This window comes from Geotrypetes seraphini, chromosome 9, assembly GCF_902459505.1.
Source record: "Geotrypetes seraphini chromosome 9, aGeoSer1.1, whole genome shotgun sequence".
Classification (NCBI taxonomy): Eukaryota; Metazoa; Chordata; class Amphibia; order Gymnophiona; family Dermophiidae; genus Geotrypetes; species Geotrypetes seraphini.
Window position 1 is genome coordinate 9,188,588 of NC_047092.1, and position 216,898 is coordinate 9,405,485.

General features: G+C 45.2%; 1 protein-coding gene across 1 annotated transcript; it reads left to right on the forward strand.

Annotated features, from left to right (window-relative positions):
- Positions 1–18,071: 18,071 nt before the first annotated feature.
- ITIH5 (inter-alpha-trypsin inhibitor heavy chain 5) lies at positions 18,072–155,883 on the forward strand. The gene is made up of 14 exons (XM_033958849.1): positions 18,072–18,597; positions 36,336–36,380; positions 50,795–50,958; positions 57,423–57,524; positions 58,559–58,809; positions 68,343–68,512; positions 77,818–77,934; positions 98,913–99,084; positions 108,801–109,110; positions 120,254–120,822; positions 130,912–130,962; positions 133,342–133,458; positions 134,358–134,735; positions 153,817–155,883. The coding sequence occupies exons 1-14, from the start codon at positions 18,496–18,498 to the stop codon at positions 154,110–154,112; spliced, it is 2,844 nt and encodes a 947-aa protein (XP_033814740.1). The 5' UTR covers positions 18,072–18,495; the 3' UTR covers positions 154,113–155,883.
- Positions 155,884–216,898: the final 61,015 nt, after the last annotated feature.

Sequence of the window (216,898 nt, forward strand, 5' to 3'; positions counted from 1 at the left end):
AATCTTCACCAGCGCGAGCAGTGTCTCCGGCCTACTGCTCGTGCTGGCGTTGGCTTTCCCTCTGACGTCGCTGCCTGGCCCGGCGACCTGGAAGTGATTTCAGAGGAAGCCAGGCCGGCGCGGGCAGCAGGCTAGAAAAGTTGCTCATGCCGGCGAAGATTTTAAAGAGGTACGGGGCAAGGAAGGGAGGGTGCAGACGTGGCAAGGGGGCGGAGAGGTGCCGGTGCCCCAGGGTGGTCCACCCCCCTTGCCTCTCCTTACTACACCACTGCCCAAGCTCATTGTATACCTTTAAATGGCTAATTGAATTCTGCGCGAAACTTGTTTTTAATTGGTTTAATTGAAATGGTAATTGACCGTGCCATTACAACCTTTTTTTTGAATCAACAATTAATTTAAGTTTTGTGTAGAAACCATGTGGTGCCAAGGAAGTCAGTCGAGAGGTTGTGGCAAAGGCAGAAATAGGACAGCTGGATTGAAGAAAGAGTCTGTGCTGATGTGACTAATTCCAAACCGCCTGTATCATCTGCTAATAAGCAGGTTATGTCTATAAATAATGATAATAATATAAACACAGGTTCAGGTTTATTAACTTGATTACCTGCCTAAGGATATTAGATCCATAATAAAGGTAGAAAGGAATTCCATCTCATAATTGAAACATGACAGCAGATAAAGACAAAATGGCCCACCCAGTCTGCCCATCCGCAGTAACCATTATCTCTTCCTTTTTATAAGAGACCCCATGTACCTATCCCACACTTTCTTGAATCCAGATACAGTGTCTATCTCCACCACTTCTTCCAGGAGACTGTTCCACGCATCTTCCACCCTTTCTGCAAAAAAGTATTTCCTCAGATTACTCCGGATTACTCTTAACTTCATCCTATGCCCTCTCATTGCAGAGCTTCCTTATATTAAGGAGGTATTGAAACGTCTCTATCATATCTCCCCTCTCCCGCCTTTCCTGCAAAGATTGAGATCTTTAAGTTTGTCCCCATACGCCCCATATCACGAAGACCACACACCAGCCTTCCTCTGGACAGACTCCATCCTTCTTTTATCTTTTTGAAGGTGCGGTCCCCAGAAGTGGACACAATATTCGAAATAGGACCAGAGAAGAGTAGGTTAAAGCTTGCTACCCTGCCCCCCTCAGCCCCATTCTTGCTCATAGATAGTCAGAATTGGCAAAGAAATGCTTCCTGAAAATAGTGCATCTTCAGCATTTTCTTACAAATTGACAAGGAGGATATAGAGCAGTGGTTCCCAACCCTGTCCTGGAGGACCACCAGGCCAATTGGGTTTTCGGGCTAGCCCTAATGAATATGCATTAGAGAGATTTGCATATAACGGAAGTGACAGGCATGCAAATCTGCTCCATGCATATTCATTAGGGCTATCCCGAAAACTCGATTGGCCCAGTGGGCCTCCAGGACAGGGTTGGGAACCACTGATATAGAGTACAATACCGCATGAGAGCCAAACCACATGCGTGTTAGTGAACGTCCAAACCAAGCCCAAACCTGGCCACGTTTTTCTAAGGTGCCTGTTTGTATCTTGCATGAAAACATTTCAATAAAGTAGAGTGTTCAGCTTGGCTAAGCTGAAATGTCCTTTAACCAATGTGGGCCTGAGCTGAACCCTGGGGTCTTCTTATAACTTAGTACCTACATATAGAGCAGATTGGAAATGTTGTAACATTCAGACCTTGACATTGTGTACATTCCTTACTTAACACTGCACACACCATGTTTGCTCAGTTTATAAATCGCTGAGGGACAACATCCAGTATCTTTACAACTGATCTATGCTGTGGCAAGTGTGGGTTTGGGGGGGATTGCAAAGGAAAGCTTTAAATTCAGTTTTGTAGATGTTTTTAAGCTACTTCTTTGCAATTCTCCAGAGGCGACTGTGTAACCCAGTGTCTTGCAAACTTTTTTGAGCCGGGGCATTCTAAACCTAGCGTCCCTGGCTCGAGACACCCGGAAGGGTGCTGGCGTTGGCATGATGGCAACACATGCCGCCGTCAGTGCATGCGCAAAGGCCCTTCAAAAGGGCTTTGCGCCATGAGAAGGACCTGCGCTGGAGAGAAGGGCCGGCAGAGAGAAGAGGTGCTGGTGTCGGGAGATTGCTTACAGGGTGTGCCTCTTTTCACAAGAGGCACGTCCAATAGACAGTCAGCCGGCACCTCTCCTCTTCCCCAGTGTACCGTGCCACACCCGAAATCTCACGAGGCACACTGGCATGCCGCAGCACACAGTTTGCGATACTCTGGTGTAACCAGACAGAAAAAGCGGTATCTCAAGTAGAGAATGACAAGGGGGACAAATTTTTCCACGTCCCCACAGGAACTCATTTTCCCATCCTGTCCCCGCGAGTTCTTTTCCTGTCCCTGCCCCATTCCTGCAAGCTCCGTCCTCATCTGTACAAGCCTCAAACACTTTCAAATCCTAAGTAGCAACATTCTAGAGCTCAGATTGTGATGTCATAATGCCTCATTCCACCAATGCCTAAGCTCTGTCCTCATCTGTACAAGCCTCAAACGCTTTAACATCCTAAGTAGCAACATTCTAGAGCTCAGATTGTGATGTCATAATGCCTCATTCCACCAATGCCTAAGCTCCGTCCTCACCTGCACAAGCCTCAAACATTATAACATCATTAATGTTCGAGGCTTTTGCAGTTAAAGCAGAGCTTACAAGAATGGGGGAGGGACAGGGACAGCGACAAAACTCACGGGGATGGGACGAGGAAATTGAGTTCCTTTGGGGACGGGGACGAATTTGTCCCCGTGTCATATGTCTATCCCCTTTATCTTTACCCTTTGGAAAGTGTCATAGAACCCTCAAACAATTTGAAGGTCAATTGGTTCTTGGAGTTTGTGATGCCACTGGGTTTACCCTGGCCCACGGGTAGGCAATTCTGGTCCTCGCAAGCCACAGGCAGGTCAGGTTTTCAGATTATCCACAATGAATATGTATGAAATGGATTTGTATTCATTACCTCCTTGAGATGCAAATCTATCTCGTGCATATTTATTGTGGATATCCTGGAAAACTGACCTGCCTCTGGCTCTCGTGGCCCGGAATTGCCCTCCCCTGCCCTGGCCAATAAGGATGGTTTGGATATAGAAAATGTGAGGAGCAGGATGACTAAGCCTAGTTTGGCCTACATCCCACCCAAATTCCACCTTAACCACTCCTCCAGATACGCCCCTTATAGCTCTCAGCACACAGTTGCATTCAGAGGTCTAAAAAGTCCCTGGATACGTCCAGAAAGTCAGTTTGATTATCGGCACTTGCATGACCTATCTTTTTGGTTGTCCAAGTGCCAACTTGGGCAGGTTTTTAGACGTGTTTATTTGATTATGAGCCCCATATAGTTTAGGAGTGATGTCATGCTAGAAATGCGTAAAATTGGTTTGCAAAGACATCTCCCTTAAATTCATGGCCGAAAGTTGGCTACCCATTTTAACATTAAAGTTTTTCATTGATAAAAGTTGACACGTCCTGTGCACAGTCCCTACACCGAACAGCAAAGGGGAGTTCAATTTTAAGAGACTCCCTTGGATTTAGGGAGTTTGGAGAGCTTTTTTCTTTGTGATTCTGTTGAACAATTGGGAAGCTGGAAACATCACCTTGCGACTCCAGTAAGTACAAAAATGGATTAAAACTGTGCATTTTGTCCCATTCAAGTGCTGGCCTGGGGAGAGGAATTCCTTCATTTTGAAAACAGAAAATTGTATTTACAATTCACTTGTGGTTTGAGCCAAGCTATGTCCCATATCAGACATGCAGTCAACAAAAGTGGGAATAAAAATAAAAAAAGAAGAAAGACTAACAGGAGGGTGAAGAGATAAAATAACGTCTAGAACAGGGGTGGGCAACTCCGGTCCTCGAGGGCCAAAATCCAGTCGGGTTTTCAGGATTTCCTCAAACAATATGCATGAGATCTATTTGCATGCACTTCTTTCAATGCATATTCATTGGGGAAATCCTGAAAACCCGACTGGATTCCGGCCCTCGAGGACCGGAGTTGCCCATCCTTAGTCTAGACCAGTGGTTCCCAACCCTGTCCTGGAGGACCCCCAGGCCAATCGGGTTTTCAGGATCGCCTTACTGAATATGCATGGAGCAGATTTGCATGCCTGTCACTTCCTTTATATACAAATCTCTCTCATGCATATTCATTATGGCGATCCTGAAAACCCGATTGGCCTGGGGGTCCTCCAGGACAGGGTTGGGAACCAGGGTAGGCAATTCCAGTCCTCAAGAGCAGGAGCTAGGTCAGATTTTCAGGATATCCACAATGAATATGCATGAGATCTATTTGCATGCACTACTTTCAATGCATATTGACTGGAATACGGCTCTCGAGGACTAGAGTTCCCTACCCCTGCACTAGACTCAAATTAGAAGGCACCTTCCTGCCCAATTAACCTAGGAGCCTTGTTTTAAAATCTCCTCCACGTGTCCAGGGCTGTGAAGTCAGTGCACCAAACCTTCGAGTTCAACTCCAACTCCTTCCACTATGTTTCTACTGTCCGACTCCTACTCCGCAGCCCTGCACATGCCTAAAGAAGAATATTCCCATGAAGCCAGGCTGAAGCACTGTTTTAAAAGTTCATTTTTGAAGCACATGTAGCAGGTGATACCTTTTTATTAGCCTAATTAAATATCCCTGGCTGTGTTGATTTTTTTTCTTCTTGTAATCATGATGGGATTGAAAACTCGCAATGTATACAATCTAACCACCAGGTGGTGCTCAGAGCTCAGTTATACCACTGTGAAATGATGATGGTGGGGTCACCGATGTGTGTTTGGTTTACAGAGTTCAGGAAGAGACTGTGACAGATTATCAGCAGTCAGATGGGAAGGGGTCTGAAATGTGAATGGTCAGTATATATATATTACCAATGTATCCTGCACCGTCGCCTCCCTCAACATCTTGCAGGGGGCTCTGGAGGAGGCCCTCGAGATCTACGAGACCCCGTACGTTATTGCAAGCATCCTCTGAAGGCAAAACTTTTAATATTATGTGCACATATATGTGCACCTGAAATCTTGCAGTCCACTTCCTTTCTGGCTACAAATGGAAGTTTGTAAGTAGCTTTCTTTTGCATTTTAAGGAAGATGCTTGGAAAGTTCTACATTTGGGTGCCTGCTTCGGGGGTTGCATTGCCTGCTTCCTATGTGGCCATCTGGATCGAAAGGAAAAGCAGGTTCTTTGCACGTTATTGTGGCCCTTAAAGGATTTCTTCGGACCCCTGAGGAAGATGGGTTAGTCGAAACACAGACCGTGTCGGGACCTTGTTCCTTTATCACAAAGGTGGACCACATCAAAACCACGTTTATTGATTGAAATAAAGACTTGGCATTAAGTACGTCGTTTCTGTAGTATTTTTCTTTGGCAATGAAGTGGCCGCACTAACCTTCCCATTCTGTTCCACCCCTGGTCCCACCCAGAAATTGTCTTCTGTAGCTGTTTGATCTACCGTATTTTCTTTCTAACAAACGTTCCTATTAAGGATTTTATTACAGATTCCATTGTGGTCAGCAGCCTGTCAATGGATGAAAGAAGAAAGAGAGCGAAAAACTGTTTGTGAAACATCCTGACAAAAGGGCAGGCCTGACCGCTAGGTTGATTAGGCAGCTGCCTATGGCGGCACAAATTGGAGGGTAGCACTGGTGTGGCAGAAGTCAGTAGCTGAAATGAGCTGCAAAAGGAGTTGAGGCTCAGGACTGCTGCATCCTGCCTTCTTCAAAACAGAAATTGTAGAGGGAACAAGATGTAGAAAGCTTTGAATATGCACGGATATATAAAACTTCATGCCTATCGGGCTGACTCTTGGCATAGAACTGAAGGCCTGGATGTTGTAGCAGTCACAAGAAAGTGCTGAAAGGTCTGAGATGCTGTTTGCAGGGGAGACTGGAGTGAGAAGGGAAAGAGAGATACTGGATATTTGGGGAGGAAAGGAAAGGAAAAATGTTTGACACCTGAGGTAGGGAAGGGAAGGAGAGATTATGGACACCTTGGGGGGAGGGGGGAAGTACACAACTGAAGGTTTGCCTAGGGACAAGGAGATGCTGAACACCTTGTAGAAGGAAGGGAAGGAGAGATACTGGACACCTGGGGAAGGGAAGGGAAATGGAAATGCTGGGCACCTGGGGTAGGGAAGGGAAGGGGAGATGCTTGACACCTTGGGAGGAGGGGGGAGTATACAACTGAAGGTTTGCCCAGGGACAAGGAGAAGCTGAACACCTTGTAAGAGGAAGGAAAGGAGAGATACTGGACATCTGAGGTAGGGAAGGAGAGATCCTGGACATCTTGGGGGGGGGGGGGGTACACAGCTGATGGTTTGCCTAGGGCATCAGACATCTTTAGGTTGGCCCTGCCTGACAACATGTTTGCACTTCTGTGCTTAAGAGTTCTCAGTATCCATCTGTCCTTATTGTCCATCTGTCTCTTCTATGTGTCTGTACAGTGCTACATATATATTATAGAGCTAAAGATATGTTTAGCAGCAGTAGTAGTGGGAGGGAACCTAGAACCATTCCCACATGTAAGTTCATTGCCAGGAAAGGGATCTCCTCCTAGTTCATAAATTTTAAGTTTTGAAAAATTCACTTTGTCTAAGGGACCTCCATGCTAAGACACTTGATGGGAAACCCCCTTCAGAATATCTGGCCCATACATTTGGAGGAATTCTGTTGACGGAATTAATTTAAAGTTGTAAATTCAAACCATCTGCTCCCAAAATTCATAAGAGCAGAAGGGCATGAGCTCATCCAGTACCACACTCATTGAAAGAAATTAAGTTTGGCCGAGTTAGACTAGTACAGAATGATTTCATCATTATAAATCAAATCTGATTCTCTGTATCCTAATTGGGAAAGCTTCAACAGGTTTACAAACTGTATACATTTTGTCGGTTAATCAACTAAGTTTATCAAAGAAGCCAATATGGATTTCCGTTAGATTAAAATATATTTGTGTTTGAGGATTACCAGAGTTCTGATCGACAAGTCAATGAAGCCGTCTGCGCCATCTGTGCAATGTGCTGAGGCGGCAAAAAGGGCGAATAGAATGCTAGGAATGATAAAGAAGGGGAAAGTGAACAGATCGGAGAAGGTTATCATGCCACTGTACCAGGCCATGGTGTGCCCTCACCTGGGGTACTGCGTCCAGCACTGATCGCCGTACATGAAGAAAGACATGGTACTACTCGAAAGGGTCCAGAGAAGAGTGACTAAAATGGTTAAGGGGCTGGAGGAGTTGCCGTACAGTGAGAGACTGGAGAAACTGGGCCTCTTCTCCTTTGAAAAGAGGAGACTGAGAGGGGACACGATCGAAACATTCAAAATACTGAAGGGAATAGATTTAGTAGATAAAGACAGACTGTTCACACTCTCCAAGGTAGGGAGAACGAGAGGGCACTCTCTAAAGTTGAAAGGGGATAGATTCCATAAGAAAGTAAGGAAGTTACATAAGAACATAAGAACATAAGAAGTTGCCTCCGCTGAGGCAGACCATAGGTCCATCCTGCCCAGCGGTCCGCTCCCGCGGCGGCCCATCAGGCCCATCGCCTGAGTAGTGGTCTATATCTATCTATACCCTTCAATCCCTTTTTCTTCTAGGAATCTATCCAAACTTTCTTTGAAACCATTTAATGTTTTCTTGTCTATAACAGCCTCTGGAAGCACGTTCCATGTATCCACCACCCTCTGAGTGAAAAAGAACTTCCTAGCGTTTGTTCTAAACCTGTCCCCTTTCAATTTCTCCGAGTGCCCCCTTGTACCTGTGGTGGTCCTTAATTTGAAAAATCTGTCCCTGTCTACTTTTTCTATGCCCTTCAGGATCTTGAAGGTTTCTATCATGTCTCCTCTAAGTCTCCGCTTTTCCAGTGAGAAAAGTCCCAACTGCTTCAACCTGTCGGTATATGGGAGATTTTCCATTCCCTTTATCAGTTTAGTTGCTCTTCTCTGTACTCCCTCAAGTACTGCCATGTCCTTCTTGAGGTACGGCGACCAGTACTGGACACAGTACTCCAGATGCGGCCGCACCATTGCACGATACAGCGGCATGATGACTTCCTTCGTCCTGGTCGTAATACCCTTCTTAATGATACCCAACATTCTGTTAGCTTTCTTTGAGGCTGTAGCGCACTGCGCCGATGTCTTCAGTGTTGCGTCTACCATCACTCCCAGGTCTCTCTCCAGGTTACTGACCCCTAGCGGTGTTCCCCCCATTCTGTATGTGAACATCGGGTTCTTTTTCCCCACGTGCATGACCTTGCATTTCCCTATGTTGAAGCTCATTTGCCATTTTTCGGCCCACTTTTCCAGCTGCGTTAGATCCTTTTGGAGATTTTCGCAGTCTCCCCTGGTTTGAGCCCTGCTGTATAGTTTGGTGTCATCTGCAAATTTAATAACCTCACACTTGGTTCCCGCCTCTAGGTCGTTTATGTAGATATTGAACAGGAGCGGTCCCAGCACCGACCCCTGCGGAACTCCGCTCGTGACCCCTTTCCAGTCTGAGTAATGGCCCTTTACGCCAACCCTCTGTTCCCTGTTCGCCAGCCAGTTTTTGATCCATCGGTGGATCACCCCTTGTACCCCGTGGTTCCATATCTTCTTAAGCAGCCTTTCGTGTGGTACCTTGTCGAAGGCTTTTTGGAAGTCAAGGTAAATGTTCTTCTTCACCTAGAGAGTGGTGGAGAGCTGGAAAGCTCTTCCGGGGTCTGTTGTAGGGGAAACACCCTTCAGGGTTTCAAGACTAAGCTGGACAAGTTCCTGCTAAACTGGGACATACACAGGTGAGGCCGGACTCATTTTAGAGTACTGGTCTTTGACCTGGGGGCTGCCGCATGAGCGGACTGCTGGACACGATGGACCACTAGTCTGACCCAGCAGCGGCAATTCTTAAGTCGTATGTTCATATATAAAAATGTGCCATTATTTGAAATAATAAGTTTTTGTTGACAGGTGTGTGGGCAACATGGAGGGTGTCTATTCAAAATGTCAGTGGTGTCTTCTCCTGTAGGGCACATGGAATATTTTTGGCAGCCGGTAAGAGTTAGAAAAGCAGGTTAACATAGAAACATAGAATATGATGGCAGAAAAGGGCCACGGCCCAACAAGTCTGCCCACTCTAATGACCCACCCCCCCTAAGTTCTTCCTTGAAGTGATCCTACTTGCTTATCCCATTTTTTTGTAAAATCTAGCACGCTGCTGGCCTCAATTACCTGCAGTTGAAGATCATTCCAATGATCAACCATTCTTTCGGTGAAGAAATACTTCCTGGTGTCGCTATGAAATCTCCCACCCCTGATTTTCAACGGATGCCCTCTTGTTGCCGTAGGTCCTTTAAGGAAAAAGATATCTTCTTCTACCTCAATATGGCCCGTGACATATTTGAATGTCTCAATGATGTCTCCCCTCTCTCTGCGTTCCTCGAGTGAGTATAGCTGCAACTTACCCAGCCGTACGGGAGATCCTTGAGTCCTGAGACCATCCTGGTGGCCATTCGCTGAACCGACTCAACTCTCAGCACATCTTTTTGATAATGTGGTCTCCAGAATTGTACACAATATTCCAAATGAGGTCTCACCATGGATCTGTATAACGGTATTATAACTTTGGGCTTCAGGCTGATGAAACTTCTACGGATACAACCCATCATTTGTCTAGCCTTGGATGAAGCTTTCTCCACTTGATTGGCAGTCTTCATATCTTCACTAATGATCACTCCTAAGTCCCGTTCTGCTGCAGTTCTTGCTAAGGTCTCACCATTTAGGGTGTAAGTTCTGCATGGATTTCTGCTGCCAAGGTGCATGACCTTACACTTTTTGGCATTAAAACTTAGTTGCCATGTTGTGGACCAATGTTCCAGTAAGAGTAGGTCCCGCGGCCTACTGTTGGGCACTGTGCTTTTGCCTACTATGTTGCATAGTTTAGTGTCATCAGCGAATAATGTAATTTTACCTCGAAGCCCCTGAGCAAGGTCCCTTACGAAGATATTAAATAGGATCGGACCCAAGACCGAGCCCTGCGGCACTCCACTGATCACTTCCGACGTTTCGGAGAGAGTACCATTTACCACCACCCTCTGAAGTCTACCTCTGAGCCAGTCATTAACCCATGCAGTCAATGATTCTCCTAATCCCATCGAACTCATCTTGCTCAATAACCTGCGGTATGGGACACTATCAAAAGCCTTACTGAAGTCCAAGTACACGACGTCCAGGGACTCCCCCATATCCAGCTTTTTCGTTACCCAAACTGATTAGATTGGATTGGCAGGACCTACCCTTTGTAGATCCATGTTGATGGGAATCTCGTAGATTCTCCTCATTCAGGATCGTATCTAATTTGTGTTTGATTAGCATTTCCATAAGTTTACACACTATCGATGTGAGACTTACCGGTCTGTAATTTGCAGCCTCCGTCCTGCAACCCTTTTTGTGAAGTGGAATGACATTAGCTGTTTTCCAGTCCAATGGGACTATTCCTGTGCTTTGGGAAAGATTGAAGAACGCAGATAACGGTTCCGCCAGGACATCTCTCAACTCCCTAAGCACCCTGGGATGTAGTTTGTCTGCTACTAAATGTAATAACTCCCTGTCAAACACTATGTTAATTAAAGTATGAACCAGCGATCAGTGCTTTATACACTAGCTCAATCTCTAAATATCTAAATCAACTAAATCTCATGAATTTAAGAGGAGGGGCCTCAAATCCCCTTGCGCTGCCAGCAGTTAGCTTATTAGCCGCACTAGAAAGGGAAACGACCTCATTGGCCTCCCTCCTCCTCCTGCCTAGATTTTGCTAACGTCCAGTGGTAAATGGTCAAAAAGCTCAAAACTTAGCTCTGGCAGGGTGTATTCAAAAGGTTGAATCATTTTAAAAGTTTGCTGTCTTCACTGGTCCGCTCCCGCCGACGTTTCGCTGCAAAGGCTGCCTCAGGGCAGTGGACTCCTGTATGGAAAAACACACAGCAACATGAGAGTGAGCAGAGTGGAAAACACCTTTCTCTATGTCCGTAAACTTACTCAGCTAAATTCTCAAGCTCAAGACGGTAAAGACAGCAACCGCCTCAAGTGGCCTGAATATATATTGACATACTGACGTGATGACAGGGAGTTATTACATATAGTTGCAGATTGTTCTCTCTGGTTCCTACGTAGCATATTTGATATGTAGTTTGTCTGGTCCCATGGCTTTGTTCACTTTGAGCCTTGATAGTTCATAGTAGACGCTGCTAGACGTAAACTCGAAATTTCGAAACGGGTCTTCCGAGCTTTCCCTTGTCTGCAACTATGGAGTGGATCCCGGCGACTGAGCAGAAGTATTCATTTAGTAGGTCAGCTTTATCGGAGTCTGATTTTACCTAGTTCCCGTCTGGTTTCCTAAGGCGGACTATCCCATCTGTGTTTCTTTTTCTGTCACTAATATACCTGAAGAAGGATTTATCCCCCTTTTTAATGTTCTTTGCTAGATTCTCTTCCATCCAGAGTTTGGCCAGCTCTAGACTTGGCCAGATAGTCCTTTTTAGCTTCTAGTTTTCCTGATTGTTTGCAGGAGATAAATGCTCTTTTCTTCTTTTTTACGAGGTCCGAGATCTCCGCAGAGAACCACTGAGGTTTATTGTTTCTCCGCCGTTTGCTTACTGTTTTTATATAGAGGTTGGTTGCTTCTTGTAGGGTAGATTTCAGAGTTGACCACATTACGTACCCTACATGAAGCAACCAACCTCTATATAAAAACAGTAAGCAAATGGCGGAGAAACAATAAACCTCAGTGGTTCTCTGCGGAGATCTCGGACCTCGTAAAAAAGAAGAAAAGAGCATTTATCTCCTGCAAACAATCAGAAAAACTAGAAGCTAAAGAGGACTATCTGGCCAAGTCTAGAGCTGTCAAAACAGCAGTCAGAGAGGCCAGAGTTCAACCAGAAGACGAACAAACTTTTTATTTTTGGGGGGTGGGGGTCAGTTGAAACTGAATCTGCAGCCAAAACTTTGCATGCTATCCCTGAACAAAAGTGAGCCCCACTCCTGACTCCCCTGAACATAATCGCGGCCCTCCTCCTCCCCCCCCCCCCACCTGTAGGCCCGCCTTGGACCTAGCTTCCAAATCCTGGTAGTCTAGTGGCCTAGTTGGGGCAGGAGCGATCCCTAGTTATTCCTGTCCATGCAGGCTCAGCAGTTAAAATGGCTGCCATGGGAGGTCATGGGGTCACTGGCTCGAGCATAATGGTCAGAGATGTCACCACAGGTTTAGTGCATATCTAACTCTGGGACACTAGGAAGGAATAAGAATAGCCTTACTGGATCAGACCAATGGTCCATCAAGCCCAGTAGCCCCTTCTCACGATGGCCAATCCAGGTCCCTAGTACCTGACCAAAACCCAAGGACTAGCAATATTCCAGAATCTCAAAGAATAGCAAGATTCCGGAATCCCAAAGAGTAACAAGATTCTAGAATCCCAAAGAGCAGCAACATTCCATGCTACTGATCCAGGGCAAGCAGTGGCTTCCATGTCTTTAACAGACTATGGACTTTTCCTCCAGGAAACTGTCCAAACCTTTCTTTAAAACTAGCTCCGCTGTCCGCTCTTAGCACAACCTCTGGCAATGCGTTCCAGAGGTCAAAAACATTTCCTCCTGTTGATTTTTTAAAGTATTTCCCTGTAACGTCATCGAGTGTCCCCTAGTCTTTGTAATTTTTGGCTGGGAACAACATACATGTCCTATTTCTCTTATTCAGGAAGTAGGTCCCCAAATGGAAAACAAATTCATCCACCGTGATCAATGTTTTTGTTAAACAGTGATATTTTCAGCTCATAAGTTGGATGGAATTACTCCATTGTTCCTCAAATTACTTTGGTTCCCTGTAGAAACTCAGATCCAATTCAACTTATGGTTATTAACATCCTTTATAGTTAATCTCCTGTTAGACTTGATTGGTTTTCCAAGTACCGTGAAGGTAAATAGATTGTGGAACTCATTATTATTAAGTTTTCCAAATCCTAAAGGGCAAATACGGAGCTCTCTTTTAACTCAAATTAGAACCTTTAAGTCTTATGTATTATTTATAAAAATTCTTTAAGTCTTTCTATTTTAGGAAATACTAATGTTAATTCCCACGGAATAACAGGTTTCTTGATCCACACAGAACTTGCTATAGGTTTTTGTAAAATATAGGAATATTTCTTCTTTTTTTTTTTTTTAACTTTACCAGTTATGGTGTTAAAAAAAAATAAATTCCAGCTATCCAATGCCAATAACTGAATAGTGAGGGGTGCCAGCTGGATAGAGCTGAGATCCCTGGTGTGATCTCTGAAAACGGTGATATTCGCTCCATTAACTAGAGTCAGTGGTTCCCAACCCTGTCCTGGAGGACCACCAGGCCAGTCGGGTTTTCAGGATAGCCCTCATGAATATGCATGGAGCAGGTTTGCATGCCTGGCACCTCGAGTAAAATATGGCAGGAAAAGGAAGAAACAATATAAATATAAAGTGCAAATACAGATCCACACTAAAAAAACATGGCATTTGATTGGTGCTAGGGATTTATACAATCCTTTTTTTCTTTTTGGAGCTTTTGTTTGCATTTGCATTTTATATGAAATTGTTTCTTCCTTTTCCTGCCATATTTTACTTGATTTGTATACATTTACATACCATGAATTATTAGTAAGCACTTGCACCTTGCATTTCATCCTAGAATTAGTTGTTATTTAACTACCTCTTATCACTTGCACTTTACATGGGTATTGTTTTATTGTATTTGTATTGTATTTGTCTATTGTATGGTTCATTGTATTAGTTTATATATTTCAATATTTATTAGGTTGGTCTTCAGGGAGTGTATGTATTTATGATGCCTTTACCACCGCTTTTCCTTGGTATATAAGTCTGATTCTTCATTGGGAGTGTGATTTGATTTACACATTTATTGATTATATGATGTATGAGGCAATTCTCATTTAGACTACGGTCTGGTGCTGGTCACCTTTTGAGGTATCGCCTGAGCCAGAGGTTTACGTTGATTCATCAAGGGCTCATACTGATGTCCATTATTTAAAAGTCTGTCTTACTTCATCAGACTTCTTAGCCCAAGGACTAGGCGTGTTAGACAATTCTTTAGTGTTGTTATATTAAGGACAGATCAAGGTCAGGTGTGCATACGAGTAGTATCATATCATACCTTATGCTATGAGTTTCTCTTGTTGGGTAGGCTGGATGGACCGTACAGGGCTTTATCTCTGTCATCTGCTATGCTACTATGTTAGTGAACCAGCTGGATTTGTGTTATCACAGCAGGAAGTAACCAGGCTATGCCTAGGGTCTTCAGCTGACCTCACAGCCCATATTTGTAGATGTGCATTTGAGAGTCTTGCATCCTTGCCATACCACACCTCAGTGGCAGATATTTGTGCTTTGTTTTGCAAATAGTGGTAATTAAAAAAAATATATATTACCAGGTCGGGGTGAATAGTGCTGTCTACCTTCCGTTCCAGCTGTGAGCTCAAAATAGTTCTAGCAGGTCAGTGCAAACGGAAGGTCATGATCTCACACAAAATCACAGTGCCAGTGGAATCCCTTTAAAGGGAAAGGGAATGGGGACTTCTATACTACCTTTTTGTCACTTTGACATTTCAAAGCTGACATTCAAAACAGTGGGCACTGGAGGATTAAGTGACTTAATCAGGGTCACAAGGAGCAACAGTGGGATTTAATCTCACAGCCTCTGGGTACAGAGGCAGCAGCTCCACCAGTGAGCCACACTTTCAGTCTGTCAATTCTTATGTGAGCTGAGTATAGGACAATCAAGCCATTATGACATCACTGGTGAGGTTGGCTCTTAAGCATTGGTGGAATGAGGCTTTATGACATCACAATCTCAGCTCTAGAATGTTGCTACTGTTTGGTTTTCTAATAAGTACTTGTGACCTGGGTTAGCCACTATTGGAAACTGGATACTGAGCTTGATGATGAGGAATGGGGACTTACATACTGCCTTTTTGTTGCTTTGACATTTCAAAGCTGACATTCAAAGCGGTGGGCAATGAAGGATTAAGTGACTTGCCCAGGGTCACAAGCAGTGGCGTACCTAGCATATGTGACACCCGAGGCCCATCATTTTTTGACACCCCCTCCCATCTGTATGAAAAAAATGATTTTTAGTAACAAGCTACACATCACACATGAGTACCTAGGAAAAGGCAACATCTTACATACTGCAGTGAGCAGTACATCAATACACCCATTGTAAAACTAAACAAGCCAGACTAGTACAGATCAATCCTACACCGTCAATCCTAAGAGAAAACTATGTCTTTCGAACACACAGAACACAGAAAACACCTTCAACTAGTATGGAATATGTAATCACAAACTAGCCCCTTCCCCTTTTACAAACCTGTAGTGTGGTTTTTAGCCATGGTGGTAACAGCTCTGATGCTCATAGAATTCTGAGCACCACGGATGGTTTTGTAAAAGGGGGGATAAAATAGAAATATGTAGACAAAGGTTAAACTGAACCACCAAGAAGCTGGACTCTGCATACAATGCAACACCACAGAAAAGTGATGCATCTCCCCTAAAGCAATAAATAAATAAATATAACTTTTTTCTACCTTTGTCTTCTCTTTTTTCTGCTTTTCTCATCTTCTTGTTACTCTTTTCCTTCCATCCACTGTCTGCCGTCTCTCTGCCCCTATATGGCATCTTCTCTCCTTCCATGCCCCTTCCATCTCTCCTTTCACCCCCATTGGTCTGGCATCTCTCTCCTCTACATCCCTCTCCTCTGCAATCCCTTTCCCCCCTCATTTTCCTTTTCAATTTATTTTCTCCATCTGTCTACATTACGTTCTTACTACCCTGTCATCAATTTCCTTTTCCACTGTCTACCTACAGCTTGCCACCTCTTTCCCTCACCCCATCCAGTATTTCACTAACTCAATCCTTTTCCCCCATCATGTGCCCTCCTTTTATTTGTCCCTTTCTTCCATCATGTGCCCTCTTTCTCTACCCCTTCCATCCAATACCTTCTCCTCTCTCTGTCCACTTCCATCCAACATCTACTCCCTTCTTTCTCTCCTCCCCATTTCCTTCCTGCATCTGCTCCCTTATCTCTCCCATCCGTACTTGAATCCAGCATAGGCTCCCCATCTACCCTCCCACTACCATCCAATGTCTGCCCTTTCTCTCTCCATCCACGCCTCTTCAATTAGCATCTACCCCTTGTCTCTCCCTTCCCCCCACTTCCATCAGCATCTGCCCCCTTTCTTTCCTTCCAATCCAATTCCATCCAGTATCCTTCCCCCTTATGTCTCTCTCCCCTTTCCCTGCATACCAATTCAATCAGCACCACTCTGCCCCCTTTCTCTCCCTCCACCATTCTTCCATACCAGCAGTCCTGCTCCCTTCTCTCCCTTCATGCAGCAAGGTCCTGCGATGACTTTAGCTGCTGGCTGCTGGTCCACCTCACTCTGACGTACTTGCTCTGGAACCCCCCCCCCCCCCCACAAACACACTTTACTTAAAAGAGATCGCGCCGGCATTGGGGGGTGTTTGGGGGGTTGTAACCCCCCACATTATACTGAAAGCTTCACTTTTCCCCTAAAAAAGAGGGAAAAAGTTGTTTCCAGTAAATGAGGGGGGTTACAACCCCCCAAATCCCCCACAACGCCAGTGCGATCTCTATTAAGTAAAGGGGGGGGAATCCCCACCAACACCCCCCGTCGGAGCCCCTTAAAATACTGTTTTTCTTCGGCACGCTTCTGCCTTGCGCTCAGTTGTCTGCGCTGGGTTGTCGGTGCGCCTTTGTCGTCGCGCGCTTTTGTCTATGAACCGTGGTAGAAAACTGGAACGCTCTTCCGGAGTCTGTCATAGGGAAAAACACCCTCCAGGGATTCAGGACAAAGTTAGACAAGTTCCTGCTGAACCAGGTAGGGCTAGTCTCAGTTAGGGCGCTGGTCTTTGACCCAAGGGCCGCCACGTGAGTGGACTGCAGGGTATGATGGACCACTGGTTTGACCCAGCAGCGGCAATTCTTATGTTCTTATGTTTACATTCAGGTACTTTATCATATATTTCTATCTGTCCCGGAGGACTCAAACTCTATCTAGTGTACCTGGGCAAAGAGGGCTTAAGTGACTTGCCCAGGGTCACAAGGAGCAGAGAAGGATTTGAACTCACGGCCTTGAATGAATGTTCTAATACCTGCTTATTAGGTGTTTCATTGGCAGTGGCATGGCAAGGGTGAGAGGCGCCCAGGGCAGTGGCGTTCCTCCCCCGCCCTCCCCCCACCCCCCTGCTGCATTTGCACTCCCTTCCCTTTCTCCGTACTTTTTTAACTTCTCCGGTGTGAGCTGCATGCGCACGTTGATGTCAGCTTGCCCTTTGCCGTCACTTCCCAGAAATGACATCAGAGAGAGCGCCAATGCGGGCAGCAACCTCGCGCCGGGGAAGTAAAAAAGGTAAGGGGCTGCCGCAGTATTTGCTCTGACGCCCATAGCAGCTTAACGGGCGTTGGAACATTCGGTGCAACTTCGTCAAAGGGAGAGGAGGGGTCTGTTTCTTGTTAGTCCTATTAGGCTTCAATTTGTTGTTTCCAGGTTTAACTCATTCCACCCCATCTTACAAACTCGCAGCGTGGTTTTTAGCGCTGGCCACAGTGGTAACAGCTCCGATGCTCGTAGGAATTCCTATGAACGTCGGAGCTGTTACCCGCCACTATAAACTGCACTAAGGTTTCGTAATGGGGGGTGTTACTGTATTATATTTAAATTTGGTTATTTAAATTATTATCATGCTATTTACAAAACTGTATAGTTTTATGTTAAAGCTGTACAAACCTTGGGTCAATCTCTTCCTAAAGGCAGCTAATTAAATCCCAATAAATATATTATCTTCCTGTTCTTTTGTCCGCTCCTGGAATTTGTTTTGCAATGGTATTTTCATTTTTTCTGTTGTGGTGGGCTGAATCCCAAAAGATGGGAAGATGGGGAGGGTCCTTTTACTAAACTGCGATAACCACCTTCTCTTTTTGCACCTGGAAGGAGAGGGACTGACCCTAAAATCTCTTGCTCTGGGAGAGATTCCCTCCTTGCCCCCCTTAGCCCTGGCCGCAGCTGAGTGCTCCCTCCCGGAAGGCCAGAGGGGGGGGGGGGGGAGAGGGCTGTGACTCCTGCTTTGCCTTCAGGGTCCAAATGCGAAGGATCCGGACGTTTCACCTGCAAATCAGCCCTGAGCGCGTCCCCTGCCTGCTAATTTCAGACGAGGAGCCGCGCAACTTCCTCCCGTCCCAGGAAGGATCTGCGAACGAGCTCTGGCCGCCCCTCCTCGGGCTCTCCGCACTTTTACTCGGAGACTGGAGAAGGGAGGATCTCAGCCGGGCTCGTCCTTAATCCTCTGCACACTCTTTCACACCACCGAGCCCCCCAGGATCGGGGTTCCTTCACCCCCCCCCCCATAACACCTTGCAGCCATGATCGCTCTGCTGCTCTGCTTTTGCTGCTTTCTCCACGTCTTCTCTGGAGAGGAGGCTCTGGAAATCCTGGAGGAGGGCGATCCGTCTGTACAAGGCGCGGTAAGTGTTAGCTTTCCGTTCGATGTTGGCGTTCTGTAGCGCGATCTCTGCTAGGGCTTTTCTGGCACCTTTTTGAAATCAAGGGTAGGAAAGATTTAGGCTGGACGTTACAGGCACCGTTTTCTTATTGGCCACACATTTGGAACAACCAAATTAAAACAAAACGCGCACTTTGGGGTGAGAGAGCATTAAAGTTTACCACTGACTTTTGGATTCGGTTCTGCTCCCCCCATAGAAAAGCTCAGCATTGCCCTGTCTGCTGGAACAGATTCTGCCAATAGGGATCAGACGGGGAAGGGAACAGAGATGCCCAACCGGCTTTGGCACTCTGTACCACCTCCAGCACCCTAAGAACCACTCAGGGGTTTATTTATGAAATTTTCTCTACCGTTCTCCCAGGGGAGCTCAGAAGGGTTTACATGAATTTATTCAGGTCCTCGAGCATTTTTCCTTGTCTGTCCCGGTGGGCTCACAATCTGTCTAATGTACCTGGGGCAATGGGGGGGATTAAGTGACTAGCCCAGGGTCACAAGGAGCAACGTGGGTTTGAACCCACAACCTCAGGCTGTACCTTTAACCATTGAACCACTCTAGAAATGAAAATGTAGTAAAAGTGAGCCAAGTCTAGGACAAAGAAGCCATTGTGACATCATTGATGAGGTTGCCTCTTATTGGTGGAATGAGGCATTATGATGTCACAATACCAGCCCTGGTTATCAGAGGCTGAAACTTTTCAAACGATTTATTCAGGGGAGCCCAGAACAGTTTACATGAATTTATTCAGATACTCAATCATCTTTCCCTTTCTGTCCTGGTGGGCTCACAATCTATCTACTGTACCTGGGGCAATGGGGGGATTAAGTGACTTGCCCAAGGTCACAAGGAGCAGCGTGGTGTTTGAACCCACAACCTGTAGCTTTAACCACTGCACCACTCTAGAAATCAAGTCATTATGACATCACTGATGAGGTTGGCTTTTATTGGTGGACTGAGTCATTATGATGTCACAATACCAGCTCTATTTATCAAAGGCTGGAACGTTTCACACTATTTATTTATGAAATTTTCTCTACCATTCTCCCTGGGGAGCTCAAAACGGTTTACATGCATTTACTCAGGTACTCAAGCATTTTCCCTGTCGGTCCTGGTGGGCTCACAATCTCTCTAATGTGCCTGGGGCAATGGGGGGATTAAGTAATTTGCCCAGGGTCAAAAGGAGCAGAATAAGTTTGAACCTAGAACCTCTATATTGAGTCCTCATTGTTCATAGAGGAAATGGGAAACAGGCAGGAAAAAGGTAGGGAGAGTGAATGGTTATGGGTGATGATCAAAATGTAATACTCGGGTCCCAGCAGTGGCATAGTAAGGGGGTGGCGGATCGCCCCCAGGCACCGCATCGGTGGGGGCGCTGGCACCTCTCTGCCCCGCCCCACCATGCCATGCTTATGCCATCCCTCCCTCCATCCCGGACCTCTGTAGACCTTCACTACCGCGAGCAACTTCTCCCGCCTGTTGCTCGCGCCCGCCTGGTTCCCCTCTGAATCGCTTCCGGGCTACGGGGCCAGGAGGTGACGTCAGAGCAGGCATGAGGAGTGTGCTGGAAAATAGCCACGTGTGCTGGCGAAGATTTAGAGGTACAGGGGGGAGGGGGAGGGAGTTTGTGGCATGGGGGGAGCGGGAAGGAGTAAGGGCACAGAGAGGAGGGCGTGGGGGGGCGCAGAGGGGCATCACCACCCCAGGTGCCTCCCGCCCTTACTGCGCCACTGGATCCCAGGCACATGTCAAGTTAACCAGCCCTGGGACTGACACGAGAGAAAGCTAAGGAAATAAGGGGACCTTTTACAAAGCGGAGATAGAAAGTGGCCTTTGCGTGCCCATATACGGGGGGGGGGGGGGGGGGAGGGGTGTTCCTGTGTGCTATTTGTACTGCAGCAGTCGGGGCAGGATTAATTCGTCGAGGTCCCCAGCACCGCTTGCACAATTACAGTTCTCGTTGCCTTTCTTACCCACGTTGCTTGCTTGTCTTACTTTCTGTCGATGGGGGGGGGGGGAGACGCATTGCTGATCAGGGGGGGCCCGCTTTGCCGATCGATGCTGGAGGGGCCCATCGCCGTTTGGAAAAAACAATGTTGATGCCCTCCTTCATCGGGCCCCCCTGACCATTTCGTGCCCTAGGCGTGTGCCTACTGGGCCTATTGGTTAATCCTGCCCTGGCAGCAGTAACATGGCTGATTTTCTATTTTCAGTATTAACGGCCGTTAGTGTGTGAGCACTTCACCATCGTCCATTTTGTAGGCAGGAAGGGTTCATGCGCTAATCACTTAGTGCGCGATAACGTAGATGCACTAAGAGCGAAATTCATCAAGCAGTGGCAGTTGGGGGGGGTTTAATGCACCTTTAACGTGAGTTAATGAAATTAGTGCACGCTAAATTCTACAGCCCGTTTTATGCCTCCGGGGTTTTAGTGCTTGATGAATTCCCCCTGATTTGCATAGACACGCCCACTCTCCTCCCACAACACGCCCCTAAGAAATGATGTTATGCTTCAGCTAATGTTGCCATTGATGGCGGTTAGTCTGCCTGGCTGGCACCCCAGATAGTATCTCAAGTCTCCGCAATAGACCCATTTCCACTTTGGAATCCCCCAGCCCAGTCCTGCAGAATGATTCCTACAGGACCTATTAGAGCAGTGTTCTTCAACCGCCGGTCCACGGTGAGATCGATGTGGCGTTATCTTCGAGCCGGCTCCCTCCTCCTAACTGATTCAGTGCACAAAGCAACGGGCAGTGGCTCCTATGGGCATCCTGGAAGGCTTCCAGATGAGGCGTGGGACGGGCAAGGTGCAATTAATACTATTATGGAGGCGGTGTCTGGGGTGGAGATTGGGTAGAGTTGGGTGGGGTCTGGTCCACAACTTAGCCCAGTGTTCTTCAGCCACTGGTCCACGGTGCGATCGATGCGGCGTTATCTTCGAGCCAGCTCCCTCTTCCTAACTGATTCAGTGCACAAAGCCACGGGCAGTGGCTCCTACGGGCGTCCTGCGCCTGAACCAGAAGCCTTCTCTCGGACGTTGCAATGTCAGAGGGAAGGCTTCCAGATGAGGCACGGGACGTGCAAGGTGCAATTAGTACTATTATGGGGGCGGGGTCTGGGGTGGAGATTGGGTAGAGATGGGCGGGGTCTGGCCCACGACTTAGCCCCGTGTTCTTCAACCGCCGGTCCACGGACCGATGCCGGTCCACAGAATAATTCTTTTATTTCTGCCGGTCCATAGCTGTAAAAAGGTTGAAAAACACCATATTAGAGATTCACCCAAACAGTGTACAGAAAACTTACAATATGCTGAAAGTGTAAACAATAGTGAAATGATGAAAAATAATCAAATGCAATCAGAGGAAGGTTTGGGAGAAAGCCAATTGAATCCGAGAAATAGGAATAACATGATACAGTATCGTGAGTGCCAGCAGTGGGATCTTTCATCTACATTCCAATACATAAATGTAACTAACCTTTATAGTTGTCGGCTGCATCTAATTATTTTTTTGGGGGGAAGGGGGGATTGAGGAGTGTAGGCTATGGCCTCCATCACTTTTCCTCCATCCTAGCATGGCATATTTTCTCACTGCCGAGATGGGGCGATTTCTAAAGTGACTGGTCGGTGTACCCTTAGGGTGCCTAGATTTCAACTCTTCAATTTCAGTACTTGAAATAGCCCTGCACCAGGGCAAGTTTGCCGACAGGCTCGTGCCCTGTGATTTGCAGTTAGGGTCTGGGGGAAGTAGGACTCGGGGGGTCCCGGTGATTCTGCTTCCAGCTGTGTGATGTGCAGACGTTCCAGGGAAATCCCTCCACCTCCTCTGCCTGTGTTTGCCCAGCTGCTGAGTGGTTACTAACGGCAACAAGACCCTCCTCCATCTGAAACCATTATGCCTGAGCTGCCGCCACCACCAACATTTGCTGTCCCAGTCACTGAGCAGCTCAGCTGTTCATAGGCAGGAGAGCACCTGTCTAATTGCAAACCCCAACTTCTGTTTAGATTTGTCATTCATCTTTTTGAAAGAGAATTAACCTGGGGTGAGGCACAGAAACTTTAATGAGCCAGAACAGCTGGGAAGGTCCGTGCAATCAAGTGGAGCCTAGGATAGATGCAAGCATGGGCATTATAGATAATTAATCGGATAATGATAAGACTTGTATATAGAGATTTTTACATGTCACCTGTGTGCTGTGGAAGGGCAAAGATCCTTGTAACAAAGGACAGGTAGCGCGTAAGAGAGGGTTTCCGGATGTCCAGATTTATTCAGTCATGTCTTTGCTTTAGAGGATTGGCCAGGCGTCCGGTTGGCTTTTCAAAAACCGGCACTTTGTCCAGGTTTTGAAAAGCATTGAGATCGGGGCTGCATCTGGAGGACATCTGGGCATGCACGGGTGTGACGTCGCATGCGAAGACCTGCAACGAGACATAATCACGCTTGAGAAATGGGCAGTGACATGGCAAATGAGGTTTAGTGTAAGGTAACAAAAATCATACGCATGAATACAGGATATCTGGTGCAGTACTCGGAGAGACCCCCCAGGAAAGAGACTTGGGAGTACTGGTTGACAAGTCAATAAAGCACAATGTGCTGTGGTGGCGAAAAGGGCGAACAGAATGCTAGGAAGGATAAAGAAGGGGATCACGAACAGATCAGAGAAGGTTATCATGCCGCTGTACCGGGCCATGGTACGCCCTCACCTGGAGTACTGCGTCCAGCACTGGTCGCCGTACATGAAGAAGGACACGGTACTACTCGAAAGGGTCCAGAGAAGAGCGACTAAGATGGTTAAGAGGCTGGAGGAGTTGCTGTATAGTGAAAGATTAGAGAAACTGGGCCTCTTCTCCCTCGAACAGAGGAGACTGAGAGGGGACATGATCGAAACATTTAAGGTAATGAAGGGAATAGACTTAGTAGATAAAGACAGGTTGTTTACCTTCTCCAAGGTAGGGAGAACGAGAGGGCACTCTCTAAAGTTGAAAGGGGATAGATTCCGTACGAATGTAATGGAAGTTCTTCTTCTCCCAGAGAGTGGTGGAAAACTGGAACGCTCTTCCGGAGGTTGTTATAGGGGAAAACACCCTCCAGGGATTCAAGACAAAGTTGGACAAGTTCCTGCTGAACCAGGTAGGGCTAGTCTCAGTTAGGGCGCCGGTCTTTGACCTAAGGGCTGCCGCACGATGGACCACTGGTCTGACCCAGCAGCGGCAATTCTTATGTTCTTATGTGATGCCATCATGTCACATCTGTGTATCCGCAGATGCCCCCCAGAAGTGGCCCCGAAGAGATGAGGTTTGTGTAGGGCCGGGGTTGGGGGTTGGGGGTGGAACAAGGCAGGGCTGGGGCGGGGCCACGATTCCTCTTGGGTTTTTTCTGCTAAAATCTGGTAACCCTAGTGTAAGCCACAAGAATAGGGACATTGTATTCACTGGAGATGGGCAGTATGGGAAGGGCCAGATTCTATAAAGAGTGCCTAACCTGCTCTTTGTTGCAGCATCAGTGCGGTTTACAACAAAATTACATTACATTACATTACATTACATTAGGGATTTCTATTCCGCCATTACCTTGCGGTTCAAGGCGGATTACAAAAGGTTAATTTAAAAAGATAGAATTACAATGATTAGCTAGAGAGGTAAGTTGTAGATCTTAAGAGCATTTAGAGGTCGTGTTGTTATTGCTGTTTCAGGAATTTCTTGAAAAGTGTGGTTTTTATTTCTTTTCTGAACGTCCTATAGTCTGGGGTGGTCATCAGAAGGTTGGAGATCTGGTTGTCCAGTCTTGCGGCTTGAGTGGCTAGGAGGCCGTCGTGTAGTTTTGTTCTTTTTACTTCTTTGATTGGGGGGGGTATGAATGGGGAGTGCGTTTTTCTGTGTCTGGTACTGGGTGCTTGGATGAGGCGATTGTTCAGGTATGATGGGCTGTCTCCGTGTAGGGTTTTAAATAAGATGCAGTAGAATTTGAATTGGATTCTTTCTTGGATTGGGAGCCAGTGTGAGTTGATGAAGGCTTCAGTGATGTGGTCATGTTTTTTCAATGAGTAGATGAGTCTCAAAGCTGTATTTTGGATTGTTTGGAGTTGTCTTATCGTAGTTGCAGGACATGGAAGGAAGAGTATGTTACAGTAGTCCAATATACCTAGTATTAGGGATTGTACTATAAGTTGGAATTGTGTTCTTTCAAAGAATTTTCGGACTTGTCTCAGGTTTCTCATGATTGCGAATGATTTTTGAATTGTTTTATTTATTTGCGGTTGCATTGTGCAGCATCTGTCTATGGTCATGCCTAGTAGTTTTATGGTGGTTTGGATGGGATATTTGGTTGTGTTTATGTCTAGGATGGTTGTGGTTTGGATCTTGTCATTTTCTAGGAGGATGAATTTGGTTGGATTATATCATCAACAGATATTACATAGGGGGGAATTCATCAAAGGACGCCAAGTCCCATATTCTGTAAACGGCCCCTTGATCAGGCCTATCTTAATTGCTTTAATAGGCGTGGTAATTGACCGTGTCATTTAAACCCAATTAAAAAGTAGGCGCTGCTGGGCACCTGTCGGGGTAGACGCCGGAGTCGTGCCTAAACACAGAAACATAGAGGATGACGGCAGATAAGGGCTGGCGGCCCAACAAGTCAGCCCACTCGAGACTAACCCTCCCTCCCTGGGGTATCCATCTTTTAAGCATAACTCTGTGGTACCCCTAAGGTCAAAGTGGGCGTGGTTAGGGGGCGGAGATGACCTTTGGCCCGATTCTCAAAAAAGCCTGGCCTACGTTATCGGAGCCTAATTTTTTTTCCCCCTCCCCTCATGCGCCTCTTGCTGTGATTCTGTTAACGGCACCTAAGTGCGATTTATACGGCGGGCAGCGTCATTTTTCAAGGCACCGGCCAATGTAGGCGCCGTTAACGGAACTCTGGCCTGAACGCTTTAGTGCACGCAATCGCATTTGCGCATTCTTGTTGCCAAAGACGCCCTAAGAATACAATGGGAATTTTCAGCAGTTAACGTACACTAACACGTGTTGCGCGTGCAGTCACGATTGTGTGTGCTGGCGCGCTTTGGGCCTTCAATGAATTCCCCCCTGAATCAGCGCGCGGCGTTGCAGCTGTGTTAACTGACATGTGCCAGGCACGTCTACTCTTTGCCCCAAACATTCCCCCAACACTAACAAACATTTTCTACGTTTTAGCTCGTGGGGTAGAGAGCGCTGAACCAAAACTGTCATGGGGTGGCTGAGCATGCCTCTGGGTGGTGGATTTTTAACCTGCAGTAACCAGTGATGTACTAAGGGGGTGGGGGTGGGGCGGTCTGCCCTGGGTGCCCTCTTGGTGAGGGCACAAGCACCCGTCCTCATCTCTGCTCCTTTCCTCCCACTGCCGCGCGTGTGCACCACTTCCCTGCCCTCGTACTTCTACAATGTTCCTGGCGCGAGCAGGAACCCCCAACCTGCGGTCACGCCAGCGTCGGCTCACGCCACTTCCTGGACCCGCGCCTAGGAAGTGGCATCGGAGGAAGAGCCAACGCTGGCACGGCCGCACCTTGGAGGTTGCTGCTCGCGCCAGGAGCGTTACAGAGGTATGGGGGGGGGAGGAGAAGGAGTGTGTGGAGGTTGGGGGAAGGTGAGGTGCGCCACCCCCACCCGGGTGCTTCTCATGCTCGCTACGCCACTGGCAGTAACGACGGTTCATAGACAACCCCGCGAAAGACAAAGGCGCGCGCCGACAACTGAGCGCAAGATGGAGGCGCGCGCCAAAGAAAATTACAGTTTTTAGGGGCTCCGACGGGGGTTTTTGTTGGAGAGCCCCCCCCAGTTTACTTAATAGAGATCGCGCTGGTGTTGTGGGGGGTTTGGGGGGTTGTAACCCTCCCCATTTTACTGTAAACTTAACTTTTTCCCTAAAAACAGGGAAAAAGTGAAGTTTTCAGTAAAATGTGGGGGGTTACAACCCCCCACACCCCCCACAACGCGGCGCGATCTCTATTAAGTGTGTGGGGGGCTCCCCCCACGCCCCCCCCCCGTCGGAGCCGTAAAAACAGTAATTTTCTGCAGCGCGCGCCTCCACGCTGCGCTCAATTGTCTGCGCGTGCCTTTGTCCCGGCGCACTTTTGACCTGACACCGTAACGACATGCTTTAGTGCTTCCTTTAGCTTAGTTAAAGGGCCTTAGTAAAATTTGTTTCCATGCATGTCTCAGTACAATGTGGGGGAACGAAGAGTTAACTTTCTCTGCCCATCCTACTGCCCAACCTACTGGCCACCAGAGCAGCGAAACTGGACAGACAACTCACCAATCTGCTGTCATTGACCACAGACTACAAAACCTTCAAAAAAGAAACAAAAACCCTACTCTTCAAAAAATACATAAAACCTATTTAACACGACCAGATCCATCCCAAGCTTCACCTACTATACTATCTACTCCTTATCAAATCTAAAATGTTCAAATTACCCCACGTGTATTACCTTATGTAACCCGCCTATGTATTTCATAACTTCATGACAACTCTTATGTAACCCGCCTTGAGCCGCAAGGTAATGGCGGAATAGAAATCACTAATGTAATGTAATCCTCATTGGGAAAGTCAATGATACAGTATAATCTCGTTATAACGGACTCGCTTATAACGGAATATTGTTTATAGCGGACGAGGTCCGCTGGTCCCGGCTGAGCGCCTTTATGAACATGCAGAAAATCACCGCTTATAACGGACTCGCATATAACGGACTTTCGCATATAACGGACAAACAATATGGTCCCCAGAGCCGCTTTTAGCTCCGCCTACAAGGCGCATGGCGTGCCGGTGATATAGTATCAAAATGCAGCCCAGAAGGAAATGACAAGAGTATTTTTCTTTCCAGTACAGTAGGACATAATGCTTTAGAGTTTAGAACATCTTTTAGTGTTCTGGTTTTGCAATCGTTTCCTGCCATGCCAATGTTTTGCTGAGTTTTGTTTCTTGATGTTGTTCATATGTTTGTGCCGTGACTGTTGCTCCTTGATTGAACGTTGTTTCAAGTTGACATAAATAAAGTTTTTTAAAAATGCAACTCTGGATATAATGGACTGTTTTTCCAGGTCCCTTGAACTCTGCTATAACGAGATTATACTGTATTTTAAAACTCCTGCAAAAAAAGAAAAAATAAAAAATAAAAATCAGTATGGCCTTTCCCATTCCAGAGGTATCTGGGTGCAGACCCCTCATCGAGAAGCCCAGAGAGCAGCGCCCAAACAGAACCGGAATTACCGCAGGAACATTATTTTCTCTGAAAAAAGGTTATATAATCTCATTAAAACAGCTGCATCCTGCCTCAGTAGGAAATGCACGCAGATATGCTAGCCAGCTTCTGGGCCAGGTGGGACGCGTTAGTAGCCCGAGACACACAACTAATTGCAAGGGTCTGAGACTTACAATAGTTGGAATTGTTGGGGGGGGGGGGTTGGAAATGTTTGAAATAGTTTTCAGTCAAATTAAATTATACCTGGGGGAGGTGAAGGGATGGGGATTCATAGCTTTCTGGTGTTTCAAAGCCCGAAGGTACTGAATTAAGGGGGTCTTTAACTAAGGCGCTCTAAATGCTAACGAATCCATAGAATATAATGGGGGCGCTAGCTTTTAGCACTAATATGTAGCATGCGCTAAATCGGCCCCCTAAATGAGCTGGAAACCCTGTTGAATATAAGTGAATTTAGTTTTCCTGAAAATGACCCCTTTTTCTTGAACAAACCAAAGGTGCCGTCAATCGTACAAATGGAAGCAAGACTGAATAAGAGTTACCTCTGGACAGTGGTGTAGCGAGGGAGGTTGGTGCCCGGTTTTGCTATGCTGTGCTACTCCCCCCCCCCCCCCACACACACACTCTTCCCCACTGCTTGGGTACTCCCCCAACTCTTCCCTGCCACTCGGGAACCTCCACCTCCCACATACCTCTTTAAATGTTTGCTGGATCGAGTAGCATCTTCCACTTCCTGCTCGCCGCAGGAAGTGATGTCAGAAGGAAGCTGACTCCAGCGCAAGCAGCAAGTATAAGGTGCTGCTTGAGCTGGCAAACATTTAAAGATGTATGTGGGGGTGGGGTGGGGACAAAGAGGAGGAGAGGTGCCGGCACCCCCTGTGAAGACGGCGCCCCCAGATTCTGTATAGATTTCCCAAAGGTGAGCGCCCAAATTTGGGCTCGGATCCCAGATCCTTGCATAAACTAATTAGCCACTGTCCACCGCTTTAGCCAATCGACGGCTGGTGATTACAAGCACTTAATTGGCAGGAATTAGGACCCTACATCCTAGTCTGTAACATGCATGCTTAAATGTCATAGTGCATAACTCACAAGGGGGTGTGCCCATGTGAGGGACATGGGCGTTCCCGGAAATGAGGCACGATCTTATGTTTACGTTTATTAATATTTACATATCGCTCTTTATTGCAACATCTTTGCGATTTACAACAAAATATAATAAGGAAAAGAACGCCAATATTTACAGAACAGATAAAAAGCAATTACATAGTAACATAGTAGATGACAGCAGATAAAGCCCCGAATGGTCTATCCAGTCTGCCCAACCTGATTCAATTTAAATTTTTTTTTTTTCTTCTTAGCTATTTCTGGGCGAGAATCCAAAGCTTTACCCGGTACTGTGCTTGGGTTCCAACTGCCAAAATCTCTGTTCAGACTTACTCCAGCCCATCTACACCCTCCCAGCCATTGAAGCCCTCCCCAGCCCATCCCCCATCAAACGGCCAGACACAGACCGTGCAAGTCTGCCCAGTACTGGCCTTAGTTCAATTTTTAATATTATTTTCTGATTCTAGATCCTCTGTGTTCATTCCACGCTTCTTTGAACTCAGTCACCGTTTTTCTCTCCCTCTCTTTCTTTGTCTTACTCTCTCTTTCTTTCTTTCTCTTGCTCTTTCTTTGTCTCTCTCTCTCTCTTTCTTTGTCTCACTCTCTCTTTCTTTCTTTCTCTCACTTTTTCTTTGTCTTTCTTTCGTTCTTTCTTTGTCTTTGTCTTTCTCTCTTTTTCTTTCTCTTTCTCTCTCTCTTTGTCTTTCTCTCTTTCTTTGTCTTTTTCTCTCTTTTTCTTTCTTTGTCTTTCTCTCTTTTTCTTTCTCTCTCTCATAGTAACATAGTAGATGACGGCAGATAAAGCCCCGAATGGTCCATCCAGTCTGCCCAACCTGATTCAATTTAAATTATTATTTTATTTTTTTTTTCTTCTTAGCTATTTCTGGGCAAGAATCCAAAGCTTTTCCCGGTACTGTGCTTGGGTTCCAACTGCCGAAATCTCTGTTAAGACTTACTCCAGCCCATCTACACCCTCCCAGCCATTGAAGCCCTCCCCTGACCATCCTCCTCCAAACGGCCATGCACAGACACAGACCGTACAAGTCTGCCCAGTAACTGGCCTAGTTCAATCTTTAATATTATTTTCTGATTCTAAATCTTCTGTGTTCATCCCACACTTCTTTGAACTCAGTCACAGTTTTACTCTCAACCACCTCTCTCGGGAGCGCATTCCAGGCATCCACCACCCTCTCCGTAAAGTAGAATTTCCTAACATTGCCCCTGAATCTACCACCCCTCAACCTCAAATTATGTCCTCTGGTTTTACCATTTTCCTTTCTCTGGAAAAGATTTTGTTCTACGTTAATACCCTTCAAGTATTTGAACGTCTGAATCATATCTCCCCTGTCTCTCCTTTCCTCTAGTCTAGGGTATACATATTCAGGGCTTCCAGTCTCTCCTCATACGTCTTCTGGCGCAAGCCTCCTATCATTCAAAACTAAGGGGTCCTTTTATTAAGGCGTGCTAACCGATTTAATAAAAGGACCCCTAAATAAATAAATAAAATCAGAAATTAAATAGTATTATAGAATACTGTCCCTTTTTGTGCCTAACTGCCATCATTTGGATGCAAGCATTTACATCATCTTTTGGCAGGCAAAAGTCCTCGCACCCAAAATTAGGTTCCAAGTGTGCGCTAAGCTAGCTAAAGGTCGCTCTGTACCTAAGTCCGGCAGCCCTTCGTGTGTTGCATGCACACGTTTCTAGCCAGGAGAACTCAGAAAGAGCAGGAAAAGTCCCAGCGCCTCAAGCAGATTAGTGCAGAAACTCAGTGGTTACCTAGGGGTTGATCATTTTTAACACCCTCCAATATAAAAAAAATATATTTTTTAGCAATTTTATTTAAACTTATATCCTGTCCTCCCGAGAGAGCTCAGAACGGGTTACAGTTTTAACATTCACCGTGTTAACAATATAACATTACATAGGGTTACAACCTCTCTAACCCCACGCCATCGCTGTGGTGCAAACAAAATAAGCAAAAAAGACTTTTCCTCTTTGTTAGATCCCAGTTCACACTTGCTGTCTAACACCAGTTCTGGCAGGATACACATTTCAAATCTGACATATTGTAATCACAAAATAGAAAATGCAATCATTTTTTTCTACCTTTTATTGTCTGGTCACTTTATTATTCAAATCATGTTTGTCCCAGGCTCTGGTTTCTGTTTGTCTTATGTTAACTCACTCACCAGGGTCTCCAGCCCATCTGATGTTTTCTTCTTTCTCTGTTCTTACCATCCATCTTCCATATCTGTACCTTCCCTTCTACTGCCATATCCAACATTTGTTCCTTTTCCACTGTCTACCATCTCTCTCTCCCTGCATTATGCCCTGGGTCAAACCTCTCTATTCCCCTCCATGCAGCATCTCTCCCTTCCTTCCCTCCATTATGATGTGCAACATTTCATTCTCTTGCCCCATGTACCATTTCTCCCTGTCCTCCACCCTATGTCCAACATTTCTCCTTCTCTCTTCTCCATGGATGTCTCCCTCCCCTCCACCATTTACAGGATTTCTCTCTCTCACCCCTTTCTACCTCTCTTTGTTCCATCTCCCTTCCTCTTCTCTAGCCCATGTCCAACAATTCTTCCTCTCTCCTCCCATGTGTAACAGCTTTCCATCCCTCCCTCCAATCCCCCCTCTAGAGCAGTTTTTCATCCCTCCCTCCTATCCTCTTGTGCAGCACCTCCAGACCTGACCGAATCCCCCACCCCCACCATGAGATTTGACATTCCTTTGGGCCTCTAACGGCGGCAGCAGTGCCAAATAGGCTACTTGTGGCCTGCTCTGCCAGGGCTTCTCTCTGACTCATCATCAGTGACATGGCAGAGGGAAGGCCCCAGCAGGCCGGGCCACAAGAAGCCTGTTCACCGCCACTACTGCTGTTGTTTTAGAAGGCAGCCCCGGAGGTATGTGAGTTCTCTGGCTTCGGGCCTTCCTCGCTGCCGGACCTGCCTACTTCATGCTTCTACTACTACTACTACTACTACTACTTGTTATTATTTCTAAAGCGCTGAAAGGCGTACACAACACTGTACATTTTAACATACAATAGACATTCCCTGCTCAGAAGAGCTTACAATCTAATTTAGACAGGACATTTCGGAGTTGGGGAGATTATGGTAAAGGAAATGATACAGTGGGTCAAGGTATCTGACGGCAGTGAGTGGGAGTTAAGAGTTGAAAGCAAAAAAGTGGGCCTTTAGCTTGGATTTGAACACTGCCAGGGAGGGAGCATGACGTACTGATTCAGGCAGCCTGTTCCAGGCATACGGCGCCGCAAGAAAGAAGGGACGGAGTCTGGAGTTGGCAGTGGAAGAGAAGGGTACAGATAGGAGGGGCTTGCCCAATGAGCGAAGATCACGGGGAGGAGCATAGGGGGAGATAAGTAAAGAGAGATATGGGGGGGCGGGGCTTCAGAGCGAACGCACTGACAGGACCCGCCAGACAGGAAGGACCGACACCGGCAGAGCAGCGAAGTTCCCGGACTATGACGCCAACCCCGGGAGCATCCCCTCATGGTCTGCACCAAGGGCGGACCGCCCCTCCCCCCTTTGGTACGCCACTGCACGCACTTTGACTTCAAGAATTCTTCTCTGGTCCAAGCGTCTTGCTTGACCCCTGAAGAAGGTGTTTTATCGCCAAAACACTGGCTATGTTGGGTTGCCCCTCATCAGGGTGTTTATCTACTGTTTTATCTGATCTCACCGGCGGAAGCATCTTTCTGGTCCTCCTCTTTTGATTGGACTTGATACACATATTTCTGACACGAGTATGAAAACTTCGCTGATCCTGCTTCTGCTGAAGGAATTACTTTACCAGCTAAGAAATTTCTCAAGACGAGCTGGATCCAGAAATGACCTTTTACTCGGTTTATTTTCCTAGTGTAGGTGGAGCAGTGGTTTGAACTACAGCCTCAGCACCCTGAGGTTGTGGGTTCAAATCCCTCGCTGCTCCTTGTGACCCTGGGCAAGTCACTTAATCCCCTCATTGCCCCAGGTACACTAGATAGAGTTTGAGCCCACCGGAACAGAGAGGGAAATCCGATAAAGTACTGGAATGTAAACCGCCCGAGGATATAAGTGGTATATAAATAATTTAATTTTTTAATTGTAATAGATTAGTGCCTCAGAAGAATACTTTTCCTGATTTATTTTGCTTTTGATACAGGATACCATTTTCTTGCCCGTTGATGTGGGCTTGATACTCGCCCTCTCTTCTGTTAAACAGCGCTAGCAGTTTCTAGCGCAGAGAGCCGCAATGAGTGGCCCACACGGCTCCCGACGCTCATAGGAACTCTGTGAGCGTCGGGAGCTGCGCGGGACCTTCAGCGCAGTTCCCCACGTTAGAAACTGCTAACGCCGTTGAACAGAAGAGGGGGCGAGTTGAAACTTATGGTTATAACTTAGTTGTTCTATAATTTTACCTTTTGAATTCTTTCAGTTTTCTTCTATTTACTTGAAAATGTGTAATAAAAGAAAGACCCAAAGCATTTCATTATTGACTTGTGAAAAGCACATACAAAAATCACTCCTTCCCAGACCTCCAGTGAGAAAGGCAAAGGAGCCTACTGTTGCTACAGTATATATGAAGAAACGTACAAATCCACACGTTTAGAAACACTGGCTTATTAGCATAGGGAGCGGCTACTGCTTGCCCTTCAGTTAACACCGTCTCTCTCAGCCCTCTCGCTGAATGAGGCATACACTCAGTCTCTCTGCTGTTACCTGGTTTTGAAGCAGTTCACCCGGTTAGATCAGATACCCCCCCTCCATTACAAACGCGTAGCGTGGGTTTTAGCGCTGGCGGTCTCGGAAGTAGACATCCTGCTGCTTTAGCTTGCGAGCATTCTTGTTTTGCTTCACGCTGTGTGTCCTGTCTGCTTTTCTTGGCTAAGCTCTAGGGAGCAGGGACTATTCATTATGGAGCCATATCTAGAAGGGGAGCTAAGGTCATGCGCCAAAAACCCGACCACTAGGATTGTATTCTATTACAACATCTGGACGCCCAGATTCCGATATAGAATAAACTCACCCTTTTTATAAAGCCGTAGCGCGGTTTTTAGCGCCGGCCGTGGCAGTGTTAGCTTCGACGTTCGTAGAATTCCTATGAGCACTGGAGCTGTTACTGCCGTGGCCGGCGCTAAAAACCGCACTACGGTTTTGTAAAAGGGGGGGGGGGGGGTGAGAGTATAAGTTGGCGCCGGAAATGTAAGCCAGGGTTTTCCGGGTCTACATTTCTGGCGCCTATCTTTTTCGTGAATCTTGCCTACGTAGGCACTTTTGGCTGCCTAGCGCCACTTCTGGCGTCATCCATGCCCATAGTGGCGTTCAACAGCCTAAAGCTCCTATGTAGGCATAGGCGGGAGCGGGGGAGGGGCAGTCTGCCTTGGGCCTGGTCTCGATAGGGGCGCTGGTACCCATCCTCCTGTCCGTCCCCCCCTGCTTCTTCCCAACCCCCCCTGCCGCATGCAGGTGCCCCTTCCCTCCCCTCGTACCTTTTTCATTTTCCATTGCGCAAGCAGCGTAACGAACTCTGACCTCACCAGGAAGTGACATCAGAGGGATAGCCGGCACGACACGGGCAGCAAGTTCGTGATGTTTCTCCAGTCTGGAATGGAAAATTAAAAAGGGACGGGGGCGCGGCAGGGGGGACCGGGAAGAGGGGAGGGGAGGGGCACCACTTACCCTCGCTTTGCCACTGCGTAGGCGTGATTCTAGCACATAATATTTAGACGTCAGTAGATGCTTTAACGGTGCCATTTTTTTTGCCGTTTTAAACTGTGTTTGTTACTTAACTTAGGCATCGTTTCTAGAACGTTCCCCCTTAGGCGCCACAACTTACCGAATTATGAAAGTTTAATTCCTAAGTACAGTTGCGTGCAGTTACTTCTGTTGCAGCGCTACAAGTTACACGTTGAATTGTGATGTACTATTTAGAATTAGGGGAGGGGGTATCTCCGCAGTGCTGCCTACATCTGCCATACAAGTGCTGTTCATGTGCCGTACAAGGGTTAATCCATTCTTTTTTTTTTTTTTTTTTTTATTATTTGCTTTTCTATACAGTTCTCCCAGGGGAGCTCAGAATGATTTACATGAATTTATTCAGGTCCTCAAGCATTTTCCCCTGTCTGTCCCGGCGGGCTCACAATCTAGCTAATGTACCTGGGGCAATGGGGGGATTAAGTGACTTGTTCAAGGTCACAAGGAGCAGCGTGGGTTTGAACCCACAACCTCAGGGTGCTGAGGCTGTAGCTTTAACCACTGCACTACTCTAGAAATCAAAATATAGTAAAAGTGAGACAAGTGTAGGACAAAGAAGCCATTGTGACATCACTGATGAGGTCGGCTCTTATTGGTGGAATGAGGCATTATGATGTCACAATACCAGCCCTGGTTATCAGAGGCTGAAACTTTTCAAACGATTTATTCAGGGGAGCCCAGAACAGTTTACATGAATTTATTCAGATACTCAATCATCTTTCCCTTTCTGTCCTGGTGGGCTCACAATCTATCTAATGTACCTGGGGCAATGGGGGGATTAAGTGACTTGCCCAAGTTCACGAGGAGAAGCGTGATTTTGAACCCACAACCTCTGGGTACTGAGGCTTTAGCTTTAACCACTGCACCACTCTAGAAATCAAAATATAGTAAAAGTGAGACAAGTGTAGGACAAAGAAGCCATTGTGACATCACCGATGAGGTTGGCTCTTATTGGTGGAATGAGGCATTATGACATCACAATACCAGCTCTGGTTATCAGAGGCTAAAACTTTTCACATTATTTATTACTGTTCTCCCAAGGGAGCTCAGAACGGTTTATATGAATTTATTCAGGTCCTCAAGCATTTTCCCCTGTCTGTCCCGGCGGTCTCACAATCTGTCTAATGTACCTGGGGCAATGGGGGGGATTAAGTGACTTGCCCAGGGTCACAAGGAGCAGCGTGGGATTGAACCCACAACCTCAGGGTGCTGAGGCTGTAGCTTTAACCATTGCGCCACTCTAGAAATCGAAATGTAGTAAAAGTCTAAGACAATCAAGCCATTGTGACATCACTGATGAGGCTGGCTCTTATTGGTGGAATGAGGCATTATGATGTCACAATGCCAGCTCTGGTAATCAGAGGCTGAAACTCTTCACACTATTTATTCAGGGGAGCTCAGAACAGTTTACATGAATTTATTCAGGTATTCAAGCATTTTCCCCTGTTTGTCCCATCCAGACAATTACAGGAATAAAAGCCAGAGGTATAAAGGCACGAAGTTGGTGGCACCAGATGGGTTTTACATGGCAAATAGCACAGTAAAATGGTATTTTTAAAAGAAAGAATGCTGATGGCTGTTTCTTGGACTCTGCAGGTGGGCCGGCGAGTTGCTCGACAGGCGTACTTTCAGCAGCGCCGGGTATGTATAATTCAAGGTGGAAAACCGCACCTGTGGGTTTTTCATCATCTTTCTGGCATGAAGCCTTTCAGTACGACTCCTGTTCTTGTTTTAATTCCAGCAGATGTTAATTTAATCAATCCATAATTTGCATGTCTGTCCCTCCCCCTAACCTTTCCTTTACCTGAGGTCTCTGTCGCGCATGATGTTTGTTGCATATGGGATAGTAAAATACAAGAATTGTTTAATATGTATAACTATATACTTTTGGGGTCCCCACCCCCAGCTTGGCACTCCAGGCAGTCACCCTTCTTGCCTACTGATATAACCATGGCACTCCTGGCCATTTACTTTGTCTTCATCTGCACAATCCTTCAACAGTTATGATTTTATATTTAAATCTTTTAATTAAAGTATCAAAAGGGACAATACAGCTGTTTATAAATCACGAATAGAGCCTTCCATTTCGATCTGGTGTTGGTACAACCTTCCCAAAGATTCAGTTGCCTGTGTTTTCACATTATCTGAGAAGATAATTGGATTGTCTTTCAGAAATGTATTAAGAAGAAAATCAACACCGTGTAGTGGATGAACAGAAAAAACGAGTGTCTATTAAATGTTGGAAATGTTCCTTGATGCCAGCAATGATGGATGAATCTGTTGCAGTAACAGTAAGATGCTTGACCAGCTGGGCACATGATGGAAGGACGTTGCAGATGTAGGAGGCTGATCAGCAGACAAGATTCTTGTTTCCACAGCAAAGACAGACAAGACACAAAGGATGTCATTTAACAAAAAGCATCTTCGGTTTTTTTAATCATTGAATTCAGATGTCTAAGATGTGTTTTAACGTATAGATACCAATATTTTTAAGATGCTGTTCCATCTAGTTGGAACAGCCTGTTTACGGCTAGTCTCCATCCCTATGGGTTCTGTCCACATCTCTGCCCCATGATTATCTATGCGTACTTATTGACGTGTCATTCTCTACTAGCCGTTCCTTGCTCATGAATCCAAGCATTCTTCGAGATTTCTCTGTCACCTTTTCTACTTGCTTGGCCACCTTACGATTAGATACAATCACACCCATGTCTTGCTCCTCTTTCATTCATAGAAGTACTTCACCCCCCCTTACTCAATCAGGTTTTTGCAGTCCCAATCATGACCCTGCATAATTTAACATTAAATCTTAACTGGCAAACTCTAGACCATTCTTCAAGCTTCGTTAGGTCCATCCTCATATTATTCATGCCATCAGGGGTATTCGCCCTACTGCAGACTTAGGTATCATCCACAAAGAGACAATCCTTACCAGAGAGCCCTTCTGAAATATCTTCTGTCCTGGCTTATAAAAATGTTAAAAAGTGCTGGACCAAGACCAGATCCTGGTCTTGGTCCACTGATAGCGTACCACTACATTTTGTCGCCTTCCACTCCACCAGTTTCTGATCCAGTCAGTCACTTTAGGGCCCATACGGAGAGCACTCAGTTTGTTTATAAGTTGTCTACATGGAACAGTGTCAAAAGCTTTCCAAACATTTAAATAGTAAGATAGTAAAAGACAGCAAAAGAAAACCCGAATGGTCCATCCAGTTTGCCCAACTTTACCCGCTCTATAAATTAATCATTTAATTTAAATGGTCCTTTTTCTTAGATATTCTCTGGGCCACAAACCCAGAGCTGTGCCCCGGCAGTGTGCTTAGATTCTATCTTCTAGAGTCTCCGTCAAAGCTCACTCCAACCCATTGAAGCCTCCATAGCCCGTCTTCAATTGAATGACCATAAAAGGGACGCAGACCGTGCAAGTCTGCCTTAGTTCTCCAATATATATCATTATTTTCAGATTCGAGATCCTCTGTGTTCATCCCACGCTTGTTGTCACCTTTTTCTTCTCTACCACCTCTCTCGGGAGCGCATTCCACGCATCCATCACCCTCTCCGTAAAGAAGAATTTCCTTACATTGCTCTTGAGTCTACCACCCCTCAACTTCAAATTATGTCCAATGGTTTTACCATTTTCCTTTCTCTGGAATAGATTTTGTTGTACGTTAATACATTAATACACTACATCTAGTGCTCTCCCTTGATGTGACTGTCTGGTCAACAAATCAAAGATGCCTCAGCATTTATCTTAAGGACCACCCAGTGCTCAACTTACACAGATAATAAAGGAACGTAAGCACTGCATATTTACTGCTTTTAGGACTCAGGAAGTTCCCAGGTATGGCCCCATGTGCCAGGTTTGGGCATTCCTCACTCAGAATCTTTCCAAGAGCTGGCCTAAAAGAGACAGGGGGGGAAGCCACTGCTTGTCCTGGATTGGTAGCCTGGAATATTGCTACTCTTTGATATTCTGGAGTGTTGGTACTGTTTGGGTTTCTGCCAGGTTTTTGTGACCTGGATTGGCCACTATGGAAATAGGGAACTGGGCTAGATGGACCATTGGTCTGACCCAGTAAGGCTGTTCTTATAGGTGGATGTGGCAAGACCTTTTAAATGTTTGTGCTCTAGACCAGTGATTCCCAACCCTGTCCTGGAGGAACATCAGGCCAATCGGGTTTTCAGGCTAGCCCTAATGAATATGCATGAGAGAGATTTGCATATGATGGAAGTGATAGGCATGCAAATTTGCTTCATGCATATTCATTAGGGCTAGCCTGAAAACCCAATTGGCCTGGTGTTCCTCCAGGACAGGGTTGGGAACCACTGCTCTAGACACATGCCTGGCTTTCCCTGTGCTTTAATCTAGCCATGGCTGTGTTCCTGTATCATACATGGCCATAGAACAGAGTGAAAGAGTGAATTTCTCCCTGATTCAGCAGCAGCGAAACAGGGATTCCCTGTCAGGCTAGAGTGCTTGCAGCAGTTTAATGAATTACAAAAGATGTTTGCAAGAAACAGATATGTTTTCAAGTGTGTGGTGCCTATTTCAGCATTTGTTATAGTGTGGAATTGACTGCAGCGGCATCGGAATTGTACGTGTGTGATAGAAGTTGCACAATTCATGCGTGGGACAGCTTTTTGATGATTTCAGTTAGCTCTGGAACGCGTTGCCAGAGGTTGTGGTAAGAACGGATAGCGTAGCTGGTTTTAAGAGAAGTTTGGACAAGTTCCTGGAGGAAAAGTCCATATAGCCTGTTATCGAGAAAGACATGGGGGAAGCCACTGCTTGCCCTGGATTGGTAGCATGAAATGTTGCTACTCTTTGGGGTTCTAGAATCTTGTTACTCTCTGGGATTCTGGAATCTTGCTATTCTTTGGGATTCTATATGGAATGTTGTTACTCTTTGGAATTCTAGAATCTTGTTACTCTTTGGGATTCTGGAATCTTGCTATTCTTTGGGATTCTGTATGGAATGTTGCTACTCTTTGGGGTTCCAGAATCTTGTTACTCTCTGGGATTCTGGAATCTTGCTATTCTTTGGGATTCTGTATGGAATGTTGCTACTCTTTGGGGTTCCAGAATCTTGTTACTCTCTGGGATTCCGGAATCTTGCTATTCTTTGGGATTCTGTATGGAATGTTGCTACTCTTTGGGGTTCCAGAATCTTGTTACTCTCTGGGATTCCGGAATCTTGCTATTCTTTGGGATTCTGTATGGAATGTTGCTACTCTTTGGAATTCTAGAATCTTGTTACTCTTTGGGATTCCGGAATCTTGCTATTCTTTGGGATTCTGTATGGAATGTTGCTACTATTTGGGGTTCTAGAATCTTGTTATGTTTGGGATTCCGGAATCTTGCTATTCTTTGGGATTCTGTATGCTACTCTTTGGGTTTTGGCCAGGTACTAGTGACCTGGATTGGCCACTGTGAGAACGGGCTATTGGGCATGATGGACCATTGGTCTGACCCAGTACGGCTATTCATATGTTCTTATGTTTTTTAGACCTATGATGTTGGGGAACTGTTTTAGGCCCAATTAAAGTACCATGAATATATGATACTGACTGAAGTCTTTTTTTCTCCACTTTTGTGCATTGCTAAAGGTAGTGTTAATCTATTTCATTTAAGTGTTTTAAGGTTTTCTGTGTTCCTTAAAACCCTAGTTCATCTCCCTGGGTAGCAGGGTACACCCCAGAGGAGGTGCAGACAGGAATTTGTACAGTTATCTGCATCAAAGGCGCTAGAACAAAAGTCCTTTTGAGGTCAGCCACTTTGGAATTCCTTTAGCTTATTCCAACATCCATCCCGTCTTCATGTTTGCTATCGAATCACTTTAAGGTCTGTAATAAGATCTGTTTGCACATCTGTATTTCGGAATGGAAGGCAATAAAATTGCGTAAACCTCTGTGGGGAATACAGGGGAAAGGCAAAGTTTAGGAAGAGGCAGAGAGCCCTGCGACTTCTCGGGAATTTAGAGAAAAATCCTCGGAACACTGTTTCACATTTTTGTCAAGAGTTTGCTTAAAGGTTCCGTAATCTGCTCTTCCCTGAGGAATGTGGGAAACTTTTATGCCAAAAATAAATAAATGTTTGACTGACGATGCTCCTTTAGCCACAAGGCGAGGAAAAGGATTGTTGAGGTTTTTTAGAAATCCTTTTTTTTTGTGAAATTGATCCTTATTAAAGATGAAGGATAGACAGTGCTGGAAATACACACACACACCTGTTAGGAGGGGCAGACAGACAGACAGACACCTGTTAGGAGGGGAGACACGCACACACACACCTGTCAGAAAGGACAGACACACACACACCTGTCAGGAGGGGTAGACAGACAGACAGACACCTGTTAGGAGGGGAGACACACACACACATGCACACACACACACACACTGTCAGGAGGGACAGACACACACACACCTCTTAGGAGGGGCGGGCAGACAGACAGACACCTGTTAGGAGGGGCAGACACACCCACACTTGTCAGGAGGGACAGACAGACAGACACCTGTTAGGAGGGGTACACACACACACACACACACACACACTCACAAACATATACAGTAAAGAGGAGCAGACACACACACCTGTCAGGAGGGGCAGACAGACAAACACACACCTGTTAGGAGGGGCAGACAAACAGACAGACACCTGTCAGGAGGGGCAGAGACTTGAGGGTGCACCCTGTCTCATATTACACCCAATTTAAAATTCACCTTCCCAGGAATTCCTTTGTTTCTTAGTAATGAACTACTTATTCCCTATAGCCTCAACTCAACAAAATCTTCTCCATATTCTCTTCTGCTGTGAGGTAGAGTTTAAGACAGCTTGTTGTGTCTCGTGCTTTAAAGAGTTGCCCTGTTGCTTTGGAGTAACTTCTCCTCCATATTAGACTGGAGACCTCCCTTCATAAATTTAAGCAGACACTAAGGGACCGATTCTACAAACTGCATCCCGATTGTAGGCGGCAGTAGGCATCCTACCACCATCTCACCAGCCAATTGGAATGTGCGTCTTAAAAAATGGATGTGTCGAATGACGCCTATATTGTGAGCATCTGTCTTGCCCCTTTGAAGACGCATAGGGACACTTACGAATGCCCAAGGCCGGTATGGTGGTGGTTTCCACCGGAAGTGTCCGGAAGCGTCCCTATGCATCTCCTTAGGTGCGAGACAGATGCCTTAAATGAAAGCCTGTAAAATACTGGGCTGTATTTAAGGCATCTGTTAGAAAAAAAAAAGAAAAAGATGAGATTCTCTAAAAGATGCCAATGCGTGATTGACATGTGAGATTGGCGTCCTTTAGAGAATCAGGCCCTAAAAACAAACCGCCCGATATTCAAAGTGATTGTACTGGACAGGAGAGACTTCTGCTTGGCTAAATCACATGTGGCCACCTAACTGCCAAATATTCAGCAGCATTTCAGTGGGCAGTGCCAGTGAATAAAGGCACTCGCTGGGTATGTTTGAAGTGGGCATGTCAGGGAAGGCACTGAACAATCTGTTTTAGACAAATGATTCTCTAATTCTTCATATACCGCCCTCTCAATAATCTTCGTCAAAACTGGAAACAATGCCACTGGGCAAAAATTAGTGAGATGGCCACAAACCAAAGAAGGCTTCTTAAGCTTAGGGCTGGTCAAAGCCACCTTTAATTCCTCAACGAAGCACCTAACTACTAATAGAAACAGGATGGCAGATAAAGGCCAAATGGCCCATCTAGTCTGCCCATCCGCAGTAACCATTCTCTCTTTCTCTCTCTGAGAGATCCCACATGCCTGTCCCAGGCCCTCTTGAATTCAGACACAGTCTCTGTGTCCACCACTTCCTCCGTGAGACTGTTCCACATATCTACCACCCTTTCTGTAAAAAAGTATTTCCTTAGATAACTCCGGAACCTATCACCTCTTAACTTCATCCTATGCCCTCTCATTCCGGAGCTTCCTTTCCCAAATGAAAGAGACTCGACTCGTGCATTTACATTACGTAGGTATTTAAACGTCTCTATCATATCTCCCCTCTCCCGCCTTTCCACCAAAGTATACAGATTGAGATTTGTCCCCATATGCCTTATCACGAAGACCACACACCATTTTAGTAGCCTTCCTCTGGACCAACTCCATCCTTTTTATATCTTTTTGAAGGTGCGGCCTCCAGAATTGTACACAATATTCTAAATGAGGTCTCACCAGAGTCTTATACAGGGGCATCAATACCTCCTTTTTCCTACTGGCCATAGCTCTCCATATGCAACCTAGCATCTTTCTAGCTTTCGCCGTCATCTTTTCAACCTGTTTGGCCACCTTAAGATCATCACATACGATCCCACCCAAGTCCCGCTCTTCTGTCGTGCACATAAGCTCTTCACTCCTTAATCTGTACCGTTCCCTCTGGTTTTTGCAGCCCAAATGCATGACCTTACATTTCTTAGCATTAAATTTTAGCTGCCAAATTTCAGACTATTCTTCCTTTTATCCTCCCCTAACAAGTTTGACAAGTTTATACGTTTCAAGATAGAAACATAGAAACATAGAAGATGACGGCAGAAAAGGGCTACAGCCCATCAAGTCTGCCCACTCTGCTTACCCACCCCTGTCTATGCCCTAATGACCCAATTTCTTTATCTTGACCCTCGTAGGGATCCCACATGGGTATCCCATTTATTCTTAAAGTCTGGCACGCTGTCTGCCTCGATCACCTGCACTGGAAGCTTGTTCCAATGATCAACCACTCTCTCTGTGAAGAAATACTTTCTGGTGTCGCCATGAAATTTTCCGCCCCTGAGTTTGAGCGGGTGCCCTCTTGTGGCCGAGGGTCCCTTGAGAAAGAAAATATCATCTTCCACTTCGACACGTCCCGTGAGGTACTTAAATGTTTCGATCATGTCTCCCCTCTCCCTACGTTCCTCGAGAGTGTAGAGCTGCAATTTGTTCAGTCTCTCTTCGTACGAGAGACCCTTGAGCCCCGAGATCATCCTGATGGCCGTCCGTTGAACCGATTCAATTCTGCGCACATCTTTACTGTAATGTGGCCTCCAGAATTGCACACAGTACTCCAGATGTGATCTCACCATGGCCCTGTACAACGGCATTATGACTTCAGGCTTTCGGCTAACGAAACTTCTATTGATACAACCCAATATCTGCCTTGCCTTAGATGAAGCCTTCTCCACTTGATTGGCAGTTTTCATGTCTGCACTGATGATTACTCCTAAATCTCGTTCTGCTGAAGTCCTAGTTAAAGTTTCTCCGTTCAAGAAGTACGTCCTGCATGGATTTCCGCTTCCGACGTGCATGACCTTACATTTCTTAGCATTGAAGCCTAGCTGCCAGGTTGAGGACCAACTTTCCAATGTAAGCAGGTCCTGCGCCATATAATTCTGTAAACTGCATTCACTTACTATATTACATAGTTTGGCGTCATCGGCGAATAGTGTTATTTTACCTTGAAGCCCTTGAGTCAGATCCCCTATGAATATGTTGAAAAGGAGTGGACCCAGGACCGAGCCCTGCGGCACTCCACTGGTCACCTCCGATGTTTTAGAGAGGGTACCATTAACCACCACCCTCTGAAGTCTGCCAATCATTGACTCAGCCAATCATTGACCCATGCAGTTAGTGTCTCTCCTAACCCCATCGATTCCATCTTGCTTAGCAGCCTGCGGTGTGGGACACTGTCAAAAGCTTTACTGAAGTCCAGGTACACAACGTCCAAAGACTCTCCCAAGTCCAACTTTCTTGTTACCCAGTCAAAGAAGCTGATGAGATTGGATTGGCAGGACCTACCCTTGGTGAATCCATGCTGACTGGGATCCCGAAGATTCCCTTCATTCAAGATCATGTCCAATTTGCTTTTAATTAGTGTTTCCATGAGTTTGCACACTATTGATGTGAGACTCACCGGTCTATAATTCGCAGCCTCTGCCCTGCAACCCTTTTTATGCAGAGGAACGACATTAGCTAATTTCCAGTCCAGGGGAACTTTCCCCTTACTTAGGGAGAGATTGAATAGCTCAGCCAACGGTTTCGCCAGGACATCGCTCAATTCTCTGAGCACTCTTGGGTGCAAATTGTCTGGTCCCATGGCTTTGTTCACCTTGAGTCTTGCCAGTTCACTGTAAACTTCACCTGGTGTGAACTCAATATTCTGAAACGGGTCTTCTGTGCTTTGTGTTGCCTTCAACTGCGGACTGTGTCCCGGTGCCTCACAGGTGAAGACTGAGCAGAAGTATTCATTCAGTAGTTCGGCTTTATCGGAATCTGCTTCCACGTAACTTCCGTCCGGTCTTCTAAGGCGTACTATCCCGCCTGTGTTCCTTTTTCTGTCACTAATATACCTGAAGAAGGATTTGTCCCCCTTTTTAATGTTTTTTGCCAGAATTTCTTCCACTCGAAGTTTTGCCTCCCTAACTGCCATTTTGACCGCTGTAGACCTGGTCCTATATTCTACTTTTGCCTCTCTTTTCTCCGTGCGCTTGTAGGAGAGAAATGCTTTTTTCTTCTCCTTAATGAGGTGCGAGATCTCCACGGTGAACCATTGGGGTTTATTGTTTCTTTGTCGTTTATTTACTGATTTTATGAAGCGGCTAGTTGCTTCATGTATGGTTGATTTCAGTGTTAACCACTTAGCTTCTACATCATCGGTCTCCGCTTGGTCCTGTAGCGTCCGATGGACAAAATCTCCCATGCGTGCGAAGTCTGTGTCCCGGAAATTGAGTACCTTTGTTTTCGTGTTTGATCTAGGGAAGCCTTTCCTAAGTTTGAACCATACTATGTTGTGGTCGCTGGAGGCTAGCGTATCTCCTACTGAGACCTCTGAGACGCTTTCCCCGTTGGCGAGTACCAGGTCGAGGATCGCCTGGGCCCTAGTGGGCTCCGTTACCATTTGTTTGAGATGTGCTCCCTTTATGGAGGTTAAGAACCTCCTGCTACCGCTGGTTGTCACTGAAAATGAGTTCCAGTCTGCATCAGGCATATTGAAGTCCCCTAGCAGTACAGCTTCTCCTCGTAGAGTGATATTCTCTATGTCTTCAATTAATTCTGCGTCCATGTCTTCCAGTTGTCTTGGGGGTCTGTATACCACACCTAGATACAGGCATTTTTCTCTGCCTCTTGCCAGGTTTAACCAGAGGGACTCCCCGGTGTACTTGACATCTGTGATCCTGGTGGTTTTGATGTTCTCTTTAATGTATAGAGCTACCCCCCCTCCTAACCTGCCCTCTCTGTCCTGACGAAGTAGATTGTAGCCCGGTATAGCCATATCCCACCCATGTGAGTCCGTGAACCAAGTTTCAGATATTGCCACCACATCTAGGTCGGCATTCCTTATTTCAGCCTCCAATTCTAGAATTTTGTTACCTAAACTGTGTGCATTGACATACATGGCCCTCCATATCTTGTGTTTGCTAAGTCCCTGTGAGGCGTATCCTACCCGAGTCGGTGTGACTCCCAAAGAACTGTTTGCAATGTGGGTACTTACCTTGGACATGGAAGCGGAGTTTCGACTCACCTCATCAGGATAATTCCTTTCTGCACTAATATGTGAATGGGTACCCTCCCCCGACTTACCTAGTTTAAAGCCCTGTGAAGCAGGCGGGCTAGTCGGTGTCCGAAGACGTTCTTACCCCTACTGGTGCCTATTTTTACATTGTAAATTGCTTAGAAAAGTGCCAACCAATGTCACCACGGGCAGAACCTCAGCCTAGTCAAATGCCTGACTCGATTCCCTGAATAAGTCTGAGCTACAGATGTGCACCGTGCAGAACCTATGCTGTCCAAGTGAGAAAGGGCCATTTTTTTATACTGAACACAAACACACGTGTGGTGATAACATTGCTTTATCAAAGGGAGGCTTAAGGTATGGGTTGTATCCGAAGAAGCTTCGTCAGCTGGAAGACCGAAGTTATAATGCCGTTGTACAGATCCATGGTGAGACCTCATCTGAAATATTGTGTACAATTCTGGAGACCGCACTATCAAAAAGATGTGCAGAGAATGGAGTCGGTTCAGCGAATGGCCACCAGGATGGTCTCAGGACTCAAGGATCTCCCGTTTGAGGAACGGCTGGGTAAGTTGCAGTTATATTCACTCGAGGAACGTAGAGAGAGGGGGTACATGATTGAGACGTTCAAATATCTCACGGGCCGTATTGAGGTAGAAGACGATATCTTTTTTTCTCAAAGGACCTACGAGACAAGAGGACATCCATTGAAACTCAGGGGTGGGAGATTTCATAGTGACACCAGGAAGTACTTCTTCACCGAAAGGGTGGTTGACCATTGGAATAGTCTTCCACTGCAGGTAATTCAGGCCAGCAGCACGCTGGACTTTAAGAGAAAATGGGATAAGCATATGGGATCACTTCAGGGAAGAATTTAGGGGGTGGGTCATTAGAGTGGGCAGACTTGTTGGGCCGTGGCCCTTTTCTGCCGTCATCTTCTATGCTTCTATGTATTTATTTATCGTTTATCAAAACTTGATATGCCGCCTTAGTTGCAACACAATTCAAAGCGGTGAGCAATAAAAACAAATTTAAAAAATAAAAACGGAACGTCATTAGTTATAGGACAGAATCACTCATCCACACCAAAGAACACAAGTTTTATACAAACAAAGTCCTGCATAACTAACATGTGTTCGCCATTACTTCTGCTTCAAATCTACATTTTTTTTTTTTTTGGGGGGTGGGGTTTGTGTAGAAAAAGCTCTCTCAAAAAGAAAAAGTTTTTACAAATACACAAAACCAAACTGCACGAGCAGTTTTTAGCGCAGAGAGCCGCGCTGAATGGTCTGCGCTGCTCCCGACGCTCAAAGGAACTCTATAAGCGTCGGGAGCAGCGCGGGTCATTCAGCGCAGCTCACCACGCTACACACTGCTAGGGCATTTTGATAGAAGAGGTAGAGAATGACACGGGGAAAAAATCTGTCCCCGTCACCGCCCTGTCACCGGCCCACCATCCTCTGCACCGCCCCGTCACCGCCGATCCCTTCACCGCCCCGTCACCGTCACCACCATCCCTTTCACCGCCCCGTCACCGCCACTGCCATCCCATTCACCGCCCCGTCACCGTCCCCGCTGCATCCATATAAGCCTTTTTCCTTTCACTCCCTCCTTCCAATTTGAGCCGGGAACACTAGCGATCGCACGGTCCCCATGGCCACTACCTGCCTGCCCGGTCGATCCTGGTGTTTGGCCGGCTCTCTCCCTTCTCCTCACCTTGGTTTGTGGGTTTTCTTTTTCGGCAACCTGCGCGCTTTCCCAGGGAGCCGCACACGCGCGGCTGCTCAGTGTTCGATCTTCTGCTCTGCTGCAACTTCCTGTTTCCGGTTGCGTCAGAGCAGAAGATCGAGGCTGAGCAGCGGCGGGTGTGCGCGGCTCTCTGGTAGCGTGCGGGTCGCCGAGGAGGAGGATCTGCGGACTGGGGTGAGGAGAGGGGAGAGAGCTGGCTGGACACTGGAATCGATTGGGCGGGCGGGTGTGAGCTGCGGGGACCGCGCGATCCTTCATGCCTCACTGTGGGGGACAAGACCATTCACCGCCCCGCGGGCGGTGAATGGCTTTGTCCCCGTCGCCGCAGCGACTGCTAGTTTTCTTCCCCGTTTTTGGCGGGTGACCCGCGGCTAAAATGCGGTGGCCGCGGGTAAACCGCCACCGTGTCATTCTCTAAGAAGAGGCTCTTAGTGGAAGAGGCTTCCAAGCGTAAATTTGAAGGGAACGAATTCCATAATAAGAAAGCTTTATATCCCATCATCCACCAATCTAACACTGGCCGAGGTAGTAACAGCTCTGATGCTCTGAGAATTCCTATAAGTGTCGGAGCTGTTATCGCCGCGGCCGGCACTAAAAAACCACGCTATGGTTTTGTAAAAGAGGGGATAAGTGGTGTAGTTCACGTACTTTATAAATTTCCTGTCCTTTTTTCGTTCTCTCTTCTTTTCTATACTTTATTGTAGTTTACCTCCAGTCCTTTTGAACCGTTAGTCAGTTTTGTCTTTGTCAACACGTAATTTTGTATCCCCTGATTTGAGAATATTTTGTATAATCGCTTGGTATCGCGATAGGCGATGAATCAAATTACCATTAAACGTGAAACTTGAAAATTGGAACGGGTTTTACGAAGCAGCGGTAGAGGTTCAAAGTGCGCTAAACCACCGGATGCGCTAGCCACTACCGTCTCCTCTTGAGCAGGCGGTAAGTTTTTCGGCTAGCGCAGGGGTTAGCTCGTGATTCAACGTCGCACGCGTTAAAGCCGCTACTGCGGCTTCGTTAAAGGAGCCCTTAGAGTAGGGTTACCACATTTTCGTTAAATAAAATCCGGACTCGTGCCCCCCCCCAGGCCCACCCAGTTCCGCCCACATCACTCCAGCCCCGCCCCCCCTCAATCTGTTCTCGTCGGTCGGGCATCTGCACATGCGTGGATGCCCTCCTGACGCGGTCCCAAAGAAAAATCTTTTCAAAACCTGGACAAAGTGCCGGGTTTTGAAAAGCCATCCGGACGCCCAGACATACCCTCTAAAAAGGAGGACATGTCTGGGTAAACCCTAACTTACAACCTCTTTTTTTCAAGCCAAATACTATGGGCCGGTGAGGAAAATGCACCATAGCCCATAGGGATTGAATGGGTTTCGGTACATTTGCCAAGCGGCACTCACTACTGTGGCTTGATTAAAGAGGTCTTTAGAGTAGAAGACTTTTACTGAAGATTTGTTGCATCCCTGGATTTTGTTTTCTTTTGACATCTGGCCCAGCTGTGATCTGATGAATTGCTTTCTCAAACTAAGATGATCTGATTTTGTCTGCATTTCAACTATGGACTTGCTGGTCCAGTTGCTCAGGAACAAGAAGAAATACAAGTCCAGAGATGGAATGGGTTAAATCCTGGACCAGCTTAGCCTGATGCTCTTGGCATGGAGCCACCTGGTCACCTTAATCTAGGGCTTCCCAAACCTGTCCTGGTGACATCACAGACAGTTGGGTTTTCAGGATACCCACAACGAAGACCTTGTATAATCAAATCTTCCTGATAAATATTAATTGCTAATGTCTTGAAAGGTTGACTGGCTCTGGGATCATTTGAGCAGGTCTAGGAAGCCCAGCCTCATTGAATCAGAGCTAATTGATTATCTTATTTTAACATTAGTAGAATGTTGATGTCTTTCAATTACTCCGAATGTTTCTAGCACCAACTGGATCAGCTTGTAACACATATTTAAGGATTAATTCAATTTATGTTTCTCAAGCATGAAGACTTGATCTAGTTTCAAGTTTATTATATAATTTGATTAATCGCCTATTCCAAATTCTAGGCAATGTACAAATAAATAAAAATTACAGAATTAGGGGAAACAGACATAACTAACACAGAAAGACTAAATCTACTAAACATAATAAAAAACCCAACTTATACAGACATATTAAAACATGCTGTGAGTTCTCGTAGTCTCTCGAGACTACGGCGGGAGCTCAAGGCAGCCATTTCCTATTGGCGATCTACATGGGGCAGGAGCGTGGGAAGATCACTCCTGCCCCGAAAGCCTGCTAGACCACCAGGTAAGGCCGGGATGCCAGGGGGAAGGTGGGAGAGAGGCGGGAACATGATAAAATATAGAGTCCCCCTCCCCCCCCAAAAAAATCGCGAATTTGTGAAACCGCGAGTGAGGAAACTGCGAATGGGGAGGGGGAAGTGTAGTTTCAACTCTCTAACAATCTTTCTGGACAACTTAACATGCATCCTTCTTTTTTCTTCCCCTTTCCCCCCATACCTTCATTCACACCATCCATTCACCACATACCCTCACTCCCATCCTCATGCCATTTTCCACCGGTCATTGCAGTGACCATAAGAACTATTATACAGTCAACTCAAAATCAAGAGAGAGATTTCTCACTGTGTGATGATTGTCTTTGGGTATCGTCTTTCTTTCAAGTAACTGGAGCATCTTCAGCTGAGGTACTTGAGTATGAAACGGACAGACTTGCCTTACTACTGTGTTAGAAGAATGAGTGATGTTTATAGCTGCTCCTAGTATTACATTCCTATCTCTGTCCCTCAGGAAATCAAGCCAGTTATGGCAGAGTTCACAGTGAAGTCCACCATAATCTCCCGCTATGCCTTCACCGCAGTTTCTTGCTCTATGGTGAACCGGGGTTCAGAGGCAAAAGAAGGAACATTTCAGATGCAGATTCCAGCCACCGCATTCATCTCAAACTTTACTATGTAAGTAACAGTGAAGACTGAGGAGAACACAAATGGAAAACGTGCAGAGGATTAAAATACATAGGTTAATATGTTATGTACAGAGATAGAGGAACAGATGAATAAGTTGAGTTAGCCACCCAATAAGAGCATAAGAATTGCCATACTGGGACAGACCGAAGGTCCATCAAGCCAAGTATCCCGTTTCTAATACTGGCCAACCCAGGTCCCAAGTACCTGGCAGAAACCCAAATAGTAGTAACATTCCAGAGCTAAGATTGTGATGTCATAAAGCCTGATTCCACCAATGCCTAGGAGCCAACCTCATCAGTGATGTCACAATGGCTTGATTGTCCTATACTTGGCTCACATAAGAGCATAAGAATAGCCAAAATGGGACAGACCACAGGTCCATCAAGCCCAGTATCCTCTTTCCAACAGTGGCCAGCCCAGGTCCGAAGAACCTAACTAAATCCCAAGTAGTAAAACAGATTCTATGCTGCTTATCCTAGGAATAAGCAGTGGATTTCCCCAAGCCATCTCAATAATGGCCTATGGACTTCTCTTTTAGGAAATTAGCCAAACCTTTTTTAAACCCTGCTAAGCTAACTGATTTCACCACATTCTCTAGCATCGAATTCTAGAGTTTAATTTCACATTGCGTGAAGAAATGTTTTCTCCTGTTTGTTTTAAATCTACTACTTAGTAGCTTCATCACATGCCCCCCAGTATTTTTGGAAAGAGTGAACAAGCGATTCACATCTACCCTTTCCACTCCACTCACTCTTTCTTTGGAAAATATGCTTAATACATATGGAGCAATGTGATAAACATGGCCTTAAAATGAGATCTGGTGGAACATCGAAAGGGAAGAAGGAATGGTATGTTTGAAGGTCACAATTCCATCTCAAGAGTCAATATGTTCCACCAATAAAATCAATGCGACATTTGACAATTTATGCCTAAAGAAGGTGGGGAAAGGAAGTTTAATGCTGTGAGGTAGTGTGAAATATTGAGTAGATAAATTCAATTTTGTATCCGAGTTGTGTAATCCTCCCTGTGAATGTTGTATGCGCAAGACCATACTGAGCCAGAAATTCGCCCAATGCAACACACCACCTAGAACTCCTATCTCGCTCACTGCATCACAGTTAAGCAGGGAAGAATTTGGATAGGACAAAATTTTGGAGGGCCCCCCCCTAGCCTTACACAGAGCTTGCTAAAGACCTGTATGGGTGTGTGTGTGTAAGAAAAGGTTATAAAATACACAGTCCATGTGTTATTTTCAACAAGCTCAAAGACTTTTTGTTACAAGAACAATATATCTTCATATAACGTGTAATTAAACTCTAGAATTCATTGCTGGAGAATGTGGTGAAATCAGTTAGCATAGCAGGGTTTAAAAAAAGGTTTGGCTAATTTCCTAAAAGAGAAGTCCATAGACCATTATTGAGATGGCTTGGGGAAATCCACTGCTTGTTCCTAGGATAAGCAGCATTAAATCTGTTTATCTCCTTGGGATCTAGCAAGTTACATGGAACCTGGGTTGGCCACTGTTAGAAACGGGGTACTGGGCTCGATGGGCCTTCGGTCTGTCCCAGTATGGCAATTCTTATGTTCTTATAATCGCATCTACTAAATCTCCCTAGCCTGGAAGACCCTGAATTCATTACAACCCTAAAGCTTCAGAAGAGCAGGTCTGGCTAATATAGCAAATGGGAGACCACCAGGGAAGACCAAGGGCTCCTTTTACGAAGCTGCGTTAGCGGTCTTATCACACGCGACGGATTAGCGGCGTGCGAGCCAAACATCTACCGCCTGCTCAAAAGGAGGTGGTAGCGGCTAGCGGACCTGGCAATTTAGCGCTCGCTATTCCATGAGTTAAGCCCCTAGCGCACCTTCGTAAAAGGAGCCCCAAGTGACGGTAAGGAACAGCTGTGACCACCTAACCACTTTGCACAATGATTCCTCGAGGAGAGATATTTTTTTTTTGCTCTTTCTTTTTAGTTTCATATTGACATCACTCCAGTATATCTCCACAGCGTCATCACTGATGGTATTCGATCCGTGCACAGGTCATTCACAAATGTTGATAAATTTTAGGGGTAATCTTTGATAATAAACTTAATTACCATGATCATATCAGTAACATTGTGAAAACTACCTTTTATAGGTTACGTAAAATTCGTTTCATCTCTAAATTTCTCTGTCCCAAAGCACTTACTATATTGATTCACTCTTTGGTGATGTCTAAAATTGATTATTGCAATTCTTTATTCAAAGGAATTGCATTATATGAAATAAAACAACTACAAATTATACAAAATACAGCTATAAAATTAATAACTAATTCTAAAAAATTTGATCATGTAACACCTCTCCTCAAAAAGGCTCATTGGCTCCCTGTTATTCATAGAATCACTTATAAGTTATGCATAATTATTTTTAAAACTCTGAACAATGAGACCCCTGCATTTTTATTTAGGTTACTTATTCCATATTCTGCAAAGAGAATTCTACGATCTAGCGAACAAAATCTGCTATCTATTCCTTCATTAAAAATTATTAATACGAGGAGACAATTTATTTTTTCATGTACAGCACCGTAGACATGGAACGCCCTCCCTATTTTTTTACGGGAGGAGAAAGAGTTTGGAAAATTTAAAACTGAGTTAAAAACCTTCCTTTTTAAAGATGCCTTTACAACATAATTTTATTATTGGAGTATCATATTCTACTCTGTTATACCTGTGTTACCTATTTCCCTTTTGTATTTTCCCTCAATGTTTCTTCTTTACTTTATGAATTGTATTTCATCCCTCCTGACCCTATGTTTAGTAATGTTAAAATTAAGAGTAATTTACCATTATTTAAGTATTTGTACGTATTGTATTGTTCTCTAATAATTGTAAATTTTAAAGTGTACATCGCTTAGAATGTTTGATTAAGCGATTGATCAAGTCACCTAATAAACTTGAAACTTGAGAATCCTCCACCTTGCAAAGGATGAGACGTGATGTCTCTGTTCAGCCGCCTTAGGCTGTGGTAGGAAGGTGGCCTCGCATTGCTCTCCAATACTTCGCCCTGGATATAGTTTGTGTCCTTCACCCTAGATACATAAACACAGGCAAACATATCCCAGCTGTCCCTGGCACCCCATCCTGCCCTTCCTTCCTCAGAGTCACGAGTTCCTTTCCAAACAAGCAACTTTGCAGCTGGAACATTAAGAGAGACAAAATAAGGCTATATTATGGCAGAGGAAATCTGCCGAGTGTTCCCAAAAAAACTGAATCTTGAAATATCGGGGAGTTTTCGACGGGAATCGGCTCTTCAGAGACACTTTGCTGTTTTTCTTGTAGATATTCTGTCTGGGCCTGTATTAAAATAGCCCGTCTTATTTCAGAAGCAAATTGTCCGGAACGCTGCTCTAGCTGGTCTCTCTGTCTGACCAAGTAGGGAGTCGGGGTTCAGTTATAGAGGTTCACCCTGTGAGAGAGGATTCTAAACAAGTTCAGCAATGTATGACTGCCATCTACTGGACAGATGTCTTTGTACCCCTGCGGCAGACTTTTAAGGCCGAAACACGGACCGTATCGGGACTGCAATCGATATTTGATCTAAACACTGTTTTACTGACTTTTAATAAATACGTATCTACTTGTATATCCCTGGTTGATGTGGACATTTCCATCCCCACTTCTTCATTCTCTGCAAATCCTTCGTGGGGTATCTTTTCCTGTTTTGTTCTCTGTCTCTTGGGTTATATTTTTGCTGCTCTCTGCCACAGCGCCATTCTGACACCCACGAAATCCGACTCACTTCTGTCTCTGACGCCAGGTTCTCCCTAGGGTTACCAAAGAGCAGTAAATTTACTGACAGCAAAAATGACTTGCCTGGTTTATTAACCTACATTAATGTGTCCTAGTTAATAAATGGGCCCGTGGAGGGGCGTAATTTTAAAAAAAACAACCCCCATCTAAGTCCCCTTTTGGCCTAAGGCCTTAAACGTTGAAAGTAGAAGCAGGGAAAATGTCCATTATCAAAAAAAACGTACAAAAGGAGGGTTTTTTTTGATAATGGCCTGCCTCTACGTTCAGCTGTTTAAACGCCCAGACCACCACGACGTCTAAACTTATACCATATAATCAACCTAAAAAAAACCTAAGCCCCAAACTTCCAAAACAAGGTTTTTAGGCAAAGGAGGGGCCAGTCCTTAGCCTAAAAGCTGGATTCTGTAACTGGTGTCTGTCAAAAACAACATCGGTTACAGAATCCCCCCCCCCCTACAACGATCCCTCCTGCCCCGGCACTCCCGAACCCCCCAACACTATCGGGGCAGGAGGGAGCTCAAGCCCCCCTGCCCAGGCAAACCCCAAACCCCCGACACTATCGGGGCAGGAGGGAGCTCAAGCCCTCCTGCCCAGGCGAACCCTGAACCTCCCGACACTATCGGGGCAGGAGAGAGCCCAAGCCCTCCTGCCCTGGCACCCCCGAACCCCCCGACACAATCAAGGAGAAGGGAGCCCAAGCCCTCCTGCCCTCGATGCAATGCCCCCCCCCAAACCCCTGATCGCTCCCCTGCCCCCCCCCCCCCCGCCGACCCTACGACCCCCCCTCCCCATACCTTCAAAATCATTGGTCAGACGGACGGGTGGCAAGCTCGTCCGTCCGACAGGCCAGCCATCGTTGAATGGCTGGTCTTAGGCCTGATTGGCCCAGGCGGCTCAAATCCCGCCCACAGGTGGGGTGTGAGACGCCTGGGCCAACCGGAATAGGTTACATAGGTTACAAAAAGGGCAGATGATATTAAGGGATATGATCTAAACAAACACCCAGTATTTCTACTTCATGCGTTAATATGGGAAAGTAATTAAAAAAATGACTTTTCTCATACCAGAGCTACAGTAGATATTTTGGGGCTGATATTCAGACTGCGGGAATCAGTAGTCAGCCGGGATATTCAATGCTGGGCCGTTTCCGTTGAACAGCATTGAATATCTGGGTGTTTTTTTGGCCAGTTTAAATTTAACCAGTGCTGGCCAGTTAGGTTTAAACCAGCCAAAGATATTCCAGCCTAATTTAGCCTAATTTGGCCACCAAAGTTAGCCGGTGATGCGCTGAATATCGCTGGATAGATGGTTATGTTGCATGATATAACTGGCTAAGCGTTAATCGGCAATATTCAGCCGGAGATAATATTGTCAGATGGCCAGTTAAATGGTTTTAAATTCGGGCCGTTTGTCTTTCTCTTGTACCGCAGCAAAAATATTTTCAAATGTTGTCCTGACCTTGTATAGGATAAACTCCCTCAGTCCATCCGCCGTGCCCCCTTCCCTTCCCCACCTTTTTGAGACAGCCTTCAACTCATAACCCTACTCCCCTCTGCCCTCCGCTACCACCCTAGCCAGCAGTTTAACTATTCTCTCTAACTGTAACCCCCGTTTGTCTGTCTTGATTGTTTAGACTGTGAGCTCACTCGAGTAAGGACTATCTCCTTTGCGACTCTGTACAGCGCTGTGTATGTCTGGTAGCGCTCTAGAAATAATTCACAGTAGTAGCAGTGTGAAGAGCTTCAGTCTTTGGGAAGTAGAGCTCAGATTGTGATGTCATAATGCCTCATTCCACCAATAAGAGCCAACCTCATCAGTGATGTCACAATGGCTCGATTGTCCTGTACTCCCCTCTGCCCTCCAACCCAGCCAGCAGATTAACCGTTCCCCTTAACTGTATCCATGGCATCCTGTTTGTCTGTCTTGGCTATTTAGATTGTAAGCTCTTTGGAGCAGGGACTGTCTTCTTTGTGACTCTGTACAGTGCTGTGTAGCGCTATAGAAATAATTCATAGTAGTAGTAGTATGAAGAGCTTCAGTCTTTGGGAAGCAGAGCTGAGATTGTGATGTCATAATGCCTCATTCCACCAATAAGAGCCAACCTCATCACTGATGTCACAATGGCTTGATTGTCTTGTACTCCCCTCTGCCCTCCAACCCAACCAGCAGATTAACCGTTCCCCTTAACTGTATCCATGGCATCCTGTTTATCTGTCTTGGCTATTTAGATTGTAAGCTCTTTGGAGCAGGGACTGTCTTCTTTATGACTCTGTACAGTGCTGTGTAGCGCTATAGAAATAATTCATAGTAGTAGTATGAAGAGTTTCAGTCTTTGTGAAGTAGAGCTCAGATTGTGATGTCATAATGCCTCATTCCACCAATAAGAGACAACTTCGTCAGTGATGTCACAATGGTTCGATTGTCCTGTACTCCCCTCTGCCCTCCAACCCAGCCAGCAGATTAACCCTTCCCCTTAACTGTATCCATTTCATCCTGTTTGTCTGTCTTGCCTGCTTAGATTGTAAGCTCTTTGGAGCAGGGACTGTCTTCTTTGTGACTCTGTACAGTGTTGCGTAGTGCTCTAGAAATAATTAATAATAGCAGTAGTATGTATTTCACAGCATGACTATAAAACAGAGTCTCTTTGACATTTAGGATAGTAGGTGGCCAAACCTACCAGAGCGAAGTAATGGGGAAGCCGAGACTACCTAGTGACAGGTACAGAAACGAAGACCACTCTGGAACGTCAAACAGAGGGTGAGTGTCAATGCTGTAGTGTTGGGCTCTGAATCGGGGGATGCAGATTTCATGTCTCCTTGTAGCTCCGTTCCATTACCCAGAAACGCATCTCTAGGAAGACGGTCTTCTGACAGTGGCCAACCCAGTTTCCTGCCTCTCTGATGACTCTGAATATATTTATCGCTCTACTGACTGGGCTCTTAGATGGGAGTTGAGGAGAAGGCCCTGTGTCAGATCTTAAACTGTGTTAATAAAGATGTGTACAGCTTCCACCTCACCCGGGTCAACCCGAACAGACAGATTTCATCCTGGTTTTGCCCAATGAATGCATGAAGACATAATCCCATAAGGGCCAGCTCTGTCGGTGCCAACAGGAACCAAGCACTCTCTATGTTGAGCAAGCTTCTCCGGGAGGTTACGGGTCATGTATTGTGTTTGGCATCCCCAATCGTTTTGAAACGTCGACAATGTCTTGACAAAGTTGAGGTGGACCTGGAAGTTATCTGATTAGCAGTGATAATTTAACATCGAATCAGATAGCTAGACAGCGAAAAGCCCGACTAAGTATATCCAATCAGTGGCCTGAATATCACTGCTAACCAGGTAGCGCCACCGGTCAGCGCTAATTCTGGACACTCGGCACTAATCAGTATTTACACACCGGTGTTGAATATCCATTTTATTTTAAATCACGGTGACCTGCATTTAGCCAAAATGCCAATGTCAATGAACCTTATTCCTAAACAAAATTTTACTAAGGTGCGTTATCCGATTTAGAGCGCTCTAAATGCTAACGCATACACTGTACTCTATGGATGCGTTAGCATTTAGCACACGCTAAATCAGTTAGCGCGCCTTCGTAAAAGAGGGGGAATGCTTGGGAGGGATTGGGAACACATCTCTTAAAACCTAGTCTACAAAGGTTTCCATTTGAAATCAGAAAGAGTCATCACCTGGTTGGCCACTGTTCTTTCGTAGTATGTCTTTGACGGGAGTAGACAGTTAGCATTAAGCGTGACATAATAGTGAAATGTTTTGACCTGTCATCCTAGAGAAACTAGAATGGAAACCTTCAAAGCAACTGCAACCATTCCGGGGAGGAACACCGTTGTCTTCCTTCTGACGTATGAAGAACTTCTGCAGAGACGCCTGGGAATGTATGAGCATGCCGTCAGTGTGCGGCCCCTGCAGCTGGTTGGCAAATTGCTGGTGGAGGTGACAGTCTTTGAGAATTTGGGCTTCACTTCTCTGGAGGTTCCTCCTCTCCAGAACGCAAAGCAGAGGGGAAGCAGCAGGAAAACCGGTAAGCCTGGTAGATGTGGAAGTCCACCATCATGTATTGGATACGTGTTTGTCAACATGGCTGTAGTAATGTTATTGCAATCGTACTGGAACCGAAAAGTCCACAGAGGTCAAGGCGGCCAAACTGGAGGCTGAAACGTAGGGCAGCAGATTATTTTTTTGAATGTTACTGGTAGGGACTGGTTCATCTTGTTGCACTTAACGACAGAAGGAACATCGTTTGTGGAGTTATGCTAATATAACATGGACATATTAAGGGCAATTGTATAACTAGACGCCAACGGTTAGATGTGTCGTGTGTACATAAAGGCAGAGGGATCAATATTCAAAGTGATTTAACTGGCCAGAAATGGCTCCTTGTCAGTTAAATTGCTGATGACCAGCACAAACCGCTAAAGTGAAAGCCAACTATTTTGTGAGCAGCCTGGGTGGGGGTGGGGGGGATCGGCACTTATATGATTAAGTGCAGATATTCAGAACTTAACTGCCTAAGTTAAGTGGCCAAATTGGACCACATAAAAGCCAGTCCTATCTTTACTGGTGTTGCTTAGGAGGTTAAATGCTGAGTATCGCATTAATCGCATAAGAGATAGCCAAATACACCTGGGTATTCAATGATGGTGCCTGGACATGGCCTGGCATTGAATATCTGGGCTAATGCTGGTGACAGCTAAAAAGATATACACCAGCGTCAGCTAAATACTGATCCCAGAGAAAAGGAGCACTTAAGAACATAAGAATAGCCTTACTGGGTCAGACCAGTGGTCCATCAAGCCCAGTGGCCCATTCTCACGGTGGCCAATCCAGGTCACCAGTACCTGGCCAAAACCCAAGCAGTAGCAACATTCTGTACAGAATCCCAAAGAACAGCAAGATTCCGGAATCCCAACGAGTAACAAGATTCTAGAATCCCAAAGAGTAGCAACATTCCATACAGAATCCCAAAGAATAGCAAGATTCCGGAATCCCAACGAGTAACAAGATTCTAGAATCCCAAAGAGTAGCAACATTCCATACAGAATCCCAAAGAACAGCAAGATTCCGGAATCCCAACGAGTAACAAGATTCTAGAATCCCAAAGAGTAGCAACATTCCATACAGAATCCCAAAGAATAGCAAGATTCCAGAATCCCAAAGAGTAACAAGATTCTAGAGTCCCAAAGTGTAGCAAGCAGTGGCTTCCCCCCCTGTCTTTGTCAATAACAGACTATGGACTTTTCCTCCAGGAACTTGTCCAAACCTTTCTTAAAACCAGCTACACTTACACGTGTAAACCCCCTATGTATTATTCTGTAAGGGCACATGTATGTGGTATATAGTAGTTTGTAGCTGTGAGAGGGCTGTACTCCTGTGCAGATCATGCACAAGACTCATAGTTCCACATGTAACTTACAGGATTCTGTAACGTGTGCACATTCCTTCAGCCTTTATGTGTGTAGATTATGCGGGTCTAGGGGGTCCCTTGCTATGCCACTGCTAAGGATGTAAGAAGACTTGAAGAGGTCCAGAGGAACATGATATATGGATTGCTTCAAGAGACGTATGAGAAGAAGCTTGAATACCTGAATACGTATACCCTAGAGGAAAGAAGATGGAGAAATGGTAACTTTGGAGGATAGAAGATGAGATTGCAGGGTGGTAGACTCAGGAAGACCATCAGGAAATACTTTTTCACAGAGGGGGTGATGGATGCCTGGAATGACCTCCCTGGAGAAGTGGTAGTAGAGGCAGCAACAGTGACAGAGTTCCAAAAATGGATGGGATAGACACAAAGGATCCCGGAATAAAAAGAGGACAGTATGGACCCCAAACTCTAGAGATCAAGAGCTATCGTTTCATTTATGACGAGGAGGAGCAAACTTTACAGCAGTGAAGCTAGTGCTGTTCGGACTTCTACGGTCTGAGCCTGGTATGTGGCAAGACGGATCGGGATAGGCTGGAGTTGGCTTGGACAGCTATGGCTACGGCCTGTGTCCCATGTGCGGCAATATGGATCAGGAGCAAACATGCACATTTTTACCACATTCATGTAGTCGGAGTACAGGTCTTGCCTATGTCAATGGAACTTAGCAAGTCAAATGAATAATTACTGGATTGTTACTTTAACATTGCCTCATAAATGAATGTGACTATTGGGCAGACTGGATGGACCATACAGGGATTTATATGTCGTCATCTACTGTGTTGCTAGATTACTATGGAATCAGTGGCATAGTAAGTGTGTGTGGAAGGGGGGGGGGGGCAGGCCGCTCAGGGGTGCCGTCTTGGTGGGTGTCCTGACACCTGTCCTTCTCTCTGCCCCGCTCCTTCCCGACCCTCCCCCCGCCATGCGCATGTTCCCCTTCTCTCGTATCTCTGTAATTTTTCAGGCGTGAGCAGTATTGCGAACTTGCTGCCCGCATTGGTGTCGGCTCTCTCTGACGTCATTTCCAGGAAGTGATGTCAGAGGGAGAGCAGACACAACGCAGGCATCAAGTTTGTGAGGCTGCTTGCGCCGGGAAATTTAAAGAGGTACGGGGAAGGGAAGGGGGACACGCGTGCGGCAGGGGGGTCGGGAAGGAGTGGGGGGGGGCGGAGAAGAAAGCGTGGGAGGGGCGGTACCGCCCCGAGCGCCACTCACCCTCGGTACGCACTGACACTGAGTCAATGGAGTGGTCCATCACATAAACACAGTGAGAAGGATGTCATTAGCAAAAAGGGTTCCCCAAATTTTATGCCCGTCTGAAATTTTCTCCTAACTCTAGTTCTCATCATGGGCGGACTGAACAGTCTGTCAATTGTGCAGTGCTGGATGACCCACAGTGGGGGACTAACCACTGGATTAGGGCCCATGACCCTTATTTCCTGGGGGCCCAGATCACTGTCAATCTGCCCCTGAGCCCTGTTGATTACCAGCCATACCTGACAGGAAATCCTGTTTTGCGATGCCAAGGAAATTGTGGAGTAAATACATAAAAATAACAGACGCATAAATAAAATGTTCTCCAATAATAATAATAATAAACAGCAGATGGTATCTCTTCCTTTCCTTTTCTCATGGGCTGGGTCTTACTTTTCCTGCGTGTAAGCATGGCCATCTTGCGGCTAGACATAGCCACTCATTGTAATACTGTGTAGCAAAAACAAGCTCGAGAGTGAGGATTGGCTTCGAACGAGTTCCACAGCATATCTCTGGGCTACACCACACGTGGAAAGGCAGCTATTTGAAGATCTGCAAGTTGGGTGTTTACTTAAATACGAATGCATTAAAAAGAAGACACAATTTTAATAAAATGGTCCAGGGTTCATGACGTCATCTGGTCATTTTTGTTGTTACCAATAGAGCAGCTTTGATATAGTGATATGTAGGCAAAAGGGACTAAATTATATTATCTAACGTGCATGTTTATGGACAGGAAGCTTGAAAATGTCCAGCGAATAGTAGGTCTCGGTCATCATCATCTTTACCGGTAACTTCTTGCAGTTGAGGAGCATGGTCTTCTCGCCCAGACATGGCTGATGAGGTTAATCCAGAATTGAGAAGAGTTGTCGTAATTTGGGTACATCTTTTTGAGTGAGATGTGGTCTTGGGAGCTTGTACACTCTTTCGTTCACACCTGCTTGTCCATGTCCTCTTGCCTTCATAGGGTTTTCAAGTGTTGAGATCCTTCTATGAAACTCTTCCTCAATCCAGAGTGGTCTTTGGCAACTGTTCCTCACAAGCTTCTCTTAGAGTACTTCCTCATGCTGGCAGATGTGTGCACATTCCAGATGAAACGCAGTAGCTTTGGCTGACATAGATAGGGGGAATGTGAGATTGCGAGTGATCTCCAGTGACTTAATGGCAGCAAAGGTCACCATGTCCTGGGTTTACAGCAGAAAGCTTCATTCTGTTATAGAGCCAAGCAAAGCTTTTCCCAGGTCCTTCAGGGTTTGGAAAAGCTGTATTGGAATGGAAGTGGCAAAGGGGAAAAGAAAGCAGTAACTTAGAGCATCTTAAAAAACATAGTGGCTACCGGTCTGCTGTCGGGTAGAAATCTCGGCTGATGATCTGCCATGCTGGCAATAAGGGTCGTCCTTTGAAGGGAAGTCTGCTGAGTAGAGTCTTAGAGGTGCCTGATCCAGAGCATTCTGCGGGCTGAGATCGAATAAGCCGAGACTTTGCTCATGATCCTGATGATGTCGTAGAGAGCACTGGCCACATAATCCACCCCTGCTAGCATAAGCTGGGGCAAAGGCTCGTCTTCTGCCAGGGTGAGCCCACGCATCTTGATATGACAAGCGCGTGCCTGAAATAAAGCTGCTGTGGCTGCTTTGACCCCCCCCTAAGGCCAAAGCTCTGAACTTTCTTTTCAGGACCACATCCACTTTGCGATCTCGCCTATCTTTTAATGCCTCACCTCCCTACCGATTGGGTAGGCCAGGCCACTTCATTTAAAGTAAGCTACTTGTGTTCATAGCTTCCTTTTCCTAGCATTATCTAACTAATTTATTATTTCACTCATTATTTTTTTTTCATTTTACACGTTGTTACCAATTAAGGCCAGGCATTTCCTGAGTGCATTTGCAGAGAATATGTATTGTATCCAACATATTTCGTTGATAAGGAAGTAAATGTTTTCCAACTGGTTAATCCATTTTCAAAAGGAAATGAGAGACTCACCTGGTAGGGGAGAGCTCTATTATCCAGCACGTCAGAGTAAACAACAGAGAGGTTGAAGCCGGGAAGTCTTTCTTCCAAATGGCCCAAAATGTACCAGGGTCAATGTTCGGGCGTCTCATTCTTCCGCATCAGCAATTGGTTCTGTTCTGCAGAATAGGTAGGTCTGGTTCTGATCTTTTGCTGTGCGAACCTGGTATTTTTGATTTTCATAGGAAATTTTGAATTGCGAACCCATGTGGACAAGGAAGTGAAACCAGGATTGGATGCGCCTGCCTTGTCAAAATGGAGCCAGTTGGTCACCAGGGCAGTAGAACCATCACATGGTTCTTGTTGATCAAGCCTTGTTGATGTCCTTCTCTTTTAGGCTGATATATGTGTTTCATGCATAGTAAATGGAAGTTAATAAAGCCCACCTAACCCATCCTGTCTGCTCAATTGACGTTCTTCCCCTCTGGTTCTCTACCACCTTGAGTGGATGAGAATACTAACTCCAATATGCTCCTCACATGTTCCTTACCTGACTCTCCAGGGCAGCCACCCCTCCCATCACACACTGTTCATCCTAATTGTATCCAAACACTGCCACAATTCAAAGTGGCCTTCTTAATACTATTAAAAGTAAGGGTGTCCTTTATTGAGAGATCTTATATTGGAACATCAACGGTCATAGTAGACTTGGGGGTGGGTCAGTAGAGTGGGCAGACCTGATGGGCTATGGCCCTTATCTGCCGTCATCTTCTATGTTTCTATTATTTGCTTAGTAAAGATGCCTGGCTTAAACCACGCGAAGAAGCTTATTTTGATAACTACGAGGTGCCGCTGAAAAGTTCTCAGCCCAACCAGCAAAGTCGGGGCAGTCTCCATCAAGGGCTGTACACTTAGTCCAGCAATTTTCCACTTTTTTCGTTCTGTATTTTTCCGACAGAATGAAAAGAGTGGAAAATCACTGGACTAAGGGGCCCTCTTTTACAAAGGCGCGCTAAATCAACGCGTGCGCTAACCGCTAACGTGTCCGTAGGATAACATGCACGCTAAAAAGCTTAGCGCACCTTTGTAAAAGAGGGGGTGATTGTATAGCCCTTGATGGAGACTGCCCTAACTTTGAGAAATTTTCAGCAGCCCCTTGTCTGGTCTTCCTGGTTATAAGTTGGAGGAGGGATCTTGTGTCTCTGCTTTAGTGTCTTGTCTCGCTGAAATTCCACTGCTCCCTACCATTATCTCACTTGCGTTTATTCTGCTGTCCGCCTTCTGTAGCTAGTATTGCATGGGAAAATGTTGGGTTTGTTTGTTTGTTTGTTTTTTCCCAATTATTGAAACTTATTTACTAGCGTTTGCAGATTTTAACATTCATTTCCATCATCCCAGCATAGGGAAGTAGATTTTCTTTTACATAGGGAAGCCTTAGTAGGACAGGGGGTGTAGCCGGTACATCGCTCCAGGGCCTATGAAGCTCAAGGGGGGCCCAATGAAGCCCAAGAAACATCACGAAAACTGAAACGTGTCGTCGTCTCGAAAAGGAGACGTCCTTATAAACTAAAGCAAAGAACGGCGCGAGAACTTTTGCAAACAAGATCGCAAAGCGCCGAGTGAGCACAAAGCAGTAGAAGGCCATGACAATGATAAAATACTTGATACATGTATGTAAAATTTTGTATAAAGTCCCTTCCGGGGCCTGGATTTTCTCTCGGCGGCCCTGTGTACATCCCTCCACCTACGAACTTAGCTTTGAATGATGTGGGTAAGAATAAAGGAGGAGCCCGGAGCAGTTTTGTTGATTACCCACATCATTCAAAGCTAAGTTGGTTTTTGGTTTATTTGATTTGATTTCATGTTATTTAGTCTTTGTATGGTGGGTGAGACTGTGAACAACTATGATGGTCTCTCATACAGCTGCTCCGTGATTTTTTCACTGGGACCTCAGCTGTGGGTCTGAGTGTTCACTAAACAACATCAGTTACTTGTTGATTTAAAGTGATATTGTTCTATACAAAGAAGCAAGGTGATCAGTGAAAGTGTTTATTCATTTTTATCACCTTGGATAAGTGAGTTCCCTTGTATTTTTAAAACATCCCTCCACCTATTCAGGTTGCCACACTGTCAAACCTCTTTTTACCTGCGGTTCCTTCTCCACTCCACTTTCCTATTGTATTTCTGATATCTTGCTCGTATTACGGCCTAATTACGGTGAAAGCAGGGCTCTTACAATAGCCTATAGTCAAGACCTTAAGAATGTCAATTTATGAAATGCTTGCCTCTAAATTTCATACTTTTCTTTTTAACAAAGAGTTGCTGTCTTTTTGATGAGGAAGCAATGACCTGGAACATCTCTTTTTGAAAAGGCCTAGATGAAGTCATCCCTGCCTGCGTTTGCTCATATGTGAGGAAACATCATCCGTGGGGCCGTCCTGGCTTGCGGCTTCTCTAAAGGGCAGTTAAGCAAGGTTGAGTGAGAGTGGTGGAAGCAAAAAAATCTCAAACTAGCCTATTGGTGCAGGAATGATATCTGGGGGGGAGGGGTGAAACTTACAAAGAAATCTTGCGAGGGGGTGTTGAAAAGTTCTCAGCCCAACCAACCAACTTCCGAAATTCTGAGCGTTATTTTGCCACTGTAGCTAAAACAGAAACATGATGGCAGATAAAGGCCAAATGGCCCATCCAGTCTGCCCATCTGCAATATCCACTGTCTCCTCTTCTCCCTATTGGCTAAGGCTCTTAACATTTGCATCTCCTCTTCCTATTGGCTAAGGCTCTTTACACCTGCATTGTGAGGTCATGGAACTTTATGGTTATAGAAACATGATGGCAGATAAAGGCCAAATGGCCCATCCGCAACATCCACTATATTCTCCTCTCCTTATTGGCTAAGACTCTTTATACCTGCATTGTGAGGTCATAGAGCTTTATCATTATAGAAACATGACGGCAGATAAAGGCCAGATGGCCCATCCAGTCTGCCCATCTGCAGCATCCACTGTCTCCTCCTCTCCCTATTGGCTAAGGCTCTTAACATTTGCATCTCCTCTTCCTATAGGCTAAGGCTCTTTACACCTGCATTGTGAGGTCATAGAGCTTTATGATTATAGAAACATAGTGGCAGATAAAGGCCAAATGGTCAATGGTCCATCCAGTCTGCCCATCCGCAGTAACCATTATCTCTTCCCAGGCTCCAGTACATTCAAAGGTACCACTATAACTTGTGTTGACCTAATATCTACCACTGCCTTATCAATCTAAAGCCCTACGTAGTTGTGAATGTACCTCTGTAACCCTTATTCCAGTTCCCCAGTATATTGTGAATGTACCCTCAACCCTCTGCCTCTAGTATTTTCTGGATATGTCGCTATATCCCTGAGCCCATTTCTCCAGTATGTGAATGTACCCTTATTCCTGGGCCTCTAAAACATTGCAAATGTATCGCTATAACACGTTCTGGGCTCCTGGGGAGAACGAGCTAGCTAACTAAATAAATAGGACATAAAGACCTAAGAGAAGGAGAAAACAAAAAGAGATGGGAAGTATCTTGCACAATCCTTAGAGTAGGACCTGTTTATCCACGCCTGCTCCAGCTGAGAGAACTCTCTAGCACCATAACGACCTCACCTGGTCATGTCCTTCAACCACAGAATGCCAGATGACAACCCTACTCCCATTTCATACCAAGCCTCGGGAATCGATGGCGTTCCTTTCCCGTAGCCGCGCCTCGCTCCGCCGGAAACAGGAAGTCGCAGTAGAGAGGGCAGGAGTCGCAGCGGAGAAGGGCACATGACCAGTCCTTGGAAAACCCTCAGGAGAGCGTCCGTCCCGTGCCGCAGTTCGTTATATACCTTACTCGTACCTGGTAAGGAACATCGGGAGCCTGTGAAGCATCTTCTAGGAAAGTCTTCCTGCGGAAGGAAAACCCACGAATTCTGATCTGCGAATTCGCGGAGGAGTACTGTATATGAATTTAGGAAACGCCTAAAAACATATCTGTTCTTGAAGTATTTAGGCAGCTGACCTGTACAATTCTTACTCCAAAATAACTGTTAATCGATACCTGTTAATCACTAGCTCTTAACTCTGTTTATTCCACTCAAGTTGTACCATCTTTTAATCATTGTAAGCCGCATCAAACTTCACGGTCCTGCGATATATAAACTGTTATTATTATTGTTGTTATTATTATTATATATACTATCTATGTACATATAGGGCTCCTTTTACTAAGCCCCGCGTGCTAGACACTAACGCCAGCATTGAGCTGGCGTTAGTTCTAGCCGCGTAGAAACATAGAAACATAGAAATTGACGGCAGAAAAGGGCCACAGCCCATCGAGTCTGCCCATACCAATGACCCACTCCCTGACTTTTACTCCCCTATAGATCCCACGTGAATATCCCATTTTCTCTTAAAATCTGACACGCTGTTGGCCTCAATCACCCGCTGAGGCAGCTCGTTCCAATGATCGACCACCCTTTCGGTGAAGAAGTACTTCCTGGCATCACCTTGAAATTTCCCTCCCCTGACTTTCAGCGAGTGCCCTCTGGTCACCGAGGGCCCCGTAAGACTGAAGATATCATCTTTCACCTCTATACGCCCCGGAACTAGAAACAGAGATAAGGAATGCTGACCTTGACATAGTAGCGATATCCGAGACCTGGCATAGCGCGGGTTTAGCATGAGCGCCAATTCAGCGCGCGATGAAAACGCTGTCGCAGCTTAGTAAAAGGAGACCATTGGATCATTATAGTTTCTGTATGTCATGCATTCATGTTTTCTTATTATTTCTGATATAAAATGTAAAACGGTCATATCGAAGACCAAATTGGAACATTTCCCTAGTGGTGCAATAAAAAATGTCATTTTTAAAATCTAAATTTTCAGCCGACTTTTCTTCTCTCCCATCCTTACAGATAAACTTGCCCCTCCTCCGTCTACCGCAATCAACCAGACGAAGAACTTTGCCAAAGTGACCTTTAATCCTAATATAGTGCAACAGGCTAAAATTGCTCAGAATGGCATTTTGGGAGATTTCCTCATTAGATACGACGTGAACAGGGACCAGAGTGTGGGGGATATCCAGGTACGTACACTTGACTTCACTGGGAAAGGATCATTTTCCTCCAGCGCTGATACACTAGTGAACAGAGGCAGTACAGAGCTTGCAGTATCAATATTTTAATGTTAAGAACATAAGAACATAAGAAGCGCCATCTCCGGATCAGACCTTCGGTCCATCAAGTCCGGCGATCCTCACACGCGGAGGCCCTGCCAGGTATACACCTGGTTTATTTTATAGCCAACCATACTTTATATGCCTCTCTCAAGGAGATATGCATCTAGTTTGCTTTTGAAGCCTAGGACTGTCGATTCTGCAATAATCTCCCCTGGGAGAGTATTCCAGATGCCAACCACTCTCTGTGTGAAGCAGAACTTTCTGACATTAGTCCTGAACTTGTCCCCCCTTAGCTTCATTTCATGTCCTCTTGTCCGTGTCAAATTGGACAATGTAAATAATCTTCTCTGCTCTATTTTGTCGATTCCTTTCAGTATTTTGAAGGTTAAATTAATATATGCTGAGAAAACCAAAAAAACTCTGAGGAGTGACGATGTTCCCAAATGGACTTTATTTGAAAGTGTCAAAGTTCCAAAGGTACACTAAAATCATCCACATAAAATAATTCCATCCACGTAAGAGCCTTAAAGGACCTAGTCCGCTAGGGATACAGGACCCAACGCGGTCCGCGTTTTGACAAAAAGTCTTCTTCAGGGGTCCCTGGGGGTCCTATAAAGGTGAGTACGTGGGAAACAATTGTGTGGTGAGCCGGAAGCGAGACACTTAATATATGCTGCTGATGAAATTACAGCTTCTTGATTTCTTTTCCTGGCAATGGATTTTACCAGCCCATCGATCTGTAAATTTTAACAAAGTTCAAAACATAAATTCCAATTTGCTTTACTCTATCATCCTTCTCAATGAAATTTTTAAAGTGCTCAAACTCTCACCTAAAAGGCAAGGACAGTATCTGAAAAAACAGGGGTGAGTGATTTTTTTTTTTTTTTAGTAACTTCTGGCTTTATACCAGTGGCGTACCTAGGGTATGTGGCACCCGGGGCCCATCATTTTTTGACACCCCCCCCCCCCCCCTCATGGAAAAATTTTTTTTTTTTTTTTTTTTTGCAATAACCATGAAATGGAATAAATGGTCAGAATAGAAACAGGCAGTGAAAATTTTCTTTTATTGAACCTCATTTATGTAACCATTATTCCAAACATAACATAACATAAATTATGTCGGAATTGTCATGACATCAGAAGTACATATGGAGTAGTTGCAGGTGATGCTTGGGACAGTTCTGATTATGTTAGTTTGGTTTTATGTGTTTTTTGAATAGAAGGGTTTTTATTTCTTTTTTTAAGGTTTTGTAGTTTGTGGTCGAGGTCAATAGGTTGTAGAGTTGGGGGTCAAGTGTTGCAGCTCGAATGGCTAAGAGGTTGTCGAACAGTTTTTTTCTTTTGACGTTTTTGGTTGGAGGGTGTGTGAATGGTGCGTGAGTTCTCCTATGTCTGTTTGAAGTGGATTGAATTATTTAGCTGAAGAAATTAGTTACCCCCCCATTCCACACACATTAATTCTCTTCCATTTTTGTTCCCATTATAAAAAAACACTGATAAGTTCCCAGGAAAAAAATACATTAAAATAAGAAGTGAAAACAAAGGCCCCTACAGATGAGAACATAACATAAGAATAGCCTAACTGGGTCACACCAATGGTCCATCATGCCCAGTAGCCCATTCTCATGGTAGCCAATAGTGCTGCCCGATTCAGAGAAAAATATTTCATTCGATTCGATTCACCCTGTTGAATCGATTTTTCGATTAGATTCACTGTTAATGACACCGCTTTTTAAGTTTAAACAAAGTATAACAATAAATTTCACAACAACAATAAATTTCACAAAGTACTTAAAAAAAAAAAATCACATTTTTCCATTAAAGCAGTTCTGGAGACATTTGCTTGAACAGTCTTTTTTCCCAGTCCATAAGCAAGCAATATGAAAAAGATTTCCTTAATTATCTACTCAAACATTTTTGCTATTTACTTTCATTGTACCTAGACTATTATTCAGTAGAAAAAATTTAGTTTGTTCAATCAAGCAGAACATTCACTCATAGAAGTCCAATGTCCACACAGGATTTGATTGAACAAACCATATTTTTTCTACTGAATAATAGTTTAGGTATACTGAATAGCAAAAATGTTAAAGCCACACAGAAAAGCAGTAAAAGTCAATAGGTTCTCCAAGTGGGAACAACCTGATGTCTCAGCACTTGAGGAAAAGACCACGTAATAATGTTTATAAGATAAATCATATAAATGATTATACTGAAGCAGGGTGTCCTCAGCATGAGAGGTAAGCGAGAGGAGAGAATTCTCCAGTGCTTTACACAATAAGGCTCCTCTGCCTGCAGTGCACACCATCATAGGACACCTCAGGTGTGCTCAAATTAATTAATGTGATAAATTAAACAGTGATAAACAATTGGTCAATCACAAGAGTGCAAGATCAAACAGGTTGTTCCCACTCAGAGAACCTATTGACTTTACTGCTTTTCTGTGTGAGTAGATAATTAAGCAAATTTCTGATAGCCTACAGAACTGATTCTCACCTTCCATCCCCAGCCCCCAAGACTTACCAGACCCCCCCTGCCGATGCATTTACTTACTGCCTGAACTGGATATTAAATCGTGGGGAAGAGAGGAGAAATGCGGGGAAAGAGCCAGCCAAAACTAGTATTTGTTGCTGCTGAGTGCACCAATCCAGGGCAAGCAGACGCTTCCCCCATGTCTTAATAACAGACAATGGACTTTTCCTCCAGGAATTTGTCCAAACCTTTCTTAAAACCAGCTACGCTATCTACTTTTAACATAACTTCTGGCCACTTCATTTTTAAGCTTAGATCTTTCCTTCCAAACAGAGACCTTGCTAGATGTCAAATACAGCACAAGGTAACTTCACATGGACTTAACTGTGCAGGAAATGAATCTCCTCATACACCCACCATATAGTGCAAAAATGTGCAAAGGTCTGTTTTTTTCTTTCGATCACTACATAGCCTAATGCCACACAAGCAGCGCTGTTACAAACATATTCTGAAGGTCAATGCTAAGGTTGACAAAGTTTCCTTCCTTGGACCAGAAGGAGATACTGACAAACCACTGGAAGAGATTCTAAAACAACTACCCAGAAATAACACCCAAAGACCCACTCAGTGTGTGAACCAGTTGAGTGGAGTGGACTAACTGGGGGTGGAAATGGGCCCAGAGTTTGCTCAGCAGAATTTCCCAGACTACCTCTTCCTCTCAACACACTGACATGCTACCACCACCACCAACACTAGGAACACCTCACCGAGTATGCCAGCAATGCTTATAAACTTTATAAAACACATTATTATATTTTCTTATAAAGCATATATTTTAACTGAACTCAGCCTTGCCATTCACAAAAATAGAAAAGTTCCCATTTCAAGCTGTCTCATGTACACTTTTCAAATCTAACATATTGTAATCACAAAACAGAAAATAAAATTATTTTTTCTACCTTTTGTTCTCTGATCAATATTCAAATCTTGTTGGTCCCAGGCTCTTGTTGTCTTGCTTGCCAGGGTCTCCTTTCTCCGTGCTAACCATCCGTCTGCCATCTCTGTTCTCCCCTTCCGTTTCCCTTCCCTCTCCCGGAGATCTGGCATCTTTCCTTTTTTTTGTCTCCATCCACAGATTCACCTTTTCTCAACTCCCCACCACCCCAGGATCCACCATCTCTCCCTTTCTGTTCCCAACTATCCTCCTATCCAGTATCTCTATCCCCCCTCCACACCATCCCCTGTTTCCAAGTTCTCTCCCTTTCTGTTCCTTCCCTCCCTAAATCCCATTATGCACCATCTCTCTCCCACTCCTCTGTTTTTAGACCCATTATTTCTAACCCCCAAAGTCTGGCATATGCACGTATCTTTGAACCCCCCTTCCCTCTCTCCCTCTGTGTACTTTTACACCAGGACCCCCCTCCCCCGAAGGTCTGTCCCCCCTCAGAAGGGCTACACCCCACCCCTGAAGACCTGCACCCCCCGAAGGACTTTACCTCCCACCCGAAGGTCTGTCCCCCTCTGAACGCCTAAACCCCACCCCTGAAGGCCTGCACCCTCCCCGAAGGATTGTACCCCCCACCCGAAGGTCTGTCCCCCCTGAAGGCCTGCACCCACCCCGAATGCCTGCACCCACCCCGAAGGCCTGCACCCACCCCGAAGGCCTGCACCCCCGAAGGCCTGTCCCCCCCCCCCCCTTGAAGGCCTGTCCCCCCCTTGAAGGCCTGCACCCCCCCTTGAAGGTTGGCACCCCCCCAAAGGCCTGCACCCCCTTGAAGGCCTGTCCCACCCCCTTGTAGGCCTGTCCCCCCCTTGAAGGTTGGCACCCCCCCAAAGGCCTGCACCCCCTTGAAGGCCTGTCCCACCCCCTTGTAGGCCTGTCCCCCCCTTGAAGGCCTGCCTGCCTGTCCCCCCCTTGAAGGCCTGCACCCCCTTGAAGGTCTGCACCCCCCCCCCGAAGGCCTGCACCCCCCCGAAGGCCTGTCCCCCCCTTGAAGGCCTGCCTGCCTGTCCCCCCCTTGAAGGCCTGCACCCCCTTGAAGGTCGGCACCCCCCCTGAAGGCATGCACCCCCCCTGAAGGCCTGTCCCCCCTTGAAGGCCTGTCCCCCCCCCCTTGTAGGCCTGCACCCCCTTGTAGGCCTGTCCCCCCCCTTGTAGGCCTGTCCCCCCCTTGAAGGCCTGCCTGCCTGCCCCCCCCCTTGAAGGCCTGCACCCCCTTGAAGGTCTGCACCCCCCCCCGAAGACCTGCACCCCCCCTTGAAGGCCTGCCTGCCTGCCTGTCACCCCCCTCCCCCTTGAAAGTCTGCCTGCCCGCCCGCCCGCCCCACCCTGAAGGCCTGATGCCCCGACCCACCCCGAAGGACCATTCGCCCCCCTGGCCTCCCCGCACTACCTATGAAGCAGCCGCAGCAGGATCGCGACGTCAGCTATCTTTGCGCTGCTTAGGAGCTGCTTCCTGCGCCGGGCTACCTTAAGCTACTGCCCCCCCCACGCCCGAAGGACCGCTCGCCCCACTGACCTTCCAGCACACCTATGAAGCAGCCCGCAGCAGGATCGCGACGTCAGCAATCCCTCAGCTGCTTGGGCGCTGCTTCCTGCGCCGCGGTCCCGCCCCCTCCTCTGACGTCAGAGGAGGGATGGGACCGCGGCGCAGGAAGCAGCGCCCAAGCAGCTGAGGGATTGCTGACGTCGCGATCCTGCTGCGGGCTGCTTCATAGGTGTGCTGGAAGGTCAGTGGGGCGAGCGGTCCTTCGGGCGTGGGGGGGGACTGAGCGGCAAGGCCGGGAACACCCCCTCAGGGCTGGTACCCGGGGCGGCCCGCCCCCCCCTAGGTACGCCACTGCTTTATACCCTGATATTCAATGCCAGGCCATGTCTAGACATCAACATTGAATATATGGCTATGTGTGGCTGGCCTGACCTTATCTGGTGAATGCCAATATCAAACCCTTGACTGAATAGATGAAATTGGATGAAGATATGGTAGGTGCCATAATTGGTGTTTGACTCCTAGTGACAGAATATAGAACTAGATTTCTGGGCCTTTCTTCTGTACAGCGATCCTCCGCCTCCTCCAACACTGCCCATCTGCTGCTGCCCAGATGGGTGGTATATCATTAATGTGACATCTCCACTGAGGCCCTGCTGGTAGTGAAACGACCGACGGCATAGCTTTCAGCTTCTCAGATGCGTGCAAGCACTAGTGTAATTATGCTAACTGGGGCAAACCTAGATATTCAGTGGCAGTTAACCAGATGGTACTGCTGGGCAAATCACTTAATCCTCCAGTGCCCACCGCTTTGAATGTCAGCTTTGAATGCCAAAGCCACAAAAAGGTGGTATTCAAGTCCCCTTTCCCCTATATCTGGGCAGACGGCTGTGGCACTGTTACGGCAGTAGGGTAATCCGGGGTCAAAGTCCGGGTGGAGTCAGAAAACAGAGGCATAGCCAGGTTTTGACATCAGGAGAAGCAAATTTTTGTAAAATAGGTACCAGGGCAAGGCTAAAGGGCCAAGAGAGAGGGGAGGGTTAAAATCAGTGATCTGCGACTCAGCTGTTTGGAGAGGCTAGGTTGGGGTTGCGGCAGGGCTAGTTAAAATCTTTAGGGTGGGGGCAACACCCGAGTCAGCAGTAAAGGGACAGTATGGGTACTTTTGAACACAACAGTGAAGGACCCCTTCATTTTGTCTCTGGTGTATATGCATACCACCTCCCCCTAGATATCTCTTTAAATGTTAGCATTTTCCACTTGCTGCTCACGCTGGCCTCGGCTCCCTTCTGATGTCACTTCTGGTGGCGGGAGCAGGACGTGACATCAGAAGGGTGCCGAGGCCGGAAACGAGCAGCAGGTGGACGATGTTGCTTGTGCCAGTGAACATTTTAAGAGGTATGTGCAGGGGACAGAGGGCACTAAAGCAGCGGGAAAGAGCGGGCGCTCAAGCAGCGGGAAAGATTGGGAGGCACTTGGCGTGGATGTGTCGGGTGCCACCCCCCCCTCCCACCCGGTGCCAATCTTTCTCGCTACATCACCGTGTCTTATCATTCCCCCACCTGAGCACAATGCATCAATGCACCTTCTTGTCCAGTTTGTCTGTCTTAACTAGATTGTCAGCTCTTTTGAGCAGGGACTGTCTCTTCTGTGGTTTGATGTACATCGCTGTGTAATGCATGCTTAGTAACGCTATAGAAATGATAAGTAATAGTACCAGTATGCTTATTCCTTTTAATTTCAATCTGCATTGAGCTTGGTTTCAGCTTCAGGTTTATTTGTTCGATAATCCGCCATTTCACTATACAAGGAAGCTGGATTATTGTAATGCACTGTATAAGGCCATAACACAGAAAGAATTGAGAAGGCTGAAAATAATACAAAATACGGCAATTCAAAAAAAAAAAAAAATGATCCTGTGACACCACTTCTGAAAAAAGCACATTGGTTACCAATCTCCTATAGAATCACCTACAAAATTGCATTTTCTTTTCAGGCTGCCAAATTGAATCCATGGCTCGGTAAAATGATGTTAGATTTTAGGAGATTGCTAAAGACTCAATTATTTAATAAGCTGATATCTTAATGCTTCTCTCTTAACTTAATTTATGTTATTTTATCACTTGCATTTTTATCTATATGGTCTGCTTTTTATTCTGATGCATTATTGAAATGGATGTATAGTTTCCTTGCTGTATTTTACCAGGATATTTTTTACGGAATTGTATGTATTATTTCTTGTGTTGTACAAATAAATTATTATTATTATTATTAATAACCTTCAAAATCTGACTATCAAATGCACCACTATTTCTTGACCGTCTTCTTATACCATGTACTCCATTTTAGGACATTAAGATCTACAGAGCAGCATCTTTTGACTATTCCTTCTCTTAAAGTTATTGGCACAAGGAGGACTCTTTTTTCGGTCATAGCTCCTCAGTTTTGGAAAACTTTACCAAGCTCTTTGCGTGGAGAAACGTCATTAGAAAAGTTCAAAGGCTCTTTAAAAATCTTTCTGTATAGGGATGCCTATAAGATATAAATAAGACGATTAGAGAGGCATAATCGAAAGGAACGTCTAAGTCCGTTTTCGTCTAAGTCGCAAGTCGTCCAAAGTAAAAAAACAGCTTAGGACACATTTTCGAAAAAGACGTCCACATTTATTTTCGCTTCGAAAATCGTCTAACTATACATCTTGCCGAACTGATCATCCAAGCCGCTAAATCATCAATCTTTATACCACATTTTTGTCCAACTTTTCGTCCAAGTCAAAAGCACCTAGAACAAGCCCTGTTGGACGTGGTAGGAGTCTGCAAAGTGATGGACTGAACACCCAGACATGGCATCTAAATAGTGGGGTACCTTACAGGGCACTGCTGTGAACTTCACAAAAAGGGTGCCATGTCATCATCTCACTACAGCTCCCTTATAGGTCATGGTGAGCCCCCCAAACCACCTCCAGAATCCCCTAGACCCACTTATCTACCACCCCAATAGCCCTTATGGCTGCGGGAGCCTCTTATATGCCAGTACAAAAGGGTTTTGGGGGTGTATAGGGGAGTGCATATGTTTCAATATCAATGCGGTGATTCCAGGGACTTATGGGCATGGGTCTTCCTCTCCATGGATCCCTAACCCACCCCCAAAATGACTTAAGATGCCTCTGTGGCAGCACGACTAGGCTTTCCTATGCCAGGTGATGATGTTCTGGAGACACAATTTTCAAGTTGTAATTAATATTTTTATGGGGGGGGCGGTCAGTGATCACTGGGGTAGTGTGTGGGGGGTCTGTATTATCTGTTTGCAATGCTTATCTAGTCACTTTAGGTGTTTTTTTATGACTTAGACCATGTTTTAAATGGTCTAAGTCACAACGTCCAAGTTCTGTCGATCGGTTATACATGCAGTATGACTAAGTCTAAGCCGGCCATGTCCCATCCAAATCCCGCCCTCGACATTCCTCCTGAAACACCCCATTTAGCTCTGGTTGTTCAGCGGTACTATGAAGGCCTAGGTCGTTTATAAATACGTCCAAAACCCGTTTTTATTATCGGCACTTGGACGTATTTTGACAATATTCATCCAAGTGCTGACTTAGGCCGGGTTTTGGATGTTTTTCTCTTTCGATTATGAGCCCCTTAGTCTCTGTTTAAAATAATTTTTTTTTTAACATCCAACATGAAATCAGGCCTCATTTGCAGGACTTTATTTTTAATCTTTCTCCTTTTTTCATTACTCTTCATTTCTCCCCCCCCCCTGATGTGTTACCCATATATATATGTTCTCTTTTTTTCTATAATTATTGTAGTTCATCCCCCTTCCTTTTGTACCTGTATTGAATTTTTGTATGTATATATTAGTTTGTACTAATCTATTACAATGTTTTTCCCCCATTTTTAAATTTTTAATATGCTTTGAAATATTTGACAGCGCATGCCCATCAAATTTTAATAAAAACTTGAACTTGAAACTTGTATAAGCGATGTACAATATATATGAAAAACAAAAAAGAAAACAGCGCCATCAATTGATGGTAAAGAATAGAATAATAAAATGTTACATTTTCTTATGTAGATATTTTTGGATGGGTTTCTTTTTCATTTGGATAGTAATATTAGTCTTTAGGTTTTCTAGATGAATATGTTGGATCCACAGTCTGAAAATCTCAGTCTTTGGCCTCCAAATACCCTCTTTAGGGTGGTTCATCCTTGCTTGGCATCTCCCTTAAGTTATTTTTGCGTTTTCCAGGTTTCGAATGGATTCTTCGCGCACTATTTTGCACCTAGAAATCTTCCTCCGCTGCCAAAGAACGTTGTGTTTGTAATCGACGCCAGTGCGTCCATGGCGGGATCAAAAATGAACCAGGTGAGCAAGCGGCACCATGGGTGTGGCAAGTCACGGGCTCTAGAGCCCAGCTTCCAGGTTTAAGCTGAGTTTGCATGTTCAACAGAGGTCGGCAGTGTGCTGGTCAGTTCTGAATCTGGCATGTCATAGATTAGAAAGTGACATAGTAACCATTACCACGGTGATACCGTGGTTACTGTAGTATTGGGGACCATGTCCAAAGAACATCTGGTATTACCGTGGTATTGCTGTGGTAATGGGGAACAGGCTACCCTCTCCGCATGTACCTTAAAACCCTGGTAGTCTAGTGGCCTCTTTGTGGACAGAAAAGATCCCCAGTCTTTTCTGCCCTCTACCGCTGTTGCACCTGTCACTAATAATTTCAAAATGGCTGCCAAGACTTTATGCAGCAGCCTCATGAGACTTCTGCGAAACTTGGGAGGCTGCCGCATGAAGTCTTGGCAGCCATTTTGAAACTCTATTAGTAGTGGGTGCACCAGCGGTAGAGAGCAGGAAAGTCAGGGGATCTTTCTTGTCCCCGAAGAGGCCACTAGACTACCAAATTTTTAAGGTATGTCTGGGGAAGGTGGAGCAAAAAGAAGAGGAGAGATGTTAAACAAGGGAAGAGGAGAGGAGAGAACAGATGTCAGACCACACAAGGGGAGAGGAGAAGAGACAGACCAGGGGGAGAGGAGAGGAGCTTGATCAGGAGAGGGGAGAAAAGAGGAGAGAGACCAGATCAGGGGAGGGGTGAGGAGAGGGGAGAGAAAAATTTGGAATGGGAGATGCCAGACCAGGATAGCGGATGGGAGGGGTGATGCCAGACCAGGTAATGGAAGGGGACAGAAGATGCCATACTGTGGGAAGGAGATGAGAAAGATAACAGACCTTAGCAGGGGCAAAAGGGAAGACAGAGATGTTAGAACATGGGGAGATAGAGGTAATAAATACACTTCCCCCTCCGTATTCGCGGGGTTAGGGGCAGAACCAGCCCGCAAATAATATTTGGGTCAGTTCTGCCCCTAATTCCCGCTTCCCCCGGCTATTTTAAGCCCTGAAAGCCCCCCCCCTTAAGCCTTACCTGGAAGTCTAGAGGTTTTCAGGCAGGAGCGATCTTCCCACGCTCTTGCCCCGTGCAGATCGCTCACAGGAAATGGCTGCCTTGAGCTCCCGTAGTCTCTCGAGCCATTTCCTGTGAGCAATCTGCACGGGGCAGGAGCGTGGGAAGGTCGCTCCTGCCCTGAAAACCCTCTAGACCACCAGGTAATAATAATAATAATTTTATTTTTATATACCGCCAAAGCCATGAAAAGTTTGAGGCGGTTTACAACAAGAAGCGCTGGACAATCAACGAAGAGTTTAACAATTCAAAGACATCTATACAATCTTATATAATGGAAGAAGTAGAAAGCTATATAGTTCTTAAGGTTAATGGTTGAATTTGCAGTGCTATAAAATTCTTAGTTTACAAATCGATTGAACAAACTCGTTTTTTACCAATTTTCTAAAATTGAGGTAGGTTGAGGAGTGCGTGATAACGTTACTCAGCCAATCGTTCCATTTGCCTGTCTGGAAGGCGAGGGTTCTGGCCAGGAATCTTTTGTAGTGGCAGGCCTTTATTGTCGGGTAGGTAAGGCTTAAGGGGGGGCTTACAGTGCTTAAAATAGCCCGAAAAATAAAAATAAATTTTTTAATTTAAAATCGCGAATAAGCGAATCCGTAGATACGGAATTAGCAAATACGGAGGAGGAAGTGTAGATGGTGTGCAGTGACGGAGGAGAGAGAGGGAGGAGATGGTACACATCGATAGATGGGAAGGGAAAAGTAGATAGATTTGAGAAGAAAGCAGAAAAATGGAAGAATTTGAATGTTACAAAGTTAATGCCAAAGATGGACATAAGAAGAAAAGATCAGACTGACTATAATGATAATAATGGATGTCAGTGAGAAGAGAGTAGAGCTACTGGTATTCAAAAAATGCTCAGAGAAGTGAAACCCTGAAGAGGGGTTGAAAACCACCTCTTGGGAGGAAGAGTTTACCATCCAATCATTGCATTCACATGTAGAAAATTACTCTCTGGTCACTGAAAAAATATATTTTGTAACACTTATGTGGTATTATTCCAAAAGCTATATCAGAGACTCTCTATATGGACAAAATATGATTGCACTTAGCTTGCAGAAAACTTAGAAAGGTTAACAGTCTCAGGGGTCCCAACGTGGCCCCGTTTCGAGATGTTCTGCTTCAGGAGACCCAAACGTGTTTGTTTAAAGCCCTCTGTGCAGCCTTGATAGAAACAATTTTTTGCCAAGAGAAATCTGAAAAAAATGTATATACATTGTTACAAAACTCCCTCATCGCAGCAGTGTTCTCTAGCTTACTGCAAAGAGAGAAAAAACTTGACATCATTTATAGCAAAACAATGAGGAAAAGAAGAGCTCATACACACATACCGGTCTTAAGATTCAAAGTTTCCAAACGACAAGGAGCACAAACCACCTCACCCGATTTATATCAAACAGAGGGGGAGGGGAAGGTAACCTCCGTTAAAACGTGATGACGTCAGCAGAACGTCAAAACTATTTCTGCTGACGCAAGCCAGCTGATGATACACATAAAGTATGTTGAAAAAAGAAGAAGAAAGAAAAAGACTGATCACAGAAAAAAGGGATCACAAAAACGCAGCCCACTCAATTTCACTGTTGAGCCCGTGTGGGTGTAGAGTATTCAATGTGTAGATCCACTGCTGTTCTTTACGCCACAATGTCCTTTGTGCATCACCCCCCCGAGATAGAGTGACAATGTCCAGAATAGAGAATTTTAAATCTGCTATACAGTGAGCATGATGAAGCCAATGTTGGACCAGCGGGGCTTCTTGTACACCTGATCTTATTCTACTAAGGTGCTCTCCAATGCGGGTCTTTATGCTCCGAATAGTGTGGCCCACATATTTCATGCCACACGGACATTGAATAATGTATACCACTTCTTTGGTGTTGCAATTAGAAGCCAAAGGGGTGGGTTTCTTCTTCACTGTTAAATTCATCTCCTGAATGGGGACACTGTGCGGGCACACTTTGCAAGTACCACACGGCGTGTGCCCACTCACATCCGGGGAGGCTACTGCAGGTGTGCTAAAAAATTGTGAATGCACCAGACGTTGTTTAAGATTCTGGTTCCTGGTGAATGCAAAACGGGGCACAACCTGAAACTCAGGGTGGTATTGCATGATGTGCCACTTCTGTTTGATGATACGTTTAATATGGAAAGCCAAATGTGAGTAAGGTAAAACACATACCAGAGGTTGTTCTACAGCTGTGGGTTGAGACTCCAACAACAGGGAACGGTTAGCATACAGCCCCCTCTTGTATGCTTTTCGAATGACTCCAGCTGGATACCCTCGTTCTTCAAATCTTAATTTCATAACCTCCGATTGTTGAATGTAGTCTTGTGTGTTAGTGCAGAGTCTCCGGAGTCTTAGAAACTGTCCCACGGGAATATTGTCCCTCAGATGTCTGGGATGAAAGCTGTCATATTCCAGTAGATTATTACGATCCGTGGGTTTACGGTATATGGTTGTTTGAAAATGTCCATTGGTTAGTAACACATTAATGTCTAAGAAAGGGACTTGATGGTAATTGATAGTCATAGTAAATTGTAGATTGCCATCACAACTGTTGAGCCATTCCAAAAACTGGTGCAATTCATCAACTGTGCCCAACCATACTCCAAGTATGTCGTCTATGTATCTCTTCCAAAACAACATATGTTGCCAATATGTTGAAGGGTACAAAAAACTGTTCTCAAATTTAGAGACATACAAACAGGCAATAGACGGAGCCATTTTGGCTCCCATGGCTGTGCCTTTTACTTGTTTGTAAAAGGCATCACCGAACTGAAAATAGTTCATGCCTAATGCAATGGCTGCCAAGGTGGTCAAAAAATTAATCCTGATGTCTGAAAGATCCATAAGGCATAGTTCTGCTCTGATGATGTCTATTGCCTCACGTTGGGGTATATTAGTGTACAGTGCGGCAATGTCTAAGGTGAAAAGTATAGCTCCTTCCGGGACATCGTGAAATGTGTCTAAAAATCTGATAATAGAAGCTGAATCCAGGACATATGAAGGTGCGAGAGGCACCCTGTTCTTCAAATAGGAATCCAACATGGATGATAATGGTTCCAATACAGACCCTATCCCTGAAACTATGGGTCTTCCTGGAGGTGATTGCAAGGACTTGTGGATTTTGGGAACAAAGTAAATAACAGGGGTCCTGGGATTTTTACAAAATAGAAATCTGTATTCCCGATCTGTAATAATACCCTGCTCCAATCCATAGATTAGATGATGTGAAATCACATCCTGAATATCTCCTACAGGGTCCATGTGAAGAACCTCATAATAAGTGGTGTCTGTAAGTTGACGATAAGCTTCAGCCTCGTATTGGTCAGTATCTAGAATGACTATACCCCCTCCCTTATCAGCCGGGCGTATAATAATGCTGTTGTCTGTTGCTAGAGAGTTCAAAGCTAGCAACTGAGGACGGGAGAGGTTAAATCTACTGAGGGATTGCTGGTGTTCTACAGTCCCTATATCTTGAAGTACAAGGTTCTCGAAAGCCTGAATATGAGGGTCTACTGTGCCCGGAGGGCACCACGTGGATTTAACCTGTAGGTGTGGATGAGACATAGGTTCTGAGTCCGGCTGACTATTGAAATCCATAGGGGAGCTACTCTGCATGTCAGATTTTTCACTATGGAAGAAATTTCTAAGTCTGCATTTTCTGATGAATTTGAAAATAGCTATACGGGTATCAAAAGAATGGTATGTGCTGGTGGGAACAAAGGATAAACCTTTGTCTAGAAGTGACTTTTCAACTGAAGTAAGTTGTCTGTGGGAAAGATTAAAGATATTAGATGTCAGGGCTGGTTTTTTGGAAATCTTGTTCTGGTCGATCTTTTTATGCTGGGCTTTGGACCCCCTTGAAAATGGACTGAGGAAGCTGCCCCTACCACTACCTGCTGCTTCTTATCGTTATCTGAGGAGTCAGATGACGTTTGTGTGTATGTGGGACGATTGCCACGTCTAATAGGACGGGATTTGTCCATCCAGACATAGACAAACCCCTTAGTGTAATCTAATTCATCACGGCGGAGTTTCTTAATCTTAGTTTTCTTAAGGTCTTCCCTGAACCCATCCATCTTGGTGTTAAACTCCTGAAGTGATTTGGTGTAATCATCAACTGGTAAACTACTTTCTAAACTGTCTTTAGAAGACTGAAACTCACTCTTATAAGTTTGTAGTTCAGTCTTGGTAGTTTCTATGACTAACAGCATCAAGTCAAGAGAACACTTGTTCAAAATAGCATTCCATTTATCTAGAAATGCAACATTGTCTAAAAATAGTCTGGGTTCTGTACGCATACGGAGCCCCCGTGGTATACGCTTTAGACGGCAGTACTCCGCTAGAGTGGCCGCATGAAGCTCTGCCCTTGTTATCCGCTTCTGCAAAATCTCAAGGTTGTCCCAATCCGAAGGAATCGATATGTTTTCCCCAGTGGAAAAAAGTTGAAAAGATGCTAATAATTCATTAGCTTGTTGGTCACTGTATGTGTGCGCTTCCCACCCCATGGTAGCCATAATGAACCCTGTAAAGTAGGTACAACTACGTTAGGAAAGTACAGGGAAATATATTAATGTAGTCAGAAAATCGCTAAATAGGAAGAAAAGATCAGACTGACTATAATGATAATAATGGATGTCAGTGAGAAGAGAGTAGAGCTACTGGTATTCAAAAAATGCTCAGAGAAGTGAAACCCTGAAGAGGGGTTGAAAACCACCTCTTGGGAGGAAGAGTTTACCATCCAATCATTGCATTCACATGTAGAAAATTACTCTCTGGTCACTGATGGACATAAGGCAGAAAATGAAGAAGGAGCGAAAAACAGCTAATGGATAAGAAGGTCCCAGAAACAGTTAAGAGCACAGACAGAACAAAGTGCAGCAAGAGACTGGAAAAGATGAGTAGAAAAAATAAAATCACCAGAACCCAAAGGTAGGAAAAATGATTTTATTTGCAACGTAGTGATTGAAATATGTCAGTTTTGAGAATTGACATCTCCTGTCTATATTTTGCTCTGTTCAGGAAGAAATGCAGTTGTTTCTATTTCTCTGGCATTGTACTGCATGAAGAGTCTGGCATCTTAGGGGGGGCGGTTAGTTTGTGCGCCTGTATTTGCATAGCATTTATCTGGGTTCTGCATGCATGACCAAGGCCAGGTGTTCTGGTAGGAATGAAGATTGAGAAGTGTTATTGGTGTCATGGCCCCAAGCAGGAAGATATTGGTCTGCTCCTTTAGCCTTTTTGGACCCAGAATGGCCCTCACTTAAAAATTAGCAGAGACCCCTGCCCTAGGGTTGCCATATAGCTCCACAAAAAGGACGACAAATTGAAACATTTGAGTTTTACTTCCATTGCTTTCAATGGAAGTAAAACCTGGATCTCAATTCGTCTTTCTCTTTCTGAAACACGTCCTGTTTGGTTTCTCACTGAAAAGGCAATATACTATAGGTTAATGTTAAGGATTATCTGTATAGTTTTCAAAGTTCATGCTAATAACTGAGAGAAAAGCACTAAGTTATTTGCATGTGATATTCTGAGGGCTGTACTTGATTGAAATTTTGTTTGGTTTGCCTTCACACTGAGGAAAGCACTAAGCCATGTGCTATTGACTTGCTTTTACAATTAATAAAAAACACTAATCCACCTTTTACAAAACTGTAGTGCAGTTTTTAGCGCCGGCCACGGTGGTAACAGCTCCAACGCTCTTAGAATTCCTATGAGCATTGGAGCTGTTACCGCACGGCATGCGCTAATAGAGAATGACACGGGGACAAATTTGTCCTGTTGCTGCAGGAACTCAGTTGTCCTGTCCCCTTGAGTTTTGTCGCTGTCCCTGCCCCATTCCTGTAAGCTCTACCTTAACTGCACAAGCCTTGAACACTTATATTTTAAAGTATTTGAGGCTTGTGCAGATGAGGTCAGAGCTTAGGCATTGGTGGAATGAGGCATTATGACATCACAATCTGAGCTCTAGAATGTTGCTACTTAGGATTTTAAAGGGTTTGAGGCTTGTGCAGATGAGGATGGAGCTTGCAGGAATGGGGGTAGGGACAGGAAAAGAACTCGTGGGGACAGGACAGGAAAATGAGTTCCTTTGTGGACGGGGAAAAATTTGTCCTTGTTATTCTGTAGGTGCTAAAACCACACCACAGTTTTGTAAAGGGGGGGGGGATAGTTATTTGTTTGTGATATTCTTGATATGTTTTGTGCATCAAGTTTAAAATTTCAAGTTTATTTCAAATTTATTATTATACCGCCCATTCGAACCTTCTAGGCGTTGTACAAAAATGCCTTAACAATATACCAATTAAAATATAATTTGGTCTAAAACAAACCAAGGGAAAAAACGATTTAAGGACACAGACGAACAGGGAGAGAAGGGAAGAAGGGATTAGAACTACAATTGATAGAAAGAAAAGAAAACACTGAAAGAGAAGAACAAAAGATTGGAGAAATGAAAATGGAAATGTTACTTAAAACTAAGTCGCCCTGTTTAGGTTACAAAGGCATCGCGGAAAAGGAATGTCTTTAGCATCACCTTAAATTTGATCAGTGTTGTATTTTCCCGCAAGTAGTTGCATGAATAATTGGAACTAAAATTATTGTCTGGACTAAAATATCACTTGTACTGAGCTGATGTTTGACTTTCTGTGCAGATTGCAGAACCCAGCATGCATCACAAGTTGTACTTTTATTGATGTTCTTTCAATAAAAAATAAAATAAAAAAAACCCACTACAAGGTTAAAATGTTTATTTGCATTGCCAGAGGCGCATAAAATCTTCTTTCTGCTTTGGTAAGAGCAGATAGCGTAGCTGGTTTTAAGAAAGGTTTGGACAAGTTCCTGGAGGAAAAGCCCATAGTCTGTTATTGAGAAAGACATGGGGGAAACCACTGCTTGACCTGGATCGGTAGCATGGAATGTTGTTGCTCTTTGGGTTTTGGCCAGGTACTAGTGACCTGGATTGGCCACCGTGAGAATGGGCTACTGGACCATTGGTCTGACCCTGTAAGGCGATTCTTATGTTCTTATATAGGAATGCTCAAACAAAATAAGTCTCCCAAAGCCCCAAGAAAAGGAACTAGATGAGAGGGAGAGACTGCCTATAGAGGACAACAATATCACTAACACTCAAAAAAAGAGTAATATAAATTTTATAAAGTTTGATAGATTTTTAGAGAGCCTTCAGTCACACAGCCTCCCTTCGGGAACCCCCAGAAGTGACGGCTGCCACTGGCTTACATCCAATAAGGTGTTAACTGTGAAACATCCCCGGGCTCTCCGTGAAATTTAGTGATAAATGACACAAAAGTGCTGGGAGACTTATTTTGTTTGAGTATTGTTTCAGCTCCCATTTTTCGGGTTTTGTTAGTGTTCAGCTTAAGACTGCGGAGATGAAAAATGCGCTTCATTACAGGGCTGTGAGGGAAAGGGGATGAAAGTACGGGGACGGAGAGGTCTAACTCCTTGTGTCTAATTTCAGCCTAGGAAAGCTTCGGTTATTTCCTCAGGACATCCAGTTCTAAGCCCACCCGATGCCCGCCCATAACACACCTCCCAACACGCCCCTTTGAGCTCTGGGCGCACAGCGGCTTAGAAGTGCTGCTGAACATCCAAAAAGTTGGTTTTGATTGTCGGCACTTGGACGTCCAAATGACCTTACGGGTTTTTGGACTTTTCAAAGTTTTGATTATGTCCCCCCCAACTCTCTAGAAATGCTAAATACCGTGTTTCCCCGATGATAAGGCAGGGCCATCAAATAAGACAGCCCCCCCCTTTTTAGAAAAAATTGTAAAATAAGGCACCCCCCCCCGCAAATAAGCCACCCACCGATACCTGCGCTTACCCGAATCGGGTGGTACGGTGGGTGACTCCGTGTGGTCCCTCTGCCGGGGGTCGGCAACCCGCGGCTCCAGAGCCGCATGTGGCTCTTTTCCACCTTTGCCGTGGCTCCGGTAGTGTGTCACGCAGGAATGCAACTTACAAGTCCGGCGTCGCGGCGGGAAATAGCCATGCTGAGCAGTGAGCTCAGCACGTACACAGATGAAAGCCTTGCTTGCTGATTGGTCCGGCGGCCGTGCCGCCGGACCAATCAGCAAGCAAGGCTTTCATCTGTGTAGTGCTGAGCTCACTGCTCAGCATGGCTATTTCCCACCGCGACGCCGGACTTGTAAGTTGCATGCCTGAAAAAGAAATCATCCTGGCCGGGGTCGGTGTCATGCTCCGGAGATCTACAGCCTTCCTATCTCCCTCTCCCTTCTACTTGCTTCCGGCCACATCCCCTGCTCCGCGGCTCTCTTCGGCAACTCAGCAGCAGCGATCGACACAAGCTTCTGACGTCGGGGCCTACCCTCTGCGAGTCCCGCTTGTTTCAACTTCCTTTTTCCACAAAGGCGGGACTCATAGAGGGAAGGCCTCGATGTCGGCAGCTTGTCTTGATCACCGCTGCTGACGAGTTGCTGAAGAGAGCCGCGGAGCAGGGGGATGTTGCCAGGTGCAGGTAGAAGGGAGAGGGCCAGATGCAGGACTCGTGGGTGAGGGAGGAGAAGAGAGAGGGGAGGGAAACAAAAGGAAATATTTCATACTGGGCTGGGCCGGAGTGGAGGGAGGGTGGAAAGACATTGAAAGGGTAAATAAGGCATCCCCCCGAAAATAAGCCCTAGAGCATATTTTGGCCTTCCAAAAAAAATAAGACAGTGTCTTACCATCGGGGAAACACGGTAGTATTACGATTGTCCGTCTCTCTTTATTACTGCTTTCACGTGTCTCTAAAGATGTCTACATTACTCAGAACACCCAGAGAACGTCGGTAGCCCTTGGCTCTCCTCCCCACCCAAAAATAAAACAAATTCTCTGAGCTGCAGAAGATTTGGCGCTCAGCCTGTCGGTAGTTGCCCAGACTAATGGCAGTTCTCCAGCACTGCTTCCTTAGCATGAGCCGCTCTCCTGCCTGGCGATGTCTCCAAGCAGGCATAGACCCGAAGTGAAATCTTCAGCTATTCTTAGAGCTGGTAATTAAGTTAGCCCTTTCCCGCTTCTCTGTCTGGAAGGAGAGAGGAGAAAATCAAGATTAGCTGGCCCTTCCTGGACCAGGGTCATACCATGCCTTGGCAGGAGTTCTTAATGACATCTATGCGCACACTCTGTGTACCTAATCTAATCTAATCTTCCATTTGTGTGTTGCGGTGTCAGGTCAAAAGCGCGCTGGGACAAAGGCGCGTGCAAACAACTGAGCGCAATGCTGGGGCGCGCGCCGAAGAAAATGACTGTTTTATAGGGCTCCGATGGGGGGTGTGGGGGGGAACCCCCCACTTTACTTTATACAGATCGCGCCGCGTTATGGGGGGTTGTAACCCCCCACATTTGACTGAAAACTTCACTTTTTCCCTAAAAAACAAGGAAACAGTTAATTTTCCAGTATAATGAGGGCGGTTACAACCCCCCCAAACCCTCTACAACACCGCCGCAATCTATATTAAGTAGTAAAATGGGGGGTTCCTCAACAAAAACCCCCGTCGGAGCCCCTAAAAACACTCTTTTTCTTCGGTGCGCGCTTCCGTCTTGCGCTCAGTTGTCGGCGCGCGCCTTTGTCTTCCGCGGTTTTGTCTATGAACCGTGTGTTGCTCATACCTGTGCAGGCTCTAGGCGACTTACATTGAGAAGGAGAGAGAGGGGAGGATGGGACAGATGAGGGACTTGAGGGAGAGGCCTAAAATGTGGGAAGAGGATTGACCTGTTTTGCTTCTTATGATAAGTAGAAGTGTGTTTGGTTGTTACAGTATTTTTCTGCTCTCTTTTGTATTGGTTTCTACACTTCGTGGTATGACACCTTCAGGGTATTTCACTGATGCCAGGCACCATGTTCTGATTTTGATTAAACCCACATGAGTTTCTCCTTCCTTAATCTTGTTAGTAAGACAATGTGACTATACGTCCCGTTTTTGAACGGGACCGTCCCATTTTTTAGATCGCCTGTCCCATTGTCCCCACGCACAGCTTCGGGATGCCGAAATATCCCGTTTTCAGAGAGAGCGTCCTGAAGCTGTGCGTGGGGACAATGGGACAGGCGATTGCGGAGCCTGGGATTTCTCCAACAAAGCTCAGATCAGCAGAGCGCAGCTCAGATCAGCACAGATCAGGTGCGTGCAGCCGTGACTGCACAAGCCTCCCCCCCTCCCCCAACATCAATTCTGACATTGGACAGGAAGTTCCGGAACTTTCTCTCTGATGTCAGAATTGATGTTGGGAGGGGGAGGCATGTGTAGTCACGGCTGCACGCACCTGTTGCTGCATCGGCTTGGAGAAATCGGTGGCAGCGGCTTGGGGGAGGGGGCTGGGAGAGAGAAAGAAAGAAATGAAAGAAAGGATGCACAGTCAAAAGGGCGTTCAACCAGAGACTCATGAAATCACCAGACAACAAAGGTAGGAAAAATGATTTTATTTTCTATTTAGTGATCAAAATGTGTCAGTTTTGAGAATTTATATCTACTGTCTATGTTTTGCATTATATTTAACGGGGTCCGGGGAGGATCTGGAGGGGAGGAAAGGATCCAGGGGAGGGTTCAGTCCCGTTTTGAGAAAAAAAAAATGGTCGCGTTATAGTAAGAGGGACAATGAAAGCTGGTTGAATGCGGAGGAAAATGCTCATGACCAGGGCGGAAAATTTGGCCGGAGTTAATGCTGAGAAAGCAGGGGTTTTCAGCCCTGTCCACGGGACCCACCCAGCCAATCCGGCGTTCACAGAGATGCCAAGTTATCCAGTTCCAGGCTGAAGATTTTGGGACAGTGCTGGTTTTGATCTTATATCCCAACACTGTGGCATTTGTAGTGCCTGGTCCTGCTCATTGAAATACGTGCTCAGTGACGTAGTAAGGGGGAGGGGCGGTCTGACCTTGGCACCCTCTTTGTCCTCCTCTCTGCCCCCCTGCTCCTTCCCTGCCCCCAACTGCTACAGATACACGCTGCTTCCCTTCCCCCCGTACCTTTGGTGCGAGCAGAAGCCTCCAACCTGCGGTTGCGCCAGCATCAGCTCTTCCTTTGATGTCACTTTTTGGACCCGCGTCTATGAAATGACGTCAGAGGAAGAGCTGACGCTGGCGTTGACAGCTGCTTGGGGGTTGCTAATCACGCCAGGAACGTTAAAAAGGTATGGATGAAGGCAAGCAGCAGATGCGTGGGGCAGGGGTGCCTCTCACCCTCGCTACGCCACTGTACGTGTCACAAGTCCCTAATATGCTAGGTTGGGGTGGTCAGAAATCCAAGACTGTCCCAAAATCTCAAGCCTGGAACTGGGTAACTTGTCAACTCGGCATCTCCATGTTCAGGATAACCACATGAAATTGGGGTGCCGCAAGGCTCGATGCTTGGACCCGTGCTCTTCAACATCTTTATAAACGATCTGGACATTGGTACGACGAGTGAGGTGATTAAATTTGCAAACGATACGAAGTTATTCAGAGTAGTGAAGACACAGGGGGATTTTGAAGATCTGCAACGTGACATAATCAAGCTCGAGAAATGGGCATCAACATGGCAGATGAGGTTCAAAGTGGATAAGTGTAAAGTGATGCATGTCGGTAACAAAAATCTCATGCACGAATACAGGATGTCCGGGGCGGTACTTGGAGAGACCTCCCAGGAAAGAGACTTGGGAGTTATGATCGACAAGTCATGAATCCGTCCACGCAATGTACAGTGGCAGCGAAAAGGGCAAACAGAATGCTAGGAATGATAAAGAAGGGGACCACGAACAGATCAGAGAAGGTTATCATGCTGCTGTACAGGGCCATGGTGTGCCCTCACCTGGAGTACTGCATCCAGCACTGGTCGCTGTACATGAAGAAGGACACGGTACTACTTGAAAGGGTCCAGAGAAGAGCGACTAAGATGGTTAAGGAGCTGGAGGAGTTGCCGTATAGTGAAAGATTAGAGAAACTGGGCCTTTTCTCCCTCGAACAGAGAAGAATGAGAGGGGACATGTTCGAAACATTCAAGGTACTGAAGGGAATAGACTTGGTAGATAAGGACAAGTTGTTCATCCTTTCAAGAACGAGAGGGCACTTTCTAAAATTGAAAGGGGATAGATTCCGTACAAACGTAAGGAAGTTCTTCTTCACCCAGAGAGTGGTAGAAAACTGGAACGCTCTTCTGGAGTCTGTCATAGAGGAAAACACCCTCCAGGGATTCAAGCCAAAGTTAGACAAGTTCCTGCTAAACTGGAACGTACGCAGGTGAGGCTGGACTCATTTAGAGCACTGGTCTTTGACCTAAGGGCCGCCGCGTGAGTGGACTGCTGACCCAGCAGCGGCAATTCTTATGTTCTAATGTTCTTGTGTTCAGATATGACCATATCTACAAAACTTTAAACCACTTCTGTACTTCAAAAAATCTGGCTTTCTCTAGAGCCTACCCTGCCCCCTCAGACTATGAGGGCCCGAGGAGCTGTTGAATTAAATAACACTTTAATTTCTGTGCTTCATTTACTAAAGTAACTGAGATAGTAAAAAAAAAACCACAGATTGTGCCTTGCCTTGTTATAAATCTGAATTCTGAGGCTCATGGACATTTTTCTTTGCTAGTTATATACTCCTTAATCTCTTGGACAAACATCTGTCCACAGTCTGTGGGCATCAAGTGTTTTCCCAAGATCTGATGTGCAAACATGCTTTGTCGGCCTGACTATAGGGGCAGGAAGGAAGATTGCTTTCCTCTTTGGCTCTCGCTCTGCAGGATCATCGTTCCAAATTTACTTTAGACCTTCCTTTGGTAGGGTTGACAGCATCAGCAGCTGTGGTGAATAGACCTTTTCAGCATCATGGCATCACCAGATGTGAATTGTAGAAACACTTCATTCGAAAACCAAACATCTTTGGATGGGGAGGATTAATAATACACCGGAAAGAGTCTTATTAATCTAACAGATCGGAGAGGAGATATGGCAACCTTTGGGCAGAAGACCTTGCTCATTTTATAGAGGAACAATATTTAATTAGCTATCTGAAGACGAAAGGCATTAGAGCGTCAGTAATACTGTTTCCCTTAAAACATTATGGCTCGCCAAGAGACTGGAGAAGAATACGGTAGTATGGGTCTTAGAGAGAAGACTATTTATTTCCAAACTGAAGTCCCAGGAAACTGGAGTTAGGGCTGGATCAAAGTGTCTAGACCAGCGTTCTCAACTCGATCCTGGAGTCCCCCTTTGAAAATGCATGAAAGAAATTTGCATATAACGGAGGCAGTGCATGCAAATCAAGTTTCTGCAAGTTCATTGAGGATATCCTGAAAACCTGGCAAGGGGGGACTCCAGGATTGAGTTGACAACACTGGTCTAGACACTTCTCACCCAGAACCAGGCTCCCAGTTCAGATTTAGCAAGTAACCCTTTCTGGACTGACCCATTTTAATATGGACTCCTTTTTATGTACTGGAATTTATTCACTGTGGCCATGATTTGAACCTCTGCATGAGTAATGAAAACATCTAGAATGGTCTGTTCCAAGCCTGTTAAAACATGGTGGGGAGACAATGGTGCATGTGTTAGATGGGCTCACGTGGCATTTGCAGGTTGAAATAGCCCTAAAGAGCATTTTTAGGAAAGAGGAAGGGCTGTGGCTCACTGGTTGAGCTGCTGCCTCTGCACCTGGAGGTTGTGAGATCAAATCCTGGTGCTGCTCATTGTGACCCTGGGTAGGGTTGCCAGATGTTCAGATGTACCTGGACATGTCCTCTTTTTAGTCCGGGTTTTGAAAAGCTTCTTCTCTGGGACTGTGTCAAGAACAGGTTGAGGGGCGGGGCTGCGAAGTGATGTGGGTGGAACATGGTAGAACTGGGTGGGCATGGGGGCGGAGCTATGGGTCTGGATTATATTTAACTAAAATCTGGTAACCCTAACCCTGGGCAAGTCACTTAATCCTCCAGAGTAGGTTTACCAGATGTCTGGATTTCCCCAGACAGCTTTTCAAATCCCGCCCAAAGGTATAAACTATCCTTCCCCTCTCTACACGGTATTCGCTATGCAGGCAAACTGGGAAAATCCCTTCTCTTCAGAATCACAGGTCTTTGGAACGACCTTACTACCCCGCTGCGGAACCTGGGCTCCCTCCAATTATTCCGCAAGCAACTGAAAACCTGGCTTTTCACTAAAATGTAATTCTATCCCCCCTTACTCTTCTCTTCTATATATAAGTTCATGTAAACCTTTTTTTTCCTTCTCTTCCTATAGTTTAAGTTCTTGTAAACCGTGCCGAGCTCCACATCCATGGAGATGATGCGGTATATAAACTTAAGGTTTAGTTTAGTTTAGTTTAGTCATGTTTCTGTGTTTGTTGAGATTTTTCTGGTTAGGACAGTAAAATGGGATCCCTTGAATTTCCCTCCAAATGCTTCATTATTTTTTCTAAGATTAAATATGTCTTTTTTTCAACCAGGCCAGTTAGAAAGACCATTTTTAGATAGGGAAGCTACTGTAACATCATAATAAGTTGGGTTTTTTGTTGGGTGTTTTTTTTTTTTATCTGCCATAGGATTTATCAGACAGGATGTGAAGTATTTTGGATTTCTTCTATCATGGTTTCCTTAATCTGTTTTCCCTCTTCTTCTCGTGATGTGGCCTATATTGTTTTCTTTAATAAGTGATTGGATGTATGTCTGTAATTAAAAATCATAATAAAAAAATTGGATCTCATGAAACAGGGGCTTTGAAAATCAATTTCTCCCATCCCCCCCTCCCAATTGAGAATGGGCCCGAGGAGCACGAAGGCTATGATGGTCTCAGATATATCCCTCCTTCCCACTTTCAGCAAGAAGGGTGACACCAGGGTTACAGTTAAATATGATAAATTATAGGCAGAAATACTCAGAATGCCACATCTGATGTCATAGTTTTTACCCTTGTATGCACTCTGAACAACAACCAAAGGATTGTCAGCTAAATGCCAACAAAACCCAAGCTGTGTGGTAAGAGCAGTGCTCGGTCGGCCCCACGTGGTAATGCCACTGACACAGCTGCATCTCTCTCTGGAAGACAAAAGGCCGTTCTCAGACCAGTCTCACGCCTGTAGCTCCCACCCTCAGTACTCTGGCTGAAGGGGGATATACAAAATCAACGTTCGCTGATGTTCCAAGCAATTTACCATGGAAAGCTTATGAAGACAAGGCCACACGATTGTCCTCAGGGGCTAAATAGGGCCGCTAACACAGTGTTCTTCAACCGCCGGTCCGTGGACTGATGCCGGTCCGCAGAAATTCCCTGCCGGTCCACAGGGCCGGCACATGCATCACGCCCCATTCAGTGCTCAACAGCCGCCGGTCCACGGTGTGATTGATGTGGCGGTGTCTTCAGGTCGGCTCCTTCTTCCTCTGCAGTGCACAAAGCCGTGGGTAACGGCTCCTACGTGCGTCCTGCGCCTGAACTGGAAGCCTTCTCTCTGACGTCGCAACGTCCATACAGAATCCCAAAGAATAGCAAGATTCTAGAATCTCAAAGAGTGGCAACATTCCATATAGAATCCCAAAGAATAGCAAGATTCCGGAATCACAAAGAGTAGCAACATTCCATATAGAATCCCAAAGAATAGCAAGATTCCGGAATCACAAAGAGTAGCCACATTCCATACAGAATCCCAAAGAATAGCAAGATTCCAGAATCTCAAAGAGTGGCAACATTCCATACAGAATCCCAAAGAATAGCAAGATTCTGAAATAACAGAGAGAGAATCTTGTTAGATTCTAGATTCTCAAAGAATGGCAACATTCCATATAGAATCCCAAAGAATAGCAAGATTCCAGAATCCCAAAGAGTAGCAACATTCCGGAATCCCAAATAGTAGCAACATTCCATATAGATCCCAAAGAATAGCAAGATTCTGGATCCCAAAGAGTAGCCACATTCCATACAGAATCCCAAAGAATAACAAGATTCCGGAATCCCAAAAAGCAACAAGATTCTAGAATCCCAAAGAGTAGCAACATTTCATACAGAATCCCAAAGAATAGCAAGATTCTAGAATCTCAAAGAGTGGCAACATTCCATATAGAATCCCAAAGAATAGCAAGATTCCGGAATCCCAAAGAGTAGTAACATTCCATATAGAATCCCAAAGAATAGCAAGATTCTAGAATCTCAAAGAGTGGCAACATTCCATATAGAATCCCAAAGAATAGCAAGATTCTAGAATCTCAAAGAGTGGCAACATTCCATATAGAATCCCAAAGAATAGCAAGATTCCGGAATCCCAAAGAGTAGGAGCATTCCATATAGAATCCCAAAGAATAGCAAGATTCCGGAATCCCAAAGAGTAGCAACATTCCATATAGAATCCCAAAGAATAGCAAGATTCCGGAATCCCAAAGAGTATCAACATTCCATATAGAATCCCAAAGAATAGCAAGATTCCGGAATCCCAAAGAGTAGCCACATTCCATACAGAATCCCAAAGAATAGCAAGATTCTGAAATCCAAGAGCGTAACAAGATTCCAGAATCCCAAAGAGTAGCCACATTCCATACAGAATCCCAAAGAATAGCAAGATTCTGGAATCCCAAAAAGCAACAAGATTCTAGAATCTCAAAGAGTGGCAACATTCCATGCTACTGATCCAGGGCAAGCAGTGGCTTTCCCCATGTCTCTCTCAATAACAAACTATGGACTTTACCTCCAGGAAATTTTCCAAGCCTTTCTTAAAACCAGCTTCAGTAACCACTCTTATCACAACCTCTGTGATGCTGATGAGAATCCAGGAGGAGGGGGGCAAATGCCTCCTCTTGTCCCCCCTTACACCAATGATCAAGTTTGAAGTTTTATTAAATTTGATATACCACTCCAGGGCCGAGGCCGTCTAAGCAGTTTGCAATCAAAGTAATAATTAATTTAAATTAATTAAAAAAAATATTTCATTCATTGAAGGATAGTAAATTATCTTTCTAGCGGGAGTATGCTAATCCACAGGGTCTCCATGCCTAGAAAAGGGTGTATATTAAAAGGAAATTAGTTTAATATATTAATTATAGAATACATCTCTGAATAAGTAAGTGTTGAGGTCTGCTGGGAATTCTAAGTATGATGGTTTTAATCTGATATCTAGCGGTAATGAGTTCCACATGAATATACCTGAGTGTGATGAATCTTAAGAAATCTGATGACGAGATGGAATGTATAGTTAGTCAGATCGTGAGGAACGTAGAGATTTTGATCACAATTCAGCCCTTGGAAGAGGTGACCTTTCAGCCTCGTTATTTGGGTAACATAAAATTTAAACAATCAGAAAAACTATATAAATGGACAGTAATAATGACCACTGGAGAGATCTAAAGAGCCGTCACGACTTCTACTGCCCCACTCTTCTGAAACCTCTGCTGCTGATTGGGGGGAGGGGGGGGGGGCAGGGTATAGACCTAACTAGTTCTTGAATGAAGACCACCCAGGGTGTCGAGAAAGAATGGGCTGATGGTGGAGGCATTGGACCTTAGCAGCAGTTTCAGGTCGGGGCTTGAACTCCCCTTTCACACTGAATCTCCATGTGACCTTGATTTATCAGGCTGCGATTAAATAATGGTAACAGCTTTCTCCTTCTCTCCGCTGTGGACAAATGTTCTGCCTGGCCATTCACCCCGGAGGTTACAGTCTATTTCTGAAGTATGAAAGTGTCCAGAGCATTGATTGGGATTTATTAAATGCTTTTATGAAGAGATTCGCCCAAGGTGGTGTACAGCAATTTTGTTAACAGCAAAACAGTAGTAAAAAGACCAAATCTATATCTAAATACAATGAATGAGGTCAACTTGAAACATAACAATAGGATACAATGAAACTATTACAAATATGCATATTTAAAATTCAAATAAGAGAAATATAATATGAGGGGATGCTGAAAAGTCCTCGGCCCCACCAACCAACTTCCTAAATTTTGAGCGACATTTTGCCACTGGAACTGAAAAGAGTGTCATCTTATTTGCAGAAACGAAATTCTACGTTTGGACTTGGTTTCAGATCATTGATTGAACCATATCCAGGTCATTCTCTTCATGGTTGGGGCTGAGAACTTTTCAGCACTTCCTGGTAGTGTGAAGAGTTTCAGTCTCTGGTAACCAGTGCCGAGAATGTGATGTCATAATGCCTCTTTCCACCAATAAGAGCCAACCTCATCAGTGATGTCACAATGGCTTGATTGTTCTACGCTTGGCTCACTTTTATTACATACCAGGGGGTGCTGAAAAGTTCTCAGCCCCACCAACCAACTTCCTCAATTCTGAGCCTTATTTTGCCACTGGAGCTGAAAAGAGTGTCATCTTATTTCCTTAAATGCCAATTTGCAGAAGCAAAATTCTATGTTTTGACATCGTTTCAGATCATTGATTGAACCATATCCAGGTCATTCTCTTCATGGTTGGGGCTGAGAACTTTTCAGCACTTCCTGGTAGTGAGAAGAGTTTCAGTCTCTGGTAACCAGAGCCGAGATTGTGATGTTATAATGCCTCAATCCACCAATAAGAGCCAACCTCATCAGTGATGTCACAATGGCTTGATTGTTCTACGCTTGGCTCACTTTTATTACATACCAGGGGGTGCTGAAAAGTTCTCAGCCCCACCAACCAACTTCCTCAATTCTGAGCCTTATTTTGCCACTGGAGCTGAAAAGAGTGTCATCTTATTTCCTTAAATGCCAATTTGCAGAAGCAAAATTCTATGTTTTGACATCGTTTCAGATCATTGATTGAACCATATCCACTTTATTCTCTTATTGGCTGGGCTGAGGACTTTTCAGCACCTCCCTGGAGCAACATTCCAGAGCTGAGATTGTGATGTCATAATGCCTCATTCCACCAATGCCTAAGAGACAACCTCACCAGTGATGTCACAATGGCCTGATTGTCCTATACTTGGCTCACTTTTATTACATACAAGGGGGTGCTGAAAAGTTCACAGGTCAACCAACCAACTTCCTATATTCTGAGCGTTATTTTGGCTCTGTGGCTGAAAAGAGTGTTCTCTTATTTTGTTAAGTGCCAATTTGCAGAAACGAAATTCTCTCTTTTGACATTGTTTGAGATCATTGATTGAGCCATTTCCATGTCATTCTCTTCTTGGTTGGGTTGAGAACTTTTCAGCCCCCCCCCCCTCGTACAATGTTGCATAATGCTTATGAAACACCTAATAAGCACAGATCAGAACGTTCAAATAACATAATTATGACGCTAATGCTTTTCTACAATACAGCTTAACCATTAGATGGGGATAAGGTTAGGATTACCATATATCTGGGAAAACCCAGACATGTCCTCTTTTTAAAGAACTGTCCGGACGTCCGAATGGGTTTATAAAATTGTCGAGTTTGTCCAGGTTTGCTTACAAGGAATCTGGTGACTCTTACCTCCTCGGCTGCAATTCTATTTCCTTTGAGCCTGCTGCTGTCAGTCTGCCCTGGAAGTCGCCTCTTTGCGTGTCCCGCCTCTATGGGAACAGGATGTTGCTGCAGAGAGGTGGCTTCTGGGGCAGTCCGACGGCAGCAGGCTTACGTCGCTGAGCTGCTGGCAGCCCCTCCCCCAAATAGAATTGCAGCAGCAAGGAGGTAAGAGGGGCAGAGCCACCAGATTCCTTGTAAACTGGCCCTGCCACACAAGCTTCTGGGGGGCTGGGCCAGAGGAGGGGCAAGGGCGGAGCTTGGGGTGAAGTGGGGTGGGGTCATATGTCCACTTTTTTCAGGTCAAAAATATGGTAACCCTAGACAAGATGATTGTTAGGACAAGCAAATGGGTGTCAAAACTCAGTCTGATGCCAGGTATTGGTTAGGGGGGAAATTCCCTTTGGGTGACCAGGCACCAGGTTGCTGGATTTGTTCTCCCGAGTTGATGTAAATGAGTGACTCTGTTCTCTTCCAGACCCGAGAAGCTCTGTTCACTATTCTCCAGGACCTGCGACGAGTGGACCACTTTAATATTATCACTTTCTCCAATCGAATCAAAGTCTGGCAGGAGGATCGTCTGGTGAAAGTTACTTCAAATACTATTCGGGATGCCAAGAAGTTCATCTATCACATATCACCTAACGGAGGTAGTTCCACTGCTTGCCACACACTCGCACAGACTCACATGCATTTTCAGACACACACATAAACTCACACACACTCACTCACATGCACTTATACACACTCAGACACACACATTCATACTCACACACACACTCTACACACTTGCTTATAAACACTCACACACACTCACTTACACACATACTCTCACACACTTACTCACATGCACTTATACACACTCAGACACACACATTCATACTCACACACACTTGCTTACAAACACGCACTCTCACACACATACTTACACACACACACTTGCTTACAAACACTCACACACATACTCACACTCACACACATTCACACTCACACATACTTACACACACACTCGCTTACACTCATACACACACTCACATACCTTATACACACTCACACTCACATACTTACACACACACTTGCTTACAAACACTCACACATACTCACACTCACACACTTACTCATATGCACTTATACACACTCAGACACACACATTCATACTCACACACACTTGCTTACAAACACGCACTCTCACACACATACTTACACACACACACTTGCTTACAAACACTCACACACATACTCACACTCACACACATTCACACTCACACATACTTACACACACACTCGCTTACACTCATATACACACTCACATACCTTATACACACTCAGACACACACATTCACACTCACATACTTACATACACACTTGCTTACAAACACTCACACATACTCACACTCACACACTTACTCATATGCACTTATACATACTCAGACACACACATTCATACTCACACACACACTCCAAACACACACACACATTCCACATACATACACACACTTGCTTACAAACACGCACTCTCACACATACTTACACACACTTGCTTACACTCACACACATAATCACACTCACATACATACTCACATGCACTTATACACACACACATTCACACTCACACACTTACACTCACACACACACTCACATGCACTTATACACACTCACTCACACACATTCACACTCATATACTTACACACACACACACTTACAAACACTCACACTCACTCATATTCACTTATACACACTCAGACACACACATTCACACTCGCATACTCGCACACACATATTCTGAGGTATGAACATCTATGCACATGCTCTCTCTCTTTCTCTCTAATTACACCCTAGCACTGGAGGGTTAAGTGACTTGCTCAGAGTCACAAGGAGTTGGCAGCTTCTTTCTTTTCCATCCTCCAGCTCTGTTCAAATGGGCTTTTACTTGCTAGGGCTTCATAAGCCTCTCTCTGATTGCGACAGTGCTGAACCTAACATATTTCACACTTGGAGCAGCTTCCCTCCTTTCAAACTCCCCTACCTCGTGCTCTGGTCTGCTCTCTCCTCTCCATCTGCAATCCAGAAGCTCCTCCATTTTTCAAGCCCCGCCACTACCATCGTGATCCAGCTGCTCCCCACCTGTTTCAGCCCCCCCACCAAACACGGTTCAGTAGCATCCCACTCTCTCAATCTCCCCCCTCCTGATCTACCCTTAAATGTGGCTTTCTTCTCTAGAGGCAGCTGGTAGCATTAGCAATTGATATAACACTGCCCGTGCCCTACTCGGAGCCTTTCCTTTGCCACATTCAGCCGTTATGGAAACAGGAAGTGATGTCAGAGGGGGGCAGAAAAGGTAAGGGGAAGGTTCCGGGAGTAGTACTGAAAGGTCACTTTGGGAAGCCACATAATTCAGTATTTTATTAAAGAGAAAACTTAGTTCAACACTTAGGAAAACCAGTCCCAAACTCCTTCAGTACAGGCAGTTTTATATGAATTGATAACTTTACCAGCCACCTCTAGAGGGAAGAAAGCCATGTTTAAAGCTAGACCGGGGGGGGGGGGGGGGGGGGATATGAGCGGTGGATGTGTCTGGACTGGAGTTGTTGAGAGAAAGAAAGACAGAAGAAGCAGATGAAGAAATGATGAAGGAAATCAACCATGAATGTAGAATGGGAAATGTAACAATCATGGGAGACTTCAACTATCCAGGGATCAACTGGAACCTAGGAACCTCGAACTGCGGCAGGGAAACGATGTTCCTGGAAACAATAGGGGACTGCTTCTTAGAACAAATGGTGGGAGAACCAACAAGGGGTTCCGCAACCTTGGACTTAGTCCTCAATGGCTTAACTGGGAGAACATCAGACATGGAAATCCTGGTCCCCCTGGGGACGAGCGATCACAGCATGATCAATTTTAAAATTGGCATTGGGAAGGGAAAAAAAACCAAGACCCAAACCACAACCTTTAACTTCAAAAAAGGGAATTATGACAAAATGAGAGTCATGGTAAAAAAACGGCTCAAGAATAAGACAGCCAGAATGAAAACGGTACATCAAGCATGGTCCCTACTAAAAAATACAATCACCGAAGCGCAGAATCTCTACATCCCGCAGATATCCAAAGGAAGGCGAAAAAAGAACAAAGGAGAGCCAGCTTGGCTAACTAAAGGGGTGAAGGATGCGGTAAGGGATAAGAGGAACTCGTTCAAGAAATGGAAACGCGAACGAACAACCGAGGCCTGGATTAGACACAAGGTCGACCAGAAGAAATGTCACAAGGTGGTAAGAGACGCCAAAACAACCTATGAGGAAAAGATAGCGCAAGAAGCCAAAAACTTCAAGCCCTTTTTCAGGTATATAAAAGGGAAAAAACCAGCAAGAGAGGCAGTTGGCCCTCTTGACGACCAAGGAAGGAAAGGGTGCATTAAAGAAGACAAACAAATTGCAGATAGGCTAAATTCATTCTTTGCCTCCGTCTTTACCAATGAGGACACAACAACAATACCGGAAACAAGAAGGGTATTCATGGGTGACATAGAGGATAGCCTCACATCAGTGAACGTGGAATTGGACATGATATACTATCAGATTGACAAACTGAAAAGTGACAAATCCCCCGGACCGGATGGAATTCACCCGAGAGTATTAAAGGAGCTAAAGGTAGAAATTGGAGAACTATTACAAACCCTAGCTAACATGTCAATTAGAACCGGGCAAATACCTGATGACTGGAAGATAGCGAATGTCATCCCAATCTTCAAAAAAGGATCGAGAGGAGAACCAGGCAATTATAGACCTGTCAGTCTTACGTCGGTTCCTGGGAAGATGGTTGAAGCACTAATCAAGGATAGCATAGTGCAACACCTGGAGAATCATGACCTGATGAGAGCTAGTCAGCATGGCTTCAGGAAGGGGAAGTCATGTTTGACGATTTACTTCAATTTTTCGAGAAGGTGAACAAACTAATCGACAACGGAGACCCGGTGGATATAATTTACTTGGACTTCCAGAAAGCATTCGACAGGAACCTGAAGCCGTCGGCTCAATATGCGGCGGCGGCAAAGAAAGCAAACAGAATGTTAGGTATGATAAAGAAGGGGATCACAAGTAGATCGGCGGCCGTTATAATGCCGCTTTACAGAGCAATGGTCAGACCACACTTGGAGTACTGTGTCCAACACTGGTCTCCATACCTAAAAAAGGATATAACCCTGCTGGAAAGGGTGCAGAGGCGAGCCACGAAGCTAGTAAAAGGTATGGAAAATTTGAGCTACAAAGAACGACTCGAAGGACTGGGACTGTTCACCCTCGGGAGGAGGAGACTGCGAGGAGATATGATTGAGACTTATAAAATACTGAATGGATTCGATAAAATTGAGCAAGAAACACCGTTGTTCACATTGTCAAAAGTGACACGGACAAGAGGTCATGGACTGAGGCTGAGGGGCAGCAGGCTCAGGACAAATGTCAGGAAATTCTATTTCACACAGCGAGTGGTGAACGCTTGGAATGCTCTCCCAGAGGAGGTGGTGACGGAGACTACCATTCTGGGTTTCAAGCGTGAGTTGGATGCACACCTCCTTGCAAATCACATTGAGGGATATGGGTAATCAGGGTCTCCATCTGGGAGTACCTGGCTTGGCCTCCGCGTGTGCGGGTCGCCAAAATAGATGGACCTAAAGTCTGATCCGGTGAAGGCGTTTCTAGTTAGTATTGGGGTTCAAGAAGGGATTGGGCAACTTTCTGAAGAAAAGGGGATAGAAGAGTACGGATAGAGGACTACTACACAGGTCCTGGACCTGATGAGCCTCCGCGGTGTGCGGACTGCTGGGCATGATGGACCTCTGGTCTGACCCAGTGGAGGCAATGCTTATGTGCTTAGTAAAAGGGGACCATAAGAATCACCTTCCTGGGTCAGACCATTGGTCCATCAAGCCCAGTAGCCTGTTTTCATGGTGGACAATCCAGGTCATTAGTACCTGGCCAAAACCCATAGAGTAGCAACATTCCATACAAAATCCCAAAGAATAGCAAGATTCCGGAATCCCAAAGAGTAGCCATATTCCATACAGAATCCCAAAGAATAGCAAGATTCCGGAATCCCAAAGAGTAGCAACATTCCATACAGAATCCCAAAGAATAGCAATATTCCGGAATCCCAGAGAGTAACAAGATTCTAGAACCCCAAAGAGTAGCAACATTCCATACAGAATCTCAAAGAATAGCAAGATTCCGGAATACCAGAGAGTAACAAGATTCTAGAACCCCAAAGAGTAGCAACATTCCATACAGAATCCCAAAGAATAGCAATATTCCGGAATCCCAGAGAGTAACAAGATTCTAGAACCCCAAAGAGTAGCAACATTCCATGCTACCGATCCAGGGCATAAAGTGGCTTCCCCCATGTCTTTCTCAATAACAGAATATGTAGGAAATTGTCCCAACCCTTCTTAAAACCAGCTACGCTATCTGTCCTTACCACAACCTCTGAGTGAAAAAATATCCTCCTATTGGTTTTAAAAGTATTTCCTTGTAACTTCATTGAGTGTCCCCTAGTATTTGTAATTTTCAACAGAGTGAAAAATCGATTCACTTGTACCCGTTCTACTCCACTCAGGATTTTGTAGACTTCAATCATATCTCCCCATAGCCATCTCTTTTCCAAGCTGAAGAGCCCTAACCACTTTAGTCTTTTCTCATACGAGAGGAGTTCCATCCCCTTCATCATCTTGGTCGCTCTTCTTTGAACCTTTTCTAGTGCCGCTGTATCTTTCTTGAGATAAGGAGACCAGAATTGAACGCAATACTCGAGATGAGGTCGCACCATGGAGCGATACAGGGGCATTATAACATTCTTAGTCTTGTTAACCATCCCTTTTTTAATAATTCCTAGCATCTTGTTTGCTTTTTTGGCTGCCGCTGCACATTGGGCGGAAGGAGAACGTGATTTGGCAAGGTCACAGCAAGTGTTAGGGGTAGAGGTCAAATCTCATCCCAGTAGGCCACTGACCACTGGGGTCATTCTCATCCCCCTACCTGCCACCTGGAGATTTTCAGACTTTCTCCAGTACATGCTGGGAAGAGTTCCAATACTCATCACAAATTAACTTTTCAGTATAAAGGAAATTGAACAATGCAGCCAATAAAGCAGTTCTGTTGTCCAGCAACCCAGCAGGTTAATGCAGACACTGAAAAGGAAATGGCTTATTTAATTGCAATCCTCAATATTTATTTTGATAGGAGGTGGTGGCTGGATTTGCCTAGCTGAATAGTTTCTAAAAGTAGAACCATATTGTTGTAAAGAAAGTTTGCTGGCTGGTCTGCAATCAATGAGTCGTAAGTGCTGGAAGTTATTCACAGCCGAGTGAAAGAGAGATTCATACTGTTCGAGATCTAACGAACAACAAATCTGAAACTGCCTAATGCAGCGTCTCGCCTGGAATCTCGTGGGGCACATGGTTTGCGATACACTGGCCTATTGTTTGTTCGTGCATGCATGGACTGAGGTACATAAGAACATAAGATTTCCCACTGGTGGATCAGACCAGTTGTCCATCGTGCTCAGCAGACCGATCACGCGGCAGCCCTTAGGTCAAAGACCAGTGCCCTATTTGAGTCTAGCATTACCTGCGTTGGTTCTGTTTCAGAAGGAACTTATCCAACCTTGTCTTGAATCCCTGGAGGGTGTTTCCCTCTATAACAGCCTCTGAAAGAGCGTTCCAGTTTTCTACCACTCTCTGGGTGAAGAAGAACTTCCTTACGTCTGTGTACTCTTCGGCTCCAAATTTTAATTAAACCCCCTGGAAGGTCTTCATCTTTAACACAGGAGAATACACCTCCCTCCATAACTGTCAACGAACCTATAAAGTTGGACTCACTCCTCCAGTTCTCCTGTAAACAGGATGGGAGATAGTGGCCGCACACATTTTCCACTGTATCTTTTCTATCCTTCGGATTGATTTGCCTGGAGGTTGAGGGGTGGTAGATTCAAGAGCAATATAAGGAAATTCTTCTTTACGGAGAGGGTGGTGGATGCCTGGAATGCACTCCCAAGAGAGATGGTGGAGAGGAAAACGGTGATGGAGTTCAAAAAAGCATGGGTTGAACACAGAGGATCTAGATTCAGAAAATAATAGTAAATGGTGAAGAGTTAAAGCCAGTACTGGGCAGACTTGCATGGCCGTTTGGTTGAGGATAGGCTGTGGAGGGCTTCGACAGCTGGGATGGTTTAGATGGGCTGGGGAGATCTTTGACGGAGACTTCAGTAGATGGAACCTAAGCACATTACCGAGCAGAGCTTTGGGTTCTGGCCCAGAAATTGTGAAGGAAAATTAAAATCAGTATTTTAAAGAGAGGGTAAGGTTGGGTAGACTGGATGGACCATTCGGTTCTTTATCTGTCGTCATTTACTATGTAATATGTGAAAGCACACAAGAGGAAAAAATGATAAGAGGAAGCTGGAGATAGATTAATCCCCCCCTAAGAATGAAATATTGGCTCATCTATGCCTGTCCATGTAAACTCATAGCTCCCAGCCCCTGCTTGGTAAATCTAGAATGTGTGTGAATATTTTGAAGAGATACCATAGGGAATAGGTCAATAGTTCTGCCTAAGAGAGAGGAAGTCTCCTGATATTTGCAGGCGATGCAGTGTTCATGAATTTATACCGTATACTGTACTTGGATACAATACAAAGATTTTAGTCGGATCTCTTGTGCAGGGCTTTGAAATGTGCTATTCAAAACTTTTGATGGTTAGGATAAGTTTTGATTTGTACAGGATGGGAGGATATGGGATTTCCCAACAGGAAGTGCATGCTCTTTAACTGTATGGACATTTCAGCGGCATCCATTTAGAAAGTATGGAAAGTTGTTTTTCCATTCATGTATTTATTCAAAAGCGGATTGAGGTTAACTAATAGATTGGTTAAGTACTTCAGAGTCATGACTAAAGAAATCTGTTTCTGCACCGACGACAAAGAAGATATAGAACTATTAATCAAATGTAAGCTCCTCCGAGCAGGGACCGTCTATTAAATGTCAAAATGTTCAGCACTGCATATGCCTTTCAGCACTATATAAGTGATAAATAGTAGTAGTAGTAGTAGCTATAGTTTGATACTATAAATCTTTCTTCACTGGACAAAGTATGACGAAGAAAAGGTGGTGAAAGGTCAAAGAGACAATTTTAGCTGGAGATGACTATTTTAGGAGTGTGTTTAGATAGTTGTCTGACAATGGAAAATCAAATATTGAAAACAATCAGGAGAAAGATTAGAGAAACTGGGCCTCTTCTCCCTCGAACAGAGGAGATTGACAGGGGACATGATCAAAACATTCAAGATAATGAAGGGAATAGTCTTAGTAGATAAAGATAGGTTGTTCACCCTCTCCAAGGTAGGGAGAACGAGAGGGCACTCTCTAAAGTTGAATGGGGATAGATTCCGTACAAACGTAAGGAAGTTCTTCTTCACCCAGAGAGTGGTAGAAAACTGGAACGCTCTTCCGGAGGCTGTCATAGGGGAAAACACCCTTCAGGGATTCAAGACAAGGCTAGACAAGTTTCTGCTGAACAAAAGCGTACGCAGGTAGGGCTACTCTCAGTTAGGCGCTGGTCTTAGATTAGAGAAACTGGGCCTCTTCTCCCTCGAACAGAGGAGATTGAGAGGGGACATGATCAAAACATTCAAGGTACTGAAGGGAATAGACTTAGTAGATAAAGAGAGGTTGTTCACCCTCTTCAAGGTAGGGAGAACGAGAGGGCACTCTCTAAAGTTAAAAGGGGATCGAGTCCGTACAAACGTAAGGAAGTTCTTCTTCACCCAGAGAGTGGTAGAAAACTGGAATGCTCTTCCGGAGGCTGTCATAGGGGAAAACACCCTTCAGGGATTCAAGACAAGGCTAGACAAGTTCCTGCTGAACAAGAGCGTACGCAGGTAGGGCTAGTCTCAGTTAGGGCGCTGGTCTTTGACAAGAGGGCTGCCGCGTGAGTGGACTGCTGGGCATGATGGACCACGGGTCTGACCCAGCAGCGCCAATTCTAATTTAAAAAACAAACAAACCCCAACTTCAAATGCTCTATAGATTGAAGCCAATACTACCTGCATTTGATTTTCGTAGCGTGGTTCAAGCATTGATCCTGAGTAGAGTGGATTGTTGTAACTTACTCTACTTGGGAGTTGCGAAAGGGCATTGCAAATCTTATCTGGCATTGCTTACAGAATCGTGGCTCTCAAGGACCCTAAATGCCAAAAATGTAGGCCAGGGTTTTAGTTAGGTGCCATCGACTCGTGTTCGAGTCCTAGTGACTTGATGAATTACAGATCTTGTGCTAGTCCGGTAAGGCTTATCAACTCTGCTGCAAGATTAATCACAGGGGTTTCAAGGAGCACGCATATAACTCCTGGGTTGAAAAAATTGCACTGGCTACCCATGCATCAAAGAGTGCAGTTCAAGATTCTTGCGATTATCCATCAGACATTGTGTCATGCTTCTCCAAAGATTATACAGGAATTCTTTGAAATTTATAAATTGAGAAGAGAGCTTAGATCTGCAAATGGGATGAAATTAAATTTTGAGGGGAGAATATCGATTATGCATGTTAGGATTAGAGCATCAATGATGTCTGTGGCTGGTGTACAAGTGTGGAATGCCCTGCCTGGTATCCTACGATTCTGTACTGGGAGGATAAATTTTAAGAAAATGCTGAATACGCAATTTGCTAATGCTTATTCCAGCTGAAAATATCTTCTTCAGAATACTCTGATAGTAATGTATGATTTAAAGCTTGTTTGCATCTCTGAACTCTTTGAATTTGACTTGTTTTGCCTGTATATGTTGATTGGTTTTGTCATCTTCCATGGAATGGATCATTTGAACCAGCTTGACAAGGAAGAGGCTGGTTTCTTTAACACAGCAGCCTATGGTCCATATTGGGTTACCATGATCCCAACTCGTTCCCCCTCCAGCCCCACCCATTCTCACTCAGTCCTGCCTCCAGCCTCGCCCTGTTCCGTGTCAGCCCTGCCCCAACAAAGCCTCCTCTCTTTTTCCGGATGAGCTCCAACCGCGTCTGGAGGGCCTGGAGCATGCGTGGGTGAGTGTGATGTCATCCGCGCTTGCTCAGAGGCCCTCTAGATGCAGCCGGAGCTCGTCGAGTATTTCCAAAACCTGGACAAATGCCGGGTTTTGGAAAGTCTGTCCAGGACCCCGGACAGTCGTCTAACAAGAGAATATGTCTGGGTTTTCCCAGACGTCTGGTAACCCTACCTATGGCAGTCCTGGTACTCTCCATGACAGAAATTGTGATGTGTTTCTTAATAACAGCCCTAGAATAGGACCATTTCTTTCAGTTCATTTTTTTGCATCTTTTTTACCCAGGTACCAATATCAATGGAGGTCTCCAGATCAGTGCAAAGCTACTGAACGACTACATCGCCGAGAACGGCAGGCACGAGAGGAGCGTGTCCCTGATTATCTTTCTGACAGACGGGAGACCCACAGTAGGGGTGACAGATTCCTCAAGCATCGTGAGCAACGCAAAGGACGCCATGCGAGAGAAGATCTGTCTCTTCACCTTAGGGATTGGCAATGATGTCGACTACCAGCTGCTTGAGAAGTTATCACTGGAGAACTGCGGCATGATGCGCCGTATCCAAGAGGATGAAGTTGCAGCTGCCCAGCTAAAGGGGTTGGTAACCCTGGCCTCTCTTCGCCTATAGGTGTCATCTGTACATTCGGGCCCTGATTCTGTAAACGCTGTCTGCCACGTGTCAATCACCAACAGGCATTGCTTACAGAATCGTGGCTCTCAAGGACCCTAAGTGCCAAAAATGTAGGCCATGGTTTTAATTAGGTGCCATCGACATGTGTTTGAGTCCTAGTGATTTGATGAATTACAGATCTAAAAAGAAATCAGTTTTGTGCTAGTCTGGTAAGGTCCTCCGGCGTCATTCCCATGGTTGTTTTAAATATGTGCAGCCTTCTAATTGAAGGTTACCCTCTTTGCCTGGTTCTTTCGATTTTACAAAACATAATGGGCTAGATTCACTAACCTGCCTCTCCGTGCCCGATCCGTGGCAGGCGGACCAATTTGCCAAGGCTCTGCTTGCAAATGGGGGCGATTGGAGGAACGTCTCCCACCGACCACACGGATTGCTAGTGAGTGATCATGACTCATGCACAGACCAACTGCTTTTCCTGTAGATGGTCTGCGCATGATCTCTGGAGTAGCCCCGGGGGTGTGTGTGGAGGGGGGAAGTGGGGGGGTGAATGCAATGAATAACGAAAACTAGAACAGCGTTTAGCCGGGTTAGCGTTGAGCCCAGGCAAAGGGGTTGCCAGCACTCATTCTTGGCCCATAAAAGTGCTTCAGATGCTTTAAATGGCAGAAAAGGAGAAAAAAAGCTCACAACACGCCTTGCACGGGCACTTGGGAAACTTGCAGGGATGCTGGGTTTTGCCGCCTCAATTCTCCTGCTCTCTGCCGCCCTTCCCCGCAGTGCAGCCCCACTTTTAACCCGCGGGTTAAAACCATGGGCTCGTGCTGTGGGGAAGGGCGGCAGAGAGCAGGGAGGACTTAATTCGATGTTTTTATTCTTAATATAATAATTTTACCGCTTTTACTTAAATTTTTATTGTCTTTTTAGTTAATGTGCTGTATTCTCATTTTAATATTGTACTTCACTGATTGCCCAGTTTTTCTCTCTTGAGTAAACTGCCTAGAATTCTTTTGATTGTGGCAGGATACAAAAATAAAGTTATGTTATGTTATGGAGCAGGAGATTAGGGCGGCCAGAGCAGGAGATCGGAGAGCGGGGCAGAGAGCAGGTTTTTCTCCTTTATCTGTGCCCTTCAAGTCAGGCTTGCTCTGTCCTGTTTAGAATTTGTCATTTTTCATTCACTGCCTGCACATTGGTTCCCACCTATGAAGCTCACACTATCTTCTTCATATCCATGACAGTAATAACTAATGCCCGTCTTTCAAAAAATACAAAGACCAGGAGATACTCAATGAAATTACATGGACATACTTTAAATTAGAAACATAGAAACATGGGGGGGGCGCTAGCGAGCCTGATGAGATAAGTTGCGGTCTGCACTCGCTCCGGCGCTGGTCTCAATAAAACAATCAAAAGGAGCATCAAACCCGCAGTGCTTTCGCCGGCGGTGATCGGGTCGAGAAAGGGAACTCATCGGGATACCATGGCGACGAGCAAACCGTCGAAAAGAAAAAGCGCCGAACCTGTTTCCCCGTGCAAAACACCTCTCCCTAAACCTGAAGACGCGGCTTCCGCCGCCATCTTGGAAGAACTGCGCTCAATCCGTGAACTTTTAGTGGACACGAGGCAGGACGTCAACGATCTAAGGTCAGATTTTGCCTCCATGAAAGAAGATTTTGCCTCTACTCAGGCAAAAGTGGGTGAGCTAGAATCACGATTTGTGGGAGCAGAAGCGTCCATTAAAACTTTACAGAAACAAACTGCCCGTATCCCAGCACTCGAAAGGGCACTTGAGGCTGCTGAAAACCGAGCACGACAGAACTGCTTCCGTTTGCTGGGACTACCGGATGGTAGGGAAGCCTGCGATCTTACAGAATTTTTGGCAGTACTTTTACCTCAGCTATTGAAAATGAATGATGGTTTTAAAATTGAATTTGATAATGCCATCCGGCTGCCACAACCTAATGTTGTTCACAAGAAATATCCTCGTCCCATATTGGTTTCTCTGCTAAAACACCAACAAGTTCTCAAAATCATGCAACAAGCCAAATTGCATGCACCTCTCACCTTTGAAGGTAACAAAATCCTCATCCTGCCTGACCTAGCCAAGGAAACTGCTAAAAGGAGGAAGCTGCTTCTATCATATCGTCCACAGCTCAAGTCCATGGGGGCTAAATTTGGAATGTTTTATCCTGCACGCCTGCGGGTGACTCACAACAACGTGACTAAGGATTATCACTCTCCCTCAGCACTAGCTGATTTCATTGAATCGGTGAATCCTACCCTGATTGACAAAACCTGATGCTTTGTATGCCTTATTGATTTGAGATGTATGGTTTTTATATATGATGCTCAGTATTTTCCTGTGTTTGCTGTACCTGTGACTTTTCTCTCACTGTTTGCTGACCCACAGTATGCTAGTTGACTGTTTAAAGTTTATATTTGTTATTGCAGTGCTTATCACACATACCTTTACAAGATCTGACCTGATGATATTAGCTAATGAGAGGTTAATTATGTATACTATTGTCTTCCTACCATATATAGCAAATCGAGTGATGTATCAGGATACCCTTTTTTCCTTGAACGTGAAAGGCCTTAACAATCCGATTAAAAGACTAAAAATCTTAAAATACACTGAATCTCACCAACCTGATGTAGTTTTTTTCCAGGAGACTCATCTAAATGTGCTGGAAGCCTCTAAGATTGCGCCAAAGTGGGCATATTCACCTCTTTTCTCCCCATCTTTGGGTCGTAAAAATGGGGTCCTTACCTTAATACGTAAGAGGCCGGACCTCAAAATTGTTTCCTCTGCCCATGATATGGAGGGCAGATGGCTTCAAATTAAACTGCGGATAAATGGTGCTTGTTTTTACCTTTATAACATATATGCACCCAATCAAGACTGCCCAGACTTTTTTGACACTCTCACATCTGTAGTGGGAGCCTCTTCAGATGGTCCGTGTATTCTAGGTGGAGACTTCAATCTCACTTTATGTCCAGAGAAAGATAGGAAATCAAGAGTGCCTTATAAAAAGCCCAAAGCCTGGTATCATCTTCAGGATTTGCTTTTCCAATTGAAACTTCTAGATCCTTGGCGCCTGCTGCATAAAGATGATTCTACTTTCACATTTTTTTCACCACCCCACACTTCTTACTCCAGGCTGGACTTTTTTCTCATCAGCTACTCCTTGGTGGAGAAATTGAGTAATTCAGATATACTGACATTGTCAGTCTCTGATCACTCTGCTATTACATTGTCTTTGCATAGTCTCCTTCCGTCTAAACCTCGTGGAATGTGGAGATTCAACGCCTCCCTACTATCTGATCAGTTGTTTATAGATCATGTTAATCTTCATATTAGAGATTTCTTCGAGCTCAACCCTGTGAGTGATACCTCCTGGCAAGTTACCTGGGATGCTTTCAAAGCTTATATAAGAGGCCAGATCATCGCTTATGCATCAAAAAAGAAGAAAGAGGATAGACAACATCTTCTAATTTTGGAAAATAGAATTACCATCATGGAAAAAGCTCACCTTACAGATCTTACCAATCCTGATATATCTGTCCAACTTAGTAAACTCAGGTATGACTACAATTTACATCTTAGCACCAATGCCTCAGCTGAAGTATTCTTACAATCTGCAACTTATTATGCTACCAACAATAAAGCAGGGCACCAATTAGCTAATTATCTGAAGATACTTACAGAGAAGACTCAGATACCTGCTATATGTACGGATACTGCTATCACCTTGACTGATAGTACGGATATATGCAATCACTTTAAAGATTACTACAAACAACTTTACACCTCGGATATGCCGGATATATCCAGTGTCAAAGCCTATCTTGATCAAATATCAGGTCCTAAGCTGGACGAGCATGATAATATCTCTATCACGCAACCTATACAGCTAGCTCAACTCTCTGAATCATTACAATCGATGGCTAAACGGAAGGCTCCAGGCCCAGACGGATTAACGGTTGAATTTTATCTGGCGTTCCAAACACTTCTTCTCCCGCTAATGTTGGAATATTTTCACTCTCTCATTGATTCAGGTTACGCTAAGGGCTCCTTCACTGAAGCTGTGATCATCGTCTTACCGAAACCTGATAAAGATCCACTGAAGGTGCACAACTACAGACCTCTCTCACTCATCAATATTGACGCTAAACTATTTGCAAAAATTCTGGCATTAAGATTACAAACTGTACTTCCAAAATTGATCAGTATGGAACAGACTGGTTTCCTGAAAGGAAGACTTTCCAGTGACAACACAAGACTCTTTGCTCACGTACTCTCATTGGCTCCAACATACTTACCTGATGGAATTACTATGTCACTCGACGCCGAAAAGGCTTTTGATAGAGTGGAGTGGCCTTTCCTATTTCAAACACTACTATGGTTCGGCTTCTCCAAGGACTTCATCAAAATGATCAAGGTCTTATACTCTAATCCCTCCACTCGACTCCGCATTAATAATGTCTTTTCAGAATCATTCATGCCATCTAGAGGAACAAGACAGGGCTGCCCATTATCGCCTCTACTATTCAACTTAGCACTGGAACCTCTACTTCTTGCCCTGAGATCTGATCCATCGATTCAGGGACTCTGCATTGATGAAATACATGTCAAAATGACGGCATACGCAGATGACGTTCAATTGTATGCCTCTTTACCTTCCTTACCGTCTATTATCAATAATATAGCAGCTTATTCAAAGGTATCTGGATACAAACTGAATAAAAACAAGACAGAGGTTATGTCGCTGACGGGAAAGCCATGTGGAGATATTATTAAACAGTTGAATCTAAAATATGCTCCGGATAAACTCAAATATTTAGGGATCTACTTTGGAGACTCTATAGAAGAAACCTTGGTCTTGAATACATCTCTGATACTCCAGGTCATCAACTCTACTACTTCCAGATGGTCGCCATTGAAATTATCATGGTGGGGTCGTTTGGACTCTCTAAAAATGGTACTGATCCCGAAGATTACATACATATTATCGATGATACCTGCTCTTCTCCCGGCGGCATCCTATAAGAAATTTGAATCACTTATGTCCCAATATTTATGGAACAAGAAGGTACCACGAATAGCTTTGAAAAAGCTAAAATGCCCCAAGGATTGTGGTGGAGTCAACTTCCCTGACCTTTATTATTATCACTTGGCTTTTATTTGTAGACAGGGCTCCCAGTGGTTGTCTACATCCATAGAAGAACATCCTTCAATTTGGCTTATCCTAGAGCGCAAACTTTTTGGTGAACAACACCTAAAATACTTACCATTCCTGCAACCGGATCATAAGACTAAAGGAAATCCTGTCATTAATGCTACTAGGATTGCGCTGCAAACTGTGGACGATCAAGCTCCCCTTTCTTGGAGTGAAACCATGGCCGCACCCGTTTGGCGAAACCCACACTTGAAGATACAGGGCCAATATATTGAATGGCAGTCCTGGCGCCGGCTGGGAATCTGGTCCATTCAACATTTGAGAGACGCTGATGGATTCGCACCTTTCAATCATCTGATCCAGAACTTCGGTTTATCTCCAACTCATTACTTTCAGTGGTTACAATTGACGCATTGTCTAAATTCGTATCTCAAACATAATGTACTCTCCAATGATCAACCTACTATACTACAATGGGTGATCCAATTACAATCTCTCCCAGGCCAAGCATCACGTTGGTATAAAATCTTACATAAAAAGAAATTCACATCACCAACGGTACTCTATGAGATCTGGGCTAGAGACGTTCAACATCCAGACTCAATCCCGGAATGGGAGGATATATGGAAGATATCTTTTAAAGCGATGAAATCCTCAGCTATGTCTCAGCTAATCCTTTTTCTTTACCATAGAGTGTACTGGACCCCCGATAAATTGCACAAAATTAATGCATCTATATCTGATAAATGTTGGTCCTGTACTACCCATGCTGGCACTTATGCTCATATGATATACCATTGTTCCTTTCTACAACATTTCTGGAACAAGATATGGCTCACTATATGTAAGATCCTACATATTTCTGATCCCATATCTTATGAGGTTGTTATATACGGTGCTCCTGCTCTTACATCCCAGTTAGATAAATTTGAATCTAGGTTGTTTGCTTGTCTGATTCTCATTGCTTTTAAGTCTATTTTATCCTCCTGGAAAGACTTCTCACTTCTTTCTTATGCCCACTGGTGGAACTCAGTGTGCTTATATGCCAAGTTTGAAAAAGTTGCTGCGGAAAAAACTAACTCTCTCCCGACTTTCTTGAAAGTATGGACTCCTATTATGGATTATTGCTCGACATAGAGATATAGAATATCTCGACTAAGCCTTTACAGCTTTACATATTGTGTATACTCACCTTTTTGACCTCTCACCGCTGATAGGAAATTTGTGAACTTGATCATAATTTTGATATTCACTGCTAGATACATTTAGACGGTCTCAATTGTAATTTTTGTTATTGATGTTTACATTTGTTCATGTTATGGTTTTATTTCTGTTTTTGAAATAATACAATAAAAAGATGGAACTTAAAAAAAAGAAACATAGAAACATGATGGCAGATAAAGGCCAAATGGCCCATCCGCAGTAACCATTATCTCTTCCGCTCTCTGAGAGATCCCATATGCCTATCCTACGCTCTCTTGAATTAAGACACAGTCTCCGTCTCCATCACCTCTTCTGGGAGACTTTTCCAAGCATCTACCACCCTTTCTGTAAAAAAGTATTTCCTTAGATAACTCTGGAGCCTATCACCTCTTAACTTCATCTTATGCCCTCTTATTCAAGAGCTTTCTTTCAACTGAAAGAGACTCGACTCATGCACATTTACACCACATGGGGATTTAAATGTCTCTATCATCTCTCCCTTCTCCTGCCTTTCCTTCAAAGATCTTTAAGTCTGTCCCCATAAGCCTTATGATGAAGACCATCAACCATTGTAGTCGCCTTCCTCTGAACCCTGCGATCAGTAGCATGGAATAAGAACATAACATAAGAACATAAGCAATGCCTCTGCTGGGTCAGACCTGAGGTCCATCGTGACCAGCTCACGCGGCGGCCCAACAGGTCCAGGACCTGTGCAGTAATCCTCTATCCCCTTTTCCAGCAGGAAATTGTCCAATCCTTTCTTGAACCCCAGTACCGTACTCTGCCCTATTACATCCTCTGGAAGCGCATTCCAGGTGTCCACCACACGTTGGGTAAAGAAGAACTTCCTAGCATTTGTTTTGAATCTCTCCCCTTTCAACTTTTCCGAATGCCCTCTTGTTCTTTTATTTTTCAAGAGTTTGAAGAATCTGTCCCTCTCTACTCTCTCTATGCCCTTCATGATCTTATAAGTCTCTATCATATCCCCTCTAAGTCTCCTCTTCTCCAGGGAAAAGAGACCCAGTTTCTCCAATCTCTCAGCGTATGAAAAGTTTTCCATCCCCTTTATCAGACACGTCGCTCTCCTCTGTTCTTACTATTTGGGTTCCTGCCAAGTACTTATAACCTGGGTTGGCCACTGTTGGAAACAGGATACCTGGGCTACATGGACCATTGGTCTGACCCAGTTTGGCTATTCTTATGTCCTGTGACATTGTAATGAGTTAGAAATAGAAAGCCAGAGTAGCATTGCTCATTTTCAATGACGACATAACTGAGAGTTAATTCTAACTAGAACACCAGGCAAATCACTCCCAGGAGGCAGATGGGATAAGAGCTTTTCACATTCAATTAAATTCTAATTGCATTTTTTAAATATCTACTTGGATCAGTTAAGGAACCTGTAGAAGCTGAATTTGCAGACATGATTCAGTTATTTGATAGATTAACATGAAAATTCACTACAATGTCATTATAAATGAGCTGTCGAGACCTTTAAAGTTTATCATTAATGAAGGGCTGAATGGTGGAAGAGCTGTCTTATTTTTTTTAAGTTTGTAAATTGAGAAAGCCAGATTAAGACAAATGGCTTGGACTTATTTATTTATTAATCCATTCAATTTTTCTATACTTTTCTCCAAGGGAAGCTCAGAACGGTTTACATGAATTTTTAACTACATCTTAGCATTTTTAACTACCACATCTTAGAGTAGGGTGTTCTTAGAACCAGAGAAAAATGAAGGCAGATAAAGAGCATATGGCCTATCTAGTCTGCCTAACCATGCCATCTACTTAGGATTACCATATTTTAAAAAAGAAAACCCCGGACACATGACCCAGCCTTGTTCCGCTTCCAGCCCCGCCCAGTTCCTCCTCTAGTCCCGCCCAGTTACACCCTCTAGCCCTGCCCCCAGAAAGCCTCCTCTCTTTGCTACGAGCTCTGGCCGCGTCTGGGGGGCCTGGAGCATGCGTGGATGCATCTGAAGTCATCCGCACATGCTTGAGGCCCTCCAGATGCGGTCAGAGCTTGTAGGGACTTTCCAAAACCCGGACAAATGCCGGGTTTTGGAAAGTCCATCCGGGAAGACATGCCCGGGTTTTCCCGGACGTCTGCTATCCTGTCCTCTCCCTTAGAGAGCTAATGTACTTGTCCCAAGTTTTATTGAAGTCAGACACACTTTTTATCTCCACTAGAGAATGACACGGTGGCGGTTTACCCGCGGCCACCGCATTTTAGCCGCGGGTCACCGCCGAAAACGGGGAAGAAAACTAGCAGTCGCTGTGGCGACGGGGACAAGGCCATTCACCGCCCGCGGGGCGGTGAATGGGTCTTGTCCCCGCAGTGAGGCATGAAGGATCGCGCGGTCCCCGCAGCTCACACCCGCCTGCCCAATCGATTCTAGTGTTTAGCCAGCTCTCTCCCTTCTCCTCACCTTAGTTTGTAGATTTTCTTTTTCGGCGACCCGCACGCTATCAAAGAGCCGCTGCTGCTCAGTTTCGATCTTCTGCTCTGACGCAACCGGAAACAGGAAGTTGCAGCAGAGCAGAAGATTGAACACTGAGCAGCCGCGCGTGTGCGGCTCTTTGGGAAAGCGTGCAGGTCGGTGAAAAAGAAAGCCTGCAAATTAAGGTGAGGAGAAGGGAGAGAGCTGGCTAAACACTAGGATCGATTGGGCAGGCGGGTGGGGGCTGCGAGGACCGTGCGATCGCTAGTGTTCCCGGCTCAGACTGTAAGGAGGGAGTGAAAGGGAAAAGGATTCTGGGCCAAGGGGATGAAGTCGGAAAGAAAAACCCACAGCAGGAAAGAAAGGGAAGGACAGGCAGGTGAGCCAGATGCTAGAAGCAGGGGGGGGGGGGAAGAAAGAGGGAAAAAAGCTAGATGGGGTTGAAAAGAAGAGACACACTGGTATGGAAGAGGAAGATAGGGGAAATCTGGACACAGGAAGGTAACAGAAAGAGGGGAAATTATGTGCATTGGGGCATAGGGACAGAGACAAAAAGGGGACATGCCATGGGGATGGAATATGGACACAGGGGGGGGCAATGGCAGATACATAGGGGAGATATTAGAAAAGTATATAAAATCGTACCCGTTTGAGGCTTTTATGTATGCAGCAGTGACGGTGACGGGGCGGTGAATGGGATGGCAGTGGCGGTGACGGGGCGGTGAAGAGGATGGTGAGACGGGGACGGGGCGGTGACGGGGATGGTGAGACGGGGACGGGGCGGTGACGGGGATGTTGAGACGGGGACGGGGCGGTGACGGGGACCAATTTTTTCACCGTGTCATTCTCTAATCTCCACCACCTCCACTGGGAGGCCATTCCAAGCATTCACTGCTCTTTCCATGAAAAAGTATTTTCTGAGGTAACTTCCGAATCCCCTTTCACCTTGATCCTATACGCCCCTTCATTCTAGAATTTCCTTTAATTTGAAAAAGATTCACTTCATGTGCATTTATGCCATGCAGGTATTTAAACTTCTCTCAAGAAAAAAACCTGAGTAATAACTAAATAAAAAAATTCAGAAGTTATATATATTACTCGCCAGAGGTGGGCTAAACACTCCCGATAAGCATTTCCCATAAAAGGTGGAGAAAAAGCCTCAAAATTCAAATTAACAGCAGTCCACAATCAAAACTTGATAAACATTCAATACCGCTTCATTTCTTATCATAGGCAAAAAACTCCGCCACCACTGAAATGAATTTATCAAAGGGTGAAAAAACCCATCACTGTGCACAGGAAAAGAAAAAAACAAAACAGTTAACTTAGCTTTGGAAACGTGGTCGAGAATACGCCATAGATGAAAACGTCTGGCCAGAGAAAATATTGGTGGCGCTCACTAGATGAACCTTTCACAAACCATGTCCTATTTTAAAAGTAGCTGCTGAGAAAACTAATTCCTTAACCACCTTTAACAAGATCTGGGCTCCTATTGTAGACATGTATTAGATATCATTCTTGGTATGAGTTCTGCCTTGATTATATATTTCTGTTCCTTTCTGTATCATTAATATTCCCTGTGACATTCGCTGTTTCTTCCTAGACACTGTCTCAGTTCTGTATCATGGTGTATCTTGTTTTCTTGTTCTCTCTGTTCATTGTTCTGGAAAACTTCAATAAAAATATTGAACATAAAAAAAAACAAACTTCTCTATCATATCTCCCCTCTCCGACTTTTCCTCCAAAGTATACACTAGATCAGGGGTGTCCAATGTTGGTCCTCGAGGGCCGCAGTCCAGTCGGGTTTTCAGGATTTCCCCAATGAATATGCATTGAAAGCAGTGCATGCAAATAGATCTCATGCATATTCATTGAGGAAATCCTGAAAACCCGACTGGACTGCGGCCCTCGAGGACCGACATTGGACACCCCTGCACTAGATACATCTTATGAATCCAGGCCAAAATGTCCACTGACCTCGTATTCTATAAAGTGTGCTCCACACAGAGCTCTCTTTACAGAATACCGGCTTAGTGTGGCTCATCCTAGAATCCAACTGTGATCTGCCTTTGTTGAATCTAGTCCTGTGTACATTGATATAATCTTATACACATAAACTGAACGATGGAAAGGCTGCCTCCATTGCTTGTTCACCAAGTCCATAAATTTATTTTCATTGTCCAATAAGTGTGAAGCCCTATTGGTAGCATTTTGTATTTTAGGTAAATATTTTGAATTTGTTCCAAGTGTATTTAATCTTTGCAACCACCTTTCTGCTACAGATTCTATGATGAAATTGGAACGCCTTTACTCTCCGACATCCATATCGAATATGCCGAGGACAATGTGGAATACATCACCCAGAATCTCTTTAGCAACTACTTCAACGGATCGGAGATAGTGGTTGCCGGGAAACTATTGAACGCCTCCACAGACCGCTTGCACGTTGAAATCACGGCAAGCAACAGCAACAAATACGTCATTCTAGAGAAAGATGTGGCCATAGATTTTCCCGGGCAGCATGAAGGTTCTTTCGACATTGAAGATGATAACAAAGATCGGAACCATATTGAAAGGTTATGGGGTTATCTGAATCTCAAGGAGCTGTTCACCGCATGGCTGAAGAGTGACAGCAACGAAGAGAGAGAGAACTTAATGGAGAAAGCTCGCAATCTAGCACTGGCCTATAACTTTGTTACTCCCTTCACTTTCCTGGAGCTGAAAGAGTTGGAATTCCAAGCAGACAGGCCCAAAGATTACTCTACCAGCCTCTCCGTCCAGTCCACCAGCATTTCCACGGAGGGAATAGGGGACCAGCTGCTGAATCTGCAGGGCCAGAAGTTACGACTAGGTAAGTTGTCACCCTGTGCTAACCATTTTCTTTGCCACTGGATGTATCAGTCATGGTATTTGGGCTGAGCAGTAGAAAGTTCTTAATGGTTTATATGAAAATGAGTAAATCCCTTGTTCTTGTGGAAAACCAGCTCCATATTCAGCCAACGGCACTCTGCGGTTTTTTTAAAGCATTGATCGCCACCAGCTAAATTATGTACTGATATTCAGTTCTAGGCCATGTCCGGGCACCTGCATTGAATATCGGTGCACAAATCTGGGAGACTTGGCCGCCCGGAGCTTATGTGGGCCCGGACGATATACAACCAGGGCCATATAGGAGTTATATGGCCCCCGACTGAATATTGGACCGATTGCATAACCTTTATTTTTAAAGCAAAAAGAAGAGTCCCTGTCCACTACTACTACCTTATCATTTCTATGGCTCTACTAAACATATGCAGCGCTATACATCAAAACATAGAAGAGATAGTCCCTGCTCAAAAGAGCTTACACTCTAATCAAGACAAACAAACTGGCAAAAAGGTGCATCAATACACAGTGGTCAGGTGGAAGAATTACAGAGGGAATAATAAGACAAATATTAGTGCTTAGCAGGTGGGTTTCCTTCCGCATGGCAAAAATCCCTCCAACAGGAAGCTCCCACTTTCCCAAGCTCCCAGTCCCCCTTCCAACTTCCCCAACAACAGACCCTTTTTTCCTCTCCCTTCCCTCAGTCAGCAGCAAAATCCCTCCCTCCCTTCCCCGCGGGACCCTTTTCCCCCCCAGCTGTTCAGGTATGCCCAGATCCCCTCACCCCGGTTCTATCTGCATCCCTTGTGGTCCTACGATCCCGAAGGGGGCAGGAGCAATGGCAAAGTAAGGAGGTGGTGGGGTGTGTGTATGGACTGCTCTGGATCCCATCTGCCCCTCCTCCCCTGTCATGTGTGCGCCTTCACTTCTACCCCACCGTACATCTAGCTGTTCGCCGGCCCGATCAGTAGCTCCAGCCTGCTGCTGACGCCGGCCTTGGCGCTCTCCACTGACATTACTTGCAGATCCCGTGACTAGAAAGTGGCTTCAGAGGGAGAGCAAGTGCAGGCAGCAGCAAGTTGAGATGCTTCTCTCGCTGGGGAAGGGAAGGGAAGAGGCGTGGATGTGGCAGGAAGAGTGGAAAAGAGGGCGAGGTGGACGCCTCCCACCCTCACTTTGCCAGTGGGCAGAAGGGTGGCCTCTTCACTTCTGCCCCTTGTGGCACCTTCGCAAAATGGCTGCCACATAAAAACATAAGAATAGCCTTACTGGGTCAGACCAATGGTCCATCAAGCCCAGTAACCTGTTCTCACAGTGGCCAATCCAGGTCCCTAGTACCTGGCCAAAACCCAAAGAGTAGCAATATTCCAGCATCTCAAAGAGTAGCAACATTCCATACAGAATCCCAAAGAATAACAAGATTCTGGAATCCCAAAAAGTAGCAACATTCCATACAGAATCCCAAAGAATAGCAAGATTCCGGAATCCCAAACAGTAACAACATTCCATATAGAATCCAAAGAATAGCAAGATTCCGGAATCCCAAACAGTAACAAGATTCCGGAACCCCAAAAAGTAGCAACATTCCATACAGAATCCCAAAGAATAGCAAGATTCTGGAATCCCAAAAAGTAGCAACATTCCATACAGAATCCCAAAGAATAGCAAGATTCCGGAATCCCAAACAGTAACAACATTCCATATAGAATCCCAAAGAATAGCAAGATTCCGGAATCCCAAACAGTAACAAGATTCCGGAACCCCAAAAAGTAGCAACATTCCATACAGAATCCCAAAGAATAGCAAGATTCTGGAATCCCAAAAAGTAGCAACATTCCATACAGAATCCCAAAGAATAGCAAGATTCCAGAATCCCAAACAGTAACAACATTCCATATAGAATCCCAAAGAATAGCAAGATTCCGGAATCCCAAACAGTAACAAGATTCCGGAACCCCAAAAAGTAGCAACATTCCATACAGAATCCCAAAGAATAGCAAGATTCCGGAATCCCAGAGAGTAACAAGATTCTAGAATCCCAAAGAGTAGCAGCATTCCATACAGAATCCCAAAGAATAGCAAGATTCCGGAATCCCAAAGAGTAACAAGATTCTAGAATCCCAAAGAGTAGCAACATTCCATACAGAATCCCAAAGAATAGCAAGATTCTGGAATCCCAAAAAGTAGCAACATTCCATACAGAATTCCAAAGAATAGCAAGATTCCGGAATCCCAAACAGTAACAACATTCCATATAGAATCCCAAAGAATAGCAAGATTCCGGAATCCCAAACAGTAACAAGATTCCGGAACCCCAAAAAGTAGCAACATTCCATACAGAATCCCAAAGAATAGCAAGATTCTGGAATCCCAAAAAGTAGCAACATTCCATACAGAATCCCAAAGAATAGCAAGATTCCGGAATCCCAAACAGTAACAACATTCCATATAGAATCCCAAAGAATAGCAAGATTCCGGAATCCCAAACAGTAACAAGATTCCGGAACCCCAAAAAGTAGCAACATTCCATACAGAATCCCAAAGAATAGCAAGATTCTGGAATCCCAAAAAGTAGCAACATTCCATACAGAATCCCAAAGAATAGCAAGATTCCAGAATCCCAAACAGTAACAACATTCCATATAGAATCCCAAAGAATAGCAAGATTCCGGAATCCCAAACAATAACAAGATTCCGGAACCCCAAAAAGTAGCAACATTCCATACAGAATCCCAAAGAATAGCAATATTCCGGAATCCCAGAGGGTAACAAGATTCTAGAATCCCAAGGAGTAGCAACATTCCATGCTACCGATCCAGGGCAAGCAGTGGATTCCCCCATGTCTTTCTCAATAACAGACTATAGACTTTTCCTCCAGGAACTTGTTCAAACCTTTCTTAAAACCAGCTACATCCTCTAGCAACGCATTAAAGAGCTTAACTATTCTGAGTGAAAATTTTTTTCCTCCAATTGGTTTTAAAAATATTTCCCTGTAACTTCATCAAGTGTCCCCCTAGTCTTTGTAATTTTTGACAGAGTGAAAAATCGATCCACTTGTACCCGTTCTTCTCCACTCAGGATTTTGTAGACTTCCGTCTCTTTTCCAAGCTGAAGAGCCCTAACCATTTTAGTCTTTCCTCATACGAGAGGAGTTCCGTCCCCTTTACCATCTTGGTGGCTCTTCTTTGAACCTTTTCTAGCGCCACTGTATCTTTCTTGAGATAAGGAGACCAGAACTGAACGCAATACTCCACGTGAGGTCGCACCATGGAGCAATACAGCAGCTTGCAGTGCTTCCTGTGCCATTTCTGGCCAGTTTAATCGCTCTAAATGTTGACACATTTGTGCTTAACTGGAATTGAGACGTTTGAATTCTTCCATCATATTCCCCGTTGCCTCCTTTCTTCTGGAGAGTGCATTTTGAGTTTCCTAAGCCTGCCCCCGTAGGGCTTGTGCCAGTGCGATCCAAAATCTGTAGCACAAGTTTTACATGGAAAAGATCCGGTTCTTTTTGTAACAGTTATTACTAATGACATTCCATACACAGCACTGAAGGAAAAGACGCCTCAGCCAATGCTTGGATCAGAAAATCTTATTACATAACCCAAGAACACAGCCATCTGGTCTCTGACTCTAGGCTTGCATTTGCTCTCTAATTTCTGTCCTGTAACAAAAATTAAATGATGTCAGCCTTCTACGATTTCATAGTCTCTGCCAGGGCTGTGGAGTCGGTAGATAAATCCTTCAACTCCGACTCCTCAGTTTCTGATATCCATGACTCCGACTCCGAACTTCACACTAGTAGAAATACAACTATGCACTGGGCTTTATTCTTACATCATTGTTGGCGGGAAACGAGTAAACGTGTTTTTCGCATACTATTACTAGAGTGCGGGAGCCAACAAAACTCGGTTTCTACAAATTAGCGCTGGGGTGCAGCAAAAGTGTAAACACGGCTATTCGGCAAATTAAAAATTATGTATTATCTATCGTTCGATGTTAGGTCGTGGAATTAGGGTCGAGAGATCAAAATTGTAAATAAAATAGCGGTAAATTCAGTTGTCTTTCCTTAAATTTCTTCAGTATAAAAGAGTATTTTTTTTAAATTTTGAAATTAACCTTGAATGTTGTAATTCTTTATAACAAAATAATAATGTGTTCAAAATATAGTAAAGAATTCAATCTAAGAAAAGAAACTGAAAGCTTTATTCAAAAATAAATGATGATTCCGAAATTACAGCTAATTTCCCGTGCAACATTAAAAAAATGTGCTCGCTTTTTGGCTTAGATGGGCAAAAAATACTCGCAAAGAATGTGTTAATTATAACTATTGTTTGTGAAATGGGACATTTGAACTTGCTGTATTTTTTTTATTATAATTTAAATTTATCAGGAGTTGGAGTCAGTACATTTTTAGCGACTCCAACTCCTCGACTCCATAGCCCTGGTCTCTGCATAGATTACAAGCCTTTGAGGTCTCTTAGATTTATTTAAGAACATTTGCTATACTATCCATTGAGAACATAAGAACTGCCGCTGTTGGGACAGACCAGTGGTCCGTCGTGCCCAGCAGTCTGCTCACGCAGTGGCCCTAAGGTCAAAGACCAATGCCCTGAATCTAGCCTTACCTGCGTATGTTCCGGTTCAGAGGGTGTTTTCCCCTATAACAGACTCCGGAAGAACGTTCCAGTTTTCCACCACTCTCTGGGTGAAGAAGAACTTCCTTACGTTTGTACAGAATTTTAACTTTAGAGAGTGCCCTCTCTTTCTCTCTACCAGACCAGTTCATCTAAGTATAAAGAAGTACAGTGGTACCTCGGTTTACGAGTGCACCGGTTTGCGAGTGTTTTGCAAGACGAGCAAAACATTTGCAAAATCGGTGCCTCGGAAACCGAGCATGGCTCGATTTACGAGCACACCCCCCCCCCCCCCCCCCCGCAATCTGGCACCCCCCCGCCACGATCCAACCCCCCCCCCCCCCCGCCACGATTGGGCACCCCCCAACACGATCCGACATCCCCCCCCGACACAATTGGGCACCCCCCCGCCGCTTCTTACCCTCATCTGGGCACTCTTGAAGATCGGCCTACTCGTCTGCTGGGCCTTGAGCATCTGAGCATGCTCAAGGCCTGCGAGTTCACGTTCTGATTGGTGTAGCCCGACTTTACTACAGGAAGAGGCGGTCAGAGAAAACCTTGAATGAGCGAGTCTGCAATTCACGAACCGTGAATTTGCGGGGGAACACTGTAAAGGACAACAATTTAAACCCAGTAACTTAAAAAGCTGTGAGACATAAGGAACAAACGTAAACAATAACGTATGATATCCACTGATTCAGTCATAGTCATGCACTGGCATAGCGAAGGTGAGTGATGCCCAGGGTGGCGTTGCGCCCCTCACCCACTCATTTCTCCCCCCCTCCCCCCCGTGCGCCAAGTCTAGGACAATCAAGCCATTGTGACATCACTTATGAGGTTGGCTCTTATTGGTGGACTGAGGCATTATGATGTCACAATCTCAGTTCTGGTTATCAGAGGCTGAAACTTTTCACAATATTTATTTATTCAATTTTCTATACTTTTCTCCTTACGGAGCTCAGAATGGTTTACATGAATTTATTCAGGTACTCAAGCATTTTTCTCTGTTTGTCCCGGTGGGCTCACAATCTATCTATTGTACCTTGGGGCAATGGGGGGATTAAGTGACTTGCCCAGGGTCACAAGGAGCAGCGTGGGTTTGAACCCACAACCCCAGGGTGCTGAGGCTGTAGCTTTAACCACTGCACTACTCTAGAAATCAAAATATAGTAAAAGTGAGACAAGTGTAGGACAAAGAAGCCATTGTGACATCACTGATGAGGTCGGCTCTTATTGGTGGAATGAGGCATTATGATGTCACAGTACCAGCCCTGGTTATCAGAGGCTGAAACTTTTCAAACGATTTATTCAGGGGAGCCCAGAACAGTTTACATGAATTTATTCAGATACTCAATCATTTTCCTTGTCTGTCCCCATCTATCTAATGTACCTGGGGCAATGGGGAGATTAAGTGACTTGCCCAGGGTCACAAGGAGCAGTGCGAGTTTGAACCCACAACCTCTGGGTACTGAGGCTTTAGCTTTAACCACTGCACCACTCTAGAAATCAAAATATAGTAAAAGTGAGCCAAGAATAGGACAATCAAGCCATTGTGACATCACCGATGAGGTTGGCTCTTATTGGTGGAATTATGACATCACAATACCAGCTCTGGTTATCAGAGGCTGAAACCTTTCACACTATATATTTATTCAGTTTTCTAAACTGTTCTCCCAGGGGAGCTCAGAACAGTTTACATGAATTTATTAAGGTACTCAAGCATTTTCCTTGTCTGTCCCGGTGGGTTCACAATCTATCTAATGTACCTGGGACAATGGGGGGATTAAGTGACTTGCCCAGGGTCACAAGGAGCAGCGTGGGTTTGAACCCACAACCTCAGCTTTTACCACTGCACCACACTCTCCCCACTAGCAAAGATGGGATATAATGCCAGAATACAGCGCCAACAATGGAGATAGTCACCTCTGCGCAAGGAACAGAAGAATCCAATGGAAAAGAGCAGAGCGAGCCTGGTCCTCAAAAACCCACTTGAATAGCAACCAGTGGCGCAGTACAGGCAGAAAACAGGCTGTCAGTCATGGAGGCAGTCTGTGTCGAGTCCATGCCTTGCCAGATGTTTCTGTAATTGACAGCTTGTTTTATGCCTGCACTGCGCCACTGGTTGCTATTCAAGTGGGTTTTGAAGACCAGGCTCGCTCTGATCTTTCCATTGGATTCTAATGTCAGAATACTTCATTTAGCAGACAGGCTTTCTCGAGGAGTGTTTAGCTGCAGTTAACCCTTTCAGGACCAAGGGACATATTTGTCCCATAACTTTAAAATCCTATAAATTTTGATTGGGATAGTCTACAGTTCTAAATTTGATATGTACGGATTCCATATGATACTGCCTTTATGTAAACAAACTGGTTCCGACATTCATTCATTAGCGTCGTTGCCAGATTGACGAGAAGATTCACTTGCCACACTGTCCATAAGCCAGAAGTTTGATTTTTTTTAAAAAAAATAATGATATTTCACAAAAAAAATCAATTTTTTGGCATCTGCAAGCCCTTTTTACCATAAAAATGTCGTCAAAACCACAAAAATTGGCCTACGATCCTTATGGTCCTGAAAGGGTTAAGAACCTAAGAATTGCCGCTGCTGGGTCAGACCAGTGGTCTATTATGCCCTGCAGTCCGCTCATGTGGTGGCCCTTAGGTCAAAGACCAGTGCCCTGACTTAGTCTAGCCTTACCTGCGTACGTTCTGGTTCAATAGGAACTTGTCTAACTTTGTCTTGAATCCCTGGAGGGTGTTTTCCCCTATGACAGACTCCGGAAGAGCGTTCCAGTTTTCTACCACTCTCTGGGTGAAGAAGAACTTCCTTACGTTTGTACGGAATCGATCCCCTTTTAACTTTAGAGAGTGTCCTCTCATTCTCTCTACCTTGGAGGGGGTGAACAATCTGTCTTTATCTACTTTGTCTTGAATCCCTGGAGGGTGTTTCCCCCTATTTGAATCCCTGGAGGGTGTTTTCCCCTATAACAGCCTCCAGAAGAGCGTTCCAGTTTTCCACCACTCTCTGGGTGAAGAAGAACTTCCTTACGTTTGTACGGAATCTATCCCCTTTTAACTTTAGAGAGTGCCCCCTCCTCTTAGTCCTCCTGTCTAACCCTAACCACTGGGTTATGATAAATTCCCCTCAAGGGCCTATGACTATCACTTTTGCCTCAAAATCCAAAATAGATTTCCCCACAGCAGCGTCACTGTCCAGGATGACTAGTAAACCAGCAAACCAATCCCAGCCCAGAGTTCTTGTAGTGTGTATAACTAAGGTGACCATACGTCTCGTTTTCAGTGGGACAGTCCCGTTTTTGGACCGACTGTCCCGTTCTCCCAACCCACTGCTTCGGGACACCGAAATGTCCCGTTTTCAGGGACAGCGTCTCGAAGCTGTGCGCGGGGACACCAGGACAGGTGATCACTTCCCCTCCCTGCTGCGCTGATTCAAACCCTTGGGCTACCACCGCTGCTTCTTGGCTTCTTCCCGACATCAATTTTGACGTCGGAGAGGAAGTTCCGGGCCAGCCAATCGCTGCCTGGCTGGCCCAAACTTCTTCTCTGATGTCAAAATTGACGTCTGGGAAGAAGGCAAGAAACAGTGGCGGCAGCCCAGGGTTTGAATCGACATGGCAGGGAGGCAGACTAGCAGGTAGCTGAGGTACACGGACAGATGGATGGGCAGGCGGGCAGGGGGTTTGAATCGCACAGGGGAGGGGGGTTGAATCAGGCACTGGAGGGAGGGAAGGAGGTAGGCAGACAGGCTGGCTTCGGGGGAGGGACAAAGGCAAGGCAAGACATAGGAAGGAGGCACTGGGGGCACTATGGACACAGGACAGAGGCATTGGGGCACTATGGACACAGGACAGAGGCACTGGGGGCACTATGGACATGGGTAGGAGGCACTGTGGGCACTAAGGACACAGGACAGAGACACTGGGGGCACTAAGGACATAGGAAGGAAGGAGGGAGGGAATAGAAAGGGACAATTGTTGGGCCTGAGTGCAGAAAGAAAGAAAGGATGCACAGTCAGAAGGAAACACAACCAGAGACTCATGAAATCACCAGACAGCAAAGGTAGAAAAAATGATTTTATTTTCAATTTAATGATCAAAACGTGTCAGTTTTGAGAATTTATGTCTGCTGTCTATATTTTGCACTATATTTGTCTATTTTTCTATGGTTACTGAGGTAACATTGCATATTTTAAAGTCATTTGCCTTGACATCTTAAAAAAAAACAACCAAATATACATGATAATTAACATTTTCTCTGTGTATAGTGTGCTTTGTAGTTTTTTTTTAATTTTATGGTTACCATTATGAATTAATATAAAGATATGTGTACCTGAAAAATGAATGGAAGAAATTGGGGGCGAGATTGAGGGCGGGGCTAGGGCAGGATTGGGGGCGGGACTGACAATTAATAGATGTCCTCTTTTGATGAAAAAAATAAATGGTCACGTTATGTATAACCCCTCTGATGCATACGATGGTGATTTTTGCCCCATCTGGACCCTTTTAGAACTTGTTTCTTTTTCATCATTGGAGTTTGAATGGAAGGAGGAATTCCCACCAGCCCCCAACTGGCACCCTTGCCTTATTTTTTTCTTTTTACAAATAATTGCAACTGTCCCTAAAACATTTTCACTTATACCCTACACGCACAGTCTTGTACTAAGAGTGGAGGCATGGCCTAGTGGTTAAGGCCGCAGCCTCAGCACCCAGAGGTAGTAGGTTCCAAGTCCAACGCTTCCCCTTGTGACCCTGGGCTAGGGCTACCAGATCTCCGAATTTACCTGGACATGTCCTCTTTTCAGAGGACTGTCCAGGCGTCTGGATGGCTTTTCTTTTCTTTTTTAAATCTTTATTGATTTTATAAAGCTTATAAAAAGTGCAACATTTAAACCAGGGGTGTCCAACCTGCGGCCCCATGAAGTATTTTGTGCGGCCCCGGTCGAGGGCGATACAGTGTTTTCCTCTGCTGCCCCCTGGTGTTTACCATCTTGCTGGCTCCCTCCTCTGTCTTGCTGCAGCGTTTGTGCGGCCCCAGAAATTTTTTTTCGGCCAATGCGGCAGGGAAGCCAAAAGGGTGGACACCCCTGATTTTAAACATTCAATATTCCAATAAATAGCACTTATATTCTTGCGTTAAACATGAATCAAATATCCATGCCCTCCCTCCCCGTCCTGGATGTGCGTGCATAGAAATAAAAATAATTCAATCTGGCAGGTCAATTATTAATCTTTTAAGGTGTTTAACAAATGTATCCAATGAACTCCAAATTTCTTGAAAGTTTTTGATCATTCCTGATTGCTGGCCGTCCGAGGCCCATCCCTGAGGTGATCCGTTGCCTGTGATGAATTCAGGCCCACTGTGCTTTCGCTGTGTTGTGCGTTTACCAAGCTAGCTTCCCCCTTCTCTTTCTCTACTTAGGTTCAGTGCACAAGAAAGAAGAGGAAGTTTCGGTGGTCTCGAAAACGTCAGGTAGGTGCAGAAGCTCTTTGCCGAGCAGATGGTTGTGTATTTAATGTCAGTCCTTTAGCAAATGGCCACCCACCTGAGCCTAGTGAAAAATCAATAATTTGAAAGGAAGTAAGCGAAAGCCTAGAATTTATATAGCCTGATATAAGTCAGGTATAATTGGGGGGGGGGGGGGTTTAGAGGCACAGAGTGTGTAAACATTAATAATACACTAGGGATGGTTTGGGTAATTTGGTCGAGGTATAGCAAAATGCCAGTTTGACATGTAGGAACAGAATATTCTGTTTAGATAATCATAATAACGCTCTTTACTATAATTATTGTCACTCTACAAGATAAATCATATGGTTACAAGGTTCCTGCCTGGACAGGCTGAAAATTTGAATCTGAAATTGGAGTGTGAAGCCGAATCAAGTCTGGCATATTTCTGATGGTTATTTTGTCTGGGGGGGTGGAGGTGCCATTTTTAAACATTTGCTGCGAGTTTGACATCTTTGGAGGCCATTTTAAATGATATGCACGTATGAAAAGGACACGCCCATTTTTCTCTGGGTGGGCTTTGCCAAAATCTCAAAGAGGAAGCAGACGCATAGTTCAGCGTTAAGATTTCTACCTCTCACCTGGCACGCAAAACCCTTAAGGGTCAGTTCATGGACATATGATCACGTGTAAACTAGAGTTGCACGGGGACAGAAATCTCACCCGTCCCCATCAGAATCTCCTCTGCCCCCATCCATCCCCACAAGGAATCCCCTCCATCTTGGCGAGACACCATCTTGGTGGGGGTGCCGGTACCGGTCTTCCTCTCTGACCCTCGCTCCTTCCCACTCCTCCACCCGCTGCACGGGCATCTTCACTCCCCCCCTCCAGTACCTCTAGCTCTTTGCTGGCGCAAGCAGCAACTCCCATCTGCTCCTCGCGCCAATGTCAGCTCTCCCTCTGACGTCACTTCCGGGTCCCGCGCCGGGAAAGTTAAAGAGCTACAGGAGAAGGTAAAGGGCGCGCCCAGCCAGGGGGGTGGGGAAGGAGCAGGGAGATGAGGGTGGGGCGCCTCTTACCCTCGCTAAGCCACTGCTTATCCTCGCCTAGTGTTATATATGAACAAATGCAAATTATAGTATTCTCTGCGTCCATGGCTGCTCTGCCCAAACTTCACCCATTGATGTGCCCTCTGGCAAAGTGGGTTCTATCAAAGCATGGTTCGTACTTTTCCAGTAGTCGGTATTCCAGAAGAGGTCATTTATGTGGATAAATTAGTGCCTCGGTTTAGGGGCCCTATTGTAGTGACGTAGCCAGACCCAGTATTTTGGACGGGCCCACAGTTAACTTGAATGGGTCCTTCCACACGCCATCTCCCGGAGATATAAAAAAAAGTAAAGTGTGTTAATTATTTATATACTGCCTATCAATGGAGGTTGTCTAACTGGTTTTTACATTCAGGTACTCAAACATTTTCCCTATATGTTCTGGTGGGCTCAAAATCTACCTAAATGTATCTGGGACAATGGAGAATTAAGTGACTTGCCCAAGGTCACAGGGAGCAGCGCTGGGCTTAAACCCACAACCTCAGGGTGCTGATGCTTCAACTCTAACCACTAAGCCACTCCTCCCATCCAGTATGTCTCCCCTTTCTCTTCCATGGTGTCCAAGCATCTGCCTTCCTGTCTTCAAACCCTGTCCCTCCCTCGTGTACCTTACAGGCATTCCCGGTGCCTACAATGATTCATTTTTGTGCCGGCGCTGGCCCAGAGGGCTTCCCTCTGCTATGACCCAAAGAAAGTGACAAGAGTGAGGATGAGACATGGCAGAGGACCAGTGCTGGCAGCAACAATGAGTAGCTGCAGGCACCGGGAATGCCTGTAAGGTACACCAGGGAGGGGGCAAGTGTGGTGCCACCAATGGGTGGGCCTGAACCAAAAGTAGGTGAGCCTGTGCCCCCACCCGTAGCTCTGCCACTGCCCTTATGATCTGTGCTTAGCGCCAACTCCATATCAGCATCTTGTCAGCAAGATTCTGTTATAGAATACTGGTGTAAGTTGACATTGGGGTGACCGTCTTTGAGCGCCCCTCCTGCACCATGTCACTGGCATGTGTAAGTTGGAACCTCTAGGTGTGCCAAGTGACATACGTAGTTTGTAATGTTGTATAAACTACGCTCGTGTCTGGAAGACATACCCAAGGTCTTCCCATGCTTCACCTTCATGTCTGCACCCCTTGAAGTTCGAGGGCGTAGCACTTCGGTGCTTCCCTAGTGTACCTAGGCATCTGTCGGTCAATGATTGGCACCTCTGACATGCCTAAGTGGTGCCCTGCTTGCAGAAGTAGTTTTGAAACTAACCTTCCTATCCCGTGTTCTGAACATGTTCTCATTTCTGATTCCAGCGGATGGAGACCCTCACTTTGTTGTTGACTTCCCCATGAGTAAGCTGACTGTGTGCTTTAACATCGATGGCAAGCCCGGGGACATTCTCCAATTGGTCTCGGACTACAAGATCTCTGGTGAGTGCACCGCACAGCTCATCGCCTCCAACTATGCCCATGGCAAGAAGGTCATCGAGAGAGGAGGAGACTTCCAGACCCCCGGACGTGGCCTCAAAGGGAAATCCAGATGTCTGGTAACCCTATCCTCAGCTGAAATTTAGCGCTTCCTTTTCTTGTTACCTCATTGCCCAACATGGGACTCAATACCTATTATTTATTTATTTATTTATATTATATACCACTTATAGCCTAAGTGGTTCACATTCAGGTACTTGAGCATTTTTCCCTCTCTGGGGGCTCACAATCTATCTAATGTACCTAGGGCAATGCGGGGATTAAGCGACTTGCCCATGGTCACAGGGAGCAGCGTGGGTTTGAACCCACAACCTCAGGGCGCTGAGGCTGTAGCTTTAACCACTGCACCACTCTAGAAATCAAAGTATAGTAAAAGTGAGCCAAGTGTAGGACAATTCAGCCATTGTGACATCACTGATGAGGTTGGCTCTTATTGGTGGAATGAGGCATTATGATGTCACAATACCAGCTCTGGTTATCAGAGGCTGAAACTCTTCACACTATTTATTCAGGGGAGCTCAGAAGGGTTTACATGAGTTTATTCAGGTACTCAAGCATTTTCCCCTGTCTGTCCCCATAGGCTCACAATCTATCCAATGTACCTGGGGCAATGGGGGGATTAAGTGACTTGCCCAGGATCACAAGGAGCAGCATGGGATTTAAAACCAAAACCTCAGGGTGCTGAGGCTGTGGCTCTAACCACTGTGCCACACACTCCCCACTATTGTAATAAACCAGCTCCCCCTTACTGTGTAATCCCTATTTTGTTGGTGGATTTGTTGAATATTTTAAATTAAAAAGTTCAGTTTTTTACATCCAAGTCTTTTTTTTTTTTGTCCAAGGTGTCACAGTAAATGGACAGTTAATCGGAGCCCCTGCACCTCCGAACGGTCATAAGAAGTATCGGACTTACTTCAGCAGCATCACGATCGTCGTCAATAAGCCGACCAGGTCATACGTGGAAATCACCCCTGCCAAAGTCATCATGGACAGCAAGGACAGGGTCGTTCTGTCCTGCTACAAAAATGCAAGCGTGGAGAATGCAGGCCTGCTAGTGGCCGTCTCTGCCAAATCCCGGGTCACGGTGACCATCCAGGGCACAATTAGCTTTGTCATCCTGCTTCACCAGTACAAGAACCCAGCACCGTTTCAGAGAAACCATTTGGGGTTTTACATTTCGAAGAGTAAAGGACTGTCGTCTAATTCTCATGGGCTGCTAGGTAAGTAATATAAAGATTCACCAGAAAATGAAATCTGATTTTGGATGGAAATGGCGTTCATAGGTGATGTTTGACTTTATTGGAAAGTCCGTTTTATTGATTATCTGTAGAAGGTTCAAACAATGCAACAACTTCAACAATATAAGAACCACCAACCCCCTTATAGCAATATACAGTAAACATAAGAACATAAGCAGTGCCTCTTCTGGGTCAGACCAGAGGTCCATCATGCCCAGCAATCCGTTCACATGGCGGCCCATAAGGTCCAGGACCTGTATAGTAATTCTCTATCTATACCCTTCTATCCCCTTTTCCTTCAGGAAATTAGCCTTCCCCTCTCTACGCGGCATCCACTATGCAGGCAAACTGGGAAAATCCCTTCTCTTCAAAATCACAGGTCTTTGGAACGACCTCACCATCCTGTTGCGGAACCTGGGCTCCCTTCAATTATTCCGCAAACAACTGAAAACTTGGCTTTTCATCATATTGTAACTTCATACTCCCCCCATTTTTCTCCTCCCTTCGACACATAAGTTCATGTAAACCTTTTTTCTTCTTCTCTACCTATTATTTAAGTTTTTGTAAACCGTGTCGAGCTCCATACTCATGGAGATGATGCGGTATATAAACTTAAGGTTTAGATTAGATTAGATTAGATCTAATCTCTTCTTGAACCCCAAAACCATACTCTGTCCTATCAAACTCTCTGGAAGCGCATTTCAGGTGTCCACCACCCTCTGGGTAAAGAAGAACTTCCTAGCATTGGTTCTGAATCTGTCCCTTCTTAACTTTTCCGCATGCCCTCTCGTTCTTGTAGTTTTCGAACGTTTGAAGAATCTGTCCCTCTCCACTTTCTCCATGCCCTTCATGATCTTGTAAGTCTCTATCATGTCCCCTCTGAGTCTCCTCTTCTCCAGGGAAAAGAGACCCAGTTTCTCCAATCTTTCTCTATCTCTCTCTCTATTTCTGTCTCTCTTTCTTTCTATCTCTCTCTCTTTATTTCTCTCTGTCTCCCTTTCTCTCTCTCTTTCTGTCCCTCTCCACTTTCTCCATGCCCTTCATGATCTTGTAAGTCTCTATCTTGTCCCCTCTAAGTCTCCTCTTTTCTAGGGAAAACAGCCCCAGTTTCTCCAATCTCTCAGCGTATGAAAGGTTTTCCATACCTTTTATCAAGCGTGTAGCTTTCCTCTGAATCCTCTCGAGTATCGCCATATCCTTCTTAAGGTACGGCAACCAATAATGGACGCAGTACTCCAGATGCGGGTGCACCATCGCCCGATACAACGGCAGGATAACTTCTTTCGTTCTGATTGTAATACCTTTCTTGATAGTACCCAGCATTCTATTAGCCTTCTTAGAGGTCGCTGCGCACTGTGCTGACGGCTTTATTGTGTTGTCCACTATTACCCCCAAGTCCTTTTCTTGGGTACTTTTACCCATTACCAGCCCTCCCATCGTATAGCTGTACTTCGGGTTTCTGTTTCCTACATGCAAGACTTTACATTTCTCTACATTAAACTTCATCTGCCATCTTGTTGCCCAATACAGAAATTGGAGAACGGAAGCCTGTGCCCTTGTGCTTCCTATTCCAAAGCAACTGACAACAGTACTGAATATTCCGCCACCTTTCTAGTGTTACCAAGTCCCAGGTGACCTGGTGTGAGTGCCATATCTCTCTCCTCCCTTTCTGAATTCTCACCTGGAGCCTAAATAATTTTTTAAAAATTGTCTTCTCCTATTATATTTGACATCCGGGACCGATCATTTCTTAACACCCTCTCCTCTTTATAAAAAAAAAATATTTTTAGTAATAATCCATGGGTCACACAACAAGGTTGCATCTAGGAAAAGGCAGCATCTTAAACACTGCAGTGAGCACTAGAACATCAATGCAGTTTAGTACAGATCAATCCTGCACTGTCAATGCTAACAGAAAACAATGTCCTTTTCATACATATAGAACACAGATACACCCTCGCCTAGTATGGAATAAGTAACCACAAACTAAAAATAGAAATATGTAGACAAAAAAACTGAACCGCCAAGAAGCCAGACTCTGCATACAATGCAACATGACAGAAACTGTGACACATGGCCTCTAATACTGTGCAAAATATTTGTTTATTTAACAAATTTTTCAACCGCCTATTACTAGACGGCTTACAACATTCATAAAATAACTAAAAACAAAATTTATACAATCAATAAACATTTTAGATCATTCAATAAGAACAATAGCGCTCTATTATATAGCAATCCAGAGCCAGAGTAAGCAAGAATCATATATAAAGACAGCAGTTGTAAATTTAAAAAAACCCTGAGAAATAACAATCACTACTTTACAAATTAACAAATAGAAATAAAACAAAAATGGAAAATGAGAAAATAACATTTTATTGAACGAATTCATTTTTCAGTTAGCTTTCAGAGGACAAAACCTCCTTCCTCAGGTCAGTGCAATATAATGCTGTTACTGTATCCTGCTCTGTCCTGAGGAAGGGGTTTTTGATCTCCAAAAGTTAGTAGTTGAATAAAAAAATTAACTTATTTCCATTTTCTTTTTATAAACATTTATCAAGACAGCTACAATATTACTTTACTCTAAAGCAGGGGTCTCAAAGTCCCTCCTTGAGGGCCGCAATCCAGTCGGGTTTTCAGGATTTCCCCAATGAATATGCATGAGATCTATGTGCATGCACTGCTTTCAATGCATATTCATTGGGGAAATCTTGAAAACTCTGGTATTCCTTGGACCCTCCACCCCACCCTTCTACTTCTTTCAGTCAACATCTGTGCCCTATCCAGCCCGCCATCCTCCTGCTCTGTGCCTCTGCTATGCTTTAACCAGAGCATCCCCGGTGTCTAGTTGGGGGCAGGAGCAATCCCCAGTCGCTTCTGCCCTGGTGGCTCTAATTTCAAAAATGAGGCCACCTGCCCCTTATCAGTAGTCTTGCAGTACTACCACAAGGGGGCAGGCTTCCAAATAAGGTAAAAGTTTACATGTTCGAATTCTGATCTTTTTCACGGCACCATCTCTACTGAAGCTGCTTCCTGCCCCATTCCAGAGTAGGGTTCTGAGGTCAGGATTAAAATAATGAAGGTGGTGGCAAAGTCAGAGGAAAGAGCTGAGATAAAATAAAGCAGAAATCAGGACTTTATTGCAGAGGAAACTACAAAGCCAAGGCAGACGAAAGTGGCTCTATTTATTTTTAGGTGAATTACAACTGAAGGAAACGATAAGATAAACTTTTACAAAATCTGTGAAGAGAAACCAGAAACTTCTGATTAAGACAGGAAGTAGAACAAAAATGCTATTAAAACATAAATGTTTGCTCACCAGTGGTGTGTGTGTCTCCAGGTATCTCCTCCTCCAGTAGGGAATGACACAGGGACAAATTTGTCCTTGCAGGAACTCAATTTCTCTGTCCCGTCCCCGCAAGTTTTGTCCCTGCCTCATTCCTGTAAGTTCTGCTTTAACTGCACAAGCCTCGAATACTTAGGATTTAAAAGTGGCTGAGGCTTGTATGGATGAGGATGGAGCTTAGCCATTGGTGGAATGAGGCATTATGACATCACAATCTGAGCTCTAGAATGTTGCTACTTATGATTTCAAAGTGTTTGAGGCTTGTGCAGATGAAGTCAGAGTTTAGGCATTGCTGGAATGAGGCATTATGACATCACAGTCCGAACTCTAGAATGTTGCTACTTAGGATTTGAAAGTGTTTGAGGCTTGTGCAGATGAGGACGGAGCTTAGGCATTGGTGGAATGAGGCACTATGACATCACAATCTGAGCTCTAGAATGTTGCTACTTAGGATTTGAAAGTGTTTGAGGCTTGTGCAGATGAGGACGGAGCTTAGGCATTGGTGGAATGAGGCATTATGACATCACAATCTGAGCTCTAGAATGTTGCTACTTATGATTTCAAAGTGTTTGAGGCTTGTGCAGATGAAGTCAGAGTTTAGGCATTGGTGGAATGAGGCATTATGACATCACAGTCCGAACTCTAGAATGTTGCTACTTAGGATTTGAAAGTGTTTGAGGCTTGTGCAGATGAGGACGGAGCTTAGGCATTGGTGGAATGAGGCACTATGACATCACAATCTGAGCTCTAGAATGTTGCTACTTAGGATTTTAAAGTGTTTGAGGCTTGTGCAGATGAAGTCAGAGTTTAGGCATTGGTGGAATGAGGCATTATGACATCACAGTCCGAACTCTAGAATGTTGCTACTTAGGATTTTAAAGTGTTTGAGGCTTGTGCAGATGAGGACGGAGCTTAGGCATTGGTGGAATGAGGCATTATGACATCACAATCTGAGCTCTAGAATGTTGCTACTTATGATTTCAAAGTGTTTGAGGCTTGTGCAGATGAAGTCAGAGTTTAGGCATTGGTGGAATGAGGCATTATGACATCACAGTCCGAACTCTAGAATGTTGCTACTTAGGATTTGAAAGTGTTTGAGGCTTGTGCAGATGAGGACGGAGCTTAGGCATTGGTGGAATGAGGCACTATGACATCACAATCTGAGCTCTAGAATGTTGCTACTTAGGATTTTAAAGTGTTTGAGGCTTGTGCAGATGAAGTCAGAGTTTAGGCATTGGTGGAATGAGGCATTATGACATCACAGTCCGAACTCTAGAATGTTGCTACTTAGGATTTGAAAGTGTTTGAGGCTTGTGCAGATGAGGACGGAGCTTAGGCATTGGTGGAATGAGGCACTATGACATCACAATCTGAGCTCTAGAATGTTGCTACTTAGGATTTTAAAGTGTTTGAGGCTTGTGCAGATGAAGTCAGAGTTTAGGCATTGGTGGAATGAGGCATTATGACATCACAGTCCGAACTCTAGAATGTTGCTACTTAGGATTTTAAAGTGTTTGAGGCTTGCGCAGATGAGGACGGAGCTTAGGCATTGGTGGAATGAGGCATTATGACATCACAATCTGAGCTCTAGAATGCAGGAATGGGGCAGGGACGGGAAAAGAAGTCACAGGGACAGGTTAATGAGTTCCCACGAGGACAGAGAAAAATTTGTCCCCGTGTCATTCTGTACTTGGGAGAACAGTTTAGAAAATGAATAAATAAATAGTGTGAAGAGTTTCAGCCTCTGATAACCAGAGCTGGTATTGTGATGTCATAATGCCTCATTCCACCAATAAGAGCCAACCTCATCAATGATGTCACAATGGCTTGATTGTCCTGTACTTGGCTCACTTTTACTACATTTTCATTTCTAGACTGGTGCAGTGGTTAAAGCTACAGCCTCAGCACCCTGAGGTTGTGGGTTCAAATCCACACTGCTTCTTGTGACCCTGGGCAAGTCGGTTAATCCCCTCGTTGCCCACCAGGACAGACAGGGGGAAAATGCTTAAGTACCTGAATAAATTCATGTAAACTGTTCTGAGCTCCTCTGGGGGAACAGTACAGAAAATTGAGTAAATAAATTGTGTGAAACATTTCAGCCTCTGATAACCAGAGCTGGTAAACATTAGAGTAACATAGAAACATAGAAGATGACGGCAGAAAAGGGCTACAGCCCATCAAGTCTGCCCACTCTGCTTACCCACCCCCTGTCTATGCCCTAATGACCCAATTTCCTTATCTTATGATGGCAGGAAAGGGCCATCGGCCCAACACGTCTGCCCACTCAAAAAAACACTCCCCTTAAAAGAACACTCCCTCTAAGCAATTCCCCGAAATGAACCCACATGTTTATCCCATTGTTTCTTGAAGTCGAGCACGTTGCTGGCCTCAACTACCTGACGTGGAAGGCCATTCTAATGATCAACCACCCTTTTGGTGAAGAAGTACTTCCTGATGTCACCATGAAGTCTCCCACCCTTGAGTTTGAGCGGATGCCCTCTTGTTGCCGTGAGACCTGTAAAGAAAAAAATATCTTCCTCCACCTCAGCACGGCCTGTAAGATATTTGAACGTCTCTATCATGTCTCCCCTCTCTCTGCGTTTCTCGAGAAAATATAACTGCAGCCTGCTTAGACGTTCTTCATATGGGAGACCATCTTAGTGGCCATTCGCTGAATCGATTCCATTCTCTTCACATCTTTTTGATAATGTGGCATCCAAAACTGAACACAGTACTCCAGATGCGGTCTCATGGAGATGATGCGGTATATAAACTTAAGGTTTAGATTAGATTAGATTAGATCATGGACCTGTACAACGGCATTATGACTTCAGGCTTTCGGCTGACAAAACTTCTTCGGATGCAACCCAGCATTTGTCTAGCCTTGGCCGAAACTTTCTCCACTTGAGTGGCAGTCTTCATATCTTTGCTAATGATTACACCCAGGTCCCGTTCTGCGACAGTTCTTGTTAAGGTTTCACCATTCAGGGTGTGTGTTCTGCTGGGGTTACTGCTACCAAGGTGCATAACCTTACACTTTTTGGCATTAAAACTCAGTTGCCAAGTATTAGACCATTGTTCCAGTAAAAGTAGTTCTCCTAGGACAAGCAGGATGAGTCAGCCACATATGGGTGTTGTCCCAACACCTCCCAATTTGCGGATAAGCTCTCCAATAGCTCAGAGAGATTTTTGATTTTTTTTTTTCTCTGAGCACATGCAGTGCCCGGGCCCCACTGGGCATGCCCGAGCCCTACCCATTTCCCCCTGCTTCCCCCTAATCCCCAGTCTTTAGTTTCCGCCCGTTCCCATCGGTCGGATTTTTCTACAGCTCTCCATTTCAACTTTTCTACTCATCAACTTGAAGATGCCTGAATCATCTAAAGAAACAACTGGGATGCAGGAGGAGGATGAACACACTGGATCCTCATGAATTGTGCGCCCACTGATTGGATCCAGCGCTCGAGGTTTCCGTGTGGCTTGCATTGTGCGCACATGTCACCACGTGCACGCAAGCTAAGGAAGAGGGCACTGAGAGACTTCATGAAGAGAAGTGAGGCCCGAGAATCTTCCTCCAGCAGCCATCCTCATCGGAGCGTAGCAGCGGGGGATCCACAGACGAATCCGGTGAGGAGCCTCCAGGACATCCTGGCTCAGTCAACCCCCCCGACTGCAACTTGCCCGGTCAAGAAATCTCTCCCGGAGGTCCTGTATGCTGTCGCTAGCCGCCAGCCCCTGCAGGAAGCCGATAGGAGTCTCACCAGACCGAGAGATCTCTCCAGGAGTTCCTGCATGTTGCTGCTTACAGCCAGCCTCCGCAGGGCATGAAGAGAAGTGAGGCCCGAGAATCTTCCTCCAGCAGCCATCCTCATCAGAATGCAGCAGCGGGGGATCCACATGCTACAGTGGCAAGGAGCCTCCAGGATGCTCTGGCTCAGCTAATCCCCCCGCCTGCACTTGGCCCGGTAGAGAAATATCTCCCGGAGTCCCTGCATGTTGCCGCTTAGAACCAGCCTCTGCAGGGCAGCCGATAGGAGTCTCGCCAGACCGAGAGATCTCTCCAGGAATCCCTGCACGTTGCCACTTACAGCCATCCTCTGCAGGGCAGCCGATAGGAGTCTTGCATGCTGCTGCGTAAATCCACAGCCTCTGCAAGCAACAGATCGGGGCTTTCACCCTCCAGACGGCATGCTGCCGCTTACAGCCAGCCTCTGCAGGGAGCCGATTGGGGTTCAAAGGTAAGTCCTATCTGCTTGTTTTTGGGAAAACCTCTGATAATCTGTTGCAGCCCCGAGGGCTCTGCCCCACCCTCCTCCCAATCTGAATTTAAGGAGAAAGAATCTCCCATGCTTCTTTCCCTTGGAGGGGACCTGCAGACCTCTCCCCCCAGTAGGAGACATGCTGCCCCAGAGTTCAGCTTATAAAGGACATGCTGAAAAAAAAACAAAAAAAAAACAACTCGGTGTTTCTTTCCCTCTTGGGGTCCTGCAGAGTCTACAATTCACACCTTTCCCACCCCGCCCCCCTCCCCCTCTCATGTTGGGAACTAGGAGTCTGCCTTTCTCAGCAGGGTGCTGATATCTTCAGAGATGCGGCATGTCAGACCATGCCTCTCCAAAGGTGGGGGTTTGAAACTCCTCAGTCTAAAAAGCTGTTTGCTCTTCATAAAACCTAGGCAGAGTGCTTTTCCAGCTAGCATGAGGGACTCTGTACTATTCATGATTTCTATAGCACTGAAAGGCATATGCAGCGCTGTACAGTTTAATATACAATAGGCAGTACAGCAGCAGAAGCCCACTCAAGAGGCATTATCACTCCTCTTTCTCTGCCTCCAGGCACAGTGGGAAATGCAGCCAGGTGCACTGGCACAGATGAAGGGGTGCATCCTGCCCCTTCTCTGCAGGCTCTCCCCCCCTCTCAAGAAGGACAGAGAAGGGCGGTGGGGTACATGGAGCCACCCAACCAGTCAAGTGGAGCAGCACATGAACCTGCGAACCACCAGGGGTGGGACCAGCAGCCACAGTTAATCCTCCTGCTGACCCACTCCTCTCTCAGCGGGCTACACTCCCCACTATGTCCCCCTTTAGAGGGAGCCATGCACAACAACATGGCGCGGTTCAGCGGCATGCCATGCACCCAAGCAATGGAGGAACAAGCTACACACCAGCCTCCAGCCACGCCCCGAGTCACCATCCACAAAAATAAATAAATATTTACTAAAAAAAAAAAAAAAAAAACCCCACAAACGAGGACTCACCCCAAGTCCCTCCAGAAACTCACAGCCTTTCTCAAGATCCACGTGGATGGACACGTACCCAAGACAGAGTACTACAAGGCCTGAACTACCAGTACCAGTACTTCACGCAGGCAGTGGCGATTCCAGTCCACAAGAACCTCCTGGACTGCAGAGACGAGATTTGGCTGACTCCCTCCTCAGGGCAACCAACATCAAGGAGACTGGGATTGAAGTACCAGATCTTTCCAGCCCAGGAATTCGACAACCCGCAGCAGCCATACATGGACATTGCGGTAGCTTAAGAGAAACAGGGCAGCACGACCCCCCCCCCCTCCAACCCCCGTCAGGGAAGGACCTGAAAAACCCTGGTTTCCACGGGGAAAAAGACCTTCGAGGGCGCAATGCTGAGCGCACGAATTGCTGCGCTCCAGTTCCAGATGTGGCTTTATCAGGAGGCCAGTGAGAGGAAATAAATAAATAAAATAAAATAGAGACTCCAGCTCACAACTGAGCCAGTCCACACTGGCAGCAGTCTGTGCCCCAGCGCTCGCAACAGTAACATAACTGCTACGCAAACAAGCACCGCCCGAGGGGCAGGGGCATCCAAGGGCAGCTCTCTCCCCAAGACAAAAACAGAACCTTGACCACCCTCCGGCCCAGCAGGATCAGATTGTCTGCGAAGGCTTGGCCCAGGATCACCATCGACCAGTGGGCCCTCAGCATCATCAAGCAGGGATTCCGAATTTGTCTCCACTCCCGCCCCCCCCCCCCGAGTGGGCGGGGCACCCTCCATCTGACGACCCAACTTTCCTGCAGCAAGGAGAGGACCTGCTTCGGCAGAATCAATAGAGGCGGTGACGAACAGAGGAGATCACCAAGGGGTTTCTACTCCAGGAACCCCCGCGTCACCATGGACAAGGACAATGCTCGTTCCTGGATCTCTGTAAGCTCAACAGATGCGTACACAAGGTCCAGATGCACTCTCTGGGTACAGTCTTGGCCCTGTTACAGCCCGAGTATTGGCTAGTATCCCATGCACCCAGCCCACAGGAGGCATCGTCGCTTCTAAAGCCAAGACAGACGCCTCCAGTACAAGGTCCTGCCCCTTGGACTCTCAACGGCTCCAAGAGCGTTCACAAAGTGTGTGGCAGTGGCACATCCTCGCCTTCAAGGGGTGCGCATCCTATCTTATCTCGACAGCTGGCAGCCCCGTCAACCATCATAACCCTCCTCCAAGAACTGGGGTTCCTCATCAACTACATGAAATCCCACCTGATACCCACCCAGGGGATATCGTTCATCTGGGCAGTCATCGACACCACGCAGACCAAGGCCGTCCTACGGGACTACCAGATCGACGCCATGACATCCCTGGCCCAGTGCATCCCTGCCAGCAGCTCATCGTCAGCACGCTCCGGTCTTTGTTGTGCAGCACACCAGACTACTCATGTGATCCCTGAAAGGGCACCTCAGACGTCACTGGGACCAGTGTACCCAACCTCTGACCACCCACCTACTGGAGCTCAGGGCCTTAGGGAATGCCTTCGAAACCTTCAAACAGGCAGGGCAGTCCTCACCCAAACAGAAAACCAGGTGGCCTCGCACTATATCAACAAACAGGGAGGGACAGGGTCAACCTCGCTATGCAAGGAAGCTTTCCACATGTGGGAGTTCTCCAACTCCATTCAATGCCCCATCCAGGCAACTTACCTCCTGTGGGAGCAGAACGACCTGGCAGAAAGACTCAGCCACCAGCTGGATCCCGATGAGTGGTGTCTCAACCCAGCGGCGATGAAGAAGATCTTCAGCACCTGGGGCACACCGAGCATCGACCTGTTTGCAACCGAACCGAACTCAAAATACTCGACCTTCTGCGCAAAGAGATCAACCCATCGCCGTCTCAGCCCCGACGGTCTGTCTGTGAGTTGGAACACCCTAAGTCCTGCAGAAGATTCTTCAGGACAGAGCAACGGTGATCATGATTGCCCTGATCGGGCTCCTGCAACCATGGTTCCCGTTCCGGCAAGGGATAGCGGTTCACCCGCCTCTCCCCGCTCCCGATCAGTGCAGTTCTCATTACCCCCTCCACCACGACCTGCGTTCCTTAGCCCTGACCGCATGGATGATGAGAGGATGAACCTACCACAAGACGTGGAACACACTCTTATGGCAGCCAGAAGACCTTCAACCAGAAAACGCTATGGGTTGAAAGGGAGAAGGTTCCGCTACCAGTGCACAGACACGCAGCGAGACCCCTACAACTGCCCCATACCGGACATCCTGCAGTACATACTGAGCTTATCTCAGGGGGACCTAAAACCCACTTCCATCAAGGTCCACCTAAGTGCAATCACGGCATACCACGCTGGCCTAGACAGCAAACCAGTGTCGAGGCATCCAGTAATCACAAAATTTCATGAAGGGACTGTCCAATCTGCACCCACCGGTCAGACCACCACCGCCCAGATGGGACCTCAACTTGGTGCCGCATCATCTCACCTCGACCCCTTCAAACCTTTGGGGGAGGCAGATCCCGTATTCCTGGCTGGGAAAACCCTGACCATCATGTCTACCGACACACTCCCTCATAAGAACAGGGTGGTACCCAGAACCCACCCCTGATTCTTGCCGAAGGCAGCTTCAGCGTGCCTCCCAGCACTCTACATCTCCCCACAGGGAGGCACACTGCCACCTCAGCAACACCTCCTGGACTGTGTGCGGGCCCTGACTATGCAGCAGATTAGACAAGCCTCAATTGTTCGTCTCCTACGACCAAAACAGACCAGGACCTCCAGCCACCAAACGCAGGCGCTCGCGCTGGTTATAAGAGTGCATCCCCTTCACCTATAGAAAAGCGCAGCATCAACCGCAGGTGGGAGCCAACGCCCACCAGCGCAGAACCATAGCCAACACAACGGCACATCTGCACCACACACCAATAGGGGACATCTGCGATGCAGCCACTTGGTCCTCCATGCACACCTTCACCAAGCACTACTGCCTCGACATAGCATTCCACGCTCCAAATGCATTCGGCCGAGCAGTCATGGAAGTGGCTCTTCCCTCCTGGGAGGGATAGCAACCACTAGCACAGCCTTGACAAACACTGATCAAGTAGGGTGTTATAAATATCGACAAACACTGTTCAAGTAGGGTGTTATAGATATTGATTAAGTAGGTCTTCCAGCACTCCTTCCTAGACTGAATGTGGAATAGGCAAGTATGAATTCTCACATGCAAGTACGATTTGTCACTGTTGACCAGTTGGTTTCTCACTGTTCATTGATTGTCATTGACCAATTTCACTGTTCTGTGAGTTAAGTAGGTCTTCCAGCAATCCTGTCTAGTCTGAATGTGGAATAGGCAAGTATGAATTCTCATATGCAAGTACGAATTGTCACTATTGACCAGTTATGAATTGTCACCGTTGACCAGTTGGTTTTCTCACTGTTCATTGATTGTCATTGACCAGTTTTTCGCTGTTCTGTGAGTTAAGTAGGTCTTCCAGCACTCCTGTCTAGACTGAATGTGGAATAGGCAAGTATGAATTCTCACATGCAAGTACGAATGGTCACTGTTGACCAGTTGGTTTCTCACTGTTCATTGATTGTCATTGACCAGTTCATTGTTCTGTGAGTATTATTGCTCAGTTAACACAGCACTTTATCTAAAACCTTGTTTCCACAACTTTACCTGCTTTACCTGATTACCCTGCCCGGCTCGGCCTCCACAGCCAGGCGAGGGATGCACAAAGCGCTAAGGCGCAGGTCCAGTCGGTACATCCCTCGGCTAGGGAGTCACCCATATGTGGCTGACTCATCCTGCTTGTCCTAGGAGAAAGTGTAGTTACTTACCTGTAACGTAGGTTCTCCATGGACAGCAGGATAGTCAGCCACACAACCCACCCGCCTCCCCAAACGGCCGACCCGGCCACAGCTAGGAACATCCTGGGGATTAGGGGGAAGCAGGGGGAAATGGGTAGGGCTCGGGCATGCCCAGTGGGGCCCGGGCACTGCACGTGCTCAGAGAAAAAAAAAATAAAAAAATCTCTCTGAGCTATTGGAGAGCTTATCCGCAAATTGGGAGGTGTAGGGACAACACCCATATGTGGCTGACTATCCTGCTGTCCATGGAGAACCTACGTTACAGGTAAGTAACTACATTGTCCTGCCTCATAGTGTCGGGCACGGTTGCACTGTCAACCACGTTGCATAGCTTAGTGTCATCGGCAAATAGTGTAATTTTACCTCGAAGTCCCTGAGGCAGGTCTCGTACAAAGATATTAAACAGTATCGGACCCAAGACCGAGCCCTGCGGCACTCCACTGATCACTTCCGACGTTTCTGAGGGGGTACCATTTACCACCACCCTCTGAAGTCTACCACTGAGCCAGTCTTTAACCCATGACATCAATGTTTCTTATTCAATAACCTACGGTGTGGGACACTGTCAAAAGCCTTACTGAAGTCCAAATACACGATATCCAGAGACTCTCCCTTGTCCAATTGTTTCGTTACCCAGTCAAAGAAGCCTATCAGATTGGATTGACAAGACCTTCCCTTCGGGAATCCATGCTGGTGGGGATCCCTCAGCCTCTCGTCATCCAGAATTGTATCCAATCTGTTTTTAATCAACGTTTCCATAAGTTTACACACTATTGATGTGAGACTCACCGGTCTGTAATTTTCAGCCTCTGACCTGCATCTCTTTTTGTGGAGCGGAATGACGTTAGCAGTTTTCCAGTCCAAGGGGACTTTTCCCTTGATTAGGGAAAGATTGAAAAGCGCAGTTAACAGCTCTGCCAGGACATCTCTCAGTTCCCAAAGTACTCTGGGGTGTAGATTTATCCGGTCCCATGGCTTTGTTCACCTTTAGCCTCGATAGCTCATGGTATACATTGTAATGTAATTTAATGTAATTTATTTCTTATATACCGCTACATCCGTTAAGTTCTAAGCGGTTTACAGAAAATATACATTAAATTATAAGTAAGAAAGGTACTTAAAAATTCCCTTACTGTCCCGAAGGCTCACAATCTAACTAAAGTACCTAGAGAGTAATAAAGAAATGAAAAGTAGAGATAGAGGTAAAATAAGAAAATAAGCATTCTAACAAGATTGTATTAAACTTAGTAATTTGGAAGGTAGAGGAGAGAAAGGAATAGATGCAGAAGGAGGAATCGTTGTACAAAAGAATTCTAGAGAAATATAAATGATAGAAATAGGACAAAAACAAAAATAATGAATAAAATTAAGAAAAATTCATAAACTGGAAAAAAATAAAAATAAAACAATGTCTACAATCCACGGTTTCGGCTTCGGTGATGAAGTGGAGCAAGTCAGTTCTGGAGGAATGGTGATGATTTCATATAAAAGACCTCTCCAGGGAAGAGGCCTGGCTGATAGACCCAGGATGCCTACATCTCCTCCTCTGCGGTGGTCTCCCCCATGCAATCCTCCACACGACACACTGCCGGCGCTCCAGCCGCCACCCCGAATGGCCGCTCCAAGGAGACTGCATCAGACGAGGCCTGCAGTGACTGTCAGAGTTCCTCCTCTGCTGAAAAGTCACTTGGCGCCGACCCCGGTGTGCGCCGGCGCCGCAGGAGCCGACAGGGAATCCTCCGCCACGCTGTTGTTGCGCTCCCCACAAAATCCCGGAATGGGTCCTCCAAGTACAGTACTCCCTTGTTTGCAGCTGAGGTCCGGATCCCGGCACCTCACAGGTAAAGACCGAGCAGAAGTATCCATTGAGTAGTTCGGCTTTGTCGGAGTCTGAGTCTCCATAGTTACCGTCAGATTTCCTTAGGCGCACAATCCCATCCGTGTTCTTTTTTCTGTCGCTAACATACCTGAAAAAGGATTTATCCCCTCTGTTGTGATGTCATAATGCCTCAGTCCACCAATAAGAGCCAACCTCATCAGCGATGTCACAATGGCTTGATTGTCCTGGACTTGGCTCACTTTTGCTACATTTTGATTTCTAGAGTGGTGCAGTGCAGAGAATGACACGTCCCCGCAGGAACTCAATTTCCCTGTCCCATCCCTCACATCAGGCAACATTATGCAGCAGAATTATGGGGTAAAGATCTAGAACAGTTGCTTGCGCCCACTACTTATGAGGAATTCAGGAAGCGCCTAAAAACATATCTGTTCCTGAAATATCTAGACTGCTGACCCGTACATCTCTTTCTCCTCAATACGGTTCTCTTGACCTATTAACCACTTTCCTTCACCTCTTTTAAGTTCAATCAATTTGTACCTTCTTTTAATCTTTTGTAAACCGCATAGAACTTCGTGGTACTGCGGTATATAAACTGTTATTATCCCTGTAAGCTCTGCCTTAACCGCATAAGCCTCAAACACTTATGATTTTGAAGTGGTTGAGGCTTGTGCAGATTAGGACGGAGTTTGCAGGGATGGGAAAATGAGTTGCCACGTGGATGGGAAAAAATTTGTCCCCGTGTCATTCTCTATCCTCCATCACACATGGAGCTTGTGGATAAGTGCACCAGGTTTATTGGAGATGGCTTAGGTCCTGCTGTAACTTGAGGCAGACAAAGCATCTTTTTGTCATCTTGTAGGTTGACTAATTTGTTTATATGTCTGTTTCCATTTGTTATACTCTCTTTATAGCCAGGCAGATCAAAGCAATGTATGTGCTAATTAGAAGTGTCAGAACGGAATTCCATTATAACGATAGGATAGAAGGGGTCAGGAAATCTGAAGCAACATATGGGGACCAGACAGGACTATCACAAAGAAGAAGCAAAAGGACATAGTAGGAGTCTAAAAACAACGATCCCAGGCATACTATCAGTGGCGTAGCGAGGGTAAGAGGCACCCGAAGCTGTGGCGCCCCTCCCCCCCCTCTTCCCTCCCCCCCCCAGCCGTGTATGCGCCCCTTCTCATTCCCCGTACCCTTTTAACTTCTCCAACTTGACTTCTTCGACATGCGGAGGCTGGGGGGGGGGGGGTAGTGATGGGCGGAGAGCAGGAGGGGTGCCAGCGCCCTTAGCAATACGGCAGCTGGGGCGGACCGTCCCCCGCCCTCCCTCTCACTACACCACTGCATAAAGTGGGTCTCCACTTTATGAGAAAATGGAGTAGATTCTGCGCCGTTCACGGAGGAGGGTGTTTATGAGCAACTTGAAAAACTGAAGGTGGACAAAGCGATGGGACCAGACGGGATCCATCCCAGGATACTAAGGGAGCTCAGAGAGGTTCTGGCGAGTCCTATTAAAGACTTGTTCAACAAATCTCTGGAGACGGGAGTGATTCCTAGGGATTGGAGGAGAGCGGATGTGGTCCCTATTCATAAAAGTGGTCACAGGGATGAAGCAGGAAACTACAGGCCGGTGAGCCTCACTTCAGTTGTTGGAAAAATAATGGAAGTGTTGCTGAAAGAAAGGATAGTGTATTTCCTTGAATCTAATGGGTTACAGGATCCAAGGCAACATGGCTTTACAAAAGGTAAATCGTGCCAAACGAACCTGATTGAATTTTTTGATTGGGTGACCAGAGAGCTGGATCGAGGACATATGCTAGATGTAATTTACTTGGATTTCAGCAAAGCCTTTGATACAGTTCCTCATAGGAGGCTGTTGAACAAACTTGAAGGGCTGAAGTTAGGACCCAAAGTGGTGAACTGGGTCAGAAACTGGCTGTCGGACAGACGCCAGAGGGTGGTGGTTAATGGAAGTCGCTCGAAGGAAGGAAAGGTGACTAGTGGAGTCCCTCAGGGTTCGGTGCTGGGGCCAATCCTGTTCAATATGTATGTAAGTGACATTGCTGAAGGGTTAGAAGGAAAAGTGTGCCTTTTTGCAGATGATACCAAGATTTGTAACAGAGTAGACACCGAAGAGGGAGTGGAAAATATGAAAAAGGATCTGCAAAAGTTAGAGGAATGGTCTAATGCCTGGCAACTAAAATTCAATGCAAAGAAATGCAGAGTAATGCATTTGGGGATTAATAATAGGAAGGAACCATATATGCTGGGAGGAGAGAAGCTGATATGCACGGACGGGGAGAGGGACCTTGGGGTGATAGTGTCCGAAGATCTAAAGGCGAAAAAAACAGTGTGACAAGGCAGTGGCTGCTGCCAGAAGGATTCTGGGCTGTATAAAGAGAGGCGTAGTCAGTAGAAGGAAGAAGGTGTTGATGCCCCTGTACAAGTCATTGGTGAGGCCCCACTTGGAGTATTGTGTTCAGTTTTGGAGACTGTATCTGGCGAAAGACGTAAGAAGACTTGAGGCGGTCCAGAGGAGGGCGACGAAAATGATAGGAGGCTTGCGCCAGAAGACGTATGAGGAGAGACTGGAAGCCCTGAATATGTATACCCTAGAGGAAAGGAGAGACAGGGGAGATATGATTCTTAAAGGGTATCAATGTAGAACAAAATCTTTTCCAGAGAAAGGAAAATGGTAAAACCAGAGGACATAATTTGAGGTTGAGGGGTGGTAGATTCAGGGGCAATGTTAGGAAATTCTACTTTACGGAGAGGGTGGTGGATGCCTGGAATGCGCTCCCGAGAGAGGTGGTGGAGAGTAAAACTGTGACTGAATTCAAAGAAGCGTGGGATGAACACAGAAGATTTAGAATCAGAAAATAATATTAAATATTGAACTAGGCCAGTTACTGGGCAGACTTGTACGGTCTGTGTCTGTGTATGGCCGTTTGGTGGAGGATGGGCAGGGGAGGGCTTCAATGGCTGGGAGGGTGTAGATGGGCTGGAGTAAGTCTTAACAGAGATTTCGGCAGTTGGAACCCAAGCACAGTACCGGGAAAAGCTTTGGATTCTCGCCCAGAAATAGCTAAGAAGAAAAAAAAAAAAAAAAAATTTAAATTGAATCAGGTTGGGCAGACTGGATGGACCATTCGGGTCTTTATCTGCCGTCATCTACTATGTTACTATGTATGTTATTATGTTTTCCAATATATGCAGATTGATCTCATGCATTCTCATTTTGGTAATCTTGAAAGCCCGCCTCCAGGAGAAGGTAGAGGAGCTGCTCTCTTGTATCACTACCAGTCTCTTCCAGTCTTAATCCAGCATCTTCTCTCCCAATCTCCGTCTCCCTACCTCTCTGCCATGATCTGACTTTCTTGTTCAAAACCTCCCCCCCCCCCCCCCCAAAGACTGCAGAGCTTCTCTCTCTCCTTTTCACCATGATCTGATAACAATATCCCTAGGGTTACCAGATTTTCCAAATGGAAAATCTGGAACCCTAGACCTGCCCCCCAGGCCCGCCCAGTTCCACACATCCCCGCCCTATTACGCCCCAGTCCCACCCCCAATTCCCCCCCCCCCCCCCGCTGCCTGCTCTCGTCAGGCAAGAGGGCATCCGCGCATGCACAGATTTGTTGAAAGCTTTTCAAAACCCGGACAAAGTGCCAGGATTTGAAAATCCGTCTGGGGAAATCCGGATGTCTGGTAACCCTAAACATCCCTGATACTAGAAGTTTGGAAGCCCCGGCTTAAGCCTCCCTATGCACACACCTACTGGGACCGATAGGGAAAATATAGCACCTGAACAGAAAAAGATTGTACCTCACTTTGTCATCAAATGCTAGTAAACAGAGAAACATAATGGAGGCAGACCTAAGCCAACAACATTCATTCTACCCAGTGGCGTAGCGAGGGAGGGAGGCGCTCTGGGCGCCCCGCTTACGCATACTTCTTGAAATGTTCGCCGGCATGAGCACCATTTTTCATCTCGCGCTTGTGCCAGCCTCAGCGCTTTTCTGACGTCACATCCTGGTCCTGCGACCAGGAAGTGACATCAGAAAGGAGCCGAGGCCGGCGTGAGCAGGAGGTGGAAGTAGGGTTACCAGACATCCGGATTTCCCCGAATATGTCCTCCTTTTGAGGCCATGTCCGGGGGCCCGGACGGCTTTTCAAAACCCAGCACTTTGTCCGGGTTTTGAAAAGCCTCCCCTACATCGTGTCGGGCAGGAGGAAATCCGTGCATGCGTGGATGCCAATGCGATGATGGCGCATGCGCGCGTGTGCATGGCATCATCGCGTTTTCCTCCTGCCTGACAAGAGCAGGCAGTGAGGGGAGGGGCACTAGGAGGGGATGGGAGATGGGACTTGGGCATAACTGGGCGGGTCTAGGGGGTCTGGATTTTGCTAGAGTAAAATCTGACAACCCTAGGTGGAAGATGCTGTGTGTGCCAGCAAACGTTTCAAGAGGTATGCGGTAGGGCAGAGAGGCGCTACCAAAACGGTGCCCGGGACGGCCCTCGCCCCCCCCTTACTATACCACTGATCCTATCCCTTGTGATGCTTTAACCAGGAAGTGATAAAGGGAATTTGTACTAAAGCATTGTGGGTAGGAATCTCATCAACTGCATAAGAAAATGCTGTTCTCTCTCCCAGGAAGTGTATTTGCATCTGTTCCTTATCAGCCAAGTTGCTGCATTACAGAATTTCCCCCCAGCATGGATCTGTCCTCATGTTTTTTTGAATTTCTCCTTTTACAGGTCAGTTCCTGTACAATGATGTTAAAGTAACGGAAGAGCCTCTCCGGAGAAGCTCTCAAGCCGCTAATCCACATCTAGCTGGACAGCAGAGCTCAGATCCCGCCCAAGTCCTGAAGATCAGAGGCCGCTCAGTCCCGGTGGTAAAGAAACAGCGGAAGATATACAACGGCCTCCACCAGGTTGACTGCTGGTTTGCGAAGAATGCGGACAAACTGATCGACGGGACCTATCAGGATTATCTTGTGCCTCACCCCTTCGAAGTCGGGATTGGTTCCATGATAACTAATGAACTTTAAGGCAACACAAGGTCAACTTTGCCTCAGTGTGACACTGTGACTTTGGCAGATCCCAGCACAGAATTCTGGTTGGACAGTGTTGATGGGTTGGAAGTGACATTCCTGAGATGATAAGCAAGTCACACAGTGCTATACAGAAGAAAAGGCTGCTGTGAGGCTCCCAGTTTGATACCAGGTCCTCCAGCGATTTTTGTCCTGCTTTGATATGGTTTTCTTTTTGATCTGGTGTTTTTTTTTTTTTTCTTGCTCTTTTTGGCTTCTTTCTCCATCAGAAGTGGGTTGTGGCATTAAGAGCCTTTTTTTTTTTTTTTGTATCCTGTAGAACTATTCTCCTATCCCCTACCCCCTTTCTATCCACGAGCCCCAGGGGTTGAGGTGACATCCCTCAGCCAGGGACCATAGACTCCAGCTTCCAGTGGAACGCAGCGGTGAACCCTGCCTGGGGACTCCCTCTCTTGTTGGGAGCTGCGAGCAAAGCTTCGGCAGAGTCTGCCACCCCAGTCAGCACGAGGAGCAGAAACTAGGCCTAAGAATTAAAACCTGGATCTCCCGCGTGGTGGCCAATATCCTTGTTGCTAAGTCACAACGGTGTCGTTGGTCTGTCTTGCTAAGTTCCACCTCCACACATAAAATTGGGACCAAGATCAAGGATTATAAGAATTAGAAAACCAGGGCTCGTCTCTAAATTTTTCCATCACTTAAAACGGCATTAGGCTGTTTATGTGAAGTGTGACTTTCAACTTTCAAAGATTCAAAATGACCTGAAAATATTTAAGTAGCCATTTCACAGGACCGTAGTGCAGGCTATTGAAAGTTTGTGAGTTTGGGGCAAGTAGGGGTCCAGATACCCGAGGCCTTTCCTGCTGGGCTAGGTTGAATGTCTCTTGCATTTCTCAGTGGTTTTTAAGCAGAGTAAGTCTTCCAGAAAGCATGAAGAAGGAATGCTTTGTCTGCAAATCCTCTCTGAGAGGCAGTGCAGTGAGATAATATTCCACCAATTCCTATTTATCAGGCTCCGTCAAATCCCTGCTCAAAGCCTGCTTTTTTGAAGCTGCATTCAAGTCCTAGCACCGACCCATATCTGTTTGTCGTTCCCTCTGTAATTCCCTTACCTGAGCAGCGTGTATAGGTTCACTCTTTTTGTCCAGTTTGTCTGTCGCAGTTAGACTGTAAGCTCTCTGGAGCAGGGACTATCCCCTGTACAGCACTGTGTGCGTCTGGCAGCGCTATAGAAATGGTACGTACTGTAGTAGTAGCAGTTATACATTTTTTTAATGCTATTAGATACACACAGCGCTGTGTAGATACACATATGAGTCAGCCCCTTCTCCGAAGAGCTTACAGTCTTAACACAGTTGAAGGAGGTTTCAGGAAGTAAAGGGCTCCTTTTATTAAGCTGCGCTAGTGGTTTTAGTGCACACTGGATGCTAACGCCTCCACTGAGCTGGCGTTAGTTTTTCAGCATAGCGCGGGGGGCAGCGCGCGCTAAAAACGCTACCGCAGCTTAGTAAAAGGAGCCCAAAGTCTGGTCAGCAAGATTAAAATCAAGGCGTTAGAATCTGGAAGAACCAGGTTTTACAATTTAAATGGAGCCTCAAAAAGGTGGGTTTTCTGGCAGGATTTGAATATGAATTCCACCACAAAAATAGGAGACAGCTCTCAACAGGATTTCAAACAATGTCAATCGATCCTTACTAGAAAAATCCCTATATGAATATATTTTTTAAAAACCCAGATTTCAGTACATAATAATAAATCTAATCTAATCTTCCATTTGTGAGTCGTGCATACCTATACAGGCTCAAGGCGACAGATCAAAGAGGAAGGGGAGAATAGTAGGGGAGGGGGCATGGAGAAGCAAGAGGAGGGACCGAGAAGTAGGGGGCGCTATTTATATATGAAGACAGTTAATTGTCAAAGAGGTGAGTCTTCAGGTTTTTTCTGAATGTGGTGTAGTTTGTCTCTTTCCTGATAGTTTCAGGTAGGTCATTCCAGGTTTTTACACCCTGATAAGTAACATAGAGTGGAAAATTTGCTTGTAGTGAAGGTACTTTGTGGATGGCAGGTTTAGTTGGATTCTGTTAAGTCCTAACTTCACATTTACTGTCCTTCCTCCCTCCCTCTTCCCGCCACATAGAAACTACATGACCTACTCTTTACCTCTCTAGAAATGACAAATGATCTTCCATTGTAACCCCCGTTTATAATTGTTTTGTAATCCGCCTTGAACCGCAAGGTAATGGCGGAATAGAAATCTCTAATGTAATGTAATTCTTTTTGATGTCAACCAAACAGTAGAGAATAATTGAATGAGAGGGGCTGCTGAGTTTCCGTATAGAATCTAGTGTAGGATACCTGACGATTTGAAAATTATTCGGGATGATATTGGGAGCCAATGTAGTTGCCTGCTGAGCTACAGTTTGCGTATGAGAGTAGTGTTGATGCCAAGGTAGACAGAGTTGCAATAGTCCAGTTGAGGTAGGACCATCATCTGAACGATCAGAGCAAAATGGTGTGGGTAGAAGTATGGTCTTGTGAGTTGCAGTTGATGCATAGTGTAGATGGTCTTTTTCCGAAGGTTAGAAATTTGTGGTTCCATTGTGAGAGTATCATCTAAGATGCATCCTAGTACCTTGGTGGATTTTTCCATGATAAGAGTGATGCCTGATGGAAGAGTGAGGTTAGAAATGACATTCTGTTGTATGGTGCGGAAACCAATGGCTTTGGTCTTAGTGGCGTTCAGTTTCAGCTTGTTGTTTGTTGCCCAGGTTTGAATTTTATCTATATTGTTTGAGATTTTTTTTGGCAATATTAGGATAGTTTTTGGTTATGTGGATGAGGAGGAGAATGTCATCGGCATAAGATAGTACAGTTTCATTTTCCATTTTGATGCGTCCCAGCGAGCTCATGAACAAATTGAATAGGATTGGGGATAATGGGGAGCCTTTTGGGGCACCACAGAATGCCTTCCAAGGGTTGGAGTATGATTCTTACCTTTTGACCAAGTAGTCGCGATTTTGTAGGAAGTCGGCGAACCATTTTAGTACAGTCCCTGTTATTCCGATTTCCGAGAGTTTGGTTAGGAGTAATTGGTGGTCCACTGAGTCGAAGGCTGCGGAGATATCATATTGAAGCAGTATTGCCTGATGACCCGAGCTTAGCAATTGTTTGATTTTAGTGATTAGAGTGATGAGGAGGAGCTCTGTGCTGTACTTTTATCGGAAGCCATTTTGGGATGTATAGAGGCAGGAGTGTTGCTCTATGTATGAGGCTAGCTGCTTGCTGACATGTGACTCAAAGATTTTTGTGAGAATCGGGATGCCAGCAATCGGTCTGTAGTTGGATGCTATGGAGAGGTCTGCTTGGGCTGTTTTCGGTATAGAGGTTAAGGCTATTTTGCCCATTTTTTGGGTAGATGCCCTTGGTTCAGGATACAAATGTGAGCGAGACTCCTCCTCCTCCTGAGGAAGCGGGAGTGAAACACGAGTTTCGTCTCGAGGAAGAAGAAGAATTAGCAAGAATGATGCTGTTTGAATTTTGAACTGTTTGAGTTTGGACAACAGGCCGGAGAAGCTGTTCATGCTGGCAAGGATTTGAATGGGGAGGGGGAGGGCACAAGTGTAGCATAGAGGAGCGGAGAGGAGCTGGCACCCCCACTAAGACAGTGCCTGGGGCGGTCCGCTCCTCCCACCTTTCTTTGCCACTGCTCTAAAGTTGCTGTTAAAATCCTGTGAGCCATTGTACTGGCAGTAAATTTTCTGAATTCTAAACGACTGGCGATGCTGTCCACAAGAGAGAGCAGATATGATACTGGGAGCATGTCACCCAACCAAGTGCCTTATTTTCTGAAGGAGGAATGACTTTTGCTTCGCCTGTTTTTGTGTCTTTATGTCACGGCTTCTGATTTTAGGTTTTAACCAATAAGCACCGATAAAACGTTACCCACACTTTTTTGGCTTGCGAGCTACCTTTAAAATGACCAAGTCAAAATGATCTACCAACAATAAAATTTTAAAAAACACAAAGCATACTGTACGCAGAGAAAATGTTAATTATTTATATTCTGGGGTTTTTTCAAAGAGGTCAAGGTAGATGACTCTATTCAATGTCACCTCAGTAACAACTATACAAAAATAGACAAATATACCCCCCTCCTTTTTTTACTAAACCGCAATAGCGATTTTTAGCACAGGGAGCTGCGCTGAATGCCCTGCGCTGCTCTTGATGCTCATAGGCTCCCTGCGCTAAAAACCGCTATTGACAGCAGATATAAATTCTCAAAATGGACTCATTTTGATCACTAAATTAAAAATAAAATAATTTTTCCTACCTTTGTTGTCTGGTGATTTCATGAGTCTCTGGTTGCACTTTCTTCTGACTGTGCATCCAATATTTCTTCCCTTCTTTCAGCCTACTGTATGTTTCCTCTCCTGCAGACCTCATTCCCTTCCTCAACTTTTTCTTCCTCTCTCCTTGCCCCCTCCCCTTTCTTTCTTTCTCCCTGCCCCCTTCTTTCTTTCTGTCTGTCTTTCTTTCTCCCTGCCCCCTTCTTTCTTTCTGTCTGTCTTTCTGTCTCCCTGCCCCCCTTTCTTTCTGTTTCCCTTCTTTCTTTGAGTCTCCCTGCCCCCACTTCTTTCTGTCTCCCTGCCCTCCCCTAAGCCGCTGCCGCCACCATCGGGGAACAACCCCCCAAGCCACTGCCGCCCCAAGCTCTCCCTGCTTCCTGCCACAGAAGCGTCGGGCCGACCAGCATTCCTCTCCCCGATGTCAATTCTGACGTTGGAGAGGAAGTTCTGGGCCAGCCAGGCAGCGATTGGCTGGCCTGGAAACTTCCTGTCCAACGTCAGATGTCGGGGAGAGAAAGGCTGCATGTAGAACGCGAAGGCAACGCGAGTCTATCACAGAGCCCAGGATGCAGAAAATAAGTTAAAAAGGCGTTAATTAAAAAACACTCACCATTTCTATAAATACTTCATTCTATTCTTATTTATTTATATTCCACATATTCACATAGTAGATTCTAGGTGGATAACAGCAATTAAGAAAACATTGTGGTGTTATGCAAAATTATTCATTTAACAATTGTCTAAAGCTATAAGAAGAAGAAACTGCTGTTGGACGGTCACTCCAAAGTTTTGCTCCTACAAACTCAAAAGATTTGTTCATCAAAGATTTCAAACGGCCATAGGAAGGTCTCCCTTGGCGTGATGTAGATGTTTCATTCTATTTTTCTGCTCTTTCTGTGCCGACAACTTCCCGATGACCCAAATGTTTTGTTTTTCATTCAGGAAGAAAAGACAGCCAGGGACCAGGCCTGAGAAATCTGAGCCAATCAGGGCCTTCTAGATATCCAGTTATGTAAAGAGTTCCTATAATCATCTTGTAAACACTAGATATCAAGTGAATCTTTTAAGTGTAGTGAGGGGGGGGGTCCCCCCACCCCCCCTTAAAAAAGACAGTTACTTCGTAACCCTCAAAAAGACAAAATAGCATCCGCTGTGGATTGTGATCGGGGAGCGCAGTTGTCGGGGCGCATTTGACGGGTCCCCGTACCCCACAACCACCAAAAAACCCCACCCGTTTCTCATGCCCTGTAGAACTCCCTAATGTGTCTATAGATTTGAGAAAAACAGGTTCATACTGCCCAGCGATCCCTACGGGAGCTCTATTCCGAGCATTTTTGAGAAATACATGTTTTATGGTTTCTATTTCCATTTGGTTCTATTCACAGCCAATACGATTTCAGCTAGGACCCCTGAGGAAGGAGTGTTTCTTCGAAACACGAACCGTGTCGGTTCCCAGTGTTCTATAAAGAACCACTATTTGGAAAAACAACATTTGCTGATTCTTTTAATAAAACTATTGACTTTGGTACATCATTTCTGCAGTTGGTTGTTTTGTTTTTTTTTTTGTTTCTGTACATTTCAGAAACAGAACAGACTGAAGCTCTGCTTCTAAGCCAGTGTATCATACTGCTTGTAGCCTCTGTTTTTCCAGTTTTCTGTCAGCGCTACACACCCCAAAATACATCTGGGTGGTTGTCACCAAGCCAGAACTGCCTGGTTAGAAGGAATCCAGTTCACTTGCTCTCCCGTTGTTGCATAAGAAATAGAGAGGGGGTGGGGGACACAAGACATGCTCGAGACATAAGTATTTTGACTCACAAATTCAGAGGCGGTGTCAGCTTGGTGCTTAGTACAAGAGACTCCTAGAAAAGAGACAGAGGTGACTGACTGCTGAGAAGAGGGTTAAGGTGCCAATTTTCTGAACCTCTGAATTCCAAAATTGCAGGAAAGGAAGGAGTTAAAAGGAGGAATCCTCACGACAGATGGGAACGACGCAAGAAGACAGCCAACCTTAACAGACCCTCAAGTATTTCCGTCTCTACCAACGACCTGTTGCCCTGGTTATTAATTAACAGAGGATGGATTGCGTCCAGCCTAAGCCCTGCTGCAGCTGTTCGGTGCCACAGATGCAGCGGAGAGGGCTTTAGCCCTGCAGAGTCTGCACTTTCCCAGTTCCTATCAAAGCAATTAGACAACTGGGAATCTCTGACTCCAAGCAAAGTATTTCTGCAATTCTGTTAAAATATTAGATTTTTCTGCTCGTAGTTCATAGTAACATAGTAGATGACGGCAGATAAAGACCCGAATGGTCCATCCAGTCTGCCCAACCTGATTCAATTTAAATTTTTTTATTTTTTCTTCTTAGCTATTTCTGGGCAAGAATCCAGAGCTCTACCCGGTACTGAGCTTCGGCTCCAACTGCTGAAGTCTCCGTCAAAGCTCACTCCAGCTCACGTACACCCTCCCAGCCATTGAAGCCCTCCCCAGCCCATCCTCCCCCAAACGGCCATATACAGACACAGACCGTGCAAGTCTGTCCAGTACTGTGCATTAATAATGATCTCCTTTCTTACTGGCCCAGCTCCAAACTTCATTGGCTAGGGTTACCAGAGTTTAGTTACATAAAATCCAGACCCCCACCCCCTCGATCTGTTCTTCTTGGTCAGGAGGGCATCCGCACAGGCACGGACACAACGTGATGATGTCACGGGTGCACGTCCACACATGAGCGTATGACCTCCCGACGCAGGACCAAAAATGAAGCTGCCGAGTTTTGAAAAGCCGTCCGGACGCGTCCAGGTAAATCCAGACATCTGGTAACGCTATCACGAATGTGCGAATTTCCAAGTGCATTCTCTTTTCTCTATTGAGAAATGCCTTGTCCTTCAAGCTTGCTGTTTATCCTACTACTCCTATGAATTATTTTGATAGCGCTACCAGACGTACGCAGCGCTGTACAGAGTCACAAAGCGGCGGGGATGGGTGGAACTGGGAGTGTCTAGGGGGGGGGGTCCGGATTTTACTAACGTAAAATCTGGTAACCCTACTTCTATCAGTGGCCTGCAGCAGAAATCCAATGATCAAAGCATGTGCTGTCGTGTTACTTGTATGTCCTCTCCTCCAGGCCACTTGGTATTTATGCTTAAATGAGCAAAGAAAACACAAACCCTGGAGGAGAAAGAGGGTGGTGGAAATTATGTCATCACAACCCTGGAAGGAAAAAAAAAAACCCACCTGGCACTGCCAATCTGTTAAAATATAGAAACAAAAGCAGAAGTGGCTGAAGTTTCATCATCAAATAACTGAAAAATACGAGGGTCATTTCATAAATAATGCACACTTTTTATAATTTACATGTTTTATTTTTTTTTCCAAGTATTTCTTTACAATCCTTCCATATAGTCTCCCTGCTTTGCAATGACCCGAGTCCCATCATCCGGGAAGCTTCATTATTCCATCCAAGACACCGTTTTTGTTCAGTTGCCGAATGGCTCAAGGTACCGGCAGAAGAAAGCTCTTCCAGAGATGCAAAACGATGTCCACGCATAGGTTGTTTCAACTTTGGAAAAAGGTCGAAGTCTGGTGGACTCGTGTCTGGACTGTAACACCTCCCAGCCATATTCGCGTAGTTTTCCAATGATGAGTGGAGAGTTCCGTCTTCCCCCGACCAAAAAAATTTTGATGAACTGAATCAAAAGTCAAACAAATGATGATTTTTGCTTATGATCGTGAAGGCATCATCATCACAGATAAAGTTCCATGTGGAAGAAGTGTCACGGCAGTGTATTATCGTGATTTTTTGCAAATAATGCGCAGAAAAATGCAGAAAACCCGACCTCAGTTGCTCTTGGCTGGGTCACTCATTCCTCATGACAACGCTCGCCCGCACATGGGGAATGTCATCATTGAAAAACTACGCGAATACAGCTGGGAGGTGTTACCTCCTGCTCCCTACAGTCCAGACATGAGTCCCACCAGACTTTGACCTTTTTCCAAAGTTGAAACAACCTATGCGTGGACATCGTTTTGCATCTCTAGAAGAGCTTTCTTCCGCTGGTACCTGAGCCATTCAGCAACCGGACAAAAACGGTGTCTTGGATGGAATAATGAAGCTTCCCGGACATTGGGACTTGGTCATTGCAAAGCAGGGAGACTATATTGAAGGATTGTAAAGAAGTACTTGAAAAAATATAATAAAACATGTAAATGAAAAAAAAAATAAATTGTGCATTATTTATGAAATGACTCTCGTAGCATGCAGAATATTTTCATTTGCTACTATTTGCTTAAGACTCAAGATTTCAGATGTATGACCCTGTTCAGCGATTGCCATTTTGAGATGTGTAGTACGATTCAATGCCTTCCACATTAGGTTAAAATTTTAAAAAACATAGGCGGCTTGAGTAATAATAATTTAGTGCCATTCTGACACGAGCGAAAGCATTTGCCCAAAGAACAGGCAGGAAACTTGCAGATGAAATGTTTGGCTGTTTTTTAATGGCATGTTTCGGCCTGCGTCACGGTTGAATCCTGCTCCGTTTTAAATGGCCTTAGTTTAGAAAAAAAAAACAACCCCAAAGTTATGACTTAAAAGCCAAATCGGTGCTTCACCTGAGCCACTGAAGTAATAAGCACTTTCTGATGATGGATGATTTTATTCAGTCTGGGGTTATGCATGCACGAGACACTCCTCACCTTAGACGCTGGTGCTAGTAGGGATTTCCCCTTCATTAAACTGTGATCGGAGAATCGCATATCAGAGACGTTCCACAGTGGTTTTAATTGGCTGTCTTGAAAACCATAGGTGTTTGTACATGGCAAAATCTAACCAGAAATTGAATTACAGCTTCTAATCAGGGCAGAGCCTGAAATGCTTTTCATCATTCCAAAACAAATCTTCCCTTTTCAGTGCTTGTGGCGTAGCTTCTTTATTCTCACATCGAGTTTTTAAATACTCCGAGCGTGTTCTAGCAGGCTTTAATTTGATTTAGAGGATTATTAATGGAAGGTCTAACTCAAGTATTAAATATATGCATTTTGTTTAGAATTCATTTTGTACAGTAAAGCTTTTTGACTTGCATTCCTAGTGGTTTGAGGGAGATACAAGTGGCATCTCAGGTATACTTTTATATTTAGCATTTGTTAAGACCACGTTACAGTTCTGTTCTGTGCTTTTCCTTATTCACAATAAACAGATTTGATTAAGTGAGAGTGTGTTTGTAAAGGGAGGTTATTAAACATACAACTCTATCCTTTAAATTGCACGTTGCAAAGCACTTACATTGAAGACCTTGGAACTGACATTTGATCGCTCCTGGAGAAATTCTATACATGGCCCCTATGGTTAGCTGCCCACTTTGGCACACCTAGCCAACGTAGGTGTCTAACTTAATTGTTTAATAGACTTACCTCCCCTTTTACAAAACTGGGTTAGGCTTTTTTATTATCGCTGGCCGCAAAGGTATTACCTCCAATGCTCATAGAATCGGAGCTAATACCGCTGCAGCCGGCGATAAAAAAAGCATAACCCGGCTTCGTATAAGGGGGGGTTAATCGACGCCGATAATTGAATCAGCACTTCGTAACTGATGTAAATTGCGCTTAATTGGATGTTAGGTGCCTAACGTAGTTGGCATCTCCCACTTTAAGGTAAGCGCCTAGTCCAAGGCACCTACCACAAAGTGGAAGTGGTTAGGGGCTAAGGGTCATGGGCATATTTTGTGGACTTAGGTGCCAGTGGGCGTCTAACGTAAATGAAGATATTTGGTCCAAGAAAACCCTGGCATAAATACAGCGTGTGTAAAGGCCACTTAGGCTGTGCTTAACATGATTCTATAAAGTGCACCCAACTTTCTAGAATCATGCTTGGCACTGAACTAGTTGGCCCCTAAATTTTAGGAGCCATATTTAGAATCGAGCCCTGAGTCTCCCTCAACCTGGAAGATTTCCTTTGGCTTCAAAAATCCTCTTCTCATTCTGTAGTGTAATACAGTATTCCCCCGAAATTCGCAGGGGTTCTGTTCCAGGAACACCCGTGAAGCTTGAAAAACCGCGAATGTGGTTTTGATTCTGTAAAAAGGCAGGTCAGGGCAGCTGCGGCACCGGCGAGTGCAGTAAATCATACCCGGTATGCTCTGGGGGGGGGAGAGGAGGAGGAATCGACTGTGCAGAAGGCTGATTGGCTGACCAGGGGGGAAAGGAGGAGGAATCTGCTGTGCAGAAGGCTGATTGGCTGACCGGGGGAGGGGGGGAGGAGGAGGAATCGGCTGTGCAGAAGGCTGATCAGAGGGGAAAGGAGGAAGAATTGGCTGTGCAGAAGGCTGATTGGCTGACTGTGGGGGAGAGGAGGAATCGGCTGTGCAGAAGGCTGATTGGCTGACCAGGGGGGAGAGGAAGAGGAATCGGCTGTGCAGAAGGCTGATTGGCTGACTGGGGGAGGGGGGAGAGGAGGAGGAATCGGCTATACAGAAGGCTGATCAGGGGAGAAAGGAGGAAGAATTGGCTGTGCAGAAGGCTGATTGGCTGACCGGGGGAGGAGGAGAGGAGGAGGAATCGGCTGTGCAGAAGGCTGATTGGCTGACCGGGGGAGGGGGAGAGGAGGAGGAATCGGCTGTGCAGAAGGCTGATCAAGGGGGAAAGGAGGAAGAATCGGCTGTGCAGAAGGCTGATTGGCTGACTGTGGGGGAGAGGAGGAGGAATCGGCTGTGCAGAAGGCTGATTCGGACTCATTCCCTGTATTTTCTGACTGGAAGAGGCAGTCAGAAAATACCGTGAATAACCAAGTCTGCGAATCACAAATTTGCGGGGGAATACTGTACTTCTTTCAGCAGATCTTCTTTATAGGTAAGCATAAATGTTTCTTGGCTTTGACCCCATTCAGTGATGTAGCAAGGGAGATTGGAGCCCAGGGTGGAGGCGCCCGGCATCGCCATGTCATGCGCCCCCCCCCCTCTTCCCCACTGCTTGAGTGACCTCCATCCTCCATGTACCTCTTGAAATATTCGCTGACGCCAGCAACCAGGAAGTGACATCAGAAGGGAGCCAAGGCTGGCACGAGCAGCAAGTGGAAGATGCTGTTCACGCCGGCGCTAATTTAAAGAGGTTCATGAAGGGAGGTGGAGAGATGCGGGTACCAGCGCCTCCCGCGAAGACAGCCTCCTTACTATGCCACTGACCCTATTAGAGATTGTTAGTGATGGAGATTTTGGATGAACTTCTGATGGTCACTCACAGGTGGTAATGGTTGCTTCATAAGTTGGTGAGGTTCTCAGTGATCAAGGCTGATCCCGATATCTGCTCCATCTTCTTGACACCAAAGGAGTTGTTTTCCTTGAGAAACATGATCAGTAGGGATGTCGTTGCAAGTGCACACTCTTAAAGACGGGTACTCTTATTAAAATGTGCACAATATCCTTTGTATTCTACACATGGGCCTAGATTCTACATATGACGCCTACAATTAGATGCTTAGATCAGTGCGCCTAGCTGATCTAGGCATCTAACTTAATTAAAAAACTTAATTGGCATTGATAATTAACAATTAGCGCCTTGTAATTGACATACATTGCACTTAATTGGATGAGAGGTACCTACCACTTTGAAGTAGGCGTCTAGTCCAAGGCACCTACCAGAAAGTAGGTTTGGTTAGGGTGCAGATCATGGGCGTGTTTTTCATGTATGTGCCTATTTTAGACTTAAGCGCACTCATTTAGGCCAAGAAAAGTGCACCTAGCTTTTATAGAATCATGCTTAAGCACATCACTGCTCAGTGCCTAAGTTTTAGAATCGGGCTCTTGGTCCAGTCCCTAGTCCTAGGACTTCTAGACTACTGCAATATCCTCTATCTCTCCTGCCCTGTAACAATGATAAAACAACTACAAACACTAAAAAAACACAGCCCTGAGACTAATCTATTCACTAAGAAAACACGACCACATCACCGAGCAAGAATACTATTTAAATTCTACTGTCTACTATTTAAATCCATAAATGGTGACAGCCCAGCCTACTTGAACAACCGCCTAATCCAAACTACCACAGCCAGACTCAGGAGAACCCAGATACCTTTCACATACCCTCCAATCAGAGATATCAAATGGAAAAAAACTGTACGATGGCCTTCTAGCCACATAGGCAGCAAAACTAGACCACCAATTCTCCAATCTACTAATTGTGACCCCAGACTACAAAACTTTCAGAAAAGAAATAAAAACCCTGCTATTCAAGAAATCCATGAAGACTAACTAACACCATATGAAACATTTCAATCCTCTGAAGCAACCCGTTCTACTCTGTAACACCTCTGGACATGTCCAGAAATACTCTTCTGTAATCTGCCTTGAACCGCAAGGTAATGGCGGAATAAAAATCACTAATGTAATATAATTTATAGAATCAGTGATGCAGCAAAGGGAAGGCCCCAGCGGGGAAGGCCACGAAGCAGCCCATTCAGAGCCCTGCCATCGCTGCTGGTTTTGGATGCCTCAGAGCGGAGGTATGTCGGTCTCACGGTGGGAGGGTCAGTGGGGTTTTGCTGCACAGGGGGATGGGAGGGTGGGATAGAAAGATGCTGCACACGGGGGGGGGGGGGGGGAGAGAGAAAGGAAAGAGGAAGAATTGGAGTGGAGGAGAGGAAGGGAGAGATGATTGTTGTACATGAAAAAAATAAGCCCTAGTGCTTTTTTGGACCCAAAATTAATATGACACTCTTATTTTCAGGGAAACACGGTAGTTACTATAGTTACTATCAGCACTGATTAGTGTAAATTGTCATAGATCCATGAAAATGCCTTTATAAAATCACCCCCATATTTCCTGATGACCTTAAGGACTGATCTAGTCCTGGTTTCTCTACGCAGAAATCCTTCCTGCGTTGACTGTATTTCTCATTTCCCACAATGCACTGTGTTGAGGTTTACAAAATTCAAGGCTTAGCCAGTCAGATTCAGGAGTTGACACTAGTTATCGGTTCTGCATTTCCACGAACAAAAATCCCCAAATCGAAGCACTTGGAATTAGAAATGCACCGTCAACACAGACTTCCTGTTTTGTAAAATGTATGCCACCACCTCCCTAGAATAAATGTCCTCACAAAAATAGAACACCGCACCTTTGAGAGTTGAATTCCTGCAATGTAATTATTATTTCATTTTCTCATTGTTCAAGCAAAGCTGTTTCCTGTTCTCCATCTGACAGCCCTGTCGCTTCCTCTAATTCTGACGCGGAGCGGGCCTGTTTTGCTTCGTTGCCAAGTGAGTCCTTGCTGAGTCCACACAACAACCCACAAACTCAATACCATGCTTCAGGCCTCCGTAAGACACATGATGCACTATTTGGGCTAAGGGTTTTCCACTGGTAGAAACTTTTTGGGTTCTTTTGTTAATAAGTACCAAACGCCAGGACATCTTCTCTGTTGTCGCTCCGTAATATTGGAATTCGCTTCCCACCAATTGGAGAACCGAAAAAAATCTCTACCGTTTTAAGGGTTCACTGAAAAGTCATTTGTTCAAAGACGACCTTAATTTCTAGACTTTGTCCATCAACTATCAAGGAAACAGTGTCTTGCCCCGGTCCTTTTGTCCTTACTTTAAATGTTCTCCTTTACTTTTAGAATTGTATTTCATGCCCTCCAACCTTGCATTTCCCGTTAGTCAAATGTCTACGTTTAGTTCTGTTATCTGTATTGTAATTTTTTAACCCCCAAATCTTTTCATTGTAACTCGCTTAGAAAGCCTGATAAGCGAGTTTATCAAATTTTAATGAAACTAGTGAATCTGAAAAGAATCCGTGCCACTATGCCCACAACCCTGGAAACGCAAGTGAATTTGCATATTTATTTATTTAGGAATTTATATTCCACCTATCAAGGTTATCGAGGCGGTTTTTACAATCAGCTACTCAAGCATTTTCCCTATCTGTCCCGGTGGGCTCACAATCTATCTATACCTGGTGCAACGGAGGATTGAGTGATTTGCCCAAGGTCACATAAGGGTAAATTCTATAAGCGCCCAAAAGTTAGGCGCCTATATAGGCACCGTTCAGCACGATTCAAGTAAAATTGGCTGCTGTTTAGTGAATCGCGCGGAGCGGAACCTATTTTGGAGTCGCCCAAGAAATAGGCCAGCTCTAGGAACAACTAAAAGTTAGGCGCCCATGCGAGCACTTAAGCACGCTTAAGAGCAGCGATTCTGTAACAAGGCGCCTAGCACGTAGCCACGCCCACGCCTAACATGCATAGCGCCTATTTTTTTGAAAGCCGCCTAAATTTTTAGAGGCGCCTTGTTACAGAATCGTGCTTTCTTGATAGGCGCCTAAGGTTCAATTATTGCTGATTAAAAAGCTTAATTGAGCTTGTTAATCAATTTAGATAGGCGTCTATCTAGTTGGGCGACTCCAAAACAGGTGCCTAACATTAGGTGCCGGTTACAGAATTTGGGCCTTAGTAACCAGACAGCTGAAAAATACCAATTGACTCAACCAATCTGCCAAGAAGACGTATGAGGAGAGACTGGAAGCCCTGAATATGTATACCCTAGAGCAGTGTTCTTCAACCACCGGTCCACAGAAATTTCCTGCCGGTCCACAGGGCCGGCATATGCATCAGGCCCAAAACTGTGTTCTTTAATTGCCAGTCCGCAGTGCGATCGATGAATTGTTAATAAGATTATATTGTGTGTATATATGAAAAATGAAAGGAAAAAATAGTGTTACAATTAGGACTATGGGGGCAGAGTCTGGGGTGGAGATTGGGTAGAGATGGGCAGGGTCTGGCCCACGACTTAGCCCAGTGTTCTTCAACCGCCGGTCTGCAGATCGATGCCGGTCCACAAAATAATTCTTTTATTTTTGCCGGGCCATAGGTGTAAAAAGGTTGAAGAACACTGCCCTAGAGGAAAGGAGGGACAGGGGAGATATGATTCAGACGTTCAAATACTTGAAGGGTATTAATGTAGAACAAAATCTTTTCCAGAGAAAGGAAAATGGTAAAACCAGAGCAGGACATAATTTGAGGTTAAGGGGTGGTAGATTCAGGTGCAATGTTAGGAAATTCTACTTTACGGAGAGGGTGGTGGATGCCTGGAATGCGCTCCCGAGAGAGGTGGTGGAGAGTAAAACTATGACTGAGTTCAAAGAAGCGTGGGATGAACACAGAGGATCTAGAATCAGAAAATAATGTTAAATATTGAACTAAGGCCAGTACTGGGTAGACTTGCACAGTCTGTGTCTGTGTATGGCCGTTTGGTGGAGGATGGGCAGGGGAGGGCTTCAATGGCTGGGAGGGTGTAGAAGGGCTGGAGTAAGTCTGAACAGAGATTTCGGCAGTTGGAACCCAAGCACAGTCCCGGGTAGAGCTTTGGATTCTTGCCCAGAAATAGCCAAGAAGAAAAAATTTAAATTGAATCAGGTTGGGCAGACTGAATGGACCATTCGGGTCTTTATCTGCCGTCATCTACTATGTTACTATGTTAAGTTAGTCTTGTTCAAACTGCAGGGACATATCCCCAGCTGCCACTTGGAATGTGACCACCTGTAAGCTATCCTTGTGCAAGATAAGTGTCCCCCCCCCCTCCACTTCCTCAGTTAGGCAAGTCCTCTACTTAGTTCCAACACCATCTCAGCCTCCTTTCTCAATACCACCAATTGAATCAGCACTTTGTAACCCATAATGTACCGGGAGAGGGTTGCAGAAATCCAGGACTGGCCCAGAATTTCCCTTCTGGAACTGGGTAATTTGGCAGCTCTCCATCTGTACCTATTACGCCTCCGCATTCAAACCATGTGCTCACTCAACAACTCTTGCGGCTATCATACCCACAGCTAGGCTCTGCACTTTTCCCTGCTACTTCTGGAGAGGTGAGGTCTCTGGTAGGGGACTTTTGCCTAGGGCCTTATATAGTGTCAAAATGTGGCCCTGCCTTCCTGGATATAAGCTTTATGATCATCTGAATAGCTACACACACCAACACAGCCATTGGCCAAGATAATGGCAAGGTTGCCTTCACCAGAGTCCTGGGAATGTCTCAGTCTTTAATGCAGAGCTGTAGAGCACATTAACTGTGAAACCTTAATGTAGCTTAGTAGATCGGGGTCACAGACACCTGGAACTCTAGCTTATCTAATGAAACTAGAGATTTTTTTTTCTCTTCTCTTTAATATGAACTCTCCATGGAAACCAGAGACAAGCATTTCCCAAGGGTTTGCGATCTGAAGTAAGCCATTGTCAGTGCGGCAGGACAGCTGCAGATAAAGGCCACTTTGGGAGGCTGGAGGGCCAGAGGAGCAAGTTCTCGGAACCAAGCTCTGCTGTAGGAACCAGAGAGAATGACACAGATCAAAGGATGAAAATGCCACTTGTTTTGCTTACAGCTTGGAAGTGAAAGAGGCCATTCATATAATTAATGGTTTTGCTGTCATTTTGTTATCTTGCCAGCGAGTGGGCAAGTAGCCAAGAAGGATGAAAAATAAATTCATTTTCCCCTCAACTTGAGCTTCTTATGCTGCGTTATGTAATGTCCTAGTATGCATTAGACAATTTTTCCATTAGAGACCAGGCAGATTCTAATTTTCTAAATCCATCTAAATAAAAAGTATGTCGGAATGCTTTTCCCCATTAAAATGTAGGGCTGTCAAGAAAAAGCATAGACAGTATTCAACAAGAACGCTCTTGTTGTGGCATTCATACGAATATCACTTTATCAGAGATTAGCTGCCTGACAAACAGTGGCGTGGCGAGGGTGACAGGCGCCCGGGGCAGTGATGCCCCTCCCCTGCCCCACCTCTCCACGCTCATTCCCCGCCCCCTCCTGCCGCATACGTGCCGCATCCCTTCCCCCGCACCTCTATAATGTTCCTGGCACAAGCAGCAAGCGCCAAGCTGCTGTCGCACCAATGCCAGCTTTTCCTTTGACGTCACTTTCTAGGCGCGGGTCCAGGAAGTGACATCAGAGGAGGAGCCAAAGCTGAGAAAGAGCAGAACCACTTTTATGAAGAATAAAGCCCCGGTGAAGGATACGTCTGTGTTCCTATGAAGTATCCTACACCAGGGCTTTCTTCTTCATAAAGGTGGTTCTGCTCTTAAGAACATAAGAATTACCCGTGCTTGGTCAGACCAGTGGTCCATCGTGCCCAGCAGTTCGCTCCCGCGGCGGCCCTTAGGTCAAAAACCAGTGCCCTGATTGAGTCTAGCCTTACCTGCGTGAGTTCCGGTTTAGCAGGAACTTGTCTAACTTTGTCTTGAATCCCTGGAGGGCATTTTCCCCTACAACAGCCTCGGGAAGAGCATTCCAGATTTCTACCACTCTCTGGGTGAAGAAGAACCTCCCCATGCCTGCACAGAATCCATCCCCTTTCAACCCTAGAGAGTGTCCTCTCGTTCTCTCCACCTTGGAGAGGGTGAACAACCCGTCTCCATCTACCAAGTCTACTCCCCTCACTATCCCGAATGCTTCGATCATGTTCCCTCTCAGTCTCCTCCCCCAAGGGAGAAAAGGCCCAGTCTCTCCAATCTCCCACTGCACGGCAACTCCTCCAGCCCCCACAACTACTCCAGTCGCTCTTCTCTGGACCTTCTCTTCTCTTTATTTCTCTCTCCCCCTCCACCCCATTGTTCTCCCCCCCCCCCAGAGTACCCCCTTGCCAGTTAGGTTTTCAAGATATCCACAATGAATATGCATGAAATACATTTGCATATAATGGAGGCAGTGTATGCAAATCAAGTTTATGCAAATTCAATGTGGATATCCTGAAAACCTGACTGGCAAGAGAGTACTCCAGGACAGAGTTGAGAAACACTGCCTTAGATGTAAGGCCCCAATGACTAGGGCAGAAATACATTTCTTATTTATTCATTTTTCTATACTGTTCACCCGCTCAGAACAGTTTACCTGAATTTGTTCAGGTACCCAAGCGCTTTTCTCTGTCTGTCCTGGTGGGCTCACGCTCACTATCTATCTATCCACAACCCCAGGGTGCTGAGGCTGTAGCTTTAACCACTGCGCCACACTATAAAGGAAGTGAAGGCCCCAAAACAGGAGAAATCCCAGCGCTAGAGCAGATTTCTCAACCTTCACTGCCTCAAGGCTTCCAGTGAACCAGCCTCACAGCAGAGATGCAGCTGAGAGAAGGGCAATAACGGCCCAGAGCCGTGACCCGGTTTCTTGCTTCCGTGTCACACAGCTGCTGCTCATCTTGGGTTTGATGGTCAGAGCGTGGGTGTCCAGATGGATGAGAATCAGGGGAACTTTCTCTGGAAAGTACAGCACTGCCCAGTTAAGCAAAAATAAAGGGGGGCCGAGGGCTCCGGGTACTCGGGGAATACTTACACCAATTCTGGATGTTTATAGGGAAACTTTCAAGGCCTTGTTTTTGTCTATTTTGCTCACTTTTTCAGTAGCAGCTCATGGCATGTTAACATTTAGGTATCTGGTAGTGACGTCATTTCCGGGAATGTTTGTTTTACTCTTTTTTGCATCATGGGATCAAAGTCATTGAGTGTGCATGCTGCGCTGTTGCACAAAAGTTCAGTGGTAGAGTTGCCAGATTTTACCTCGGTAAAATCCGGACCTCTAGGCCCGCCCCCAGCACTGCCTAGTTCCACCCATGCCCCAGCTCTGCCCCCGCTGCCGGTTCATCGGGCAGGAAGGCATCTGTGCATGCACGGATGTTATGACATTATGCGCATGTGTGCGTGCATGTGATGTCACTGCGTTGGATCCGCGCATGTGCGGATGCCCTCTCCTGACGCATTCTTGTTTCAAAACCTGGACACAGGGCCGGGTTTTGAAAAGCCGCCTGGACCCCCGGACATGTCCTCAAAAGAAGGGCATGTCTGAGGAAATCTGGACATCTGGTAACCCTATTTGGTGGTTTGCCTATGCTCAGTGGGTGTCCTTTTTGCAAACAGTGTGCACTCTCTCGAAAGAATCACGCTATTATCGGTAAACGTGTGACGCAGCAGAGGGACTCAACGGCAGGAGAAAGCCACGAAGCAGCTTTTTTAGCGTGCTGCAGCTGCCAATGCTGAAGGGAGGTTTCTGCCGGTATGTGCAGGAGAAGCGGTATCACTCTTAATAAATTGAACAGGTGCGTCTCCTTAGTCGGCCACAGCGCTCGAGTGTGGGCCCGTTGTAAGCGCGCATGCGCTCTCCTGCCTGCCACAGACATACAGAACACACAGGTAGGAGTGCGCATGCGCCGCTTAGGGTTTTATTATAAGAGATGAAAAAACATTGGCGCTAGTGGTTTTCTGCCCATTTTCAGTTGTTAACAATGTGGGATTTCCAGTATTGTTGTCTACAAATGCAGATCCTTAATTTCTGGGACATTTTGCTGACCGCAGAAGACTTAAAATCTGAGAGGTGGAATTCTTTATGCCATATCTATAAAATGGAAAGATTTACTGCGTTACAAAAGGGATATTTTAAGAAATTTCAGGATGTGTGGAAACCATTGACAAAATATTGTCAGGATTAAGTAAAATTATTTCCCTTATGTTTATCAATTTATGAGGTAGGGAGGGAGTATTTTATTATTACATATATCATACAATAATGGAGTATATGGTTGGGAGGGATGGGCGTGGGATAGGGATAAGATTCTATGTAATATACCAATGATTGTTTTATAAGTGATGTATTTATTGTTACTGTGAATGAAAATATTAACACTTATTGTAATTTGTGAAAAAGAATAAAGAATTATAAAAAAAAATCTGAGAGGTCAATATTCAAAGCTACTTATTACCTTAGTGATTTCTATTCCGCCTTGCGGTTCAAGGCGGATTACATAAGAATTGTTATGATATTAAGAAGTACATAAGGAATAATTTGAATATTTTCTAATTTGCTAAGGAGTAATTGGTAATTGCAGGAGGAGTTTGGGACCTGTCTGGTAGTGTTATATTGGTTTTATGTATTTTTTGAAGAGTAGGGTTTTGTTTCTTTTTTGAAGGTTTTGTAGTCTGTGGTTGAAGTCAGCAGATTGGGGAGTTGTCTGTTCAGTTTTGCTGCTCTGGTGGCCAGTAAGTTGTCATACAGTTTTCTTCGTTTGACATTTTTGGTTGGTGGTTGTGTGAATATTGTGTGGGTTCTCCTGTGTCTGGTTGAGGTGGATTGAGTTAGTCGGTTGTTCCAGTAGGTTGGGTTGTCTCCGTTTATAGCTTTAAATAGTAGGCAGTGGAATTTGAAGTGTACTCTGGCTTGTATTGGGAGCCAGTGTGAGTCGTGGTATGCCTCTGTGATGTGGTTGTATTTTTTCAGCAAATAGATGAGTCTTATCCAGGAAAGAGCACCTGCAGAGGTTCAAGGTTTATTAATATTTGATTTATCGCTGAATCTGTTTACAAAGCGATGTACATAAATAAAAAAGAATACAATATAAAAATACAAATTAAAACTCAGTAACGACAAATTTAAGACAGGACAAACTTGAAATGGGAGGAAAAGAGGGGCAAAGATTACATCTGTTATATATAGAAAAACAAATACGGGAAAAAACATAAGGGAACAGGGGTAAGTAAAAGATTAAAAAGCTAAAAAAAAATTTTAATATTGAGTATTAAAAACATCTTTAAAAAGGTGAGTTTTCAAAATTTTTTTAAAAGAAAGAAGATCTCTTTCATTTGTGATATGTTGAGCTACTCATCCGCCTCGATCTGTATAACTGAGTGGGTTCATTTAGGACAGTCCTTTTTTTGTTCTTTGCTTATATCAGGGGTGTCCAATGTCGGTCCTCGAGGGCCGCAATCCAGTCGGGTTTTCAGGATTTCCCCAATGAATATGCATTGAAAACAGTGCATGCACATAGATCTCATGCATATTCATTGGGGAAAACCTGAAAACCCGACTGGATTGCGGCCCTCGAGGACCGACATTGGACACTCCTGGCTTATATATAAGTATCACTGCCTATTTCTATAGGGAAGGGGTAGGGAACTCCAATCCTTGAGAGCCGTATTCCAGTTGGGTTTTCAGGATTTCCCCAATGAATATGCATGAGATCTGTGTGCATGCACTGCTTTCAATGCATATTCATTGGGGAAATCCTGAAAACCCGACTGGAATACTGCACTCGAGGACCGGAGTTCCCTTGTATACTACAACCACACAGAAAACAGTTCACAAACCAGTGCTTCAAGCATTTTCCCTGTCTGTCCTGGTGGGCTCATAATCTATCTAATATACCTGGGAGAGTGGAGGATTATGTGACTTGCCCAAAGTAACAGGGTTTGAACCCACAACCCCAGGGTGTACCACACTCTCCTCCAATAGAATATCAGAAGTGAGCCAAGTATAGAACAATGAAGCCATTGTGACATCACTGATGAGGTTGGCTCTTATTGGTGGAATGAGGCATTATGACATCAGGGAAAGGGGTTGGGACTTGTATACCACCTTTTTCTAGTTACACAACCACATTCACAGCAGTTTACATACAGGTACTCAAGCATTTTCCCTCTCTGTCCCAGTGAGCTCACATTCTGTCTAATATACCTGGGGCAATGGGGGGATTAAGTGACTTGCCCAAGGTCAGAAAAAGCAGCACAGGATTTGAACCCACAACCTCAGGGTGCTGAGGCTGTAGCCCTAACCCCTGCGCCACACTCTCTAGTTGAGTGGAATGTCCACACTCTGTCCTGACACATCCGGATAATGCCAGGGTGGTCTGTAAGAATATTTAGCGGGCGGATGAAAAGTCATAGATATTGTAGCTATATGACAAGTGCCTTTGAATGTCAGCCTCTAATGTTTTCATGGGAGGGAGATTTTAGTGATGTATTTTCCTGTCCCTAGAGGATTTACAATCTGAGTCGGTACTTGAGGCAATGGAGGGATAGGGGAGCAATTCTGTAAGTGGGTGCCTGATGCTATGGGGGTGCTCAGATTTTATTATAAAATACTAGTGTAGCTCGGCATCATCACACCTTATGTTTAAATTCCTGCAATTACACCAGCCATAGAGCTGGAATAACTTTTTGTTGGTAAAACATGGGATTTTGTCATGAATGTTTACCAAAGCAAAAATTCAATAATTTTCTGATCCACTCGCTCCGTTTGGAATGTTGCCGAATTCTTAGAACTGAGCATTCTAGAACCCGAAGCCTCTGAGGTTCCGTAGATGGAATCCTACCCTTTGTGCTGTGTCACCACGTGATTGTGAGTCAGCTCTTTAAACATTGGTGGAGGGAGGAGGGGGAGGAGCAAGCATCGCAGGAAGTCAGAGGGGCAGGACCTCAGGTATAAGGCCTGATTAAACATTTGAGGACCATTTCCATCCCCAACTCCCCTCCTCCATCCTGTTTGCTTAAATCCAATCACTTGTAATTTCTCTCTTTCTTTTCATTCATCTTTAGTGTTGTTTTGTGAATGCGTTTGGGGTACGGTTGGGATCTATCACTTATCCTTTGCCATGTGCCTGTAAAGAGTCGTCTGCACAATTCATATCAGTACACGGGACACACATTCAATGTTTTCCGTAATTCTCGAACTGTGGAACGTTGCTATTATTTGGGTTTCTGCCAGGTGCTTGTGACCTGGATTGGCCACTGTTGGAAACAGGAGACTAGGTTATGGGCCATTGGTCTGACCCAGTATGGCTGTTCTTATGTACGACTCATGTCTGCACTGCCAGGACATGAAAGGATCGGAGAGGAATTACTTCCTGAGATAATCTTAAGTCTTTTGAAGCATAAACACTTTTTTTTTTTTTTACAGCATCCTGCGAAAACATCTGTTCAAAGCAGACTGGGAGCAAAGGTTCCAGCTCTTCTTTCTTCGTTCGTATGCCTCTGTCCTTCCAGAAACAAAAATAATGTTATCTTTCCGACCTTAGAAAAAAGTTACTGAGTTGCTGGCAGCGAGACCTCGGTTGTTCTTCTCTGTGAGCCTCCACTGAAATGTCTTTTCTCTCCGCTTCTCTACAGTATTGGGAGCCCCTGGCCCACATCCCAAAGTTTCAGCTGGATCTTGTCCTAGCAGTGGGGTTGCACCATTTATAGGCAGCGTTAAGTCAAGTCCCACTGTGCACCAAAACAATCCCCATATTTAGAACATTCCATCCAAATCGTTCCACGGAGAAATTTGGGCTGGGAACCTGTCTTGTGTCAACAACACGCAGAACATAATAGCCCCCCTCGTGAAACGTAATTATCGTTCTACTGCAGGGATGCAATGTTTCATTTAGAGTCCTTGCAAAAGTCCTCTGACTCAAGCATTTTTCACAGATGCCAAAACACAAGTCGTCACAAGCTTCTAGATTTCAATTACACTGCTGGAGAAAGCTAAGCTTACCTGGACCAGACAATAATTTCTCCATCACCGGATGGAGTGTGGCAGCCTGTTTGGTGCTGCCATTACTAAAATGGTCAGAAGTAAAAAAAAAAAAAATCACTGAATAGGTGTAATAGTGAAATGAATACTTCTAGAACACACACTTAGAATTCAAAAATATGCTCAGAGACACAAAGGCAACAACATGGAGCCACAGCCCCAAGAGAAAATTGTAAATTCCAGTGAAAAACAAAATTCCCGGTGCAGCTTGCAAGAATTTAAGAGGAAATGGGATGCCCATGTGGGATCCCTTAGAGCAGTGGCTCCCAAACCTGTCCTGGGGGACCCCCAGCCAGTCAGGTTTTCAAGATATCCCTAATGAATATGCATGAGAGAGATTTGCATACCTGTCACTTCCACTGCCTTAGAGGGTTAAGCCAAGGGAACCTGTCACCAGGAGTGGGATCCCTAGGATAGTAGACTTGGGGGTGGGTCAGTAGAGTGGGCAGACCTGATGGGCTATGGCCCTTATCTGCCGTCATCTTCTATGTTTCTATGCTGCAAACTAGCATAGAAAAAGTTCTTATACTTTGAAGAATCACAAGCAATCATTTAGCTTGATCAAAGGTTCTGACGGGGCCCGTTTCGATCCTGCGTCAGGGAACCAAACGGAGCACTCAGCAAAGCTCTCAAAAAGTGGTGGTGTCTCAAAAATTAAAGTTTCATTCATATAAATGAGCCTCCTCCACTGATTTCTCCAAGAGAATATTTCCGCACTTCACCTTTTGCAATATTGATGTACAGTAGCACTTCAAAATCGATTAGTAGTAGGAAGAAACCACAGGCTGATCAATGAGATCCTTGAACACTATAAAGAGCTGACGTCCGAAGGAAAGAGATCTATGGCAGCGTAGTTGGATCATTCTGATCTGGCAGAAGGTGTCAGAACCTGCAAAGAATTCATTTTGCTCTAGGACAATAATCACTTCTAAACGTGCACACCTGTTTCAGCAGGTGTGCAAATTCTGGTGGTACATTCAAACTCTGTCCGTTCCCATTCTGTTTTTAACTTCTGCTTGGCAGATCCCGGGGTGCAACGTGAGCCTGAGAATTCTTGAGAAAACAGAAACACGTTTGCTAAACTTCAGGCAGTCACCCAAGCACACAGGCCTCGTCCTCAGCTTTAACTGATCCTTCCTCCCACTTTGAGCCAGTGGCAGGCTGCTCCGCTCTCAGGGAATATTATTTGAACAGACGGGCTATTTAACTCACAGAGATGTCTGAAGCCGAACAGAATCTGTCTCTTGAGGGAAGTGAAATCATGCAACGCTGGAGGAAGCTTATAATGAGGAGGTATCTGAACACTCACATTGACTCTAAATTTCTCTGGACATGACCTCCTTTTCGAGGACATGTCCGGGGGTCCGAACAGTCTTTCAAAACACAGCACTTTGTTGGCAAAGGTTGGCCAATGTGAACACAAATCTGGATGAAATAGTTCAAATCCTTGGTCTTTTGATATTTAGCGGCTATCATGAAGTGCCGAAAGAAAACCATTATTAGTAGACAGCTGAAGATTTATCCAATAAAGGGTAGGGGTCTTGTATTCTACTTTTTCTGCGTGGTTTACAAATTTCAAACAGGTACTTATTTTGTACCTGGAGTAATGAAGGGCTGATTGACTTGCCCAGAGACATAAGAACAGCCTTACTGGGTCAGACCAATGGTCCATCAAGCCCAGTAGCCCGTTTTCATGGTGGCCAATCTAGGTCACTAGTACCTCGAGTAGCAACATTCCATGCTAACGAACCAGGGCAAGCAGTGGCTTCCCTCATGTCTTTTTCAATAATATACTATGGACTTTTCCTCAAGGAACTTGTCCAAACCTTTCGAAAAACCAGCTACGTTATCTGCTCTTATCACAACCTCTGGCAACGCATTCCAGAGCTTAACTATTCTCTGAGTGAAAAAATATTTCCTCCTATTAGTTTTAAAAGTATTTCCCTGTAACTTCGAGTGTCCCCTAGTCTGTAATTTTTGACGGAGTGAAAAATCGATCCCCTTGTACCCATTGCACTCAACTCAGGATTTTGTAGACTTCAGTCCTATCTCCCCTCAGCCATCTGTTTTCCAGGCTGAAGAGCCCTAGCCCTTTTAGTCTTTCCTTATATGAGAGGAGTTCCATCCCGTTTATCATCTTGATCGCTCTTCTTTGAACCTTTTCTAGCACCACTATATCTTTCTTGAGATAAGGAGACCAGAATTTAATGCAATACTCCAGATGAGGTTGCACCATGGAGCGATACAGGGGCATTATAACATTGTTAATCTTGTTAATAATTCCTAGCAGCCTGTTTGCTGCGGTGAGAATTGAACTCACAATTTCAGGGCGCTGAGACAACGGCTCTGGCCACTCCTCCACTGTACCACAAATGGTGTTCAGAAACTACTTTTCCAAACTGAATACGTATTTCTGTTTAGTTGACAATTTGACTCTAGAAGATGGAAAAGCTCCCAAAGCTGCATCATTCTCTCGTCATTTGTCAAAGCAATTTGTCATTTGTCAAAGCATCTCCACACGAGATGCTTCCAAAGTAACATCAACTGGGAAAGTAGCTATTTCAGGTTTTTCTTCAAGATCTTCAGCTTCTATAACTAGGGCAACAGCTTCCTCCAACGTAATACAACATCTAACAGACATCACAGACAACTAACAGCAACACTATAAGTGTCAGAAAAACAAAGAAAAATGTATTTATAGATGCCATCGTTCCACGTGTGGAACATGCAAATAAAACATTGAACAGCATGTGCAAAAACAACTATACATTAGCACACATAGTATGAAAAGATGACAAATCACTCACAGAGTATGATATGTTTAAAACGTAGAGGAAACTAATAGAGAATGGCACGGTGACAAAATTCATCACCGTTCCCGTCCCCGCGGATAACCGCGGGAAATAAACCCATGTCATTTTCTAGTGTCTATTTCAACCTCAGTCCTTCTACACCAGCATTCTTCAAAGCAAAGCTTGAGGGTCAGTGGTTGTGGCCATTCATACTCTGATTCTTATGGGAGCCAAGGATAATGAAGCCATTGTGACATCACTGATGTAATTGGCTCTTAGGCACTGGTGGAATGAGGCATTAGGACATCACAATATCTGGATACCAGAAACTGTCATTCTTTAGTGTCTATCTCAACCTCGGTCCTTCTACACCAGCATTCTTCAAAGCAAAGCTTGCGGGTCAGTGGTTGTGGCCATTCATACTCTGATTCTTATGGGAGCCAAGGATAATGAAGCCATTGTGACATCACTGATGTAATTGGCTCTTAGGCACTGGTGGAATGAGGCATTAGGACATCACAATATCTGCTCTGGATACCAGAGACTGTCATTCTGTAGTGTCTGTTTCAACCTCAATCCTTCTACACCAGCATTCTTCAAAGCAAAGCTTGAGGGTCAGTGGTTGTGGCCATTCATACTCCGATTCTTATGTGAGCCAAGGATAATGAAGCCATTGTGACATCACTGATGTGATTGGCTCTTAGGCACTGGTGGAATGAGGCATTATGACATCACAATATCTGCTCTGGATACCAGAGACTGTCATTCTGTAGTGTCTGTTTCAACCTCGGTCCTTCTACACCAGCATTCTTCAAAGCAAAGCCTGCGGGTCAGTGGTTGTGGCCATTCATACTCTGATTCTTCCCTCTCTCCTTAAAGAATGACATGAAGATGGTTTCCCGCGGTTATCCGCGGGGACGGGAACGGTGATGAATTTTGTCACCGTGTCAACTTAGTGGTTGAACACTTGATGGAAGTAGCATCATAGCATATACGTACATGGAAACCCAATGAATTATAGTCGTAAATTAGTTTTTATCCATTCCTGGAGACAGTATGTCTGCCTCTTCTTATTTGCAAAGTTTAAACCAAATTGATGCAATAGATCCTGATATATAACAATTTGAACATATGTTCCACCTGAAATTTTACGCAGTTCTGTCCACCAACGTTCCACAAGTGGAACATATACTTATAAGGTGGATATGGATATGCCACGATTTAAATGCGAAACATAGATCCCTATTCCTTCTAGTAGTGGCATATAAAAGGTTAATTTGATCATCTATATTTCAATCTTATTCCAGAATAGCACTAAAGTAATTTAAAAAGTGGTGTCTCCAGTTAGATCCTTATCCCAGCACATAAAGTATTTTTATATGGCAGAGTGAATGTTTGCAGATGGATTACAGTTTCGTGTAATAACCCTAAATTTAGTCTTTTAAAAAGAAATACTACATTTGTAATTCCAACTTTCCTCCTGGAAAGAGATACAAGCATGTGTTAACAATTGCTGGTAGTTAAAAAGATATATTTCACTGCATCATTTAGATAAATGCTTCCGTATCAACTTATCACATTCTTCAAAAAGCAAATCAAATGATGCTTGGCGAGGAGGGAATGGTGAGCGCATCTCACACAGTTTTAATATCACTGGCTAAAAAAGTCAAAAAATGTACTGCTAAATCTTCATCATTATTCAATGAAAATAATCCAAGAATTTAATATACAGAGTTAATTAATAATAATTGCAGTAGTCGGAGATCCGGGGATATAAAGGATCCTTCTTTGAATATTTAACCTTCACATGTTATCCTTGCAAAGCATGGTTTCATCCAGATTCTTCGTTCTCTCAATTTATCCTTTTTCGCTTTTCATAGTACACGTGAAAAAATTAAACACAAACCAGCATGCTTATCTGAAAAAAATATCCCCCAAAGAATTTCCAATCATGCATATTGATTGCAAACTCTATAAGAACTTCTTCAGTGAATATATCCTCTAATCATTTGGCACTCTCCAATCCAAAAACATTTTTTAAAATTAAGAACTCAACCAGAGTCAATAATTACTGCTCCCATAAACCACTGGTTTACCCCATCTATCACTGCAGAGGGAAGAGCGTTCATGCATGTGCCTTATGAAATGTTATTACAATTGTCTTCCGCAGTGATTAGGACATTTCGAAACACGTCAATTATAGTGCAGAAGGCTCTACAGTCTTCCAGTTAAGAGTTGGATGGGTTATCAGCTCTTACAAATGCTGGCCAATTTCCAAGTTTAATCCCCTTGGGGTTTAAAGCCTTCATCTGTAAATAAACATCTGCTCTTTTTGAACTACTTTCTTCAAAATAAGATCTCCTTTCTGTGAAAGACTGTTCTATAATAACAATTTCAAATCTTTAACCCTATGCGAAGCATTTATCAAGGAGCTGTCAATGGCCACTTCTTAGAATGTTGCTTTTTTGCTATTCTTCAGTTCACAAAGGGAACGAAAAGCACAATGGAAAGACTTCTCGGGTCACCATTGTTTCTGCAGAAACACATCTTACAGCCACTGTAATGTTCATTAAACTGCTGATGGTACAACCTTTCTAATATCCTAGTATTAACAACATGTCAGCTTTTTTCCCTATAGGACCAGAAGGAAATCAGTTAGGTGCCATCAACTCATGTTTGAGTCCTAGCGACTTAATGAATTACAGATCTAAAAAGCAATTGGCTTTGTGCTAGTCCGGAAAGGTCCTCCAGTGTCATAAGAACATAAGAGATGCTGATGCTGGGTCAGACCAGTGGTCCATCATGCCCAGCAGTCCGTTCATAAGGCAGCCCTTTTGGTCAAAGACCAGCGCCCTAACTGAGACTGTTCAGTAGGAACTTGTCTAACTTTGTCTTGAATCCCTGGAGGGTGTTTTCCCCTATGACAGACTCCGGAAGAACGTTCCAGTTTTCTACCACTCTCTGGGTGAAGAAGAACTTCCTTACGTTCGTACGGAATCTATCCCCTTTCAACTTTAGAGAGTGCCCTCTCGTTCTCCCTACCTTGGAGAGGGTGAACAACCTGTCCTTATCTACTAAGTCTATTCCCTTCATTATCTTGAATGTTTTGATCATGTCCCCTCTCAGTCTTAAGAACATAAGAATTGCCGCTGATAGGGCAGACCAGTGGTCCATCGTGCCCAACAGTCCGCTCCCGTGGCGGCCCTTAGGTCAAAGACCAGTGCTGTAATTGAGTCCAGCCTCACCTGCGTACGTTCCAGTTCAGCAGGAACTTGTCTAACTTTGTCTTGAATCTCTGGAGGGTGTTTTCCCCTATGACAGAAGAGCGTTCCAGTTTTCCACCACTCTCTGGGTGAGGAAGAACTTCCTTACATTCGTACGGAATCTATCCCATTTCAACTTTAGAGAGTGCCCTCTCATTCTCTCTACCTTGGAGAGGGTGAACAACCTGTCCTTATCTACTAAGTCTATTCCCTTCAGTACCTTGAATGTTTCGATCATGTCCCCTCTCAATCTCCTCTGTTCGAGGGAGAAGAGGCCCAGTTTCTCTAATCTTTTGCTGTACGGCAGCTCCTCCAACCCCTTAACCATCTTAGTTGCTCTTCTCTGGACCCTCTCGAGTATTACTGTGTCTTTCTTCATGTATGGCAACCAGTGCTGTATGCAGTACTCCAGGTGAGGGCATACCATGGCCTGGTACAGTGGCATGATAACCTTCTCCGATCTGTTTGTGATCCCCTTCTTTATCATTCCTAGCATTCTGTGTGCCCCATTGGCCACTCCCAAAAGAATAAAACAGATTTTATGCTGCTTATCTTAGAAATAAGTAGTGAATGTTTCCAAGTCCATCTTAATACTGGTTTATAAACCCTGCTAAACTAACTGCTTTTACCATGTTCTCTGGCAATGAATTCCAGAGTTTAATTAAATTTAATTAAACACTGACACCCCCCCCAATTCTATAAAGTTCACCTAAATTTGTTATCTATAAAGTCCACCTAAAAGTTATGAATAAAAATGTTGTTTCATGTGTTGATAATGTTCCTCTTGAAGGTCCAGCGGTGTAGGTTGTCTCTTAGACATTGGATGAATGAAGACCTAGGGCATTTCAGTTGTCTATTTTTTTTTTCCACTTTTTTCATTTATACTAATTGCTTCTTTAGTTACTCCAGAATGACTCTGTCCTTCACAATATTGCAGACTTTATAATAAGGACAATTTATTTTTTGAGGTGTATTACCTTTGTTTATTGTTTTTCCTTGTAAAATATATATATATTTTTTAAATGTCATTATATTACTTCCAAGTGTAATGCTTGATGCGTTGTCATTTAAATTTTCATCTATATATATATAAAATTGGATGTATATGTGTGTGTATGTATGTATGTTCCAGCATAACTCTAAAACGCATGGAGAGATTTCAACCAAACTTGGTATACATATGACTTACTATCTTGGAAAAAATACTGTGGGGGTGGGAAGGGGGTGACATTTAAACATTATCAAAGACGACAGATATTAGTGTATAATCCATAGTTTTCGGGTTCCCTAAGATTAAAATTGACAATCCCAATGACGTTTAAGTCTAAGTTCAGCCCCATAGAGAGGGCCATTCTTGCTGCTAAAAATGGAGATGTCCATGAAATAAACAATCAAATTTATTTATTCAACTATTTAGCCCGTCTTTCCAAAAGAGCCCAGAACGAGTTACAAAGTACATCCACAATATAATTGAGACAGGACAGAGATGACATAATTTACAATATAGACATGACAATAAAACATATCCACTAAGTAGCATCTGATGAGAGTAGGTGGCGTAGGTGCTTTGACTCTGGGAGCCTGTCCTTAAGGCGCTGGGTTTGTGAAGAGGAAGGTTTGCAAGGCCTTCCTGAAGCTCCAAAGTCCATCTAGTGTTCTAAAAGATGGGGGGATGGTGTGCCATAGCCTGGGTATGAAATGTGAGTAGGAGCGTTTGCGGGCTGTTTCAGTTTTGAGGGAGCGGTCAGTCGTTTTTCTCCTTGGGACCTCAGTGGTCGCTTTGGGAAGTAGATTTGTAGTTTAGTTTTCATGTAGTACGGAATCGTTTCATGGAAGGTTTCGAAAGTGAGGACCAGGGCCTTGAAGGCACAGCCAGTGCATGGAAGCTAATGGGGGGGTAACGTGGTCGTGGATGCCTAGGTTTTTCAGAAGGCAGATTGCAGCATTTTGCACCGTTTGGAGGCGGGAGAGAGTTTTGGTAGGCAGGCCCCCTAGTAATGTGTTGCAATAGTCTAAGCGAGATAGTACAAAAGCGTACATTAGTTGGACAAATCCGGGTTCTGAGAAGTATGCACGTATGGTTTTTAGCTGGCGGTAGTAGAAGGAAGAAGATACTAGTTTGGATACATGATCTGTCATTGATAAGTTTGAGTCGCGAGTTACTCGTAGGCTGCGGACGCTATCATTGGGTGTAATTGTGTTTGTGCCCCCAGGAAAAGGACAGACGGGGATATACGCAACGATTTTTGTGGATCCAGAGAAGTTCTGTCTTGGATTCATTTAACTGTAACTTGCTCCCGGTTATCCAGATCCTTATTTCAGTTAAACAAGACTGGAGGTTATAGAAATACTCCCCTTTTTACTAGGCGTAATCACCGAATACAAGTCTATCGATAGCGGAAGATTGGGATAAATAAATATCCGGGCAATCAGCTCGTAAATAATAAAACAAAAAAAAAAAATTAACCAAAATGAAATCACCTGAGAATGACCCAGGATACTAAATGAAAGAGTTGTGCCTGAACATTTCCTACACAGCATCTGTAAAAACAAAGCTCGGGGGAGATACTAGAGACTGGTTTGTTTGTTACCTCCAACCAAAAAGATATTCTACTTCCCAAGAATTACGTAAAGTACTGCTGGGTAACGAACCACCCAGGAACGAGGACCCTAGAACCTAGGTCAACTGACAATTCAAGCAAGCAATTTTTATACAGTACGCTCTGCAATTTCAAGACTCTTTATCCATTCATAGCTTTCAAATTATAAGACAGAAGCGTTCTGTGCTAATCGTGTTAAATCTACAGAACTGACAGATAGCTCAGCAGTCCCAGGACGTGGGAAAACTCTGTTATGGAAATATTAGACAGTGCCATGACAACAGTGCTGAAAGCAACCCACGCAGCTGAACACTTGGCAATGTCGATGCTGTCACTTGACCATCCTCACAGGTTCAGGAGGTCACTGCCCAACTGTGCGCAGCACTCAAACGACCAGTGAAGTTTCCACCCTAAATTCAGTTAGAAGAAACATATTATAATGTTCACTTTTATCTACATAACTAAATGATCACTTCAGTAGAAGGAGATGGTGGGGTGGGGGATAGCTATACTGGGTCAGACCACTGGTCCATCTAGCCCAGTCCCCTGTTTCCAACAGTCGCCAATCCAGGTCACTAGCACCTGGCCAAAACCCAAATAGCAGCAATATTCCATGCAGAATCCCAAACAATAGCAAGATTCCATGCTACCAATCCTAGTGGCTTCCCTCGTGTCTGTCTCAATAGCACACTATGGACTTTTCATCCAGGAATGTCTCCAAACCTTTCTTAAACCCAGCTACGCTAACTCCTGTTACCATATTCTCTGGCAAAGAGATCCAGAGGTTAACTATTCTTTGAATAAAAAAAAATATTTCCTCCTGTTTGTTTTAAAAATACTGTATTTTCATGTAATTTCATTGAGTGTTCCTTGGTTTTTGTACTTTTTGAAAGGTTGAAAAATCAATTCACTCTTACCTGTTCTACACCACTCAGGATTTTGTAGACTTCAATCATATCTCCCCTAAGCCTGAAGAGCCTAACCTCTTCAGTCTTTCCACATACGAGGGGAGTTCCATCCCCTTTAACATCTTGGTCGCTCTTCTTTGAATCTTTTCTAGCGCCGCTATATCTTTCTTGAGATAAGGAGACCAGAATTGAACGCAATACTCCAGGTGAGTACATACCTTGGATTATTGATCCCTAAAGTCAGACATACTGTATCTCACAGAGCATGCTTCCACTTTGGGGCTGACACCCTCATTATCCACATCATACAGTTCACAAATTTCAGTGGAATTGATTCCACATATAAAAAAAAAAAAGACTGTCCATCATGCTATGAATGCTAGCCATCTGGATCCCTCTGATGTCACTTCCTGGCCCCGTAACCCGGAAGTGATTCCAGAGGTGATCCAGGCAGATGTTGGTTGCGCTAGTGAAAATAATAAGGAGGAATAGAGTGGGGGGAGGGAGAGCGCGAGGGTGGCATAGTGTGGCGGGACAGAGAGGTGCCAGTGCCCCATTGACATGATGCCAGGGGCGGTCCGCACCCCCTACTCCCCCTTACTATGCCAGTGATGTGCTAAGCAGGGGTGGGGGGCGACCACCCCTGGTGCCATCTTGATAGGGGCGCTGATACCCGCCCTCCTCTTCGCTTCCCCCACTCCTTCCTTGCCCCCAACTATCGTGCACACATACCCCTGCTGCTCACACCAGTGTCGGCTCTTCCTCTGACATCACTTCCTGGAACCGTGCCTAGGAAGTGACGTCAGAGAAAGAGCAGACGCTGATGTGAGCAGCAGGTTGGGGTTGCTGCTCGCACCCTGAACATTAAAGAGGTACAGGAGAAGGGAAGGGGTGTTGGTCACAGGAGAGGGCAGGGAAGGAACAGATGGGGAGCAGAGAAAAGAGTGGGGGAGGGGCACCATGGCCAGGGCGTGTCTCACCCTCACTACGTCACTGCTACAGCCTCAGCACCCTGAGGTCCTGGGTTCAAACCCCATGCTGCTCCTTATCACTTAATCTCCCCCCCCCCCCCATTGCCCCAGGTACATTAGATAGATTGTGAGCCCATCGGGACAGACAGGGGAAAGTATATGAATAAATTCATGTCAACCATTCTGAGCTCCCCTAGGAAAACGGTATCGAAAATTGAGTAAATAATAATAATAACAACTTATATACCACAATACGTGAAGTTCTGTGCAGTTTACAAAAGATTAGAAATACAATTGAATAAGAGATACAAATAAAATGATTAGAATAAAAATATACGAATCTAAATAGATTACTAAACTTACAATTATCCATAAAAGCTAATTACCCAGAGCTGGTATTGTGATGTCATAATGCCTCATTCTGCCAATAAGAGTCAACCTCATCAGTGATGTCACAATGGCTTGATTGTCCTAGACTTGGCTCACTTTTACTACACTTTGATTTCTAGAGTGGCGCAGTGGTTAAAGCTTCAGCCTCAGCAGCTTGAGGTTGTGGGTTTAAATCGGTTTGCGATCCCGACTCGATTCACTAACCTTTTGGCCGATCCTGTTCGCATGCAAATGAGGGAAATGGCATGCAAATCTAGGAAGGCAGCTATTCACAAACATTTTTCAAGCGCACCGACTGGGCTGGCCGATCCAAAACCAAGCAACTGATGAGGACCAATCGTTCACTACTTTCCTGCTCTCTGCCCCGCTTCCCCGCAGTGCAGCCCTGCTTTAAAACCACGGGCTTGCACTGTGGGGAAGGGCAGCAGAGAGCAGGAGAGTCGGGGCGGGTTTCGTGTTCTGGCTAAGGCGTCTGCTCTTTGCTGGCCCAGCCTTGCACTCACTATCTTCTTCCCTTTCGTCTCCCAATCCAGCAGCTCTTCTGACCTCATTTGAATCAATGGCCTTTGCCTGTCTTTACTTCCCCAACCCTTCCCCCTTTGTTTTGGCCTCGCTGGTGCAGGAGAGCGGTGCGTATGTGCGGGATCGTCATCAATGATGGTCTGCGCATGCGTCGCGATCGGTCTTCAGCGATCCGTGGGATTGCTTGTGGGCGTGGGGAGCCTTTAGTGAATGGGTCGCCCAGCAAGACTTGGAAACGTATCGGAACAGTATCGGACAGGTAAGGGGGCTTTCGTGAATCTAGCCCTTAATCCCCCATTACCCCAGGTACATTAGATAATAATAATAATAATAACTTTCTTTTATACACCATGTTCAAGCAGTAGGTAAAAACCCCATTCCCTTCCCTCCCTACAATCAGCAACCATCAACTTTAATAGAGGTCTGAACTTCAGAAAAAAATTACTAGTCTGAGTAGTTTTCCAGCAATTAATGTCCTGCTTTCAACCATTATCAGAAATATTGATCCCTTTAGAAGCTACATATCATATATTTAAGATGATTGGACTCCTAGATGCAAAATAAAGGAATATTGTATAACCTCCGCAGAAATGATCTTGCAGAAATGACAGAACAGCCCAGACGGATCGGCAGAAGATCAGCAGAAGGAGCTTTTTTTTTTTTTTAAACAATTTTTATTGAATAATAACAAACAACATTACCAACCCACATAAAGTACAGATTATACGCAGATTCCCATATGAACATTACATTTTAGACATAAATTATATGTTCTCTAAACAATAATTATCTAACAAGTGCCAAATTTTTTAAAAATGCTTCATTTGGTCCTGTTTCACTGCTGCAACCTCCTCAGACTTCCGCAACAGACATCCAGCGTTCCACCAAGCACACATCGAGAGGTCCGAAGCGTTCTTCCAATTGCTCTAAATATGCTGGATTGCCATCCCCATCAATATATCAAATAGTCTAGACTCATTCTTGCTCACAGCTTGTTCCTACAAATATTTTAGAGCCCAGTTAAGAACATAAGAACATAAGAATAGTTTTACTGGGTTAGACTAATGGTCCATCAAGCCCAGTAGCCCGTTCTCACGGTGGCCAATCCAGGTCACTAGTACCTGGCCAAAACCCAAGGAGTAGCAACATTCCATGCTACCGATCCAGGGTAAGCAGTGGCTTCCTCCATGTCTTTCTCAATAACAGACTTTGGACTTTTCCTCCAGGAACTTGTCCAAACCTTTCTTAAAACCAGCTATCTCTTGTCAAAATATCTGGCCAAATAGTTCTAATGTGTTTCTTTTGTTATTTTTATTTATACTTTTTTGTAAAACGCATTGAACTTATGGCTATGCGGTTTAGAAGCACATTATTATGTTATGTTACTCATATTTATTTAAAATGTTAAGAGCTACAGACCGTAAAATGATAATTTGGTATGAAAGAGGAGTGTGAAATTGAAAGATAAATCCCTAATTTTTCCCAAACTTACAGCCAAAATTGATATACAGAGGGGCAGTCAAATAACCTATGCTTAAAAGTTCCTATATCAGCATGACATGTCCAACATGTTCCTGATGCCCTGTGTAATAACTTAGATACTTTATATGGTATCCATAAGGCCTTATGATGGGCAGACTGGATGGACCGTTCAGGTCTTTATCTGCCATCATTTACTATGTTACTATAAAATCAAGACTGCAAAAGGAGGCTTTAACGTGTCCCAGTTGATCCCACTCTCCTAACTCTTCAAACTCATGGCCTTCATCCCTGCTGCACTTCCTGGGGTACTTGGACAAGTGTAACGGCCCTAAGATACTTCTGGAGCTATGGCTGCCTTGGTTACTCGCCCCACGCCCTCCTCCCCCGGCTTCATTTCTTGACTTCTGACATGAGCCAGAGCTGGGAATAACGCATGCAGCTGTTGAGCCTTAAGGCTTAAACTTACCGTGGAAAAAGCAATGCAAAAATGATCGCTATAGTAATTCATAATATTTTCCCATTAAAACAAAATTAAGTTAATAAACAAACCGCCCTTATTCATTCTTCTGTCCACAGAGAATGACACCATCGGCAATCAGATCAGTGTAGCTGGTCGACTGATCTGTAATAGAAATCTGAGCCATCGTTTGGTCTCACTTCAACCAGGCTGACTTAGAAAGATTCTTACAAAGAAATATTGCCTAAAGGATGACAGCTCTAAAGACCAGCAGTACATACCTAAACTAAACTAAACTTTAGGTTTGTATACCGCACCATCTCCACAAGTGTAGAGCTCGGCACGGTTTACAGGGTTAGGTTGAAAAGGAGCTACAATGAAGGGTTATAGGAAAGGAGCTAGGAAGATAAAGAACCAAAGAGCGGGAGGTGTTAGATTTTTGAAAAGAGCCAAGTTTTCAGGTGTTTGCGGAAGGATTGGAGGGAGCTTGAAATTCTGAGCGGGGATGTGAGGTTGTTCCAGAGTTCTGTGGTTCTAAAGGGGAGGGATGTTCCTAGTTTTCCTACGCGGGATATACCTTTTGTAGAGGGGAATGATAGTTTCAGTTTTTGGGAGGATCTAGTGGAATTAGGGTTACAGGAGTTCCAGAAGAGTGGGATAACGGGAGGGAGGATGCCATGTAGGATCTTGAAAGCTAAACAGGCACATTTAAAGAGGACTCTGGAGTGAACTGGGAGCCAGTGAAGTTTGGACAAGAGTGGGGAGACGTGGTTGAACTTGCCTTTAGCGAAAATAAGCTTGGCCGCGGCATTCTGGATTAGCTGAAGTCTATGGAGGTTTTTTTTAGTTAGGCTTAAAGAGAAAGGAAATAAACCTTTATTTTCTCTGAGATTTGGGATTGCATTCAAGGGCCATGCACTCAGGCTGGTACCTTAGATGCAATGAAGCCATTTGGGGGAATTCTGGGCCTGTAGAGCCATGTGGGCCACTGACTTGAGTCCCAGACACTTGGAGATTTTGCAAAGACAAAAATGATTTACAAAGGCTTGAAAACATCTCGCAGACCTTTACTGAAAGCCCTATGTACTGCCTACATCTGGAGTGGGGGAATGAGGGCCGCAATCTGGTCGGGTTTTCAGGATTTCCCCAGCGAATACGCATGAGATCTATTTGCATTCAATGGAGGCGGTGCATTTCGGGTTGTCAGACGTCTGGATTTCCCCGGATGGCTTTTCAAAACCCAGCACTTTGTCCCGGTCTTGAAAAGCCTCCCTCAAAATCACCGTTGGGCAGGAGAGCAATGCGATGATGTCATGTGCACGCAGGTGGGTGTGACATCATCGTGTCGCATGCGCGGATGCCCTCCTGCCCAACCAGAGCAGGCAGCAGGGGGCGGGGCTGGGGCAGAGCTAGGGCGGAATTGGGGGCGAGACTAGGGCATGATGGGGCAGAGATGGGTAGAACTGGGCAGGCCTAAGGGGTCTGGATTTTCCTAGATGAACACGGGAGCACCCAGAAGATGGTGTGCAGTTGGCCCGCATAGCGTTTGCCGGCTCTGCTTTTGAGTAAGCATCAGAGCGACTCTTTTCAGCTACTCTTAAGAGCTTTCAAATCCCACGTTGAGGGTGCTCCTTCACTATAATATTGATATTCATTTTACTTCATTAAGCAGTGAGTTAAGGGGTGTTTGGACAGCCTGTGATGCCACAGGGCACGCCCTACCCACTCTAGTTGTGTCTTTTAAGTACCTATGATTCCTTTTGGGGTATTTTTTGTTATATAATTGCTAGGCTGAAGTATGTTCCCTCATTAGAAACATAGAAAATGACGGCAGAAAAAGGCCACGGCCCATCTAGTCTGCCCACACTAATGGCCCACCCCCTAACTACCTCCATGAAGAGATCCCACATGCCAATCCCATCTTTTCTTAAAATCTGGCACGCTGCTTGCCTCAATTAACTGTTGTGGAAGATTATTCCAGCGATCAACCACCTTTTGGTGAAGAAATATTTTCTGGTGTCGCCATGAAATTTCCCACCCCTGATTTTCAACAGATGCCCTCTTGTTGCCGTGGATCCTTTAAGGAAAAAGAGATCCTCTTCCACCTCGATATGGCCTGTGACATATTTGAACGTCTCGATCATCTCTCCCCTCTCTCTGCGTTCCTCGAGTGAGTACAGTTGCAACTTACCCAGTCGTTCCTCATACGGGAGATCCTTGAGTCCTGAGACCATCCTGGTGGCCATAAGCTGAACTGACTCAACTCTCCGCACATCTTTTTGATAATGCGGCCTCCAGAATTGTACACAGTATTCCAGATGGGGTCTCACCATGGATCTGTACAACGGCATTATGACCTCGGGCTTACGGCTGACGAAACTTCTACGGATACAACCCATGATTTGTCTAGCCTTGGATGAAGCTTTCTCCACTTGATTGGCAGTCTTCATGTCTTCGCTAATGATCACCCCCAAGTCACGTTCTGCTACAGTCCTTGCTAGGATCTCACCATTTAGGGTGTAAGTCCTGCATGGATTTTTGTGTGGTTATTTGATTTAAACAGTAACTCATCCAAACCCTCTGCTTACAGTTCATAGCTGTGACAATGTGAGCAAAGTAACAAGAATGTAAACCAAAAATAAAATACTTAAACATTTAAAATACAGATTAGACCGCTAATGCAATGGATTAAACAGCTGCAAAAAAAAGGACAAATTCTTTTGGAAGGTAAAAAGCAAAGCGATTTCCTTTTATCCTCACTCGGGTCCGTGATAAAGCAAAGTTTCCCCCATAAACACATCTTTAATGCAGGTGTTCAGATAAAATCACAATTTAATGGAGCAAAAATCACAGGAGACCTTACCATCTGCTTTTCTTTAGAACTGGCACGCTGCTCCTGCCCGCCACACCTGCTGACGTGCCAACGCTTAGGAGAAAAAAAACCCCCAACCGTGTTGTGACATAGGAACATAATCTATTACTAGACCCAGCTGCTACCAGCAAAATCCGGGTTCCTGTTGGAAAGTTCCCCAGTGCTCCTGCTCCAGTTCATCCGAGGCACTCTGACAGCTGGAAGGTTTAGGTTAGGGATGCTCAGAGCATCAAAATGTTCAGTTTCTAACTTTTTTCCCCAAATATTTTCTTAAATTTGGTTATTTACTTTGGTTCATTCCACACATTCGAATTAATGCATGCATTTCATGTGCATTAGAATGTTCTAGCATGCATAAAAAACCTTGGTTTGCGAACATAATTTGTTCCAGACACATGCTTGTACTCGTATATCAAAGCGAATTTCCCCAGAAGTAATAATGGAAACTCAGATGATTCGTTCCACAACCCAAAGACTTTTAATACAAAATACTATAGAGCATCTCAATATTTCCTTCCAACAGTTAGCAAAATAAATATGAACCGCTTTTAAGAAGCGATCCCCTTTCCTGATGTTATATCCTCCCCCTTCCCTTTTTAAAATTTGTTTTTAAAGATGTAATTATTGACTTTCCGCTTCCCCTTCCCCCTCAAACTCATGTTCGTATCTGTAATTTGTCCACTTAATGTTCATATTTCCCCTTCCCCTATAATAATTTATTTTAATCTTTTCATTTTTAGCATTGTAAACTGGCCAGATGCAAGTCGATGGTCGGTATATTAAAATTACCGTATTTGCTGGCGTATAGGACGACTGGGCGTATAAGACGACCCCCCAACTTTTAGTTAAAAAATAGAGTTTTGTGTTATACTCGCCGTATAAGACGACCCCTTCTTCCTTCTCCACCCCTTTGTATTCCCCCATGTGCTTTCAGCGTTCTTCTCCCTCCTCTGTCTTCAAGTGCTTTCAGAGTCCTTCCCCCCCCCCCCTTCTCTACCGCCCCGGGTGCAGCACAGCCAGCCAGGTCCCCTTACTTTTGTGGCACTTCCCCGACCGACCGACAACAGCCCGGGTCCGACAAACTTCCCTGCCCTTAACCGCGAATCTAAATTACCTTCTTACAGCTGCTGTAAGAAGGTAATTTAGATTTGCGGCTACAGGGCAGGGAGGATTGTCGGACCCGGGCTGTTATCGGTCGGTCGGGGAAGTGCCACAAAAGTAAGGGGACCTGGCCGGCTGTGCTGCAACCGGGGCGGGGCGGCCGCCCCTCTCTCTTGGTACTCTCTCTCTCCTTACCTGCCATGCCTGCAGCAGAGCCGAATGGAAGTCTTCCCGACGTCAGCGCTGACGTCGGAGGGAGGGAGGGAGGGCTTTGTTTAAGCCCTCCCTCCCCTCCGACGTCAGCGCTGACGTCGGGAAGACTTCCGTTCGGCTCTGTGCTGCAAGCAGAGAAGGTAGGGAGAAGAAGAGCCGCGCGACTGAGTACATCCAGCCCCGCAAGTAAGGGCATGTAAACTGTACCCGGCGTATAAGACGACCCCCGACTTTGGGGAGGATTTTAAGGTACTAAAAAGTCGTCTTATACGCCGGCAAATACGGTAATTAAACTTGAAACACTCCTGCAGCATCAGAGAGAGAGCAGAAACAACGGCTCAGTTGTCATGTGAGTTTACTGTACATACTCGTATTGCAAAACAACACTTGTTTAGCAAGTTAAAATTTAATAACACATTTTGCTCGTCTTGCAAAACACTCGCACACCAAGTTACTTGCAATCCAAGGTTTTACTGTGCATCTGTGATCAGGCCGAGCGGTCATTACCTGTCACTTCTCCATCCGCAGGCATTTCTGGTCTTCCTTCCTTCTTAACTTCTTCAGGCTCTGCTAAAACAACAAACACACCGATACCGTTTCATGCTATTACGCCAGAGGGCGTAATAGGGCAGAGTACGGTACTGGGGTTAAAGAAAGGATTGGACAATTTCCTGCTGGAAAAGGGGATAGAGGGGTATAGATAGAGGATTACTGCACAGGTCCTGGACCTGTTGGGTTGCCGCGTGAGGGACTGCTGGGCACGATGGACCTCAGGTCTGACCCAGTGGAGGCATTGCTTATGTTCTTATGGGAGAGGAGGAGATAGTGGATGCTGCGGATGGACCATTTGGCCTTTATCTGCCATCATGTTTCTAGGTTTCTATAACCATAAAGCTCTATGACCTCACAATGCAGGTGCAAAGAGCCTTAGCCAATAGGAAGAGGAGATGCAAATGTTAAGAGCCTTAGCCAATAGGGAGAGGAGGAGATAGTGGATGCTGCGGATGGACCATTTGGCCTTTATCTGCCATCATGTTTCTAGGTTTCTATAACCATAAAGCTCTATGACCTCACAATGCAGGTGCAAAGAGCCTTAGCCAATAGGAAGAGGAGATGCAAATGTTAAGAGCCTTAGCCAATAGGGAGAGGAGGAGATAGTGGATGCTGTGGATGGACCATTTGGCCTTTATCTGCCATCATGTTTCTAGGTTTCTATAACCATAAAGCTCTATGACATCACAATGCAGGTGCAAAGAGCCTTAGCCTATAGGAAGAGGAGATGCAAATGTTAAGAGCCTTAGCCAATGCGCTTCCAGAGGGCGTAATAGGGCAGAGTACTGGGGTTCAAGAAAGGATTGGACAATTTCCTGCTGGAGAAGGGGATAGAGGGGTATAGATAGAGGATTACTGCACAGGTCCTGGACCTGTTGGGCCGCCGCGAGAGCGGACTGCTGGGCACGATGGACCTTGGGTCTGACCCAGCGGAGGCATTGCTTATGTTCTTGGTCCTATTATTAGGTTACAATTAGCTGTTTCCAAGTTTAACTCAGTAAGGGGTTTATTTTCAAAAACACAGACATCCAAAAGACAGTATCATTCGACGCTTGGGCGTCTTGCTAGTCAAAACGACCAAGTGGGCATTTTCGAAACTGACATTTTAGCCGTCTTTCTGGTCGTTTTGTCCGCAGTGCATCTAAATCTTAAGGGGGCATGTTAGAGGCATGTTTTGGGCAGGATTAGGGCAGGCTTAGTGCTTGGGCATTTTACAACGATAATCAAACATTTAGCAAAATGTCCAGGGCGCAATTTGGAGTTTTGGTCTAGATCTGTTTAAAAAAAAATAAGGGCGAAGAAGGTACCCAAACTGACCGACCACTGGAAGGATGAAAATATGGCCCTCGCACACTCCCCCAGTGGTCACTGACTCCCTCTCACCCCCCAAATATCTGCATGATATAGTACATATCAGTCTCTATGACAGCGGCAGAAACTATGGCCAGTCCTAGTAGAGCTGCAAGCAGATCTCTGGAGTAGCCTAGTGCAGGAACTCTGGTCCTCGACAGCCGTAGTCCAGTCAGGTTTTCAGGATTTCCCCAATGAATATGCATTGAAAGCAGTGCATGCAAATAGATCTCCTGCATATTCATTGGGGAAATCCTGAAAATCCGACTGGAATACGGCTCTCGAGGACTGGAGTTCCCTACCCCTGGCCTAGTGGGTAGTGCAGGGGACTGCGGAGAAGAGGACCCAGGCCCATATGCCACCCTAACTAGTACACTTGCGGTGTAACGTGTGAGCCCACCAAACCCCACTGTACTGCCATGTAGGTGATACCTGCAGGCATAAGTGCTATTGGGGTGGCAGACACATGGGTACAGGAGGTTTGGGGGGAGTTTTGGAGGGCTCCCTAAACAATGTAAGGGGGTTAGGGTGACCCGTCAAATACACGCATGACAATTGCTCGTACTGAATAGGAGGTGACCCATCAAATGCGTCCCAACAATTGTAAAATAAAGTTGTTGTTGTTACTTCATACTGCCCCGATCACAATCCACAGCGGATACTATTTTGTCTTTTTGATGGTTATGAAGTAACCTTCTATTTTGAGGGGGGGGAACCCCCTCACTACACTGAAAACATTCACTTGCTATCTAGTGTTAGGATAAGGTTTACATGATGATTATGGGAACCATTTGCATACGTTGATCTGTGGAAGGCCCTGATTTATTCAGGCTCCGTCCCCCAAGGGATGGGGCCTGAGGAGCCTGAGCAAATCAGGGCCTTCCACAGATCCACGTATGGCAGACTCAGATTGGTGTTTGCATTTCATGGGGCGTAATTGTGTGTGCACCAGTCCGTGCGCGCAATTGTCGGGGCATATTTCGCAGGCCGCAATTGTCTTGCGCGGATTTGTCGGTGTGCCTATGGTGAGATACGTACCTGGCCTTTAATATGAAGTTCACAGCAGTGGCCCCTAAGGTGCCCCACTGGCCCCTCCTTCATGCAAATGGCTTGCTTTGGACATTTTTAATTTGGACTTTTTTCGATAATGACAAAATAAATAAATAAATAATTGACATCTAGCTGGGCCAATTTCGATAAAAAAAGAGAGCCATCGTGCAAGTTCAAAAATGGACATTATTTCCTCCTGCTGTTTAGACATTTTTTTCTCAAAACGTCCAAAGTCGGACTTAATCAAAAATGTCCCTCCACCTGTGTTTAGGTTTAGGCTGCGAAGATCTGCAACGTGACATAATCAAGCTCGAGAAATAGGCATCGACATGGCAGATGAGGTTCAACATGGATAAGTGTAAAGTGATGCATGTCGGTAACAAAAATCTCATGCACAAATACAGGATGTACTTGGAGAGACCTCCCAAGAAAGGAACTTGGGAGTTCTGATCGACAAGTCGATGAAGCCGTCCACACAATGTGCGGCGGCAGCAAAAAGGGTAAACAGAATGCTAGGAATGATAAAGAAGGGGATCATGAACAGATCAGAAAAAGTTATCATGCCGCTGTACCGGGCCATGGTGTGCCCTCACCTGGAGTACTGCATCCAGCACTGGTCGCCATACATGAAGAAGGACATGGAACTACTCGAAAGGGTCCAGAGAAGAGCGACTAAGATGGTTAAGGGGCTGGAGGAGTTGCCGTACATTGAGAGATTAGAGAAACTGGGCCTTTTCTCCCTCAAACAGGGGAGATTGAGAGGGGACATGATCGAAACATTCAAGGTACTGAAGAGGATAGACTTAGTAGATAAGGACAGGTTGTTCACTCTCTCCAAGGTAGGGAGAACGAGAGGGCATTCTCTAAAGTTGAAAGGGGATAGATTTCGTATGAACGTAAGGAAGTTCTTCTTCACCCAGAGAGTGGTGGAAAACTGGAACGCTCTTCCGGAGGCTGTTATAGGGGAAAACACCCTCCAAGGATTCAAGACAAAGTTAGACAAGTTCCTGCTGAACAAGAACATGCGCTGGTAGGGCTAGTCTCAGTTAGGGGGAAGGTCTTAGACCAGAGGGCCGCCGCGTGAGCGGACTGCTGGGCATGATGGACTCAGCAGTGGCCATTCTTATGTTCTTATTTAGTCATTTTACTATTGTTATGCTGTTAACAAAATTGTAAATTTTGTGTTAAACTGTACCTGTTGTACACCACGTTCTTAAAGCCAGGTACTAAATCCTAGTAAATTTAAATACAAAACTAAAACATTTGGGCCTGCGAGTTCACAAATAAATACGAGACATGCCGAGGTCAACAGCATTTTCAGACCTTTCTTAGATACCCTTCAGTGCAGATATCCATTGGTAACAGGTTTTACAAAGGCGTGTATTATTGCACAATATGACACCCCCATTGGAGCAATGGTTAGACACCATTAATGACATTGGCACCCAAAAAAAGTCTCATTAAGGATATGGGGAAATGCATCACATCCAATCACAATACTTCCGCTTCAAACAATTAAAAATGTTATTCATTGGGAGTTTCTACTGCTCAAAGCTTTTATCTATAGAAACTTACAATGTCCAGGACTTTCCAGTCCGTTGGCTTCAGCATCATAGCTTTCCCCCTGCAATTCACTGCAGATGGACATCCGATGTAGCTTAGCATGCATATTCTAGGTTGCCATGAGCTTAGCTCACTCTTACACCCAATCTGTGTTGACTCATCTTTGCTTCTCATTGCCAGTCATATGCATGACTTCAGCACTCGGAGCAACACTTGAGCTCTGGTTCTCCAGAGGTCTGAGCTCCACCCACTGCTGGGCCTGGAAACCAGTGTCAGGTTTCCATCAACACATATGCAACGAGCACATGAAGACGCTGGGCCTTTGGAGTGCAAAAATCGGAGAGAACCCTGATTTCAGCCAAAGCGAAAGAAGAACAAAACACGATCAAAAGCGACTCTTCTGATTGTCCTAATTGCACTTTGTTATCCAACGTTTCCTCAATTCATTCGGTAGATCCGTCTGCGAGCTTGCCCTCTCTGATTGTCAGTCACAGAAATGAGGTGGTTGAGTCGTAGGAACTGGGTCAGTCACTTCAGGGATTTTGACCTAGACAAGTTTCCGTGTTTGAAAGCTGGCTCAGATTGGTCACTTTTCTCTACAGTTTGTCCATGGTTCTAGGGCACTGAGGGATCCTTTCACTTAGCTATGCTAGAAAGTGGCCTCAGCGTGCTCTTTTGTGGGTTTCTTCTGCACATTAAGTTCATTTTTACTGTAGCACTTATGCCATGCCGAAGGATGATGTACCATAAGTGTTTGTGCCTAGATGTTTGCAGCACGCATAACTTCTAGGCATGCCCTTGATCCACCCATGCCTCTCCCATGGCCATTTCCCATAGAGAATGACAGAAAATGAGCTTCTGCTAAGGTTAGCTTTGGAGTGGTTTTGTGCCTATAGCCTATAAAGAAGTTAAGTTACATTTAGACTTTGCTACAAAGCTGTCCAGACTAGGCCTGAACTGTATTTTTTTTTTAAGAGAATTAAGCTATCAGCATTATTAATCTAAGCTGGTATACTGAAAACATTGCGACATGGAGCTGGACTGTTTATTCTAGGTGAGATCATGGGACAGAAGAACTGTGGTGGAAGGATATTTAGGTCATGATGATCTTCACAATTATGCCCACCCATGAAGGTGGTCAGAGAGCAGGCTTGCAGATGGCAGATAAAGGCCAAATAGCCCATCCAGTCTGCCCATCTGCAACATCCACTATCTCCTCCTCTCCCTATTGGTTAAGGCTCTTAACATTTGCATCTCCTCTTCCTATAGGCTAAGGCTCTTTACACCTGCATTGTGAGGTCATAGAAACATGATGGCAGATAAAGGCCAAATGGCCCATCCAGTCTGCCCATCCATTATCTCTTCCTCTCTCGAAGAGATCCCACATGCCTAGATGGGACGTGGGCCCTTATCTGCCGTCTATTTCTATGTTTCTATGTTTCTATCCCAGGCCCTCTTGAATTCAGACACAGTCGTTGTCTCCACCACCTCTTCCGGGAGACTGTTCCACACATGTGTATCTTTTATTTTTCCAGGCTCTAGCCTAGGTGACTCCCTTACTTCCCTTCTCACCTTAAGAAACAGCCTAAAGCCTCTGAGTCCACACCATTTTACAACCTTCCTGCACTCACCGAACTGCAAATCAAAGCCAATGGACTACAATAACGGGTTGGTAGCATCTAATTATTGCTAGTTAAGGGCTCGTTAAATCAATTCAGTTGCACACTCATTGTGGGCGTGTGCCCAAGACTCAGCTTGCAATTTTCAGCGTGGTATATAGATTCTGGGATAAGTGTAGCGCTGGGTGTACAAATTTATAGAATTAAGGGGTGTGCACTTAAGCTCCACAAACTCCACCCACCCGTGTGAACGCACATCTCCAAACTCAAATTCTGGTGCATGCTTACAAAATGGTGCACAGCCGGAAAATGGTTATTTATACTGCCTTTTGTAATGGACTACAATACCATGCACCTAAATCTAGGCAGCTTTTTATAGAATTATCCCCTAAATAAATAAATATCCCTACGGACCGCTTCGGCGCTATCCAAGTAGTGCTGGAAGAGTGAATGGACAGACTGAGGGTGGAGCTAATAATTATCCAGAAAGTTGCAAAATTCAGACCAGAAAAATGCCCTATTCAATTTCTATGGGTTTGGTGCATTTACCGCAGAAGGATCGCTACCGCGGCTTTGTAATAGGGGCCCTTTATCTGCTAAGATATCCAGACAGAAGTTTGAATGTTGCCGCTATGTGCACAGACGTAGCACTCCCCGCTCTGCATAGATTTCACTGGATAGCGGCACTGAATATTTGGGAATAATTGAAATTCTGCATCTGCTGACTTCAGAAGTTAAATATTGACCTGTTCGAAACATACTGTTTATTCTAGGAGATGATTAAGGGGATGGAAATTCTTTCATATTGGGAAAGGCTACAAAGGTTAGGGCTCTTCAGTTTGGAGGAGAGACAGCTGAGGGGGATGTGATTGAGTGCTACAAAATCCTGAACAGAAAAAAGTGAATTAATTCTTCACATTTTCAAAAAGTACAAAGATCAGGAGACACTCAATGAAGTTACATGGCAATGCTTTTAAAATTAATAGCAGAAAATATTTTTTCACTGAACGAATAGTTAAGCTCTGGAACCCATTACTAGGTTATGTTGTAACAGCAGTTAGCACAGCTGGGTTTAAAGAAATTTGGACAGGTTCCTGGAGGAAAAGTCCATATTTTGCTATTGAGACTGACCTGGGGGAAGCTACTGCTTGCCCTGGGATTGGTTGCATGGAAAGTTGCTACTATTTGGGATTCTGGAATCTTGCTTACTCTTTGGGATTTTGTATGGAATGTTGCTACTTTTTGGGATTCTGGAATCTTAACTACAGCTCCGATGCTTCACTTTACTGTACAGGACATCGTGGCTCCCCAGTTCCCACAATCTGTACATCAGACTTCCAAAATTATTGCATGTTGGGGGAGGAGGAATTTGTCCAAAAAACTAACAGTCTTTAAATTTGACTTCCAGAATTTAGATGCATGGAATTTTTTGAAAATGAAAAATAGAATTGAACTCTTGATCTCATGCTGTTTGCCCATATGTTTACTGCAGCCTCATCTTTCTCTGCTTAGCTTAAGAGCCCTGGCTTGTAAGGCTGTAGATATGAATTGGCTAGAGTCGCTGGCTCCAGCATGGGGTCCACATTGCTTGCATTGGTTGGAAGTCTTGAATCATTTGGATTTTTATGGTAATGCTTCCCCTCACTGTAGTTTGCCTGAATTGATTGCTCTCCCATGTTTTGATGAAACTCTTCATATATATCTATCTCGTCACTCTGTATTTGCAGAGATTTGCTTTCCCTAACTGATCTCTCCTCCCTCCTCTCTCTCCGGTCATAAACTTTAGCTGCAGTCCTAGAGGTGCTGAAGTATTTTAGGAAATCTGCTGCCCCCTACTGGGAAAGTGGCAGACATGTAACAAGAGAAGCGAAGCATCTCACACAATTTACATAAACCCAAAGCCCCCCCCAAATGAGCATATTGAGGTTTAGCAATGTTAAGATGCTTCATTTATGTGTATGCTTTCTATTTCTATAACACATTTTTATTAGCTAACTAGTTAATTTAATTTTGTTCCAGCAAAGATCTGAAGATGCATTCCAGCACAGAAATAATTTAGGCCCCCTTTTATCAAGCTGCATTAGGGTTTTTTTTTATTGCCGGCCGCTGCAGTAAAAGCTCTGATGCTCATAGGAATTTTATGAGTGTCGGAGCTTTTATCGCCACAGCCTTTGATTTAAAAAAAACCCTAAACAAGAAAAAACTGCTGATCCGATGTACAAAGTATAAAAACTAATCTTTATTAAAGAAAACACAATGTAGCATTCCAAAAAACAGGTAAAAGAAAACAAAACAATAATAATAAAATGTTTTGGTTCTTGTGTGAGTCCACAGGGCACGACACGGTCTGTGTTTCGGAAAACACTCCTTCCTCAGGGCTCCTAAGCGGAGGTGATTTATGGGGAAAATACAAAACTTGATGTTAGTGAGAACATGTAAAAGAAGTTGTAAATAAGTGAGACATGAAGGTGAAAAAATGTGATATAAAGGGCCACCCCCATGGGAGTAAAATCAGTAGCCCGCACATCCGACAATTCTGTGGGTAACAAAAAAAGCATACATAATAAAATTAACAAACACATGCAACACAAAATCATTAACAAACTTATTCCTTAAAACACAAATTTAAAACAATATAAAACCCACGAAAATCAGCATCATCAAGGAAATACCCTTTCAAACAACAAGGTTTTCAATCATTTTCTCAAGTGCAGGACATTGTTTGCTTGCTTCATTTCCACATTCCAACAGAGCGGCCCTTGAACCGTCAGCATGGATCTCCGAAACGCTGCAAGTCTTACCACAATCAATGGTGGGACTTCCAAATCCATCTTATCCATGGACTGTAACGTCCGTGTCGGGTGATAGTAATGTAATAAATACCCCCAATACCGTAGGGTAATTATCATGGAAGAGGCGTCCTCCAAGGCGGCTACTCCGTACCGTTTCACCCCCCGCCCCACCCTGTCCCACCACCAGCTCTGCCCCCACACAAATCTTGTCTCTTCTTCCCCGAGTCCGGACTGCGTCTGGAGGGCCTTTGAGCATGAATGGAAGTCCTCCAGATGCGACTCTGAGCTCGGGGCCTTCCAAAATCCTTACAAACTGCCTGGTTTTGGAAATCCGTCCGGACACCCAGACAAAAAGAGGATATGTCCGGGTATCCCAGACATCTGATAACACTAATTAAAAAAACAGACATCTGATAACACTAATTAAAAACCAATACAATACTAACAGCCAATACAACCTTATAAATAAAGGAGACAACTTTTAATGTGCTCTGAGCAAATTAAGTAAACTACCACATTCTGGATAGTTCATAATCTTTTTAGCAGTTTGAGTATCCCAAGTAGACTTTATTGCAATAGTCCAGTTGTGGCAGCACAGAGCTCTGCATTAGAGAGTTGCACGGGGACAGAAATACCACCCATCCCCGCCAGGATCCTCTCCGTCCCCACCCGTCCCCGCCAGGATTCTCTCCATTAGAGAATGACACGGTGACAAAATTCATCACTGTTCCCGTCCCCACGGATAACTGCGGAAAATAATCCCATGTCATTTTTTAGTGTCTATTTCAACCTCGGTCCTTCTACACCAGCATTCTTCAAAACAAAGCTTGAGGGTCAGTGGCTGGGCCCATTCATACTCTGATTCTTCCCGCTCTCCTTAAAAGAATAACATGAAGATGGTTTCCCGCACGCGGGGACGGGAACGGTGATGAGTTTTGTCACCGTGTCATTCTCTACCATCATCACCCATCCCCACAAGGAATTACCTCCATCCCTGCCCGTCCCCATAAAAAGCAGCAATTACTTCTGACAGGATCATCAATTCCACAGTTTCTTTTGTGTTTCCGCTGCTGTTTTCCTTGTGGAATCTCTTTGGTGGAACCCTTTTTTTGTTTTCTGTTCAGGTAATTAACTTATAAACCCCCTCTTTTACTAAGGCTGACGTGTCCATTATATTATATGGACGAACCCTGCTTCCAAAGCCTTCCATCCCCGTGGGAGTCCCGTTGGCCAGAGGGGGTCCCCGTGGGAGTCCTGTGGGCCAGAGGGGGGTCCCCGTGGGAGTCCCGTGGGTTGGGGGGACCCCTGTGGGACCCGCGGGATTCCCGCGATCCCTGTTGCCGTGCAGACCTCTACTCTGCATTACAAATTTAAACACTGGATGCTCAAAAAATCCTTAAAATTCTCCTAAGATAAGTCGGCGCAAATGTCTGTAGCTTCGATTGAATCCTAGTATTTTACATAAGGTTACCAGATTTTATGGAAGTAGAATCCGGACCCATGGCCATACCCACAGGCCCGCCCAGTTCTGACTGGCCCCGCCCCATTACACCCCAGTCACACTCTGTTATGCCCCCAACCTGTTCACTTGTTCAGTGTCATCGGGAGGGCATCTGCGCATGAGCAGGTGTGACGTGATAATGTCACCCGCATGCACGTGATGACACTCCGTTGCGCAGAGGCCCTCCCGACGCTGCTCCCAGCTGAAAGCTTTTCAAAACCCAAAGTGCCGGGGTTTAAAAAGCCGTCTGGACGACCAAACATAGGGTTGCCAGGTTTTCCAATTGTAAAACACGGATCCCTAGATCCGTCCCCCAGGCCAACCCAGTTCCATCCATCCCTGCCCTGTAATGCCCTAGCCCCGCCCTAGCCACTGCCTGCTCTGGTCGTGCAGGGAGGAAGTCCGCATATGCGCGGACTTCCTCCCTGCCTGATGCGATTTGAGGAGGCTTTTCAAAACCCGAACAAAGTGCCGGGTTTTGAAAAGCCGTCCAGACCCCAGACATGTCCTCAAAAGGAGGACATAGGGGAAATCTGGATGTCTGGTAACAGCAGTTAGGGAGGCCAAACTTCGTGTGGAAGAAATTCTGGCAAAAAACATTATGAAGGGGGACAAATCCTTCTTCAGGTATATTAGTGATAGGAAAAAGAACACAGATGGGATAGTACGCCTTAGCAAACCAGACGGGAATTACATGGAAGCAGATTCCGATAAAGCCGAACTACTGAATGAATACTTCTGCTCAGTCTTCACATGCGAGGCACCAGGACACGGACCTCAGTTAAGGGCTAATACAAGCACGGAAGACCCGTTTCAGAATTTTGAGTTCACACCAGGTGACGTTTACAGCGAACTGACAAGACTCAAGGTGAACAAAGCCATGGGACCGGACAATCTGCACCCAAGAGTGCTCAAAGAGTTGTGTGATGTCCTGGCGGCACCGCTAGCCGCGCTCTTCAATTTCTCCCTAAGTACAGGGACAGTACCCTTGGACTGGAAAACAGCCAATGTCATTCCTCTGCACAAAAAGGGTTGCAGGGCAGAGGCTGCGAACTACAGACCGGTGAGTCTCACATCAATAGTGTGTAAACTCATGGAAACATTAATTAAACGCAAGTTAGACACGATTTTGAATGAGGGGAATCTACGGGATCCCAGTCAACATGGATTCACCAAGGGTAGGTCCTGCCAATCCAATCTCATCAGCTTCTTTGACTGGGTGACAAGGAAGCTGGACTTGGGAGAGTCTATGGACGTCGTGTACCTGGACTTCAGTAAAGCTTTTGACAGCGTCCCACACCGCAGGCTGTTGAGCAAGATGAAATCGATGGGGTTAGGAGAGACACTAACTACATGGGTCCATGATTGGCTAAATGGAAGATTTCAAAGGGTGGTGGTTAACGGTACCCTCTCTAAAACATCGGAGGTGACCAGCGGAGTACCGCAGGGCTCAGTCCTGGGTCCACTCCTTTTCAACATATTACATTACATTACATTACAGATTTCTATTCCGCCATTACCTTTCGGTTCAAAGCGGATTACAAAAAGAGTTATGGAAGAAGGGTTACAATGTTAGATCAGAGAAGGTTTCCAAGAGAGGGAAAAGTAGGATCTGGGATTAGGGAGGGAATGGTAAGAGGGGGGTTAAGCTTTATCATGGTATTAAGCTTTATTAAGGGATTTCTTGAAGAGTATAGTTTTTATTTCCTTTCTGAACATCTTGTAGTCTGGGGTTGTTGTCAATAGGTTGGAGACTTGGTTGTCTATCTTCGCTGCCTGAGTGGCCAGTAGTCCGTTGTATAGTTTTTTCCGTTTTACTTCTTTGATTGGGGGGTAAGTGAATGGGGTGTGTGTTTTTCTATGCCTTGGAGAGGTGGTTTGGATCTGACTCAGGGGCTTCAGGGTAAAATAACATTATTCGCCGATGATGTCAAACCATGTAATATAGTAAGTTAATGCAATTTGCAGGATAGTATGGCACAGGACCTGCTTACATTGGAAAGATGGTCCTCGACCTGGCAGCTGGGCTTCAACGCTAAGAAATGTAAGGTTATGCACCTTGGTAGCGGTAATCCTTGCAGAACTTACACCTTGAATGGAGAAACTTTAACTAGGACTTCAGCAGAATGAGATTTAGGAGTAATCATCAGTGCAGACATGAAAACTGCCAATCAAGTAGAGAAGGCTTCATCTAAGGCAAGGCAGATGATGGGATGTATCAATAGAAGTTTCGTCAGCAGGAAGCCTGAAGTCATAATGCCATTGTACAGAACCATGGTGAGACCTCATCTGGAATACTGTGTACAATTCTGGAGGCCACATTACCGTAAAGATGTGCTCCGAGTCGAATCGGTTCAGCGGATGGCCACCAGGATGATCTCGGGCCTCAAGGGTCTCTCGTACGAAGAGAGACTAAACAAATTGCAGCTCTACACTCTAGAGGAACGCACTCTAGAGGAACGTAGGGAGAGGGGAGACATGATTGAGACATTTAAATACATCACAGGACGTATCGAGGTGGAAGATGATATATTCTTTCTCAAAGGACCCTCGGCCACAAGAGGGCATCCGCTCAAACTCAGGGGCAAGAAATTTCATGGCGACATCAGGAAGTATTTCTTCACAGAAAGAGTGGTTGACCGTTGGAATAAGCTTCCGGTGCAGGTGATCGAGGCCAGCAGCGTGCTGGACTTTAAGAATAAATGGGATGTCTATGTGGGATCCCTACGAGGGTCGATCTGAAGAATTGGTCACTAGGTATAGACTTAAGAGGATGGGTCAGTAGAGTGGGCAGACTTGATGGGCTATAGCCCTTTTCTGCCATCATCTTTCATCTTTCTAATTTTTCAGAGAAACATTGATGCCTGCTGTCTTTATAAGCTAGGTTAAATATAGACACCTACATGGCCTTCACACATAGGTGACTCGTGATGATATTATCTTCCACATGTTAGGATCACTTAAGGCCCTCACAGAAATGTAATCTGATGATCAGCTTAAGTTTATAAACCCTGAGAACTGCATTGTAAGGAACTATTTTCCCCCCAGTAACAGGAGACCAGAAGGAACAGTATCCCTTCCTTTTCCTGCCCCCAGCTCCTGGCTGAGTAGCATACAGATTGATTGACAGCGCCATCTTGTGGTACTATCTGTCTCTTGCAGTGGGACCAAGACAGTGCTGGACTGTGAAACATGCCCATTTGCTAAAGATTACAGAAAATTCAGATGGAAGGCCTGAAACGCTGGGATAAGAATCTTACCTTCTATTTCCAAAGTCACACTGCAGACTTCAGAGCAAACCCTGAAGAAAGCCACAGCATGGTGGCTGAAACATCGGTTTCTACCTGACAAAGATGCAGCGAGACCCGCAAACCTGCAAGAAGCACAATCTTACCTTCTGTTTAACTTCGGACAAGTCTCTTTTTATGTCATGTTCATCTATGTAACCAGTAATTCTGTCGCCTATCCTGCTAGTAAAGAAGCAAGGGGCTGAAGAGGAAACTATGTGGGGGGGTCGATATTCAAACATATTTAACTGGCCAGAAACGGTCCCCGAGTGGTTAAATCTTTTGTTCAGGGTGAACTGATGTGGTACTTAACTGGTTAGTATTGCTGAAAATGTTTGGTTAGCACCTAACTTGAAACCGGCTATCCTGGGGGCAGTGGAGGGATAGAAGAGAGAGTTGCCCTTAGCCTATGCACTTGTTCTTTCAGAAGGCACTTAGGTGAGTTTCAAGGGAGGTGTAAATGATGATCAGTGGCACAGTAAGGGGGCGGGGTGAACCGCCCCGGGCGATATCTGGGAGGGGGCACTGGCACATCTTTGCCCCCATGCCACATTTATGCCTTCCCTTCCCCACCCCCTGTATCTCTTTAAAATCTAGCCAGTTGCTCCCTCTGAAATCACTTCTGGGTCATGAGGACAGGAAGTGACATCAGAGGGAAAGCTAGCATGAGCAGCAGCCTGGAGAAGCTGCTCTATGACCGTCGGAGCAGCGCAGAGCATTCAGCGTACTGGCCAGCGCTAAAAACCTCTTCCACGGGGGAAGTTAGGTGCATAAAAGTGCCTAACTTCAGGCGCTGCATATAGAATTTGGCCCTTAACAATCAACATTTAACGTCAAAGTATTTTACCTACCAATACATATAATGGCTCATCGCGGTCTTTTCCGTACTTCGTAGCAGCCTCCGACTCTGCTATGCAAATTTAGTAAAACAAGGTCATTAATATTAAAATGAGCACTTCGGATGATGCCTTAACATTGTTTTTATTGATTTTCTTCACATAAAGGGCCTTTGTTGCAAAATGCTAACTTAGAAACACTGAGAGACCTTTTTACAAAAGGGTGTTAAGCCCTAATGTGTACTTAGTGCAGGACAGGCATTAAAGCATTTTACCTGTTTGCACGCACTATGCACGCATTAACTATTTTTTCAAATTGTTTTCTAGAAGGGGCGTGTCCAGTTAGTGTGTTTGCATTAGCACGTGCTAACTGGATAACACAGGGTTAATGTGAGAGCACTAACTGGGGGATGCACTAAAGTCAGCGATCGTCGTGAAACCTGTTTCACAGCTTTAGCGACAATCGCTTTTGCCGACCCGATGCACAAAATGGCCCACTGCGTGCTTTTCCCCTAAATCGCCCATTTTCCAATCTGGCCATGCAAATTAGCTAAAACCTCATGCAAAATAGCCAAGCGATTAATGCACTAACATCGCTTGGCTATTTTGCATTGAGTTTTAGCGATCATAAAAATCGATTGCTTGTTTTTTGGGTTTTTTTCAATGGCACAGATATTTTGCGTGTGTTACACCCGCAAAATATCAGTCCCATTAGAAAATAAAAGAAGAAAAAAAGTCCCCTATTGTTTCCGCCGGCCCTCCCCAACGGACCCCGACAAACTCGGCCTCCCCGAGCCACTATACCCCCCAAATGCAAAAAAATGGCAGGAAGGATCCCAAGTGGTAAAACAGATTTTAAGCTGCTTCTCCTAGGAATAAGCAGTGGATTTCAGTGGATTTCCCCAAGCCATCTCAATAATGGTCTATGGCAGGGGTGTCCAACCTTTTGGCTTCCCTGGGCCACATTGGCTGAAAAAAAATTTTCTGGGGCCGCGCGAACATTGCAGCAAGAGGAGGGAGTCGGCAAGACGGTGAACACCCGGGGGCAGCAGAGGAAAACACTGCATCGCCATTGACCGGGGCCACACAAAATACTTCACGGGGCCACAGGTTGGACATCCCTGGTCTATGGACTTCCCTTTTAGGAATTTAGCCAAACCTTTCTTAAACCCTGCTAAGCTAACTGATTTTCACCACATTCTCCGACAACATTCTAGAGTTTAATTGCACGTTGTGTGAAGAAATATTTTCTCTGGTTTGTTTTTAATCTACTACTTAGTAGCTTCATTGCATGCCCCTTAGTCTTAGTATTTTGGGAAAGAGTGATCAAGCAATTCACATCTACTTTTTCTATTCCCTCCCTTTTATCATTTTCGTCACCCAGATTTCACTACACCTTAGTAAATGGGCCCCTGAATTTGTTAAAAGGTCTTGTCATTACAACACATTCCTTTAAAAGTCTTCTGATTTCTTGTTCTTAGGAGCAGCAGAATGAATTTGAGTGCATCCTACATCTGTAGAAAAGACGCATGGATTGCACAACGACCATATATGATGCAATGCAAAAGAATCGTGTTAAAGAAAAGAGCCATCATTTAGTTGCGCAAACGATATGGATCATTAAGCAACGTGGCCACCTGACCATTAGCTTGACAATAAGACCCACAAGAGTCATCTCGTCGTTACCTTAATGGAAAATGACATGTTCAGAATCCACAGTGCCCTGGCTAGAAATAATTCAGTGTGATAAGAGACAGTGGAGTTAATGGACCGTTGCCTTGTTGAGCAGAGATTGTTATGCCTCATTAGATTTAAAACAGTTATTTGAGTCTGGGTAATTATCAGAGACAGTAAAGCAGTTGTAATAAAAGTATGTTAGTATTTTAGTGCAATAATTAATTGATTAATTGTGCACTTACAGTGAGGACTGAGGCGGTCTGTCTCCTGCCAAGATTGCTGGGGGTTCAGTCAGCAGTGGCATGGCTCGGGTGTTTTGACCCTAGAGGTCGTTGACGATGGTAATCTACATGAAATGGCTTCAGCCATCCTGAAGCGGGAGGTGACGGAGATTAATAGAGTGTCTCTGGACTCTGGAGACGTCTTTATTGCAATGCTCCACTTTCGCCTAGAGTCTGAAATATAAATTGAATGGCGTCCAGGAAAATGTCTCAAGCCCACTAAGTTTAATGGAGGTGCCCATGGTCCATTTTTTTTTCAGTAGCCCTGCCATAGTTCCCTCCATAGGGTTTGTAACAGAGCTGGTTCACACATGCAGCCAAGACACGCTGTGTAACTGAAGCAAAAGTTTTAATTACTAGTATAGGGTGCTCATAAAAACACCCCTTGATTTAAAATGGTTACAAAATCAAAACTTATTGGAATATGTTTATAAAGAAGACGACAGCAAATACAAGTCCCAAAAAGCACGGTTAGCAAGATCTTACACAATCGCTTGCACTTTCACCCTTAGAAACTGCAATTGGTGCAGAAGTTACAACAACCTTCAGACAATGCAACGCAACAAAATGACCAGGTGTTCTTCAAGTGGCCCCCGACATTACTGTTTGTGACTTTTTTCCTTTGGGGGTACGTGAAAGACAGAGTGTACGTACCTCCACTACACGCAACTATTGATGATCTGCGGGAACGCATCACTGAAGCTATAAACGCGATCACGCCAGATATGCTTCGGAAAGTCTGGTCCGAGCTCGATTATCGCATCGATGTGTACCGAGTAACAGGTGGGGCGCATATCGAGTATATGTAATCAACAGATACCATAAGGAACTTTATGAGTTGATGAAACTGTAGCCTCAAAGGTGAAAGAATATTGCAATAAATTTTGGTTTTGTAACCATTTCAAATCAAGGAGTGTTTTTGTGGGCACCCTGTAGTTCTGTCTCACAGACCAATTTAATGCAATCCACAACTTGTATACAGCAAATGGCTTACCTCAGCCAGGCTATCAGTTACTTTCTCACCTGGACAGTCTCTCTTTCTCAGCTCAAGTTCAGTCAGCTTCCTCAGGGCTTCTGCCTCAGTCCACGTCTAGGAAAAAATTGGGGAGTTCCCCTCTCTTCCAGGGACCTCTCCCCTTGGGACCTTCTCCTCCAGAAATACTCGTTCTTGAGTTCCGCTCCTCTGACTCAGCACTGAGCCTCATAGTTCAGGGTATTCTGGGACATGTAGGCTATTCTCTTTCTGATTAGTGTCTCAAGCTGCCTGGGGGTATAATATTTGCATGGAGGAGGGAAAACCTCTTACTTCAATTTAATGAAACACTTCCACCTGGATAACTCCCTTTGGGTATGCACTTTGAAAAGAAACCAACAAAGAGCAAATGATTGGGCCCAATAGTAGCACCTGGGAGATACGACTGGCGTAGCACTGAAATCCTTGAATCACTTTTTCTGTCACTGCTGTAGTGCTGATATCTGACTCATTTTACTAGTGCACGAACATGTGCAACGTGAAGGACTCCAAAAGAGAAATGACATCTTTGTCCCTGCATCTTCACATACAGTAAAATCAAACTCACAGGCCTCCGTGACCGCTGATCAATCAGTTTTGAATTTTTTTTTTTTTCTGAAGAACTCATGACGACTCATCCCCTGTGTTTGCCAAATCTCCGTGCTGTTTGCTTTCTCTTGAGAATTTGCAGACAGCCTTTGACTGATTGCTCCAAATATTTGATATAAAATCTTTAGTGCAGAAAAAGGAGAAAAGGAGTGAAATTCTGATTGTAAATCTTCAGAAGTACCTCTTTACCAATCAGGTCAAGAGACAACTGTGGAGTAAAATGTTTTAAAAGAAACATCTTTGGAGGTACTGTTTGATCTTTTCTCTTTGATAATGTTTTCACGTGTTTCTTAATTAAAAGGACAGTGTCTTATCGGTGACATCTGGCCATTTTGTCACATGGATTGCTGGTCTGTTGTGTAATCGGGACAGCGAGTGGTAACAGACAGCATTTCTCATCCAAAATGACCTGCCAGGTAAACAACAAAACAAAACCAGGTTGGACTCTGCCTGCAAGGTTGGCATGGAAATCTGCTGACCGGCCAGGAAAGGAACAACTCTAGGTCTGAGTTGAGAACCATGTACCATGGAATATTGTCCTAGGTTCCAAATGCTGAAGTTGCCGTCCAAGCTCACTCCAGCCTATCCAACGATCTCATTGTTTGAAGGATATCTACCGTAAAGTCTGGCCAGTAACATCCTCATGTTCCAAGTTAATGGAGTTCCCACTGATGCCCACCCCAGCCCATCCTACACCAAATCACCACATATGAGACACATACTGTGCAAGTCTGTCCAATACAGGCCTTAGTTCTTTAATTTATATCCTTCATTTTCTAAGTAGAGATCCTCTATTTTTATCCCAAGCTTTTTTTAAATTCATCACCGTTTTCCTCTTCACCACTTCCCTCGGGAGGGCACTCCAGCCATCCACCACTCTCTCCGTGAAGAAGAATTTCCTAATTGATCCTAAGACTTCCTCCCTGTAACCTCAAGTTATGCCCTCTAGTTTTACCATTTTTTTTCTTCTCTGGAAAAGATTTGGTTCTATATTAATGCCTTTCAAGTATTTAAACGTCTGTATCATATCTCCCCTGTCCCTTCTTTCCTCCAGAGTATACATATTTAGGTCTTCCAGTCTCTTCTCATACTTCTTTTGGTTTAAACCCCTTACCATTTTCGTCGCCTTCCTCTGGTCCACGGCAAGTCTTTTTATATCCTTCGCCAGATACAGCCTCCAAAACTGAACACAATACTCCAAGTGCGGCCTCACCAACAACCTATAAAGGGGCATCATCACCTCCCTTCTTCTGCTGGCTATTCCTCTGTCTATACAGCCTAGCATCCTTCTGGCTACAGCCACCACCTTATCACACTGTTTAGATGCCTTTAGATCCTCAGACACAATCACCCCAAGGGCAATGTGAATATATCCTCAGAATTTGACTAGCTAGGAGGTACTCCAGGACCAACTTGGGAAACACTGCTTTAAGGTGTGGTGCCCAGAGCAAAATTGAAGTTTGGTGGAACATGGAAAGGTGTTGGTAATACAGGGCTAAAGAAAGACACTGGGACAAAGTTTGTCCCCATCCCTGCTCCGTCCCCACAGGATGTGCCCCCATGCCCACCCTATTCCCATCCCCATCCCCATCCGCATGGACTCATTTGACAAGCCTCAAACACTTATGATTTTATTTTTTTTTAATCCTATATATGCGCACTTAGGATTTCGTGTTCCCTCGTGTTCCCTCTGACGCACGGGATCGCATCAGAGGGAACATGCTACTGAGTTGGAGAGTGGCCTGCGAGGTTCGCTAAAGCCGGCCACCATCGCAGGCTGCTCTTTACAGGAGGATCAGCCACCACGGGGATAGTGAGAGGAGCCGCCGGTACTTTGAAACTTGAAAAAAACCCTTCAGCCGCAGCAGGCCAGCCCGCGGGAAGGAAGGGGGAGGGGCCCAACGGAGTAGGCCAGATCGCGTTAAGAGAAGGGAGGGGCCGAACGGAGCAGGACAGCTCATGGTAAGAGAAGGGAATGGGGGGTGGGGGAAAATGCTGCTACTGCTTCAGCAGGGACCTGGAGGGGAAGGGAAATACCGCTGCTACTTCTGCAAAGGAAAGTGGGGGGGGGGGGGGGGGGGAGGGGAATGGGGGGGTGGGGGAAAATGCTGCTACTACTTCACAGGGATCTGGAGGGGAAGGGAAATATCACTGCTACTTCTGCAAAGGAAAGGGGGGGAGAGAAGGGAATAGGGGTTGGGGGAAAATGCTGCTACTACTTCACAGGGACCTGGAGGGGAAGGGAAATACCGCTGCTGCTTCTGCAAAGGAAAGTGTGTGTGTGTGGGGGGGGGGGGAGAGAGACAGAAAGAAATACAGACAGACAAAGGAGGCCAGGCAGAGAGACAGACAGAAATAAAGACAGACAAGAGACCAGAGAGACAGACAGAAAGAAAGGCAGACAGACATCTTGCCACGCTCGCGCCATCCCTCCCCCATCCCTTACCTCTGTAGATCTTCCTTAGCGTGAGCAATTTTTCCTGCCTGTTGCTTGTGCCAGCCTGGGTCCCCTCTGAATCACTTCCAGGTCACGGGGCCATGTATAGGAAGTGACATCAGCGATAGAGACGACGGGGTCGCATGGAGCACATTGAAGTTCATGTTGCTCGCGGCGGAGAATAACTAGAGGTATGGGGGAAGGGAAGGAGGCACTCATGCTGCAGGGGGGATCAGGGAAGGAGTGGAAGCAGGGAGGGGTAGGCGAAAATGAAATTGCAATGCAAAAGGTGGGTCGTGGAGGTAAACTCAAATATATCCATCATATTGTTTGGTAGGAAGCCATACAGAGTAGGGTTACCATATTTTCTTCCGAAAACCCCCGGACACATGACCTTGCACTGTTCTATCCCAAGCCCCACCCCCACATCCTTCTCTCTTCCCCAACGAGCTCCAGCTACGTCTGGAGGGCCTGGAGCATGCACGGGTGTGTGTAATGTCCTCCGCGCATGTTCAGAGGCCGGACAAATGCCGGGTTTTGGGAAAGTCCATCCGAGAGCCCAATCCTCTAAAAAGAGGTTATGTCCAGACAACTGGTAACCCTAATACAGAGCCTTATGTATGAAGCAGCCCAGTTTGAATAATATGTGGGCCTCGATGGGGAGCCGGTGCAGTTGCTCGTAGTAAGGCGTTTAGCCTTTTGTAAATGGTATAAAAAGGTTTTAAAGAAATGAATAAAATGGTCGTTTTTTTTCTTAGTCTGAAGATGAGGTACCCAGCGGTGGGCTGGTGGTGCAAGAGAGAGACGAGATTACTGTAGTCTAGTATGCAGAGGCTCAAGGCTTGGCGTTGGATTTGGAAGGGAATGATGTCAAAGTATGATTGAACGAATCGCAGTTTCCAGAGTGTTGCAAAGCCTTTGTACAATACAGCACTTGGGCACCGTCTTGGTGGGGTGAGGGTGGGGGTGCCGGCACCC

What these genes read in the sequence shown, in the direction of transcription:
- ITIH5 (XM_033958849.1), top strand. Translation starts at nt 18,496, where the DNA reads ATGATCGCTCTGCTGCTCTGCTTTTGCTGCTTTCTCCACGTCTTCTCT. An exon ending in ATCCGTCTGTACAAGGCGCG is followed by an intron (nt 18,598 to 36,335) that starts GTAAGTGTTAGC and finishes TGGACTCTGCAG; the next exon opens with GTGGGCCGGCGAGTTGCTCG. An exon ending in CGGGATCAAAAATGAACCAG is followed by an intron (nt 77,935 to 98,912) that starts GTGAGCAAGCGG and finishes GTTCTCTTCCAG; the next exon opens with ACCCGAGAAGCTCTGTTCAC.